The 288,358-nt window shown below is 46.1% G+C and overlaps 3 protein-coding genes across 9 annotated transcripts; 1 reads left to right on the top strand and 2 right to left on the bottom strand.

Annotated features, from left to right (window-relative positions):
• Positions 1-7,230: 7,230 nt before the first annotated feature.
• glod4 (glyoxalase domain containing 4) lies at positions 7,231-28,937 on the bottom strand. Of its 4 annotated transcripts, none has more exons than XM_072243604.1 (9): positions 28,851-28,937; positions 22,836-22,885; positions 19,771-19,891; positions 17,413-17,557; positions 13,984-14,120; positions 9,823-9,909; positions 9,438-9,551; positions 8,988-9,074; positions 7,231-7,515 (listed from the first exon to the last, which is right to left on the bottom strand). In XM_072243604.1, exons 3-9 carry the CDS (start codon positions 19,861-19,863, stop codon positions 7,450-7,452), a joined length of 729 nt encoding a protein of 242 aa, XP_072099705.1. In that variant the 5' UTR covers positions 19,864-19,891; positions 22,836-22,885; positions 28,851-28,937; the 3' UTR covers positions 7,231-7,449. The 4 variants fall into 4 exon arrangements, with proteins under 4 accessions (XP_072099705.1, XP_072099703.1, XP_072099704.1 ...); XM_072243602.1 differs by lacking the exon at positions 28,851-28,937 and adding an exon at positions 28,296-28,440; XM_072243603.1 differs by lacking the exon at positions 28,851-28,937 and adding an exon at positions 26,088-27,115.
• Positions 28,938-29,004: 67 nt separating this feature from the next.
• mrm3a (mitochondrial rRNA methyltransferase 3a) lies at positions 29,005-38,213 on the top strand. 4 transcript variants are annotated; one of them, XM_072243597.1, is made up of 4 exons: positions 29,005-29,284; positions 31,934-32,178; positions 35,107-35,271; positions 36,712-38,213. In XM_072243597.1, the coding sequence occupies exons 1-4, from the start codon at positions 29,016-29,018 to the stop codon at positions 37,251-37,253; spliced, it is 1,221 nt and encodes a 406-aa protein (XP_072099698.1). In that variant the 5' UTR covers positions 29,005-29,015; the 3' UTR covers positions 37,254-38,213. The 4 variants fall into 4 exon arrangements, with proteins under 4 accessions (XP_072099698.1, XP_072099700.1, XP_072099702.1 ...); XM_072243599.1 differs by having other exon boundaries at positions 29,191-29,294; positions 36,712-38,212; XM_072243601.1 differs by having other exon boundaries at positions 29,191-29,339; positions 36,712-38,212.
• A 44,978-nt stretch (positions 38,214-83,191) lies between these two features.
• Positions 83,192-255,911, bottom strand: nxn (nucleoredoxin). The gene is made up of 9 exons (XM_072243105.1): positions 255,814-255,911; positions 254,955-255,726; positions 159,285-159,402; positions 159,061-159,194; positions 154,069-154,169; positions 137,643-137,749; positions 114,165-114,344; positions 108,675-108,796; positions 83,192-83,941 (listed from the first exon to the last, which is right to left on the bottom strand). The coding sequence occupies exons 2-9, from the start codon at positions 255,258-255,260 to the stop codon at positions 83,759-83,761; spliced, it is 1,251 nt and encodes a 416-aa protein (XP_072099206.1). The 5' UTR covers positions 255,261-255,726; positions 255,814-255,911; the 3' UTR covers positions 83,192-83,758.
• Positions 255,912-288,358: the final 32,447 nt, after the last annotated feature.

Raw genomic sequence — 288,358 nt, 5'->3', positions numbered from 1 at the left:
CAAGAGAGCGTGGTCTGGATTCCTGATGGCGGATGCTGCTTTCTGGTGGCAGTGCTCCCTGTAGATGTGTTCAATGGTGCGGAGGGTTTTGGCGTACTTTGCAATGTGGGTCCCCACACTTGGGCTCCTCCTTAGCCAATGTGCAGTTCCACTATATTTTCCAGTATGGGAGAGTCAAGGACCAAAAGGTACAGCCTCAAAGTAAAAAGATGTTCCTTTAAATCAGTGAGTAGGTGGTGCTGTGGAATTCGTTGCCACAGACAGCCGGGTATATTTAAAACAGACATTGATAGGTTCTTGTTAGTAAAGGTGTCAAAGGTTATAGGGAAAAGGCAGGAGAATGGGGTTGAGAGGGACAAAAAATCAGCCATGATGGAATGGCAGAGCAGAGCTGACAGGTTGATTGGCCTATTTTTTATGGTCAACACCATTTACCTCCCCTTTGATCCCCTTCAATAACTGAGTGAATATCCACAAACTGTATGGTAGCCTCCTTGATCTTCTGCATCCCCATCTACAGATTTCCATTCTCACCAGGTTGAAAACACAATCCTTTTAAATCTTTTTATTGAATAAGTATACAAAAAGGTAAGCCATATAGGCACTAATACACTGTTAGAAGATAATAAAATTACAGGAGATATTAATACAGAAAAAAAAATGATACAATGTAATTTAAACATAACATACTAAGGTAACATAATAGTGTACTAATTTATATATATATATATATATATATATATATATATCAATAGAGAAAAGGAAAAAAAACCCACCGTGCAACTAAACTAAAAGCAAAGCAAAGCAATGGGCTAACTTGGAAGCAAGTAGAGTTAAAGAACTTAAATTCACGTCCTCAAACCCGACCTCCATTAAAAACAGTAAAAAAAAACAAGAAGGGTATATAAATATGGAGCAAAAAAAAGAAAAAAAAATTACATTAAATGAAAATATTGAATAAAAGATCTCCAGGTCTGTTCAAATTTAATTGAGGAATCATAAAGATTGCTTCTAATTTTCTCCAAATTCAAGCATAATATCGTCTGAGAAAACCAAAAAAAGGTAGTTGGAGCATTAAGCTCTTTCCAATGTTGTAAGATACATCTTTTCGCCATTAAAGTAAGAAATGCAATCATTCTATGGGCTGAAGGAGAAAGATTACTGGAAATTTTAGGTAGTCCAAAGATAGCAGTAATAGGGTGAGGAGAGATATCTATATTCAATACCTTGGAAATAATATTAAAAATGTCTCTCCAAAAAGTTTCCAGAGTAGGACAAGACCAAAACATATGAGTTAAAGAGGCTATCTGCCCCGGACATCTATCACAAAAAGGATTAATATGAGAATAAAAGTGAGCTAATTTATCTTTGGACATATGTGCTCTATGAACAACTTTAAATTGAATTAGGGAATGTTTAGCACAGATAGAGGAAGTATTGTCTAATTGTAAAATCTGCCCCCAGTCATCCATGGAAATGATAGAGCCCAATTCCTGTTCCCAATCTACCCTAATCTTATCAAATGGAGCTTTCCTAAATTTCATAATAATATTATAAATCATAGCCAATGCACCTTTCTGACATGGATTAAGGTAATTATAGTATCTAAAATATATGTAGGAGGAAGCATTGGAAAGGAAGAAATTATAGTACTTAGGAAATTTCTAACTTGTAGATATCTAAAAAAATGTATTCTTGATAAATTATATTAGATAATTGTTCAAAAGACATAAGGGAACCATCTAAAAATAAATCCAAAAACCGTGAAATACCCTTAGTCTTCCAAATTTGAAAAGCACGATCCGTAAAAGAGGGAGGAAGAAATATGTTACCTAAAATAGGAATCGCTAGCCCAAATTGGTTAAGATCAAAAAATTTTCTGAATTGAAACCAAATACGTAAAGTATATTTAACTATCAGGTTAGAAACCTGTTTGAGGCATTTCAAATCAAAAGGAAGAGAGGAACCTAAAATAGAGCCAAGTGTATAGCCCTGAACAGATTGTAATTCCAATGCTACCCATTTAGGAATGGATAGTATATCCTGGTCAAGTAACCAAAATTTCATATGTCGAATATTAATTGCCCAATAATAGAATCTAAAGTTAGGTAATGCTAAACCTCCATCTCTCTTAGCTTTCTGTAAATGTATTTTACCCAGTCTCGGGTTTTTATTTTGCCAAATAAATGAAGAAATTTTTGAGTCAACTTTATCAAAAAAGATTTTGGAACAAAAATCGGTAATGCCTGAAATATATATATAAATTTTGGCAGAAAAAACATCTTAACTGCATTAATACGACCAATCAAAGTTAAATATAATGGAAACCATTTAGATGAAAGTTGAATAATATGGTCAAGGGTAAAAAGTTAATCTTAAATAAATCTTTATGTTTACAAGTAATTTTAATCCCAAGATATGAAAAATAATTATTAATCAATTTAAACAGAAAGTTATGATATAAGGGAAGTTGTTTATTAATCGGGAAAAGTTCACTCTTACTAAGATTTAATTTATAACCTGAAAAAAGACTAAATTGCGCTAATAACTCTAAAACAGTAGGGATGGATTTTTGAGGATTAGAAATATATAAAAGTAAGTCATCAGCATAGAGTGATATTTTATGCGACTTTAAGCCTCGAGTTATCCCAGTAATATTTGGAGATTCTCGAATGGCAATTGCAAGAGGTTCTAATGCAGTATCAAATAATAAAGGACTAAGAGGACAACCTTGTCGAGTACCTCGAAAAAGAGGGAAAAAAGGTGAGCTTGAAGAGTTAGTACGGACCGAGGCCACAGGAGAATGATATAACAGTTTGATCCAGGATATAAATTTCGAGCTAAAATTAAACATTTCAAGCACCTTAAATAAGTAAGGCCATTCTACTCTATCAAAAGCTTTCTCAGCATCTAAAGAGATAACACACTCAGGAACATTTTGTGAGGGGGTATAAACAATATTTAACAGTGTGCGAATGTTATAAAAAGAGTAACGACCTTTAATAAAACCCATTTGGTCTTCCGAAATAATAAAAGGAAGTACTTTTTCTAATCTGTTTGCTAATAACTTAGAAAAAAATTTAGAATCAACATTTAATAAAGATATTGGTCTATAAGATGCACATTGAGCAGGATCTTTATCCTTCTTTAATATTAGAGAGATTGACGCTCTGTTGAAAGATTCGGGAAGTTTACCAAGTTTTAATGAAGCCTCGAAAACCCTACAGAACCAAGGGATTAATGAAGGTGCAAAACATTTATAAAATTCTACAGTAAACCCATCAGGGCCAGGAGCTTTCCCCAGGTTCATAGAGGAAATAACATTCTTAATCTCATCAGTGGTAATGGGAGTATCTAACATAGAAGACATATCCTGTGAAATCTCAGAGAAGTCTAGGTTATCTAAAAAATCATTCATATATTTAGAGTCTCAAGGAGACTCTAAGGAAGAATAAAAATCAAAGAAGGTTTGATTAATCCCCATATGATCAAGTATCAGTCGATCATTTTGATTATAAATCTGACTAATTTGAGATTTAGCATAATTAGACTTCAATTGGCCAACAGTTTGCCAATTTTGTCACTGTGTACATAAAATTCACTTCGTTTTCTTTAATTTGTTTACAATTGAGGACGAAAGTAATAAACTGTGTTCCACTTGAAGTTCAGTTCTTTGTTTATATAACTCCTCAGAGGGAGCTGTAACATATTTCTTATCAATTTCCTTAATCTTGTCCACAATTACCAGCTCCTCCTGCTTCAGCTTCTTCCTCAAAGCAGCAGAATACGAGATAATCTGACCACGAATATAAGCTTTAAAAGTATCCCAAAGAATGTTCACAGAAATATCCTCTGTATAGTTGATTGTAAAAAAAAGATCAATCTGTTCATTCATAAAGTTAACAAAGTCCGAGTCCTGAAGCAATAGCGAATTAAAACGCCATTGTCTATTATTTTGTGTATTGGCCTGAATTTTAATAGAAAGCTTAAGTGGAGCATGATCCGAAATGGTTATACAGTCATAATCACAATTAATCACTGAAGAAATAAGACGAGAGTCAATAAAGAAATAATCAATTCTTGAATAGGAATGGTGAACATGTGAAAAAAAAGAAAAATCTTTTTCCTGAGGATGCAAAAAATGCCAAATGTCCGTCGACCCAGAATCAGAGAAGAATGAATTAATCAAAGTTGCAGATTTATTAGGTAAGGTCCGTAGAGGAGCCGAACGGTCCAAAGCTGGAGATAAACAGGTATTAAGATCTCCGCCCCAGATCAATGAAAACTCATTCAAATTCGGGAACTGATTGAATAATGATTTATAAAATTCCAGACAGTCCATATTGGGAGCATAAACATTAACCAAAACTACCTTTTTATTAAATAGTAGACCACTAACCAGTAGAAATCTACCATTCGGATCAGAGATAATATCATGTTGTATAAAAGTAACTGAGTCTATAAAAATAGAGACGCCTCGAATCTTAGCGTTAGAGTTCGAATGAAACTGTTGCTCCTTCCAGAATTTAAAAAAACATAGTCTGTCCCCCCTCCGCACATGGGTCTCTTGTAAAAATAGAATTTGTGCTTTAAGTCTCCGGAACACTTCAAAAACGTTTTTCCTTTTAATTGGATGGTTAAAACCATTAGTATTCCAGGAGGCAAAATTAATAATAGACTCCATAAACCCTAAAGTCAACCTGCAAAAAGGAGGATTGACGATAGGCTCGACCCACGAACCTGGAAAGGGAACAGAACAAATAAGAGATACCGGGAAGGAAAACGCAACCAATACTTCAATAGTGTAAATAGCCCAAGAAGAAAAAAATTAAAACGTGAAGCCCCTCCCACCACCCCCCACCCCATGACCCCAAGGCTAAATCTAAAACAGACCAGCCAGAAAGAAGCAAGCACTAAAACTACCCCCATGACTTCTGATAGACGCTCACTAAACAAAAGTGTAAATATAAAAAAGATCAGCTAGTTATAAAACAGTAAAAGAATAAAAAAAGTAAATCAATTAAAACAAACACTTAATATAACAGAGAAAAAGCCAGAAAATATTAAAAAAAAACGCAACAAACCCCAGACCCTATGAATAAACAAAAAAAGAAATGAAGTTATATAAACTAGTTATGAAAACCTACAAAAAAAAATTTAAAAACTACAAAATTTAAGGCCTCAAAGGAAATACGTAGAATGATGCTGAGGAAATAACCACCCAGAACCCCCTGGGAAAAAGAAAGGAATGACGCAGATAGGAAGAAAGTTTAGCAACCATATTAATCGATCAAAAATAAACTTTTCTGCCCATATAAGGCAAAAAAAATTAAGGCCGACAGATTCACAACCTCCGATCAAACGGAGATAGTTAAAAATTACGATTAAGATGTTGAAGGTGAAAATTGATCCAGGTAACTCTGGGCATCCGATGGAGATTCAAAAAAACGGAGGGCTCCGTCAGGCGTACGTATCCTTATATGTGGGTGCCCAAAGAGTGGGTGGAATTGTTAATTTGGGAAAGTATTAGAGCCATTGCCTGCCTTTATTGTTGAAAATTTTGAATGTTAATAAGTCTTAACTCTTGACCAAGGGTTGAGAGTAAACGTATGATTTACTGTGAACACCTTTCATTTGTAAATGAACAGAGAGTCAACGCAAAATTTTTATTGTTAATAACTGTATTGAATAAGGACTCACAGTCAACGAATGGTTTTCTTTTCCTGTATGTAATTATTTTTATTTTGTAATATTTCTGAATGAAGTATTTTTGGAAAAAAAAAGTATCCTTAGACGTGCTGGGTAAAGCAGCGCTGGTTTTAAATCCATCTTGTAGAGTTCCAACATCACAGATCTGTAACGAACCCGTTGATCCCGAATTGGTTTACTGAAATCCTCCACAAACCAGAAATGAAGATCCAAAAAATCAATGAAACCTTTAGATCGAACGAATCAAAACAGTTTCTCCTGGTCTTGAAAGTAATGAAAACGTAAGATGACATGTCGAGGTTTATCTGACTTAGACCAGTATGATGGAACTCTGTGAACACGATCCAATAACGGTGGTTGGTCGGGAAATACAGTAGGAAATGCATCTTTTAAAAGTTGAGAAAAATACTTCATTGGATTGTCAGATTCAGCAGCTTCATGCACCCCAATCATTCAAAGATTCTGCAGTCGCATTCTGGATTCTAAGTCAGAGTTTTTAAAGGTCAGAAAGTCAAGTTTCTTCTTCATTATATTAATTTCTTCAATTTTCCCCATCTTGAGTTCATTTTGTTGCGTGGATTTTTGAAGATTAGATATAGCCGACTGATGTTCCGTAATAGATGTATTTTATCGATTGAATCGGCAATTTTCTGGAAATTCATTGAAATTTCTGCATGAATCAGCTCTGTAATAGAGGTTGAAATTTCCCTTTGAATTAGATCCGATATAGCTTTCAAAGTCACCGGTGGTTCAGTCGGAGGAAAATCGGTACCTTTCGGTCTAACCGGAGGTTTGCCGTCCTTCCCATTTTTTCCATTCTTAGACATAGCAGACCTTAAAAGCATCCGATTATCAAAGAGCCCAATTTGTTTCAAAGTATTGTAAAAGTCAATGCCTTAATGGTTAGTTAAAATATAGCTGATCATAAGAAGAAAAACTCAGAGGTAATGGAGCGAGTCAAGAACACGACTTCACTCCATGAGCGCTACCGGAAGTCTCCTGAAAACACAACCTGAGATGGCACAGTAGCATAGCAGTTAGCCTAACGATCTACAGTACCAGCAATCCGCAACGGGTTCAATTCCTGCCGCTGTCTGTAAGGAGTTTTGTACGTTTCCCCCATGACCACATGGGTTTCCTCCACATTCCAAAGACACACACACAGGTTAGTGTTGGTAAGCTGTGGGTACGCTCCGTTAGCGCCAGAAGTGTGGCAAAGCACATTTTCAGACTATGCCAATCGCTGACACCAATGATGCATTTCACTGTGACAAACCAAACTAATCTTTAAAAAGTCTGCTATCACTGTTGGTTAGAAGTGCTAACTAGTGTTTATGTAAGACATAAAAGGCACAGGGAGCCTGGGATGTAAAATTGAGCTTTTTTGCTCCGTTAAGAACCTAAACAAAGAGTCAGACCAGAGAGAGCCCACACACCCTCACGTAGTTACCATAACCAATTATCAACACCAAGGAAGTGACACCATAGGGACAAAATAACAGAGACAAGAACTACCAGGTCAACATTTCCACCAACCAGTGTAACTATAACCAAACTTTATTGTGAAATAATAAACAATTTTGGTAGGGGGAACAGGTTTACTTGTCAAAGAACATGGTGGAAGTCTCTGGTGACCATTTTCCATGTCAGGGAAACAGAGAAATGAAATCATTCCTTAAACAACACAGCCCCTCTGAAACACAGTCAGCATGATCCGTGCACAAGCACCTCCAGCCCCCTTCACGCAGACGGCTTTTGCTTACGATGCTTGGCAAACCACTCATTGCTCTTGTCTGCTGCTATGGCCTGTTGGGAAGAGGAAAGCAAAGGTCACTCCCTCAGCTGGTGGATTAGATACTCTCAGTCCCCCACACTGCAGACGTCGTCCACCTCCTCCCCCAGGATTAAAAACCCATCCATCCACCCACCCCAAGCCATGCTGGGCTAGGGATCACTCTGGAGTCATGAAATTACGGATGAACTAAAAAGAGAACCAGTCGTCAGGAAATAAAAACTGTACTCAACTTAACTCCCCGTGGCTAGTGAAAGCAATTATTGGGTGCAGGAGCTGATGATTCTGCCCCCATTGAAATAACATAGGCGAAAGCAAAACAAAGCAGGGGTTCCCAATTTCTTTTATGCCATGGACCAATGCCGTTAAGCAAAGGGTCCGGGAACCCCTGCACTCAATGAATGTTTCTGCTATTAACACATTGCTGAAGGTCTATCCCTGCCACCCGGGACAGATCTAGCTTGTCATTTAACCTTCCAGTTAGTTATATATTCATGGTGTCGTCTTTCAACACTAAGAAAAGGGATATATTTTGGGTGCCTGGAGTATACTCAGAGGCTTTTGAAGCAGACACCAGTAATAATTATTCAAAGGGATTCTGCTAGTTGCCATTCTAAATGTGAAATTCTGTAAATGTACCTCACTATATCTCACATGTTAAGGTTAAGGTGGTGATTATAGCAATTAAAATTGCAAGTGTTTGTTATCTTTGCGCCAAAGAAGCATGAAGAACTATAAAACTGTCAGGAGAGTGAGATTCCACTGGCTTCTTGGAGGTTTGCTGTGTGAATAAAGTGGGCTTTTATATTTCCCAGTTACTGCTCCTGCGTCACTCAGTTTTAGTCAGTCACAACACTCTTTAGTACAGGACCTGCTCAGGTCACACACGTCCTTATGAACTAGTGTTTATGGGACTGGTGAGATAGATGGGGAACAATTGCCCCAGTTGCCCCTGTTACCCTGGTGGAGCAAACGAGTTCCATTAGAAAGCATCCATTTCAAAGATCACCCAAACCACCAGGGTAACAAACATTAATTCAACATCACCAGTCACACCTCAACATTAAATCCAAACCACACAAAACACAATGTACTTGATTCTCATGGAAACTCTCCCAGCACAGCTTCCTGCTCATATTTATCTAGACTGAATAAGGGCTTGTTGCATTTATAGCTCTGGGATCCGAGTGTTTCATCACCCACAATGGTCCAGTGAACTTTTAGATAATGCACACCGTCTGATAAATGAGATCTGTAAAATGGAAGCACTGATTGTTTCCTTAGAAAGTTAAAGGCTTTCCAAGCAAAGCACGACTATTTGGACCCACCCTTCACAGAGCTAGCAATGCCCCCCTTCTCTGTCTTAACACCAGTTCTGAGTTACAGCAGGAAGGGAGTGGAAAACCATCTATCCATCCGAACGTTTTGCTTCCCATCCAGTCTGACTACACACTCCGAGTGAGGCAAGGTTAATGCTGGGACTCACATCGTCTAGTAGTTTGGCAGCATTGGGATCCACCTCGGAGAGTTCACAAAAAGCTGCATCGCCCACAAAGCAGATCTCATGGCCGTCCTTGTGGGGTGGGGGAAACAGAACACAAATGAGTTCCATTGCACAGCGACTACACCAGACATCACCCAAAGCACCAGGGCAACAAACACAGTATCGACTGTACACTCAGCACCGACATCACTCAAACAACCAAGGCAACAAACACAATATTGACTGTACACTCAGCACCAGACATCACTCAAACATCCGGTGTAACAAACAGTATCGACTGTACACTCAGCACCAGACATCACTCAAACATCCGGTGTAACAAACAGTATCGACTGTACACTCAGCACCAGACATCACTCAAACATCTGGTGTAACAAACACATTACTCCAAGCATCCACAAGCCACCATGTCGACACAGTAGTCATGCTCACCGGATCTGCCAGGATCACCACATCCACCGTCGCCTTTCCTGGGGTCTCCAGGCTCACCAACGGCGTCAGAATCTTTTGCTTCTCTTTCCTCATCTGGGTCTCTACACCTGGTAACTTAGTAAAACACCAATCTTCAGCACTTTCAATTAGGGGACCAGGCAGGATCCCTAACCACTAATAATGACCTTTGTTTAGCACCTGGGACGGGGCAGCTAAAACTGGGGGAAAAGCTGGTGGGGAATTCTCCTCTGTCCATGGCCAGAACAGTGACCCCTCACACTAGATGACCACTGCGATCTACACCATAGGAGGCTTGATGGTCAACAGGTGTCATTTATAATAAACGGCCTGTTAGCCGTCCTTTGTCTGTTAGCTCCATCATTACCTGCTCTCTCGGACAAGAGAACGCAATCCTTCCATAGGCTGTGGCGTGGTCGACAGGGCACCCGATATCCTGGAGTTCCAACTTGCACTGTAACACAAGCAAGGTAACACGTCAGCTCTTCTGCGGCACAGCCTCTCGAGTTCACTTCATTCTGGAAAGATGCTGACTGGCCTCCGAATGTCAATCAATGCCTGTCACAGCTCAGGCTGTAGCGCACCGGTTTCTCAGTCAGGAGGTGGCGGATTCAAGCCCCACGCCTCGGGCAACAAAATATATTTAATTATTTATTTATTGTGATTTGGCTTGAAGTTGGCCCTGCCTGCCCTTCGAGCCATGCCACCCAGCAATCCACCGATTTAATCTGAGCCTCATCACCAGACAACTTAAAGGGACCAACCAGCCCACCAATCGGTATGTCTTTGGAATGTGGGAGGAAACCAGAGCACCCAATCACGGGGAGAGCGTACAAACTCCTTACAGACAACGGTGGAAATTGAACCTGGGTCATCTGTACTGTAAAGAGTTGTGCTGACCACTATGCTACCATGCCAGCGGGGGGGGATGACCACCGCAGAAATGAAAGGAGCTGCCTTCTGCATCAGACACTAAAAATATTTCTGTCTCTCTGGTACGTAGAAATGAAAAAAAAACACACCAGATACTGTTCTGATTGTGAGTTGAGTAACTAAACCATTATTTTACCAAATCCCTCGACTGTCATATTGTTAGTAAGAAGCTGCCTTTTGCAGCACTAATGACCTGGCTTCAGAGCTGCCTTTGTGGAGTTTGCACGGTCACCCTACAACCACAACTGATCTTCTCCTACATTCAAAGACGTGTGGGTTGGTAGGGGACGTTGCGCAGTGGGGTTTGAGCCGAGCTGTCGGGCCGCAGGAGAAGCTGGATTGGATTTGGGACAGCTGACCTGTTGGGGACCATGTGCTTGCCTGCTACTCAGAGGCACCGGAGTTGGTGCCTTCAAGTTAGCAGAAAGGTGGGACGCAGTGAAACCGTGACTGTCTTGGACGTTTCTTCTGCGATCGCAAGACCCTGTTGGGCATTGATTGCCCGAGGGGGTCTGCTGCCCTTGTTTGGTGGTGAGGGAGCAGTGTGGTCTCAGTTATAGCTAGGACTAGGCCTCAGTCCTCGGGCTGGTGTTGTAGCATGGTGCTTGGGCTTGGTTAGGGGTGGTCGCTCCCATTAGTACTGCCCTCCAGTGGTGAATCAGCAGAATTACCAGCTGGACTGCCAAGAAAAATCAATTAGCAGGACTTGTTGCTTGTCGGTCAGGAACTTGGTCTAAAAACTTGTTTTTTTTACATGATTATCTTCTTTTTTTCCTTTCTCATTATCTGGAATGCACTTGTATAGTTTTGCACCTTGGCCCCAGAGGAACACTGTCTCATTCCGCTATATCCATATATGGTTGGACTGACAATTAAACAACATGTTTGATTTGATTAATTAACTGGCCGCTGCAGAATGCTGCTCGCGGGTAGGGGTACCGTAGCTCTGTCAGTAGAACGGCTACCCTCCTAGCACTAGCGTCCTGGGTTCAGTTCCTCCTGCGGGGAGTCTGCACTCTCCCTACGACCTCGAAGTTGCCTCAGTGTGCCCTGATCTCCTCCCACGTCCCAAAGATGTGTGGGATGACCGGTGAGCTACCTACTGCAAAATGCTGCTAGTGTCTAGGCGAGTGGGGGACTCTGGAGGGAACCTGATGGAAACATAGGGGAGAATAGTTTCAGGTAGGATCCATCATCTGCTAACTGAGGTTGGAGGAGCAACACCTTATATTCCATTTGAGCAGCCTCCAACCTGACTGCACGGTTTCTCTAACTTCCGTTAATTTCTCCACCATCTCCCCACTCTTTCTCCATTCCCAATTCTGGCTCCCCTCTGCTCCTCACCTGCCTATCACCTCCCCCTCTGCTCCTCACCTGCCTATCACCTCCCCCACTGCCCCTCCTCCTCTCCTTTCTCCCATGGTCCACTCTGCTCTCCCATCAGTTTCCTTCTTCTCCAGACCTTCATCTTCTCCACCTTCTCACTTTATCCCCACTCCCTCACCAGACTTCACCTATCGCCTGTCAGCTCGTACTCCTTACCCTCCCTCACCTTCTTACTCTGGCCGCTCCCACCCCCCTTTCCGGTCCTGATGGAAGGGTCTCCAGCTGAACCATCGACTGTTTATTCCCTTCCGTAGATGCCGCCCGACCCACTGAGTTCCTCTGGCATTTTGCTTGCGCTGCTCTGGATTTCCAGCGACTGCAGAACCTGCTGTGGTTACCGGTCCTCCCCCAGCTTATGAACACCTGAGCCATGAAGATATGGAGGAGTGCTGGGGAGGCCAGCGAAATGGACTCGCCGTCTGCTGCAGGGCTGTGGGGGAGGTTGGTCCACGGCCACAGTTCCCACTTACAAACCATTTACGTGAACTCCACTTGTACGGCTCTGAGCCCAGATGCTAGCAGCCCCATCCGTGAAACCCAGAGCTACAGAAACTGCAAAGATCTCTGACATGACTCCTATAATTTCCTGCACCACCTCGATGACTACAGACCGGTGGCATTGACCTCCCACATCATGAAGACCCTGGACAGACTTGTTCTGGAGCTGCTCCAGCCTATGGTCAGGCCACAATTAGACCCCCTCCAGTTCGCCTACCAGCCCCGACTAGGAGTTGAGGATGCCATCGTCTACCTGCTGAACCATGTCTACGCCCACCTGGACAAGCCAGCGAGCATTGTGAGGGTCATATTTTTTGACTTCTCCAGTGCATTCAACACCATCCGCCCTGCTCTGCTGGGGGAGAAGCTGACAGCGATGCTGGTGGATGCTTCCCTGGTATCATGGATTCTTGATTACCTGACTGGCAGACCACAGTACGTGTGCTTGCAACACTGTGTGTCCGACAGAGTGATCAGCAGCACTGGGGCTCCACAGGGGACTGTCTTGTCTCCCTTTCTCTTCACCATTTACACCTCGGACTTCAACTACTGCACAGAGTCTTGTCATCTTCAGAAGTTTTCGGATGACTCTGCCATAGTTGGATGCATCAGCAAGGCAGATGAGGCTGAGTACAGGGCTATGGTAGGAAATTTTGTCACATGGTGTGAGCAGAATTATCTGCAGCTTAATGTGAAAAAGACTAAGGAGCTGGTGGTAGACCTGAGGAGAGCTAAGGTACCGGTGACCCCTGTTTCCATCCAGGGGGTCAGTGTGGACATGGTGGAGGATTACAAATACCTGGGGATATGAATTGACAATAAACTGGACTGGTCAAAGAACACTGAGGCTGTCTACAAGAAGGGTCAGAGCCGTCTCTATTTCCTGAGGAGACTGAGGTCCTTCAATATCTGCCGGACGATGCTGAGGATGTTCTACAAGTCTGTGGTGGCCAGTGCTATCATGTTTGCTGTTGCGTGCTGGGGCAGCAGGCTGAGGGTAGCAGACACCAACAGAATCAACAAACTCATTCGTAAGGCCAGTGATGTTGTGGGGATGGAACTGGACTCTCTGACGGTGGTGTCTGAAAAGAGGATGCTGTCCAAGTTGCATGCCATCTTGGACAATGTCTCCCATCCACTACATAATGTACTGGTTGGGCACAGGAGTACATTCAGCCAGAGACTCATTCCACCGAGATGCAGCACAGAGCGTCATAGGAAGTCATTCCTGCCTGTGGCCATCAAACTTTACAACTCCTCCCTTGGAGGGTCAGACACCCTGAGCCAATAGGCTGGTCCTGGACTTATTTCCTGGCATAATTTACATATTACTATTTAACTATTTATGGTTTTATTACTATTTAATTATTTATGGTGCAACTGTAACGAAAACCAATTTCCTATGACTATGACTTTGCCCCTGGTATTATGCATTTCTGCCCCAGGGAAAAGTCTGGCTATCCACTACCTATGCCTCTTTTCATCCGTCCAGCTCTATTAAATTACTTCTCCTTCTCTCTAGCTCATTCAACCTATCTTCACAAAGCATGTCCTCTGGACCAGACGGCATCCTGGCAAATCTCTTCTGAACCCTCTCTAAAGCTTCCACATCCTTCTTATAATGAGGCGACCGGAACCGAGCACAATACTCAGCTCCCCGAGCTCGCACCGTTTGCTGGCGTTTTGTGGATGTGCACTGGCCACAGCTCACCTGATCGTCGGCGTAACCCAGCAAGACCTGCTTCTTGGCGTCGTCCTTTTCGTAGAGTTTCATCCCGAGTAAATCGCACCAGTATTTGACTGCGGCCTGCAGGTCTGACACAGCCAGGGTCACCTTCTGCACCGGGTCTGCAGAGCAACAGAGGCTTTAAGCAACACTTGAAATTCAAGAAACACTTAAAACTCATCAAGTGGCTGTACTCCCGTGGTGGAGGCAAGTACTGAACCTCCCTTCCCCCCCCCCCCAGATACGGGCAAGCAACTCCCTGATGTAATCATATCCTGCAGTCCAGTTGTAGACCTGGTGGAAATCCAGGACAACACACACATATTCAAAGTGTTGAGGGGAACTCAGCAGGTCAGTCAGCTTCTGTGGTGCCCCTCCTTCCCTTTCATCCACGGTCCACTGTGCTCTCCTATCAGATTCCTCCTTCTTTACTTTTTCCACCTATCACCTTCCAGCTTCTTACTTCATCCCTCTCCCCTACCCATCTTCCCCCTCACCTGGTCTCACCCATCAGCTGCCCGCTTGAACTCCACCCCCACCTTCCCCAGGCTTTCTATTCTGGCTCTCCCCCCGCCTTCCTTTCCAGTCCTGAATAAGGGTCTCGGACTGAAATGTCGACTGTTTATTCCCCTCCACAGATGCTGCCTGACTTGCTTTGTGTGTGTTTGCTCAAGATTTCCAGCATCTCTCGCGTTAAGGACAACTAAGTTTGAGATGGGTTACAGGCTTCGAGCTTTGGCTTCCCCCTCAATGAGTTAACGTTTGAGCCAGACACAATGATTAACGTGCAGTGTCATAAACATTGAAATAGAACACCACAGCACAGTACAGGCCCTTCAGCCCACAATGTTGTGTCAACCTTTTAACCTAGTCCAAGATCAATCTAACCCCTCCCTCCTACATAGCCCTCCACTTTACCATCATCCACGTGCCTAGTTAACAATCTCTTAAATGTCTCTAATGCATCTGGCTCTACCACCACCCCTGGCAGTGTGTTCCTCATACCTACCACTCTATGCATAGAAAACCTGCCTCCGACTTTCCTCTAATCACCTTAAAGTTCTACCCCCTCGTGTTAGCCATTTCTGCCCTGGGAGAGAGTCTCAGGCTGTCCACTCACCAATGCCTCTTATCATCTTGTAGATTTCTGTCAGGTCACCTCTCATCCTCTTTCACTCAACCTTTCCTCTCTAATCCAACCAGCATCCTGGTAGATCTCCGCACCCTCTCTAAAGCTTCCGCAGCCTTCCCATAATGTGCTGTTGCCACCGGCGGGGTAGTGGCGGAAATTAATGGTGGGAAGAGAGCGGGAGGAGGGAGTCAGGGAGGATACAGAGAACCAGGGGTGGGTCTGCAGCACAAGGGACATGGACACGTCAAGGAAAAGGACAAGGTGGGACTGTGTGACACCCAAGGAAAAACACAGTCACGTAACACGCACACAAAATGCAGGGAAACTCAGCAGGGCAGGCAGCATCTATTGAGAAAAATAAACAGTCCGCATTTTGGGCTGAGATCCTTTATTATTCCTGACGAAGGGTCACAGCCCAAAACATCTGTTTATTCCTCTCCGTAGATGCTGCTTGACCTGCTGAGTTCCTCCAGCATTTTGTCTGTGTTGCTCTGGATTTCCAGCATCCAGAGGTGCGGCTGTAAGGAAACCCAATTTCCCTCGGGATCAATAAAGTATATCTATCTATCTGCAGAATCTAGTGCCTATACTGTAACTCCCTATTACTTGGAGAACTCCCATTTAAGTGCATGGTATAGCCTCTGTAAGAATATCTTCATTCTTCTGCAGTTGGTCAGGAGCAAGGATGATCTCCTTCCGCGCTGGGTTTGTGGGTGAGAACATTGCAGGAACCAGAGGCTTCCCAGGTACTGGCAGGGAGAATAGCGTGGTGACCCACTCCTTCTGCCGTTCACACGGGGCTTCTGTGAGCTCGTGACGCACCCGCTCCAGGCTCCAATACTACCCCAAATCTTCCTTCTCTACTTTGAAGGGTCCTGAACCTGTGTGGATACTCCAATTCTTCAAAGAAACTCTGAATACATCTTGAATATTTCCATTTCCAATCTCTTCCCAAGATAAGAGCATTTCTGGCACCAAGCAGATCAACGTGGTCTTCTCAACCCAGCCGTCCAGCTACACTCAGTGACTCACTTCATTGACCATTCTGTTTTTATAAATTACTATAAATCGCACATTTAGACAGAGACATAATGTAAAGATTTTTACTCATGTACGTGAAGGATGTAATAAAGTCAATTCAATTCGGTACACTTGCTCATTAATGCAGATATCCGCCAATTATGTGGCAGCAACTCAATGCATAAAAGCATGCAGACATGGTCAAGAGGTTCAGTTGCTCTTCAGACCAAACGTCAGAATGAGGAAGAAGTGTGATCTCAGTGACTTTCACTGTGGAATGATTGTTGGTGCCAGATGGGGTGGTTTGAGTATCTCAGAATCTGCTGATCTCCTTCTTTTTAACGCAGAGCAGGGGTTCCCAACCTGGGGTCCATGAACTTCTTGCTTAATGATTTTGGTCCATGGCATAAAAAATAATTATATAATATAATGTATAATTAGGGCCTCAATACTGGAGACATGGGCCTGTGAGAGGAACAAATATTGATTTGATTATCCTCCAAACAAAATATCAAACAGTCAATACTAATCCGACTCTTCTTCCATCTTGGGAACATGATCCTCGTTTAACCCTCTCTGCACCCACCCCTGCTTCGTTCTTTTCTATAGTGCCAGGAGTCAGGTCAGGGACTCTACTCCCATCACTGTCTGTAAGGAGTTTGTACATTTTCCCCGTCACCTTCCTCCGGGTGCTCCCGTTTCATCCCACATTCCAAAGACGTACCGGTCAGTAAGCTGTGGGCGTGCCAAGTTGGTGCTGGAAGCATGGCAACACTTGCGGCACATCTGGTCTTAAGCTCAAATTATCGTCATTATGCGCTGTGTTGCAAGACGTGAGCGATCAAGCGATCACGGTCTGATGACCATGACTGTTCTTGGCAAATCCTTTCTACAGAAGTGGTTTGCCATCGCCTTCTTCTGGGCAATGTCTTTACAAGACGGGTGACCCCAACCATTATCAATACTCCCCAGAGATTGTCTGCCTGGCGTCAGTGGTCACATAACCAGGACTTGTGATGTGCACCGGCTGTTCATACGACCATCCACCAGCTGCTCCCGTGACCTGGGATCCTGGGGGGGTGGGGTCAGCAGGTGCTACACTTTGCCCAAGGGTGACCTGGAGGCCAGCGGAGGAAAGGAGGGCCTTACACCTCCTTTGGCAGAGACACATCTGCACCCACCACCCTCAAGTTCAAATACTGCACCAAACCATGCCAATTTTCTAACAACTGATTAAAAGGAACTAGAATCTGTGTCCAAACCTGACCCAGGCTGCTCCTTATCCACCAAGTAGAATTTGTATCCCCCTGGGGCCTCAGTAACAAACACTCCATTGTGAGTTTCAGTCAACGGCCATCCTTCCTTCTTGGCATTGCTCACCGCCTGACTCGACTGGAGCGTAATTCCCTACAGAAAGAAACAATGTAAGATCAGATGCTAGTGACTAGTGGTGCCCCGCCCTGCAAGGGTCCGTGCTGGGACCCTCGTTGTTTGTAATATATGCAAATGATCAGGATGCAGATGTGGGCGGGAAAAATCGGGAAATTCATGACAGTTCTGGAAGCGGCCTATAGTATGGACGGGTAGAGATGAACTAAAAGGAGGGGTCCAGCCGGGATATCGGAGGAGCTGGCCTGGCTGCAGACTGTGTTGCCTTATACTCGGAAGCACCGGACTTGGTGCAGTATAACCGTGGCAGGTTGTCTCTGACATTTCACTTATGATCGCACAACTCTGTTGGACAGTACAGTACAGGCCTGTTACCTTTTGTCTGGTGAAGGGACAGTCGACACGGGAGCTGTGCAGCCTCGGCTGTAGTGAGAACTAGGCCTCAAGCCTTGGGCTTGCCTGCTGCCACAGACCAGGGGATAGATGCAGAAGTGTGCGCTGAGCTTGGCTGGTGCTGCCCTCCAGTGTTCGAGCGATGGAATAACAAGCCCCATTGCATGTGTCTGCACACTGCTGGGAGACTGTACCATCAGCTGCTGGACATTATCGTTCAGGGTCCTGGACTATAGATATGCTTCTTTTTCCAAGTGAATATGCTTCTCTGCTCGATATTTTAAATTATGTTACTCGCTATTTTTGAATGTTGCTGGCTATGTTGAATATTTTGTACCTCAGCTCCAGAGGAACGCTGTCTCACTCAGCTGTATCTATGGATGGTTTGAATGACAATTAAATTTGATTTGATTTGATATTAATTAAGAAATGGGGGGGGGGGGAAGGAGAGGGACGAGCACAAGCCAGCAGGTGACAGGTGAAGCCAGTGAGGGAGAAGTTGGGGATAAGATGGAAAGCTGGGAGGTGATAGGTGGAAGAGATAATGGGCCGAAACAGGAGGAATCCGATAGGAGAGGAGAGTGGTCCATGGGAGAAAGGGAAGGAGGGGCACCAGAGGGAGGTGATGGGCTGGTGAGGAGAACGGGTAAGGGGGGGGGGAGCCAGAACGGGAAATGGAAAAACACAAAGGGGACGAGGGAGAAGTTAGAGAAATCAATGTTCATGCCATCAGGTTGGAGGCTACTAATATGAGGTACTGTACTTTGGGATCACTCGTGCCAGAGAGTCCAGGTGGGGAGTGGAGTGTGGACATCCGATGTCTGCGGGTCTGGGGCCAAGGACCGGGAGTCGGAGACCCAGAGGTGGCCTGTCTGTGTGTGCAGGTGGGCAGTTAAGGAACTTCTTTGGCCGCTGTTCCGCTGAACATCGTGGGCATGCTGCACCGGCACCACGAAGTTCGACGACACTTGCGGGCTGGCTTAGGTCGTGCTGGCTGCCAACACAAGCAACACATCTCACTGATTTTCAATGTACCTGCGAAGGAGAAGTTCGGCCAAGTACATGCATGGGAGGGGTACGGATGGCTACGGTCCAAGTGGTCTCATGTATTGACGAGGCAGAGTAACAGTTTGGCATGAACTAGATGGGCTGAAGGGCAGTCTGTGCTGTAGCTTCTATTAAAAAGTAATCGACGTAGAATTAGTGTTAATGGTTGGATGGCACAGTGGGCTCACTCTCTCTCACTCTGTATTCAGTGTAGGAGAGGCAGCGGGCAGGTCAACCTCTACCCACGCCCCACTCACACCCTCAGATCACAGCTTAACCGAAAGCAGAAAACTATATAATCACTCAGCAGGTCAGGCAGCATCTGAGGAGAAAGCAGAGTCAACGTAATATCCCTTTACTTTGCACTATTTAACGTTTCAGGGCAAAGATCTTCCAGGACAAGAGAAATGTGAAGCTATGTCAACTTGTCAATCTTCAGGACATGCCACCCCCAGGGACTGGAGCTGATATTATTTTGTGACTTTATGTGCTGTGTGGGACGGTGTGCACCGTTTTCCACCTTGGTCCCAGAGGAACAATACTTCTTTTAGCCATTAACATAAGTGTGGTTTAATGACTGACCATAAGCTCGAACTTGAACATAAAAACAAGTCAGCTTTAAATAAATTGAAATAAATTAGAACATGGACGAGTACAGCCCACAACGCCGTGCCAAACCAGCTAAAATGCAAATCAAAAACACCCCTCCTGTTTGTCTTTGATCATCCTTATCAAGCAAACATGCACCCCAAGCAGACAGAGAGAGACAGATGGTTAAGAGACACCCTTACCAAGAAGTCATTGCCCAAGCGATATTCACCCACTCCGTAATTATACGTTAACTCAGACACGAAGTGCGTATCCTCGGGGCCGTAGCCAATCATGGTCTTGCTCCATTTGCCGTCATAGGGTCTGTAACAGAGATTAGAGAATTCAGGGCACTTACAATTCCTACTGCTCGCTTTCTGGCAACGTCCATATACTGCCTCAGTGTAGCTACGTACGGAGAGATCTGTCCTGATAGCAAGCAAGACCAAGTTTTCCCAATGTACCTCAGCGCATGTGACAGTAATAAACCAACCACCGGTTATTCATCATCGCTGGCAAGGCCAATGTTCACTGCCTCCTCCTTAATAGCCTGTGAGAAGATGGCACTCAACCACTGTCCTTCTAGTGAAGGTGACCTCCCAGTGCCATCGAGTGGGGTTTCTGAATGTAAACACAGTGGCAATAATGGACTGGCAAGGTCAGGCTCCCCTCGTTTGCTACTACACATGTTGCCTCTGCTCCCCGCCATCACACCAACTCCTCAAATACAGAATATTGAACTGAACACATTAAAGGCTCCTTTAACAAGGATGTTGCCAGGACTTGAGAAACTCAGTTACAGAGAAAGGTTGTATAGATTAGGACTTTATTCTCTGAAGCGTAGAAGAATGAGGGGAGATTTGATAGAGGTATATAAAATTATGATGGGTATAGATAGAGTGAATGCAAGCAGGCTTTTTCCACTGAGGCAAGGGGAGAAAAAAACCAGAGGACATGGGTTAAGGGTGAGGGGGGAAAAGTTTAAAGGGAACATTAGGGGGGGCTTCTTCACACAGAGAGTGGTGGGAGTATGGAATGAGCTGCCAGATGAGGTGGTAAATGCGGGTTCTTTTTTAACATTTAAGAATAAATTGGACAGATACATGGATGGGAGGTGTATGGAGGGATATGGTCCGTTTGCAGGTCAGTGGGACTAGGCAGAAAATGGTTTGGCACAGCCAAGAAGGGCCAAAAGGCCTGTTTCTGTGCTGTAGTTTCTATGGTTCTATGGTAACCTACCCCTCCACCACTACACACACATCACCTAGCAACTCTCTACATTTGTACAATCACTCTGTGTATATTTAACAGTTACTTGGACAACGTTGAAAGGCCAGTGTGCGCAAGACTCTTGCGCTGTGCAATTTCCCCCCCGTGACATGTGCGCACTGAATAATTTCTTCAATAAAAACAGTATAAGACAGTCCTACAATCTGCAAACAAATCATCACAAAACATCGCATTGTCGACACCGTCCACATCAGAAACTGGAAAAGGAAATGTGATCAAAGAACACTGAGGCTGTCTACAAGAAGGGTCAGAGCCATCTCTATTTCCTGAGGAGACTGAGGTCCTTTAACATCTGCCGGACGATGCTGAGGATGTTCTACGAGTCTGTGGTGGCCAGTGCTATCGTGTTTGCTATTGTGTACTGGGGCAGCAGGCTGAGGGTGGCAGACACCAACAGAATCAACAAACTCATCCGTAAGGCCAGTGATGTTGTGGGGATGGAACTGGACTCTCTCACAGTGGTGTCTGAAATTACATATTACTATTTAACTATTTATGGTTTTATTACTATTCAATCATTTATGGTGCAACTGTAACAAAAACCAATTTCCCCCAGGATCAATAAAGTATGACTATGACTATGTGATTGTGTACGACCGTGAAATATATTTAACATGCCAATGAGGTAGAGGCTGACAACCTTTTCTGTGCAGTTTAAATTCCTTTGTCTGCTAGCAGCAAAAGATGTGCACATGCGCACACCTTCCAGGGAATATTGCACGTGGAGAGAATGTTTCCCGTGGTGGGAGAGTCTAAGACCAGAGGACACAGCCTCAGCATGGAGGAACGTCCTTTTAGAATAGAGATGAGGAGGAATTTCTTTAGCCAGAGAGTGGTAAATCTGTGGAATTCATTGCCACAGGCAGCTCTGGAGGCCAAGTCATTGGGTGTATTTAAGGCAGAGGTTGATAGATTCTTGATTAGTCAGGGCACGAAGAGTTACAGGAAGAAGGCAAGAGATTGGAGCCGAGGGGGGAGATGGATCAGCCACGATGAAATGGTGGAGCAGACTCGATGGACCAAATGGCCTAATTCTGCTTCTATATCTCACTGTGTTTCAGAGGATTACTTTGCGATTTATTATGTTCTTTATGCTTATGGCGTTTTTTCAATACTGCATTGAATGCTACAGAGGCCCTGTACAAGAAGGGACAGAGCTAACTGTACTTCCTGAGGAGGACCCGGTCGTTCAACGTCTCACTACTCTGCTGCAGATGTTCTGTGACTCGGTGGTGGCCAGCAATATCTATTCTGTGCTGCAGTCTGCTGGGGCAGCAGGGTGAGAGCAGCTGACGCCAAGAAAATCAGTAAGTTCATCAGGAAGGCTGGTTCTGTTCTGGGGGTGGAACTGGACTCCCTGGTGGCTGTGTCTGACAGGAGGATGCTGCAGAAGCTACGGGGCATTACGGACAGTCCCTCTCACCCCCTCCGTGACATACTGGACAAACACAGGAGCACCTTTAGTAACTGACTAACATCACTGAACATCACAGGAGACCCTCTCTCCCTGCGGCTCTAAGACTCTACAACTTCTCCTCCTTAGGTATATAACTAGATAGTTTCATTGCACATCTGTACACTTTAATGCACATTTTGTATTTTTTCGTACCTCCAACGCTTACGTTTTGTATTTCTGACCCAGCAGCTTTGCAACAGTAATTTCCCTTCAGGACAAATAAAGTTTTATCTTACCTTATCCAGAGTAACAAACATTTCATTTCCCTTTACACTTGAGTACTGAAGAATGACGTATTTAAAGTTTGGTGCAATTAAACATTCCTGGCATGGTTTTGTGTTTTGTCCAAGCAACCAAAAACTCAATGGTGATTGGAAAGCAACCAGTAACTTTACTGCCCTGGGTTAATTACCCTTCAGTCCCACAAGCAATGCAAGGCTTTTCTCACCCATTGTTCATTCCCCCTCTATAGATGCTGCCCGACTTGCTGAGTCCCTCCAGCATTTTGTTTGCGCTACTCACCCATTGCAGCTTGCTTTACAGCCTTCTTCAAACTCTTCGTGTCGCAGGACCTGTACAAACACCCAACAATAGGTTAGTCTCCTTGGAACTGTCGGATTGAGGTGCAGAATCATTTATTTTTGGAGTTTAACTTTGTCATGAGACATAGAGGCAGAATTAGACCATTTGGCCCATTGAGTCTGCTCCACCATTCCATCACAGCCAATCCATTTTTCCCCTCGACCCCATTCTCCTGCCTTCCCACCGTAACCTTTGACACCCTTACTAATTAAGAACCTACCAACCTCCACTTCAAATGCAGCCAATGATTTGGCCTCTGTAGCCGTCTGTGACAATGAATTCCACGGACTTACCACCCTCTGGCCAAGGAAATTCCTCCTCACCTCTGTTCTAAAGGGACGTCCTTCTATTCCTGAAGAAGGGTCTGGGTCTGAAACGTCGACAGTTTATTCATTTCATAGGTGCTGCCTGACCTACTGAGTTCCTCCAGCATTTTGTGTATGGTCCTTCTATTCTAAGGCTGTGCCCCTGGTCCTAGACTCCCCCACTACAGGAAGCATCCTCTCCGCATCCACTCTGTCTAGGCCTTTCAATATTCAATAGGTTTCAATGAGATCCCCAATTATTCTTCTAAACTCCATCAAGTACAGAACCATCACTAAAATACATTCAATCATTCTGTGAGTTTTCCAGTAGGTAGAATGGCCTCTTTTTCTGGAAACTTCTTTGCTTCAGTGGCAGGAGTCATGTCACTAGAATCTTATTGGCAAATTGTTAGTGGTGGAATTTTGGGCATTTCTAGACTGGTATGAGAAGACCATGACTTCTCTTCAGTCTTTCTCTTTCCTTTGTCTCTCTCGATGCATCTTCTTTCTTCTTTGTTCTCATAACATTTAATAAAACAATTGCAAGCAACAAGTTTTATGCTTAGTAATACACACAAAAAGCTGGAGGAACTCAGCAGGCCAGGCGGCTGGAAAACAGTAAACTGTCGACGCTTCAGGTGGCGACCCTTCAGCAGAACAGGAACAATACAGATTAGAAGTCAGGGTAAGAAGGTGGGGGGGGGGTGGGGAGAGGTAGGTCTACAAGGTGGTAGGTGATAGGTGAAACCGGGAGGGGGAGGGGTGCAGTAAAGAGCTGGGAAGTCAATTGGTGAAAGAGATAAGGGCCGGAAGAAGGGGGAATCCGATAGGACAGGAGTCCCCAACCTTTTTTGCACCGCGGACTGGTTTAATATTGACAATATTCTTGCGGACTGGCCAACTGGGGCGGCGGGGGGTGTTCAACTAGGGTTAAACTCACCTCAACATGTCTTTTACAGTTAGGGTTGCCAACTTTCTCACTCCCAAGTAAGGGGCAAAATTAGCAGTCAAATCCAGGGACACTTTACCCCAGGAAAGACTACCATGACCATGAAGCCTTCGCGGGCACCTGTGTGCGCATGCGCGTACGTGCCAATTTTTTCCCCACAAATCGGTTTTGGCTTAATCTTCTCGACTACACTGTACACACATTATTTCTACTTTATATAGGCTGTGTATTTATCATATAATTCCTGCTTTTACTATATGTTAGTGTTATTTTAGATTTTATGTGTTATTTGGTATGATTTGGTATGTTATTTTTTGGGTCTGGGAACGCTCAAAAATTTTTCCCATATAAATTAATGGTAATTGCTTCTGCACTTTACGCCATTTCGGCTTATGAACGGTTTCATAGGAACGCTCTACCTTCGCGGGGGAAATACGGGACAAGGGTGGGACAAACCAATTTAGCCCAATATACGGGACGTCCCGGCAAATACGGGACAGTCGGCAACCCTATGTTCAAGTTCAACAGTGCGTGACAGGGAATGAGGAAAGGTGCAGCTGACTCGTATCGTTTCCTCGCGGCCCGGTAGCACATGCTCTGTGGCCTGGTGCCGGTCCACGGCCCGGTGGTTGGGGACTGCTGCGATAGGAGACCAAGGAAGAAATGGAAGGGGGAGGAGCAAGAGGGAAGTGACGGGCAGGCAAGGAGATATGGTGATAGAGCGAAAAGGGAATGGGGAAGAGGGTGGAGCCAATTACTGCAAGTTTGTGAAATTGATGTCCATGCCATCAGGTTGGAGGCTACCCAGATGGAATATAAGGTGTTGCTCCTCCCAGCTCAAGCGTGGCCTGATCGCAGCAGTAGAGGAGGCCATGGACTAACATGTCGGAATGGTGAGGCAGGTGGACGGACGGGGACAATTCCCAGAAGTTGGAGAAATCGATGCTCATGCCACCAGGTTGGAGACTACCCTGACGGATTACAAGGTATTGCTCCTCCGATCTGAGTTTGGCCTCACCGCGGCAGCAGTTTATGCCTCATCCTTGACTTCTGAAGAACCTTTGGATCACTAAAGTTCCAGGATCCAACTGAATGGAGGTTAAGGAGACTTCTGATGGAGATGGGAGACATCAGGGAATCCTGAAGCTCACGCAGTTGTCACAAAATCCCTATGGGCAAGGGCCAGTTTAAGGTCCTGTTGTGACTGCACGACGAGGGCCTGAAATCCTCAGGTAAACAGTGCAAAAGAAGCAATACTGAAACTGTGCTCACGACTTCACGTGCCTGGTCTCCACCCAAAAACTTCCCACCACAGACGCTGCCCGATTTGCTGATCAGCAACAGGCCTTAGAAACTCAACGGTCGTCCATTCCAACAAGATGTTTGTTAAGGAATGCCGCCAACTGCCACATTCAATGCCGAGGGACCCAGTTAACCTCAGTGCAGCCAACACAAAGGTTTTGAGGAGAAAGACAGCAGTCTAGGGATCTTCTGTCACTGGACACTGAGGGGACTGGGTGGGGAGGGGATGAAATGAGTGAAATTTGTACTACCCCAAGAGGCCACGAGTGCTATGAACACTACCGATGTGTAGAAGTGATAACACCATGAAAAGTGCAATAGACGTATGCGTCACCATATTCAACCATGAGAGCTTTCCTTGTTCCTTGCAGGCACTCACAGTAGAACCAAGAAATACAACAGAATCAATTAAAAACGACAGAGCCAATGTTCAAAAGAAGACAATCAATGCAAATAGAAAAAAAAGAAACACTCAGACACTGCTTAGTGCTGAGGATAGATTCCTCGCAGGTGGAGCGCTTTGTAAATCAGAGTTATGCACATAAGTGGACATCTGTGCCTGATTTAAAAAAAATCAAACCCAAGACATACATCATTTTATGTAAACACAGTAACAAACACACAAATAAGCCTAACCTGGTACATCAGTGGAGCAGCAACACATCACAACAGCAGTGGAGGCAAACCGGATACATCTCAGAGGAGGGACCAGGCTCTGGGTCCTCCTCTGACTCTGGCTTCTTCTTCAAGTAGGTGTTGCCATTTGACTGCCTTTTCTTAAGTTTCCTCTCATGAAGCAGTTCTTGGCGGCAAAAAGTCACGTCGAGAAGATCTCTCTGTTTTATTGCTTCACTCCCAGTCAGGGTCATCACCGCTGAACTGGTCCATTTTTATCTTGTCTGCATTTTTTTTTTTTATCGTCGATGTAGCCAATTTCAAGAGGCACCAACATCGACCTGACGCTCACCAGCTTCCAAACACCGTATCACTTCCAGTTCCGTATCCATGCTGATTTTTTTTTTTCCAAGACACCTTAGCCGGAAGCTGCAGAATGTCCTCCAGACATCATGGGTGAAAAAACCAGAAGGAACTGGCAAGGGAGTAAGAATGTTTACACAGGCAGGGGAGGCAGAGAGTAAACTTGTACGCGAGTGGCTCAGGGCGCAAGCAAAGCACTCTCATTGGCTGATTGAATGTTTACTGTAATAGAAGGTTCAAGTGTTGCTCAGAATGAAGTTTTGTCGTTTTTAAAAATTTCAATAAGGAATTGAATAACCATGTTGTAACGTATCAGTGCTATGTGGGGTCTGAGTGTATTAAATAAGTAAATAAACGACACTAATTACATGAGTTGTAGAGTCCTTGAAAGGGAGTCCATCGGTTGTGTAATCCGTTCGGTGTTGGGGTGAGTGAAGTCATTCATGCTGGTTTGGAGGCCTGATGGTTGAAGGGTATGAACTGTTCCTGAACCTGGTGGAGTGGAGCCCAAGGCTCCTGTACCTCCTCCCCGATGATAGCGAGAAGCAGGCAGGGCCTGGTTGGCGCAGGAACTTGAAGATGGGTGCCGCGCTCCTCGTAGAGACGCTGAATAGCGGGGAGGGCTTTTCCTGCGATGGACTGGGCCGTACACACGACTTTGTGGAGGCTGAACACCAGCAAGCGACATTTGGACGAGTACGTGGCTGGGAAGGGAATGGAGGAGTTTAGTTCAAGTGTGGGTCGATGAGACTAGACAAGAGTAAGACTTTGGTGCAAACTAGATGGGTCAAAAGGCCTGCTCTGTGCTGTCATCTTTTTCTGTAACGGTATAGCCATACAAACACAGAGTTGGACACACACAGAACAGTGGAGGAACTCAGCAGGTCAGATGTCAGCTTTCAAGAAGGGTCAGAGCCATCTCTATTTCCTGAGGAGACTGAGGTCCTTTAACATCTGCCAGACGATGCTGAGGATGTTCTACGAGTCTGTGGTGGCCAGTGCTGTCATGTTTGCTGTCGTGTGCTGGGGCAGCAAGCTGAGGGTAGCAGACACCAACAGAATCAACAAACTCACTCGTAAGGCCAGTGATATTGTGGGGATGGAACTGGACTCTCTGACGGTGGTGTCTGAAAAGAGGATGCTGTCCAAGTTGCATGCCATCTTGGACAATGTCTCCCATCCACTACATAATGTACTGGTTGGGCACGGGAGTACATTCAGCCAGAGACTCATTCCACTGAGATGCAACACAGAGCGTCATAGGAAATCATTCCTGCCTGTGGCCATCAAACTTTACAACTCCTCCCTTGGAGGGTCAGACACCCTGAGCCAATAGGCTGGTCCTAGACTTATTTCATAATTTACTGGCATAATTTACATATTACTATTTAACTGTTTATGGTTCTATTACTATTATTTATGGTGCAACTGTAACAAAAACTAATTTCCCACAGGATCAATAAAGTATGACTATGACTGTGAAAAGACTAAAGAGTCGACGTTTCGGGCCGAGACGCCTCATCAGCAGCTGTCGATCTGTACACCTTCCTTTCCCGCTCTTTACTATTCTCACTAATTCCCCCTTCTTTTCCACGGATGCTGCCTGACCTGCTGAGTTCCTGCCGGCATTGTGTGCGCATTGCTCTGGAGTTCCAAAATCTGCAGTACCTCCTGTGCTCATCTGTTTATCTTTTGAAACAAACACGAACACCTGCCACTCCACGTGGTTTAGCCTGCGAATCCCGCAAAGGCCCCTCATCGTCCGCCGAGATAACCCCGCCAAAGGGCACGGTGGGAAATTCGCGACTGGGCCGCTTGACTGCATGACACCCACCGGCCCGCTGCGGAGAGAAGCGTCAAGCTCACCTGCATGCCTAAGACATCTCTGTAAAACTTAGCGCTGCGACTGCGATCGCCAACTTTGAAGACAAAATGCAGCGCCCTGCCCAGCACCATCACTGCAGCCGGAGCGGGCCGCCGCCGCCTCACGTGACCGCGAAGTCAGCTGACCCCGCCGATCTGCTACAAGCGCAGCTCAAGGCGCATGCGTGCCTGATAGAATTAGTTGCTGCTGCAGGAAGCTCTCTTTATTCCGTATTTGTTTGAGGAAATGTGGAGTAAACAAGAGCGAAACTTAAAAGTAAAAGCTGCAAGCATTGGAAAAGCCCAACTTGTGTTAAAAAGATACAATGTTTGAGACACGCACAATAGGAACTCAGCAGGTGGTGCGGCATCTTTGGAGTGGAATAAACAGTCGACGACTCGGGCCGAGACCCTTTATAAGTTTATTCCTCTGTAGAGATGCTGCTGTAGAGTTCCTCCAGCATTTTGTGTGTGTTGCTCCAGATTTCTAGCATCTGCAGAATCCCTTGTGTTTATGCAAATCCTCACGTCAGCCAGCATTTAGTGAATGTTGCTTACATGAGGCTCAGCAGCTTTGAGGCTGTTGCAAACAAGTTTTCCACCGCATCTCCGCACTTGAGCACAAACTCCGCGAGCGACTCCGCAGGTTCGATGGGCGGTCCCAGGGCCAGCCAGAATCACGTGACGTCCCCTCGCGGCGCATGCGTGTATCCGCCCGCAAAGATGGCGGCGCTCATGGGCTCCGTGTGCCGTTGGGCGGGTGTCCGGTTCTCGCTGCCGCCCGGCCCGGGGAGACGATACGTGAGGGCGCTGAGGAGGAGGCCGATTGAGATCATTGATAACCGCGGGCAGGGAGCTGTTGGAGACGTAAAGAGGCCCCGCGACCCGGAGGGAGCTGGACCCCGGGGTCAGGCCGGGCGGCAGCCCCTCGGCCCTGACGCAGAGCCCGAGCTGTCATTCGAGAGGGCGTTCCCCGGGGACAAGCGGCTGGCGTAAGGAACGGTGACTGATCAAACATCTCCTCAGCGGGGAACGATGGGTGCAGGGGTAGTTGTCGCATCCCATCACTCCTAATGTCATCACCCCACCAATCCTTTCCTCCTCACTCCCATCCACGCTATCCTTTTCCATCTCCCCCCTTCCCATCACTCCTAATTCCCCACCCCACTAACCTCTTCCTCCTCACCCCAACCCCGCCACTGCCTCTCGCCACCACCTTTCATTACCTCACCCACCACCCCTCCCTCCTCCCCATCCCTCCTAAACCCTGTTCCACCACCCCCTCCTTTCTAATCCCTATCCCAGCAACTCTTTTCCTCCTCACTCCAACCCTACCAACATGATATGGGTCCAATTATTTCAACTCTTCAGTTTCTGTCCAATGATCAGTTCTCAATCAATAGGTCCCTCAAAGTTTTTGCCCTTCATAATGTTGGTCTTCATTAGTTGGGGTTTGAGGTCAAGAGCCGTGAGGTAATATTACAGCTCTACAGAACCCTGCTTAGACTGCACTTGGAGTATTGTGTTCCCTTCTGATCACCTCATTATAGAAAGGATGTGGAAACTTTAGAGAAGGTGCAGAGGAGATTAACCAGGATGCTGCTGGTATTTGAATGCATGTCTTATGAAGATGGATTGAGTGAGTTAGGGCTTTTCTCTTTGGAGCGAATGAGGATGAGAGGTGACTTGATGGAGGTGTGCGAGAAAAGGTGCCTATTATTCAACATTTTCATTTAATGTAACTTTTTTTTTCTTTCTCTGGCCATATCTACATTCCCTTCTTGCTTTTTAACTGTTTTTGATGGAGGTCGGGTTTGAGGACATGATTGTTTTAAGTTGTTTAACTCTACTTGATACCTAGTTAGCCCATTGCTTTGCTTTGCTTTTTAGTTTAGTTGCACAGTGAGTTTTTTGGGGGTTTTTTTTTTCCTCTTATTGACATGTTTGAAAATTAGTATACTATTACTTGGTTATTTTATATTTAAACTGCACTGTCTGTGCTAATTTTTTTGTATGAATATCTTTTGTAAATTTATATTGCAACTGTGTATCAGTGCTTATATGATTTACCTTTTGTGTACTAATTCAATAAAAAGATTTAAAAAGAGAAGAGGTGCCTAGATAGAGTGGGCAGCCTGCAGCTTTTTCCCAGGATGGAAGTGGCTAATACAAATGTGCATAATTTTAAGGTGATTGGAGGAAAGTGTTGGTGGGGGGGGATGTTAGAGTTAAGTTCTTTACATAGAGTAACACACACAAAATATTGCAGAAACTCAGCAGGTCAGGCAGCATCTTTGGAAATGAAAGAACAGTTGATGTTTTGGGCTGAGACCTTACAGGACTGAGAACGAAGGGGGAAGTGTGTAGAACTGTCAGGGGTGATGTAGAGGCATAGACGTCAGCATTTAAGAAACTCTTACCGATAGGCACATGGAGGGTAGTGTAGGGGTGAAAGGTTAGATTGATCTTAAAAAAGGATGGGACCACCATTGTTGCCAGAGGATTTGTTCTGTGTTCAATCCATGTGCTGTAATGCTGAACCAGCCTCTGGGACCTCATTGAAAACCTTCTGGAAATCCAAGGTTCCCCCTTCTCTGCTCTACTGCTTACAACCTCAAATGGCAGTTGAGTCAGACGTGGTTTTTGCTAGATCCATGTTGGCTGTGCTGAATCTTGCTGATTGGCTGGCAGTGGGCAGCTCTTTTAATCGATCATTCTGGAGACTCGTTTAAAATTTTGGGCAAAAAGTACCAGGGGAATTGAGTAAACAAAAATCTATACAATGGAATTCCCTGCCTGCTGGAGGTGCCGGCAAAGCAGCCAAATAAACAAGTAAGAGGGAATCACTTGCAGAGCTGAAGATCTAAGATCAGCTTTATCTGTCACATGTACATTGAAGCATACAGACTGCGTTGATTGCTTCAGCGACCAACACATTCTGAGGATGTGATGGGGCCAGCCGGCAAGTGCCGGCATGCTTCCAGTGCCATAACATGCCCACAACTTAGTAAACCTAGCCCGTACATCTTTCAAAGTTGCTGAAGGGTCTCGGCCTGAAACGTCGACTGTACCTCTTCCTAGAGATGCTGCCTGGCCTGCTGCGTTCACCAGCAACTTTGATGTGTGTTGCTTGAATTTCCAGCATCTGCAGATTTCCTGTTGTTTCCGTACATCTTTGCAATGTGGGAGGAACCCACACACAGGGACATGGGCTATATTATTTTTAATGTACACTTTTTGTAACTTTTTTTCTGTTATTATGGTTATATGTGCTACCTGTGCTGTGTGGTGTGACTGTTGGCTCTGTGTTTTGCACCTTGGCCCTGGAGGAACACTGTATTCATGTTTCAACTTGAACATGGTCACTGGGAGAATGGACAAGCTCCATACAAACAGTGGCAGGAATTGGACCCGGAACACTAACCGCTATGCTATTGAGCCGTCACATCCTGTGCTAGGAAAAGAACATGTGGAATGGAATTCCTGGGATCACTCTACTAGCTTCTGGAAAGACCAAATGCCCTACCCTGCGCTACAACAGTTGTATGGTTCTATTGTAGTGATGCAGATGGTGAACCTGTTGATTGCATATTGCGCAGTTTCTCTTGTTTGAAACTAATATACCCTACTGTTGTCTACAGAAAAGTTATGATCATTGCAAAGTCCAAGAAATTCCGTGAGCAGCATGGGAAAGTCCTGCTTGAGGGTCGGCGGTTGATCACGGACGCCTTGAGAGCCGGAGCGAGGCTGGAGACTCTCTTCTTCAGCAACTTAGACAGCCTGAAGGAATTGCCTGTTGAGAAACTGAAGCACGCAGAGTTAATCAAAGTGAAGTTTGAAGAGATTAAGATGTGGTCTGATCTTGTAACACCTCAGGGAGCGTTGGGTAAGTACCAAACATCATTAAAATAAAGGAATTAAAAGAGGAATCATTGCAAACTGAGAGTCAGAACATAAGCCAGGTCCAAGAGGCACTGTAGCTTAGCTGTTACCGTATTGTTATTATTGCACCGGTAACCTGGGTCAATAGTGCTGTGAGGCTACTGAACTCCCTGCCACCACCTAGGTCTCACCTCATATGAAGAGCCAGTTTTTTTTTAGATTATTTATTTAGGGAAAACCATCGAGTAGGCCCTTCTGGTCCTTCAAGCTATGCAGCCCCAGCAACCCTGACAACCCTGATTAACCCTAACCTCTTCCTCCTCACCCCTAACCCTTCCACCCCCCTCCTGTCCAATCTCCCACCCCACCAACCTCTTCCTCCTCACCCCCAACCCTTCCACCCCCTCCCGTCCAATCCCCCACCCAACCAACCTCTTCCTCCTCACCCCCAATCTTGCCACCTCTCCCTCCCAATCCCCCACCCCACCAACCTCTTCCTCCTCACCCCCAACCCTGCCACCCCCTCCCTCCTAATATCCCGCCCCAGCGAATTTTATGTATTGCACTGTACTGTGGCCTTAAAGCAATAAATTTCACGATGTGTCTGTGATACTAGCTCAGACTAAACATAGAAACATAGAAAATAGGTGCAGGAGTAGGCCATTCGGCCCTTCGAGCCTGCACCGCCATTTATTATGATCATGGCTGATCATCCAACTCAGAACACCGCCCCAGCCTTCCCTCCATACCCCCTAACCCCCGTAGCCACAAGGGCCATATCTAACTCCCTCTTAAATATAGCCAATGAACTGGCCTCAACTGTTTCCTGTGGCAGAGAATTCCACAGATTCACCACTCTCTGTGTGAAGAAGTTTTTCCTAATCTCGGTCCTAAAAGGCTTCCCCTCTATCCTCAAACTGTGACCCCTCGTTCTGGACTTCCCCAACATCGGGAACAATCTTCCTGCATCTAGCCTGTCCAATCCCTTTAGGATCTTAAACGTTTCAATCAGATCTCCCCTCAATCTTCTAAATTCCAACGAGTACAAGCCCAGTTCATCCAGTCTTTCTTCATATGAAAGTCCTGCCATCCCAGGAATCAATCTGGTGAACCTTCTCTGTACTCCCTCTATGGCAAGGATGTCTTTCCTCAGATTAGGGGACCAAAACTGCACACAATACTCCAGGTGTGGTCTCACCAAGGCCTTGTACAACTGCAGTAGTACCTCTCTGCTCCTGTACTCAAATCCTCTCACTATAAATGCCAGCATACCATTCGCCTTTTTCACTGCCTGCTGTACCTGCATGCCCACTTTCAATGACTGGTGTATAATGACACCCAGGTCTCGTTGCACCTCCCCTTTTCCTAATCGGCCACCATTCAGATAATAATCTGTTTTCCTATTTTTGCCACCAAAGTGGATAACTTCACATTTATCCACATTAAATTGCATCTGCCATGAATTTGCCCACTCACCCAACCTATCCAAGTCACCCTGCATCCTCTTAGCATCCTCCTCACAGCTAACACTGCCACCCAGCTTCGTGTCATCCGCAAACTTGGAGATGCTGCATTTAATTCCCTCATCCAAGTCATCAATATATATTGTAAACAACTGGGGTCCCAGCACTGAGCCTTGCGGTACCCCACTAGTCACCGCCTGCCATTCTGAAAAGGTCCCGTTTATTCCCACTCTTTGCTTCCTGTCTGCTAACCAACTCTCCACCCACACCAATACCTTACCCCCAATACCGTGTGCTTTAAGTTTGCACACTAATCTCCTGTGTGGGACCTTGTCAAAAGCCTTCTGAAAATCCAAATATACCACATCCACTGGTTCTCCCCTATCCACTCTACTAGTTACATCCTCAAAAAATTCTATGAGATTCGTCAGACATGATTTTCCTTTCACAAATCCATGCTGACTTTGTCCGATCATTTCACCGCTTTCCAAGTGTGCTGTTATCACATCCTTGATAACTGACTCCAGCAGTTTCCCCACCACCGACGTTAGGCTAACCGGTCTATAATTCCCCGGTTTAAAAAGATAACATTCCATTTACAACAATTGGCCTCTGAGGTAGGCAGGTTCAAACGGCGTGACACCTGTGACAGGGGAACCAATACGCTTCTTGAAAAATACAGAAGCAGCTTTGCCACAATTACTGGAAATTTCACTAAACAATTGCTTATAGGAAGGTGATAATATAAAAATAAAGCAAACATGGGAAAGCTTAAACTATGAGGAAATAACAAGTTTACATCCTAATTTAACAGGTTGCATTGAGCGATCATGAAGTGTTTTTATACGAGTACCTGGAATACAGGTGGTGGGGTGGAGATGGGTCTCTACCAAAGGAGGTGCAAGGCACTCCTTCTCTCCGCTGGCCTACAGGTCCCCCTTGGGCAAGGTGTAGCATCTGCTTAGCTCCCCTGATCAGGGCTATGTGAACCCATGGGAGCAGCTGGTACATATCACAAGTCCTGGTTATGCGGCCACTGACACCAGGCAGACAATCTCTGAAGAGTATTGATATACCTGGGGTCACCCATCTTGTAAAGACACTGCCCAAGAAAAAGGCGATGGCAAACCTCTTCTGCAGAAAAATTTGCCAAGAGCAGTCGTGGTCACAGAAAGTCCGTGACTGCTCACATCGTATAATGATAACCTTGAATCAGTGAATGGCCATGTTGATGTACGGCAGAGGGAAATGTAGTGAAGGCTGGTTCTCCAGGCCACAAGCTGAACCCTCTGCTCACTTTCAGAAGTGCCATGCAATTGTTAACATCAACTGGAGACCAAACTTGAGTATAAGATCTTGACTTAGAAATAGTGTGCGGACCATTGCATGGTGTGGAATTTCCACTGGAGGTCATCGGTGCTGCGTGGGGTAAGGATTTAAAACTTTCCTCCTTTTGCTGTTTCTGGCAGGGATTTTTTTGAAGCCGGAATATTCCAAGATAAAGTATCCAATTCAGAAGGAGCATACCTTGCCTCTTTTCCTTATTTGTGACAACATCCGTGATCCCGGCAATTTGGGCACAATATTGCGATCTGCTGTGGCAGCTGGATGCAGTAAAATATTAGTGACAAAAGGTTAGTATTATCAGGACTGTTATAGTCCCCTGAGCCCTTAGATGTTCATCAGGAACTCTTGAAGGGTCTCTGCCCGAAATATCAACTGTTTATTCCTCTCCATGGATGCCGCCTGACCTGCTGAGTTTCTCCAGCATGTTTGTGTGTTACTTTTACTTTCCCAGATGCCACAGGAGCTTTATCAGGCAGATTAAAGAGTCTGCATGCATGCGGATGTTCATGTAGATGACCATAGGGTTGTTCAGTGATGAGTTTAAGAAACATCTTAAAGGAAGAGAGATCGAGAAGTTGAGAGGATTAGACATCAGACTGCCGACAGTGCTGAATCAAGGCCAATTTATACTTCTGCGTTAAATCGACGCCATAGCCTGACACGCACCTCCCCAAAAATGTAACTACGCGTCGCGGCGACGCAGACCGCAACAACTGTGATTGGTCCGCTTGGTAGCATCACATTTTCTCCTACGCTTCAATAGCTTCCCATTGGGCGACTGAAGGGCAGGGAAGGAACTCTGTCTGCAATGCTTTCCATAAAGCTTTACAGACCTCCAAAATTATGGAGGATCCTGTGCTTGACGCCAGTTTGTAGCTAGCAGCTACAGCCTGTTGACTTCCACCTGAAGCTAAAACCCAAATGGTTGGAGACAATGAACCAAATCATCAAATCTACCTGCCGGCATCCGAAAATATTTGAAATGCATTTCCTCGTCCATGTCTTTCAGTGGCTGGACAAGCACAGAAAATTCACCCTCCTTCAATTTCAGCCGCCATTGTTTGAAGTTTGAGTTTCTTTGCATTGAGTATCAACACGAAGAAACTCAACACGGTGGCATAGAAACTCCACCGCCAACTAGTGTTTTGACAGTGAATTGCAGAGCGACGCAGACACACCAACGCACAAGTATAAATGCTCATAACGGCGTAGCCCACTTGTGTAGGGTACTATGCAAAAGTATAAATCAGCCTTCAGTCAACATCAGGTACACACAACAGGTTAACTTTAAAGAGCACAGAGATCTTTGTGGGTTCCATTACACAAGAGGTAAAGCAGATTTTTCAGCTCTATAATTTGTTCATAGCCACATTCTGTATTGAAAAGTTCCATTGCCCTCTGTCTCAGTTCTCCAATACATTCGACCAGTAGAGTTACACCTATTATACAAATCTTTTTCACTCCTCTGGCAGGAAGAAAAATGTGATTAGTTATGAATAATTATTCGGAGTTAGAGCCAAGGTGAGGAAGGAGGTGCTCCGATCCTCCTGCTCAATCGTACCAATCCCAGCCTTGTGCAAACAATGCTCCTAATGTACGCCCGTGCTACAGCAGCCGATATCGTCAAGCAGACTCCTACTCAAGTTCCTGTATGATATATTGAGGAAAGCATCACGGGGGATTATTAAAATCTGATTTTTCTTTTCTCTTTCTCCCCATTCTCCCAGGTTGTGTGGATGTTTGGGAACCCAAAGTGCTCCGAGCAGGAATGGGTGCTCACTTCCGCATCCCCGTGCTTTCAAACCTGGAGTGGGAAGTGGTTCCCAACTACCTGTCTACCAGCACCCGTGTCCATGTGGCAGACCATAACTGTCCAGTTGAGAACCCACCTGTCCTTCCCGAATCTCTCTCCACACGTGACCAGAGGGGCGCGTCCCGGCACGCAGTCAAGTACGAGGAGAGCGACAGCGAGGACGATGAGAGTGAACTCCTGCTCTCGCTACCCAAAGTGGATGCTCAAAATTGCTACCAGGCCTGGGCGGGGCAGCACACAGCCATTGTGATTGGCGGCGAGACGCATGGACTCAGCCTAGAGGCGCTCATGTTAGTGGAGAAGACCAGAGGGAAACGACTGTACGTGCCCATGACTCCAGGTGTAGACAGCCTCAACTCAGCCATGGCAGCGTGTGTCTTACTGTTTGAAGGCAGGCGGCAGCTCTTGTTCCAGCAGGCAGCAGCTGATGACAGGACTAAAATGAGTTCAAAATAACACTATAATCTGAGATTCCGCCTTCTGATTCAAGTCAGCCACACGAGTTTGCAAGGTATTGAACAGTCGAGGAAAAATATCTTGTGCTTTTTTCACATTCAGATTCATTGATCACATGTACATGTGAAAGGTGTCGTTTGTGTTAACAACCAACGCACCTAGGGATGTACGGGGGCAGCCCACAAGTGTTGCCACACACAGTGGTAACATAGCACGTCAACAATGCTCAGCAGAGACAAACCCCTTCCCTTCATCACACTCACACTCACTCTCGCTCACACACTCTCCTCCAACCCAACTTCAGGACAGACCTCCAATCTGGGCTTCAGCCAGCTGGCTTTGATTTCCAGACTCCCATTCGGCCTTTGGGCTTCACCTTCGGTACAGACCAATGATGCGTCTCTGAACTCCAGCCTTGAACTCTGGCTGCACCCCCATGTCTTCTGCGCGCACGGTCATCCGATACTGGGACAGTCCGGCATCTGCAGATGTCCTTCGTCACCCATCCATGTCACTGGATTTTGAGCTCCCTCTGTGTGGAGCAGTGATGCCCACACTGCCGGCCTTTGAATATGAAACCGGGGCCCAGACTCCAGATGACCCTTTCAACCCATCCATGTCTTTCAGCAGAGCGGACCCCTGTTATCTAACACCCCCTTGTCACTGTCCTTAAAACCCTAACCTGACCCCAACTCCCCTCTCTATCCCCAAACTGTCCTACAAACTTCTTTAGAAAACACTAAGCGACTGACAAGTTTGCTTAGCAACATAACTTTGCACGTTTCTTCCGATCATGTTACAGCAGAGAGTTTGTCTGTCAATAGTAGCCTCTGAAATTTGACACAGTGGTTTTAAATGACATTGACTGAAGTATTGCGTGTTTGTACAACTGTTGTGCACTAGAATGCAAAATTGTATTAAATAGCAAACAATTACTGCAATGTGCATTCCTTGCAAAGTATCGTTTTGTTTGCTTAAATGTAGCCCTTGCGGATGACTTGCAATGAATAGGCTTCCATTGGTTGAGAGAGCACTTTTAACCTATGGTGGATCTGTTGGAGGGGAGCAGGTGTTAATGAGTTCTACTCTTTCTGTTAGTTCTTTTTTTAAACAAAAGGTAACAATATCTGACGTTCAGTAGTGTATCATAAGACACAGTAGAATTTGGCCCATTGAGTCTGCTCTGCTATTCCATCAAGGCTGATTTATTGCCCCCCTCAAGCCCATTCTCCTGGCTTTTCCTCGTAGTCCTTGACGCCCTGACTGATCAAGGACCTGTCACCCTCCACTTTAAATATACTCAATGATTTGGCCTTCAGAGCCACCTGTGACAATGAATTGCACAGATTCATCAACCTCTGGCTAAAGAAATTCCTCCTCATCTCTGTTCCAAAGGGACTGTCTTGTATTCTGAGGCTGTGCCTCTGGTCTGAGACTCCCACACGTCTTTACTAACCCTGGCTAACTGTTTCTCTCCCTGCGGATGTTGCCTGGGGTGCTGTGCATTTTGGTTCTTCCGGCTTTCAGCATCCTTATCATTTTAGTATTTTACCCCTTATTGCATCCATCATTATGTGCCTTATTTATGATGTGGGCAATCGTGACCTTGGCCAGGATTGTTCTTGACAAATTTTTCAAGAGAAGTGGCTTGCCATTGCCGCCTTCTGGGCAGTGTCTTTACAAGACAGGTGACCCCAGCCATTATGGATACTCTTCAGAGATCGTCTGCCTGGCATCAGTGGTCGCATAACCAGGACTAGTGGTATGCACCAGTTGCTCCCATGGCTTCACGTGACCCTGATCTTGGCGGGGGCGGGGGTGCAAGCAGATAGTACATCTTGTCTAAGAGTGACCTATAGACTAGCGGAGTATCTCCACCCTCCACCTGATTACCCCTAATACTATTAATTTCAATCACACAGTATCACACACAAAAAATGCTGGTGGAACGCAGCAGGTCAGGCAGCATCTATAGGAAGAGGTACAGTCGACGTTTCGGGCCGGGACCCTTCGTCAGGACTAACTGAAAGAAGAGATAGTAAAAATTTAAATCACATGGTATTTTCTTTATGCAGATAAATCTTAGACCCTCTCCTTCAGTACTCAGTAGTTCATTTCATGCATTAGGTACACTTTAATTCCACTGTCATGGGAGTTCATTCAGAATCAGGTTTATTATTACTGAGTTACTGACATTTGTTGTTTTGGTGCAGTAGTACAGGGCAATACTTAAAATGTACCAAAATTACCATGATTAAGATGTATAGAATAAAAAAAAGAGAGGTTGTGTTCATCGGTTCGTTGTCAGTTCAGAAATCTGATGACAGAGGAACAGAAACTGTGTGTCTTTTGCCTGTGCCTCCTTGTTGATGGTAGCATTGAGAAGAGGGCATGTCCTGGGTGGAGGGGATCTTTAATGGTGGATCAGCCTTTTGGAGGCATCATCTTTAGAAGATGTCCTCAATGGTGGGGAAGGTACTGCCCATTATGGAGCTGCAGCTTTTCCTGATCCTCTGTGTTGGTCCTTCCATACCCGACAGTGATGCAAGCAGTCAGAATTCTGACTGAGTACAGTAAACCTGCCTGCTTTGTGAAGCTGCAGCCTGTTGCTGTGAGTTTTAGTCTTTGTGGTACAGGTCGACCTTCACTAATCCAGCACTGGTTATGCTTAGTGTGATCCCTCTGTAATTCAGCATTTTCACTAATCCGGCACTCCTTGGGTCCCAGTGGTGCCGGATTAGTGAAGGTCGACCTGTAATTTATGCGTGGACTATTCCAGCTCTGGACCAGGTAAAGAAGGACTGTGGGAGGGAAATTACAAATCTGAAGATACTCCTTTCAAAGGTTCGTTTATTATCAAAGTATACAACTGTGCAATTCTGTGAAACCAAGAAAGAAAAGATCAGCAGCACGATCAGCAGCCCCAAAATCCCTCCTCTCCACACAAAAAAAAGAACAAAAATGGAACAGGCACATCGATCCCCAAATCCCCCTCTTCTTCCCCTCCCCCACACCAAAAAAATCGAGAAAGATCAGGCAAAAGGCACAATACAGGAAAAAAAGACTGGAAAAAAAAGTCGAAAGTCTGAGTCCACATTAAAAAGGCAGTAAACTTGGCAGCATTCTCTCTGTCTGTAGCAGAGCGCTAACACCAGCGATTTTAAAAAGGCAGTCTCCCATCTCTGTAGCAGAGCAATCTCACCAGTGATTAAAATGTTTGGGTAGTCTTGTTGTCTGAGGAGGTAGTTCAAGGAAAGATTGAATGAATAAAGGTATTCAGAGCCATAAATTGTAATGATTGGGCTGAACTTGGAGAGGCTGTCCCATGGCAGGAGCCTCAGTAAACAGAGGACACAGGGTTAATGTGACTCCCAAAAGAACCAGAGCTGACACAAGAAGGTCATGAAAGAATGCACAGCAGCCCTCACCGAGGGATCAGTAGTGGAAAGGGTGAGCAGTTTCAAGTTCCTGGCTACCAGCATCTGTGAAGCTCTACCTTGAGCACAACATACTGATTCATTTCTGAAGTCACACCAGCAGCCGTATTTCATTAGTTTAACAAGACTTTATATCACCAAAGACTAACAGATTTCTACAGATATACATTGGTACAGATACATATCAGAAGTTTTCTGATGATTCGGCCATAGTTGGATGCATCAGCAAGGGAGATGAGGCTGAGTACAGGGCTACAGTAGGAAACTTTGTCACATGGTGTGAGCAGAATTATCTGCAGCCTAATGTGAAAAAGACTAAGGAGCTGGTGGTAGACCTGAGGAGAGCTAAGGTACCGGTAACCCCTGTTTCCATCCAGGGGGTCAGTGTGGACATGGTGGAGGATTACAAATACCTGGGGATATGAATTGACAATAAACTGGACTGGTCAAAGAACACTGAGGCTGTCTACAAGAAGGGTCAGAGCCATCTCTATTTCCTGAGGAGAATGAGGGCCTTTAAAATCTGCCGGACGATGTGAGGATGTTCTACGAGTCTGTGGTGGCCAGTGCTGTTATGTTTGCTGTTGTGTGCTGGGGCAGCAGGCTGAGGGTAGCAGACACCAACAGAATCAACAAACTCATTCGTAAGGCCAGTGATGTGGGGATGGAACTGGACTCTCCGACCGTGGTGTCTGAAAAGAGGATGCTGTCCAAGTTGCATGCCATCTTGGACAATGTCTCCCATCCACTACATAATGTACTGGGTGGGCACAGGAGTACATTCAGCCAGAGACTCATTCCACCGAGATGCAGCACAGAGCGTCATAGGAGGTCATTCCTGCCTGTGGCCATCAAACTTTACAACTCCTCTCTTGGAGGGTCAGACACCCTGAGCCAATAGGCTGGTCCTGGACTTATTTCCTGGCATAATTTACATATTACTATTTAAATATTTATGGTTTTATTACTATTTAATTATTTATGGTGCAACTGTAATGAAAACCAATTTCCCCCCGGATCAATAAGTATGACTATGAACCCATGTACACAACTTCACTATTTTTGCACTCTGTGCAACTACAGTACTTATTTAAATTGATTTATATATTTCTTATATATAAATAAGTCTCGTGCTCATATATAAATATGAGTGCTGACAAAGGGTCTGGGCCTGAAGAATCGACTGTACCTCTTCCTAGAGATGCTGCCTGGCCTGCTGCGTTCACCAGCAACTTTGACGTGTGCTGCTTGAATTTCCAGCATCTGCAGATTTCCTCGTGTTTGCGTTATATATTTCTTATTCATTATATTTTATGTATTGCACGGTACTGTTGTTGCTAAACAACAAATTTCACGACAAATGTCAGTGATAAATCTGATTAATCGTGATTTGCTTAGGAGTGTATTGGAAGAGTTTTGAATCAGGTTTAATATCACTGGCGTATGTCGTGAAATTTGTTATTCAGAAGGGAACTGGTTAAGTACCTGAAGGAGGAAACATTTGTTGGATTGTGGAGTGAAAGTAATGGTGCGGGACTAACAGAGAATATTTCCAAGCGAGCTGGCAGAGGACCAGGGAACCAACGGCCGTAATTCCTGTTCCTATTGAGGAATTTCCGATCCTGCGGTTCACTAATGTGCCACTGGGTGGTGCTGTGTTGAAACAGGCAACACTGCCAGCGATTCTGATTGCTGCCGCATGGTGGCGCCTGGAACTGCAGCAACGTGCTGGGATGGGAGAACCTCCGGAGGAATGTTGAGCAGAGCGGACATCAGCGTTTTCTGGTTTAGAATAAAAATAAACCTCAGGACAAATGTACAAAATTCTGAGGGGGATGGCTGTTACCTCCAGCTGCAGAGTCCACAACTAGAGAGGGTATTTCAGGATAACAAGTCAACTACTGAAGAAATATCTCGAGGATTGTGAACATACAAATCTCATGCAGAGTACGTTCAAGGTTGAGTGAGATTTACAATGTTGTACTCTGAAGGGTCGGAAATAAACAATTGGGATCTCATTGTGGCAGAGTGGATTTATATGGCTGCAGAACCATCCACTATTGATGAAATTTCCCATGCAGCCTTGAATTGGGGCATTTGCTGACCAATTATACTCCAGTGGTGGGGTGTATGGAATGGGTTTGTCGTGTCCCCTCTGGGCCAGCTCACTCGCTTTGGTCCCCACTGGACTCCTAGCTGTCTCCTGTGAGAGTCCAAGTGGCTGTTTGCATGTGACAGCGGCCACACCCAGCTTGGGGGGGGGCGCGGCTAAACCGTGTGAGGGTAACCAGCAGGTCTCATGCCCCATTGAGATAGGGACGTTCCTGTCCTAGCATGAAAAGTCCGCTCTGGAGGACTGGGCGGATGAGATCTACAGCCAGACCCCACGGACAGGAGCACAATGCTATGTGGAGAGTGAAGGGCATGAGAAGGCACAGAAGGAATCGTGGTCATCCACTGCAGCCAAGGGAGACCCCAGTCGTGATGACTACTGGTACCACTGGGTCAGTGGACCTGCCCCAGTGCAACGGCTTTTCCACTTTAAAAACTCTCCGGCACAGGCTTCTTTGTCACTGTTGTATACGAGTGACAACCTCCTAGATATAAAGTTGTTTATGGTTTTTTATATAACAGTTTTGGCTAATACTCCAGCGGAGTACAGATCCTCCCTGAGTTACGGACATCTGGCGTAACGGACACACAATCGGTCCGTCGGGAGACCACCGGGATGGAGAGAGGTGGATCTGCCGGCTGCAGACAGCTTTTGCCGGGCGAGGAGGCTTTATTTCAGTGCACCCTCTTTCCCCCATGCGCACGTTGAAACGTAGAGTGGAGTGCGCTGTTTGTGTCAGTGGCCAACACAGTCTGGGGGTGTGCTGTCGTGATCGCCGTGCTTCCAGTGCCCACACAGCATACCCAAAACTCGCTCACCCGTAGGAAAGCCCACGCGGTCACAGGGTGAACATACATTCCCCTTATGACAGCGGCAGGAGCCAAACCCGGCTCACTGGCAGCGGGCAGGGGTTCCGAACATCTTTAATGTCATGGACACCTACCATTAACCGATAGCCCATGGACCCCACTCCAGGTGGGGATTCCCCCGCTGTGAAGCGTTACACTAACTACCACCCTGCTGTGCTGCCCACACGGAGCAAAGATGCTAGGATATGGGAACAGAGTTAGGGCATTCAGCCCATTGCGTCTGCCCCACCGTTTGATCACTGCTGATTTATTTTCCTTTCAGACCTATTCTCCTGCCTTCTCTCATTAACTGTGAGACCCTTACTAATCAAGAGCCTATTAACCTCCACTTTAAATATACCCAATGTCTTGGCCAGGTAAGACCACCTTCTCAAGGGACAACTAGGGATGGGCAATAGGGATGGACAATCTCACTTGGTCCAGGAACACCACTGGGATTGTAAAACGGGCCAAGCAAAGATTGCACTTTCTGAGGAAGCTTAAACAAGCATCACTCCCCACTAACATCTTAACTACATTCTACAGAGGCGTGGTTGAGAGTGTGCTGACCTTTTGCATCACAACCTGGTACTCCAGCTGCAGTGCTGTCGACAAAAAAAGCCTTGCAGAGGGTGGTTAGGGGAGCAGAGAAGGTTATTGGGGTCTCCCTACCTTCTGTCCAAGACCTCTTGCAGAGTCGTTGCCTCCAGAAGACACTGTACATCATTAAAGATCCCTCACACCCTCTCCATGAACTGTTTGTTCTTCTGCCATCAGGCAAACGTTACAGGAGCATCAAAACTAAAACCACAAGGCTACTAAACAGCTTCCTCCCACAGGCAGTCAGACTGCTAAATAGCTGCTCCACCTGACTCTGCTTTGGACACTTTTAACTTGCACTGGACACTTATAACTTGATTTTAACTGACATGTGGATCTTGTGTTTTACTATTTGTTGTTATGTTTATTATTTAGTGTTGCATTTGTTTTGTTATGATTACACTGCCCCTGAGAAACACTGTCTCATTCTGCCCTGCAGAGCTGATGTACGGTTAGAATGACAATAAAGTTTTTTGAATCTTGAATCTTGAAATGCCCACATCCTGTAACTGAATAACAAAACAAAAAGCACGGAAGGCCAGGTTTTCGAGGGTCCGAGTTTCCTCCCCTTGCTCCCTTTGGCTTGTCTTCCTGTGTAATTGTGATTGTGGGGTCCTGTTTTCAAATGGTGGCCATTCACCTGTGCTATAGTAACCGGTCCTCGGCGAGGGATCAGCGGTGGGCAGGTGAGCAGTTTCTGGGTGTCAGTGTTTCTGAGGATCTGTCCCGGGCCCAACATATCGAAGCAGCTATGAAGAAGGCATGACAATGGCTACGTTTCATTAGGAGTTTGGGAAGATTTGGTACGTCACCGAAAACTCGCAGGTTTCTACAGGTGTACTGTGGAGAGTATTCTCACTGGTTGCATCACCGTCTGGTACAGAGGGGTCACTGCGCGGGATCGTAAGAAGCTGCAGAAAGTTGTAAACTCAGCCAGCTCCATCATAAGCACCTACCTCTCCACTGCTGTGGACATCTTCAAAAAGTGATGCCTGAAAAAGGTAGCATACATTGTTATGGACCCCCTCCACCCAGGACATGCCCTCTTCTTACTCCTACCCCCTGAGAGGAGCTACAGGAGCCTGATGCTACACTCTGAATGTTTAGGAACATCATCTTCCCCTCCACCATCAGATTTCTGAATGGACAATGAACACTGCCTCACTATTTTTGCACTTTATAGATATATATTGTATCTCTTATTGTAATTTATAGTATATTTTGTGTCCTGCCGCTGTGAAAAACAGATTTCACAACATATTTCAGTGATGCCCCACCTCCCCCTCGTACCCCAACCGTTTTTTATTTATATACACACACATTCTTTCTCTCTCTCTCCTTTTTCTCCCTCTGTCCCTCTGACTATACCCCTTGCCCATCCTCTGGGTTTTTCCCCCCTCCCGCTTTTCCTTCTCCCTGGGCCTCCTGTCCCATGACCCTCTCATATCCCTTTTGCCAATCACCTGTCCAGCTCTTGGCTCCATCCCTCCCCCTCCTATCTTCTCCTATTATTTCGGATCTCCCCCTCCCCCTCCTACTTTCAAATCTCGTACTAGCTCTTCTTTCAGTTAGTCCTGACGAAGGGTCTCGGCCCGAAACATCGACTGTACCTCTTCCTAGAGATGCTGCCTGGCCTGTTGCGTTCACCAACAACTTTGATGTGTGTTGCTTGAATTTCCAGCATGTGCAGAATTCCTCGTGTTCAGTGATAATGAAACTGATTTTGATTCTGACTCATGAATGATACTCTGGAAGAACGCCACACCATCATCTCCACTCTCACTCAGGGGATCCCAACCTGTTTTATGCCATGGAGTCTTACCATTAACCAAGGGGTCTGTGAACCCCCAGCTGGGAACCCCTCCCCTCACGCATTTTAGGAAAATCATCTCCCCCCTCCATCATATGTTGAAAGATTGGAGCCACTGGGCTTGTATACACTGGAATTTAGAAGGATGAGAGGGGATCTAATTGAAATATATAAGATTATTAAGGGATTGGACACACTGGAGGCAGGAAGCATGTTCCCGCTGATGGGTGAGTCCAGAACCAGAGACCACAGTTTAAGAATAAGGGGTTGGCCATTTAGAACGGAGTTGAGGAAAAACTTTTTCACCCAGAGAGTAGTGGGTATGTGGAATGCTCTGCCCCAGAAGGCAGTGGAGGCCAAATCTCTGGATGCTTTCAAGAAAGAGATGGATAGAGCTCTTAAAGATAGCGGAATCAAAAGTTATGGGGATAAGGCAGGAACTGGATACTGATTGTGGATGATCAGCCATGATCACAGTGAATGGTGGTGCTGGCTCGAAGGACTGAATGGCCTCCTCCTGCACCTATTGTCTATTGTCTATCAGACTTCTGAATGGACCACAAACACTATATCACTTTTTCCTCTCATTTTGCACCACTTTTAGAATATTTTTCTGGTGTGACTTGGTGATTTTTATGTATTGCACCTTACTGCCGCCACAAAACAACAAATTGCTCAATATATGTCAGAGATAATAAATCGGATTCTGATTGTACAGCTATGCGTGGGCTGTGGGATGTCCTGGAGTCCTTTGACCCTCTTGGGAGTTGTGGGCATCACTGCCAAAGCTGCCACCTATAGGCGTAAAGCGTGGCTTCTTGCCAAGGCCTGGGGTTGACCACAGTCCTGCAGGTAAACACAGAAGTATTTTCTTCTTGAAAATACACGAGCGACCTAGGTAAATTGTTACAACATCACTGCAGTTTCAAGTTGCTTTAGCCCATTACTTCATTCCAAGTTATTTAATTTGTTGAATTTAAATTCCTCAGCTGACGTGCTAAGACATGAGCTTACATTTCTGAATCTTGAGCCCAAGAAACGTTTTAATTCAATGCCCACCTATAGCTACAGTTTAGGTAACCAATGGCAACAAGCTTGGGGAGATAACAAAATTCCGAGACAGTGGCTATGTGATATCAGAGAGTTATTGACTGGGATAGACAAGGTGGAAATCAGACTTCGGTTTAAAATCACCTGCATATACCGGAAAATTTGTTGTCTTTGCAGCAGCAGAACAATGCAAAACATAATAGAGAGAAAAATGTGAATTACTGAAATATATATTTAAATAGGTAGTGCAAAAACAGAAATAAAAAAGTAGTTCATGGGTTTACTGTTCATTCAGAAATCAGATGGCAGAGGGGGAAAAGCTGTTCCTGAGTCGTTGAGCGTGTGCCTTCAGGCTCCAGTACCTCCTCCCTGATGGCAGCATAGAGAACAAGGCACGACCTGGGTGATGGGGGTCTCAATGATGGACACTGCTTTTTTGAGGCATCGCTCCTTGATGTCCTGGATACCACAGAGGCTAGTGCCCATGATGGAACTGACTAAGTTTGCAACTCTCTGCAGCTTATTTCTGTCCTGTGCAGGAGCCCCCTATACCAGATGGTGATGCAGGCAGTTAGAATGCTCTCCACAGTAACTAGCTCTGGGTTCAAAGTTTGGCCTCCAAGCAAACCAGCCTCCCCTCCATTCACTGTCTGCACTCCCACCGCCTCAGCAAAGCAGTCAACAAAATCAAGGACCATTCCCACCCACCCCGATCATTCTTTCCTTCCCCCCTCCTTTCGGGCAGAAGATGAGAGCATGTATCACCAGACTCAGGGACAGCTTCTACCGCACTCTTATCAGACTCCTAAATAGACCTCGTCTATTGTTAAAAGATGAACCGTCAATCTCCCAGTTTACCTCGTTGTGGCCCTTGCATTTAATTTGCCTAATTGCTCTGTACCTCTGTAAATGTAGCACTCTGTGACACTGCAGTTCCTGGTCAAGATGGTGCAGATAAAGGGCCTTGGCCCAAAATGTCGACTCTTCATTCCCCTCCATGGATGCTGCCTGACCTGCTGAGTTCTTCCAGCACTTTGTGTGTTAGTGTGCGTGTGTGTGTGTTACACTGAGCTGTGATGCCCATTGAAGTTGTAGCTCAGCTTAACACACATAAAATGCAGATGCTGTTCTAGCGTAGTGGTTAGCGTGACGCTATTACAGCTCAGAGCTTCGGAATTGGGAGTTTAAATCCAACGCCGTCTGCACTTTCTTCCCGTCAGTGTGTGAGTTTCCTCAGGGTGCTCTGGTTTCCTCCCACAGTCCAAAGACATAACGGTTAGTAGGTTAATTGGTCACTGTAAATTATCCTGTGATTAGGCTGGGGTTAAATAGATGTGTTGCTGGACAACGTGGCTCACTGGGATGGAAGGGCCTGTCCCTCATTGTATCTCTAAATTTTAAAAAACCCAAACCCATACCAAAACATGTTTCTAAACCTGTGAGAGAGAACGGGCCAGGAGATTGTCCTCAGTCAGATCGTACATAAAATCAATGCTAGCAAACCGACCACAAGCCAGGCAACATCTGGAAACTCTCAGGCTAAAAACAAGCATTTTACAGAAGAAAAAAAGCGAGAGTTTTGGCTAGCTGACAAAGATAAGCAATAAAATCTAAAAGTATTTAAAAATTCATCAAAACATCCTGGAGGAATTTATCCTCCTAATGAGTGGAGAGCAAAACTGGGGAGAATCTGTGGAGCCAGTTAGGAATTTAAGCAATGGTAAAAAATAATGAAGTCGATGTAGAAAAATGTCAAACACAGATTAATTTCTGGAGGTGAGGCCAGACTTGCATTAAACTTTGGTTAAGTGATACCTGGAGTTCTGCACTTAATATAAACTAAATGAAAAATGGGGAAAAAAATACATAGAGATGAAACAAGAACTGGAAATTAAGATCTGTTTAAGAATGTTAACAAGGACAAGCCAGGGAACTACCAGACATCAGTAACGGGGAAGTTACTGGACGACATTCTGAGGGGCAAGATCTATGAGCATTGAGTTGACAGAGTCTGAATAGGACGACTGGTCATGGCTTTGTATGTGGAAAGTCATGCTCAACATACAGAGTTTCTTCAAAAAAGTTGTTTTGAAGAAGTATCCAAAAAGGTAGATGAGGGCAGGGTAGTAAATGTTGCCTACATGGACTTTGACAAGATCCCAAATGCGAGGTTGGTCTGCAAAGTTAGGTCCCATGGAGAGATGGTTAGATGGATTGAGACTTGGCCCGAAGGTATGAAGCAGAAGATGATGACTGAAAGTTGTTTCTGATAACAAAGGTCAATGTCTAGTGTGTGCCACAGAGGATGTTGGCACCTTCATTATTCATTATTCATATAAATGATTTGGATGCAAATGCACAAGGCTCGATTGTTGATAGTAAAATAAAACAGTAAAGTTGATAGATGGTAAAGTTGTTGTTAGTAAAAAGGAAAGGTACATTGCATCTGGAGTTTCTCCGGTTAGTGGACGATTTCCCTCCACGCCTCTCTGACGTGGGGCACCGCGTACGAGGCAAGTTACAGCGGTGGTTTGCCATTGCCTTCTGCCAGGTGAGATTCCAAAGAGATCACCAGCTCGTAACCCAGCACGGATGGAAAGCGTGCAGGGGAGCCGGCTGGATTTGAACTCGGGACCTTTCGTCCCAAAGTCCAGCACTGATGCCGCTACGCCGCCAGCCGGGTCTTGTTGATAGTAAAGAAGGTTATTTCAGACCACAGGGGGATCTTCACTAGTTAGGAAAATGGGCTGAGCAGCAGCAAATGGAATTCTATACAGATAAGTGTGAAGTGGTGTGCCTTGGAAAGTCAAACCAAGTAGAATTTATCCTGTGACTGGAAGGAAGCCAGGGAATGCATTAGGACAGAGGGACCCAAGAGTGCAAGTGTATAGTTCATTGGAAGCGGCAATACGGAAAGACAGGATAACAAAAAGCTGTTTAGCATGCTGACCTTTATCAGGCAGGGAATTATACGGTTGGAGTTGTAAGTGTCATTGGTGAGCATGTGCTTGGAGTATTGAGCAAGGTTCTGGTCTCCCTGTCATAGGAAAGATGTGATTAAACTGTTAGAGAGTGCAGAAAATATTTATCAGCATGTTGCCAGGAGCAGAGGGCCTGAGTCACAGGGAAAGGCTGATGATGGCTGATGCATTTGTGTTATTGAGATGCAGTGCGGAATAGGCCTTTCTGCCCTTCGAGCTGTGCCGCCCAGCACTCCCCTGATTTAACCCTAGCCTAATCGCGGGACAATTTACGGTGACCAATTAACCTCCGAACCGGTAGGTCTTTGGACCCACGTCATCACAGGGACAATGTGCAAACTCCTTACAGCAGCTGTGGGAATCCTTCCAACAGTCATCCCAGAGGATTCTTTGCATTTCTAAAGAAGAAACATTCTTGTAATATCTCTCTACTCACCCCCCCCCCAAACCCCTTCTCTCCCATCCACCCCCCCCCTTCATCCCACTTTAGTAAGGGTGGTGAATCTGTGGATATCTACCGTGCCTCTCACCACCACCCCCATTCTCCTGCCTTCTCCCCGCAACCTTTGACGTCCTGACTAATTGAGAACCTATCAACCTCTGCTTTAAGTATACCCAAAGACTTTGCCCCCACAGTGGCCTGTAGCAATGAATTCCACCCTTACTAAAGTGGGATGAAGAGGGGGAGAAGGGGAAGGGGTGAGTAGAGAGATGTTACAAGAGTGCTTCTTTTCTTTAGAAATGGAAGACTGGAGCAGGAGTCCTCTGGGACGGCTGTTGGAAGGGTACATGGTGAACCATGTAGTACTGCAGACTATTTAGTCATAGTTGCTGCTCTAGAGAGAGAGTCGGCATAGGTGTAAAGAAATCTTGTTCTGTCGTTTCTTTTCCCCGTAGCCCGGCAATTATATTTCCTTCTGAAGTATACAGTGTTCCTCTGAAAGCTCCTATTGAACTCCGGATCGAAACAACTCATTGTAAAGAATCCCCTCCTTCCCCTTTGTGTGCCACGGGGATCAGTGTTGGGGGATGCAGATATTTGCAACCTCTCTGTATCCCTCGGATAATTTACACCACACTCCTTTATTCTTCTGCGACTGCTGAGAAGACAGAGCCCTGTGCAAGAGTGGGCTGTGGTTAGGACACTGAGAGCCTTCAAGAGGCTAAAACCAGTCTAAGTGGGTGGACAAGGAGGAGGGGCTGGTGGAGTGTTACATTTCCATTTTATAGAAAGAGTGGAAAAAATCAGGAGAGAGAGCAGGGGTTCTCGCCCCAGGGTCCACAGACCCATTGCTTAATGGCATATTGGTCCATGGCATAAAAATAGTTGGGAGCCCCTGGCTTAGAAATAGACCCAGTGACCACTCTATTGGGTACAGAGTGGAATTCCAGTGTGATCTTCTGCTGCTGTAACCCATCCACTTCAAGGTTCAATGTGTTGTGCGTTCAGAGATGCTCTTCTGCACACCACTGTTGTAATGTGTCATTATTTGAGCTACCGCTGCCTTCCTGTCAGCTTTAACCAGTCTCCTCTGAGCCCTCTCATTAACAAGGCGTTTTTGTCCGCAGAAATTCTGGTCATCGGGTGGTTTTTGGGTTTTTTTTTTGCACCATTCTCTGTAAACTCTAGAAACTGTTGTGCATGAAAATCCCAGGAGATCAGCAGTTTCTGAGATACTTAAACCACCCTGTCTGGCACCAACAATCATTCTATGGTCAAAGTCATTCAGATCACATTTCTTCCCCCATTGATGTTTGGTCTGAACAATAGCTGAACCTTCTGACCATGTCTGCATGCTTTTATGCGTTGAGTTGCTGCCACATGAGTTGATATTTGTATGAATGAGCAGTTGTGCAGATATACCTATTAAAGTGGCCACTGGGTGTATGTACTGTACCTTTAATGGTTGTTGCTTGCAAGTCCGTGAGGCATTTTGATTATAAGACCATAAGACGTGTAATAGGAGCAGAATTAAGCCATTCAATCCATCGAGTCTGTTCCGTCATTCAATGGGCCTTTCCCACTGAAATCTAGCAGCCACACTCTGCGTACTGGGATTTTCCTACCTGCTAGAGGCTCCAAGAGTGAAAATCTAGGAATGACTTTTGTAGGTGAGAGCTACCATTTTGAGGATGAGGTGAGGTGTATCCATGGGAGATTGTGGATGGGGGACTGGGAGTGGAGGTTGGGTCTTTTGAGAGGCAGATGTGTTTACAATCTGAAGGGCCTAACATGGTTGTCAGACTCAACTCAGAGTGTGCCCAAGCTGAATGACAGGTCATTCTCAGAACTTGTAGAGTTTTACAACATGGACACAGGCCCTTCAGCCCAACTTATCCTTGCTGACTGAGGTGCCTTCCTGAGATAGTCCCGTTGGCCCTTTTTTATGCCATGGACCAATACCATTAAGCAAAGCGTCCTTGGAGCCCAGGTAGAGAACTCCTGCTCTGAAATGTTCTTAGTTATAAGCTTGGCCAACACACACAAAATGCTGGAAGAACTTAACAGCTCAGGTAGCATCTATGGAGTGAGAAAAACACTCAATATCTCTGGCCAAAGCCTTGGTAAGGGGCTGAAAACTGGTCACAGTGCGGTCTGACCAAAGCCTTATGAAGCCTCAGCTTAACATGCTTGCTTTTATAATTCTAGTCCTCTCGAAATGGATGCAAACGTTGCATATGTGAGTGCGGTGGGGGCGGGGAATCGATGGTGGGACACTCAGCGTAATGGAGGTTGAGATTACAATGAGATGTACGGCTGTCCTGAGCAACCCTGACAGCCTGACAAATGGTGTCTGGACTGTGACAACAATATACCAGCCTTGTTACGAGCAGCGTGATGTACAACTGCATCCCACGCCTGACTGATTAACTACATTAGAGACTGCGGATAAAATATTAAGCAAGGATTTCTCATTTATCATGCTCGGTTGGCAGGGAGAATTTTGGCTGATTGGCGTTTAAAGCTTGCTTTGTAAAGACAGCCTCACCGTAGGCCCAACACCAACATCCTCACCTCTTTAATCCTACAATCCTTTAACAAGTATTTTGTTTAATAATGCCATCTTTAATAAAATAATAATGCACATCAAAGAGAAAAACAGTTTTTCATTGAGTCTATTGTATTTCCTTGCTCTACTGTGAAAGCATGCAAGAAAATGAATCTCAGGGTAGTGTATGGTGACATACACAGTACTGTGCAAAAATCTTAGGCACATGTATATCGCTAGGGTGCCTAAGACTTCTGCACAGTACTGTAGTAATTTTATGTATTGCACTGTACTGCTGCCACAAAAAAAAATACAAATTTCATGGAATATGTGAGTGATGATAAATCTGATTCTGATATGGGTCTCTTTTGTGGAACAAGAGTGGAAAGGGGGCAGGGAGAGGGGAATTGTGGCTAGGAAACGGGGAAGGGAGAGGGGAGGGAGCAGAAAGCACCAGAGGGACATTCTGTAATGATCAATAAACCAATTGTTAGGTATCAACTGAACTTGGTCAGAGGGCTGGGTCTGTCTGCACCCATGCCATCTCCCACCCTGGCACTCTTTCCTTGCCACCTGTCCCACACCCCTCCCATGGCACTCCATCCTTGCCATTCCCAGCATCCTTTGCTCTCACTCTCTGCTACATGTTGGCAAATACAGTACTGCACAAAAGTATTAGGCACCCTAGCTATGTATACATGCCGAAGACTTTTGCACAGTTCTGTATGTACTTTGATAATAAATTTGATTTGTACTTGGGGAAGGAACAATGCCATTTAGTTTGGGTTATTCTTTTAAAGAACTGCTATTCAGTAAATCAAATTGCCTCTTTGTGTGCAGTAAGAATCTATAAACCATTATAAAATCTATTCTACACATCAGTGTTAAATTTACATACATATTTTAGGCTGTGCGTTGGGAGATGTGGTGTAGTCAGTAGCCCTAAGGGGCTTCAGCCTTTGAATTGTATTAAATCTGTATTCCTTTAGATTGTCACACACAACAACTCTGCCCGGCCTGAACAGACTGACAGTAAAGCATCTGTCCTCCCAACAGCGCAATCCCTTCTCCTCCAATCTTTCCCGGAAACAGGTAACATAAGGGACCATAATTTGCAGGTGATTGGAGGGAAGTATGTGGAGAATGTCAGGTGATTTCTTTAGACAGAGAGCACACAGCCCTGCCAAGCATTGTGGAAGAGACAGATAGGTACATTAGGGAAATTGAAGAAACTACTAGATAGGCACATAGGTGATTGAAAAATGGGGGAGGGGGGAGGTGGAAGAGATATGTAGAAGGGTAGAGTTAGATCTTATTTACGTGTTTTACTTACACCCATCACTACTAGTGGTGCACTCGCCGCTGACAGCAGCTTGCCGGAGTCCACAGTCCAGGGCCACTCTTTCACATAGTTCCCAGGTGCAGCCCATCTTTGAAGATCCGAGGGATGAGGTCTTTGGGGCATCACTGTCTGTTATGGAGGGGCTACCGCACAGGACCAAAAGAAGCCGCAGAGGGTTGTAAATCTAGTCAGCTCCATCTTGGGTACTAGCCTACAAAGTACCCAGGGCATCTTCAGGGAGCGGTGTCTCAGAAAGGCAGTGTCCATTATTAAGGACCTCCAGCACCCAGGGCATGCCCTTTTCTCACTGTTACCATCAGGTAGGAGGTACAGAAGCCTGAAGGCACACACTCAGTGATTCAGGAACAGCTTCTTCCCCTCTACCATCCGATTCCTAAATGGACATTAAACCCTTGGACACTACCTCACTTTCTTAAATATACAGTATTTCTGTTTTTTGCATGTTTTTTAATCTACGTATATATGTATTTCAATATACATATACTGTAATTATTTTTCTCTCTCTTCTATATAATGTATTGCAATGAACTGCTGCTGCCAAGTTAACAAATTTCACGTCACATGCCAGTGATAATAAACCGGATACAGATTCTGTTAGCATTTCTGTTTCAGTAGGATTTTACAGGATGGGGTTGCAAGCCCCAAGCCGAGCCCTCCTCCTCTCACAACCAGGCTTGCGACCATCCATGATGGAGTTAGATTGATCTGAGAGGAGGTTAAAAGGTCAGCACAACATTGTGGGCTGAAGGGCCTGAGGTGGTGTGATGTTCGATGTTCCATCCATTTAACTGAAGTCTCCTCCCTGGTGTCAGCCTGTTACGTCTAAGGAAGTTCCCCATACCTTGACGTCGTTTCCACAGCACGCAGAACTGACCATTCTGTGGACCGTACCGCACAGAAACCTGCTCCTTCGGTTAACCTGTCCCACAGAATCTGGAACAACACACACACACAGTGCTGGGGAAACTCAGCAAGTCAGGCTGCACCCATGGAGGGGAATAAACTGTCGACGTTTCGGGCCGAGACCCTTCATCAGGACTGGAAAGGAAGGGGGAAGAAGGTGGGGGAGGAGAGAAAGACAAGGTGGCAGGTGGCAGGTGAGACCAGGTGAGGGGGAAGGTGGGAGAGGGAGGAGGGATGAAGTAAGAAACTGGGAGGTGAAAGGTGAAAAAGATAAAGGGGTGAAGAAGATGGAATCTTATAGGAGAGGAGGAGGGACACCGGAGGGAGGTGATAGGCAGGTGAGGAGAAGAGAGGAAGAGGTGGGTCTCCCCTTCCCCTTTTCTCTTTTTCCATTCCTCATTCTGGCTCCCCTGTTACCCTTTCTCTCTCCCCTCCTGCCCCCCACTTCCCTCAGGTGCCCCCACTCCTTCCCCGCTTCCTCTGGGCAGTACAGAGAAAGTGCGGTGCAGGTAAACAACAAGGTGCAAGATCATAACGAGCTAGACTGTGAGCTCAAAGAGTCCATAAGATTCACATTCAGATTAATTTATTTATCACTTGTAATCAAAATTCATCGTTTATACTAACAACCAGCACAACCCAAGGATGTGCTGGGGGGTGGGGGGCAGCCCACAAGTTTTGCCGCTCATTCCAGCATCCACACATGTTCAGCAGAACAAGCCCCTTTGCTCTCTAACACTCAGCCACACAGACAGGCCGCCATCAGGCCTCTGGCCCCCCGTGGATTCGCGGACCGACAAACAGTGGGCCTCTGACTTCCGGATGTGCTGACCCAGGGCTTCAACCACTAGGCCTGGACTTCCAGGCTCGTCAATTTCAGTATTCGATCCTCTTTATCAACCCCAGGACTCGTGATCACGGGTCCCCAAATACTGCTCTGGCCGCAAGTTACCTTATATTAAGCAAAAAGTTAAACTCTACAGTACACAGTTGTAGGGTGTATACAGTTTAAATGGATTGGCATGGACTAAATGGGCCAAAGGGCCTGTTTCTGTGCTGTACTTTTCTATGTCTCCATGACACTCGTGTTTCATTGTTACCCGCAAGAATCAAACAATGTGAGGAGGTTGAAGAATCAAACAAAATACTCACTTGATGCAGTATTTATAGGTCTTTGGGGACATTTAAAGTGCAGGTTGACAGGTTCTTGGTTAGTCAGGGCATCAAAGGTTATGTGGGTGAAAGCAGGAGAATGGGGTCGAGAGGAATAATAAATCAGCCTTGATGGAATGGCAGAGCAGACTTGATGGGCTGAATGGCCTAATTCTGCTCCTGCGTCTTGTGGTCTAAATCTCTGAACTGCTACAAGACAAAGCAATCCTTGCCAATCTGATTAGGTGCACGTGACCGCTCCTCACTGTATGTTTCTATGTATGTATGACAAGTAAAGCTGATCTTTGATCTTTAAAGCTCAGAGAAGTAGTATAGATGACCCATCAGCTGAGGGGTGGTGGCGGTGTGGTGAAAATCCTGAACTGCCAATTCACAGAGCGGAACGAGTGACCTGAGATCAGGTGTTCCAATCTGACTGCAATAGCTCATGATGTTATATTTCAGTTAATTCAATAAATCTGGAATTAAAAAGCCAGTGATCATGAAACTGATGGACTGTCGTCTAAACTCATCTGCTTTCAAGGAGGAGATCAGTCCTGGGTCACACTTGACTCCAGAGCCGTAGAAAAGAATTTAACAATCCATTGCCCTTCGAAAGGGATTTCTTCAGCCTAAAGGCTGATTTATACTGTGCGTCAAATGTATGCCGTAGGTACGGCGTAGCCGCAAACCCTACATTGTATCTACGCTGAACCCTACGCCGTAGCCTAATACGCACCTCTCCCAAAATGTAACTACGCGTCGCGGCAACGCAGACCTGAACAAGTATGATTGGTCCGCTTGGTAGCATCGCTTTGCCTCCTACGTTGCAATAGCTTCCCATTGGGCAACTGAAGGGCAGGGAAGGAACTCTGGCTGCAATGCTTTCCATAAAGCTTTACAGACCTCCCAAATCATGGAGGACCCTGTGCTTGACGCCAGTTTGTAGCTAGCTGCTACAGCCTGTTGACTTCCACCTGAAGCTAAAACTCAAATGGTGATTGCCAGTCCCTGAGTATACTGTGCGTACACTGATGTGAAATAAATGTTGGAGACGACGAACCAAATCGTCAAATCTACCTGCCAACATCCAAAAATATTTGAAATGCATTTCCTCGTCCATGTGTCTCAGTGGCTGGACAAGCACAGAAAATTCACCCTCCTTCAGTTTCAGTTGACATTGTTTGAAGTTTGGGTTTCAACACGTAGAAACTCAACACAGTGGCATAGTAACCCCACCGCCAACTAGCCTTTTGGCGGTGAATTGCAGAGCGACGCAGACACACCAACGCACAAGTATAAATGCTCGCAACGGCGTAGCCCACTTGTGTCGGCTGCGGCGTAAGCTAGTACGCACAAGTATAAATCAGCCTTGAGAGTGGTGAATCTGTGGAATTCATTGCCCCAGGCGACTGCGGAGGCCAAGTCAAAGTACAATTACGTTATCAAAGTATGTCCACAGAATACCGCTCTGATATTCAACCTCCCGCGGGCAGCCACGAAACAAAGAAACACCATGGAACCTGTTCAAGAAAACAGCAAACACCCAGCGTGGGGGGAAGAAGAACAAATAGCGCAAATGGCAAAAAGTGAGAGAACAGCACAGAGTATCAAACATCAGCCAGGAACCCTGTAGTATTCAGTCTGGTTCAGTTCAGCGCTGCACCGTTCGCCCACCGCAGGCCGTTGGGCCATTCTTCACTGAGGTGCCCGAGTCCACGGCGATCGCCTCGATCAAAACACTCAAAAACAGCAAAAATAAATAACCAGGATTCAGGAACACATGTGACATGAGCGTACGAGTTCCCCAGAATAAGTCCACAGCCTTGCCGATCAATCCTAGTAACGTGGATCCCGAGACTTCTGTACTTTCGTCCGACAGCAGCTAGCGAGAGGGAGAGGAAGACCGGTCAAACGCAGGCCGGCGCCGCCCAACACCCGCTCGCCCTCCACTCTCAACCTCGTCGACTTCAACCTTGCTCGACGCCTCAATCGGAGAGAAGCAATGGAGTCAATCAAAGCGGAGGTTGATAGGTTCCTGATCAGAAAGGAAATTCATTTGCACTGTGGACAACAACAGGCAAATGAACCATTTCTCGGGCATTATGACTCGTCTCCCTCAATCCTCGGCCGCTCGATGGACACCAGAGTCCGCCCCACAGGGGTCCACAGGTGTTCATAGACGAGAAGGAGGCAGGCTCATCCTCAGGAGCGGTTTTTGATTCCCAAGAAGCATTTGGGATTCTTCACTTTCATTTTATTAAAAGGGACTGGAGTTAGGTTAGATTAGATTAGGTTAGATTAGATTCATGGTGCCGAGTACAGACACAAAGCCAAAGAAATGCAGTTAGCATCTGACCAGAAATGCGAAGAATAGTGTTATTTACAAAATAACTGTGAATAAAAAAAGTGCTACAGCACACAAATATAAAAGTACTGAGACGGTACAATACGGTGCAATACTGCTTAGCGCTGTGATGAGAGGTTCCTGTTCCCATGACAATCCTTACTACCAGAGGGCTTTTGATGCTCGCTGTTAAAGCTGCCATATATATTCAGGAGTTGGTGAGAGGCTGCTGCTTTCCATAGTTGTATTGGGACTGTAAATGTGAGTCAATGGGTAGCAGAGTGCCTGAGTCAGAGGCCGCAGATTCAAGAACCACTTCAAGGGGTCCAGAGGAGGATTACAAGAATGACCCCAGGAATGAAAGGGTTAACATATGAGGACTGTTTGCTGGCTCTAGGCCTGTACTCACTGGAGTTTAAAAGAATATGGGAGGATCTCTTTGCAACCGACAGAATACTGAAAGGCCCGGACAGAGCAACGTAGGGAGGATGTTTCCGACAGTGGGGGTGTCTAAGTCCAGAGGGCACAGCCTCAGGATACAAGGATATCTGGAGATGAGGAGAAATTTCTTTGGGCAGAAGGTGGTGATAGTTTCAGATGGGTGTGGCGGCCAAGTTATTTAAAGTGGAGGTTGATAGGGTCAGGGCGTCAAAGGTTACGAGGAGAAGGCAGCAAAATGGGGTTGAAATCAGCCAAGGTGGATTGGCAGAGCAGAATTGATGGGCTGAATGAAATAATTATGCTCCTATTTTTTATAATCTAATTTTAAAAAAGAGATTAATGCCAGGAATCCCTTTAACATTGCAGTTAGCGTAACACTATTTCAGTGCAGCATCTCGGACTCAATTCTGCTGCTGTTCGCAAGGACCCCTCGACTAAGTGGGTTTCATCCAGGCTCTCCGGTTTCCTCCCACCTTCCAAACCTGTACCAGTCAGTAAGTTAACTAGTCACACGGATGTAATCAGGCAGCGTGGGCTCGTCGGGCCGGAAGGTCCTGTTACTGTGCTGTACCTCTAAACTGAATAAAGATACAGTGAGCAGCCTCTCATGCAGGTCAGATCGTTACACAGCACCTCGAGGTCGAACCAGGTGAAACAATAACAGAAAAGCAGAATGAAGTGTGACAGCTATGGAGAGGGTGCAGGCAAACTATAAGGTGCAAGATCATAATGAGGTAAATTGTGAGGTCAAGGTCCGTCTCATTGTACAAGAGTGGCTGATAACAGAAGCTGTCACTGAGCCTGGTTGTACTTGCTTTCAGGCTTTTGTATCTTCTGCCTGATGGGAGAAGAGAGAAGAAAGAAGGGTGGGGTCTTTGACTTTGCTGGTTGCTTTACTGAGGCAGTGAGCAGTGTAGACAAAGACAATCCTGATGAAATGCAGTCTGTATATTGAATTGAATCGACTCTATTACTCACAAACTTCATATACACGAGTAAAAGATCTTTACGTTACGTCTCTATCTAAATGTTCCTCTCCATAGATGCTGCCTGATGTGCTGAGTTCCTCCAGTATTTTGTATGTGTTGCTCTGGATTTCCAGCATCTGCAGAATCTCTTGTGCTTGTGACAGACAAAGATTCTTCCCCTCGGGGAAGTGGCAAGGGTTGTATTTGTACCTCCCCAGCAAAGGGATTTCAGTGCAGGGAAAGAAACACTTCTTCCCACGTTATTGCAAATAGAGGTAAGATTACTAATCAGAGCTACACCAGCCTAACCGGCAACTCAAAGCCAATGTCCCTATTGTAAGAGGAGTCAGCCAGCTAGCCTGGAACTCACCATCGGCAGAAACCGCGAGTCATTGACTTGCTGTTGTTTAGAAGAGCTGACAGCTTTATTGGAAGCCCAGTCACAGGGGATAAAGGACAGAGTGCTAACCCACTGTGCTGGCCAATGTTATCTCCTTGTTGGTATTCGCAATCATTCTGATCAGAAACATGCAGCACTTTTTAATCCATGCGTGACGAGGAAGAGACACACAGGCTAACAAATAAAACCAGCTTCATTTTGGTTACGTGAGACAACATACATTGGGAAGATTAAGCTGCCTCCACACAAAGAACAGATGGCCCGGACACTGTCCTTCACAAACCTTGGTTCATTCACTTGAGGATCAAAAGGTGATGCGTCAAAAAGACACCATCCATCATTAAGGATCCCCATCGCCCAGGAAGTGTTCTCCTCTCATTACTACCATCAGAGAGGAGGTACAGAAGCCTGAAAACACCCACTCAATGTTTTAAAAACAGCTTCTTCCCCTCCACCATCGGATTTCTGAAATGGACAATGAACCAACCCACGAACACTACCTCACTATTTTTGTTCTTTTTTTGCACTAATTTAATTTATATATATTAAATATGTAAATATAAAGTTATATTATACAATAATTGTAATTATTGTAATTTATAGCATTTTTCAAGTTCAAATTGAATTGTCATACACCCGAATGCAGCCAAACAAAACAGTGTTCCTCGAGGACTAAGGTACAAAATGCAGTACTAACAGTCACACACAACACAAGCACATACACCTACTGATGTATGTACAGCACTGTACTGCTGCTGTAAAACCAGTCAGCGATATTAAAATGGATTCTAATTCCAATGGTGATTCACTGCCGCTTCACAGGCTAAAGGGTTTTTATCCTGGGCGTGGAGGTTTGCCTTTGTTGGTTGAACTCTTTGTTTAAACTACCACGTTGTGGGTTCAAGTTGGAGTTCACGAACCCAAACTTGTGAACAACACCATAGCAGTGGAAGACAGCTGCTTGACCTTTGACACGAGGCTGAACTCGGGCCACCTTTCGTCTTTCAGTTGGCTGCATTATAAAGCACTGGGTCAGACCGCATCTGGAATATTGCAAGCAACTTTACACCCTGCCAAGGAAAGATGCGTTGGTCCTTGGAGAGGGTCCAGAAAAGGTTCACAAAATTGACCTCAGGATAAATTTTGGTGATAAGAGGCGTGGTTGGAGTGGTAGCCAGAGGCTAATACAACAGGGCAAAACTTTAAAACGTTTGGTGGAAAGTACAGGGGGGAATATCAGAGGTAAGTTTTTTTTACACAAAGAGTGGCAAATGCTAGGGGTGGTGATAGAGGTGGCTACATTAGGGACTATTAAGAGACTCTTAGATAGGCACAAGGATGATAGAAAAATGGAAGGCTGTGTGGGAGGGAAGGGTTAGATTGATCAGAGAGTAGGTTAAAGGGTCAGCACAATATCATGGGCTGAAGGGCCTGAACTGTGTTGTTCTATGAGGAGCATTTGATATCTCTGGGCTTGTAGTCGATGGAGTTAATATGAGGGTGCAATGTCATTGAATCCCACTGATTTGAGGCTTGGATAGAGCCGATGTGGAGAGGATACTTCCATTAGTAGCTGAGCCTATGGTCCGGGGCCACAGCCTCGGAATAAAGAGGTGCCCCTTCAGAACAGAGATGAGGAGGAATTTCTGCAGCCAGAGGGTGGTAATCTGTGGAATTCATTGCCACAGAGGGGGTCAAGTCATTGACTGTAAGACAATAAGACATAGGAGCAGAAGTAGGCCATTTGGCCCATCGAGTCTGCTCCACCATTCCATCATGAGTGTATTTAAGGCAGGGGTTGATAGGTTCTTGGTCGGTAAGGAGGTTAAAGGTTATGGGGAGAAGGCAGGAGAATGGGGTGAGAAAAGACAGCCATGACTGAATGGGGAGAGGACTCAGTGGACCCAGTTCTGCTCCTGTATCATAATCTCTTCTGGGCCAATGGTTTATTATTGTTACATGACCAAGATACAGTGAAAAGCTTTTGTGTGATTGCCATTCAGACACACCAATCAATACATACTACACTGAGGTAACAGAATGCAGATTAGAGTGTTACAGAGAAAGTGCAGAGCAGGCAGACAAATAAAATGCAAGGGCCAAAACGAGATAGATCAGGAGTTCAGTTTTCAGCATATGAAAGGCCTGTTCAAAAGCCTGACAGCTGTGGGACAGAAGCTGTCTCTGAGCCTGGACCTACATGCTCTCAGCATTTTGTATGCTGAGTCCTGACGAAGGGTTCCGGCTCGAAATGTTGACTGATCGTTTCCACGGATGCTGCCCGACCTGCTGAGTTCCTCCAGCGTGTTGTGCGTGTTGCTTTGACCCCAGCACCTGCAGAGTATTTTGTGTGCTGATGGGAGGGTGGACAAGAGAGCATGTACGGTCTCCCCGTGACGAACGTGTGTTTCCTCCGGATGCTCCAGTTTCCTCCCACATTCCAAAGTTGTATGGGTTAGTAGTTCAATTGGTCACATGCCAGGTGTAATTGGGCGGCATTGCCACCCTGGGCAGCAGGTCCTGTAATTGTGCTGTATCTCTAAAATAAAACTCATGCAAATCTTCACTAACTCTGTCGACAGTTCCTGCTGCTTCAGGAAAGCAGCCAACATAATCAAGGACCCCTCCCAGCTCAGTCATTCTCTTTTCTATCCAGCTGTTATCAGAGCTTTGAATGGACCTCTCATACACAGAAAGAGGAACACTCTATCTCCCAATCTACCTCACTGTGGGCCTGCACCTTATCTGTCTACCCACACTGCACCTCCCTTGTAACTCTAACACTATTTCCATTTTCTTCTTATGACCGCAATGTAATTTTATATGGCATGGCCTGTCTGTTCAGTGAGTTCAATACCCACTGCTGTCCATAAGGATTTTGTACGTTTTCCCGTTGACTGTGTAGATATGCTCCAGGCGTTCCCATTAGGTCAATCGGTCACATGGGTTTAACTGGGCAGTGCGGGCTTGTTGGGCTGGAAGGGCCTGTTACTGATTTCTTAGTAAAATAAATAAAGTCTTTGTTTTGCCATTTGAAAATTTAATTTCCTATCCAGTTTGTTTAATGAGTTTAAAACGAGCAGTTGTAATCTTGTGTTCTTGCTACAGTATATGAGAGACTTGCATTTCTATACCCAGTGGCCACTTTATTAGGTACATCCTGCACCTAACAGAGAGGCTGTTGAGTGTATGTTTCTGGACCTCTGCTGCCGTAGCCCATCCAGTTCAAGGTTTAACGTGTTATGCATTCAGACATGTTCTTCTGCACACTAACATTGTAATAGGCGATTATTTGAGTTACTGTCGCCTTTCTGTTGTCTTGACGCAGTCTGGCCATTCTCCTCTGACCTCTCTCATTAACAAGGTGTTTTCACCCATAGAACTGCTGCTCACTGTATGTCTTTTGTTTCTCACACTATTCTCTGTAAACACTAGACTGTTGTGCGTAAAAATCCCAGGAGATCAGCAGCTTCTGAGATACTCAGGCCACCCCATCTGGCACCAACAATCATTCCACAGTCACAGTCACTTAGATCACATTTCTTCCCCATTCTGATGTTTGGTCTGAAGAACAACTGAACCTCTTGACCATGTCAGCATGCTTTTTTGCATTGCGTTGCTGCCACATGATCAGCTGATTAGATATTTGTATTAATGAGCAGGTAGGCAGGCGTACCTAATAAAGTGGCCACTGAGTGTAGCGTTGAGCAAGAAACAGATGGCTGGTGGAACTCAGCCGGTCAGGCAGCATCTGAAGAGGGAATTGAAAAGTCAATGTTTAGGGTCGAGACTCCCCTCGCTCACTCCAACCTCACAGCTTTCAGAATCAGGTTTATTATCACTGGCATGTGACGTGAAATTTGTTAACTTAGCAGCAGCAGTTCAATGCAATACATAATCTAGCAGAGAGAGAAAAATAATAATAATAATAATAAAATAAAACATAATAATAAACAAGTAAATCAATTACATATATTGAATAGGTTTTAAAAAATGTGCAAAGGCAGAAGTACTGTATATTAAAAAAAGTGAGGTAGTGTCCAAAGCTTCAATGTCCATTCAGGAATCGGATGGCAGAGGGGAAGAAGCTGTTCCTGAATCACTGAGTGTGTGCCTTCAGGCTTCTGTATTCTGTATCTCCTACCTGATGGTAACAGTGAGAAAAGGCCATGCCCTGGGTGCTGGAGATCCTTAATAATGGACGCTGCCTTTCTGAGACACCACTCCCTGAAGATGTCCTGGGTACTTTGTAGGCTAGTGCCCAAGATGGAGCTGACTAGATTTACAACCTTCCCCTGCACCAATCCCAGCCTTGTCATCAGACCCACAGACAGCAGGGTCTGTTGTCCTGAGACAGGAGGTGATCCGCGTTACCTGGATTGGACGACTTTAGAGGCTGGATAGGCTGGAACTGATTTCCCTGGGTGAAGGAGGCTGAGAGCTGCCTTTATGAAATGATAGGAGGCAGTGATAAGTCACAGTCTTTTCCCAGAGTAGGGGAGTCTGAAACTGGACGGTGAGAGGGTAAGTTTGAAAGGAGACCTGAGGGGAAAATTCTTCACATGGAGGCTGGTGGATATATGGAACAAGCTGTCAGAGTAGGCAGCAGAGGAGGGTATAGTTATGATGTTTAAAAGACAAAGTTCAAAGTATGTATACTAATACAACCTTGAGATTCGCCTCCTTACAGGTAGCCACAAATCGAGAAACCCCAAAAGAACCCATAAAAAGAAGGAAACTGTCAAACACCCAATGTGCAGAGAAAATGACAACAAACCATCCAAACAATAAAAGTAAGCAAATATATCCAGGACTGGTTTAGAAACGTGAATCCACAGACACGAAGCCAGGCATCACTGCAGCCGGAGCAGACCACAGCCTCTGTTCAGTGCAGAGCTGAGCCGAGCCGAGTAAACGTCACAGAGCAGCGAGCAAAGCCGGGCAGACCCGGACCCTCAGCTCCAGTCCCGACACCCCGACACCCTGACCTGTGCAATTTGGCCTGGTGCTTAAACTGATCAAACCTCAGGTCCTTCCTTGTACCCACTCCCCTTGACTCTGCCTCAACTCAGCTCGCCTCCACTCTCCTCAACTCTGCTTCGACTCAGCTCACTTCTCCATTGTTTGCAGTGATCGTTATTAATAAAGTGTTAGTAATAAAGTATTCTGTTGTTTTCTTTGTTTGTGTTTTGCCACCAACAGGCAGTCACTGGGTTTAAACCAGACATTTGGGCCAGGTACATGGACTGGAGAGGTTCAGAGGGATGTGGGACAAATGTAGGCAAATTGGATTAGCACAGGGAAGGCATCCTGGTCAGTATGGATGAGTTCAGATTCAGATTCATTTACTGTATTTATCACTTGTACATCAAACGTACAGTGACGTGTGTTGTTTGCATAAACAACCATCACAACCTAAGGATGTGCCGGGGGCAGCCCGCAAGTGGCACCACCTAGCATGCCCACAACACTGGGCACAACAACACAGCACACAACAGCGAAACAAGACACAGACCTTCCCCCCACTACCACACACTCACACAGACACATTCACACACTCACACTCTCTCATGCACACACAATCACACACACACACTCACCTACACACACACACTCACCCCATACACACGCACACACACACACACTCACACTCTGTCTCTCACACACACACACACACACTCACTCATTCACACTCACACACATACATACTCTCACACACTCACTCATTCACACACAAACACTCTCTCACTCACACACACACACACACACACTCACACACACACTCACTCATTCACACTCACACACACATACATACTCACTCTCACACACTCTCACTCACACACACACACACTCCTCTAACCCAGAACAGACCTGCTGCTTCTAGTTTCCGGACGACTCACGGGTTCGCAGATTTTGCGCCTTCAGCTTCCTCGGTGGACTCACAGCCTCAGGACTCTGCCCGTCGGACCTTGGGCTGAAGAGCCTGTTTCTGTGCCTTGATTTTAAAATATATGTAGCTTGGAAGGGTAAAAAGGGTGTTCTGGAACAAGGACAATATAACATAAGACCACAAGACATAGGAGCAGAATTAGGCCATTTGGCCCATCGAGTCTGCTCTGCCATTCCATCATGGCTGATTTATTATTCCTCTCAACACCACTCTCCTGCCTTCTCTCCGTTACCTTTGACACCCCAACTAATCAAGAACCTTAATGAATGTGTAATACTTGATCTGCTATTAGGGAATGAGACAGGACAGGTGACAAAAGTTTGTGGAGGGGTTCACTTTAAAACTACTGATCATAATGCCATTAGTTTCAAGCTAAATATGGAAAAAGATAGGTCTAGTCCACAGGTTGAAATTCTAAATGGGAGAAAGGCCAATTTTGATGGTATCAAAAACTATCTGGCATGTGTGGATTGGGCCAGACTGTTTTCTGGCAAAAGCGTACTTGGTAAGTGGGAGGCCTTCAGAAGTGAATGTTTGAGTGTACAGGGTTTTCATGTGCCTGTCAGAATAAAAAGGTAAAAATACCAAGCATTGGGAACCTTGGTTTTCAAGAGATAGTGGGGCCCTGGTAAAGAGACAAAAGGAGGTGCATAGCAGGTATGGGCAAGCAGGAACAAGTGAGGTGCTTATGGAGTATAAGGAATGCAGAGGACAGTTAAGGAGGAAATCAGGAAGGTTAAAAGGAGGCATGAGTGTGCCTTAGCAGACAAGATGAAGGAGAATCCCAAGGGAATCTACAGTTACATTAAGAGCAAAAGGATTGCGAGGACCACAATTGCTCCTGTGGAAGATAAGATTGGCAATTCATACGTGGAACCAAAACAGATGGGGGAGATCTTAAATACATTTTTTTCCACTGTACTTACTCAGGAGATGGACACAGAGTCTATACAAGTGAGGCAAAGTAGCACCAACTTCATGGACCCTACACAGATCACAGAGGAGGAGGTGTTTGCTGTCCTGAGGCAAATCAGGGTGAACGAGGTGCTCCTTCAGACCCTGCAGGACGCTAGTGCAGAAATCGCTGGGACCCTAGCATAGATATTTAAAATATCCTTAACGATAACAACAATAACCAATGTTGTTCCGCTGTTTAAGAAAGGCTCTGAACATAAACCACAAAATTATAGGCCGGTGAATCTGACATCAGTTGTGGGAAAGTTATTGGAAGGTATTCTAAGGGACCGGATATATAACTGTTTGGACAGACATGGACTGATCAAGGATAGTCAGCTTGGCTTTGTGAACGGTGGGTCATATCTAACCAATCTTATAGAATTATTTGAGGAAATTATCAGGAAAGTGGATGAAGGCACTGCAGTGGATGTTGTCTACATGGACTTTAGTAAAGAATTTATCAAGGTCCCGCATGGGAGGTTGGTCAACAAGGCTCAGTTGCTTGGCATTTAAGATGAGGTAGTGACTTGGATTAGACGCTGGCTTTGTGGGAGAAGCCAGAGAGTGGCAGTAGATGGTTGCTTCTCTGACTGGAGGCCTGTGTCTGGTGGTGTGCTGTAGGGATCAGTGCTGGGTTCATTGTTGTTTGTCATCTAGATCAACGATCTGGATGATAAAGTGGTTAACAGGATCAGCAAATTTGTGGATGACACCAAGGCTGGGGTGTAGCAGACAGCAAGGAAGGCTATCATGGTTTGCAGAGGGATCTGGGCCAGCTGGAAAAATGGCAAATGGAATTTAATGCAGACAAGTGCAAGGTGTTGCACTTCAGTAGGACCAACCAGGGCAGGTCTTAGACAGTGAGCAGTTGGGCACGGAGGAGTGTGTTAGAACAGAGGGATCTGGGAACACAGGTCCATAATTCATTGAAAGTTGCGTCACGGGTTGATAGGGTCGTAAGGAAAGCTTTTGGCACATGGGGCTTTATGAATCAAAGTATTGAGCACAGGTGATCGATGTTATGTTGGAGTTGTACAAGACATAGGTGAGGCCTACCCTGGAGTATTGTGTGCAGTTTTGGTCACCTACTTTAGGTCAATAAGGTTGAAAGAGTACGGAGAAAATTTACAAGGATGTTGTCCAGACCGGAGGACCTGAGTTGTAAGGAAAGATTGAATAGGTTTGGGCTTTATTCCATGAGTGGAGATTTGATAGAGGTATGCAAAATTATGAGGGGTATAGATAGGGTAAATGCAAGCAGGCTTTTTCCACTGAGGTTGGGTGGGACTACAACCAGAGGTCATGGGTTAAGGGTGAAAGGTGAAAAGTTTAAGGGGACCATGAGGAGAAACCTCTTCACTCAGAGGGTTATGAGAGTGGAATAAGGGGCAGCGTGAGTGGTGCATGTGAGCTTGATTTCAACGTTTGAGCGAAGTTTGGATAGATACATGGGTGGTAGAGGTATGGTGGGCTATGGTGGTCCCGGTACAGGTTAATGTGAGTAGGTAGCTTAAATTGTTTTGGCATGGACTAGATGGGCTGAAGGGCCTGTTTCTGCGCTAGACTCTATGACTCTAACCTATCAGCCTCCACTTTAAATATACCCAATGACTTGGACTCCACAGCTGTCTGTGACATTGCATTCCATAGATTCCAATGGCTAAAAAAATTCCTCATCTCTGATCTGAACGGACATGATCGTATTCCGAGGTGGTACTGCCTTGTCCTAGATTCCCCACTATAGGCAACGTCCTCTCCACGATCACTCTCTCTAGGCTTTTCAATATTTGGTAGGTTTCAATGCGATTCCCCCCTCATTCTTCTAAACTCCAGCAGGTACAGGCCCAGAGCCATCAATTGCTCCTCGTACTTTAACCCTTTCATTCCCAGGATCATTCCCGTGAACCTCCTCTGAACCCTCTCCAATGCCAGCACATCGTCTTAGATAAGGGGCGCCACAGCGTTGTAACAGTTAGCAGGGTGATATTACAGCTTGGGGCATCAGAGTTTGGAGCTCAATCCCAGCATCCTCTGTAAGTCAATATGTCCTCCCCGTGAAATGCATAGGTTTTCTCCAGGTGCTACAGCTTCTTCCCACAGTCCAAAGCTGTACTGGTTAGCAAATTAATTGGTGATTGTAAACTGCCCCGTGGTTAGCTTAGGGCTAATTGGGGGTGGATGAGGATTTCTGGGGTGGTGTGTTTCAAAACGCCGATTCCATGGTGTTCCTCTAAATAAACTGCTCATAATACTCCCTAGTGCGGCCCGACCACTGCCTCAGCATTGCATCCATGTTTTTATATTCTAGTCCTCTTGAAATGAATGCTAACATCGCATTTGCCCTCCACATCACAGACTCTGTCTGTCTGTACCTTGTTTTATGGCGGTCGGCATCCAGCTTAATGGTGCATTACCGCCACCCTCTGCTCCGGAATGTGCACTAGACATACATTCTAAATCCCTTCACCCAATCGCGCACACACACACAAACCTACACTTTACCCTCCCATCTTTGACCATCCTAGTACCCTATTCCCGTTTATCCGTCATATCCTATAAAAAACCCCTGTACCCCTTAAAAACGCTAAAAATACCCGGACTTGTGCTCTCTCACCCATGCCCAGCAACCCTTTTAATGTGAATTCCTGCACCCCCAACTCCCTTAATTTAATTCTCATCATCTCTCTGTATCCCATACTTCCTGCAACACAAAACTACATGCTCACACCACAGACTCAACCTGCAAGTTAACCTTTAGGGAGTCCTGCAGGAGGACTCCCAAGTCCCTTTGCACTTCGGATTTCTGAATTCACTCCCCATTTGGAAAATAGGCTACGCCTTTATTCCTTGTAACAAAATGCATGACCGTACACTTCCTGACACTGTATTCCATTTGCCTGTTCTCCGGCAGACTTAATACTTCCTCAACACTACCTTCCCCCTCGACCTATCTTTGTAATAATTGATTACAAAGTGAATAATTGATAGTCTAACTAGCACAAACAACAACACAACCATTATTATCAGCTGTCTCCCAGGTGGCAAAGCCTATTGAGTGTCATCACAAGTCTATTTAAGGGAGCCTATTCCAACCCTGCAACGTGAGACTGACAGGCTTGGCCTTGGTGATATTTTCCACTATCATGTAACGCTGACAGCTCATTGCCTCTGGTGAGCAAAGAGACTACAGGATGCACCTTACTGTCTGGCATTATTCACTCAACAAATCATTCAGTGCTGACTTCAGCTGACATCTTCATGATAAACTATTGTTGCTTATTTGAACTGCTGGAGTAGTCACAAGAGACAAGGTTTGAGGGAAATGTGATCCATGTGAATGTGCAGGTATGTTGGATCAGGGTGTACAGTTGTTATTTTTCTTGTAGTTCAACTTCCCTATGCTTATAATTTTTATATAATCACCTACATATATGTATAATTATTCAGAAACTTACTTACTGCTTGTTGCACCCCTGGCATTTAGGGCAATAATGAAGGTTCTCCATCTCTGTCTGTATAGAAGGATTCTTCATCGCTGTTTCCTCAACGATTGCTTTTGGACCAGTCTGGATTGTTCGCCCTGAGCTAAACCCCTGAACCTGGAGGACCGGTGAACCACTTGTAGTCTGTTCTCTCTCCTTTGACCTGTTTGTCATGGGTGACCCTACCAAGAGCCAAAGCACAAGACCCTGACTCCAGCCAACACAGCTCTCCTGGTCATTGAGGCACGCAAGCCTCAATGACCCTATGGCAAGGTTGTGGTCCTCTTGGATAGTATAGATTTTCTATTAATTGTAGTATGGATTTTCTAGAAGCTTCTCAGTTTTCCTGCAGCATTCTATAAGGTCAGTTGTCATTGCTAGAAAGTTGTTATCTCCAGTCTGTGTAGGACACAACCACAACTTTGGCAAATAACACACAATCCTGGAGGACCTCAGCAGGTCAGACAACATCTACAGAGGGGAATAAACAGTTGACGTTTGGGGCCAACCCTCAGCAGGACTGGAAAGGAGGGAGGAAGAAGCCAGAATAAGAGGGAGGGGAAGGAATACAAACTGGCAGGTGATAGGTGAGACCAAGTGAGGTGGGGGCAGGGAACTGGCAGGTGGGTTGGGGAGGGATATGAAGTAAGAAACTGGGAGCTGATGGGTGGATGAGGTAAAAGGCTGGAGAAGAAGGAACCTAATAGGAGAGGAGAGTGGACCATGGGAGAAAGGGAAGGAGGAGGGTCACTAATGCAGGCAATGAGCAGGTGAGGAGGGGTAAGAGGGACCCAGAATGGGGAATGGAAAAAGAGAAGGAGGCGGGGGAGGGAATAACCAGAGGTTAAGAGAAATTGTTGTTCATGCCATCAGGTTGTAGGCTACTCAGATGGAATATGAGGTGTTGTCTTTTTGTCCTTTGTTCTTGTAACACTTAACACTTGAACAAAACAACAATAACTTCCAAGTGCCATGCCTCATTCTTGACTTCAGAAGAACTTCTGGGTTAATGTCATCAGATCAGAATGAGGAGACGGCAGGCCAGTAAGGAGTCTTCAATAGATCCAGAGAATGGCTACACCCACGCTAAATGTACAAACAGAACCATCACCCTCTGAGCCCTCCACTCTTTGGACTGGTAACATTTAACATTTGCAAGGCTGTCATGTCGAGGTGAACGTATTCCAAGAGCTTTTATCACATGACCACCTGCCTCCAGTTGTCCCACTCTCTGGCCATTAGCTGCTTGGCAACTTAACCTTGTCCATGCACAACAAAGGACCTGGATGGATGAATCCTGACTATCAGACTCCATTTCACTGGGTCCCAATATTTTCATAACCAAAGCACAAACCTGTTCAAGGCAAATGAGAAACATGCACACAATTTTTTTCATGTCCCTGGTGACTTCCCTCCCTGTTCTGCACTTGGCAGTTTCCTGGAAATTAATATTTAATCCTTCAGGACTCAGGGGAAACCCTGAACATATTTTTTCACTCATTATTTATTACCTATCCCTACTATGTAATTTCACGGGCACTTGAGAGTCTGGAGTTACTCACAGACTAGGCTAGAAGATCTCCTTCATTAAAGGCATTAGTCAACTACGTGGGTTTTTTTTAAACAACTCATTATTAGCTGTTATTTTAAAAATAAACCCAGGTTTGTTGAACTGAACTGAAGCTTCCTGTCTGTGTCAGATCAGTTGAGAGTGACCATTCGGTTCCTGAACCAAACCTAAACAACCACATTCACTAGAGACTAGGCGAGGCTGGAGTTTGAGGCCTAGTGCTTGGTGTCCCATCAACAGTGAGACTGGAGTTCGAGGCCTAATGTTTGGGATCACTTCATTGGTGAGACTGGAGTTCGAGGCCTAGTGTTTGGGATCACTTCATTGGTGAGACTGGAGTTCGAGGCCTAGTGTTTGGGATCACTTCATTGGTGAGACTGGAGTTCAAGGCCTAGTGTTTGGGGTCCTGTCATCGGTGAGACTTGAGATCGAGACCTAGTGCTTGGCGTCCCATCAACGGCGAGACTGGAGTTTGAAGCCTAGTGTTTGGGGTCCCGTTGTTGGTGAGACCGGTGCTCGAGGCCTAGTGCTTGGCATCCCATCAATGGCGAGACTGGAGTTCGAGGCCTAGTGTTTGGGGTCCCCTCATTGGCGAGACTGGAGTTTGAGGCCTAGTGTTTGGGGTCCCCTCATTGGTGAAACTGGAGATCGAGGCCTAATGTTTGGGGAACCATTCAAGGCAAGTCAGGAGTTCGAGGACTAGGGTTCAATGATCAATATGTCCTGGAATCATGCCAAGGACTGAGGCCGAGAGTAGAATTGCAAGTACGGAAATTGAGACCCATTGGCTGGATCTGAGTCTATGAAACTCTGCAAACTCTGTGAAGTCACTGAAGAGGTCGAAGCCCAATCTGAGTCTGAGTCTGCTGGATACTGGAAGCTGGAATCCTGTCCTGGGATTAGAGGACTTTGTATGTGCGCAGGTGGGAGGGAGGAATGGGGCTAGTTTTGCTGTTGATATTTTGCTGTGTTCTGGGCATGCTCTGTTGCTGACACTCACGGGCTGCTCCCTGAGGAGTGTTGGTTGTAATGCAAATGGCACATTTCACTGTGCGTTTCAAAGTCCACGTGATAAATAAACTTGAATCTCAAATCCTTTCCTTGTGAGTGTTGTGTCTCTGATGCTACGTGCCTGTGATACTGCTACAAACATGTTTTTCATTGCACTTGTGGGTACATGTGTTACATCTGCACATGCAGAAGTCCCACACCACCAGGTTCAGAGGGAAAGATTCATTTAATTTTCTGTTTATTTATTTTGAGATACAACACGGAGTCAGGCCTTTCCAGCCCAATGGGCCTGCAATTACATCCACGTGACCAATTAACCTCTAACCCCAAACACTGGGCCTCGAACTCCTGTCCCGCACTGCATGGGAGGAAACCCATGTAGTCACATGGAGAATGTACAAACTCCTTACAGACAGCAGTAGGAATTGTTACTGTAATAGTGATACATTATCACGTTGACCATTTATAGCCTTGTTAGAAATCTTGCACTGGCTGGGAAGCCAAAGCTCTTTGACAATAAGCTCAACTTCGAGCATGAGCAGGGTTACCAGTCCAGGGATGTAGGCACAATGCAGTCATCCTCGTCTTTGCTGAGTGTTCCCAGTCCAGTCAGCCGCTCCCGGCCATATCGCTCAGCTAATCATTCAATCACCTCACCCCTACTTCCCAAGGGTTGGGGAGCCAAGAGCTATGTGGGGGGGGGGACATGGGTTTAAGGTGAGAGGAGAGAGATTTAATAGGAATGTAAGGGGCAACTTCCTCAGGGTGGTCTTGGAACAAGCTGCCAGAGGGAGTGGTAGAAGTGAAGACATGACAATGTTTAAAAGACAATTGGGCTTGGAAAGGTTTCGAGGGGTTTGGGCTAAATGGGACTAGCTCAGTATGGCGGGGTTGGGCTGAAGGACTTGTTTCCATGCTGCAGTCTATCATTACGATCGTAACATTTGCGTGTTTCCTCCGGGTGCTTTGGTTTCCTCCCACATTCCAAAAACACACAGTTTAGTAAGTTGTGAGCATGCTATGTTGCCATGGGAAACATGGAGACACTTGCTGTCTGCACCCCCCCCAACCCCCGGCACATCCTCAAACTGTGTTGGTCATTGACATTAAACAGCGTGTTTCACCGTGTACATGTGACACATAAAGTTAATCTTTAAATCTTTTTAAATTGAGATTTCCGCTGTCCAGCCTGATATAGAAAGCTGTGTGGACTTCTTTCCCAGATGAAGTGTGTGTAAAAACCATCATGACCAGTGGAGTAACATGCGGAATAGTCATTGTGGTGATACGGGACAGAGAGCAACTGGGACGTACACAGCAATCTGCCGCATGATGGCGGGTGTGATAACCTGTCGAGGATATTGATTGATGGTTAAATCCCGGCCAGGTCGGCAGAAGTAACCTCTTCATGATAGTGTGGTGGGAACTTCATCCTTTACCCAAGTGCGTGGACGGAGGTGGTTCACCATCTCATTGGAAAGTCTTGTGGTCCGGCACCTGCCTCACAGCTGTGGTGGTCTCGATTCCTCCTGAAGGGAACTAGTACCCACGACCTGAGCTGCCAAGTGACCTCGAATGGATATCACATCAAAATTAAATAACACAACATAACAATCAAGTGGGGACTCACTTTGCAGTGTAAGCCATGGACACCTTGGTATCATTAACCATATAACCATATAACAATTACAGCACAGAAACAGGCCATCTCGGCCCTTCTAGTCCGTGCCGAATGCTTACTCTCACCTAGTCCCACCGACCTGCACTCAGCCCATAACCCTCCATTCCTTTCCTGTCCATATAGCTGTCCAGTTTAACTTTAAATGACAACATCAAACCTGCCTCAACCACTTCTGCTGGAAGCTCGTTCCACACAGCTACCAGTCTCTGATTAAAGAAGCTCCCCCTCATGTTACCCCTAAACTTTTGCCCCCTAACTCTCAACTCATGTCTTCTTGTTTGAATCTCCTCTGTTCTCAATGGAAAAAGCCTATCCACGTCAACTCTATCTATCCCCCTCATAATTTTAAACACCTCTATTAAGTCCCCCCTCAACCTTCTACGCTCCAAAGAATAAAGGCCCAACTTGTTCAACCTTTCTCTGTAACTTAGGAGATGAAACCCAGGCAACATTTTAGTAAATTTCCTCTGTACTCTCTCAATTTTATTGACATCTTGCCTATAATTTGGTGACCAGAACTGTACACATTACAGACAACTGAGCATAAAAATCAGTGCAGAGCCTAGGGAGTGCCGTACTGTCAGGATCTGGCTTTCAGACGAGACATCTCCAGAGGACATAAAACATAACCCAAGCAAATGTATTGGAGAAGATAAAGTCAGCAAAGTTACATGTTTTATGGATTGTGTTGCTTGTAAAGGATAGGGATTGTCAGGTTTGCAATTTGCAACTTTATGACTCATAGAGTTTAGCACAGAAACAAGCCGTTCAGCCCATCTAGTGTGTGCCAGCCTGGTTTTCTGTCTAGTTCCATCTACCTACACTGCGACCACAGCCCTCCATACCCTCCCCATTCACGTACATTCCAAATTCCTCGTAAGTGTTGCAATAAAACTTGCATCCACCACTTCCGCTGGCAGCTCCTCCCACACTCCCACCGTAATCTGACTTTAGAAGTTTCCTTCAAATATACCTTTCACACTTGTCCTGTGACCTCCAGTTCTGGTTTCACTCCACCTGAGAGGAAAGTGTCTGCATATATTCACCCCATCTATACTCCTCAGAATTTTGTATATCTCTATACGGTCTCCCCTCACTCTCTTGCCCTCCAGGGAATAAAATCCTAACCTACTCAACCTTTCCCTCTAACTCAGGCCCTCAAGACCATAAAGACTGACTGATTAGGTTAGGTTTATTTTACTAGTCATATCGACATTAAAACATACAGTGAAGTGTGTCATTTGTGTTAACAACCAACAGACAAGTGTGAAGTGTTGCACTTCGGTAGGACCAACCAGGGTAGGTCTTACACAATGGTAGGGCACTGAGGAGTCAAGTTTATTGTTGTGTGGTAGATCAAAGGAATCTGGGAATACTGGTCCATAATTCACTAAAAATGGCATCAAAGGTTGATGGGGCCATAAAGAAAGCTTTTGGCACATTGGCCTTCATAGGTCAAAGTATTCACTACAGGAGTTGGGATGTTATGTTGAAGTTCTATAAGACGTTGGTGAGGCCTAACTTGGAGCGTTGGGTGCAATTTTGGTCATCTACCTACAGGAAAGATGTAAATAAGGTTGAACGAGCACTAAGAAAATGTACAAGAATGTTGCTGGGTCTGGAGGACCTGAGTTATAAAGAAAGATTGAATAGGTTAGGACTTTATTCCTTGGAATGTAGATGATTGAGAGGAGGTTTGATAGAGTTATACAAAATTATGAGGGGTGTAGATAGAGTAAATGCAAGCAGGCTTTTCTCCACTGATGTTGGGTGGGACTACAACTAGAGGTCATTGGTTAAGGGTGAAAGGTGAAAGGTTTAAGGGGAACATGAGGTATTGTAGTTTTCTCTGACTCTATAACACGTACTGAGGATCGTGCTGGGCGCAGCCCGCAAGTGCCACCATGCTTCCAGCACCAACATAGCTTGCCCACAACGTTCAGTAGAACACACACAGCCAACATACTGGACAGACTTAGCAGCAGCAAAAGAAAAACCTTCTTATGCCCAAACCTCCATTGGGGATCACTGGCCCACATCCCCAGAACCCGCTGACCATGGCCCTTGACCTCGGGGATCGCATCATCAGCACCTACCGACCTCAGGGGTCTCCAGCCCTCATCCTCAGGACCTGCTGACCTCGTCCATGGTTTGATTGCATGCTTTATGGGATGTACTGTATGTTTTATAGGCTTTGAGATTTAAGGATTGCATGGTTAATGGGTTGCCTGGGTTACGTGTTGTATGCTTCTGCTGTCTGAAAAGGCGGAAGAGAGCTGGACTATGCACATTCACACTCAGGTCCTTCTACAGATGTGCAGTGGAGCATCCTCACAAACTGCACTGTGGTGGACAGGTAGGTGAGCAGTTGGTCAGATCTGACCAACACATCACCGGCATCAGCCTGCCTGTTGGAAAACGGCCAATAACCTCACAAAGGATCCCACTCGCCCTGCTCACGGACTGTTTATCCCACTCCCATCAGCAGCATCACCACCAGGACCGTCCGACTCAAAAACCAGTTATTTTCCCCAAAGAGTAAGGCTGATCAACACCTCCACCGCCACTATTGTATCATTTTCTCTCAGTCACCTTATGTGCAGACACTCACAAGATCATAAGATAAAGGAGCAGAAGTAGGCCATTCGGCCCATCGAGTCTGCTCCGCAGCACCCCCATGAGCTAAACTATTCACCCATCTAGTTCCAATTTCCGGCTTTTTCCCCATATCCCTTGATACCCTGACTAATTAGATACCTATCAATCTCCTCCTTGAACACCCCCAATGATCGGGTCTCCACAGCTGTATGTGGCAACGAATTCCACAAATCCATGACCCTATGGCTAAAAAAATTTCTCCTCATCTCTGTTTTAACTGGGTACCCTCTAATTCTAAGACTATGGCCTCTTGTCCTGTGCCTCGTGTCACTTATGGGCATACAATCTAATGTACTCACACTTATTGTAACACAAAATGCTGGAGGAACTCAGCAGGTCAGGCAGCATCTACGGGAATAAATAAACAGTCAAAGTTTTGGGCTGAACCCTTCTTCAGGACCGAGGAGGAGGAGAAGACCCCAGAATAAGAAGGTGGGGGGGGGGGCTTAATAATAAATAAATATTTATTGTGCTTACTATTATTGTTGTTCTTTACCTTATTGTTTGCCTTGCTCTGCATCGGATCCAGAGTAACAATTATTTCATTCTCTTTTACACGCGGGTCCTGGAAATGACATTAAGCAATCTTCATTCTTGTATGCTTTATGGGTTGCTCGTTGCTCTGGAAATTCCTATCCCTACCATCTTCTCCTCTTTTTAGTCACTGCTTCAACCAACCATAAGGACTAAGCTTTGGGTCACCTAGGTTGGCATGGGGAACATGGCGACAGTTGCCAGCAGTCCCAAACACGGTAATGCATTTCAGTATTTTTTTGATGTACAATATATGACAAAGAAAGCTACCTTATCGTGCATCTTATTGTCTGCCTGCTCTGTAACTGCAACACCATCTCCTGCGTTCTGTTGTCGTTTTCGTGTGTACTATCTCCATGCACGGTTGTAATGAATTGACGGTAAATTTCTTTATTGCTGTCAGAAAAATATTGCATGACGGCATGCAAAGTTTTTCTGATGGCAATAAAGAAATTTACCAGTTTTGAGGCACAAGACATTCCGCAGACAATGGAAATCTTGAGTAACACATACACACACGCACACGTAAGTGCTGGAGGAACTCAGCAAGTCAGTATGCAAAGAAGCTTAAGAGGCGGGATGCAATTTTCAACTCCATTTTGTTGACTAAAGCGTCCATTGACTGCTGACTAAAGTGTCGAGGAGGACTGAGACATTGAAGCGAATGCGGAGGGTGAGTGAGAGCTCAGCACCAACTGCCTGCCTTGTCTGTGAGCGGCCTATCGCTGTGGCAGGTGAGTAGGCCTCAGCACTTGTGTGGTGTTCCTCTCTTTCGAAGAGTGCTGGTGATATCGAAAGATGGTATCATGGTTCTGCATTTATGTGCTGGACTATTGTACTTATGGACTTTTTCAGACTTGTAGCTCTTATATTGTTCTTCTTGCCCGTTCCTTTTCAGTTTTATTGTACCAGGGAAGGAGTTGTTCTTGTTGCGTTCTGTGGGGGAGGGGTTCTTTGGGTGTCGATGTTCTTGTTCCATTTTGTGCAGGAGAGGGGGATTTGGGGTCTATGTTTCTCTCTGAATGACTTTCATGTTCTTTCTGTGCTTCGTGGCTATCTGGAGAAGGGGAATCTCAGAATTGTATGTGGATACGTACTTTGATGATAAATGAACCTTTGAGCATCTATGGAGGGAAATAAACAGTTAAGGTTTTGAGGCCTAGGATCTTCATCAGGACTGGAAAGTCAGAGGGCAGAAGCCAGAATAAGAAGTGGGGGAGGGGAAGGAATACAAGCTGGTAGGTGATAGGTGAAACCAGGTGTGGGGGAAGGTGGGTAGGTGGGGCAGGAGGGATCAGTGAGAAGCTGGGAGGTGATTGGTGGAAGAGGAAGAGGGCTGAAGAAAGAGGAATCTGATAGGAGAATACAGTGGACTGTGGAAGAGAGGGAAGGAGAGGACCCAGAGGGAGACGGATCATTTCCTTCCATCGATGCCATTTGACCTGCTTAATTCCTCCATCTTGAGCAATATACCAATTTTACCGTGTTAATATTGCTCCATAAATCCAGACGTCATCTGTTGTTCCTTACAGACTCTGAAACAATGCGCAGGGGCATTCAGTTTACTCAAAATCTTTACTCCCTCCTCATTGCCGTCACTAGAGTTCAAACGAGCCTAAAATTGAATTTCTTTCCATGCACGTTACCTGAAAATGACTTGCTGTCTGCCTGAGACAAATAACGCAGGGCAGGAGCAATGGGAACTTGACCTGTGACCTCTCCGCAGTTGTCCTCATTACCTGACCAGACCTAGTCAAGTAGCTCCTGCATTAAATCCTCTCCCACCACAAAAACATAAGGCATGATCTCTCGTCCTCCCTCCCCCCACCAGCCGCAGCTTAATCATCGTGAAAGGCCGATCAGGCGGCACATGTGGAAGGTGGAGGATACACCCTGCCATTGTTCTCTCAGTTACTCCTCTTGCTTATATTAAACGCACAATAGTCTCCGTCTGGCAACCTGATCACAAAGACAGATGTTCCCCATGTACTAACTGAACAATAACTCTTTCATTTGTCTGATTAAACTCCAGCTGTCATTTGAATATCAGTCTTCTTGAAATTGTAATCGAAGAAAGGAAGCAACCTTTTTATTGAGGGGGAAGGAGGAACAGCCAGGGCAATGGTGGAATGCAGATTCGAAGTACATTTATGCATCCACTCAGTGGCCACTTCATTAGGTGCCCCCGGTGGCCACGGAGTGTCTGTTTGTGGTCTCTTGCTGTTGTAGCCCACCCACTTCAAGGTTTGACGTGTTGTGCGTTCAGAGATGCTCTTTGGCCCACCAGCGTTGTAACACGTGGTTATTTGAGTTACTGTCAGCTTGAACCAGTCTGGCCATTCTCCTCTGATCTCTCTCAGTAACAAGGCACTTTTGTCCACAGAACCTGCCTGATTGGATGACTTGGTTTATCACCCCATTCTCGGTAAACTCTAGGGCAGGGTTCCCAACCTTTGTTATGCCAAGGACCAATACTATTAAGCAAGGGCTCTGTGCACCCCAGGTTGAGAAACCCTGCTCTAGAGGCTGTCGTTCGTGAAAATCCCAGAGATCAGCAGTTTCTGATGTACTCAAACCACCCCTTCTGGCACCAACAATCATTCCATGGTCAAAGTCACTTAGATCACATTTCTTCTCCATTCTCTAATGTTTGGTCTGAACAACTGAACCTCTTGACCATGTCTGCATGCTCCTATGTATCGAGTTGCTGCTACATGATTGGCCGATTAGACAGTTGCATTAATGAAGTGTACACGGAGTGTATGCTTCAATGTACATCTGACAAATACAGCCAATCTTTATCAGCCTTAGCTCTGCACCTGTGTTGCTGAACTCCAGGCTTACCCCAGGTTGAAACGTTTAATGCTGTGTGCGAGTGAGGGGGAGGGGGAAAGGGAAAGGGAGAGGGGAGGGAGAAAGGGAAAGGGAGAGGGACAGGGAGACATTCAGTCACGGTACATGTTTTGCGGAATCTGGCTCTGAGGGTCACCTACTCCTACTAGTTGGGGGTCTTCTTACCTTTTGTGGGGTGTGGGGCTTGGTCGTTTTCCAGTGTCCACCCAGAGGGCTGGCAATGTTGCGGAGATATTGGCACCACCTTTACTGAGGTCCCGGCTGTGGAGTCCTTACACCAGTCCTGCGTATCGACAGTCCCACAGTCCTCACCTGTCACCAACAGAGGGGAGAGGACACCTCTGCCCCCGCTGACTGCACGGGTTGAAACAGCTTCAGGTGGTGTGCTAGTGTACCGCAATATCAGGACAGGCATGTGGAGGGGGGGGGAGACTGAGGGAGGGAGAGACAGAGACAGAGAGGGAGAGGCAGAGGAAGGGGGAGAGACAGAGAGGGAGAGGCAGAGGAAGAAAGACCAGACACTTTGGGAGGTAGAGGCACAGAATGAGACACACACAGGCCAGGAGAAAGAGGACACTGAGCAGCACACAAACCACACATACAAACACCACACATACACATTAACACACACCACACACATACACACATCGATACGCATACACCACACACACACACCACATACAGACCACAACCACACACACCCCCACACACATTGACACACACACCACACATACATCAACACATATTGACACACACACACAGACCACACATACAACACACACACACAAACCACACGTACAAACACCACACACACACAGACCACATATACACACACACCACACACAGACTACACACACATCACACACACACCACATACATAGACCACACACTGACACACATACACCACACACACCAGACCACACATATACACACACACACACATATATTTTTCCCAAGCGATACACATACATACCGAGCCCCTCAAAGAGACCAACACTCTGAGCAAAAAAAACAAACACATATGTTTATTGAGCAAAGCAAATGCAGATGTGAAACAGAGTGAGAGTGATGAAGTAAGAGATGGTACATGGGGGGAGAGAGAGAGTGAGTGGGGAGAGGGGGAGGGGTAGAGGAGAGTGATGAATCTGAGGAGTTTGTTACTATAGACGGCTGTAGAGGCCAAGACAGATGTTATGGGGAGAAGGCAGAAGAATGGGGCTGAGGGGGAAAAGGGGGGGCAGAGGGAGGGGGGAGTGAGGAGAGGGGGTGAGGGAGAGGGGAGTTGGGAAGGGAAAGGGCAAGGGGAGTGGGGAGAGGGTAAGGGGCATGGGGAGGAAGAAAGGGAGAGGAAGAGACGGGGAGGGGAGAGCAAGAACGAAGAGGAAGGGTAGAGTGAGAGGGAGAGGAAGAGTAGAGTGAGAGGGAGAGCAAGGGAGAGGGAAGGAGGAGAAGAGCAGGGAGAGGAAGGAGACAGGTAGTGATACAAGGAAGGAGAGTGATAAAGAAACCAAATTACATAGACTTCCAAACAGCAGACAAGGGTAGTGAGAAATTAGAGAAAGATTATATTGCATAAAGTGTGGAGAAGGGACAGATGATCTTAAATAGGAGAGAGATACAAAGACCCAGGAAGATACCAAAGAAAACGCAGGCCACCTGGAGGGACTGAGAGAAGTCCAAGGCTGCGATGGGATAAGTTAGGGTCAGTGGCAGTTCAGCTGCCCTCTCCAGCTCCTCACAACAGCATCTGCATATGAAAGCTGCTGTGGTATAAACGACTCTGGCGGAAGCCATGTTGCCTGCTGAAAGCCAGACGCGCAGGAAATAAATCACAGCTGCTTTCAATGTGACTGCTGCCATGTTTATTGGGCTGAACTTGCAAATAATTTAAAACATCATAACAGGACCAGATTACAGAAAAAAATGGGGAATATAAAAACTAAAGTGGCATAAAATCCAGCCTTTAATACACCGACTGATGGGAGCCTCTTCTGAAGAACCTGAGGCAGTCAATTGTTTGAGAGAGCAGATTTGCTGAGGTTGGTCTAGGTTTCGAGGATGAAGCTTGCACTGGTTGGTGGAGAGGTGTGTGGAATTTTCAGCCGCTTGCTTCTGTTGCGATAACTGTTTCCAGCTTCAGAAGGGAGAAGGCGAGGCCCAAGCCCTGGTTAACTCGGACTTCCACGGACTGTTGGTGCTGCTGGTGGAACAGAGGTCAGACTACCTTCACACCAGGACCTGGTAAAGCAGAGACAGGAGATGCCAGCAGCTTCCAATACAGCTGTGCCTACGACCACAATGTTAAAACGAGTAGAAATTCGAGAGTTAGAAAGACCATTTTTTTAATTGTTTTTTTTAAAGGTTTAAATAGAACAGGAACCAGGCGAGAGTATGAAACATTCTCCTTCAGATGGGTTCGGGTTTTAGTTTTTCCATCAGGAACGCCCTCACAAACTCCTCCACAATGACTGGCGTGATCTCCTCCACATCTTTCACGTACTTTGCTCTCTGCGACATGTCCAGGATGGTGAGCAGTGGCGCAGATTCTGGGAGGTTGGTGAAGTCCCGCAGCGATTCCGTCATGTCGTCCTGCAAGAGGGTGAGGAGCAGTTAGTCATCAGAGCTGCACTGTTTTGGACTTTAGCCAGGGTCAAAGTCACACTTCAAATTAAGGAAGAGCTGCTGATAGACAGAATGCAGAGTGCAGAACCCACCAACACCAATGAAATGAGGGCATCGCTATGGAGAATGGAAACAAGCCCTTCAGCTCAGCTCTCACGCACCAGTCCTCATCGAGGGGTGAAAGGTGCAAAGCTTCAAGTTGCTGGGCATCAACATCTCTGAGAATCTATCTTGAACCCAACAGATTGACAATCAGGAAGGCGGCACATCAGCATTTCTACTTCATTAGGAGTTCGAGGAGATTCAAACAACAAAAGACCGTAGCAATGTTTTATAGAGCATCCTGACCAGCCTGCTGTGGAGCCTCCAATGCACAAAACAACAAACTTCATGACATACAATACTGTGTAAAGGTCGTAGGTAAATATATACAGCGATGGTACCTAAGACTTTTGCACAGTAGTGTCAACATGGAGTGGAGAGCGAGTTTGTAAATCTGGCTGGATCAAATGATGCTGGGTGGAGTGCAGTGGGAGGGGTGTGGGACAGGTGGCAGAGAAGGAGTGCCAGGGAGGGTGTGGTGTGGATGCAGACACACCCAGTCCTGAGACACCAGGCAAGGTCATTTGGTTCCAAACAATTGGTTTATTGATCATTACAGAATGTCTCTCTGGTGCTTCCCTCTCCCCCCCCCCACTTCCCCTTTTCCCAACCATAATCCCCCTCTCCCACTCTCAGTCCACAATAGAGACTCAGATCAGAATCAGGTTTATCATCACTCACGTTTCATGAAATTTATTTTTTTATTGCGGTAGTACAGTGCAAAACATAAAATTACTACAGTACTGTGCAAAAGTGTTAGGCACCCTCGCTACTAAGACTTCTGAATGTCCGTGACAATAAACCTGATTCTGATGGGAAGAGGCTGCAGACCCAGCCAGCTCCCCCAGAGGCAGAACCCTCCCCACCACTGAGGGTGTCCTCAAGAGGCAGTGCCTCAAGAAGGCAGTCCATCATTAAGGCTCCTCACCACCTTGTCTCATTACTACCGTCCAGCAGGAGGTACAGCAGCCTGAAGACCCACGCTGGACGTTTTAGCACCAGCTTCTTCTCCACCACCATCAGATTTCTGAACAATTCATGAACCTGTTTGCACTAGTTACTTCTTCTTCTAACGTACAGCAATATCTTTATGCCCTGCACTGTAGTGGTACCACAAAACAGCAGGTTTCATGGCATGTGTCAGTGATCATAAACTCTCACTCTGATTCTTGTTCCATTGCCCCCCACCCCGCTAACCAACATAAAATGAGAGGCTCAGATAGTCAAAGTCTTTTTCCCAGGGTAGAAATGTCAAATACTAGAGTCCATCGCTTTACGGTGAGAGGGGGTAAGACTGAAAGGTATTACAAAGCACTGAAGAGAAGTTTGGACAGAGAGGACTATGGAGGGCTCTGATCTGGTGCCGGTAGATGGGACTAGGCACAGAGTAGATCAGGGGTTCCCAACCCTTTTTATGCCATGGACCCCTACCATTAAGCAAGGGGTCCGAGGACCCTAGGCTGGGAACCCCTGGACTAGATGGACTGAAGGGCCTGCAGCACTCCATGACTCGATGTGTTTTCAGAGAACGGGAGGTGCCTGAAAATCACTGTGATTTAGACAGACAGGGAATGGAGGAGTACAGGTTCCAGGTCCATGAAAGTGAAATTGTCTTGGATTGGTATTGCACTCCTTCGCCATTCCGTTCCATGTTCGAATTCACGCTCACCCACATGGATCCTGACTTCCTGGTCAATTCAGTTTCACTGACGTCGCTGGATCTCCTGGCCTCTTGGCACAATGTTACACACTCTGTTGACCCTCACTGAACCAGGACAGCAGACCCTGGTGTGGGGGGCAGCTACCCTGGGCAAAGGTGGTGGAAAACAGGCTCCCCGTTCCTGGGACTCTAGACGACTGGGTCTTTGCACCATTGTAATGAATTGATCTGACTGGACAATTTTTCTCACTGAACCCAGGTACATGTGACAATAATAAACCAATTTACTAATTAACAAAGTTATCCCAAGGGCACAGAAACGGCAGGCAATCAAGGGTTCTGCTGAGCTTTATCTGGGGTTAAATTCATGCCCAAGTGTCCCTGCAGAAGGAACACGGGGTGTCCGCGCTAACAGTGGGGGCATTTCTGCAATATTCATTTATTTGTTTTATATCTCTTATTGACACCAACAGAATCAACAAACTCATTCGTAAGGCCAGTGATGTTGTGGGGATGGAACTGGACTCTCTCACGGTGGTGTCTGAAAAGAGGATGCTGTCTAAGTTGCATGCCATCTTGGTCAATGTCTCCCATCCACTACATAATGTACTGGTTGGGCACAGGAGTACATTCAGCCAGAGACTCATTCCACTGAGATGCAGCACAGAGCGTCATAGGAAGTCATTCCTGCCTGTGCCCATCAAACTTTACAACTCCTCCCTTGGAGGGTCAGACACACTGAGCCAATAGGCTGGTCCTGGACTTATTTCATAATTTACTGGCATAACTTACATATTACTATTTAACTATTTATGGTTCTATTACTATTTATTATTTATGGTGCAACTGTAACGAAAACCAATTTCGCCCGGAATCAATAAAGTTTGACTATGACTATGTAACTCACAGTAAAATTTTAGTCTCGCACTGTACTGCTGCCACAAAACAACAAATTTCATGACCTACTGTATGTCAGTGATGATAAACCTGATTCGGAGTCTGAGAAACGAAAAGAAAAATGGATTTTAAATGGTAGCAAGCTATTAAATGTATGTAGACATCTGGGAGCTCTGGTTTATGAGGTGCAGGAAATTACATGCAAGCAATTGAGAAGGTAATTGGAATCCTGGCCCTTATTACAAGAATAGGAAGAAAGGCTTAGTTTGCGTTCCAATTGTCAGCAGTACGGGCCAATATTCCACGTTGGTCACTAAAGACTCTTACAGATTTCTATAGATACCTAGTGGAGAGCAATCTGCACAGTTTCGTATGGTCTTCCCAATCCATAGGATCAAAAAAGGCTGCAGAAGTTCAGAGTCTCAGCTGGCACCATCACGAGCACAACCCTCACCCAGTAACAAGGACAGATTCAAGGCGCAAAGCTGCAAGAAGGCAGATTCCATCATGAAAGACACAAGGAAACCGGCAGATGCTGGAATTCCAAAGCAACACACACCAAGTGCCGGAGGAGAGCTCACGAGGTCAGGCAGCATCTATGGAAAAGAGTGAACAGTCGATGTTTCAGACTGAGACCCTTCTTCAGGACTTGTAAGGAAAGGGAGAAGTCTGAGTAAGAAGGTGGGGGGAGGGGAAGAAGGAGTACGAGGTGGTAGGTGATAGGTGGAACTGGGAGGGGGGAAGGGGGGATGAAGTAAAGAGCCGGGAAGTTGTTTGGTGAAAGTGATAAAGGCCTGGAGAGGGGGAAATCTGATAGGAGAGGACCGGAGACCACAGAAGTAAGGGAAGGGGGAGGAGTACCACAGGGAGGTGATGGGCAAGTAAGGCGATAAAGTGAGAGAGAGAAAAATAGGAAAGGGGAGGGGGGGGCAATTACCGGTAGTTCGAGAAGTCAACATTCATGCTATCAGGTTAGAGGCTACCCAGATGGAATATAAGCTGTTGCTCCTCCAACCTTAATCCATTAAGGACCCTCACCACCCAGGGCATGCCCTCTTCTCATTGCTACCATCAGAGAGGAGGTACAGGAGCCTGAAGGCACACACTCAACATTTTAATAACAGCTTTTTCCCCTCCATCAGATTTCTGAACGGTCCATGAACACCACCTCACCATTTTGCTTTTATTTTTGTACGATTTACTGCTTTTTATATTTCTTATTGTAACTTTTTTATGTCTCGCAGTGTACTGCTGCCACAAAGCAACAGATTTTGCGACCTAAGTCAGTGATAATAAACCTGATTCGGAGTCTGAGAAACGAAAAGTAAAATGGTTTTTAAAAAGTAGCAAGCTATTAAATATATGTAGACATCTGGGAGCTCTGGTTTATGAGGTGCAGGAAATAACATGCAAGCAATTGAGAAGGTAATTGGAATCCTGGCCCTTATTACAAGAGGGCGGGGACACAGAAAGAAGAAAGGCTTAGTATGCATTCCAACTGTCCTGCAGGAAGGGCCAATATTCCATGCTGGTCAGTAAAAGACTCTTACAGATTTCTACTGATACCTAGTGGATAGCAATCTGACTGGCTGCATCACAGACTGGTGTGGAGGCTCCAAGGCACAGGATTGGAAAAAAAAAGGCTGCAGACTCAGCAAGCTCCCCTCACGGGCACTACCCTCCCCACCATTGAGGGCATCTTCGAGAGACAGTACCTCAAGATGGCAGCATCTATCACCAAGGATCATCCCCACCCAGGACGTGCCACCTTCTCATGACCACCATTAGGGAGGAGGTACAGGAGCCTGAGGTCACACACTCGATGTTTTAAGAACAGCTTTTTCCACTTCATCATCAGGTTTCTGAACGGTCCATGAACTTGTGAACACTATCTCGCTATTTTGCTGTCTTTTTGCACTTTTTTTTATATGTTCTTATTGTGATTTAAAGCACATTTGCTGTATTGCTCTGTACTGCCGTTGCTAAACATCACATTTCACAACATATTTCAGTGATAATAGACTCGACTGTGTTTTGGATAAGGGGTGTGAATCCCTCAGAGGGGTGTGGATGCTTGGACACTGAGGCTCTCATTCATTAGGACATTTTGGAGAACATGGGCTGAGGGGACTGGAAGGGAAAGTGAGGTCCAAGTATGGTCCAGGGTCTTAATGGTCTAGTATTTCCTTCACAGGAAATCGGCAGTGTCAGCCCGGTGCTGAGATAGTGAATGGGGAGGGGGAGAAGGGAGAGGTGTCAGCTGTCTCACTCTCCCAAGGAGGGCAGAAAGACAACGTACTTCAAGTTAACATGGGGTGACTTAGGGATCTTTCAACACACCAGCAGATTTGGAATCACGGCTGAGGCTGTGTGGGTTCAGGAATCAATCCAAGACCAAAAATAAATGCCTGCATCTGAGAATGTTTAAGCTTTAATACTTCCAATTTCGGAGAGCTACAACATTCTGATTCCAACCTCACTTTGATTGTGTAATGTAAAATAACCGCAAGTCCACTGCCCGGTTCTCTGAAATTACATGAAATGAATGGAACATCTCCCAGTAATCAACATCAGGTCATAGTTTTCAATAAAGCTGCTGTGATGAACCCTGGGAGCTGGGAGTCGATGTTCTGAATCAGAAGCTGACTATACAATCAATGTATATATGTCAGCTATCTTATATTCGGCGGGGGGAGAGAGAGCAGCGCACTGCGCGTGCGCTGCCCTCCGATGAAAAATGATATCGTAACCGTTAAATAGGGGCCGTGGACAATTCTGACTTGATGGAGATGGACGTGAAAGCACAGAGGAACATCTGGAAAAATTTCTGAAACACTCGTTCGCTGCTGTCGTTACTGCGCGGTCCGGAATCTTTCGGAGGGAAGGCCTCAAAATCCCCAGCCTTGCTGGCTTTTGGCGACCGAGAAGGAGGTTGAATCGTTCGGATAGAGATGGCGCTCAGTACTCGGTGTCGGTGAGCTGATTCGGAGGCTCGAAGTTTTCGGATGACTCAGTGTCGGACCGTGGTCGGGTATGGCAGGGAGAGTTTTTCTTCCTTCTCTCCGTCTGCGTGAGATGTGGGACATTTGAGAGACTTTGAACTTTTACTGTGCTCATGGACTTCTTCAGCAAGTTATGGTATTGTTGCACTGTTGTAACTATGTTATAATTATGTGGTTTTGTCAGTTTTTTCAGTCTTGGTCTGTCCTGTGTTTTGTGATATCACACCGGAGGAAATATCATATCATTTTTTAATGCATGTATTACTAAATGACAATAGAAGGGGACTGCGTGTCTTCATAATCTAATCTAATGTGTTTATATTTATTATGTTCTTTATCTTATTGCGTGTTTCTTTTGTGCTGCATCCAATCTTGAGGAACAATTATTGTGTTCTCCTTTACACCTGTGTATGGGAAATGACATTAAACAACCTTGAATCTCGAACAGGATTCAGAAGGAGCGACGAGCAGATGGTAACATGGTGGCACCCCTCGCTCCTTCAATGGTGGCTCAGTGTGTGGAACGGCTGTCTGACCACAACAGATTGTGGGAACTGCTGAGAGAATCATCGGGGTCTCCCTCTCCCCGCACGCCCCTCCGATCCAGGGCATACACCAAAAGTTCTGCGTTGAGAGTGCTCAGCATTGTCAGGGGCCCCTCCTATCCATCCCACCTCCTACCGTCAGGCAGAAGGCAGCTCAGTATAAGAACAAGGACTGTGAGGCTGGGCAACAGCTTCTTCCCCCAGGGTGTGAGACTTCCAAACACCCTGCTACCCCCCAGTTCACATTATTTATGACAGCACCGTTAACACTAACACTGTTGTATATTTAACTGTATGGTGTACCTGCACTTTATATCAACTTGTACATCTACAGAGTACTTTTGTTGATCTGTTAATATTATTCTACGTGCACTGTGTTTTGCACCTCAGTTCCTGAGGAATGTTGTTTCGTTTAGCTGTGTACACATGCACGGATGAATGACAATGAACCCTATCATTGAGACAGAGGGCTCTGGGTTCGACCCCCACTCCAGACACTCAGATATTAAAATTTCCATGGGACAAAGGGAATTAGGCACTGAGGAACTCCCGCCTATTGCCAACAGAGCTGCATCCACCAGCTCGGATGACTGCGACTGATCTCACGTCGTGGCTGTGAAGAAAGGCTCCGGATAACTCCTTAACACAGTGACAACAATTTGTCTTGTCCAACAGAGGTAGATTCTCTGCCTGTCTTCGCTTTGCTGTTTGGAAGACCTCACCGTGTACAACGTGGCTGCTGTCTTTCCCACCCCAGTGACAGCAGTTTATAAGATTATGGGAGGTAATGATTAGGGCAGACAGTCAGAGTCATTCTCCCAGGCTACAAATGTTAACTACTACGGGACACGTGTTTAAGGAGAATGGGGGGGATGTTTAAAGGAGGTGTGTGGATAAGTGTTTTTTTAACGTGGAGAGCGGTGGGTGCCTGCAACCGACTGGACTGATGAGGGTGGCGGTGATGGAAGCAGATACGATTGTGGTGTTTAAGAGATATTTACATCTACACATGAAGATGCAGGGAATGGACGCGTTTGGATTCTGTACTCATTGGAGTTCAGAAGAATGAGGGGGATCTCATTGAAACCTATTGAATACTGAAAGTTCGAGGTCGAGTGGACGTGGAAGGGGTGTTTCCTATAGTGGGAGAGTCTAGGACCAGAGAACGTAGCCTCGGGATACAAGGACGTCTCCTTAGGACAGAGATGAGGAGGAATTTCTTTAGCCAGAGGATGGTGAATCTGCGAAATCCATTGCCGCAGACGGCTGTGGAGGCCAAGTCACTGGGTATATTTAAAGGGGAGGCTGACAAGTTCTGATTAGTCAGGGCGTTAAAGGTCACAGACACGGGGTTGAGCGAGAAAATAAATCAGCCATGATGGAATGGTGGAGCAGACTCAATGGGTCAAATAGCCTAATTCTGCTCCCATGTCTATGGCCACTGCAAGGTCACCGTGAAGGTTAGAACTTAGGGCCCACAGCCCTGCAAGTGAGAGGATTTCAAAGAGCCCGCAGCTCCGTGCCTGCGGAAATGGAAGCGGATCTCGTCCTTGCCTGACCCGGGAGTTACTTGATCTCATCATCTGGTTGAAAGCAAGAGGGCTGGGCGGGAGCCATCCGTCATCCTGACAGATCCACACAAAGGGAAGCAATCTGAGACGAGGAACGAGAGGAGCTGGGCAATACATTAATTCACCGCCACACGAGTAACCTACAGCAGCGGGAAAGGCACAGAGCACAGCAGGGATGCCTCATAAACGGAGAACCCAGAGTCTGAACCCAATGCTAATAATCGGCAATTAGCCTGGCACAGGATGTACTTAATGCAACATAGCCCGCAGTGGGTTATCACTCGCTACATCCATCACAGCCACAGCTCGTTTCCAGCCTCGATCTGTGTTCTCAACGTTTACGACAGCCTCCAAGCTAGGGACAGAGCGACCTAGCCAATGTCACCCAGAGGGTGATGAATCTGTGGAATTCTTTGCCACAGACTGCTGCGGAGGCAGAATTGTTTGTTGATTTTTTTTAAAAAAATTATTTTATTTAGCGATACAGCAAGGTAACAGGCCCTACCGGCCCAATGAGCCTGCTCCACCCAAGTAGAATCATGTGACCAATTAACCCACTAACCCGTACGTCTTTCGGATGTGCGAGGAAACCCCAGCGCTCAGAGGAAACATACGCAGTCACGGGGAGGATGCACGAAATGGAGAATTGAACTCAGGTCGCTGGAACTCTAAAGCGCTATGCTACCCACCGCGCATCTGTGCTGCCCCACACCCTTACTGTGGTCATTGTTGTTCCTTTTCGTGCCTTGTGCGCATCGGGCGGCATTTATGCCCTTTCCGTAGCTTTGACTGTTTTTTTTTGATGAGGCTAAGTTGCTAGCCGGATGCCAAGCCCAGCATGGACGGAAAGCGCGCAGGGACCCGGCTGGATTTGAACTCGGGACCTTTCGCCTCGAAGTCCGGTGCTGATGCCACTACCCCACCAGCCGGCTACCCACTGTGATTAGTAAGGTGTCAAAGGTTACGGGGCGAAGGCAAGAGAATAGAGCTCAGACAGAATCAACCATGATCAAAGGGGCCAAGCAGAATCTATTACCCAAATGGCTCAACTCTGCTCGTGAGTCTTACGGTAACCCGAACTGTCCACAGATTGGGACTGAACAACAGTGCATGGGAGAGGCTCGCAGGAACAGTGGTGACGGGAGAGCGGGCAGGCACGGGAAGAGCATTCTCGCTGACCCAGTGAGGGAGAGAGTCTGCTCAGCGCCACCCAGCCCCCCGACTGTCGCGGCGCGGGAGACGGCGGAGATACAAGACATGGGGAGGTGTCCTCTTCCCACAGGGCAGAAATAGCCTGCAGCTCCATAGCACCAGACAACTCCCCGCTGGTCTTTCAAACGCTCGCCTGTACGTACAGGGTGTCTGTAAGTCGGGTGTTTGTGACCCGGGGTGAGATCAGTACAGCGCAGGAGCAGGCCCTTCAGTCTGCTCTGTCCCTGCTGACCATCAGGTATCCACTTGCACTAATCCCACTTACCAGCAAATGGTCCGCAGACAGCACACGTTAACAACTTAAGCGCCTCTTCAGATTCTAGTTAAAAGCTGTGTGATTTTCTATCTCCACCACCCCTCAGGTAATGACTTCCAGATACCAAACGCCCTCTAAGTGAAGTGTTTCTTCTTCAGATCCTCTCTAAATCTCTTACACCTCACCTTAAACCTTCGCCTTTGCTCTCAAACATTTTGTTTTACTATCTCCCCTTTCTATTTGGGTGGCGGGATGGAGATACGTCTCTACCAAAGGAGGTGTAAAGCGCTCCTTCCCTCTGCTAGTCTGCAGGTCCCACTTGAGCAAAGTGTAGCCCCAACTTAGCCCTCCCCCTGCCCCCACACTGAACCCATGGGAGCAGGTGGTGGGTGGTTGTACAAGCAACTAGTGCATATCTCAAGTCCTGGTATGTGACCACTGACACCAGGCAGGCAATCTCTGAAGAGTATTGATAATGGCTGGGGTTACCCGTCTTGTAAAGTCACTGCCCAGAAGAAGGCGATGGCAAACCACTTCTGTAGAAAAATTCGCCAAGAGCAATCATGGTCATGGAACGAACATCATTGGTTATGTCACACGACATGGCACATAAAGATGATGTCATATGACATGGCACATAATGATGATACCATACGGCACAACATATAATGATGATGATGATTCTATCTATGCCTCAACACTAAACTCTCAATTCTTCATGGAATAGAGAACAGTATAGAACAGCCCAGGCCCTTCAGCCCACAATGTTGTACTGACCTATATAAACCTACTTCACAATCAATGTAATCTTTCCATCCTACACAGCCCATAACCCTCCATTTTCCTTACATCCATGTGCCTATCTAAGAGTCTCTTAAATGCCCCTATTGTATCAGCCTCTACCACCACCCATGGCGATGTGCTCCTGGCACCTATCACTCTCTGTGTAAAACACCTACCCCTTGACGTCTCCTATACTTGCCTGCACTCACTTTAAATGGATGTTCTCTGGTATTAGTCATTGCTGCCTGGTAAGGTGCTGGCTGTCGTCTCTACCTTGGCCAATCTTGCAACATTTACTGGCCTTGTTTCTAAGTACCTCCAGTGATCTCGCATCCATAATCCTCCAGGAAGAGGGAGTTTCAGGGTTCTGATTACAAATGAGTCTTTGTGGTTCCATCAGCAAAGGGGCAATGACGTACAGAAAGGAGGCCATTTAGGACCATGGGCTGTGATGTTGAGATGGCAGGAAGGGTCTGCTGCCAACCCCGGAGAGCTAAGAGAGGGGCTGGGGAGGGGACTTCTAAGAATTTATTTCTTGAGATAAAGCACAGAGTAGGCCGATCTGGCCTTCGAGCCGCGCTGCCCAGCAATCCCATAACTTAATCCTAGCCTAACCACAGGACAATCTACAATGACCAATTAACCTACTAATTGGTACATCTTTGGACTGTGGGAGGAAACCAGAGCACCTGGAGGAAACCAACATGGTCACGTGGAAAATGTACAAACTCCTTGCATGCAGTGGTGGGAATTGAACCCAGATCGCCTGTACTGTAAAGCACTGTGCTGAGCACAATGCTACTGTGCTGCCTCGAGGGATCCTTTCACTCCAAAGACTTGAGCACCTAATCTAGGGTGGTGAGGAGATATGGTATGCCACCAAGGACTTACAAACTTCAACAGATGCGTGGTGGAGAGCATTCTGACTGGTTGAGTGGTATCACAACACAACCTTGCACTCAATGTTGGTAAGATCAGGAACTGATTGCCCCTACTGTGTAGGTGAGTGGCAGGGCCTGGAGTGGGGGGGGGGGGAATGGAGGAACCTCATGGGGGCTGGAATAGGTTACAGGAAAATGTAGCATAATCAGAATAGGCAAATGGCTTTCTCTATAGCACGGAAACATGGAAGGACTTGGTGCCTTTTCCCAAGGGAGGTTCAAAGCTGCCTGCAACACACACAAAATGCTGAAGGAACTCAGCAGGTCGGGCAGCATCAATGGAGAGGAATAAACAGCCAACCTTTTGGCTCAGACCCTTCACCAAGACATTGTAACTCTTGACCGTTGCCCACAGGTTGCCTGCGGCCATTGGCGTCCCCCGAGCTGTCTCAGTAGGCCCAGACTAATCCTCACTGCACCCCCCTCCACCAGCAGCACCACTCCCTGCAAGCTGAGCAGAGGAAGAATTAAAACCAGTTGTCGAAAGAGCTCCTGGCTGAAATTTAAGTCTGCAATCACATCTCAGGAGCTCCAGAAAATTCATCTGGGCTTCCTTCCATTGGAATATTCTCAAATGCTGGTTACCCCGAGTATATTCAAACCATCCCGTTACACTGACAGCTCATCACTAAATTAGATTATAGACTGCGCTCACTGTAGCCATGGGAAGAATATAAGAAACAGCAGAGGGAAAGGCAAACCTTTCAGCAATTCCATGATGCCCTGGCTCCATCTTTCCCTCGTCTACTTCCCCGTCTGGTCACTGGATCCCTCAATTTCACTGGGGCTCAACAATCCGTCTGTCCCAGTCTCAGAGAGATATTCCACTGTTTCTGGTAGAATAGTACAACACAGTAACGATCTTTTGGCCCACAAAGTTACAGTAAATTTACTGTCCAAGTACGTATATGTCACCATTTACAACCTTGAAATTCATTTTCTTGCGGGCATTCACAGGAAAATGAAGAACTACACCAGGATGTTCGAAAAACCATACATAAACAACGACTGACAAACACCCAATGTATAAGAGCAGACAAATGCTGTAAATAATACCAAGGGCACAAACACGAGGAATTCTGCAGATGCTGGAATTTCAAACATCACACATCAAAGTTGCTGGTGAACGCAGCAGGCCAGGCAGCATCTCTAGGAAGGGGTACAGTCGACGTTTCAGGCTGAGATCCTTCGTCAGGACTAACTGAAGGAAGAGTGAGTAAGAGATTTGAAAGTGGAAGGGGGAGGGGGAGATCCAAAATGATAGGAGAAGACAGGAGGGGGAGGGATGGAGCCAAGAGCTGGACAGGTGATAGGCAAAGGGGATATGAGAGAATCATGGGACAGGAGGCCTAGGGAGAAGGAAAGGGAGGGGGGAACCCAGAGGATGGGCAAGGGGTATAGTCAGAGGGACAGAGGGAGAAAAAGGAGAGAGAAAAAGAATGTGTGTATATAAATAACGGATGGGGTACGAGGGGGAGGTGGGGCATTAGCAGAAGTTTGAGAAATCAGTGAAGGCGTGCGCTATGGTGTCCTTAACACGAGCCTGTAGGTTGTGGAATCCCGTCCACAATGTTGTGCCCACCTGAGGCTTCCTTCCCCCCGCTGAGATAGGGTGAGACTAGAACCAGAGGTCGCGGGTTAAGGGTGAAAGGTGACAAGTTTAAGAGGGAACTTCTTAGAGGGTGGTATGAGCTGCCAGTGGAACTGGTGGATATGAGTTGGACTGCATCATCCAAGGGAAGTTCAGAAGGTACATGGATGGCAGGGGTATGGAGGGTCCAATATGGGTGAGACAAGGCAGAATAACAGTTCAGTATGGACGAGATGTCTGTGCTGTAGTGCTCTATGACCTGTTAGCATACTCTACAATCAATATAACCCTTCCCCCTACACAGCCCATAACCCACCGTTTTTCTTTTGTCCGTGTGCCAGTCTAAGAGTTTCCTAAATGTCCCTGCTGGATCCACCTCCACTACCACCCGCGGCAGTGCGTTCCACACACCCACCATTCTGTGTATAAAAGAACTACTTCCCACATCTCGCTTAACTTCCCTCCACTCACCCTCAAGGGATGGCCACTGCTGCCCTGGGAAAAAGGCGACGGCTGTCCGCTCTCGCTATGCCCGAACAGCTTACGTATCTCTACTGAGTCGCTGCTCATCCTCCTTCAGTCCAAGGGGAAAGCCCTAGGTCACCCAACCATTGCACACAGGAGACCGCGGAGGGATAGTGTCCAGGGCACCACGTTATACTGCCAGCAATCCAGGTTCAACTCCTGCTGCTCTCTATATTCTCCCGGTGACTGCAAGGGGATTCCTCCAGAAGCTCTGGTTTCCTCCCATATTCCAAAGACGTACAGATTAGCGAGGGTTAGTTAGTTGGGGGCATGCTATGTTGGCACTGGAATCACGGTGACACCTGGGGACTGTGCCCAGCCATATTTAGACTGTTGGCCATTGAAGCAAACAATGCATTTTACTGTATGTTTTGGTGTGCATGTGACAAATTATGCTATCTCTTTATGTAATCTTCTTACATCCTTGTGCCTCCCTAAGACTATTAAATGTTCCAGTTTGTATCAGCCTCTACTCACACCGCCAGCAGTGCATTCCAGACACCTAGAACTTTCTGTGTGAAAAAACACATTTTTGACATCTCTGTTCTATTTTCCCCCACTCACCTTAAAAGGATGTCCTTTGGTATTAGTCATTACCGCCCTGGGAAAAAGCTTCCAACTGTGCAATCTATCAATGTCGCTTGTCATCTTGTACATCCCCATCAAGTCGCCTCTCATCCTCCTTCACTTCAAAGAGAAAAAGCCCTTGTTTGCTCAACGTTTCTTCATAAGACAGCTCTCTAATTCAGGCCGCATCCTGGTAACTCTCCTCTGCACCTTCCCTAAAGCTTCCACATCCTTCCTATACTGAGGTGACCTGGACAGAACGCAATTGATCCACAAGAGATTTTGCCTCATCTCAATCCCAAATGAACTCTGACCAAGGGTAGGAGTGGGAGTGATGTGAATCTGATGGGTCACTCAACCATTTATCAATCACAGACCACATTTCTTCCACAACTGAGGCTCTTGAGATAACAGGAGAGTTTGGACAGGCTAAGACTTCGTTCTCTAAAGTGTAGGAAAATGAAGGGAGGCCACATTGAGGTGTATAAGATCATGGGGGGGGGCACAGAGAGGGTAGAAGTACATACAATCTATTTTTTCCTGAGAAAGGGAACTCTCTTCCCCTAGTAGTGTCACCTGTCTCCTGGCAGAATGCACTCAATGGACCGAATGGCCTCACTCTGCTCCTGTCTTATGGGTACGCAGTGAAGTGGGACTCACCGAAAGGTGGTCACCCGCCTGAGAAAGTGCTCAGATGCCAACCACTGAATGTCTGGTCAACATCTGCACAGCTGCACTCACTGACAGATCAAAGGTCATTTTTTAAAAATTGTACCAAAAAAAAAATCAAAGGTCCACTTCTATCAGCTGAGAGGGATCCAGTCACATTCAAAGTTCAAAGTAAATTTATTATCGAAGTACATATATGTCGGGCCGGCTGGTGGCGTAATGACATCAGCGCCAGACTCTGGAACGGAGGTTCCTGGGTTCGAACCCAGCCGGGTCCATTCCCGAGTACGCTTTCCATCCGTGCTGGGTTGAGTGTCGAGATCGCAACTCAACCTCGTAAAATAAAAGGGAAAAATACCGTGAAAATGTCTGTGTGGGGAGTGGCGTGTCACACAGTCTCTCTCTCTCTCTCTCTCGCTCCGCACCTTGTAAAGGCATGAAAAAGACATCGTCCCGCCAACATCGCACACACATGCACGCAGATGCACAGATGCGCACAAACACGCAAAAAAAAGTACATATATGTCGCCATATACAACCCTGAGATTCATTTTCTTGTGGGCATTCACAGTAAATACAAAGAAACACCAGAGGATCAGAGACAAACCACAACACAACAAAGACGGACAAAGAACCAGAGTGCAAAAGACAACAAACTCTGCGAACACAAAGAGAGAGACAGAAAAAACAAAGTAATAATAATAAATAAATAACTGACAAATAGCGAGAACACGAGTTGAAGAGTCCTTTAAGTTTAACATCAAAGTACGTGTATGTCACCATACACCATCCTGAGGTTCAATTTCTTGCAGGCATTCACAGTAGATACAAAGAACACAATAGAATCAATGATAAACTACACGCAATGATGGACAAGCACCCAATGTGGAAATGGACACAAACTGTGCAAATACAAATGAATAAAAATAATAATGGAAACGCAGGCACGTCAGTTCAGTACTGGACAGTGCTCTGGTCAGTGCCTGTTCTCCATGTTGGGGCAGCTGAAGCTAAAACCAGGCTGTAGGTATGAAAAGCACTAGGCTTTTAGCTTTAGAGATGGAGAGACGTCTACGGAACAGAGTGATACAGCCACTGCCTGAGGGTGGCCAGGAGCGAGCGCTGGTTGTGACAGTAAGCCCACCGTGAGTGGCACACTGCTGAGTAGGCGGGCAGGCACCAGGAAACCCAAACCAGTAGCCCACCAACACCAGAGGCTGCGACGGCTGCAGGTCTTTCTCAGGGGAGCTGCCCACTTACAACCGAGACCACTCAAGCAGTTAAGAGAAGACAGACATGCTTGAAATGGTGATTAGAAGTAAATACGTTCATAATGTGCGTATGTTACCGAGTAACGGAATTGAGACTGACATGACAGGAAACAGGGACAAACTTCATCAGCAGTCACACAGCAATATCTATGTAAATCTTCGGAAAGCCACAATAATAAACACCAATGAAATAGTCTGAAAGTTCCCAGCAATTGAGAAATGAGTGTACTTGGCTTTGCCTGTACCTCAGATTTTACCAGCTTGAGCTAAGATAAAAAAAAATGAATAAGTAATAAATAATACCCCAATTAATCCTAACCAAACTATGAGACAATCTGCAATGACCAATTAACCTACCGGTACATCTTTGGACTGTGGGAGGAAACTGGAGAACCCGGGGAAAACCCAAGCATTCCACACAGAGGACAGACAGAGACTCCTTAAAGAGGACGCCGGGATTGAACTCTGAACTCAAGACACCCTGTAATAGTGTCACACTAACTGCTACACCACTGTGGCACCCTATACTACCCTGAGATTCATTTTCTTGCAGGCATTCAGAGTAGAACAAAGAAATAAAACGGAATCAATTGAAAACTGCACACAAACAACCAGTGACAAGCAACCAATGTGCAAAAGAAGACAGTATTTGCAAATAGAATAAATAAATAATACCAAGAACGTGAGTAGCAGAGTCGTGCGAAGTGAGTCTGTAGGTTGTGGAATCAGTGTTGAGGTGAGTGGCGTTATCCACCTCATTCCCCCATCCAACATGGCTGCTTGGCTTTACGGAGGATCGTTAGCTTCTAACATTGCACCCAGACGGTCAGCACAGAATCTGCTTCTAGTTAGTGTCGACTGTGTTCTCATGTTAAGGGAATGCTTCTAATTAACGCACAAAGGCTTCGGGCTCTCTGTGCTGCAGGGAGGGGGAAAAACAGATACTTGCGCCTGGCAAGCGTCACCGCACCCCCCCCCCCCCCGCCAGATATGCTGACTGCTCCACCCTGGCATTAATGCACATCGGATGGAAGATTTGTACACCCGACTAAAACCCCCTTCTCTCACAGTGGCCTGTCACAAAGCCAAACACTTAATTTTCCCCCTCGCCAATGCACACTTCTCAGCAGGTATCTGAGCTCACAAATGATCTAATGGGTGTGATATCCGCTGGCGTCAACAGTAGCCTGAGTTACAATCCTAACGGAGCCAAGAATGATTCCTTCTCTCCCTTTCATCTGGAAGGTATGCACTGACCCTGGTGAATCTGTGCCTGTTACGTCCCTCCCCCACACTTGCCGGGACTCACTTGTGGCCCGCAGTCAGATGTAGTCCAATGGGAGGCAAAGGTGACCCCCCCCCCATCCCCCACCCTCAGTGCTGCACCAGTGGGGTGGCACGGTAGTGTGGTAGCTACTGCCACGATCTAGAGGGCCAGCCGTAAAATTGGAGTTCAATTCCTGCCGCTGTTTGTAAGGAGTTTGTACGTCCTCCCTGTGACCGCGTGGGTTTCCTCCGGGTGCTCCGGTTTCCTCCCACGTTCCAACGATGTACGCATTTTAGTCAGTAAGTTGTGGGCATGCTATGCTGGCACTCGAAGCGTGGCGACACTTGCGGTCTGAGTTGGTTGTTGATGCAAACAATGCATTTCACTGAGTTCCTCTAGCGTGTTGTGAGTGTTGCTTTGACCCCAGCATCTGCAGGGTATTTTGCGTTTGCATTTCACAGCATGTTTTGACGTTTCGATGTACATGTGACCCAATTTAATCCCTAAACATTTTAACAACAAGATCCACACTCTTTATTGATGCAGTGTAGAAGACAATTGTATCTGGAGACATCACAGCTCAGCTCGGTACGGCAACTGCTCTGCCTGTGACTGTAGAGAGTTCTGGACACAGCTCGGCACATCACAGGGATACGCTCGGACCGAGGTTTAGGATGTGTCTATTTTAATGCAAGGAGCATCATGAACAAAGCAGATGAGCTTAGAGTGTGGATCAGTACTTGGAGCTGTGATGTGGTGGCCATTACAGAGACTTGGATGGCTCAGGGGCAGGAATGGTTACTTCGAGTGCCAGGCCTTAAATGTTTCAGAAAGGACAGGGAGGGAGGCAAAAGAGATGGGGGTGTGGCACTGTTGATCAGAGATAGTGTCACAGCTGCAGAAATGGAGGAAGACATGGAGGGATTGTCTACAGCGTCTCTGTGAGTGGAAGTTAGGAACAGGAAGGGGTCAATAACTTTACTGGGTTTTTTTTATAGACCACGCAATAGTAACAGGGACATCGAGGAGCAGATAGGGAGACAGATTCTGGAAAGATGCAATAATAACAGGGCTGTCATGGTGGGAGGTTTTTAATTTCCCCAATATTGACTGGCATCTCCCTAGAGCAAGGGGTCTAGATGGGGTGCAGTTTGTTAGGTGTGTTCAGGAAGGTTTCCTGACACAATATGTAGATAAGCCTACAAGAGGAGAGGCTGTACTTGATCTGGTATTGGGAAATGAACCTGGTCAGGTGTCAGGTCTCTCAGAGGGAGAGCATTTTGGAGACAGTGATCACAATCCTATCTCCTTTACCAGAGCATTGGAAAGGGATAGGAACAGACAAGTTAGGAAAGCGTTTAATTGGAGTAAGGGGGAATATGAGGCTATCAGGCAGGAACTTGGAAGCATAAATTGGGAACAGATGTTCTCAGGGAAATGTATGGCAGAAATGTGGCAAATGTTCAGGGGATATTTGCATGGCATTCTGCATAGGTACGTTCCAATGAGACAGGGAAAGGATGGTAGGGTATAGGAACCATGGTGCACAAAGGCTGTTGAAAATCTAGTCAAGAAGCATAGAAAAGCTTACAAAAGATTCAAAAAACTAGGTAATGATAGAGATCTAGAAAATGATACAGCTAGCAGAAAGGAGCTTAAGAATGAAATTAGGAGAGCCAGAAGGGGCCATGAGAAGGCCTTGGCGAGCAGGATTAAGAAAAACCCCAAGGCATTCTACAAGTATGTGAAGAGCAAGAGGATAAGACGTGACAGAATAGGACCAATCAAGTGTGACAGTGGAAAAGTGTGTATGGAACCGGAGGAGATAGTGGAGGTACTTAATGAATACATTGCTTCAGTATTTACTATGGAAAAGGATCTTGGTGATTGTAGGGATGACTTACAGTGGACTGAGAGCTTGAGCATATAGATATTAAGAAAGAGGATGTGCTGGAGCTTTTGGAAAGCATCAAGTTGGACAAGTCACCGGGACTGTACGAGATGTACCCCAGGCTACTATGGGAGGCGAGGGAGGAGATTGCTGAGCCTCTAGCAATGATCTTTGCATCATCAATGGGGACATGAGAGGTTCCAGAGGATCGGAGGGTTGTAGATGTTGTTCCCTTATTCGAGAAAGGGAGTAGAGATAGCCCAGGAAATTATAGACCGATGAGGTCTTCAGTGGTTGGTAAGCTGATGGAGAAGGTCCTGAGAGGCAAGATTTGAGCATTTGGAGAGACATAATATGATTAGGAATAGTCAGTATGGCTTTGTCAAAGGCAAGTTGTGCCTTATAAGCCTGATTGAATTTTTTGAGGATGTGACTAAAAACATCGATGAAGGTGGAGCAGTAGATGTAGTGCATATGGATTTCAGCAAGGCATTTAATAAGGTACCCCATGCAAGGCTTATTGAGAAAGTAAGGAGGCATGGGATCCAAGGGAACCTTGCTTTGTGGATCCAGAACTGGCTTGCCCACAGAAGACAAAGAGTGGGTGTAGACGGATCATATTCTGCATGGAGGTCGGTGACCAGTGGTGTGCCTCAGGGATCTGTTCTGGGACCCCTTCTCGTCGTGATTTTTATAAGTGACTTGGATGAGGAAGTGGAGGGATGGGTTAGGAAATTTGCTGATGACACAAAGGTTGGGGATGTTGTGGATAGTGTGGAGGGCTGTCAGGGGTTACAGCGGGACATCGATAGGATGCAAAACTGGACTGAGAAGTGGCAGATGGAGTTCAACCCAGGTAAGTGTGAGGTGGTTCATTTTGGTAGGTCAAATATGATGGCAGAATATAGTATTAATGGTAAGACTCTTGGCAGTGTGGAGGATTAGAGGGACCTTGGGGTCTGAGTCCATAGGACACTCAAAGCTGCTGTGCAGGTTGACTCTGTGGCTAAGAAGGCATATGGTGCATTGGCCTTCATCAATCGTGGGGCTGAGTTCAAGAACCGCGAGGTAATGTTGCAGCTGTATAGGACCCTGATCAGACCCTACTTGGAGTACTGTGCTCAGTTCTGGTCACCTCACTACAGGAAGGATGTGGAAACTATGGAAAAGGTGCAGAGGAGATTTACAAGGATGTTGCCTGGATTGGGGAGCATGCCTTACGAGAATAGGTTGAGTGAACTCAGCCTTTTCTCCTTGGAGCGACAGAGGATGAGAGATGACCTGACAGAAGTGTAAAAGATGATGAGAGGCATTGATCGTGTGGATAGTCAGAGGCTTTTCCCCAGGGCTGAAATGGCTAACATGAGAGGGCGCAGTTTTAAGGTGCTTGGAAGTAGGTACAGAGGAAATGTAAGGGCTAAGTTTTTTTTTACACAGAGTGTGGTGAGTGCGTAGAATGGGCTGTTGCTGACAGTGGTGGAGGCGGATACAATAGAGTCTTTTAAGAGACTCTTGGATAGGTACATGGAGCTTAGAAAAAGAGGGCTATGGGTAACCCTAGGTAATCTCTAAAGTAAGTTCATGATCAGCACAGCATTGTGGGCCGAAGGGCCTGTATTGTGCTGTAGGTTTTCTGTGTTTCTGAATCAGCCTTCTCTCTGTGGACTCTGTCTACGCTTCTCTCTGTCTCAGTCAAGCAGCTGGCATAATCAAAGGCCCCACCCATCCCAGACAATCTGTCTTCACCCCCCATCCGGCAGAAGATACAAAAGCTTGAAAGCCTGGCTCAGGGACAACTTCTATCCTACCAGTATCGGACTCCTGAATGAACGTCCTGTACAATCATTTGGAGTTTTGACCTCACAATTTACCTCATTATGATCTTTCGTTTTATTATTTACCTGCACTGCACTCCTTCTTTAACTGCAACACTTTATGCTGCATTGTTATTGTTTTATCTTGTTCTTCCCCTTTGGACTGTGTAATAATTTGATCTGTTTGAACAGGATATAAGAGAAGCTTTTCACTGTATCTTGGTACAAGTGACAACAATAAACCAATACCTATATTAAGACTAATTTTATTTCTCGGTAGGCCCTGAGAAAGTCTGAATACCGATGGAAGTCAAAACATTCACTTTCAATTTCTCCCTACCCTCCACATTTCTTTTTGTGAAGATGTTCTTGAGAATGACCCCGGGAATGAAAGGGTTAACATATGAGGAGTTGTCTGATGGCTCTGGGCTGGACTAGCTGGAGTTTAGAAAAAATGAAATCTATAGAATGCTAAAAGGTCTCAAAGGAGTGGATGTGGAGAGGATGTTTTCTATAGAGGGTGAGTCTAGGACTGAGGGCACAGCCTCAGAATAGAGGGACGTCCATTTAGAACAGAGATGAGAAGGAATTTCTTTAGCCAGAGGGTGGTGAATCTGTGGAATTCATTACCACAGACAGCTGAGGAGGCCAAGTCAGTGAGTACATTTAATGCAGAGATTGGTGGGTTCTTGGTTAGGATATCAAATGTTACAGGGAGAAGGCAGAAGAATGGGGTTGAGAGGGTTAATAAATCAGCCATGATGGAATGCAGAGCACAGTTGATGGGCCGAGTGTCTTAATTCTACTCCTATGTCTTGTGTACTTATTGGCAAACATTCAGGGCCTGGCCTACTGGCCTTAGGCGGGAGATTCCATGATGTTTAGCCTCTGTGTCTGGGCTGGACAGCAGTGGTGAGCTGACTGAGATTCCCTCCCTGGAGAAGGGCTGGAGGCTGAGGAAGAACAGCAGCTGCTTCCCAGCAGGAGATTCAGCGGCATTATTAGCGGCAATAGAATGTCCTTAACAAGTAAAAAACGTGTTTAGTCTGTTTCCCCCTCCACAAACACTTACACCCGGAGGCTTCTGAAAATTACTGCCATTAATAAAAAGCCACAGTAACTTCCCTCAGCTTTACGTGCCTTGTTTTTAACTCAGCCACGGTTGCTGGAAGTTCATCCTGGCAGCTGAGAAAAGGCCTTACAAACGTTTAGCGTTAGCAGGAGCCGTGGGGGGGTCTTACCTGGCATCAATGTGCCTGGCCTCTACGGAGATACACATGGGAAGAGGTCCTTTGGCCTACAAAGTCTATCAGCCACCATTTGACACTAATCCACTCACTGACACACTAAGCAATTAAACGCATAAGATATAGGGACAGAATTATACCATTTGGCCCATTCCATCATGGCTGAATTATTACCCCCCTCAACCCCATTCTCCTGCCTGCTCCCCGTACCTTGGATGCTCTTACTAATCAAGAACTTATCAACCTCCGCTTTAAATATAGCCAATTACTTAGCCTTCAGTCATCTGTGGCAATCAATTCCACAGATTCACCATCCTCTGATTAAAGAAATACCTCCTTACCCTCATTGTAACCCTTGGCTATTAGGTTCTATAATGAGTCAAACTCTAGCTGGGGAAGTGATGACCCCCTTCTGTTAGACTGTGATACCTTGTCTTTTTTATTCTTTCCCCTTCTCTTCTGGTATTTGTGTCTGTGCACTTGTAATGCTACTATGACACCGTAATTTCCTTTGGGATCAATAAAGTATCTATCAATCTCTCATCAATGTTCTAAAGGGACATCCTTCCATTCTGAGGCTGACTACTGGAAACATCCGCTGCCCGTCCTTTGGATGAGAGAGGATACCGGAGCACTCGGAGGAAACCCACGCGGTCAAAGGGAACGACATGCAGACTCCACGTGGACAGCACCTGGAGTCAGGAATGAATCCCGGTCTCCAGCACAATGAGGCGCAGCCCCTGCCAGCCGCTCCACTGTGCTGGGAGTGTCCCTGTGTTTAACGGGGCCTCGCCCTTCAGACGGTGTCCGGCCTTTCTGCGGAAGACTGGGTCTGCGACTGTGCTGGTGCAGAGTGTGGGTATCCAGCACCCAGGAGGTAGCGGAGGACCTGCCTCACTTCTTTCGGAGGGCGGCAGCAGAATTCACCCTTGTGAATGCAACTGAGGGTTAACGTATGAGGAACGTTTGATGGCTCTGGGCCTGTACTCGCTGGAGCTTAGAAGAATAGGGGCTATCTCACTGAAACCTATCGAATGTCGGAAGTTCTAGATAGAAGGTGTTCCCTGTAGTGTTGGCACAGTCTCAGAATAGAAAGATGTCCCTTTAGAATGGAGCTGAGGAGGGATTTCTTAGTTAGAGGGTGGTGACTCTGTGGAATTCATTGCCACAGACAAACATGGAGGCAAAGTCATTAGATAAATTTAAAGCAGAAGCTGACAGGTTCTTGATTAGTAAAGGTGTCAAAGGTTATAGGGAGAAGGCAGAAGAATGGGGTTGAAAGGGAAAATACATCAGCCATAATGGGATAGCACAGTACTCGATGGGACAAATGGCCTAATTCTTCTCCTATGTCTTATAGCATAAACACATGACTGCCTCATTACTCTATGGGAGCTTGCTGTGCTCAATCTTTGACTACCCCCTCCTCTCGCTCTCTCACCCACATGCACACGTTCGAAGGTTAAGAACCTGATTTGCTACAAGAGTAAAACTCTGACAATCAGGCATCCAATTTATTTTTGATGGCCCGCTCATACGTCCCGAGCGTGTGCCGCGATTCCAGACAGTGACAGGGGCCGAAGTCCGGAATATGGACCAGGTCTGTCCGCAGCCAAGCTCGAGGTTTGGAATACCAAGGATCAGGAACGTGGCTGGGTCTGCGGCTGGAGGGTTTGTGCATTTCCCTGTATGCTCTCCGGTTTCACTGGGACAGGTCAAAAAGAAGTGATATGGAAGAATAGTTATACAATATCCTCTAGTCTGCAAATTCTGCTAGACCGGCACCACCAATTTCCCGAGAGTGCTGGGGGACTGGAATTGTACATAACAAGCTCGGAAGCCAAAACCCTAATAAAGAGCACAATTCCACAAGCACACGCAAAGAGGCCCTTCAGCCCTTTCATTCATGCTGAACAAAATGCCCATCTCACCTCGTCCCGTTTGTCCCTTATCACTCTAAACCAGGGTTTCCCAACCTGGAGTCCACGGACCTCTCGGTTAACGGCAGGGGTCCATGACATAAAAAAGTTGGGAACCCCAGCTCTAAACCTGTCCAAAATGGCTTTAATTCAACCACTTTCTCTGGCAGCTCATTCTATCATACAGTCCTCCACATGAAGAAGTTGCCCTTCAAGTCCCTTCTAAAACGTCACCCTCTCACCATAAACCTATGCTAACTAGTTTTTGATACCATTTCCCTGGGAAACAGATGCCATTCACCTTATCTGTGCCTCCGTTATCCTATAAGTCTCTGTACAGTCACCTCTTGAGCTGCTGTACTCCAAGGAGTAAAGTCCTAGCCTCAGAAGTAACACAGTTTATGAGATATCCCTTGTATCTAATAAAGTGGCCACTGAGTCTATGTTCGTGGTCTTCTGCTGCTGTAGCCCGTCTGCTTCAAGATTCGACATGTTGTGCATTCAGAGATGCTTTTCTGCACAGCGCTGTTGTAACACGTGGTTATTTGAGTAATTGTTGCCTTCCTGTCAGCTTGAACAGGTCTGGCCATTCTCCTCTGACCTCTCTCATTAACAAGGCGTTTTTGCCCACAGAACTGCCGCTCACTGGATTTTGTTTTTGCACTATTCTCTGTAAACTCTAGAGATTTTGTGCGTGGAAGTGTCAGGAGATCGGCAGTTTCTGAGACACTTAAACCTCCCCGTCTGCCACCAGCAATCATTCCATGGTCAAAATCACTTAGATCACATTTCTTCCCCATTCTCTGATGTTTGGTCTGAACAACAGCTGAACCTCTTGACCATATCAGCATGCTTTCATGCATTGAGTTGTCGCCACATGACTGGCTGATTAGATATTTGTATTAACCAGCAGGTGTACCTAATAAAGTGGCCACTGAGTGTACATTTGCAGAGAGTATCATCTACCTACCTCTCCTGCTACAAAGAACAACAGCGGGGGATCCTCCTCCTTCGCTTTGTGCTCCGAGAGAATTTTTTCTGCGATCGGCTGGATCAGTTGTTTAGCTGGCTCCAGTTCCTCCTCTTCTGAATCTAGGGGAGAAGTTAAAACGGGAAGAGTCACCGGTACGTTGCAGTAAAGCATCCAGGAGGTGGAAATGGGAAATAAAATGGTAGCTGTAGGCCCATTACTACTTAATCCCTGTCGACACCCACTGACAGACCGCAACCCCCCCGCATCTCTCCTTACTCTTGCCTTCCCTCCTTTTGTTCTCCCTCTCCACTTTCAATTCCAACTTCTTCCAGTTCTGATTAAGAATGATTGATCTGGTATGTTATTCTCTTTTCCTCTCTCTCCACAGATGCTGCCTGACATGCTGGGCATTTACAACAGGAGAATCTTTGAACATTGTACAGACATTTCGGCCCACAATATTGTGCTGACCCTTTAATCCACTCTAAGATCATTCCAAGCCTTCCCTTCCATATAGCTCTCTATTTTCCTATTGTAGAATATAGAACCCCCCCAGCACAATACAGGCCTTTTGGCCCACTATGTTATGCCAACCCTTCCTACACAGCCCTCCATTTTTCTCTCATCCATGTGTCTACGATCCAATGAGACCTCCCTCATTCTTCTAAACTCCAGCGAATATGGGCCTGAAGCCATCAAATGCTCATATTACCCCTTTCATTCCCAGAATTATTCTCGTGAACTCTGGACCCTCTCCAATGCCAGCACATCCTTTCTTAGATAAGGGACCCAAAACTACTGACAATACTCCAAGTGCAGTCTGACCAATGCCTTATAAAGCCTCCGCATCACATCCTTGCTCTTATATTCTAGTCCTCTTGAGATTAATGCTAACATTGCATTTGCCTTCCTCACCAGTGGAGACCAGGAGAAATTGCTCTCCCTCTCCCAGCCACATTGGCATGAACTTTCTAGCTCTTATAGTCATACAGCACATTAAAAGGCCCTTCGGCCCATCTCCTCCATGCTAACAATGGTGCTATTTGCCCACACTGGGTTCCCAACCTGAGGTTCACGAACCCCTTGCTCAACGGTATTGGTCCACGGCATAAAACCAGTTGGGAACCCCTGGTCTAAACTTTTCCTGTCAGGTACTCATCTAAGTGATTTTTAAAGGTTGCTATTGTATCTGCCCCAACCACTTCCTCTGGCAGCTCATTCCACATATACACTACCTTCTGTGTTAAGTTACCATCCCTCTGGTGCCTTTGAGATCTCTCCCCTATCCCACTAAACCTAGTTTTTATTCCCCTTTGATGGTCTGAATTCCTCCTCACAGCCCCCACTTCCACTATTTTCCAAAAGTGCCTCCCCTTCCTCCAAGTAGTCCACCAGGTTTTATGTATAAAACTCCCAAACGTATTTAACGAATTGAAATTCCCCGGCTGCTCGAGCTCTCTGTGTGCTATTCCAGTAACTGAACTCCAACACCGGGCGGCCCCCTCTGGAAACGGGCGGGAGATGCGGCAACACGAAGTTGCTTCATCATGGTCTTCATTGCCGCAGCACTCGATGAGTTAAAACAGCACCCGGTAAAGTGCTCCCGTGGCGTTGGGGAGGGAGGGGCGGCTGGGGCAGAGCTCTGGCTGAGGAAGCAATAAACCCACTGCTGGAATTTAGAGGGTAATATAACCGAGCAAATGAACTAATTAGAAGCATTAGAGAGGACAGTAATGATTGGGGAGGGCAATAACAAGGGCAGTAAAATGATTAACAAGTTTAGCAGAAGCCTGGAGAGGTTTGGCTGGGTTCATGCTTGCTATTCTGTTGTAAACAATGTACCGAGTCGTGTGGGAAACGGGGATCAAAGGTAAACGCTACACCAATTGGTGTTAACGCAGCAATTGACTCCGAATCAGGCTTATTATCACTGACATACGTCAGAACATTTGTTATTTTGCGGCAGCACAGTGCAACGCGTAAAAATTTACTGTCGGTTAAAATAATCAATATAAACAAAACATTGTAAACACGTAGTGAGATGTTCCTGGGCTCGTGGTCTGGAGGGGGAAGAAGCTTTTCCCTCAGTTGTTCAGTGTGTGTCTTCTGGTCCTGGTTCCTCCTCCCTGATGGTTGCGGTGGGGAAAGGGCACGTCCTACCTGGTGAGGGATGAATCGTGAAGGAACTGTCAGTGTGTTGGCTCAGGGAAGCTTTCATTCCCTGAGTGCATGATGATGCAGCGAAGGGTGGTATGTGTGACTGTATTTCCGTGTGTGGTGTGCAGATGTATGTATTCTTACATATGTGTGATGTGTGTGAGAGAGGGGGGAGATGGAGAATAAAATTGAATATGAATGAGTCCTGGAGACTGCAAAAGAGATGTGCCTATATGTGAGAAACAGATTTAATGTCACTGGCATTAATCATGAAGTATATGGCTTTGTGGCAGTAGTACATTGCAATACATAATAAAATTACAAGTTACAATGAGAAATATATGTATAATATTTACATTAGATAACTAGTGCTAAAAGAAAACAAAAGCGAACCACATAATGATACAGTCTACAAGCAGAGGTAGGCAACCTTAAGCACAAATGATTTTCTAGCATGCGTTATTCATTAATTTGAGGCAAAACATAACGAGATGTATTTAAATGGATAATTCCCATATTTCAAGTTTTTTATGGCATTTATCTGGCCCACTGTCCGCTCTTTAATGCGCGATCCGGCCCACAGAGGCAAAAGGTTGCTGACCCCTGCATTGTCCATTCAGGCAGTGGGGATGAAGCTGAGTGTGCATCTTCAGGAGTACTTCCTCCCTGAGAAGAGGGCATGTCCTGGGTGATGGGAATCCTTAATGATGGATGCTGCCTTTCTGAGGCATCACCTTTTGAAGATGTCCTGGATGCTGGGGAGGCTGGTGCCCATGATGGAGCTGGCTGAGTTTACAACTTTCTGCAGCTTTTTCCGATCCTGTTCACTGACCCCACCATACCAGACGATGATGCAATCAGTCAGAATGCTCTCCACAAGATTTGCGAGAGTCTTTGGTGACGTACCAAATCGCCACAAATTCCTAATGCAATGTAGCCTCTGTTGTGCCTTCTTTATAGAAGAAGAAAACCCTTAACTCCGAGTGGAGTCATCGGGACGCTGTCATGACGGAGTTTTTTTTTAGCAGGCTGTCTTATTTTTACGAAGCCGAGTTGCTAGCTCAACGCTCAACCCAGCACGGATAGAAAGTGTGCAAGGGCGCCGGCTGGATTTGAGCTCGGGAGCCTTCACCCTGAAGTCCGGTGCTGATGCCACTACGACACCAGCCGGTGGCCTTCTGTATAATTGCATCAATATGTTGGGCCCAGGGTAGATCCTCAGAGACACTGGCACACAGGAACAACTTGAAAATATTCACACTTTCCACTGCTGACCCCTCGATGAGAACTGGTCTGTGTTCCTTTGACTTCTCCTTCCTGAAGTCCACAATGAACACGTTCCTTGGTGTTACTGATATTGAATGCAAGGGCGGTGTGTGTGTGTGTGTGCGTGCGTGTGTGTGCGTGCGTGCGTGTGTTTGACACCAAAGTCCTCGGCCTTGCTTGTTGCTCGGCGGCCAGGGAGTGGTCAAAGCGCTCGGCAGAGGATGGGGCTTGAAGAGGCTGTGTTAAAGGGCTGGCCGGAGGCTCGAAGTTTTCGGACGGACTCAGAGTCCGCTGCGGTCAGGTGCTTCCAATGCATTGGCAAGTTTGCGGCGCTTGGAGGTTCATGGCAGGGAGAGTTTCTCTCTTCTACCATCTGCGTGAGATGATGGGGCTATCGGGACTTAGAGACTTTTTTTTACCGTGCCCATGGTCTGCTCTTTATCAAATTACGGTATTGCTTTGCACTGTTGTAACTATATGTTATAATTATGTGGTTTTGTCAGTTTTAGTCTTGGTTTGTCTTGTGTTTCTTGTGATATCATTCTGGAGGAACATTGTATCATTTTTTAATGCATGCATTTCTAAATGACAATAAATGAGGACTGAGTGTCCTGATAATCTAATCTAAGTGTGAAATGTTACACATGTACAGTACTTTCTCTGTGTGAGAGACAGTGATGGTGTATTTGTACACTATGTGCACAACATAGAGTCTCTGTGTGACTGAATTAACTCAAACCCAGTGTGGAGATGTGGATCAGCAGATTACTGGCACTCAGAAAAACCACAGGACCCTTGCTGTCTACTTAAGCCCTTGGACATATCTGGGGCCCCTGGTATACACTTGAGTTTTAAGAAACCTCAATTAGCTCCCTCTTCTTCAGACAGTTTTATCTTTCCCACAACAACCTGCCTCCTCAGTTATTTTCTGATCACAATGATCCGATCATAATTGGGAATGTTGTCTGAACGAACTGGGACATCAGAGTTGACAAGAAGAACAAGAACTGACCGAGAACAGGGTGGTAGGGCAGCCAGACTGCGATCCCGGGGAGATGCAGGACAGAATCTGAGACGAATTTCAGGAAAAGTGCAGACCTTGCTCCGGTGGGCAAGGGAAGGTATGCGGAAGCAAAGATGGGTACTAAGGTGTCCTGACCTATGATCTACTCTCCGTGAAGCGTCTTGCCTCCCTCACTAACCTCACCTCACCCGGCCGGTCATCGGGCTTGGTTTACACATACTGAACATGCAGAGAGCAGTCACCCCCAGCTGTCAAACCGACTGCAGTCCAAACAGGAGGCTGCTCTGTACCAAGTCATGACTTTGGTAAAAGTAACACAACTGCACAACCTTTGTTTCCCACAATTACCAGGTGGTTGTGCCGAGAAGATCCAGTGGTTACCTGAAGATCGATCAGGTGATAGATATGCCCAGTAGCACAGTGATAAAGTCATGCTGTTTATTATGGGATGGTGAAGATGACTTAAAACTTCAAATGAATGTTGTGAAATTTTAACTAGGGTCCAGATTTTTAAATAAAATACAGGCATTTTTCACACTCACACATGCATGGATTCAGATATATGGCCACACAGACGGGCACTCTCATACAGCAAACACACCACCCTGTATAAACGTGCACACACGCACACGTAGACTTTCTTACGCACCTTTCAATCACACACCTACCACGCATGTGGATATCACTCACACATTTTTACACGTATGTATATACGATGACTATGCACAAACATGAAATGTGCACACAGACACACAAAGTATCACATATGAGGGCACACACTCTGACACACACATTTTTATACACGTACTGTATGTACAGACATACACACACACACCGAGACTTTATTGACACACCCAGGCAGTATGCAAGCACGCACACACACACACGCACACACTAGTGAAGACACACACTCTCACATACACACACAAGTATCACCAATAATGACAGAGACATGGACACACAGACAAAGACACACACACACACACACACAGAGGCAGACTGAAGTCTAGACTGGGAGATTCATGGCGAGCACTTCATACCCACAAACAGAACCAGGCAGGGCCCCTCATTCAGTTGCATGGTGCTGGACTCTGTAAGTTCTAATACCGGTTTCGGATGCCACGGGAACTCTTTGCAATCCATGTCATTGAGCACAGCCGCCCTCCCCTGCCGAGTGATGATCTTTCCCTCCTGGTCGAGGATGATCAGGGTTGGAATGCCTGCATTTAAAACAGAACACCGGGGATTAGTCAGTTTCCGTGCACAGTGTCAGCAGCCCTACAGTTCCAGTGAATCAAATTCTCCCAACTTACCTCAGGGTCTCTCTCCTGTGATTGTCTCCATATCTGGGATTCAGAGCATGGAAACTCTAAGGAACAGACCTTTTGTGTTGAGCATCACTGGCCTTTTTTCTAACAGGCAGGATTCCATTCTCGAAGAGGAAAATGGTTCCGTGACTCTAGTCAAAAAGCCTGCCATATTAACAGTAGTAGCAAATATACAAATGAACACTTCAAAGGCCAAGGCAGAGAAAGCTTCCTTGTGTACAGCTGAACATGGGCCAGTTGTTTCTAGGAGAATAGCGAAGTCCTTCCGCTGACTGGCCTTGGACCTGCACTGATACTGTGTGACAGGCCGACAGAAGCTTCTCAGGCCAAGGCCCAGCAGGACGGACACTGCTATCTATGCTGATACCCCCAACACTATACTGCGGGAGGAGCAGTCTCCAAATGTTGGATGACAGCACCACAGTGGTTAGCGCAATCAATTTACCGTGCCAGCGATCAGGGTTCAATTCCGTAAGGAGTTTGCACGTGACTGTGAGGGTTTCCTCCCGGTGCCCTGGTTTCCTCCCATGTTCCACAGGTTAGGGTTAGTAGGTCATGGGCATGTTATTTTGGCGGCAGAAGTGTGGCGACACTTGTGAGCTGACCACTCCACAACCCTCGGTCTGCATTGGCCATTGACGTAAATGACGCTTTTCAGCAGCAGCAGAGAATACAAAGCAGACAGAGAACAGGTGCATGGCTCCTACTATATATACGAATATACATATATATACAGTACTGCGCAAAAGTCTTAAGGACCCTAGATTTTTTAATATGATTTCAGATGGTATAGCCTCCACAGAGCCCTGATCTCAACATCATCGAGGCTGTCTGCGAGTACCTGGAGAGATAGAAGCAAGTGAGACAGCCAAAGTCTGCAGAACAACTATGGCAAGCTTTCCAAGATGCTTGGAACAACTACCAGCCGATTTTCTTATAAAACTGCACGATGGTGCACCTAAGAGAATTGATGCAGTTTTAAAGGCAAAGGATGGTCACACCAAATATTGATCTGATTTTTTTTTTTTTTTACAGTTTACTGCTCTTTATAGTTTTTTTTGATATTCAGAATCTTTTCATTTCATTATTTTCAAAAGCATCTTCATTTTACTGAATTTTTTTACATGTGCCTAAGAATTTTGCACAGTGCTGCACATATAAAAGCATGATCAGGGATGCATCTCACCCTAACCATGGACTTTTTACTCTCCTCCCATCCGGTAGGCGCTACAGGAGCCTCCACTCCCGCACCAGCAGGCACAGGAAGAGCTTCTTCCCTGAGGCTGTGACACTGCTGAACCTCTCATCACAGCGCTAAGCAGTACTGCATCCGTATTGTACTGACTCAGTACTTTTATATTTGTGTGTTGTAGCACTTTTTTTATTCGCAGTTATTTTGTAAATAACACTATTCTTTGCATTTCTGGTCAGATGCTAACTGCATTTCATTGGCTTTGTATCTGTACTCGGCACAATGACAATGAAGTTGAATCTAATCTAATCTAATCTGCCTCTATCATCACTCCTGACAGTGCTTTTCTGGCACTCTCTGGAATAAAAAATCTACCTCTGACATCTCCCCTAAACTTTCCTCCGCTCATCTTAAAGGGATGTCCTCTGATATTCGCCTTGCAGCCCTGAGAAAACGGCATTGGCTATCTTATAGACAATAGACAATAGGTGCAGGAGTAGTCCATTCGGCCCTTCGAGCTAGCCACTATCAGTATCCAGTCAACAACCAACACAGTCCAAGGATGTGCTGAGGACAGCCCGCAAGTGTCACCATGTTTCCAGTGGCAACGTAGCATGCCCACTACTCACTAACCCATACCTCTTTGGAATCTGGGATGATACCGGAGCACCCAGTGGAAATCTATGGGGTCATGGGGAGAATGTACAAACTCCTTACGGACAGTGGCGGAAATTAAACTCCAATCATTGGTGCTGTAATAGTGTTACGCTAATCCCCATGTTACCATGCCCCGAGTCAGCGGATCCTGAAGGTGTCCCAGCACATTCTACAGCGGTGGCAGTGGACAAAAGGAACGTGTGCGTGGGATGTGAATGCAGCGGGGACTGAGGCTCACTGACACTCAAAGAAGAGTTCCGTCATCCAGCCAGAACCACGAGGGAAGGATGCTGTGACTGGACGAACCTGATCGCTGACTCTCATCAGAGAGGGAGAGCCAAAGAGGAAGTTAGGACAGCCTGGGGCTTGTGAGGAAGCGTCAGTAGATGGTGAATCTTAGTCGATATCCGAGCAGTCTGAATACTAGTTCAAGTCCTGCTGTGGCAGTGCAGAATTTAAAATTTGGATAACCCTTTAAAAGAACATTATTGAACATAGAGCAAAGTACAGACCCTTTTATCCCACTGTGGGTGCTGACCTTTTAACCTACTCTACCATCAATCAAACCCTTCCTTTCTAAAAGCCTATAACTCTATATATTTCTTCCACTGGTATCACTCACGTCCCCATCTACATCAATGGAACTGGAGTGGAGCGTGTATCAAGCTTCAAATTCCTTGGTGTCCACATTTCCAAGGATCTCACCTGGTCCCTGAACTCCTCCATCCTGATCAAAAAGGTGCAACAGCGCCTTTACTTCCTGCGGAGCATGAAGAAAGCTCACCTCTGTCCCAGGATACTGACGGACTTTTACTGCTGTGCCATTGAGAGCATACTCACCAACTGCATCTCAGTGTGGTATGGCAATTGTCCTGTATTGGACCGCAAAGCACTCCAGCGTGTGGTGAAAACTGCTCAGCGGATTACCAGCACCCAAATGCCCACCATTGAGAACATCTACCATAAACGCTGCCTGGGCAGGGCGAAAAGCATTATCACAGATGCATCTCACCCTAACCATGGACTTTTTACTCTCCTCCCATCTGGTAGGTGCTACAGGAGCCTCCGCTCCCGCACCAGCAGGCACAGGAAGAGCTTCTTTCCCGAGGCTGTGACCCTGCTGAACCTCTCATCACAGTGCTAAGCAGTACTGCATCCATATTGTACTGTCTCAGTACTTTTATATTTGTGTGCTGTAGCACTTTTTTTATTCACAGTTATTTTGTAAATTATTCTTTGCATTTCATTGGCTTTGTATCTGTACTCAGCACAATGATAATAAAGTTGAATCTAATCTAATATATTCTGTACATACTGCGCATGCATATATATGTAAGTATGCTTATTGGGAAACAACTTTTACACAACAAAAACTAATCAAGAAAATAGCTGGGATTCACTTTGTTTATTTAGAACACTATGCTGCTTAATTGGAGCAGGAGACTGCTGCTGAAGTTTCTAACTAGTGTCGCATGCGTGCACTTGTACATGTTAGACACTACATCGTATTTAGGTTTTAAATATTGTCAGTTGCATTGTGTTTGTGTTCAAAAATCAGTGATTTTGTCACTGACAGTCGGTGAGAAATAAGCTTTGAGACAATTCAGAATTGCTTTGCTCTCTAGAGTTTCAACCATTCAGGCTTGGAGATGGCAGAAATGGACGGGAGTGTAAATTAAATGACTTCATTACTTCAACAAGTTCGGTACTACAAAAAATTTGAAGGTATCAACAATCATCTTGAATGTTACAATAAATGTGAAGATTTGGAGGATGCAGTCCATTGATAGTGTTATATGAAGGCGGTCCATTAGCTGCACTAGGTGACTGCGCTAATTTTGTTCATTTATTGTCGATCAAAAGAACGCGGCAGTGTATACTGGATTAATTTCTCAGTCAATAACTATTAGGAACTAATACACAGTTTTGTAGTATTGTAGTAGTACTCATACTGTTCTAATGTGTTCTTCATTTCATTAAATACAAAATTTGTTACTAAGATATATGGTAGTTTGTCTTTTTATACCTTTTTAACTATTTCCATGAAACTTTGGCTAATTGGGGCAACCGTTTAACTGGACCAAAATGTACTGGTACTGATGTGTCCCAACTGGAATCCACTATAATTATCAATGGAGGAATTCATCCGTGTTACATTCTTTTGACTGCAAATGAACAAAATCAGTGCAGACAGCTAATGTAGATAATGGACTGCCTTTATACAATGCTATCGACAATTGCATCCTCCAAATCTTCATTTTCAATGTAACATTCAAGATGATTGTTGATACCTTCAATTTATTTGTAGTTTCTAACTTGTTGAAGTAGTGGAAATAATTTCATTTTCATTCCTGGCCTTTTCTGGCAATTCCAAGCCTGAATGCTTGAAACCACAGTTCTGAATTAGCTTACTGCCTATTTCTTGCCTACTTCAGTGATAAATATTGCTACTTTTGAACAGAAGCACTCAAGTGCACGTGACTGAAGCTAGTTAGAAACTGTTTGGTAACAGCCTCCTGTCCCAAATAAATGAAGGGAATCCCAGCAATTTTCTCAATTAGTTTTTTGTTCTTTAAGAGTTGTGCCAAATAAATGGCTGCCCTGATTAACCAATGGCCCAATTAACTGGAATCCACTGTACATCTTTTATTGTAATTTAAAGTATTTTTACATGTATTTCACTGTACCACTGCTGTAAGTCAACACATTTTCACAACATACATCATTGATAATAAGCCTGATTCTGAATCTTTGTGTCTTGTCTGGCTTTGATTGAAAGAATGATGTCTACTTTCCTTGAGTTTCTTCCAAGCAGTTTTATTTTTAACTTTGGTAATTTACCATCAGCTCAGCTCCCTCATACATAATTAAGAGCAATTGGACAGAGCTGCCTTGATGGATTACAGTACTAAAATGGACCAATAGATCAGTGGAGATCATGTTGTAATGCTTCTGTCCATATTAAACAGGAACCCATTTGATTAATTGCAACCAATACTGCAAGAAGCTGTATAATTATTGAAAGCACTGACTATGTGCTCTTCTTCAAAGGTTCATTTATATCAAAGTATACAACTCTGAAACTCTTCTTCTCCAGAGAGCCACGAACCCATTAGAGAAAAGAACGGCAGCAAGATCATCAACCCCCAAATCCCTCCTTCCCACTCAAAAACAAACGGAAACAGAACAGGCACACCGTCCCCCAAATCCACCTCCCCTTCACACAAAAACCCCGAGAAAAACACAGTGCAAAAAACTCTAAGACTGAGAAAGTCTGTAGTCCAGGTCTATATCCTAAATGCAGAAAACCTGAGTAACATTCTCCAGGTACAGTGGCAGGCCTTTCCCTCTGCAGTAGTAGAGTGATACCCCAGTGTTCAAAAGGCAATCTCCTCTCCCCATGGCAGAGCGATCCCATCAGTGATTTTAAAAGACAGTCTCCTCTCTCCATAGCAGAGCGATCCCACCTGCGATCAAAAGGCAGTCTCCCTCTCCATAATAGAACAATCCTACCAGCGATCAAAAGACAGTCTCCTCTCTCCATAGCACAGCGATCCCACCAGCGATCAAAAGACAGTCTCCCCTCTCTGATAGCAGAGCAATCCCATCAGCGATCAAAAAGACAGTCTCCCTCTCTGATAGCAGAGCAATCCCATCAGCGATCAAAAAGACAGTCTCCCTCTTTGATAGCAGAGCAATCCCATCAGCGATCAAAAAGACAGTCTCCCTCTCTGATAGCAGAGCAATCCCATCAGCGATCAAAAGGTAGTCTCCCCTCTTCGATCGCAGAGTGATTCCATCAGCCATCAAAAGGTAGTCTCCCATCTCTGTAGCAGAGCGATCCCACCAGTGATCAAAGGGCAGTCTCCCCTGTCCAGCAACAGAGTGATCTCACCAGCGATCACCTTCTGCATTCCCCCTCAATGTTCCAATCGGCAAACAATGGAAGCTTGAATCGGCGAAATAGAGTCGAACACTGGCTCACTCCCTGCAGTTGCCCCGCAGCCTTCTTTCCATGAAGTTCCTGTACGCTGCCTCTGCCTCCTGGAATCCTCTCAGAGACTGCCGAGCGCTGAAACTCCCAAACGATCTCCAAACTGCAAATTACAGGCTCCAACTGTTCCGAAATGACATTCAAATCGAAAAACAAGCATAAAAGACATAAAAGAAGTAAAATATGATCTACCCAGAAGATGTCGGCTGAAGAAGCATTGTATGCAAGCGCCATCTTGACCGGAAGTTAGCTTTCAGAGGTTAGGTTTCAATTTCAACAATTACACATTGCCTGTTTTGGCATAGGGTTGGACACTGACCAGTGGGTCCTGTTGCAGGGTCTCCAAACACCACTTAAGGAAGAAAACCACAGAGGGACAGACACCAGAAATCAGAGGAGAAATCAGCAAGTCAAGCAGCATCTGTGAAGAGAGAGACCTCTGTGGAATTGGTAGGCCAAGTCATTGGGCATTTTCAGAGCGGAGGTTGATAATTTCTCCATTAGCAAAACTGAGAAAGTTTATGGAGCACGGGACAGAGAGGAATCATGAATCAGACATGACTGAATAGCAGAGCAGACCCAGATGGCCTAATCCTACTTCTATGTGGTTTGGTCTAATATGTGTATCTGTCCAAACATCTTTTAAATGTTCCTGCTTCCTCTTCCTCTGGCAGTTCATTCCAGAAATGGACTACCTTCTCGATTTAAAAAAAAGTTCCAATTAAATCTCTCCCCTCTCACCTTAACCTCATGCACTCTGGATTTGCCAACCCTGAGTAAAGACATAGAACATAGAATAGTACAGCACAGTACAGGCCCTTCGGCCCACATTGTTGTGCCGACCCTCAAACCCTGCCTCCCATATAACCCCCCACCTTAAATTCCTCCATATACCTGTCTAGTAGTCTCTTAAACTTCACTAGTGTATCTGCCTTCACCACTGACTCAGGTAGTGCATTCCATGCACCAACCACTCTCTGAGTAAAAAACCTTCCTCTAATATCCCCCTTGAACTTCCCAACCCTTACCTTAAAGCCATGTCCCCTTGGTATTGAGCAGTGGTGCCCTGGGGAAGAGGCGCGGGCTATCCACTCTATCTTTCCTATTAAGACGGTGCGCATTCCCCCTATCTATGCACCTCATAATTTTATACTCCTCTCTAAAATCACCCCTCACTCTCTTACACTTCACTGAATAAGGTACCATACCAAACTGAACAAAATACTCCAACGTCATGCAGAAGTGCAAATTAATGCCCCTCTCCCCACCTCCTATACTTAATGCCCTGACTTTGGAGTAAGCCTTCAGAGGAAAGAGTCCTGTCAACCCAATCACAGCTGAGATAATGAGATCCTTTGTTTAGTTCTAAAATTCTAGAAAATTCTCCAACCCTACTCCCTTTCCCTCACGTAGTTTAAACTGTCTGCAGAGTCACTCCAAACATGGGCAGCGCGGGGAGAGGGCGTGGAAATGGAAACCTTTCATTCCTTTAGATCATAGGATCACAAGACATGAGAGCAGAATTACACCATTCAACCCACCAAATCCGCTCCACCATTCCATCTGGGCTGATTTATTATCCCCCTCGTCCCTATCCTCCTACCTTCTCCCCATAACCTTTGACACCCTGATTAATCAAGAACCTATCGACCTCTGCTTGCTTATATACACACACACACACACACACACACACACAGGGCCTCCACAGCCGTCTGTGGCAATAAATTCCACAGCTTCACCACACTCTGGCTAAAGAAATTCCTTCTCATCTCTGTTCAGAAGGGGCATCCTTCTATTCTAAGGATGTGCCTTCTGGTCTTAGACTCCAATATAGGAAACATCATTTCCATGTCCACTCTATCTATATTTGGTAGGTTTCAACGAGACTCCCCCACATTCTTTTAAACTCCAGCGAGTACATGCTCAAAACCATCAAACCCTCCTCGTAGGTCAATCCTTTCATTCCTGGGATTCCTGAGCGCCTCCTCTGGCCTCTCTCCAACGCCAGCACATCGTTTCTTTGATTCAGGGCCCAAAGCTGCTCACTAATGTCCGATAAGATCTCAACATTACATTCTTGTCCTCTCAAAATGAACGCCAACATTGCATCTGTTTTCCTTAGTCCCAACCCGACCTGCAAGTTAACCATTGGGACTCCCATGTCCCTTGCACCTCTGATTTCTGAATACACTCCCCATTAAAAAAAAAGTCTACACCTTTCTTCCTTCTACCAAAGTGCATGACCATACACCACCCTATACTGAATTCTACCTGTGACTTCTTTGCCCAGTCTCCTAATCTCTCCAAGTCCATCTGCAGACTCTCTGCTTCCTCAACACGACCTGTGCCTGTATCATCTGCAGACTTGGCCACAAAGTCAATTCCACGGTCCAGATCATTAACATACAGGGTGTATAACATGAAAAGTAGTGGACCCAACACTTTGGTCATCGCTGATTATCTGGACTCTGATAACTTGTACAGGTCTCTCAATCACACTTTATTTACTTGGTCTGGTCTCTGTCATTAAACTGTTCAAATGTTTGAACTAAGACATGCTATTTCTAGGCAGAAAGTAACTAGTCAGATACAGGTATTTACCAACTGAAAACATTGTGCATGTTCAAATTCCTTATTTGCATAATCAGTCACCAATTACAATATGATAATACAGGTATTGATAGCCAATAGAATCTACACATTAAAGACCAGTAATACTTTGAATTAGTAAAATAACTTTCTAATAGGAATCATCACCGAAGAATTCTTTATTTGCATTCTTGTCTTGGTATGCCAAATAGCAAGACAAGTGTGCTGTTGCAGGAAAGCAGCATCCATCATCAAGGAGCCCCACTGCCCACGACATGCCCTTTTCTCGATGCTGCCATCTGGAAGGTGGTAACAGGGGCCTCAGGACTCGCACTACCTGGTTCAGTAACAGTCACTACCCCTCAACCACCAGGCTCTTGAACCGGGGGAGCGGGGGGGAATAACTTCACTCAATTTCACTTGCCCCATCACTAAAATTTTTCCACAACCAATGGGTTCATCCTCAAGGACTCTTCATCTCATGTTCTCAATATTTATTGTTGATTTATTTATTTTCATTTGTGTTTGCACAGTTCGCTGCCTTCTGCACTCTGATTGAACACTGAAGCTGGGCAGTTCTGTTATGATTATTATTCTATGGCTTTATTGAGTATACTCACAGGAAAATGAATCTCAGGGTTGTGTATGGTGACATATATGCACTTTGATAATAAATTTACTTTGAACTTTGAAATAGCCTGGCCCCGTGCTGCGCAAAGGGAAGCTATGCTCTTCAAGGATCTCTCTTCAAAAGACTCACTTGCCTGTGTTGACTACATGCTATCTGTAAACTATCCTTGCCCGGATGTGACCTTAAACCTCGCCTTACTGCAGCTTCCTCACCATCAATCACCCGTTCCTAGGCTGTACCCGTACACTAGGGGCAATTTCAAGCAGGTAGTTAACCTAACACTCACAACACACTGGAGGAACTCGGCAGGTCGGGCAGCATCTGTGGAAATGATCAGTCAACGTTTCGGGCTGGAACTCTTCGTCAGGACTGTAGAGGGAAGGGGCAGAGGCCCTATAAAGAAGGTGGGGGGAGGGTGGGAAGGAGAAGGCTGAAGGTTCCAGGTGAAAAACCAGTAAGGGGAAAGATAAAGGGGTGGGGGGGGGGGAAGCAGGAGGGGATAGGCAGGAAAGGTGAAGAAGGAATAGGCGAAAACATAATGGTTCGTAGAAGGAGGCGGGATCATGAGGGAGGTAGTAGGCAGCTGGGGGAGGGGGCAGAGTGAAATAGGGACAGGGAAAGGGAGGGGGAGGGAATTAGCAGAAGTTGGAGAATTCAATGTTCATACCAAGGGGCTGGAGACTATTGCTCCTCCAACCTGAGTTCAGCCCCATCATGGCAGTAGAGGGGGCCATGTATGGACATATGGGAATGTGAGCAGAGTTGAAGTGGGTGGCAACCAGGAGATCCTGTCTGCTGTGGCGGACAGAGCGGAGGTGCTGCACATCTTTGGGGTGTGGGAGAGAACCTGGGGGAGGGGACACACGGTCACAGGGAGATCATACAGACTCCACATCGACAGCAGCTCAGGTCACGATCAAACCTGGGTCACCGGAGCTGTCTCACCCTTCTGGAGTATCTCTCCGCTAAGTCTCACAAAACACAATGCCAACGCTGAGTGGACCTTTATCAAACACCTTTATTCCACGCAAGGGGAAGTTCACCTCCAATCCCATCAGGAGATTTCCAACACATCTTTTACAAAGAATTCTTTTTATACACAAGAACAAGGTGAGGTTACTATTTCCATTGAACACAGTCCTCCGAATCATCAATGGACACGTTTGTGGTGGTCTGCCATCTGCAGCTGACTCATCTCTGCTACTTCCTTACTCTTGCACAATGTTCAGTACACTGCATGCTTGTAGTCACGTATTCCTTTAGTAAACACACTTCTTATGGTTCCTTCTTGTTACCTTAATCACACTCATATATTGCAAGGTATTAGCTTAGCACTCTGGGGTTGTACAACTCCATTTTATCACATCGAATGGTTACAAAAACACACAGTTCAATACATAAATCCACATGGGTAAACCTAAAGCCTGGTTTATAATTCTGTGTCAACGCATCGCTGCAAACCCTACGCAAAGCCGACGTGGAACCCTATGCGAGAGCTTGCGTTGCTGCAATGCGCACCTCTCCCAAAATGTAACCGCGTGTCGCGGCAACGCAGAACACATCAGCTGTGATTGGTCCGCTTGGTAGCATCACATGTCATCCTACGCTGCAATAGCTTCCCATTGGGTGACTGAAGGGCAGGGAAGGAACTCTGGCTGCAATGCTTTCCATAAAGCTTTACAGACCTCTGAAATTATGGAGGACGCATTTCGCATGAAAAAAGACGCTCGTGTCTTGTTTACCCCAAGACTACCATGACCATGAAGCCTTGCGCGGGCAGGTGAGTGCGCTTACGTGACGTGCGCGAATTGCCGAGTGATGCAGACACACCAACGCACAAGTATAAATGCTCACAACGCGCGTAGGCCACTTGCGTAGGTTACGGCATCCAGTTAATGCAGAAGTATAAACAAGGCTTAAGACAGGCTGAACAATTTGTTTTAATGATGTAGGTTCCTTATAAAGCAAACCCTGCAACCATCGTTTCAGTCTCCAATCTCACCCATCCCATTCTCCCCTTTATACCCATCAACACTCCCCGCAACGATGTCTTGACCTGAAACGTCCGCAAATCTTTTCCCTCACCACAGATACTGCTTGACCACTCAGCTCTTTCTTGCTGCTCCTGACTCCAGCGTCGGCAGCTGCTTCTCGTGCCTCCTGTGACCATCTCTGCGGTTAAAGGCAGTCTCTTGTGTTAGCATGGGAGCTGAACGTTGCTCCCAGAGTTCGCCCCGACATCAGTCAGCAGCTAGGCCACCTAGACTCTGTCCTGCCACTCTCCCTCAGCCATGTCTCAGAGAGGCGTCACTCAGACAACATGGCAGTGTGGGATCCTGGTGCTTTAGCCATCCAAAGCTTCTTCAGGAGTCAAGAAAGAGGCCTAAAATTTGTTGATTATGATTTTATTAAATGTTACAAGAGAAAGAAGCTCAAGAGATCAAAGAAAAAGACCATATCAAAAAGGATTTGTGGTCTTCTCATACTCAGTTTCGAGATGACAGAATTCCACTGATAACAATTAACCTGCAGTACACTTAGTGGCTACTTAATTCTCTACCCCCATACCTAACAAAGTGAACACTGAGTACATGTTTGTGGTCGTCTGCTTCTGTGGCCCGTCCACTTCAAGGGTCGACATGTTGTGCGTTCAGAGATGCTCTTCTGCACACCACTGTTGTAACACATCTTACTTGAGTTACTGTCACCCTCCTGTCAGCTATTCTCCACTGACCTCTCTCATTAACGAAGTAATTTTCGCCCACAGAACTGCCACTCACTGGATGCTTTTTTGGTTTTTTTTTTGCACCATTCTCTGTAAACTCTACAGACTGTGTGGAAGTCCCAGGAGATCAGCAGTTTCTGAGGCGCACAAAACATCCCATCTGGCACCAACAAGCATTCCACAGTCAACATCACTTAGACCACACTTCTTCCTCATTCTGAGATTTGGTCTGAACAACAACTGAACCTCTTGACCATGTCTGCATGTTTTTACGCATTGAGTTGCTGCTACATGATTAGATATTTGCATTAACAAGCTGGTGTTCAGGTGTACCTAATAAAGTGGCCACAGAGTGTATAAAATAGCCAGATTCTTGTGAAGTGACACCCGATACTGAAAACTAAGAATTTCTAGAGAGAAAAAAACAGAAGCAGCTGTACTGGAAAATTCACTGAACAAGTACACGTATATTCAGCAGGACTGTGGGTTTTGGCCCGAAACGTCAGACTGTACTTTTTTCCATAGATGCTGCCTGGCCTGCTGAGCTCCTCCAGCACTTTGTGTGTGTTGCTCGGATTTCCAGCATCCGCAAATTTTCTCTTGTTTGTGACATGTATATTGGTGATTGGATGTGCTGGGGCCAGCCCACAAGTGTCACCCTGCTTCTGGTTGTTAACATAGCATGCACACAATTTATTAACCCTAACCCCTACGTCTGTGGACTGTGGGAGGAAACCAGAGCACCCGGAGGAAACCAGAGCACCCAGAGGAAACCCACACAGTCTCAGGAAGAATGTACAAACTCCTTACAGACAGCGGTGGGAAATGAACCCCAGCTGGTGATCGCTGGCGCCGTGAAGTATTGCGATAGCCGCTATACTACAGTGGAGCCGTAGGGCACAGTAACAGGCCTTTTGGCCCATCTGATCTGGGCTGTTCATCAAGCACCCACTGACATAACTAGCGCCGGCCACTACTCTACTGTGCTGCCCCTCAGGGAACGGGGGATCACTGGGCTGCAACTATACATTCACACAGGCAAGACGTGGCGTTATTCATCCAGCTCAGAGGCAGCTGAAGGCTGGGCTAAGGAGGAAGTGTGAAGTGTTGAATTCCATGGAGCTGAGTTCAGATCAAGCAGAACAGAAGAGGAGGAGCCTGTGTGAGCAGTGAGTGTGCAACGCCACAGCTCACGCTCTGTAATGTACCGTAAGAATCTGAAGAATTCTGTGGTAATTAAGCTTCTGGAGTTCTCCTACACTCCCAGTGTCCATAACCAAATACATTCGAGGTTTGAAAAAAAAAACACATTACAAGTGGCTGTAATACTCTTGAGGGCAATTGGGAGAACTACTTCAGGAGGGGCTAAGGATAGGAGATCTGGTTACAATTACAAATTGGTGTTGAAAACAAAAGGCGGTGTGTGAGTGGGCCACACAGATCCTGTCACACCAGGTGATAAGACACGCCAACAGTCCATAGATCAGAAAATGTCACAGTGTAGGAAGCCATTCAGTCCCTTGCCCCTCTGCAAACCCCTTTTACGTGGAATGAGGACCCTAGGTTGACAATGGAAATGGTGTGTTGGCCACCACGAATTCCCATCTGCAGAAGCAACCGGATAACCTGTGTTAGTGACAGCGAATCAGGGATAAATAAGTATTATGAACGTCCAAGATTCAACGTTGGTAATTGTCTTTCGTCAGTATGCTGTGTAAAGGAGAACAATAAGCTTGTTACTCCGGATCCAATGCAGCACAAAAAACACAATAGCATAATAAACAGAACAGATATCAATACAGACAGTGCCTATAAAAAGTATTCACCCCCCCCCCAAGAAGTTTTCATGTTTTATTGCTTTACAACATTGAATCACAGTGGATTTAATTTGGCTTTTTTTGACACTGATCAACAGAAAAACTCACTCGTGTCAAAGTGAAAACAGATCTCTACAAAGTGATCTAAATTAATTATAAACATAAAACACAAAATAACTGATTGCGTAAGTATTTACCCCTTTTTATTATGACACACCAAATCATCACTGGTGCAGCCAATTGGTTTTAGAAGTCACATGACTAATTAAATGGAGATCTGTTTTTGGAGACCTGTGTGCAGTCAAGATGTTTCAATTGATGGTAGTAAAAATACACCTGTATCTGGAAGGTCCAACTACTGGTGAGTCAGTATCCTGGCAAAAACTACCCCATGAAGATAAAAGAACACTACAAACAACTCCGCAAAAAAAGCTATTGAAAAGCCCAATGGATACAAGAAAATTTACAGTTAAGTCAATCATCAAGAAATGGAAAGAAAGCTGTAAATCTGCCTAGAGCAGGCCGTCCTCAAAAACTGAGTGACCGTGCAAGAAGGGGACTAGTGAGGGAAGGGGACAAGAGACCTATAACAGCTCTGGAGGAGTTACAAGCTTCAGTGGCTGAGATGAGAGAGACTGAGCATACAACAACTATTACCTGGGTGCTTCACCAGTCACAGCTTTATGGGAGAGTGGCAAAGAGAAAGCCACTGTTGAAAAAACTCACATGAAATCTCGGCTAGAGTTTGCCAGAAGGCATGTGGGAGACTCTGAAGAAGGTTCTATGGTCTGATGAAACCAAAATTGAGCTTTTTGTCCATCAGACAAAACATTATGTTTAGTGTAAGCCAAACATCGCACATCATCAAAAACACACCATTCCTACCGTGAAGCATGGTGGTGGCTGCATCACCTATCTTCATATCGTCTGCAAACTTTGGAACAAAGCCATCAATTCCATCATCCAAACCATTGACATATAAAGTAAAAAGAATCGGTCCCAACAAAGACCCCTATGGAACACTGCTAGTTATTGGCAGCCAACCAGAAAAGGTTCCCTTTCCCCCCCACTCTTTGCCGGCTGCCAATCAGCCATGCTTTATCCATGCTAGAATCCTTCCTGTAATTCCTTGGGCTCATAGCTTGTTAAGTAGCCTCGTGTGGCACCTTGTCAAAGGCTTTCTGAAAATACAAGTGTATTATATCAACCGATTCTCCTTTGTCTATCCTGGTTATTATTTCTTCAAAGAATTCCAACAGATTTATCAGGCAAGATTTTCCCTTGAAGAAACTAAGCTTACTACAGCCTATTTTATCATGTGCCTCCAAGTACCTTAAGACCTCATTCTTAATAATGGACTCCATGTGGTCCAGGTGACTTATCTACCTTCAGATCCTTCAGTTTCCCAAGAACCTCTCTAGTCATGGTAACTTCAGACACTTCAAGACCTCTGACACCTGGAACTTCCACCATACAGTGAAGCACTGATGCAAAATTTCCTTGTTCCCCATTACTATCTCTCCAGCATGGTCTTCCAGCAGTCTGATATCCACTCACCTCTCTTCTACACTTTATATCTGAAGAAACTTTTGGTATCCTCTTTAATATTATTGGCTAGCTTACTTTTATATGCCATCTTTACCTTCTTAGTGACTCTTTTTGTTGCCTTCTGTTGGTTTTTAAAAGCTTCCCAATCCTCTAACTTCCCACTAATTTTTGCTCTATCATATGCCCTCTCTTTGGCTTTTATGCTGGCTTTGACTTCTCATCAGCCACGGTTGTGTCAACTTTCCTTTAGAATACTTCTTCCTCTTTGGGATGTATATATCCTGTGCCTTCTGAATTGCTTTCAGAAATTCCAGCCACTGCTACTCTGCCGTCATCCCTGTCAGTGTTCTTTTCCAATCAATTCTAGCCAACTCCTCTCTCATGGCACTCCCTCTGCAATTCCCTTTTCTCAACTGTAATACTGATACATCTGAGCTTAGCTTCTCCTTCTCAAATTTCAGGATGAATTCAATCATATTATAATCACTTTTCCCCTAAGCGTTCCTTTAGCTTAAGCTCTCTACTCAATTTTGGTTCATTGCACAACACCCAATCCAGAATAGCTGATCCTCGAGTGGGCTCAGCCCTGAGCTGCTCTAAAAAGCCATCTTGTAGGCACTCTAGAAATCACCCCCCCCCCACCCCCGGGATCAAGTCAAGTCACGTCACTTTTCTCACCCTGTCTCTTGCAAAAATGCCATCCCCTTCTCGCAATTCCTCCGTCTCCACCGCATCTGCTCTCAGGATGAGGCTTTTCATTCCAGGACGAGGAAGGTGTCCTCCTTTTTTAAAGAAAGGGGCTTCCCTTCCTCCACCATCAACTCTGCTCTCAAACGCATCTCCCCCATTTCACGCACATCTGCTCTCACTCCATCCTCCCGCCACCCCACTAGGAATAGGGTTCCCCTGGTCCTCACCTACCACCCCACCAGCCTCCGGGTCCAACGTATTATTCTCCGTAACTTCCGCCACCTCCAACGGGATCCCACCACTAAGCACATCTTTCCCTGCCCCTCTCTCTGCTTTCTGCAGGGATCGCTCCCTACGCGACTCCCTTGTCCATTCGCCCCCCCCCCCACCCCATCCCTCCCCACTGATATCCCTCCTGGCACTTATCCTTGTAAGCGGAACAAGTACTACACATGCCCTTACACTTCCTCCCTTACCACCATTCAGGGCCCCAAACAGTCCTTCCAGGTGAGGCAACACTTCACCTGTCTGTCGGCTAGGGTGATATACTGCGTCCGGTGCTTCCAATGTGGCCTTCTATATATTGGCGAGACCTGATGCAGACTGGGAGATCGTTTTGCTGAACACATACGCTCTGTCCGCCAGAGAAAGCAGGATCTCCCAGTGGCCACACATTTTAATTCCACATCCCATTCCCATTCTGATATGTCCATCCACGGCCTCCTTTACTTTAAAGATGAAGCCACACTCAGGTTGGAGGAAAAACACCTTATATTCCGTCTGGGTAGCCTCCAACCTGATGGTATGAACACTGACTTCTCTAACTTCCGCTAATGCCTCACCTCCCCCTCGTACCCCATCCGTTATTTATATACACACATTCTTTCTCTCACTCTCCTTTTTCTCCCTCTGTCCCTCTGACTATACCCCTTGTCCATCCTCTGGGCTTTCCCCTCTCCCCCTTTTCCTTCTCCCTGGGCCTCTTGTCCCATGATCCTCTCATATCCCTTTTGCCAATCAACTGTCCAGCTCTTGGCTCCATCCCTCCCCCTCCTGTCTTCTCCTATCATTTTGGATCTCCCCCTCCCCCTCCCACTTTCAAATCCCTTACTCACTCTTCCTTCAGTTAGTCCTGACGAAGGGTCTCGGCCTGAAACGTTGACTGTACCCCTTCCTAGAGATGCTGCCTGGCCTGCTGCGCTCACCAGCAACTTTGATGTGTGTTGCGAGTCACTTTTTATTGTCATTTCGACCATAACTGCTGGTACAGTACACAGTAAAAACGAGACAATGTTTTCCAGGACCATGGTGCTACATGAATCCAGCACCAACCTGATTTTCCCAATCTACCTGCATATTGAGGTCCCCATGACTATTGTAACATTGCCCTTTTGGCATGCATTTTCTATCTCCTCTTGTAATTTGTAGACCGCACCTTTACAACTACTTGGGGGTTTGTGTACAACCCCATTCAGGATGTTTTTACCCTTGCAGTTCCTTAGCTCTACCAACAACACCTTCTGAGCCTATGTCATCTACTTCTAATGACTTGACTTCATTCTTATACCAACAGAGCTATGCCACCACCTCTGGCTTCCTGCCTATCCTTTCAATACAGTGTGTACCCTTGGACATTAAGCTCCCAGTTATCATCTTCTTTCACCCTTGATTCAGTGATGCCTACAACATCATACCTGCCAAATTTGCAACTGTGTTACAAGTTCATCTATCCTTTCCCATATACTGTGTGCATTCAAATATACAGTAACATCTTCAGTCCTGTGTCCACCCTTTTCGATTCTGTCCACATTTTACGTTGCAACTCATTGTGTTGACTGCAACTTTGCCGTATCAGCGGCCCCAACAACCTCTCCTCACTACACGTTGCCTCTGTTTGTAAACCAGCTCCCTCATCTTCAACACTATCAATACCGAGGTACGGTTACCCTATTGAGTGATTTTTGTATATTTTCCAACGAATGGACAAAACTGACGTCGGTAAAAACGGAAACTCGCTCATGACTTGGGGTTGTCCTGTTCTATCTGCTCACTTGACGTAATCCAACCATCCAATGGAAAGTGGACCTGCCTGAAACGTCGACTGTGTACTCTTTTCCATAGATGCTGCCTGGCCTGCTGAGTTCCTCCAGTGTTTTGTGGGCATTACTTTGGTTTCCAGCATCGGCAGATTTTCTCTTGTCAGTGATCCAATGCAAAGGATCAGTTTAAGCCCTGTCTTTGTCAGTGGAGCCTCTGATTTCACTGGGTCCTCACAGAAAGCAGACTTAGCAATTTTTGTTAACAAATTCAAAACCCTTGATTTTAGACATGAGGGAATAATTTTAAGGTAACTGGAGAAAAGTACAGGGGTGATATCAAAAGTACGTTTTTTCCTTTCATTGGTTGGTAAGCGCATGGAACTGGGGGTGGGGGCAGAGGGAGATAGATTAGGAAAATGTCAGAAATTCTCAGATGGATGGCAGAAAAATGGAGGGCATTGTAGGAAGGAAGGGTTAAATTGATCTCAGAGGAGGTTAAAAGCTAGGCAGAACATTGTGGGCCAAAGGGCTCGTACTGTTCTATGTTCTGCAATGACGTTTTACAACTCTTACTGACCTTTTTCACCATTTATTCCTTTGTAGGACTTGAACGCCATTTCTTGCCCATCCCATCCACAACCCTTCGCCTCCCTGAACTGAAAAGCTTGCGGACCCTTCAATAGAGTGTAAAGAGCTGATCGCTTTGGAGTTGCAGATGGGCGGACCAGTTGGCGGGGTGGGGGGGGGGGAGAGGGTGGCATGTAAAACAGCATGAGCTTTTCCACTGATGGGCACCCGGTAATTTCATGGTCTCCATTGCTGAGGCTCACTTCTGATTTCCACAATCACTAATTATGCTGTCATGGCAGAATCTGAGCTCATCCCTCAGTACTCGGTCAGTAATTGAACCACAATTCCAGATACACAACCACTATATAACCAGGGTGGGCTTTCTGTCTTCCTTGGGTTATAATTATATTATTAAAAACTCTAACCACCGAAGTTAATAACATATCATTCAAGAACCCAAGGGAGCAGCTTGTTTGAGCAAATCATTCCACCCCAGAAATGGCTGGCATCAACTCCATCCCACATTCAAAGGTTTCCGCAGCTTCATTGCCGCTTTGAATCCACTGATCCTTCTGCTCCACTTCCACTTGTCCCAGGGCAGTAGGGTAGTGTGGCAGTTGTCATAACGATTGCGGTTCAGTTCCCACTGTCTGGAAGGAATTTGCACATTAGGTACACAAAACCATGAGGTGCGGTGATCGTCCAATGGTGACAGGAATCCTGTGTGGGAGGAGTTTCCAAACTGGAAAGAGCCGTTGCCCTGGGGCGGTTCTGCTCTCCCGACCGCGGAAGCCCGGGTCCAGAGGTACGAACAAGCCTCACAAACCGGGGCCTTCCTTGGTTGCAGTGGAGGACCGTGACGTTTTCTGAGCCTTGTCACTCCCTGCGTTGCAGTACCACCTTCCTCGCTGTTGGATCCCCCTGCAGATTGCATCCACCAGAGCTGACTTCACACGCTGGGACAGGCAACCACCAAGTGTATCGACGGGATCAGGGTACACAAAATTGTAAGGAGTAATTTCAAGCAGGCTTTTCCCACTGAGACTGGGAGAACCTTGAACTGGAGGTCGCAGGTTAAGGGTGAAAGGCGAAATATTTAAGGGCAACTCTTCACTCAGAGGGTGGTGCAAGTGCGGAACAAGCTGCCAGTGGAAGTGGAGGATGTGGGTTCATTTGCAGCACTAAGAGAAGTTTGGATCGGTACATGGACGGGAGAGGTGTGGAGAGCCATGGGCCTAGGCAGGGTAACGGGTCGGCATGAATTGGATGGGCTGAAGGGCCTGTTTCCGTGCTCCATGACTCTATGGCTTTCTATGACTGTGTGGGTTTCCTTTGGGAGCTCCAGTTCCCTCCCACGTTCCAAAGTGTAATGGGTCAGGGTTAGTAAGTTGTGGGCACGTTACGTTGGCACCAGAAGTGTGGCGACACTCGCAGGCTGCCCAGAGCAGATCCTAGTTGGTCGCTGACGCAAAATATGATACATTTCACTGTATGTTTCAATGTACTTGTTAAATAAAGTTAATAAAGCTGATATTAAATTTCAGCTCCCTGGGAGAAATGCACACCGACAGCAATCCCTACTCTACTCAGATCAGTTAGGATAATAAGACCATAAGGCATAGGAACAGAATTAGGCCACTCAGCCCATCGAGTCTGCTCCACCATTCCAACATGGCTGTTTATTTTCCCCCTCAACCCCATTCCATAGTACGACGAGCAATACAATAGGAAAGCAGGCCCTTCTGCTCATCGTTTGCGCCGACTATCGGGTAGTTACTGTCATCATTGTCCTTTTGTGCTGTGTCATATGACATGGGCAATCATGGTCTTTCCATGACCATGATTGTCCTTGGCAAATTTTGCTACAGAAGTGGTTTGCCATTGCCTTCTTCTGGGCAGTGTCTTTACAAGATGGGTGACCCCAGCCATTATCAATACTCTTCAGAGATTGTCTGCCTGGTGTCAGTGGTCGCATAACCAGGACTTGTGATATGCACCAGCTGCTCATATGACCATCGACCACCTGCTCCCGTGGCTTCACGTGACCATGACCAGTGGGGAGGAGGGGGCCTAAGCAAATGCTACACCCCTTGCCCAAGGGTGACCTGCAGGCTAGCAGAGGGAAGGAGTGCCTTACACCTCCTTTGGTAAGAGATGCTATCTCCACCCCGCCACCCTAGCAGTTACAGTACACCTGTTAAAAATAATCTACTAATGCTTCTTATCCTCTCCTCTCCACACCACCCTGCACTGCTCGGAGGGCAGCCCTTCAGCAGTGCGGTTGGAGACATCAGAAAGCAGGCTCACTGACCACTGCCCTCCCACCTCGCTACAGTCCTGTTGTACTGTAGGACGGCTCTGACCTTTGTGGTAGCTTTGCTGCATTCAGAGCACGTGGATTTACAAAACAATGATGGGCATACAATGCAACTTCTTCACCCAGAGGGTGGTCAGTATATGAAACGAGCTGTCGGAATTAGTGGCTGAGGCAGTTCCATTAACAATACGGTGGTGTAGCGGTCAGTGTAATGCTTTACAGCGCCAACAACCCGCATTCAATTCCCGCCGCTGTCCATAAGAAGTTTGTACTGTTCTCTCTGTGACTGCGTGACCTCCAGCTCCTCAGAGAACAAGCAACCATGATCTCAAACATTTTATCAGGCCTACTAGACCCCGGATCCCACAGGCCCGTGGAGCGGGACAGGGAAAAGGGGGCCATGTCCAATCCCCCCCCACCCCCCGGGGCAGCCTGAAGCCGAGATGCCAGGCTGGGATCCCAGCGAGGGGCCTGTGGCAGTGCCAGGAGATCAACCTCCCTGGCACCCCAAGTGTGGGCAGAGAGTGAAAGAGGACAAACGTCAGCACACTCACACAGGCACACCTGGGCTGTTACTTTACACCAAAACAACATGTCTGAGACAGAGCCTTCTGGGCAGGAACTGACAAGCCTTGTCTGCTCTTTTGCTCCCACAGTGGCTTCCTCAGTCGCTCCGCGAACGTGGTTGCTATTACATTACAACAGGGCACGCATTCAATTCGACAGGTCACTGCCTGTGTACAAACCCTCCAAAGCACCGCCTCTTCCAGTAATCCCCGCTCCCCATCCACAACCAACAGGCTCCTGAACCAGCAGAGATAACTTTACTCACCTCAACACTGAACTGACTCCACAACCTACAGATTCAATGTCAAGGACTCTACAACTCGTGTTCTCAGTATTATTCATTTACATTTTTTAATTATCTGCACAATTTGTCTGCTTTTGCACATCAGTCATTTATCTGTCTTTGCTATTTATAGATTTTCATAAAATTTATTACATGTATTTTATTGTGAATACCTGCAAGAAAATGAACATCAAGGTAGTATAGGGTGACACATAAACGCTTTGATAAGGAAGTTACTTTGAACCTCTCTACCTTACTTCCATCTCACATCCAAGATACTTGCGGTTGAGTACTTGGAATTTCATCTGGATTGGAAAGGAAAAGGGCAGAAGCCAGAACAAGGTGGTCTCACCCGTCAGCTGTCAGCTTACAGTTCTCTCCCTCTCCCCACCTTCTTTATCTGGCTTCTGCTCGCTTCCTTTCCAGTCCTGGTGAAAGCTCTTGGCCTGAAACGTCAACTGTCATTCCTCTCTATAGATGCTCCTTGACTTACTGAGATCCTCCAGCAATTTGGATGTGTTGCTCTGTACTTTTAAGAGAACAATTGTTGGCTGTTCCCGAAGCGGCCTCCTCTACAATGGTGAGACCCACTGTAATTTAGAGACTGCTCTAGCCTCGCATCTCCGCACCATCCGCCACAAGTGCGACTTCTTGTTGGCCAAACATTCCAATTCCCGTTTCCACGTGTCGATCCAAGGCCTCCTCTTGTGCCACCTCAAGGTGGAGGAGCAAGCAACGCCTTATATTACATCTGGGTGCCCTCCAACTTGATGGTATGAATATTGATTTCTCCTTCCGGTGAACATATTCCCTGCCCCCATCCTCTATTCCCCACTCTGACCTTTTACCTCACCCATTACTTCCCCCTGGGCCTCTTCCTCCTAGTGTCCACTCTCCTCTCCTATTAGATTCTTTCTTCTCCAGCCCTTGACATTTCCCACTCATTTGGCTTCACCTATCACCCTCCAGCTAGTCTCCTTCCCTTCCCCTCGCCCCCAACTTTTCCATTCAGGCATCTTCCCCATTCCTTTCCAGTCCTGAAGAAGTGTCTCGGCCTGAAACCTCGACTGTTTGTTCCTTTCCGTAGATGTTGCCTGACCTGCTAAGTTCCTCCAGCATTTTGTGAGTGTAACTCGACATGAAGAAAGTTATCCGTTCCCAGACAGCTGCAATGTTGAAGAAACTCTTGTGCTCTTGAAAGTGTGCCAGTGGGATATAGCACAATAGAGATGATGCTGTTTGCTTTTTGGAGTTGATGACATTCACCCCAGTGACATTCAGAACATTGGCATTTTATACAACGAGAACAGCAGAACACTGAATCAGGCTCTACAATGAACAATGCCTGTTCTGAGCATGATCTGCATGGTCTACATTTGTCCACTCTCTATGTAAAAGCCTCACAAGCAACACATACTGAACTACTCTCTCGAGGTACCGAGCGCAGTCCACCACGCTGGTGCTTCGAGTTTTCAGGGAGAATGGGAACATCAGGCTGGAAACAGAGCACACAAGCCTCTCGAAGCTGACATGCACAGAGGGAGCAGTGCATTACTGGTCCCAACTCGTACCTTGTATGCCATAGTGTCGGTTGAGCCGAGACCTTCTGGTTTCATCGGTGTACGGGACAGCTGTCCAAGGCATCTCACTGAAATACTGTTTGTAGGAATCTTCTGACCTGTGGAGGGAGAGAGAAAACAGTCAAAGTTCAAGCCCTGAGGTATGGGAAGGAGTTCAGCAGGTTGGGGACTTTTTTTTTTACATTGCAGTGTAGGACAATGAAAGGTATCCGGTTGACCAGGACCCAGTGGAGACTAGCGGCCTGCACGACAGCCAATCAGAACAATGCATCGGTCCAATATGAACGTGAGTACTCGACAGAAACAACGCTCAACTGCGCGCTGATGATGTCACCTTGACTGGTGACGAAACTTTGTGGCCTAATCTCCAGGCTTGACGATCGACCCTACAGACAAGCACTCAACCTCGGCTACCAATCTTCTTTTTCATTTCAATGAAGGGTGACCCTATTAAAAATCGTGAGGGGCATGGATAGGGTGAATGTACCCAGTCTTTGCCCCAGGGTTGGGGAATCAAGAATTAGAGGTTTAAAATGAAAGGAGATAGATTTACCAATTTACTAGAAATTGGTTTATTAGTGTCACATTTACTTATCTATTGATATACAGTGTGGAATAGACCCCTCCGGCCTTTCAAGCCGTGCTGCCCAGCAATCCTCCCAATTTTAATCCTAACCTAATCACAGAGCAATTTCCAGTGAAAAATTAACCTCTTTGGACTGTGGGAGGAAACTGGAGCACCTGGAGGAAACCTATGAGGTCACGTGTTTGTTTTTATGTGGTAACAAACTCGTTACAGACAGCAGTGGGAATCAAACCCGGGTCCGTGCCACCCTCAAGGTACAGTGGATAACTTTGACCTGCCTGGCACCCATACACATCATTTCACCGCATCAGTAGAGTTATAGAGCATGAAAACAGGCCTTTCTGCCCAACTGGGCCCATGGTGACCACCAAGATATCCCAATCAAGTTTATCCCATTTGCCAGAACTTGGCCCATGACCTTCTAAACTAGGGATTCCCAACCTGGGGTGCATAGAACCGTTGCTCAATGGCATTGGGCCATGGCGTACACAAGGTCAGAGTCTGAACTTTCTCCTATCTATGTACCTGTCCAAGGTACACGGCACGTTATATCAAGGTAATCCATAATGCAGAATGTTGCGCTACAGTTAGAGAAAACGTGCAGTAAAGGCAGACAATAGGGTGAAAGGTCATGATGGGGGTCAAGTGTGAGGTCAAGAGTTCATCTCGTAAAAGGTGTATGAAATCCTGAGGGGCACAGAGAGCGTTGATGTGCTCACCCCGCCCCGAGGCCGGAGAATCAAGCACTAGAGGGCGAGGGTTTCAGGGGAGAGTTAGAGACTGCCTGCTACACTGCTGGTGTTTAGGGCAGCAATGAAGGTCCCTCATCTTGGTCTCTCCCACACAGACAGAGGATTCTTCATTGCTGCTTCTCTAATCACTTCTTTGTTCCAGTCAGGGTTGCTTGGCCTGAGCTGAATGATTTTATTTTTGTCGTATTTAGAGATACAGTGAGGACCAGACACTTCTGGCCCAATGAGCCACAGATTTGACCCTGGCCCAATCACTGGGCAGTTAACAATGACCAATTAACCCACTAACCGGCACAGCTGCGGCAGCACCCAGAGGAAACCCAGGCACTCACTTCAATAGGATGGTCAGTAAATGGAATGAGCAGGCCTGAGGAAGTGGTTGTGGCAGGTACTCGAACAACATTTAAAAGGTATTTGGACAAGCAGATGGAGAGGGGAGGTTTAGAGGGCTATGGGCCAAAGGCAGGCAAATGAGACAGGTTTAGATGGGAACCTGTGTCATCATGGACCAGTTGGGCCTATTGGCTGTCTGACTCTTTGACACTGACTTGATTTGGAGGAGATGGCATTGCTGAGGCTAAAGAGGACACAAATGCTGGGACCAGGACCAGAGCCAGAACCTGTCAGTGAAGGACTCAGGGAGAGATTTGCAAGGTCGATGGTGAGGTGTTTGTTTCTATGGCTGGGCAGGTGCAGAGCTAGGAGGCAAACACTGAGGACACAGGATGCCCACGAGGCTCATGTTGAAACTTGTGAATTCTCTGCTCCGGTGGTCTGTGGACACTTGTTCACCAAGTACACAGCAGCCTGTCTGTCAATGCCTGGACACCAACCTGGAGGGGAAAAGGATTTGAGGATGTGGACCAGCTGCAGCTCATTGAATGAAGGAGGGTTTTGGGCAGATTGGCCAACCTGTCTCGAAAGTCTGGTCTGACTGGCTTGGAGGTCTTGCAAGAGGAAACCACACTCCCAAAACTTCTGGTGATTTACGCAAGGAGTATTGTCAAAAACGGCAAGCTGTGGCCTGACTTGTAACAAGTTTGTCTTTGGTGATCCAGTTGCCAAGTCATCTTAATTCAACCCCAGGACAGGAAAAATCTGATGTTTATAACTACAATCAGTGGTTATAAATACAGGCACCAGACTTGGAGCAATGCCAGAGATAATTGTGCACAAGTCTCAGTCAGTCACCCAGGTCATGCTGCCATTGGGCAGGATGTACAGAAGCCTCAGGTCCCACACTACCAGGTTCAGGGCATTATTACCCTGCACCCATCAGGCTCCTGAACCAGCGTGGATAACTTCACTCACAACTCTGGGCTGATTCCACAACCTACAGTCACTCTCAGGGACTCTTTACAACTTGTTCTCAGTGTGATTTTGATTTGCACAGTTTATCTTCTCTTGCATGTTGGTCATATTATTTATGTATAGTTTTTTTGTAAATTCTGTTTTATTTCTTTTTCCTCCCATAAATTTCTGCAAGAAAATGAATCTCAGGGAAGTATATGCCAGCATATATGTACTTTGATAATAAATTGACTTTGGACTTTGATTAGAGAGCTTGTCACATAGACACACACTGTGTTGTATCACTCACTGGCTGTACACTAGCTAACATGCCTGACGACAAAGACAATGAATGCAAACACCACCCTGACTTGCCATTTGTTATGATGGAGAAAGGGGCCATTCAGCCCATGAAGTCTATACTGACCCTTTAGAACAATCCCACCGGTCACATTCCCCACATAACCTATTCTCTTTCACATGCCAAAGAAATCCCCTGGACTCTGCCACTCACTTACACACTGGGAACAACGTACAGCGTATAATCAAACCGCCAACCCACATATCCTCACTATCTGCTACACCACTGACTAGCAACTTGTAGACCCAAGAAATATGGCAGAGAGAGATAGCTAGATAGGGAGATAAGGAGATAGAGATAGGTAGGGTGACAGGGAGATACAGACAGATAGGGAGATAGTGTGGGGGAGAGAGAGATAGATAGGGAGATAGAATAGAGATAGATAGGAAGATAAGAGATAGATAGGGTGATAGAGATAGACAGGGAGATAGTTAGAGATGGAGAGAGATTAGAGGGAGATAGGGAGAGAGAGAGATTATTTCCCTCCATAGCTGCTGCCTGACCTGCTGAGTTCCTCCAGCACTCTGTGTATTGTTCAAGATTTCCAGCAATGCAGAATCACTTGTGTCTCCAAGAAGAAAAATGGGTTGAGTACAGGGTTAGTGCAAAGCTGGTGATCTTCACCTTGGAGTCAGTGGACCAACGGGCCTGTTTCTGTGTTATACCACTATGTCTGCAATCTTTGCCTGGTAAATCCAGTTTCTGAAAACACTCCAGCATCGAGCTTCAGAAGGTCTCACTCTACTAAGTACAAAGTTGTGGTTACAGAGGGAGCTTGGAACCGAGCTATGTTCCTACAGCCTTTTCTATGTCACCTGTATTTTCATCAAATGTAATGCACATTTAATGTCGCTTGTCCAGCTGATCCTTTGATACAGAAGACTTCACTGAGTAACTGATTGAGGAAAGGGGTGCTCCACGGCCATTCAACACCAACAGCTCAGTTCCACTACAGACTGCTCTTCTCTTTTTTGCCGGCCTAGTGTGAAAGGCTTTGGTTAGTCTCACTCCAGTTTAATGTGTGTGGGCACTTGTGAGTCTCACACTGAAGGACCAGAGCAAGAGAGTGTCAAGGAAGAAGTAAGGGCCTGTGTCATAGTTCAACCTGACCAGGCCCCACAACAGATGATTAGTAAGATAATTAATGATTGACACAGCTCTTACACACTTTTCCAGCTCTGTCTGAATACATTCCTCAATTTAGCAAATCATCCAGCAACCCCTCACAATGTGGGGTGGCATGGTAGCGTAGTGGTTAGTCGGACGCTATTATAGCGCCATCAACCCAGGTTCAATTCCCCTTGCTGTCTTTAAGGAGTTTGTATGTTCTTCCCGTGGCAGTGTGGGTTTCCTCCGGCATCCCAGAGATGCACAGATGTTACGAGGAAGCAGATTCACGGGTTTGGCGAGTGAGACACAAGACACTGATTACCAATGAGCACATTAACCATTCACTTACAGACAAACAGTAAAATATTCAACCTAACATCTAAGCCACCCTAAGTTACACAAGCTATGATACTAAACATTCAGTAGCAGGTACTTTAAGTCTCCCCAAGTTACACAACTACAAAACCAAACATTCAACACCCAGATACTTAGCTACGAGTGCATGTGGGCCCTTCTGTATCTGCAGCACATTTTCCCAATGGTTCTTCAGCACTATCACGACCTCAGTGCGAAGGTGAGTGCTCAGAGACAAAGGAAAGCTCCTTAGGAGCCTGAGTCCGGACATCGTGCAACCAATGGGGAAAGAGGTGCTGCATCCTGCAAATGGGCCAATCGATGACTGGCACAGTAGAAGTGGCTTTTGACCAACAAGTAAGCTAACCCTTCACAGTAAACGGGTTAGTAGGTCAATTGGTCATAAGGGTGTGGGGTTGTTGGGCCAGAAGGGCCTGTTACCGTATCTCTAAATCAAATAAAGAAATAAATGTTTGACCTTTGATCACCACACACATCCAATCTCATCATGCTGTTTAATCTTCTCAGGCCAGTCAGTACTGGGTCAGTGCTCCATTTTAAACTCAGTCACCTCTTTGCCAACTATGGGTTTGCGAAGGGGGTGTGGATAAAGATGCAAAGGGGGCCCGTGCCACAATTCATCCTGAGCAGCTGCCTGACAGAGGAGACGGACGTCAAGTACTGCTGGCAGATCAGCCAGCTCAGTGAAAGATGCCCTTCGGGCTGCCCAAACTCTGTTGGTCGACCAGCACATTGAGACGTCCGTGGAGGAACGCTGGCGGCTGGCACGTTCCAGGCTCCAGGAACTCACTGAAGCTTGGTGCAGTCACCGTGAGGACTCGATGGGGAAGGAACACAGTGCAGGGTTCTTCTGCTACTGGACAGGGAGAGGCCGGGTTAGGAGAGAGAGTTCCTCAATCATTGTAGTGGTATACAACCACAGGGGGCCAGGTGAATGGCAACAGTCTTAATGGTTTTAAGGAACATAATAAAACACCACTTAAAAACATTGTCTATGACTGTAAGAATGAAAGGTATTGCAGAGTTTATTTTTTGTGAATTTTTGAAAATTTTGAATAAATTTTATTTTGATTAAAAAAAAGGAATTTGCAAATTGGAAAGTCACACAGCTGCTGTGTTGGAGGCAGTGGGCTTTCTCAGAATGGGACAGGGGAATAATGTTGAGTGAATACTATCCCTTCCCTTACCCAGAGGAATGGGGCTCACAAAGGAATCATGAAAATCATCAGGAACCCCCACATCCAGGTCATACTCTCTTCGCACTGCTGCTGTCAGGAAGAAGGTACAGGAGCCTCAGGACTCATCACCAGGTTCAGGAACAGTTATTACCCCTCAACCACTGGGCTCACTCAACTTCACTTGCCCATCACTGAAAAGTTCCCACAACCTATAGGCTCACTTTCAAGGACTCTTCACCTCATGTTCTTGGTCTTTATTGCTTACTTATTTATTACTTTTTTCTTTGTATTTGCACAACTAGTTGTCTTTTGCACACTGGTTGAATGCCCAAGTCGGTGCGGTCTTTCATTGATTCTATTACGATTATTATTCTATTATGGATTTATTGAGCATGCCCGCAAGAAATTGAATTTCAGAGTTGTACATGGTGACGTGTGTACTTTGATAATAAATTTAGATTAGATAATCTAATTTACTTTGAACTTTGAAAATCTTCATAAATCTAGTCTGCATCCTCTGCAGTGCAATTACATCAATGTGGTAACCAGAACAGCACAAAATTCTCAACCTCTAGTCTGACTAGGAACTCAGAGGTTCAAGCAATATCTATGCAGGGAAAGGAATTATCAACATTTTCGGGTCTAAACACTGCATCAGGATTTCAATCCGTAATGTGGTTAATTCCCCCCCCCCCATACTTCGTGTATTGCTCCAGATTATGGTAAATGATTACCGCAAACAAATGAAGAGGTGTGCGAAGGCGAGGCCAAGTCCAGGATTGAAGCACGCGGATGCGATAGAGAGTCGGAGGGAGGTTGAGGCATTTTTGAGGAGGAATTGGAGCAAGGTAGAGGCATGTTCAATATGGAGTCGGGACTTGTGAATTGGAGAAATGTCAGAGCGGAGGAGGGGCAATTCAGGGCCCATTCACCTTGACTGGGAGCGAGGTTTGATCGATCGAGCACTGAGCCGATTTAGAATGGTCGGGCACAGGGCCAGAATGTGGCGACAGGGTCCAGGTCCAGTGCATGTCGAGGTGATAAGGCCTGAGTCCTAAAGGGAGGAATAACCTGATGTTTGGGCCATTTAAACACTAGGCCAGACCAGGTGCTAAGACTAGAGGCAAGGATCGGACCAGTTCTGCTAGCTGATCTGCAATGTTCACTCCACTCTCTGCACTGAGGTTGAGGCTGTGGGCCTGCTCAGGTTGCTCTGGGCTCAGAAACATTTACGCTGCTATGTGCTGAACTGAGGCTCAGGCTGTGGGCCTACTCCAGGCTTCATGTCTGACTCACTTTCATTCTAAATGCTATTTGCTTACTTTTGTTTGCACGATTTCTGTTTTTGTTTCTCTCTCTCTCTGCACATTGAGTGTCTGTCAGTAAACTTTTGGGTTTCTTGTTTCGTGGCTGCCTGCACGGAGACAAACCTCCAGGTTGTATAATATATACATACTTTTATAATAAATATATTTTGTACTTTGAACAGACTTCAGCATCTGCAGTCTTTTTTGCCTCTAGTGTTATTTACAGTTCTAAGTCACTATTCTTATATTCTATCTGTTCCAGTTCCTATACAAGTCCCCGTTCTTATATTTTATATATAAAACATCTGATAACATGCACTTCAAACTTTACCATAGAGACAATAAAATGCATTTTAACTATCTGAGAATACAGACACATAATTCATTGAAAGTGGTGTCAGAGGTAGATAGGGTTGTAAAGAAAGCTTTTGGCACAATGGCCTTCATAAATCAATGCATTAAGTGCAGCAGATGGGATGTTATGTTGAAGTTGTACAAGACGTTGGTGAAGCCTGGCTTGGAGTACTGTATGTAGTTTTGGTCACCTTCCCAAACAAGATTGCTGGATCCGGAAGGCCTAAATTATAAGGAAAGGTTGAATAGGTTAGGACTATATTCTTTAGAATGTAGAAGATTGCGGGGTTATTTGATAGGGGTACACAAGATTATGAGGGGTATAGATAGGGTAAATGCAAGCAGGCTTTTCCCACTGAGATTGGGTGGCACTACAACCAGAGGTCATGGGTTAATGGTGAAGGTGAGAAGTTTAATAGAAGATAGAATAGTACAGCACATTACAGGCCCTTCAGCCCACAAAGTTGTGCCCTTAAACTCTGCCTCCCATATAAGCCCCCACCTTAAATTCCTCCATATACCTGTCTAGTAGTCTCTTAAACTTCACGAGTGTATTTGCCTCCACCACTGACTCAGGCAGTGCATTCCACGCACCAACCACTCTGAGTAAAAAACCTTCCTCTAATATCCCCCTTGAACTTCCCACCCCTTACCTTAAAGCCATGTCCTCTTGTATTGAGCAGTGGTGCCCTGGGGAAGAGGCGCTGGCTATCCACTCTATCTATTCCTCTTATTATCTTGTACACCTCTATCATGTCTCCTCTCATCCTCCTCCTCTCCAAAGAGTAAAGCCCTAGCTTACTCCTAAGGGGAACATGTGAGGAAACCTCTTCACTCAGAGGGCCGTGAGAGCATGGAACAAGCTGCCAGCACAAGTGGTCCATGCAAGCTCAATTTCAACATTTAAGAGAATCTTGGATAGGTGCACGGACAGCAGGGATATGGGGGGCTACGGTCCTGTTGCAGGTCATCGGGAGCAGGCAGTTTAAATGGTTTCAGCATGGACTAGATGGGCCGAAGAGCCTGTTTCTGTGCTGTCCTTCTCTATGACCCTACTCAATTCCATTGCTTACTTAATCCTCACACAGAAGCCACAATAGTGAGACTAGAGGTATACTGGGACAGATCTTCCGCTGCCCCAAGAATGCTTGTTGTCCACACTGGAGTGAGAGTGTCAATGATCTTTAGAACCATGGAATGTTAGAGCTCTAACATGTCCTCAATGTAACAATTGTGGGCGATAGGAAAGATGAAGAGAATGCCTTTGTAGGGTTGAGACCAAGAGAAACTGACATCTGCTGATGTTAGTGGCTGAGACTGTGTGGGGAAGGTTGATCTGTGAAAGAGATGTAACTGGAAAAAAGAAATGAACCCAAGGACATACATGTACTTTGAAAATAAATTTACTTTACTTAGATCAATACTCTTCCCTGGTGCTGACAGAAAATTGGACGACTACACTCAATCTGACAGTCCCTGGTTGACCATATGTCATAATCTACAGTCAACTTCAGCCTTCTGCAGGGAAAGCCACTCCCTATGGATCACCTTCCAGAGCTTTGCTTGCATCTGGAACTTGTCTCTGTATACTGGACTGGTCAAAGAACACTGAGGCTGTCTACAAGAAGGGTCAGAGCCGTCTCTATTTCCTGAGGAGACTGAGGTCCTGACGATGCTGAGGATGTTCTACGAGTCTATGGTGGCCAGTGCTGTTATGTTTGCTGTTGTGTGCTGGGGCAGCAGGCTGAGGGTAGCAGACACCAACAGAATCAACAAACTCATTCATAAGGCCAGTGATGTTCTGGGGATGGAACTGGACTCTCTGACAGTGGTGTCTGAAAAGAGGATGCTGTCCAAGTTACATGCCATCTTGGACAATGTCTCCCATCCACTACATAATGTACTGGGTGGGCACAGGAGTACGTTCAGCCAGAGACTCATTCCACCGAGATGCAACACAGAGCGTCATAGGAAGTCATTCCTGCCTGTGGCCATCAAACTTTACAACTCCTCCCTTGGAGGGTCAGACACCCTGAGCCAATAGGCTGGTCCTGGACTTATTTCCATCTGGCATAATTTACATATTATTACTTAATTATTTATGGTTTTCTATTGCTATATTTATACTCTATTCTTGGTTGGTGCAACTGTAACGAAACCCAGTTTCCCTCGGGATCAATAAAGTATGTCTATCTATCTATCTATAACAGCTTCGAAGGAAGGAAGTAAGCTGACCAAACTTCAAAGCCCCACTCCACTGCTGTCCAGTTCAGGGTATGACATTACAGACATGATTTACTCGGATTTTTCCAAGGAACTGGTTGGCACGGTGGTGCACTGGTTGAGCTGTTGCCTCTCAGTGCCAGGGACCTGGGTGCTGTTTGTGTGGAGTTTGAATGCTCTCCTTATGGTCACGTGAGTTTCCTCCCACCTCTCAAAGACGAATGGTGAGGACTGGCTCGTGGACCCCTGCTTTCCTCGTCCTGAAGTCAATAATCAGGTCCTTGGTCTTGCTGACATTGAGTGAGAGGTTGTTGTTACAGCAGGTTTTCAATTTGCCTTGTGCATGCTGATTCAACACCACCTTTGATTCAGCCTACAACAGTGGTGTTGTCTGCAAACATGGCATTGGATCCGTGCATGGCCACTCAGTCATAAGTAACAGGCGAGTAGAGCAGGGGGCTTAGCACATAAACCTGTGGTGCACCTCTGCTGATGGAGATCACAGAGGAGATGCTGTTGCCAATCTGAACTGACTGGGGTCTGCAAGTGAGGAAATTGAGGATCCAATCGCACAAGAAAGTATTGAGGCCAATGTTTTGAAGCTTATTGATTAGTTTTGTCTGTCCGTTGCAAAAGGCAGGATCTCCCATTGATCATCCATCTGAATTCTACTTCTCATTCCCATTCCGACATGTCTGTCCATGGGCTCCTCTAATACCACGATGAGGCCAATCTCATGTAGGAGGAGCAAAACCTCATGTTCCACCGGGGTATTCTCAGTTCGGACAGCATGAACAATGATTTCTCTAACTTCTGGATATTTCTCCCCCCTCTCCTTCTCTCTTTTTCCATTCCCATCCTGGTTACCTTCTCACTCCTTCTCTTCTCCTCACCTGGCCATCATTTCCTTCTGGTTTCCCTTCTCCTTCCCTTTCCTCCAAAGTGTACTGTCCTCTTCCAGTGGATTTCTTCTTTTTATTCTTTTTTATTTCTCCTTTTCATTCTGGCTTCTGCCCCCTTACTTTTCGGACTTGATGAAGGGCCTCGGCTTGAAACGTCAACTGTTTATTCCTCTCCATAGACGCTGCCTGACCTGCTGAGTTCCTCCAGCATTTTGTGTGTGTTGCTCTGGATTTCCAGCATCTGCAGAGTCTCTTGTGTTTGTGAGTCAGTAGGTTAACTGACACTGGGAATTGCCCCCAGTGTCTGGGTCAGTGGCAGAACTGGGGAGAGGTTGATGGGAGCAAGAGAGAAATAAAAAGTTTAAGGACTAATGAACATAAGGGGGCTCTTGATCAGCAGGGACCTGACAGGACGAAGGGCCCGTTTACATTCTGTATGATTCCATAATTATTTACATGGACTTACGAGAGAATCCAGGGTTGTGCTACAAAAGGATTTGATAGAGTGTCAAAATAACAACAGGTTATAACAATAGGTTATAACCGATACCTGTACCCGGCTGGAAGTCCGAGAAGAGTTTATTCATCATATAGGCCAGGAAAGCACTAGGTCCCTTTTCACAAAAGATTAAGGTTAAATAAATAAAGAGAATCTGTTCCAAAGGCCAAAGGAACAGGGGAACACAGACAATGTGGTTGACAATGATCATCACCGTCATTATGCGCCGCGTCGTACGACCATGATTGTTCTTGGCTAATTTTTTTCTACAGAAATGGTTTGCCGTTGCCTTCCATCTGGGCAGTGTCTTTACAAGACGGGTGACTCCAGCCATTATCGGTACTCTTCAGAGATTGTCTGCCTGGTGTCAGTGGTCACATAACCAGGACTTGTGATATGCACCAGATGCTCCCATGACCCTGATCGGGGGGCTAAGCAGGTGCTACACTTTGCCCAAGGGTGACCTGCAGACTGGCAGAGGGAAGAGCACCTTACATCTCCTTTGGTAGAGGCATTATCTCCATGCCACCAACCCAACAATAGGCATAACAATATTGGATCACTGTCCCTGCCTTGTCCTTCCCCTTCATCGTATTTTGCCTAATGCCTACATCCCATTGTCTCTCTGTCCTTCCGTATCTCCATACTCAGCCCAATCTTAACAAGTACCAATTCCCACTCACACATCAGATAAAGAGATAAAGATCATGGGTAGCTTTATTTGCCTCATGTACAGTAAAGCATGCAGTAATATGCATTGTTTTGCGTCAACAACCAACACAGTCCAAGGATTGTGCCAGGGCAGCCCACATTTCCAGTGCCAACACAGTATGCCCAGAACCCAAACCCTGTCCCTACACAGATCAGTCTGCCCAGAACCCAAACTCTGTCCATACATAGCTCAGTCTGCCCAGAACCCAAACCCTAACCATACATAGATCAGTCTGCCCAGAACCCAAACTCTGTCCATACATAGATCAGTTTGCCCAGAACCCAAACCGTAACCATAAATAGATCCTAAGACATAGGAACAGAATTAGGCCAGTTGGGCCACTCATCTTTGGAATGTGGGAGAAAACCCAGAGGCAACCCGCGTCATGGGGAGAATGTACAAATTTGCGGCGGGAATCGAACCCTGATCTGAGACCCCTGGTGCTGTAAAGTGATTGTGGCGACCACTAGGCCGCCATGCCACTCTCCTTATCCACCATTCCACAAACAAAAATTTGAAATGGGTCGAAGGGCCAATTTCCATGTTGTATCATCTATGAGGCTTCATCCCTCTGACCTACCCTGTGCCTCTCTACCCCGACCCGTTCTTCATCACCCGCTTCCTCAGTCTGTGCCCACTGCTGATGGTACCAAGCTGTGCGATTCTCTGTCACCTATCCTGTACTTACTCCCTCCCATTCACTTTGCTCTCCTGTTGGCCATCACCAGCTTCATAGTGGTTTGGTCGAGTGAACACAGAACACTGCAGGCTCTTCAGCCCATAATTTTGTGCCAACCCTTCTCAGAGGTCAATCTAACCCTTCCCTCAGCGTCTATCATTATCCCTGGCCGTGCATTCCATGCACCTACCACTCTCTGTGTAAAAAAAAAACCCACTTCTGCCACCACTCCCCTAGACTACCCTCCAATCACCTTAAAATTATCTCGTATTAGCCATTTCCTCCCTGGGGAAAAGTCTCTGGCTGTTCACTAAATCTTTGCCTCTCAACATGGTGACAGAATTGATGGCTTTGTGGCCAAGTCTGCAGACAATATGAAGGTAGGTGGAGGGGAAGGTAGTGTTGAGGAAGTAGAGAAGCTGCAGAAGGACTTAGGAGAATGGGTAAAGAAAAGGCAGATGGAATACAGTGTCGGGAAGTGTATGGTCATGCACTTTGGTAGAAGAAATTAAAGAGTTGACTATTTTCTGAATGGAGAGAAAATTCAAAAAACTGAGGTGCAAAGGGACTTGGGAGTCCCCGTGCAGGGTTCCCTAAGGGTTAGCTTGCAGGTTGAGTCAGTGGTGAGGAAGGCAAATGCAATGTTAGCATTCATTTTGAGAGGACTAGAATATAAAAGCAAGAACGTAATATTGAGGCTTTATAAGGCACTGGTGAGGCCCTACTTGGAGTATCGTGAACAGTTTTCCGTCCCTTATCTAAGAAAGGATGTGCTGATATTGGAGAGGGTTCAAGGGAGGTTCCTGAAAATGATTCCGAGATTGAAAGGCTTATCATATGATTTGATGGCATTTGGTGGCTCTGGGCATGTACTGACTGAAATTCACAAGAATGAGGGGGGATCTCATTGAAACCTGTCAAATGTTGAAAGGCCTCGATAGAGTGGATGTGGAAAGAATGTTCCCTGCGGTGGGAGAGTCTAGGACCAGAGGGCACAGCTTCAGAACAGAGAGGTCCACTTAAACAGAGATGAGGAGGGATTTCTTTAGGCAGAGAGCTGTGAATCTGTGGAATAGGTTGCCACAGACGGCTGTGGGAGCCAAATCATTGGGTATACATAAGGCAGAGGTTGATAGACCCCTGATTGTTCAGAGCATGAAGGGATACAGGGAGAAGGCAGGAGATTGGGGCTGAAAGGGAAATAGATCAGCCATGATGAAATGTCAGAGCAGAGGCCATCGGCCAAAAGGACTAATTCTGCTCCTGTATCTTATGGTCTTATCATCTATCAAGTCAGCTCTCATCCTCCTTTGCTCCAAAGAGAAAAGCCCTACCTCGCTCAACCCTTCCTCATAAGCAAAGGCTTCTCACCAAGGTGTGACGCTTATGGGATGGACGTGGATGTGGAAATTCAAGAGACGGCAGGGTTTATTGCTCCCAAAACAAACAGGGTATTAAGTATATATGGACATTTGGTACACAGCACTGACTTGATGGGCTGAAGGGCCAGTTTTCAAGCAGTGTGACTATGTGCTATAGTGTGATGAGCTTTTCAATTACTGAATTAAAAAGAAGCTTTAATTAGGCGGCACGAAGAAACGTCTGCAGTTCTGGTCACCCTGTTGTGGGAAGGATGCGGAGACTTTGGGAAAGGAGCAGAAGGGTTCTATCACAGTGTTGTCTGCGTGCCCTACGAAGAGAGGTTGGGCTGTTTCTGTTTTCCCTGGAGTGCTGGAGGCTGAGAGGAGACGTGACAGAAGTTTATTAGACCATGAGAGGCACAAATAGGGTAGACAGTCAGAATCTTTCTTGCAGGATAGAGATGTCAAACACAAGAGGACATGTATTTAAGGTGAGAGGGAGGAAGAGCCTAAAGGAGATACCTGGGGCAAGTTTTTCTTTATACAGAGTGGGGGGGGGCTGCCATAGCATAAAAATGGTTGGGATGAATATTCAGAGAATAGAAGGACATGGATCCCTCAGTGGAGGGACACAGGCAGAAGACATTTAATTTAATTTGACATCGTGTTCAGCACAGATATTGTGGGTTAAAGGGCCTCTTTCTCTGTTGTACAGTTCTGCATTATAGGAACTGAAGATCCCCATTATCTGTGGTGGGATTCACAATCACATCTGGAGACTATTCTAGTAATTTACCTCCTCGGTAATTGCTTTTCTCACCTGATCACACTCCTGGCATGCACTTTGGAGTGTTTCACCCAGTGAGAATGACATTGTAATTGCAGTATATCATTCCTGTGCCCGTTACCCCCTGGCACTACTGATCAGACTGGATAGGCTGGGACTCTTTCCCCTTGAACGAAACACGATGGGGAGTGACCTTCAAATTCACAGTCAAAGTCAAAGCCAAGTTTACTGCCTATAAAAGTTTATAAATAATGGGGCGGGGGGAGCATACTTTGGCGTAGTCCCAGGATAGGGGAGACTAAAACTAGAGGGAGAAAATTAGGTATAAGGTTAGATTAAAAGGGGATTAAAGGGGCATGTTTTCCCACACAGAGGATGGTGGGCTTTGTAACTTAAAAACATTAAACTAACTCAAAGGAAGACATGAAATTCTGAAAAACAGGTGTAACTTCGTCTTTAAGCGAAACACGCCCGTATCATGTGGAAGTGTGATGACATATGCAATTAACATATTTTTACATATAACCCATAATTGTTTAAACGAACAAGAATGGTTAATCAATCAATATATACAAGATTACTCAAATGTACCTGAAATATTGAATACACAGCAGTGGGCATATGGGACGACCTGCCAGAGGAAGTGGTGAAGGCGGGTACAGTTACAATCTTTAAAAGGCAGGGAGATGGACAGAAAAGGTTTAGAGCAGGGGTTCCCAACATGGGAGCCACAGACCGCTCGGATAGTGGTAAGGCACCATGGCTTATATAAAAAAAAGGCTGGGAACCCCTTGTTTGGAGATGGGCAGAACACAGAAAAACGGGGCTAGCTTGGGAAGGTCTCTTGATTAGCATGGACAAGTTGGGCTGAGGGGCCTGTTTCTGTGCTGTATGACTCCAGGGCCTCACAAAGTAGTTAGACAGAGTAAATCTATGACCTATCATGGGAACCCAACATAGTTATAGAGTGAACAGCTTCTCACCAAGGTTTGATGGTTATGAGGTGAATGTTTCTGAAGACGAAAGGAGATTCAAGACTGCAGATGTTATAATCTGGAGCAAAAGATAAAAAGCTGGAAAACCTCAGCAGGTCGGGCAGCATCTACGGAGGCAAAAGGACATTTGAGGTTTTGGGTCAAGACCCTAAGTCTCCACTGAAGGATATACCACACTCAACAATTTCAGAGCAGCCTCTTCCCCTCTGCCATCAGATCTCTGAATGGTCCATAAACACTATGTTATTCATGTTCGTGCTTTTTATATATTTTTGTAACTTTTAGTGATTTTTATGTATTGCTCTGTACTGCTGCTGCAAAACAACAAATTTCACAACATATGTCGGTGATTATAAACCCGATACTGTTTCTGAAGATAAAGGGTTTCAAGCATTAAAAGTACATTTATTATCAAAGTATGTCCACAGAATTCAACTCTGAGATTAGTCCTCCCACGGGCAGCCACGGAACAAAGAAACACCATGGAACCTGTTCAAGGAAAGGTCAAACGCACAATGCGCGATTAAAAAAAGAACAAAACTGGGTGCGAACAGAAAATAAACAAGCAAACAACACGTAGAATATCAAATATCAAACCAGTAATGTTCAGTTCAGTGCCGTGCCACTAGCCAACGCAGGCCGTCGGGACATCCTTCACCTAAGCGCCCCAGTCCACATCAGTTGCCCCAATTAAACCGTTGAGGGGAGATGATCAACATCCAGAGGTGGAAGGGTGGGGCTGAGCCAAAACTGGTGGGTGACAGGTAGATCCAAGTGATTGCTGGTAAACTGGGCTCCCGAGGCATTCTCCGCTGCTTCTGAAAATCACCCAAACACCCCCCGCAAGCACTGCCATTTCACCCTCCCCACCCAACGCCATCAGTCAATCAGGAAGAACTTACAAAACCCATGGCCAAACCAGCCCCAGTAAAACGAGCACTTGTACCTGTCGGCACTGACGAAAACGATCTCGAACTTCTGCCCTGATTCTTTGATTTTGCGGTATGTCTCCACGAGTACACGGGTAAGGCCTCTGCAAGGAGGGCACTGCATGAAAAAGTTCAAAGGTCAACTTTATTCACCACGTACCATTACATGCATTTGGAATTTGCTATAGTACGTTGGTAAGAGTGCGACGCACAACATTCAAAATTCATAAATAATGAAGAATTACAAAAAAAATTTACATATAAGCTAATAAAGTTTAGAGGTCAAAGTACAAATATGGAATTAAAACGTGTTTTTTTAAAATGGGTTTTATTGGGTTTCTTTGTTTTGTGGCTGCCTGCAAGGTGATGAATCTCAAGATTGTATATGGTATGCATACTTCGATTATAAATATACTTCGAACTTTGAAATACCACAATGCAAGAACATTATAAAACATGGTTTAAAGTGTTTACAGTGCAGTGATGGGGTTAATAGATAGAGGGGGTGGGGGGGGTCTAACTAGAATGGTTGATCAGATTAATTGCCTGGGGGGAAGAAAAACTTTTAAGATGGTGCAAAATTTTTTGTTTTAACAGACCTATAGTTTTTTCCAGAAGTGAGCGTTTGGAAAAGGAGGTTTACAGGGTGGGTAGTGTCCACAATGATTATTTCTGCCCATTTCTTTGTTCTGGACACATACCAGTCCTGCAGTGACGGATGACTGCAACCAGTGACCTTTTCGGCTGACCTGACCGTTCGCTATCATCCTCATACATCGTGAGAGGACACTGCACCAGACCAGACACTAATGGCTGGAGTGAGGATGCTCTTTACGATGGCAGTGTAGGAGAGGGTTAATGCCAGTGAGCGACAGCTGGCCTCTGTACAACACTGCTATGGGATGTGCATTTTTAACAGCATGCTCCTCATCACAGATGCCCTCATTCACTCACAACTCCATTAATACCCGGCACTTGGCCTCTTTTCTTTGTGTTTGCCTGTACCTCTCCAAATCGAACCCAGACCCTGCCTTGTCACAGCGTGCCGCACTCCGAGATTTATAACCACCCCGGGAGTGGGGGAGCTGAATTTCCCACGGATGCTAGATATGGCTGGAATGCATTCAAAGCAAATTTAAACTCCCCCGGCCCCGGCTCGAACTTACTTCTACAGCTGTTGCCTCCGCTATATGTACTGCTTAAGAGGGCAACGCAAACAATTTTGACAGGAAAGCGGCTGGAGAAGCTCTGCAGGGTGCTGAGAGGAAACGGTGGTCAGGAGGTACGGCCGAGGGATTGATTCTGGTCCCGCTGTCTCCCGCTCACCCAGGACTCTGCGGCCTGTGTCCTAGCACGGTACCCACCACCCCCCAGCCAGGCAACTACTCCCTCCGAGTTCACTCAACTCTCCAAGGCCTCGCCCCATCCCCACTCCCTCCCCCGTGGAGAGGAGGTGGTAGAGGCAACTGCAGTGACAACACTTAGAATAACTTTTGGGCAGGTGCGTAGATAGGAACAGTTCTGAGGGGAATGGTCCAAATATTGGTCAGCAGGAACAAGTTGGGCCAAAGGGCCTGTTCCCATGCTGTCTAACTCTAAAGATAAAGATTAGTTTTATTTCCCACATGTATATCGAAACATGCAGTGTAATCAATGCAAATACGAGGAAATCTGCAGATGCTGGAATTTCATGCAACACACATAAAAATTGCTGGTGAACGCAGCAGGCCAGGCAGCATCTCCAGGAAGAGGTGCAGTCGACGTTTCGGGCCGAGACCCTTCGTCAGGACTAACTGAAGGAAGAGCTAGTAAGAAATTTGAAAGTGGGGGGGGGAGGGGGAGATCCGAAATGATAGGAGAAGACAGGAGGGGGAGGGATGGAGCCAAGAGCTGGACAGGTCATTGGCAAGAGGGATATGAGAGGATCATGGGACAGGAGGCCTAGGGAGAAAGAAAAGGGGGAGGGGGGGAAGCCCAGAGGATGGGCAAGGGGTATAGTGAGAGGGACAGAGGGAGAATCTGTCATTAGCTCTTCTTTCAGTTAGTCCTGATGAAGAGTCTCAGCCCGAAACGTCGACTGTACCTCTTCCTAGAGATGCTGCCTGGCCTGCTGCGTTCACCAGCAACTTTTATGTGTGTTGAGTGTAATCAATACAGTGTAATGCATTGTCCTGTGTCAACGACCAACACAATCTGAGAATGTGCTGGGGACAGCCCACAAGTATCACCACCTTTCCAGCGCCCACAACTTATTAACCCTTGCCTGCACACCTTTGGAATGTGGGAGGAAACCCGAGCACCCGGAGGTAACCTACGTGCTCACGAGGAGAACGTACTCTAGGCTCTTGTAAATAAAACAGCAGAGGAGTTTTAAGCTCATGGGAAGCCGTGGCAACTCCTTTATTGTCAAATAAGCACAGAAAAAGTACGGTAAAAGTAACTTGACATCATTATGTCAACACATCAGAGCAGTCTCTTAAACTGAACCCCAACTCAACATCAGTGTTTCCACTCATCACATTAGCCCGCAGTGCAAGCTCCTTACAGACAGGAGAGGGAATTGTGCCCTGACCAGTGATCACTGGCTCTGTGAGGTGTTGCACTGACCACTAATGTACAATGGAAGCACCCGGCATGGAGGGAGGCCAATCAGCTCCTCGGGTCAATCATGACCCTCGAGCGCCCACTGAGTGCCACTCCCACTGCCAACACAGGGCTTCTGTCAGCACCTGCACAGGACGGCCTCACAAAGCTCTCTGTAAGGAGTTTGTACGTTCATCCCGTGACTGCAAGGGTTTCCTCTGGGTGCTCCGGTTTCCTCCCACATTCCAAAGACTCATAAGTTGTGGGCACGCTATGCTGGCACCGGAAGCATGGCGACATTTGCAGACTGTGTGGGTCGTTGACTCTAATTACACATTTCATAGTATGTTTTGATTTACATGTGACAAATAAAGTTAATCTCTCTAATCTCTTAAGTAAAGGGGCAGAGAGGCAAAGTAGCTAACTCTCCCTGATTCGGTAGTTTTACAGTGGTGTCACAGGTAGACAGGATTGTAAGGAGAGCTTCTGGGACACTGGCAGTTATAGCACTGAGTGCAGGAATAGGGATGTAATGTTGGAAGTTGCTTGTGTCATTGCTGAGGACAACTTTAGAATATTGTGCGCAGTTCTGGTCATCTACATACAGGAAGGCTGTAAATAAGATTGAAAGAGTACAGAGAAAATTTACAAGGATGTAGTCGGGACTGGTGGACCTGAGTTATAAGGGAAGGTTGAATAGGTTAGGACTTTATGTCCTGGAGCGTAGGAGAACGAGGAGAGGTCTTATAGAGGAACACAGAATTATGAGGGGGAGAGACGTTATGAGTGTATTCGGGCTTTTTGCCCCTAGGTCAGGTGAAACTAAAATGAGAGGTCATACTGTTGGTCCATGGTGAAAGGTTAAATATTTAAGGGGAACCTGAAGGGAAACTTCTTCACTCAACAAAAGCGGTGGATATTGGTTTGATTTCAACATTTAAAAGAAATTTGGATAGGTACATGAATGGAAGGGGTGCAGGTAGATGGGACCAGGGAAAAGGCCAGGCTAACATGGACCAGATGGGTCGAAGGGCCTGATTCTGCACTGTGGTGCACAATGACTAGTAACTGAAAAGTAACCTGAGGGACAACAGAGGGTAGTGGCTACTTGGAACAAGCTGCCCGAGGAAGTGGTAGAAGCGGTTACAATTGTGGCCTTCAATAGAGACTTGGATGGGGGGGGGGGGGGAGAGGATGATGAGGATGAGCATGAAGAAGAAGAAGAAGAAGGAAATAGTTTATTAATCTCAATTGGGAAATTAAGTAGCAACAGGTAATGGACAAGACAAGCTTCGAGGAAACGTGGCCAAATGCAGACAATTGGGACTAGCTCAGTCTGACAATTTGGATGGTAGAGACAAGATGGGCCGAAGGGCCTGTTTTCCGTGCTGTGCAGCTCCATGATGCTGTTAATGTGAGGAGACAATCTGGAGTTGAGAGAGAAGCCCTCCATGAGAACCCCGGGCTGGGGTGGTGAGGTGCTGGTGGTACCAGGGGACCCCAATACATGGCACACTTCAGCCCTCGACCTTTGAACCTACTCGAATAGCAATCTCACCCTTCCTTCCCACAAAACCCTCCAGTTTTCCTTTCATCCATGCGCCTGTTTAAGAGTCTCTTAAATGTCCCTAATGTATCTGCCTCTTCCTCCACCACTGACACTGTGTTTCACGCACTCAGCACTCTGGGTAAAAAATCTTTCTCTGACTCCCCACCCCACCACCAAACTTTCCACCAATTGCCTTAAAATTATGCCCCCTTGTAGTAATCACTGCTGTCTTAGGAAAAAGGCACTGGCTGTGAAGTCTATCTATGCTTCTTAACATCTTACACACTGCAATGAAGTCACCTCTCATCCTCCTTTGCTCCACAGAAAAAAGCCCTAAGCTCGCTCAACATTTCTTCTTCAGACATGTTCTCTAATCCAGACAGCACTCTGATAAATCTCCTCTGCACCCTCTCTAAAGCTTCCACATCCTTCGCATAATGAGCTAACCAGAACTGAACAGCACACTCTAAGTGTGGTCTAACAAGAGTTTTATAGAGCTGCAACATTACCTCACGTCTCTTGAAGTCAGTCCCCTGACTAATGAAGGCCAACGCACCAAATGCCTTCTTAACCACTCAATCATTTTAATGCAGCTTTGAGAGTTTCATGGACGTAGATCGAAGATCTCACTTTTCCTCCAGGCGGTGAAGAATCCTGCCATTAACCCCACGTCTACCTTCACTTTTCCAGATTGAGCTCCATCTGCCACGCTTCAGCCCAGCTCTGCATCCTGTCAATGTCCCACTGTAACCCCTGACAGCCTTCTACACTATCCTGCACACCACTAATCTTACTAACCTATTCTCCCACTTCTTCATTTATAAATTTACAAAGAGCAGGGACCAAATACACTCTTCTGGATGTTTATCAGTCTTACCCAGTGGGCAGAGAAGTAAATGCCAACGTAGCTGCCATCCAACTCACTGCTGTTCACCACCTGCCCGCTGTTCTTAATCAGAGGGCCGGCCATGATTTCGCCAAACGACTTGGGACCCCAGGGGAACTCGGAGCCTGTTGGAGGCAACGGACCAGGTTAGCGAGGCTGCAAAAGGCTGGAGGTCCACGGCCATCTCGTGTCCTCACCCGCCTGGCAATACCTACCCATTGGGTCGTCCCGAATGATCAGCTGCCCGTTCCTGCTCACAATCCTCCCGGTGCTCCCCTCGATGAAGATGAGCGTGGGGACATTGGTCACTTTATACTTGCTCCACAGCTTCACCTGAAATTGGAAAATAACATCTGTTCAGCTGAACATTTACCTCAGAAAGTCTCCCTCCAAGGCCCTAATATTTACCTCAGAAAGTCTCCCTCCAAGGCCCCAACATTTACCTCAGAAAGTCTCCCTCCAAGGCCCCAACATTTACCTCAGAAAGTCTTCCTCCAAGGCCCCAACATTTACCTCAGAAAGTCTCCCTCCAAGGCCCCAACATCTCATAGAAGCAGCAGCTGGTTGAACGCCAAGTTGGCGTGGTCTTTCATTCTTTCTATCATTACTATTCTATGATGGATTTATTGAGTATACCAGCAAGAAAACAAATTTCAGGGTTTTATATGGTGGCATATATGTACTTTGATAATAAACTTAATTTGAACTTTGAACAAAGGTTTGTCCAAACCAGTGTTTCAACCTGAAACACTGATAGTTCCTTCTCCCCAAACAGAAGCTTCTTGACTTGCTGAAATCCTCGAGCAGATTGCTTGAACATAGAAGAGTACAGCACAGGAAAAGGCCATTCAGCCCACAGCATTGTGCTGAACCAGCTCAAAAGCACATCAAAACACCCAAACACTAATCCCCCCTACCTACACAATGTCCACGTCCCTCCAGCTTCCTGACACCCGTGTACCTATCCAAATGCATCTTAAAAACCTCTAATGTATTCGCCTCCACCACAACAGGAAGAACATTCCACAACTCTCTGAGTGAAAAAAACTTACCCCTCACATCCCCCTTTTCAGCTTCAATGCATGCCCTCTGGTATTAGGCATTTCAATCCTGGGAACAGATACTCCCTGTCTACTCTATCTACGCCTCTCCTAATCTTATAAACCTCATCAGATCTCCCCTCAGTCTCCACTACTCCAGAGAAAACAACCCATGTACAGCCTCTCATATTTTAGCATATGCCTTCTAAACTAGGCAGCATCCTTGTAAACCTCTTCTGCACCTTCTCCAAAGCCTCAACATCCTTCCTCTAATGGGGTGAACAGAACTGAATGCAGTATTCCAGAGGTGGCCTAATCAGAGTTTTATAAAGTTGCAACATAACCTCTTGACATTTGAACTCAATGCCTCGACTAATAAAAACAAGCATTCCATAAGCCTTCTTAACCACCTTATCGACCTGTGTAGCCTCTTTCATGAAGCTATAAACTTAGATCCCAAGATCTCTCCGCTCAGCAACACTGTTAATGATCTTGCCCTTTAACAGTGTACTGCCCTAGTGAGGTGCAACACTTCACATTTATCTGGGTTAAACTCCATCTGCCATTTCTCTGCCCACTGCTGCAAATCGTCTAGATCGCGCTGTAACTTTTTACCAGTCTTCTACACTATCCACAACTCCATCAAGCTTGGTATCATCCGCAAACTTACAAATTCACCTGTCTACATTATCATCCAGGTCATTTATATACATGACAAACAGCAGAGGTCCCTGCAAAACACCACTACTGTAATTATAGACCTCCAACTCAAAAAGTCCCTTCAACCACTACCCTCTATCTTCCAGGCACAAGCCACTTCTCAGTCCAAACAGCTGTAATATATTTATTTGTGATACAGCACAGTAACAGGCCCTTCCCGCCAAATGACTCTGTGTTGCCCAATTACACCCACATGACCAATTAACTTACTAAGCCCTGTGTCTTTGGAATGTGGGAGGAAATTGAGAATGTACAAACACCTTACTAACAGGCAGTGGTGGGATTTGAACCTGAGTTGCTGGTGCTGTAATGACATTACACGAACCGCTATATTGCCATGCCACCCTCTGCTTTTCCTTTACACGCTATGTGGAAGTCGAATGAATTTTCTTGTGAACTCTGTTGAGTTTAAAAATTGCTCAGGAACAGAGACTCGGTGAGCTCAAGATGGGGAACAGACAACAGAAGCAGGTGAACCAAATGCCAAACTCCGTCTAGGTAGCCTCCAACCTGATGGCATGCACACTGATTTCCCCAGCTTCTAGTAGTTTCTCCCCCCTCCTCCTTCTCTATTTTTCTATTCCGCACTCTGGCTCCCCTTTTACCGCGTCTCTTCCCCACACCTCCCTGGTGCCCCTCCCCCTTCCATTTCTTCCACAGTCCACTCTCCAATCAGATTCCTCCTACCTCATCCACCAATCACATCCCAGTTTCCTAGTTCATCCCCTCTCCCCCCACCTCATGTTACCTATTACCTGCCAGCTTTTACTCCCCCCCTCCAATCTTCTTATTCTAGCTGCTTTCCCCCCTCCCTTTCCAGTCTGGATGAAGGGTCTTGGGCCAAAACTTCAACTGTTTATTCATTTCCATAGATGCTGCCTGGCCTGCTGAGTTCCTCCAGCATTTTTTTTACGATTATGAGGACATTCAGTCCTCGTTTATTGTCATTTAGAAATGCATGCATTAAAAAATGATACAATGTTCCTCCGGTATGATATCATAGAAACACAAGACAGACCAAGACTAAAACTGACAAAAACCACATAATTATAACACATAGTTACAACAGTGCAAAGCAATACCATAATTTGATTAAGAGCAGACCATGGGCACGGTAAAAAAAAAAGTCTCAAAGTCCCAATAGCCGCAACATCTCACGCAGACGGTAGAAGGAAGAAACTCTCCCTGCCATGAGCTTCCAGCGCCGCAAACTTGCCGATGCAGCATCCTGGAAGCACCCGACCACAGTCCGACTCTGAGTCCGTCTGAAAACTTCAAGCCTCTGACCAGCCCTCCGATACTGAGCACTGAGCACCATCTCTGCCGAGCGCTTCGACCCCGCCCCGGCCGCCAAGCAACAGGCAAAGCCAAGGACTCGGGGCCTTCCCCTCCGGAGATTTCGGATCACACAGTAGCAACGGCAGCAAAACAGGCATTTCAGAAGTTTCTCCAGATGTTCCTCCGTGCTTCTCACGTCCGTCTCCATCAAATCAGGATTGTGCACGGCCTCCTACTTGACAGATTACAGCTATTCATCACCAGAGAGGTCGCGCGCACTGCGATGCGCCACCATCTTCTCCTCCTCCCGATTTGGGGCGTTACTCCTGATTTCCACCGTTAGCAGAATCTCGTGTTTATGAACCAAATGAGAGGTCTTTCAGGATTTTCAGTGTTTAACAGAGCAGTGGGAAAGTAAATCAGAAGGCACATTAAATTTACTATCACTGACCTATGTTGTGAAATTTGTTGCTTTGTGGCAGCCGTATAATGCAATACATAAAAAATTACAAGTCACATTAAGAAATATGAAATAAAGGAGTACAGAAAAAGGACAAAAAGTGAGGTAGTGCTCACAGTCCATTCAGAAGTCTGATAGCGGAGTGAAAGAATCTGATCCTAAAAGATTGTATGCACATCTTCGGGCTCCAGAACCTGCTCTCTGATGGTACCAGCGAGAAGACGGAATGAGAAAATGAAGACCAGGAAGAATATGTCTTCTATTTGCAGGAGTCTTGTGGGGTAGCCTCGTATCTGACTGCTTCACTCAGCTTGGCTGCGCATCCGGACTACAGAACAGGCACTTCTTTATGAAGCATTGTACAAGTCCGATTTTGATAACTGAAACCTCAGTATACCTAAACAAAAAGCCCATTGGGAAATGAAGCTGCAAGTCTAAGATTGTGGTTTGTGCCAAATTAACATTTAATTATATCACAGACTAAGCAAGAATACAATATCAGACGCAGAGGCACAAGAAAATTCGGGGGTCTGTATACACTGGTCGGTCACAGGTCATGGATGGGTATCTAAGGAATGCTGGCCTCGAGTACCAGACCCTGATCAACCTAGACTGCCTCTGGGGCACCTCCTGATTTAGTGAGTGTGCCTGCCTAGTGGGATAGGTTATGGGATTGGCAGCAAGTTCAAATCCCTCCGTGGCAGATGGGAACTTTAAGTACAATGCCTTTTCTTTCAGAATAAAGTGTTGCAGAGAAAGTGCAGAGCAGGCAGATGCTAAGGTGCAAGGCCGTAACGAGGTAGATTGTGGGGCCAAGAGTTCATCTTATCATACTGGTGGTTGTTCGATAGTTTTATAACAGTAGGAGTGAAGCTGTCTTTGAGTCTTGGTGATATGTGCTTTCTCTTAGATTTGGTATGTCACCAGAGACTCTAGCAAATTTCTCCAGGTGTACTGTGGACTGCACTCTGACTGGTCTGGTATGGAGGGGTCTCGGCCTGGCTACAGAGGGCTGCAAACTCAGCCCGCTCCACCATGGGCACTAGCTTCCCTAGCATTGAGTAATCTTCAGATGGTGATGCCTCAAAAAGATGCATCCATCATTAAGGCCCCCCCTATCACCCAGGATATGCCTCCTCCTCATTGCTACCATCAAGGAGGTGGTACAAGAAGCTGAAGGCACATACTCAACGTTTTAGGAACAGCTTCTTCCCCTTCGCCATCAATTTTCTGTGAGGACAATAAACCCATGAACACTACCTCACTATTTTTGCTCTCTATTTGTGATACTTAAAAACTAATCGAGAGTGTAGCTGGGATTCCGTTTATTTGGGACATGATGCCACTTAACCGGGGCAGAAGACTGTTGCTGAACAGTTTTTAAACGAGCAACAGACACTGCACTGTACTTACGGTGAAGAGTTTTTAAATAGCGTCAGTTGCGTGTGCTTGTGTTGTTATCCATTTGAGCTGATGGATGCTGATTCAAAAAGCAGTGATTTTGATCATTTTTCTTTTATTTTCACTTGAAAAAAAGATCAGACCCTCGCCAAGATGCCAAGAAAAGATTTGACACCAGCTGAAAAAAATTACCTTAGTGGAGCAAATTAATAGCCATCAGCTGGTAGAGATAACTGGAGTGCCGACATCTACTTCTGCAAGAGAAACTGTGAGAAGAATGGGCATTACACGAGGGACAACAGGGAAAATCCCACAAACGGAAGTGTGAAGGCAAGGATCCAGATGTTGAAGTTTTCCATCGTAACGGGACAAGGTGTGTAGATCCATAGATCAATGTTGAAAAAAACATGTCAGAGGAGCTGGTCACAAAGATTTTAAAGCAACAGATGGCTGGTTATCTTAATAGAAAGGTTGGTGCCACATTAAATTCAAGAACACACGGTGAGAAAGGTAGTGCTGATGTTTTAAGTGCAGAAACATAAAGATCTACAAAACTCCCTGACTCGCATCAAAAATTTTGTGCACGTTATCTGCAGTGCCGATGACACAGTCTTTTTATTTTCAATCGTGCCAAGCCAGACGGTTCCCTTGGCTACAAACACCATCAGGTTCAAAGAAAGCAATGGACCGCAAAATGGACCTATTATCTACACTAGGTTTCTCTGCTGATCTTGTTCATTTACAGTCAATCAAAAGAATGCAGCAACGTACACTGGATGTGCTCCTCTGTCGATAAATTTTTGGAATGAATGCACAGTTTTATAGTATTGCATCATATGACTGCTGTTCTGATTTTTTTTTCTGTATTTAATCTAAATACATGGTTTTACTCACTTTTTGTTTTTTTTAAATATATCTTTTTAATGATTTCCATGAAACCTTGGCTAATTGGATAGCTACTCAATTGGGCCAAATGTACTGGTCCCGATGTATATATAGACATGTGCATATGTATGTAGGTGTGGGGGGGGGTGGTAGAGAGGGGGAGGGGGGAGAGAGGGGGGGAGAGAGAGGGGGAGAGGGGGAGAGGGGGAGAGGGGGAGAGGGGGAGAGGGGGAGAGGGGGGAGGGGGGAGGGGGGAGGGGGGAGGGGGGAGGGGAAGGGGAAGGGGAAGGGGAAGGGGAAGGGGAAGGGGAAGGGGAGGGGGAGAGAGGGGGAGTGGGAAGTGAGGGAGAGGGGGAGTGGAGGGGGGGAGAGGGGGAGAGGGGGAGGGGGAGGGGGAGAGGGGGGGGAGAGGGGGGAGGGGGAGAGGGGGGGAGGGGGAGAGGGGGGGAGGGGGGGAGGGGGGGAGGGGGAGGGGGAGGGGGAGGGGGAGGGGGAGAGGGGGGGAGGGGGAGGGGGAGGGGGAGAGGGGGGAGGGGGAGAGGGGGAGAGGGGGAGGGGGAGAGGGGAGAGGGGAGAGGGGAGAGGGGAGAGGGGAGAGGGGAGAGGGGAGAGGGGAGAGGGGAGAGGGGAGAGGGGGAGGGGGAGAGGGGGGAGAGGGAGGGGGGAGAGGGGAGGGAGAGAGGGCGTGTGTGAGAGTGAATGTAGTAATTTATAGTTTGTTCTAGGCATTACACTGTAATGCTGTTGCAAAAAACAACAAACTTCACGACATATGTCAGTGATAATAAAGCTGATTCTGATTCGGCCCGATGGGGGAGGGGAGGAGACAGACCATCCCAAGTGGGAAGGGGTTTTCATAATGTAGGCTGCTGTACCTGTACCAAGGCAGCGAGAAAGGCCACGATGAGGTAGATTGTGAGATGAAGGGTTCAGCTTTTAGCATTTGAGAACCATGTTCACGAGTCTGATCACAGCATGACTCAGGCCGGAAAATAGAGAAGATAGCTCCAAATCTCCAAATCTGTTGTGGCAGTCCATCCTTTCTCCCTGACTTGAACAAGTTCTGGCAGGGAATCCACCAGTCATGGTAGGGGTTGTGGCGGCTGGGAGGGCAAGCACTCACAAGGCGCCTGGACGGACTCCTTCCTGACAGTTTAACCTCCCACACTGGCTCAGGGTTAACACTACAACAGATGGCGTCAAGCATACATGCCACATGCCAACAGGACAACGCTTTCTCATCCTCACCCTTGGGACAATATCCATGGGGCATTAACGACTGAGCTAAATTCTAAATAAAACATCTACAAAATAACAGTCGAATATATTCTGTTCTTGCAGAAGTCTGGTTTCACTTGCGGATTTTGATCACTTTCATTGAGACTTAGAATTAAGAACTCTGCAAACAGAAAAGCTCACAAAATGATTACACCAAACACAGAAATTATTGACAGATGTGTAAATCTGCAGCTATCCCCGAGGTGGATTTTAACATTTTAAAAGAAACAAACTTCCCCAGAAACACAGCATGTGATAGAGCCTGGAGCAATTCAGGCTGAGATGGTATTTCCTCAGTTAAAGAAATCTTAGCAGAGTGAGGAACCCATAGTCATCAAGTTAAAAACAAAACCATTATTCTTCCTTCCCCTGCTGCCGCACTGACTTTAGAATTCAGAAGCATTTCATTCACCAGCACTCATAACAGTAGACACAGAATGACAGTTCGCCTCTTGCTTAACTAACAATGAATAACATTCAGAAGTCTATTATAGATCGGTAGGCTAGATTAGCTTTGTTTGTCACATGTACATTGAAAACAATCTTGCACTCATCGTCAGTAAGACCAAAGAGCTGATTGCGGACTTCAGAAGGGGCAAGATGAGGGAACACAAACCGGTCCTCACAGAGGAACTGGAAGTGAAGAAAGTGAGCAATTTCAAGTTCCTGGTTGTCAGTACCTCTGGGGGCCCAGCCTGGTCCCAACATATTGATGCCACTGTAAAGAGGGCAAGACAGAAGCTATATTTCATTAGGCACTAGAGGAGATTCGATTTGTCAACTAACACACTCGAAAACTTTGACAGATGTACCTTGAAGAACATTCTGACTGTCTGCATCACTGTCTGGTATTGAGGGGTAGGGAAACTACTGCATAGGATTGAAGAAAGCTGCAGAAAGTTCTAAAATTAGTCAGCTCCATGATGCCTACCAGCATCCATAGTAAGCAAGACATCTTCAAGGAGCTGTGCCTCAGAAAGGCAGCATTCATCATTAAGGACCCCCACCACTCAGGACATGTCCTATTCTCATTGTTACCATCAGGAGGGAGGTACAGAAACCTGACAGCACACGCACTCAGCCACTCAAGAACAGTTTCTTCCTCTCTGCCATTCCATTTCTCAATGGACATTGAACCCATGAACACTACCTCAATACTTTTTTTAAAATTTCTGTTCTTGCACTACTTAACTGCAAACGTTTGTGTATATATATATATATATATACACACACACACTCACTGTAATTCATTTTTTCTATATTTATCATGTATTTCATTGTACTGTTGCCTTAAAGTTAACGAATGTCATGATATAAGCTGGTGAAGTTAAACCTGATTCTGATTCATACAGTAAAATGCTTCATTTGCGTCAATGACTTACATAGTTTGCGGATCGTGCTGGGGCAGTCCGCAAGCGTCGCTGTGCTTCCAATGCCCACATAATCAGAACCTGAATCAGGTTTATTATCACCGGCATGTGTCGTGAAATTTGTTAACTTAGCAGCAGCAGTTCAATGTAATACATAATATAGAAGAAAAAAATAAAATAATAATAATAAATGAGTAAATCTTGTTCAGTATACTTTATACAGTATATGTATACTGAACAGATTAAAAATCGTGCAAAAAACAGAAAAAACTATATATTAAAAAAAAGTAAGGTAGTGTCCAAAGCTTCAATGTCCATTTAGAAATCGGATGGTAGAGGGGAAGCTGTTCCTGAATCGCTGAGTGTGTGCCTTCAGGCTTCTGTACCTCCTACCTGATGGTAACAGTGAGAAAAGGGCATGCCCTGGGTGCTGGAGGTCCTTAATAATTGACACTGCCTTTCTGAAACATCGCTCCTTGAAGCTGTCCTGGGTACTTTGTAACCTAGTACCCAAGATGGAGCTGACTAAATTTACAACCCTCTGCAGCTTCTTTCGGTCCCGTGCCGTAACCCCTCCATACCAGACAGTATTGCAGCCTATCAGAATCCTATAGAAGTTTTTGAGTGTATTTGTTGACATGCCAAATCTCTTCAAACTCCTACTGAAGTATAGCCACTGTCTTGCCTTCTTTATAACTGCATCGATATGCTGAGACGAGGTGAGATCCTCAGAGATCTTGACACCCAGGAACTTGAAACTGCTCACTCTCTCCACTTCTGATCCCTCTATGAGGATTGGTATGTGTTCCTTCATCTTACCCTTCCTGAAGTCCACAAACAGCTCTTTCGTCTTACTGACGTTGAATGCCAGGTTGTTGCTGCGGCACCACTCCACTAGTTGGCATATCTCACTCCTGTATGCCCTCTCGTCACCACCTGAGATTCTACCAACAATGGTTGTATCGTCAGCAAATTTATAGATGGTATTTGAGCTATGCCTAGCCACACAGTCATGTGTATATAGAGAGTAGAGCAGTGGGCTAAGCTCACACCCCAGAGGTGCGCCAGTGTTGATTGTCAGTGAGGAGGATATGTTATCAAAATCTGCACAGATTGTGGTCTTCTGGTTAGGAAGTCAAGGATCCAATTGCAGAGGGAGGTACAGAGGCCCAGGTTCTGCAACTTCTTGATCACGATTGTGAGAATGATGGTATTAAATACTGAGCTATAGTCGATGAACAGCATTCTGACATAGGTGCTTGTGTTGTCCAGGTTGTCTAAAGCCGCATAGAGAGCCATTGAGATTGTGTCTGCTGTTGACCTACTGTGGCAATAGGCCACAATACATGATAACATAGAAAATAAATAAATCAATTACAGTAAATATATACATATATATATGTACATTATTGAATAGATTTAAAATAATGCAAAAAATAGATTTAAAAAAGTGAAGTAGTGTTCATGGGTTCAATGTCCATTCAGGAATCGGATGGCTGAGGGGAAGAAGCTGTTCCTGAATCGCTGAGTGTGTACCTTCTGGCTTCTGTACCTCCTACCTGATGGCAACACCGAGAATAATTAAGGCATGCCCTGGGTGATGGGGATCTTTAATAATGGACGTTGCCTTTCTGAGGCACTGCTACTTGAAGATATCTTGGATACCTCGGAGGCTAGTACACAAGATGAAGCTGACTAATTTTACAACTTTCTGTAGCTTATTTCAGTCCTGTGCAGTAGCCCTCCCCCATACCCCCATACCAGACAGTGACGCAGCCTGTCAGAATGCTCTCCATGGGACATCTGTAGAAGTTTTTGAGTGCTTTAGCTGACAAGCCAAATCTCTCCAAACTCCTAAATGAAATATAGCCGCTGTCTTGCCTTCATTATAGCTGCGTTGATATGTTGGGACCAGGTTAGATCCTCAGACACCCAAGAACTTGAAATTGCTCAAGGCGTGTCCACAACTAACAAATAACTGTACGTCTTTGGAACGTGGGAGGAAACTGGAGCACTTGGAGGAAACAAATGTAATCACGAGGAGAATGTACAAACTCCTTGCAGCCAGTGGTGGGAATTGAACCCCAATCTTCCAGTCGTTGGTACTGTCGAGCTCTGTGCAAACTGCCACGCTACCACGCCGTCCTCAATCTGCCGGAGGCGATACGTATCTAAAGTAACAATTTCAGTGTATCATTGAGCGATTTGAGTGTATAAGGGAGCTTATAGGAAATCGCATTGAAAGATCTTTTCGTGTGTGTGGGCTGAATAACTTTAACGAGCCAGATCTTTGGTATTTACAGATCTTCAGATTAAAAAGTCCACACATGAGGATCAATTAAAGCTCCCAGGGTTTGTTTGTACAGAGATAACCCCCTGTACTGTGGTTGGGAGGGGGTGGGATGTGTAAATATAAAGACCTAGCATATATAAAACAGCCTTTGCACTCTCTGCATGGCCCAAAGTATCTTGCAACTGGTGAACGCAGTCGCGGTTGGAACGCAGGAAATGCAGCAACCAATCTGCGCACAGAAAGATCCCACAGTGGGAGGATTGCTGACAGACAACACACGAAATAGCACTGGGATAGGCTTTTCAACCCTTTCAGCTTAGCCCCCGCTATTCAATGTAATTGTGGCTGCTCATCATAGCTCACGGAGAAACAAGGAAAACAGGGAGGAGGGTCCGTTCCATCGCCGTTGAGCCTTTCGGCCACGTCCACTACACCCCCACCATCACATCCCGGAGTTAGGGAAGGGAATGGAGAAAGCAAGACCGAGAGGTCAAAGGGAGGGGCCAAATAATAAGGCCATTAAGTCACAGGAATGTAATTAGTTCATTCAGCCCATCGAGTCTGCTCTGCTATTCCATCTTGGCTGATTTATTATCCCTCTCAATCTTATTCTCCTGCCTTCTCCCCATAACATCTGGCACCCCGCCTGATCAAGAAGCTATCAACCTCCACTTTAAACATACCCAATGACTTGGCCTCTCCAACTGCCTGTTGCAATAACTCCACATGTTTTCCACCCTCTGGTTAAAGAAATTCCTCCTCATCTCTGTTCTAAAGCAATGTCCTTGTATTCTGAGGCTGTGCCCCCGGTCCTAGACTCATTCACCTTAGAAAACATCTCCTCCACATCCACTCTATCAAGGACTTTCAATAATTGATAGGTTTCAAAGAGATCCCTCTTTACTCTTTTAAACTCCAGCGAGTACAGGCCCAGAGCCAAATGCTAAACCTTGCATTAACTCTTTCATTGCCAGAATAATTCTCATAAACGTCCTCTGCACCCTTTCCAACGCCAGCACATCCTTTCTTAGATAAGGCAGGCAGACCCACACACAACATCCCAAGTGCGGTCTGATCAAAGCCCCAGCACTACACCCTTGCTTTTACATTCTAGCCCTCTGGAAATGAATGCTAACAATGCATTTGCCTTCCTCACCACAGACTCAACTTGAAATTTAGTATAATGAAGGCAAATGGAATGTTGGCCTTCATTGTTAGAGGGATTGAATTTAACAGCAGGGAGGTTATGCTGCAACTGTACAGGGTACTGGTGAGGCCGCACCTGGAGTACTGTGTACAGTTCTAGTCTCCTCACTTGAGGAAGTATGTACTGGCTTTGGAGGTGGTGCAGAGGAGGTTCACCAGGTTGATTCCAGAGATGAGGGGGTTAGATTGTGAGGAGAGATTGAGTTGCCTGGGACTGTATTCTGGAATTCAGAAGGATGAGAGGAGATCTTATTGAAACATGTAAAATTATGAAAGGGATAGATAAGATGGAGACAGGAAAATTGTTTCCATTGGTAGGTGAGACTAGAACTAGAGGACACAGCCTCAAGATTAGGGGGAATAAATTTAGGATGGAGATGAGCAGAAACTGCTTTTCCCAAAGAGTGGTGAATCTGTGGAATTACCTGCCCAATGAAGCAATGGAGGCTACCTCAGTAAATATATTTAAGGCAAGGTTGGATAGATTTTTGCATCATAGGGCAATTAAGGGTTATGGGGAATAGGCAGGTAGATGGAGACGAGTCCATGGCCAGATCAGCCATGATCTTATTGAATGGTGGAGCAGGCTCGATGAGCCCGATGGCCGACTCCTGCCCCTATTTCTTATGTTCACACAGGGGAGAGCAGGGAACGGGAGGGTGGTGGGATGGAGCCAGATAGGATGGGTAATAGACAGAATTAGAGAGGGCAGAGAGATGAATAATTCATTTTCAGTCCTTTGTCTCTTTCAATCAACTCCCAGTTTTTGTTGGTATTTCCATTCTCCCCTCTCCATCATCCTATCGCCTCCCCCGTCACTCGGATTCACCTATCACCTGCCACCCTTCCCCTCCCCTATTTCTACCGGCTATCTCCCCCTCTAGTTTTGATTTCAGATGATGTGGACTGTCCATTTCCCTCCACAGATGCTGCAGTTTGTTTATGGATCCAAATTCCAGCATCTGCAGTTTCTTGCGTCTCCACATAGCAATCCTAGTTACAGCTATACAAGACCTTGATCAGACCTCACTTGGAGGACTGTGTTCAGTCTGGTCACCTCACTACAGGAAGGATGTAGATACAATAGAGAGAGTACAGAGGAGATTTGCAAGGGTGTTGCCTGGAATGGAGGGTGTTCCTTATGAGAATAGATTGAGTGAACACGGCCTTTTTTCCTTGGAGCGACGGAGGATGAGAGGTGACCTGATAGAGGTGTATAAGATGATGAGGGGCATTGATCGTGTGGATAGTCAGAGGCTTTTTCCCAGGGCTGAAATGTCTAACACAAGAGGGCACAGTTTTAAGGTGTTTGGAAATAGGTACCGAGGGGATGTAGGGGGTAAGTTTTTCACACAAAGAGAGGTGGGTGCTTGGAATGCACCGTTGGCGGCAGCGGTGGAAACAGATACAATAGGGTCTTTTAAAAGCCCCTTAGATAGGTACATGGAGCTGAGAAAAATAGAGGGTTATGTGCTAGGGAAATTCTAGGCAGTTTCTACAGTAGGTTACATGGTCGGCACAACATTGTGGGCCGAAGGGCCTGTAATGTGCTGTGAATTTCTATGGTCTACGTTCCCTCTACTTACAATCTTTGACTAAACTGGCACAGACTCTTTGGGCTATACAGAGGTATACAAAATTATGAGGGGTTTAGATAGGGTAAATGCAAGCAGGCTTTTTCCACTGAGGTTGGGTGGGACTACAACCAGAGGTCATGGGTTAAGGGTGAAAGGTGAAGTATTTAAGGGGAAAATCTTCGATCAGAGGGTGGAGAAAGCGTTGAATGAGCTGCTAGTGCAAGTGGTGGATGGGGGGGGTCAATTTCAGCATTTGGATGGGAGGGGCACGGAGGGCTATGGTCAGGTGCAGGTTGATGGGAGAGGCAGACTAATAGTTCAGCAGGGACTAGATGGGCCAAAGAGCCAGTTTCTATGTTGTACTGTTCTACGTCTATGCTATGGGTACTCCACTTATTTTTTTTTTGTGAATAAAAATTAAAGTGTAGGAATACATGGTACCACATTGCAATAACACTCATTGCTGGGCATTTTTAAGTTTAAAAGAACACTTTTAAAGTTTATTTTATTGTCATTCAACCGTACACATGTATACCACCAAGCAATGCTCCTCCAGGCCAAGATGCAAACTCAACACATGTAACACACACAACGAACAAACAATAAGACGCATTTACAACACAAGTTAAAAAGTAAACAGTATAACGCCACCGGGGCTTCATACGTGACGAGACCCAAACACATTTAAGGTGAGGAGCTGCGACCTTTGGCCTACAGGCTGTTTCACGTGGGCCGAGACCCTGCGGGAATATAATTAATGCTGATGGCCTTCAAGAGGCTGGGTTCCCTCACAGCTGCCACTGTCAAGAGCCCCGGCAGTGAGTGATTAAAGCCAGCCTGCCCATGGCAGCTGTCACCTGGTACTCACTCTGGCTCAGGCCCTTGGAATCATGCAATTGTCACATTTACATGTTCCATTAACTAATTCCATTACCAATGTCACAACAGCGGGCTTTATGCTCTGTGCGAGCGCCCGCCTAGAACACTGACATGATAATGATCACACCGAACCGCTCTTCCACACAGCCTTTGATGTGCCCAGACTGCTTGCATCCTCACTTGCTATTGTGACAAACAACTTGTAAAGGAAATTGCCAAGCATTGAGCTGTCAGACAGCAACTGAAAGACATAAAAAGGCTTTCTGGAAATCTGTATGGCAGCGTGATCGGGTGAGACAGTCGTCAGTGGGTTCGATGTTTTAAACTGCTGTCAGGAGGTGTCTGCGTAATCCTAAATGCAAGAGATTCTGCAGATGCTGGAGATCCACAGAGCAATGCGCACAAAATGAACTCAGCGAGTCAGGCAGCACCGAGACCCTTCATGTCTCGGCCCGAAATGTCGAGTGTTTATTCACTTCCCTAGATGCTGCCTGGCCTGCTGAGTTCCCCCAGCACTTTTTGCACGTAGTCCTAACCCTACCTCACAGTGGTACACCACATGCCTCCTCTTGCAAAACCATGGACTTGTCTCCATTTGGGTAGCCTCCAACCCGATGGCACGAATATCCATCGGTCAAACTTCTGGTAATGCCCCCCACCCCCACTCCTTCACTATTTCCCATCCCCTTTTCCCTCTCTCGCCTTATCTCCTTGCCCACCCATTGCTTCCTCTGGTGCTCCTCCCCCTTTTCTTCCTTCCATGGCCTTCCGACTCTTTCACCAATCAACTTCCCAGCTCTTTATTTCATTTCTCCCCCACCAGGTTTCACTTAACACCTTGTGTTTCTCTCTCCTCTCCCGCCTTCTAAATCTACTCCTCAGCGTTTTTTCTCCAGTTCTGCCGAAGGCTTTTGTCCCGGAATGTTGACTGTACTCTTTTCCTAGATGCTGCCTGGCCTGCTGAGTTCCTCTAGCATTTTGTGTGCGTCGCTCATCTCTGATCATGGTTTTCTTTTGCACTAATTGTCTTGTTTTGTTCTTCACTGTCTTGTATAACTTTATTTTTCTCTTTTCTTTATATTTTGAATTTTTAAGAAATTGACCCCAAATTTAAAAAAAAACAAAAGACCTTGAACCCTTAGACAGTTCTAAACTGGGAAAAAGACACTGGCTGTCTACTTTTCTATGCGCCTCATAATCACAAACTTCCGCCAGGCGTCTCCTCAGCCTCCGCTGCTCCAAAGAAAACAACCCCCACTTGTCCAACCTCTCCATGTAGCAGATGCCCTCTAATCCAGGCAGCATTCTGGGAAAACTCTTCTGCGCCCTCTCTAAAGCCTCCACATCCTTCTGATGATGGGGGGGGGGGAGGGGAACAGGACAGAACTGAATGCAATTCTCCTCCTGCAGCCTAACTTGAGTTTTATAAAGCTGCAACAGAAACGGCAATTTTTAAAGGCAAGCACAAACGTGCACCTTCTTCAGCACACTATCAACCCGCACAGCCACTTTCAGAGAGCTATGGGCCTGGACGCCAAGTGCACTCTGTACACGACACCTGCCATTAATCATGTGCTGAACCTTTATAGTTACTGGTTTAAACTCCATCTGCCTCCTCTCCGCCCATATCTGCAATTGATCTATATCCCACTGTATCCTCTACACTGGAACAAAAGAGCACCACCTAACTTTGTATTGTCTGCAAACTTTACTAACCCACCCATCTACATTTTCATCTAAGTCATATCACACACAGTAGAGGTCCTAGTATGGATCCCTGTGGAACACCAATAGTCGTAGACCTCCAGCCAAGTATCAACCACTACCCTTTGGGTCAACCTATCCTGAATCCAAATATCCAAGTCGCTGTAGGTTCCATGCACCTTAATCTTCTGGGCAAACCCCCATAAGGAACCTTGTCAAAAGCCTCATCAATAGGTGGGAGGAGAGAGAAGCAGCGCGCCGCACGTGCACAGCCCTCCGGTGAAAATGATATCGTATCCGTTAAATAGGGGCCGTGGACAATTCTGATTTGATGGAGACAGACATGAAAGCACAGAGGAACATCTGGAGAAATTTCTGAAACACCAGTTCGCTGCTGTTGTTACTGCGCGATCGAGAATCTTCCAGAGGGAAGGCCTCAAAATCCCCGGCTTTGCCTGCTGTTGGCAACCGAGAATGAGGTCGAATCATTTAGATAGAGATGCTGCTCGGTACTTGGTGTCGGAGAGCTGATCGGAGGCTCGAAGTTTTCAGATGACTCAAGAGTCAGACTGTGGTCGGGCATGGCAGGGAGAGTTTTCTTCCTTCTCCCGTCTGCGTGAGATGTCGGACATTTGAGAGACTTTGAACTTTTTTACTGTGCTCATGGACTGTTCTTCATCAAGTTATGGTATTGTTGCACCATTGTAACTATATGTTATAATTATGTGGTTTTGTCAGTTTTTTCAGTCTTGGCCTGTCCTGTGTTTTGTGATATCACACCAGAGGAATATTGTATCATTTCTCAATGCATGCATTACTAAATAACAATAAAAGAGGACTACGTGTTTTCATAATCTAATCTAAATACACACACACACACACACACACACACACAGAGCATCCACAGCTCTACCACTGTACCTGTATATCAGCATACACTGCAATATGCTTGACGAAAGGTCAGTGTCTTCACAGAGAGGTGAGGAACCCTGGATGCTCCATTTCCATGGTAGCTAGAGGTGGACAGTGATCTAACAGCCATGCAGAAAGCCGGCTGCTTATCCCTCCTGGCTGGGCGGTAGAGGGTTCAAGGCCAGCTGCAGACCTTGGCATGGAGTGGTACAACAGCCAACAGTAGACCAACATTTCAGAAACCCAGTGTGTCTGGGATCATGTTGTGTCCGGCCCCCGGGGATAACATTGTCCAACCACTAGGAACTGGTGTATCTGGCCCCCACAGTCACAGTATGGGCAATCTAGCAGAGGAATGAAAGGGTTAACGGTTAACGTATGAGGAGTGTTTGATGGCTCTGGGCCTCCACTCGCTGGAGTTTAGAAGAATGCGGGGGGGGGGGGGGGGAGAGAATCTCATTAAAACCTACCAACTATTGAAAGGCTTTGATAGAGTGGATGTGGAGAGGATGTTTGCTATAGTGGGGGAGTCTAAGACCAGAGAGCACAAACTCAGAATACAAGGACTTTCCTTTATAACAGTGATGAGGAGGAATTTTGTCAGCCAAAGGGTAGTGAATCTGTGGAATTCATTGCCACATACGGCTATGGAGACCAAGTCATTGGGTTTGACAGGTCCTTGGTTAGTAAGGGTGTCAAAGGTTGCAGGGAGAATGCAGGAGGACAAGGTTGAGAGGGAAAATAAATCAGCCATGATGGAATGGTGGAGCAGACTCGATGGGCCAAATGGCCTGATTCTGCTCCCATGTCTTATGGAACCTGGGTTGCCGGTGGCACAAGGTGTGCCACTCTACAGACCTGGCTCAGGATCTGCCCATGCCTCGATTACTCTGGCCTCCCATGTGAGGCCTTTTCTCACACAGCGCCCAGTGCATTAAACCTAAATCAAACGCGTTCTCTCAGCACAGGCAAATTAAAACCATTTTGCCTGAGCAGAAAATATATACTCGTGCAACTGATTAGCAGCAGGGACCAGCTGAAAGAATCAAATTCCTGGGGAGCGGACGCCAGGCAATCAGAGCTGATCACTAAGGGCCACCTGACTCCTCACGCTGGCCGCCATTTCCCAGATGCCGAATGGAACCAGAGGCCCAAACCTGATTTTCATGTCAGTCATTCATCTTACAGGCCAGGAGTAATATTGAACAAACAGCTAACTTACTCTCATGGGTAGTGTTCCGAGTTTAACCCTCTCATTACCTCATCCTGAACAGTAAGCATTTTAATTAATACATTGTGTTATTTAATGAATCAAACCAGCAATGAGTTAACCAAACCTACAAGCAATCGATTTTTTTTTTATTAGAGATGAGCTAATCGGATTTTATGAAACCAGAAACGAGCTATCAAACTAAATTCATTGTTTAAATAAGACTATAACTGTTTTAAAATCCTGGACTATTACAACTTTATATGTTAGTCCATAAAGAGTTGGCTAAAACCTTAACTCTTGCACTATTGGATTTTGTAGTTAACCCTTCAATTATCCAACCTGTTATTTATGGATTTAGATGTAGCTCCAGATGGGCCCTTCCACCCTTCGAACCACACCGCACAGCAAACCCCTGATTTACCACAATTAATCAATCACACAAGAATTTACAATAACCAATTAACCTACCAACTGCAAACACGAGGAAATCTGCAGAGGCTGGAACTTCAAGCAACACACATCAAAGTTGCTGGTGAACGCAGCAGGCCAGGCAGCATCTCTAGGAAGAGGTACAGTCGATGTTTCGGGCCGAGACCTTTCGTCAGGACTAACTGAAAGAAGAGCTACTAACAGTAACTTACTAACTAAAAGTAACTAACTAAGAGTAAGAGTAACTTAGCTAGTTGCTAGTAACCTACCAACTGTACACCTTTAGACTGTGGGAGGAAACTGGAGCACCCAGAGGAAACCCATGCAGTCACCCCACGCAGTCACCACGGGGAGAACGTACAAATTCCTTACAGGCAGCGGCGGGAATTGAACCCAGGTCGCCTGCACTGTAAAGCGCTGTGCTAACCACTGCGCTACCGTGCCGCCCCATCACATAAGCAGAGTAGTGCGCCAGCCCTCAGAGTTCAATCCCGCTGCTGCCTGCAAGGAGTTTGCACGCTCTCCCCGTGACTGCGCGAGTTTCCTCGGGGTGCTCTGCTTTCCTCCCACAGCATGGGTTCAGGTCAGTGGGTTGTGGGCATGCTACGTTGCTACCGCGAGCATGGCGATGCTTGAAGACAGCCCCCACACACATCTCAGCCTGTGCTGGTCGCTGATGCAAACATCACATTTCACTATATTTTTCGATGTACGTGTGAAGTAAAGCTGATCTTTATCTTTAACCTCACGTACCCCTTTCTATTACCCATCATTTTAACCCTTCTATTATACCTTTTGTACGGCTGCCCTTTCAGCTCTTGCGTCATTTTGTTCTGTACTGTGTTGAGGTTAACCCTTTCTTGTTAGGCCATCCTGAGTGGCATCTACCCACAATGCCACATTCCGTGCAGTATTCCTGTGTTAGGAACAGCTATCTAGAGGCTCAGATTCAGATTTATTTATCACAGGTACATTGAAACCTTCAGTGAGAGATGTTGTTTGCGTCACCCAGTGAGAGTGTGCTGGGGGCTGCCCGCGAATGTCCGGCATAGCACGCCCACAACTTACTAACCCGAACCTGTACGTCTTTGGCATGAGGGAGGAAGCTTGTTACCACAAGCTCCGGCGCCAACATAGTATGCCCACAATTCTGGGCAGGACAACATAAGGAGCTACAACAACGGCTAAACAACCTCCTTTCCCCACCCTCCCACATGCACAGACAGGCCTCCAACTCGAGGGCCGCCTGTCTCTGGCCTACCAGTCCTCGACCCCGACCTCTCAGACTCACAGACATCAGGCCTCCAGCCTCGGAAGGCTTGTAATGAATTATAGATTGGTACAGTACAGGAACAGGCCCTTACTCCCCACGTTCTCCATGCCAACCAGGAAGCCCATCTACACTTCCCTGCATTAGACACATATGTTGTGAAATTTGTTGTTTTGGGCAGCAGTATGGTGCAAAGGCACAAACAATTACGAGAAATTGCAAAATTAATAAGCTGCACAAAAGGGAACAGGGCAGTGTTCATGAACCGTTCAGAAATTGGTGGAGGGGAAGAAGCTGCTCTTTAAACATTAACTGTGGGCACTTCATCCCTAAGAAGAGGACGTGGCCTGGATGGTGGAGACTCCAACTTCTGGAGGCACCACCCTTTGAAGATGCCCTGCACGGTGTGGAGGGGTGGAGCTGGCTGAGTAGTTTCCTCTAAAGCAGGGAATCCCAACCTGGGGCCTGCAGACCCTTTGGTGAATGGCATAAAAAAGTTTGGGATCCGCAGATGCTCCCCACTGTTCATCTGTAGAAAATTCCAAGGTTTCCGCACCCACCCACCCCCACCCCACTCTCTCTGTGCACATCTCTGAGTTATTTTGTCTCAGGATTACTGCGTGAGATACTAAAGTTGGAAAAGGGAGTAGCCCACTGCAGTGATCAACAGAACTATACCCAACAGCAAAGGCCATCTTGAGCTCATTCCCATCACCTCTAGCCATTTATTTATTTATTGAGATACGGAGCGGAATAGGCCCTCCCAACACTTTGAACCACACTGCCCAGCAACTCCCCTGATTTCACCCGGGCCTAATCACAGGACAACTTTACAATGACCAATTAACCTACCAACTGGTACGCCTTTGGAATGTGTGTGGAAACCGGAGCACCCGGAGAAACCCACATGGTCACGGGGAGAAGGTATAAACAATGGAACCCGGTCCGTCTCCATTTGGACTGCCTCTTTCCTGACGTCAACCATTCTGCCTCCTATTAATCATCTAGTCAATGCCCCAGTAATTACAGTACGAGGTCCCCACAGAACAGATCTTCAAACACTAAGGAGTCATACTGTAGAACCAGAGAGAATGAGGGCTGGTAGCCCCCCAACCCTCCCCCCCCCCATGGGATCAGCCAGATCGGAGGTCTGTGCAGGCAGGAGGCACGAGGGCCGGTGAGCTCGGGGCTCAGGGTCCTGTCATCAGACATCCCACCTCTCCCAGAAGTTCCGCAAGTCTCTCGCATATTGATGGTGGCTCCCTGACGCCCGCAAATTATATACAATATCCCGGAAATCGATTTTTTTTTGGGAGAGTGGGAGAGACGGAGAGAGCATCCTGATTGGTCTCTCTTTGTGCTAAGTAGACTTATCAGTTTTCTCTGTGGGCGGGCTTTACTGTCGACCTCGCTCTCTCTCTCTTTCATTGTCCATCAGTTCAGTTTAGTATCCTGCAGCGCCATGGCAGAGTGTTCCAAAAAAAGAAAATATAAAACGTACGTCACCCCAGACTACACTAAAGTGTACCCCTGCCTAATAGGGGTCAAAAATAATGACAGTGTTGCTCACTGCACTGTTTGCAACAGTGACTTTTCTATTGCCCATGGTGGGTTAAATGACTGTAAAAGACATGTTGAGGTGAGTCCTGGATTATGTCTCAACTAACCTTGAAGGACTGGTGCCAAACTACAAAAGTTTGCCAGTTGATGGGTTCTGGGGGAAGCTGTCTAAAGTAAAATCTGTGAGCACATGGCAGTTGAGATTCAAAGAGCTCTGCCAGTTGATGAAGCTGCTTTTAGTGCTGCCAAATTCTAATTGTGATGTAGAAAGGGCATTCAGCATGGTGCGTCACATTAAGACAGAACTCAGAAGTCAGCCGTCTCACAAAACACTTGTGAATCTGGTGTCTTGCAAAATTAACAAATCCATTGACACAGACTGCTATGAGGTTGAGATCTCCCTGAAATGAGTTTTTGTAGGGTGGGATGTCTGTGTCATTGACAAACCGTGGGGTCGATATTGAAGATTGAAGCGGGAAGGTCGACTGGAAGTGGAGGCCCGGTGACCAAAGCCCCGGGCCTGTGAGTCAACTGGGGGAGTCAGGAGACCCGACGTCTGTGAGTCCACAAGCTCACTGGAAGCATGGAGGCCCTGAGATGGCCTGCCCAGGGATTGGAGGATTGTGTGTGTGTGCGCGCACGCACCAGCGAGGGAGGAAAGGGGCTTGTTTTGCTGTTGCTGGCATTGCTTTTATCCTGCTGAACACTGTTGACATTTTTATGCAGGTGCTGGAGTATGCAGCGACACTTCGGTTGTGTTGGTTGTTAACGTAAACAACACGTCTCACTGTATGTTTCAATGTACACGCGATAAATAAATGAATCTGAACCTGCGCCGACAGGTGGCAGATTCCTCTTGCATCATTTACAAGAACGAGGCCCTACAGAGTTAATATTCCTCATGTAAGTGCTCAACAGGAAATGCCTTGTGATTTCAAAGCCAAGATCCACAACTGGAGAGATACAAGTAAGCATTTAACTTCCTTTTCATTAATTGAATAAAAACATTTTTTCAAGCTTGCACTTTGCAAACCTTGGGAGCCCCTGCTCGGGACCACATAAAACACGCTCACATGTTTTGTGCCTGGTCCTGGCATCAAGAATTCCCAAATCATGTGGAGTGTAAGTTGACACCATTGTTTTCACCACTGGCCACACTTTCTGCTGCCAGAGCTCTATGCTCTGGAATTCCCTCCCCTGACCACTCTGTCCCGCAATCCTCGTTCAAACCTCTCTACTGGCCTTCATTAATCAGAGTTCTGAATACAGGAGTTGGGATGTTATGCTGAAAGTAAAATCATTATCAAGGTATGTACAGACCGCCGTGTACCACCTGCACGTTCATTTTCTCGTAGGCACTCACAGCGGAAATAAAACAGAAGCAAAGAAAAACCACAGACAAAGGCTGACAAACAACCAAGATGCAAAAGACAAAAAGTGCAAATACATTTAAAAAAAACTAGTAATAATAAATAAATAATACTGAGAAAATGTCAAAGTTGTACAAGACATCAGGGAGGCTGAACTTGGAGTGTTGAATATATAAATACATGCTGCAAAACAATAAATTTCATGACATATGTTAGTGATTCCGTTTCTGCATGTAAGACCACAAGACGCAGGAACAGAATTAGGCCATTTTCACCATCAACTCTGTTCCGCCATTCTATCGTGGCTGATTTATTTTCCCACACACCATTCTCCCGCCTTCTCCCCGTAACCCTTGACGCCCTTCCTCACCAAAAACCTATCAACCTTCACATTAAATATACTCAATAACTTAGCCTCCACAAAGATTCAGAGTACTTATTATCAAAAGTATATATAATCCCTAACTAAAACTAGTTTATTACCCAACACCCAATCCCAAATTGCCTTTCCCCTAGTGAGCTGCTCTGAAAAGCCATCTGGTAGGCATTCTGCAAATTCTCTCTCTCAGAATCCAGCACCAACCTGATTCCCCCATTCTACGCGCATATTGAAATCCTCCATGATCGTAACACTGCTCTTTATTACATGTCTTTAATATTTTGCCTTGAAAATGAAAATGCCTGATGCAGGCCTCTCATGGTCTGAGTCGATGTTTTCTCCCCTCCCCTCCCCTTTAATATTTTCCATTCTCGTTTATATACCACATCCTGGCTATTGTTCGGAGGCCTCTATATAACTCCCGTCAGGGTCTTTTTACCCTGCATTTTCTTAACTCTACCCACAAGGATTCTACATCTTCCGGTCCTATGTTACTTCTTTTTAATGATTTGATTTCATTATTTGTTAACAGAGCCACCCCACCTCCTCTGCCTACCTGCCTGTCCTCAAACAGTGTGTATCCTTCGATGTTGAGCTCTCAATTTATCTTTTTCAGTCACAACTCAGTGATACCCACAACGTTGTACCTGCCCATCTCTAACTGTGCTACAAGATCATCTACCTTATTCTACATGCATTCAAATATAACACCTTCAGTCCTGTATTCATCGCCCTTTTTGATTTTGCCCCATTGTAACATTCCAACTCATCCCACTGACTGCAATTTTGCCCTATCATCTGCCTGCCCTTCTGCACAATCTCACTACACACAGCCTTTGTTTACAAACCAATGGCTCCATCCTCAGCCCTATCACTCTGGTTCCCACTCCCCTGCCAAATTAGTTCAAACCCTCCCCACCAGCTCCAGCAAGCAGGCCCACAAGGATATTGGTCCCCCTTGGGTTCACGTGCAACCTTTCATTTTTGTACAGGTCATACTTTCCCCAAGGATGCAAGGATCCCAATGATCCGGAATTCCGAAACCCTGTCCCCTGCATCAATTTTTCAACCTTGCATTCACCTGCCAAGTCATCCCATTCTTCCTACCTGGCACGTGGCACGGACAACAATCAGGAGATTACTACCCTGGACGATCCTGCCTTTCAGCTTTTGACCAAACTCCCTATATTCTCTTTTCAGGATCTCCTCCCTTTTCCTACCTCAAAGTTCAAAGTAAATTTTATTATCAAAGTGCATATACGTCACTGTATACAACCCTGAGATTCATTCACCTGTACGCATACTCAGCAAATCTATAGAATAATAACTGTGAATATGCAAATATAAATAAATAACAATAAATAATGAGAACATGAGATAATGAGATAAAGAGTCCTTAAAGTGAGATCATTGGTTGTGGGAACATCTCAATGGATAGGTAAGTGAGTATAGTTATCCCCTTTTGTTCAAGAGCCTGATGGTTGAGGGGTAGTAACTGTTCTTGGACCTGGTGGTGAGGGTCCTGAGGCTCTTGTACCCTCTACCTGATGGCAGCAGCGAGAAGAGAGCATGGCCTGGGTGGTGAGGCTGATTCTTTCCTACAACAGTGTTTCACGTAGATGTTGTTGGTACCAATATGCACCACGACTTCTGACTGCTCACCCTCCCCCTTTAAGATGCTGTGGGCGTGATCTGACACATCTCTGGTCCTGGCACCTGGGAGGCAAACTGCCATAACGATGTGTTTTTCGCTTATTCACTTTCACTCCTGTCTCTTCCTCCAGTTATGGAATCCTTTATCACTGCTGCATTCCTCTTCTCTCCCCTTCCCTGCTGGCAGGCACGGTGCCAGAGACCCAGTCACTGGTTAGATCATCCACCATCTCCCCCCTCCCCCACCAAAAGTATCCAAATCAATATACTTATTATTGAGGGGAACGGTCGAAGGAGTACTCTGCACTGGCTGTCTATTCCTTTTCCCTCTTCTGACAGTTGCCCAGGTACCTGGTTCCTGCATCTTTTTTTTTTTTTTTTTTTTTTTTTTTTACAAAATTCTTTATTACAAATGTCGGTGCTATACAATATTTACAAACCCAGTGAATAACACATTTACTACACTACAAACAGACAATACATGTTAAACCAATATATTGCCATCCTCGTCAATGATGGCATTTACACCCCGCGGAGCCCAACGGTCCCGGAACATCTCGACGGTCGCCGTGGACTGTGCGTATTCCTTTTCAATGTTCACCCGGGCTCGAACATACCCCCTAAACATAGCCAGGCAGTCCGCCCGGGGAGAACCTCCTGCCACCCTTTTCCAGGAGCCACGGATGGCAATTTTCGCCAGCCCCAGGAGCAAGTTGACAAGGACATCCTCATCCCTCTGTGCCCCCCTCCTTACTGGATGACCATATATGAATAGGGTGGGACTGAAATGCAACCAGAAGGCGAGAAGCAGCCCACGCAAATACGCGAAAAGGGGCTGCAGCCTCACACACTCCACGTACATATGGTACACGGTCTCCTCCAGCCCGCAGAAGTGACACGCGGCTGGGAGATCCGTGTACAAACTAAAGAACTTATTGCAGGGCACCGCTTTATGCAGCACCCTCCAGCCAAGATCCCCAAGGTGCATGGGAAGGACTCCCTTGTAGAGGGACTTCCACTGGGGACCCCCCTCACCTCCAGGTGGAAAGACCGACCGCCATGGCGTGTCGGGACGGTGGACAAATGCTAGGAAGTGGAGGGTGTGGAGCAGCAGCCCATAAAGGTACCTCCTGCCTGCATCCCTAAATGGGATTGTGGGTGTTGATGAAAGACGGCTCAAGTTGTGTGGATTCGTCTCTCGGGTAAGGCTGCGGGGCCTGGGCCCGACGAGCAGCTCAGCCCGAGTCGTTCCACACACCTGAGCCGCACTGACATCCGTTGAGACAGGGCAAGGGTCGGCCAGGACCCCGCCCTCTGCCAGAGGAGGGGATTCCCGGCCTGAGGCAACCATGTTCCAGACTCTCAGTAGGTCCTGATAGAAGCCGGGCAGCCTCTGCAAAGCAGCACGGCTGACGCCCGCCGGTGGTAGCTGCATATCTTCGGCAAGACAGCAGCCCCTCCGGAGGAAGAAAGTCGCCAACACGTGCCACCTGGGAGGGTGCTCGGCGTACAGGAATCTCTGCAGCGTCCTGAGGCGGAGAGCCGCCAGTCGTGTGCGTACACACACCAGCGACTGTCCGCCCTCTCCTTCTGGGAGACTCAGAACCGCTGCAGAGACCCAGTGCTTCCTGTTTCCCCAGAAGAAGTCCACTAGCTTCCTCTGCATTCTTGCGACAAAAGGGGCAGGGGGGGCCAAGGTGACCATCCGGTACCACAACATGGAGGCCACCAGCTGGTTTATGACCACCACCCTGCCTCAATAGGAAAGCACCCTGAGAAGGCCTGACCAGCGCCCTAGCCGGGCCATGACCTTTGTCTCCAGGTCCTGCCAGTTCGCCAGCCAGGTCTCCCCAGAAGGACTCAGGTAGACTCCCAGATAGAGAAGACGTCTGGTGCTCCACTCAAAAGCTCTCATCTCCTCCGGCAGGGAGTCCACCTGCCACTGGCCTACTAAGAGTCCGGAACATTTCGCCCAGTTGATCCTGGCGGAGGATGCCGCCGAGAAAACATCTTGGCACTCGCGCATCCTCCGCAGGTCACAGGGGTCCTGCATCTTAGGGGTGACTGCCTCCCTGCAGCTCCTATCTACCATCTCCTCATTCTCCCGTGTGAGCTGAAGGTCAAAGAGCCTCAGCTCCAGTTCCTAAACATGGTCTCCAAGGAGCTGCATCTCAGTGCATTATTTTGTGCAGATGTAGTTATCAGGGAGACTAGATTTTTTCCAGAGCCCCTACATCTCCCACAAAGAACATACCACTATCTCCAGACCCATTAGTTAAGTGTTAATAGACAAAGAAAGAAAGAGCATAAGACAAAGGAGAAGTCGGCCATTCGGCCCATCGAGTCTGCTCCGCCATTTTATCATGAGCTGATCCATTCTCCCATTTAGTCCCACTCCCCCGCCTTTTCACCATAACTTTTGATGCCCTGGCTACTCAGATACCTATCAATCTCTGCCTTAAAAACACCCAATGACCTGGCCTCCACTGCTGCCCGTGGCAACAAATTCCATAGATTCACCACCCTCTGGCTAAAAAAATTTCTTCACATTTCTGTTCTGAATGGGCGCCCTTCAATCCTTAAGTCATGCCCTCTCGTACTAGACTCCCCCATCATGGGAAACAACTTTGCCACACCCACTCTGTCCATGCCTTTCAATATTCGAAATGTTTCTATAAGGTCTCCCCTCATTCTTCGAAACTCCAAGGAATACAGTCCAAGAGCGGACAAACATTCCTCATATGTTAACCCTCTCGTTCCCAGAATCATTCTAGTGAATCTTCTCTGTATCCTCTCCAATGTCAGCACATCTTTTCTTAAATAAGGAGACCAAAACTGCTCACAGTACTCCAAGTGAAGTCTCACCAGCGCCTTATAGAGCCTCAACATCACATCCCTGCTCCTATACTCTATTCCTCTAGAAATGAATGCCAACATTGCATTTGCCTTCTTCACTGGGAAAACTTTACTGGAAGCTTCCTTGGATCCTCTGCCTGTCGAGCCTGAGCCTAAGCCTCCCACTCTTACACTGGCTTGCGCCAACAATGGCCACTCCGCTTACACCTTCCTTTTTACTGGCTCAAATAAAACTCACTCTGGAGACTTGTTCTTTTCAAAAGGTTCTCAAGTGTTGAATAAGTTTGTTCTTTCCCACTGTTATGTGTGTAAAACTCGTGGTAAAAAGGCCAAGTAATCTATGATACGTGCTGAACATTTCCTGTAGCAATATACCTAGTGGAAACTAGGTAGGCTGCGGAGGTTGTAAAATGTCAGGCGATACCTCTGTGTGGGAAAGGCGAATTCTCCTGGGAAGGGAGATTGCGAAGGGGTCACGGTGTGTTTTTACTGAACATTGTAAGGATGTCAGCAAAGTTGAGAAGAGGCCGTGGAGCAGGGAGAGGTGGGGCAGGAAACGATTGGTAGTAAAGTCGTTGTTCTTTAATTGACTTCGCCGCTGAGTAGGGGAGAGAGCTATGCAGTTACACTGCACGTGTTTAACTCTCATCTTCACACAGACTGCTACTAGTGACTTGCCAAGTCGAGAGTTCATTCAAACCACAGCAAAAAATCAATTTGTAAATGCGAGATTCTGCAGATGCCTGAAATCTTGAGCAACACAAAGTGCCAACCCACAACCATCAAAGTTCAAGGTAAATTTATGATCAAAGTACATGCATGTCACCATATACTATGCTGACTTTCATTTTCTTGCAGGCATTCACAGGAGAGTAAAGAACGTAGGCTCCTGAACCAGCGTGGATAACTTCACTCTGCTCAACAATAAACTGATTCCACAACCTATGGACTCTGCAACTCAAGTTCTCAATATTACTTTTAGTTTTTACACAGTTGTCATCTTTTGCACATTGTTTGTCTTTGTGTGTAGTTTTGCATTGATTTTATTGTATTTCTTTGTATCTGCTGGGGGGGGGGGTGAAAGATCAAGTGTCGTAGAGTCATAAAGCACCTAAAACAGGCCCTTTAGCCTAATTTGTCTGTTCCAATCAAGATACCCAACTAAGGTTGTCCCATTTGTTTGTGTTTGGCTAATTATCCCTCGGGGTGTATGGGGTGTCAGGGAGGGGTAGCACCTCTGGTGGGGGAACATGTCGCGTCCTTTTCAGGGCAGTTAGTCCACCTTTGGTCCCCACCTGGCACTCAGCTCTCACCTGTGGCTCCCCGTAGCTGTTTACATGCAACAGCGGCCATACCCCGGGCAACGGCTTCGACAAGCCGGCTAAGCCAGGTGAGGGTAGCCGACGGGTCTCAAACCCTCGGTGAGATAGGGAGTTGCCTACCCCAGCATGTGAAGACAGACTCTGGCGGATTGAGCAGACGAGACCAATGGAAGGTCCAACGGTCAAGAAGGCGGTCCCTGCAAGCGTCGTGGAATGTGTAGAGCAGGACAAGACACAGAAGACGTCCTGGTCATCCACTGCGCCTAGTCCCATCTCCAGCCGTCTTGACTCTGTCTTGCCACTGGATCCAGTTGGGAATTGGGAAGAGAGAGTGAGGCTGACGCTGCGCAACTCTCCCTCACTTAAATCCAAATCACGCGCTAGTCTCGACACCATCATAATGGTGTCGAGGTTCTCATCGACGCCGACAATGGACGAACAACAACATCCCTCAGAACATCTCCTATCCATGTACCTGTCCTATTGTCTTTTAGATCTCATTATTTAATATTTAATGTCATTTCCAGTACACAAGCATAAAGGGGAATGAAATAATTATTACTCTGGATCAGATGCAGCATAAAAACACACAGTAATAAAAAAGGCAATAAATATAAATACATAGGAGTTTATATACATAGATTGACTGTGTGTTCATGAAGCAGCTCAAGGCACAGGAAGTGCCTGTACATAAGGTGACTCTGACAGGTACTGATAAAGTACAGGTGGAGTGGTGGGTTAGTTGGTGGAGGTGTTGATCAGTCTTACTGCTTGGGAAAAGGCCCTGTATTTTAGTCTGGTGTGGATGCTATGTAGCCTCGTCCCTGATGGGAGTGGGACGATACTTCATAAGCAAAGTGCCTATTCAACAGCTACCTCTGGCAGCTCATTCCATATTTCACCTCAGGCCCTTTTAAATATCCCCACTCTCACCCTAAACATATGCCCTCTAATTTTTGATTCCCTTTCCTTGGGGAAAAAGACAGTACATTCTGGGAGTAGTCAGTTTGAGTGGTTCAGCACAGACTAGATGGACTGAAGGGCCTGTTTCTCTGCTGTACTTTCCTCTGATTCTACTCACCCTATCTGTGCCTCTCATGGTTTTATGCACCTTTAATGTCACCAGGCCGGCTGGTGGCATAGTGGCATCAGCGCTGGACTTTGGGGCGAGAGGTCCTGAGTTTGAATCCAGCCGGCTCCCGGTAAGAGCTGGTGATCTTTTTTAAAAAAAAAACTCACCCAGCAGAAGGCAATGGCAAACCACTACTGTAACTTGCCTCGTACTCGATTTCCCAGTACGTGGAAGGAAATCGTCTGCTAACTGGAAGTAATTCTGGATGCGACATACCTACCTAATGTCATCTCACAGATTCCTGCACTCCAGGGAATAAAGTCCCAGCCTGCCCCTCCCCCCAATAACTCAGGCCTCTGACTCCTGGGAACATTTTCATTCATTTTTCTTCCACTCTTTCCAGCTTAAGGAGACGGTATAGGATAGCATGTATTTAAAGGTTGGTCTAGGCAAGATGGGCTGAAGGGCCTGTTTCAGTGCTGTACGACTCTAGTAAGGTTACATTTGTTTAGCCTGTTTTCAAGCTGTGAATTGTTCTGAGTTGCTTTGTAATTGCTTTACTTCACTCCGTTAAAATGTAACATAAGAAGAGTTTGGGACAGGTGTTCCAAAGCTCGGTGAAGGAAGTGAGCGGGGGCTGAGGTCCAGGGAAGGAATTTCAGAGCTTGGGGACAGGGCAGCTGTTGGCCTCACTGTTAATCTCAGATCAGTGGGGAGGTCTGGGACGGGTTTAGAGCCAGGGGTTGGGGGTGGGGGCGGGAGTGCAGAGATGCGAGGAGGTAAAACTTTGCTCGCTGGGCAGAAGCTGCTGCAGGATAGTGAGCAGCGGTGGGTGACAGGAACTTGCAGTGAGTTTGGATACCAGTAGTAGAGGTCTGGAGAGGGACTGAAGGAGCAAAGGCAGCGGGTTTCAACAGCAGGTAGAACATAGAGCAGTACAGGCCCTTTGGCCGATGATGTTGCACTGATTTTTTAACCTACTACTCGAAGATCAATCTAACTCTTCCATCTTACACAGCGCTCCAGTTTTCTATCATCCATGCGCCTAGGAGTCTCCTAATTGTCCCTAATGTATTTGCCTCTACTGCCACCCCTGGCAGCACCTTCCACACATCCACCACTCTGTTTAGAAAAAAATAAAACTACTCCGGACGATCCCCCACACCCCCCATGAGGCTTTATAAGGTACTGGTGAGGCCTCACTTGGAGTACTATGGGAAGTTTTGGATCCCTTATTTAAGAAAGGATGTGCTGACATTGGAGAAGGTTCAAAGGAGGTTCATGAGAATGATTCTGGAAAAGAAAGGTTTTTCAGATGAGGAGCGTTTGATGACTCTGGGTCCATACTCAACTGGAATTTAGAAGAAACTATCAAATCTTGAAAGGCAAACAACAGGAATTCTGCAGATGCTGGAAATTCAAGCAACGCACATAAAAGTTGCTGGTGAATGCAGCAGGCCAGGCAGCGTTTCTAGGAAGAGGTACAGTCGACGTTTCAGGCCGAGACCCTTCGTCAGGAAAGGGCTAGATTACAGCGAATGTGAAGAGGATGTTTTTTTTATATAAAGTGAAAGAGTCCAGGACCAGAGGACACCGCATCAGAATAGAGAGATGTCCACTTAGAACGGAGATAAAGAGGAATTTTTTTTAGCTAGAGGCTGGTGAATCTGTGGAATTTGTTGCCACAGGTGTCTGCAGAGGCCAGGTCATTGGGTGTATTTAAGGCAGAAGTTGACAGTTTCTTGATTAGTCAGGGGTTGAATAGTTACAGTGAGAAGACAGGAGAATGGGGGTGAGAGGGAAATGGATCAGCCATGATGAAATGACAGAGCAAACTTGATGGGCCAAATGGCCTAATTCTCCTTCTGTGGCTTATGGTCTTATAAACTGAGACAGGGATGGTTTTGGCCGTTGTGACAGGTGTAATCTAATATTGCATTGTGGGATGGGCATCAGGAGATCAGGGAGCAACAGCTGGAATTTGTTCAGTCTGGTCCAAGACTTGATCCAGTATTGCATTCTGGGATGGGCATCAGGATGGAACAGCTGGAATTCATTCAGTCCGGTGGAAGTGCTGGTGGTTGGGATGCCACTTTGAATTGTCAGCTGTAGGCGAGATGCCTTGTGCAGATGTGGAGAGGGGCCTTTGTTCTGGTATTGATGCTGTGACTGAGTTTTCCTTTGTCTTTCACAACATCACTGTACAGACGGGTGTGTGTGTGTGTGAATATTTGGTGTGTGCAAGCATTTATGTATGTGAGACGGGGAAGTAGTCTGTGATTGAGAGATAGGCCAGTGGGTGTGTGTGTGTGTGTGTGTGTGTGTGTGTGTGTGTGTGTGTGTGTGTGTGTGTGTGTGTGTGTGTGTGTGAGTGAGTGTGTGTGTGTGAGTGTGAGTGTGTGTGTGTGTGTGTGGATGTGGATGTCCATGGGAGTTTATGGGATTTATGTTTGCATAGGTGTGTGTGAACATGGGTGTTTTATGTATGTGTAAGTGTAAATCAGCGGGTGTCACATATGTGTGGGTCTAAGATACAATATATATATTTACACATCTTGTTATAATAGCACATTTTGTGTCTTGCAATGTACTGCTACCACAAAATAACAAATTTCATGAAATGTGTCGCTGATGAACCTGATTTTCCTTGAATTACAAGTAGAAATACTGTATATATAAACCTAGTAGTGGAAAAAGAGAGGGGAAAAATTGTGATATTTCATTGCCCTTTCAAGAATCTAACGGCAGAGGGGAAGAAACTGATCCTAAAACGTTGAGTGTGGGTCTTCGGGCTCCTGTATCTGTGCCCTGATGGTAGTAATGGTTGTGAGGGTTCTTGCCATCAGGCTCAAGAACAGCTTTTATCCCGGTATTATGAGGCTGGTGATTACAAAGATCAGCTTTATTTGTCACATGCTCGTCAAAAGACCGAAACACGCAGTGAAATACTGTACGTCCTTTGCGTCATTGACTAGTACTGGGGGTAGCTCGCAGAGTCACCATCCTTCCAGTGCCAACACAGCAACGAGTAGGGGGTAGGTCCTGGGGGGGTGGGGGTCTGCTTCAAATGTTCATGACAAAAGACTGCAGGTGCTGGAATCTGGGACGAAAGCCCAGACGATGGGCTTTGTCCTGAAATGCTGACTGCCCATTTCCTTCCACAGTTGCCAAGTTCCTCCAGTGTTTTGTGCATTGGTCCAGGAACACAGCAATTGTTCAATAAAGTGAAAATAAGAATTCATTGTATGCTTCTAAGTACATGTGACAAATAATGCTAATCTTTAAATCATTTAACTGGTCACATCTCACCCCTTACACTAACTCTGCCTGATTTGAAACTATTAAGAGTTGGGGAATGCGTGAACCTCTCTCAGCTTAAAGTGGCCCTGTACGATGCAGAGGACGTACCGCACACTTATTACAGAATCCCAACGTGGCCTCTATGCGGAGGCAGAAGAGGCAGCAGATGCTGGACATCTGTGGCAAGTTGTGGAGACGGCCCAGACCATTGGGGGCAACATGGTACCAGAGCGCTATGACGCCGCCAGTGACTCATGCTCGATTCAGCCACTTTCTGGTAAGGAGTTTGTACATTCTCCCTGGGGCTGTGTGGGTTTACTCCTGATGCTCCGGTTTCCTTCCCACATTCCAAAGACATACAGGTTAGTAGGTTAATTGCTGGGTGTAATCAGTTGACGCAGGCTCATTGGGCCAGAAGGGCCTGCTACCATGCTGTATCTCTAAATAGATTAAAGAAAAAGTCTTTTCAGCACAGAAGACCTTAAGACATAGGAACAGAATGAGGCCATTCAGCCCATCAAAACTGCTCTACCATTCAATGTCTGATTTATTTTTCTCTCAACTCCATTCTCATGCCTTCTCCCCATAACCTTTGATCTCCATACTAATTAAGTACTCATGACCTCCACTTTAAATATATCCAATGATTTGGCCTCCACAGCAGTCTGTGCAATGAATTCCACAGATTCTCCATCCTATAACTAAAGAAATTCCTCATCCCTGTTCTAAAGGGACATCCTACTATGCTGAGTCTGGCTCCTAGACTCCCCTACTGCAGGGAACATCCCCTCCAGATCCACTCTATCTCGGCCTTTCAACATTCTGTAGGTTTCAATGGGATCCCCTTTCATTCTTCTAAATTCCTCTAAGTACAGGCCAAGAGCAATCAATTACTCTTCTCCTATCGGATTCTTTCTTCTCCAGCCACAAGATCTTAAGTTACAGGAGCAGAATTAGGCCACTTGGCCCATTGAGTCTGCTCCACCAATTCATCATGGCTGACCAATTCTTCCTTACAGCCCCAATCTCCTGCCTTCCCTGTATCCCTTCATGCCCAGCCTTTAACCTTTCCCACCCACCTAGCTTCACCTTTCACCTTCCAGCTAGCCTCTTTCCCCTCCCCTCCCCCCACCATTTTATTCTAGCATCTTCCCCCTTCCGTCTCACTCTTGAAGAAGGGTCTCGGCCTAAAACGTCAGCTGTTTACTCTTTTCCATAGATGTTGCCTGACCTGCTGAGTTCCTCCAGCATTTTGTGTGTATGTTGCTTCGGATTTCCCGCATCTGCAGATTTTATCGTGTTTCAGATTTACTCCGCATACCTTAACCCTTGCATTCCCAGGATTATTTGCGTGAACCTCCTCTGGACTGACTCCAATGCCAGCACATCCTCTCTCAGATACGACACCCAAAACTGTTCACAAAACTCCAAATGTGGTCTGACCAATGCCTAAAAAAAGCCTCAGCATTACATACTTGCTTATATATTGTAGTCCTCTGGAAACAAATGCTTGAGCGCACCCTTGGGCATTTGTCTGTTTTCCTGGTAACCTCCTCCTATGATAGAGCTCAGAATAAAGTGCCTGTTTTGGGTACTGGAGCATTAAATACCTTCTTGCTTGAGAATGGTTTACTGCTTCACAACATGGCTGACAGGGCCCTGAGATAAATGGTGTTGTACCCAAGGCAAGATTAATAGTGAACTAATGTTACTTTGAGTGGATTTGCCTTCTGCTCCTGGCACGGGCCAAAGCTGTGTCGTTGCATAGCACCGGGCTGATTACCAGGAAACCTTTGAGCTCTGTCAACTCCCATTAGCCACAAGCTCCATTCTAAGCAATATACACAGAATGCTGGGGGTTCAGCAGATCAGGCAGCATCCAGGGAGAGGAATAAAGAGTTGACGTGTCAGACTGAGACCCTTCATCTCTGGTGCACAATGGATATACCGCAGTCAGAGAAGAAAGAGGAATTCCCAGCACCAGCCAGAAAACGCCTCAGCTTCCAGGAGAAAACATCTCCCGTCTCTAACATTGTCAGCAGCATGGGGTTAGTTTAACCCCAGTGTCAACAGTCCTGTCAGGCTAAGCTATGGCTCCAGCCATCCCCAACACTGGCAATTTGTTCAACGGTGTTACATGTACTGAAATACAGTGAAAAACTTTGATTTGCACACCAGTCATAGGGATAATTTCAAAATACTGTTACGTCGAGGTAGTACAAGGTAAAAGCAATAACAGAATGTACAATACAGTGATGGGAGTGTGCAGTGAAGGGAGACAGCAAAATACATGTACAATACAGTGATGGACAGCAAAATACAAGGGTATTGATGAGGCTGACATGTCCAGAGTGTATCTTGACCACTCACAGGCAACTCAGTAATGGCTACAGCAATGTTGGTATGAATCACTACCACCCTTGAATGGAAATTTTTCAGAAAGTGGTGGATACGGTCAAGTCCATCGTGGGTAAAGCCCTCCTCAACATTGAGCACATCTGGACAGAGATTTGTCGCAGGAAAGCAGCATCCAATATCAAGGACCCCTGCCATCCAGGCCATGCTCTCTTCTCACTGCTGCCATCAGGAAGATGGTACAGCGTCCTCAGGACCCACACCACCACCAGCTTCAGGAAGTCAACCATCAGGCTCTTGAACCAGAGGGGATAACTTTACTCGCCCCATCACTGAACTGTTCCCACGACCTATGGACCCGCTTTCAATGGATCTTCATCTCAGGTTCTAGATATTTACGGTTTATTTACTTATTTTTCTCTTTTGTATTTGCACACTGGTAGTTTGTTCATCCCACTGGGTGCAGTCTTTCATCGATTCTATTGTGTCTCTTGGAGTTACTGTGATTGCCTGCAAGGAAACGAATCCCAGGGTTGTATATGATGACATACATGTAACTTGATAATAAATTTATTTTGAACACTTTACAGCACCACTGCCCCAGGTTCAATTCCTGCCGCTGAATGTAAGGAGTTTGTACGTTCTCCACGTGACCGTGTGGGTTTCCTCCGGGTGCTCCGGTTTCCTCCCACAGTCCAAAGACATTCGGCACAGGGTTCAGAAGTTGTGGGTGTGCTACGTCGGTACCAGCAGGGTGGTTACTCTTGTGGGCTGCCCCCAGCACATCCTCAGACTGTGTTGGCCGTTGATTCTAACGACCCATTTCGCTGTCTGCTTTGATGTACATGTGACAAATAAAGCTAATCTTGAAAGAGAAGAGCACACATATACTCACCTGCCTCTGTGTAAAATAAGTTCCTGTTAAACTCCTCCCTTCCCACTTAAACCCATGTCCTTTGGTACTTAATTCCCCAGTGCTGGGGAAACCAACTGGGCACACACACACCCTACCTATGTCCTTCCCGACTTAACACACCTCGAGACGACCAGCTCTCTGCGTCCAAACCTCTCTGAGGTCACCCTTGCTTTAATCATCCACTACTCTGTGATTAATACCAGAGGACAACCTTTTAATGCGAGTGGTGGAAAATTTAGTGGTTAAGTTTGAAGAGTGAAACACGCTGCCGAGGTGGTGGTAGAGGCAGATACGATAGGGACATTTAAGATACTTTGGACAGACACATGGATGAAAGAAAAATGGAGGGTTATGCAAGAGGAAAGGGTTAGATTGATCTTGGAGTAGGTTTCTACAAGTCAGCATATCATGGGCCAAAGGGCCCATACTGTGAGGTATTGTTCTATGTATGATCTTTGCACCCCTCCAAATCTGCTTTGCTGAACTTAACCCTTCACCTGCCAAGCCCTAAAGGCCCTGTGTAAATTCCAACCAACCAATAGGTCACAAAGAAATTTAAGAGAGTCTTGGATAGGAAAATGGGTGATAGAAAACTGGAAGGCTATGGGAGAAGGAAGGCTTAGATCTGGGGTCCAGAGACACTTTGCTTAATGGTATTGGTCCATGGCATAAAAAAGGTTGGGAACTCCTGGGTTAGAATGATCCTGGAGTGGGTTAAAGGTCAGGACAAGATGGGCTGAGGGGACTGTACCGTGCTGGAGTGTTCTATGTTCTATATTCCAGGGCTCGAAGCAAGTAATCGAATCATCTCCAAGACACACTGCACGTCAAGACAAGAAAACAGAAGCAGAAGGCGGCCATTTGGCCCGTCAAGTCTGCCATGCCATTCCATGTGATCCTGGCCAATCTGCCCCAAGCCTCACCTCACCTCCTCTTCTGTGCCAGCCAGAGCCCGGCAGGCAATGCTCTGGTTCCATCAGGGTTAGGCTGATCCTGAAGTAGGTTAAAAGGTAGGCCTAACAGTGTGGGCCGAACTGTCTGTAATGTGCTATGTCAGAACTTCCACACACTGCTTGGCCACAGCAGCGAAACCAAGCAGCAAACGTCAGGCACTTTTGTAAAGATGCTGCGGATTGTCACCTTTTATGAATGGTTGGTAATATGACACTGCTTAACCCAAGTGAACGCAGCCCCTCGCCGGGAAACACCGTCGCTGGGTGCTTAAGCTGTAACTTTAGCAGGCAGTGTTTCAGCCAGTTGCTCTCTGCAAGCTCCTTCCAGATGCTGTAGGCCACATCAAAGCACAGGAAGAGGCCACGCAGGTCAGTGATGCCGTGTACAGTTATAGAATCTCTCTGCTGCCATCAGGAAGGTGGTACAGGAGCCTCAGGGCTCACACCACTACTTTCAGGAGCAGTTATCATCTCTCAACAATCCGGCTCTTGTGCCAAAGGGAATAACTTCACTCGCCCCATCACTGATATGTTCCCAAGTCACTTTCAAGGACTCATCATCTCACGTTCTCGATATTTATTGCTTATTTATTTATTATTACTTGTCTTCTTTTCCTATTTGCACAGTTTGTTGTCTGCTACACACTGGTTGTCTGTCCGCCTTTGCTCTGTGCGGTCTTTCATTAATTCAATTGTGTTACTTTGTAGTTACTGAGAATGCCCGCAAGAAAATGAATCATGGGGTTGTAAATGTTGACATATTTGCACTTTGATAATAAATTTACTTTGAACTTTGAGATTCATTTATTTATCAAATGTACATCGAAACACACCGCGAAATGGATTGTTTGCTTTAATGACCCAAACAACACAAGGACGTGCTGGGGACAGCCCACAAGTGTTGCCACACATTCCAACGCCAACATAGCATGTCCATAACTCTTCAGTTACTGCCCCCCTGACCTCTAACTCCCACTCATCCCTTCCTTGACCCCCGACTCCCCACACTGCCCTCAAAACCGTCCCTATAAACCATATCTGAGCCACAAGGTGGATGGACATCACAGCTCGGCGCCACCTTGACCAGATGAAACCTAATAAACTTTATCTTTGAAGTAAGCATAAAATTCCCCCATCACCCTATCACAGATGTTGCTTGACCCACCGAGATCTCTCAGCAACGGTAATGACAGTCAGGCAGTATCTGTGGAGAGAAATGGGTCGTCTACATTTTGGGGTCAAGACCCTTCATGTGGAACCTTCTTCAAGAGTTCCTACAGTGGAGTGTTTTTTTTTGCTCCAATTTAATAAACACATTTGAGAATTTCCAGTTAGGTGTCTGGTACAGGTACTTCGAACAGAGACACAAGGGGCTCCATTCAGTACGGCCACACAAGCTGAGTGATGGCAGGGATCTCGGAGGTCATTAATCTAAGGGCGTGTCTCTCCCCCCACCCCCAATCCCTTCCTCCCATCTTCCTCCATTCCGAACGTTTCCTTAAAAATTCCCTGAGAGGGCGTAGACTGAGAGTCACCCCTCCCAAGTGACAACAGTGACTGCACTGACTGCTGAGGCCTATGGGGGGGTCCTGAGGTGGGGCAAGAGAGCAGAAATACAAGGTTGCCTTTCCTCTTATTCAGCGCACATCCTTTCAACTCGCATTCCAAGCATTTAAAATAAATTCTTTGTGTTTGTGACTTTGCTGTGAACTGTATGTTCCTGTTGGAAGCGTGGGGCTGTCTGGTTAACATCCATTCACAGTCCTCCACACATCGTTTTACCCTTCCCCAGGCTCTCTGCGGCTTTAATAAAACGCTCCTTTTTTGGGAAAAGAAAAGCCTTTGTTCTTTAAGGGGCCGTGGCTCGAACATATTGGTTTATAATTTATGAAGACTAACATCCCAGGGGAGTTTGTGCTGGGGCTGCATGTTTCGGAATGACACAGGCCCCAGGAAGGAAAGCCATCTGTTGTTAGGCGCTGCAGATCTCTCTTTGTGAACGCGAGCTTTGCTGAGCACAGCTCAGGAAACTGATGTCTGTGTGTTCAGTACCCTGACCTGCACCACTTTCAGACAGGGCTGCCAGAACCAGTAATGTCCAGGGCAGACACTTGCACTGATAAGTACACATCAAAACTCAAAGTTATTGTCGTATGCACAAGTATATATTCAGTGGCCACTTTATTAGGTACAGCTATTGTGCATTCGGAGATGCTCTTCTGCACACCACTGTTGTAACGTGTGGTTATTTGAGTTACTGTCACCTTCCTGACAGCTTGAACCTGTCTGTGGAGAGCAAAGGACACGACAAGGCACAGAAGATGTCATGGTCATCTGCTGCAACCGAGGAAGGCCCCAGCCTGTGACACTTGTTTGTACCACTGGACCTGGACTTCTGAGGCTGAGAGGGTGGACCACAGCTTTCCCACTGTAAAAACTCTCCAACACAGGTTCTCTGTCATCGTCGGACACAATGAACAAAAGTTCAGAGACATCTAGAGCAGTACTTCCATCACCAAGGTTCTGACCAGGTGCTGGGAAGCAGATTTAGAAAAGATGGTTACTTGATGGTTGGCACGATCCTGGTGGGCTGAGCAGCCTGCTTCTGTACTTTGTGACTTTCAATCAAAATTCCTACTGCCTTGCTTTTGTATGAATGAGGCGAATTGTGCTTAAAAAATAATCAAAGCCCTCAGAGATCTCTGACCACAGTCAGAGGGGCAGGTACGTACGACTAGGGACACTACTGTACAGAAACCCACGTAGTCACGGGGAGAACATGCAGATTGCGGCAGAATTGAACTTGGATTTTTGGCGCTGTGGCAGCGTTACGCTAGCTGCTACACCTGGGGAAAAGCCCTTTTATTTCAAACGCACTCTTTTCCACGCTGTGTGACTCCAAAACCCTCTACGACACTGCTAAACTCTCACCTTTGCTAAAGTGTCCTTTGCTTACCCAAGGTAACACTCCTAAGCTCATCTAAGTTGGTGATAATAAATTCGATTCTAATTCAGATTTATGAATTAAACAAGCAGTGATAAAAATAAAAAAAAAAGGTTTACTATCAGGCACAGAGACGGTGGCCAAAATCATTCATTAGTGCCGTGTCACAGGGTCGCAAGTTATTCACTTTATAACAGAATCCATGGGGTTATCTAAACTTGTAACTGCACAAGCACCCCCAAGAGGGTCTAAACTGTCAGCGACCGCAGAGATAACAGTAGATTTCATTCCTGTTTCTCATGGCAATGAGATAGATCGCCCAACCCGGCTTGGACTAAACTGGTTGCCACTGTCAGTGTTATGGATGATGTAATAAGCCAACAGTGTTATTAAAGCCAAGTGAGAAAGCACAGATTCCACCATTCCTTAAACAGAATGGGAAGACCGATTCCAGTGCTGTTCTGTAAGGAGTTTCTGTACGTTCTCCCAGTGGGACTTCCCCAGGTGCTCCAGCTTCCTCCCACAGTCGCAAGACGTACCAGGTAGGTTAACTGGTCATTGTAAATTGTCCCGTGATCAGGTTAGGGTTAATCAGGTTTCTCGAGCGTTGCTGGGATGGTGTAGAAGGGCCTGCTCCGCGTTGTAGAGAGCGAGTTTGTAAATCTGGCGGGAGCAAAGGATGCTGGGAATGGTGAGGGTGGAGCGCTGCAGGAGGGCTGTGGGACAGGTGGCAGAGAAGGAGTGTCAGGGGTGGGGGGTGGCACGGGTGCAGACACACCCAGCCCTGAGACACCAGGCAAGGTCACTTGATTCCAAACAATCGGTTTATTGATCATTACAGAATATCTCTCTGGTGCTTCCCACTCCCTCCCCTCTCTCTTCCCCTTTTCCCAATCATGATTCCCCTCTCCCTGCCCCCTTCCCACTCTCAGTCTACAGTAGAGACCCATATCAGAATCAGGTTTATCATCACTCACGTATGTCATGAAATTTGTTTTTTTTTGTGGCAGCAGTACAGTGCAATACAGGTTTCCCCCACCGTCTGAAGGTAGCGCGTTCCTACGAAACGGTTTGTAAGCCGGAATATTGTAAAATGAAACAGCAATTACCATTTATTTATATGGGAAAAATTTTTGAGCATTCGCAGACCCAAAAAATAACCTACCAAATCATGCCAAATAACACATAAAACCTAAAATAACAGTAACATATAGTAAAAGCAGGAATGATATGATAAGTACATAGTCAATATAAAGTAGAAATTCTTTTCTGCAATCATTGCCGCACTGTCCACCACAACGAAAATCTCACGCAAGCGCTCTCGGCAGAAACACTCTCTCCAGTAACCTTCAAGCTATGAAGCTGCCAAATCATACCAAATAACACATAAAAATACACAGCCTATATAAAGTAGAAATAATGTATGTACAGTGTAGTATCACTTACCGGAATCGGGAAGACAGCGCTCACACTGATGATGGTGTGTTAGGCTGAGTCGTCGGAGGTTGGGGTGGTGGGACACTGTGGTGAAATCTCATCGTTGTCCGTTTCCATCAGGGCAAGCAGGTCATCTTCTTCTATGTCTGCCTGCCTCGATGTCGAAAGTCGAGGTTCGTCATCTGCTGTGGAAGGCTTGAAGAACGACAGTATGCTTGACTGCTTAGCCTCGCGCATTTTTCTATCATACAGTTCTTTGTAAGCACTCAAACCATCCTGCGAATATGCCCTAAACCCTCGTACCCTTTCAAAATTAAAGTTGTAGTTTTCTGCAATCATTGTCGTCAATTGCAGCGAAAATCCCACTCAGCTGCTTCATGTGCAGTTCCTGGACGACTTCACTTTCGGTCTGTTCGCTACTGCATTCGGTTTCGATTGTTATCCTTTCCTCTTCCAATTGCATCAGCTCTTCATCTATCAGTTCTTGGTCATGAGATGCCAAAACCTCTTGAACATCATCTTCGTCAACTTCCACAAGCCAAACTCACTTTGTCCTTACTTCATTCACCACGGTTGAAACGCTCAATTATGTCTAGTTTTACGCTAAGTGTAACACCCTTACGAGCTCTTTTAGGCTTTTCCGACACCTTAGAACTCATCTTGCTACCAGATGCTCAAAATAAATCGATATAAAGCACAGATGCTCACAAGCACATGTTTAAGCAATGCCGGCTAGAATGCAGTTCCAAATCCAGGGAGGAGCTTGGCTGCTCGGGGCGCGCACTGCCTTTTTTCGTAACAGTGAAAACACCTTCTGTTAGCGAAAACAGGTAACTAATGTAGGTCTTTCATAACAGCGCGGTGTCATAAAGTGAATGTTCAAAAAGCGGGGGACACCTGTACTATGCAAGTCTTGGGCTCCCTAGTTATACTTGTGTATCTAAGACTTTTGCACAGTACTGTATTTGCACACATTCATATACCTATACTGTTCATGAAAAGTCCTTCTCCTTCGCCAGCAGTCTCTGAACGGAAACATGAACCCATGAACCACACTCACAACAGGCTGGAGGAACTCAGCGGGTCGGGCAGCATCCGTGGAAAAGATTGGTCGACGTTTCGGGCTGGAACCCTTCGTCAGGACCTTCTCTTTGACGGGAGTTCAGTGAGACCCTCTCTCACTGCTCCGCCTCTCTCCGAGTCTTCGACCAGATCCTGACCCAGACCCGCTACCACAGCCATGTCTCCTTCCTGGGAACGTGCCTCCGCCGCCATCTGTTACCGCAGGGATTCCAGCTCCGGTTCCAGGCCTCCCAGTTCGGGCCCAGCGAGGATCCCAGGTACCTCCGTTTCATTGACCACTGCTCCCGTCGGATTCTCTGCGCCACGCTCGCTGCCATGCGGAGATACCTAAGGACCCTGTCCCTCCCTCTGCCACCACTCCGGGCCACGCTCTCCACCGTCTGCCATGGACCTCTCCTACACTAAGGGTCCTGACGAAGGGTTCCGGCCTGAAACGTCAACCGATCTTTTCCACGGATGAGTTCCTCCAGCGTGTTGTGAGTGTTGCTTTGACCCCAGCATCTGCAGATTATTTTGTGTTTACGAACCCATGAACAACTGTCACCATCTTGCAAACAACAGGAATTCTGCAGATGCTGGAAATTCAAGCAACACACATAAAAGTTGCTGGTTAACGCAGCAGGCCAGGCAGCATCTCTAGGAAGAGGTGCAGTCGACGTTTCAGGCCGAGACCCTTCATCAGAACTAACAAAGGGTCTCGGCCTGAAACGTCGACTGCACCTCTTCCTAGAGATGCTGCCTGGCCTGCTGCGTTAACCAGCAACTTTTATGTGTGTTGCTTGTCACCATCTTGCTCTCTTTTTCACTACTGATTTATATTTTTACATTTCCTACTGTAACATACTAATTTATGTATTGTATTGGATTGCTGTCACAAAACAAGAAATTTCAGGACATAATGCATCAGTGATAACAAACTGATTCAATCTGATCACAGGTTGCAGACACAGGAAAGGGTTAATCCAGAGGCTGCCAAGTAAAACATTTGGCATTTATTCCCAGTGTTCCAGAGATTTGGAAGTACTGCCGAGCATCCACCCACCTCTTAAATTCTACTTTAATCGCATTGCCCAAGAAGTTTAGTTACTTGGTTGGCACTGAATTTCAGTGGATTAATTCCTTGTACAAACTGACCAGCTGTCTGACTGGAAGCCGGTTCTGCGGTTACAAAGAGATAGACCGGATTATAATTGGACTTTTCTGCCATACAATGTTCCAAGATTTTCTGGACTTTCCAAGAATTAAGCCCCAAGATGCTGTCAGACTTGTATAAAAATACTGGCGATAGAAACTTGGTGATTTGACTGAGCTAAGTGGTTGGAAGCTGGAAGTTTTATGCTAAACCCTGCAGGAATTTGTAAGAGCATCAATGGTTACAGGGAGTAGGCAGGGGAATGAGGGTGCCAGGGATTCCTTCATGATACAAGTAGTTGGGAATTATATTTGTGTTCAGCTTCAAGCGGTCTATCATAACCGCAAAAAAAGAAAACTCTGAGAAAGCAACACTTTTGAAAAAATTTGCTATCCAGTGTAAATCAGCCATGATGGAATGGTGGAGCAGATTCAATGGGCCAAATGGCCTAATTCTGGTCCATTCGTTTTAAAACATGTCCAATCCCAGCTGGCGAATGGAAATATTTGTCACGTCAGTCAAAAGAATTTCAGCAGATTACCCTTCCCACGAATCCCTCGACAGAAAAACCCATCTTTATGTACAAAGCCGAAAGCAGTCAACGGGTCTGGTATACCAGAGTATCTGGTAGCCTCAGATCCTTAGCAGAGGAGATTCACCAGTGTGTTGGCTGGATTGGGGGAGCTTTAGTTATGGGATGATATTGGATAGGCTGGGCTTGCTTTCCCTGGAGAAAAGGAGGGGGAGCATTATCTGTTAGAAACCAATAAAACATAGAACATAGAATAGTACAGCACAGTACAGGCCCTTCGGCCCACAATGTTGTGCCGACCCTCAAACCCTGCCTCCCATATAACCCCCCCCACCTTAAATTCCTCCATATACCTGTCCAGTAGTCTCTTAAACTTCACTAGTGTATCTGCCTCCACCACTGACTCAGGCAGTGCATTCCACGCACCAACCACTCTCTGAGTAAAAAACCTTCCTCTAATATCCCCCTTGAACTTCCCACCCCTTACCTTAAAGCCATGTCCTCTTGTATTAAGCGGTGGTGCCCTGGGGAAGAGGCGCTGGCTATCCACTCTATCTATTCCTCTTATTATCTTGTACACCTCTATCATGTCTCCTTTCATCCTCCTTCTCTCCAAAGAGTAAATCCCTAGCTCCCTTAATCTCTGATCATAATTACTAAAATCCACATAGATCACATCCACTGCACTACCCTCATCTATATGTCTGGTCACCTCCTCAAAGAACTCTATCAGGCTCGTTAGACACGATCTGCCCTTCAGAAAGCCATGCTGACTGTCCCTGATCAGACCATGATTCTCTAAATGCCCATAGATCCTATCTCTAAGAATCTTTTCCAACAGCTTTCCCACCACAGATGTAAAAGATTATATGAGGCAGAGACAGGAGATTATCAAAATTCTTTTCCATGCAGGGGTATCAAAAACAAGGTGAGGCAGTAGCTGAAAAGATTTCACAGGATCATAAGAGGCTTTAGAGTTCTTTAGTGGAACAAGATGGATTCTTAACCTTGCAATCCACCTCATCGTGGCCTTGCACCTCATTGTCTGTCTGCACTGCACTCTCTCTAACTGGTGAATAAAGGATCAGCTTTACTCGTCATCTACTCTCACGTGTATTAGCAATTTGCTGTGGTGCGCTGGCCAGAGCACGACATGCAACAAAACAACTTTCAACAATTGTAAAGAAAATGGAATAAAATGCATATAATACAAAATACCGGCATATATTTACAATGTAAAGAGCATTCTAAATAGCTTAAGGTGTCTACAGTGAAGTGAAGTGACCGAGGTAATAGATGGTGGGTGGTGGTGGTGGTGGGGGGGGGGGGGGGGGGGTAAACTAGAATGGTTGACCAGACTAACTGCCTGGGGCAGGGAGGAGGGGAGAAAGAAACTTTTAAGTTGGCGCAAAGTTTTTGTTTTAATAGCCCTATAGTGCTTTCCAGAAGGGAGCTTTCAGAAAAAAAAAAGCAGTTTGCAGGGTGGGTGGGGTCTGCAATTATTTTTCTTGCCCGCTTCTTTGTCCTGCATTCAATTTCATTGCAATAGTGCACTAAGGTAGCACAAGGGAAAAGATTGATAATCTGCTTGGGCAGCGTGCAGAACAATGGTTTTCTGTGTGCAATAGTACATGTGACAATAATAAATCAATTTACTAATCCTCCCCACCACCAAGGACATCTTCCAAAGGTGATGCCTGAAGGACGAAGGACGCGGCATCCATCAACTGAGGCCAGCCGCCATCCGGGACAGGCCTTGTCCTCATTACGACAGGGGCCTGAAGGCACACACCCAAATGCTCTCAGCAACAGCTTCTTCCCCTCTACCATCAGATTTCTAAACAGTCTGTGAACACTACTTGTCATTTGAATCAGAATCAGCTGTTTATCACCAGCTCATGTCACGAAATTTGCAGTTTTGCAAAAAGAGGGAAACAGTAAGTGCCGAAAGAGCAGAATAGAGGGAGAGATGCAAAAAGAGAGAGCAAGACAAACATTTTGCTCTCTTTATCTAGTTTTATTGTAACTTATAGTATGTTGTTATGCCTGCACTGTACTGCTACCACAAAACCACACATTTGACAGCCAATGTGAGAGACAATAACCCTGATTCTGACATGAGGGGCTAATTTTATTTACTCTCCATTTGCCCGTTTCAGTAGAACTCTGCGTCTTCTCCGTGGATTGTCACCTTGTCGTGGTGGAGATGCTTGTGTGGTCCTGAGATCCCGAGAGCGATGCCGTCTGGAGCTATGCTCCTGGTAGGGTCACCCATGGCGGTAAGGTCGAGGGTGAGGTCCCTGACAAAGAACAATCCAACCAAGACCTCAATGGTGGAGCAGGCGGACAAAGCTACTTCGAACTCAACGGCTGTGAAGGCGGATGAAGGCTGCAACAAATCCATCAGCTCCAGTCGTCGTGGTTTCCATGCCATTGGAATCAGTTGGTTGATTTGTGAAGTATCGTGTGCTTCTTGGAGTGCAACATCAAGTACACGTTAAACAAATACACGCACAGGCATCTTCACTCCATATGGAACAAAGACCATCATCCTCGACCTCAAGGGACAGCCACCACGACGATGACGACGACAAGAACTCTGTGGCTGATGAGCTGCCAGGGGTGGTGGTGGAATTAGATCCAGTCACTACACTTAAGGGGCTTTTAGACAGACACTTCAATATACAAGGCCTTGAAGGACTTCGTGGGCAAAGGGGCCAAAGGCCCTGGTTCACGCTGCTTAACTCTATGGCGATGACCTCAGCAAGAGCAGCTTCACCAGAAGGCCCACAGGATTTAAGATGCAAACCCGGCCTTTTCAAAATGATCTGATAGAGGTATACAGATGATAAGAGGCGTAGACAGTGGGCAGCCAGTGCTTTTCTCCCAGAGCAGAAATCACTATTATGACAGGACATAATTATAAGCTGATTAGAGTATGGGGTGAATCTCAGAAGTGAGATTTTTTTTTTAAACACAGAGTGGTAAGTGCATGGGACCAGCTGTCAGGGATTGGTGGTGGGGGCAGATATATAAAGGACATTTAAGAGACTCTTATAGAGGCACGGAGGAGGAAGGCTTGGACCAGAAGTTCCCAAATTGTGGTCCAGGGACCCCTGGCTTAATGGTATTAGTATATGGCATAAAAAGGATGAGAGCCCCTGGATTAGATTGTTCTTGGACTAGATTAAAATGTTAGTACAACATCATGGGTCAAAGAGTCTGTATGGCTCTAAAACTAGGGACAGCCAATAGCTCTCGACTTTGTCAGCGACGACCTTATTGGACTCATTCCTTTGTGGGACCCGCCAGGTTGCTGGTGGGGATGGCATTTATTGCCCTTCTGTTATCACCTTTCTGAAGGTGGTGGTGAGCCCCTCATAAAATGGCTGGGTTGCTGAAGGATTCAGGAGAAAGATAACATTAGGGAGGGTAAAAAGGGTGGTTTTCTCATTACTCCAGAGCAAGGTTATAATTATCATATTAGGACCAAATACCACATTGAATTACCACGGATACCAGTACCACAGTAAAAGGAAACTTGCTGTAAAACTCAGTAATCACCCCTCATTACACTGTGTACAAACAGGACCGGCAGGTCACCAGGAGTAAGCCCAGCTGTGAAGCAGGTCTCCCGACCGCTGACCAAGACATTAACTTTAGGAAGCACTGTGCAAACTGACTCCAACTGTGAGGGAACAACATCGTCTTTCTCTCCCTCGCTCTCTCTTCTGGGCTAATTAATCCAAATGAAAACATTCCAGTCTCTGCCGAGGGGTATTTTTAGACACTTTCTGCACAGTTTTACACACCATGAAGCGAGTGAGCAGGTTTTAGTCAAACAATCAATCTGCCACTTTCTTTACAGACTCGTTTCTCATTGCAGACACAAGCCCTGTCTGGGAGACCCTGGAGTACTGAAGTGGGTTACTGGGGCTCCTAACCCTCAGCGATGCACATTTTTGCCGAGTTTGCTGCTTATTATCAGGGAAGTCCTCTGACACACCTCTTCCATAAATCCATTCTAACATGTCTAACATGGGGGGGGCACCACAGCAGCGTAGCAGTTAGCAGCAACGCTACTGCAGCTCAGGGCGTTCCAGATTTCGGGTCCAATCCCGGCGCCGCCTGAAAGGAGTCTGTACGTTCTGCCCCATCAACCGCGTGGGTTTCCTCCGGGTGCTCCGGTTTCCTCCCACAGTCCAAAACGTACTGGCTAGAAGGTTAATTGGACATTACAAATTGTCCTGTGATCAAGTTCATGGGGGAGTAGGCAACTTTAAATTCCTCCGTTATCCTTATGAAGGACCTATCCCGGGCCCGGTATGCAAGTGCAATTACAGTGAAAGCACAGCGGTGTCTCTACTTCCTTGGGCGTTTGCAAAGACTCGGAATAACATCTAAAACTTTGACAAACTTCTATAGATGAATGGTGGAGAGTATATTGACTGGCTGCATCACAGCCTGGTATGGAAATACTGAAGACCTTGAATGGAAAATCCTACAAAAAGGCTTGGATACAGCCCAGTACATCACAGGTAAAGCCTTCCCCACCATTGAGCACATCTACATGGAGCATTGGTGCAGGAAAGCAGCATCCATTATCAGAGACCCCCACCACCCAGGACATGTTCTCTTCTCACTGCTGCCATCAGGACTCGCACCACCAGATTCAGGAACAGTTACTACCCCTCAACTATTGAGCCAGCGGGGATAACTTCATCCAATTTCTCAGCTATCTGGTTGGCCAGGACCCAGCAGAGCCTGGCGGCTAGTGTGACAGTCAGCCAATCAGAACAGCAAGTCGGACCGATAGAAATGTGAGCACCCCACAGAGACAACACTCAATTGCGCACCAATGAGAGTCACCTTGACTGATGATAAAATGTTTGCGGCCTAACCTCCAGGCCCGGCGAACAACCCTACAAGCAAAAATAAACCTGTGAACTCTCGGACAACACAGAGCGCCATCTCAGTTTCCCTTATTAGGGAAGAGAGCCTGTGGTATGTCGAATTACCAGGTGAACGAGTAGGTTTTGCAGTACTGCAGGTCTGTGTCTTTGTTGATGCTTGCTGGACGCTTGTGTGCTCGGTGGAGGGCGCTAATGCTTTTTTGCTGGTGGGGGGGGAGTCGTTGCTTTGCTGCCGCTTATGCGTGGGAGGAGGGAGCTGGGGGGGCTTTGGGGTTCTAATGTTTAACTGTCATTCATTCTTTGGGGCACTCCTCTGTTTTCATGGTTGTTTGTGAAGAAAAAGAATTTCAGGATCTATACTGTATACATTACTCTGACATTAAACGTACCAATTGAAGATTCGCAGACACACTGACTGGCGTGACTAGCTGATAAGATACTTGCATTAATGGGCAAGTGTACAGGCATACCTAATAAAGTGGTCACTAACTCTCTGTCACCTTTTACTACCCTGAGATTCATTTTCTTTCACTAATAGGGTAAAATAATGCAGGAGTTAAGGCAAGATTATATGTTATATGGTTATTATATTTCTTTGTGCAATATTGTTGTAAGTCTCTATAATGTTGTTTAGTTCCAACTCCTGATTACACAAAAGAAAGAGAAATGACAGCAGGCAAAATTGACAAGTCCTCATCCAGTGGGGGAAAAAGACACAACACATAAAATGCTGAAGGAACTCAGCAGGCCAGGCAGCATCCATGGAGGGGAATGGACAGTCGACATTTCAAACTGAAACCATTCAGCTGCTCATTTCCTCCCACAGATGCAGCCTGACCCACTGAGTTCTTCCAGCTTTTTGTTTATTGCTCTATTTTCCAGCATCTGAAGTCTCTCGTGTCTCTAGAAGGAAAAAGTGAGCTGACTAAAATTGGAGAACTTTCTAATTTTAGACATCTCTTCAGCTCCCTCATTTCAACATAGAGAGCCCTGGTCAGCTCAGTTTTTCTACCTGTGAATCTTTCCTGCACTTTCTCCAATGCCTCTCCTGCTCCTTTACAGTCAGGCTGAGTGAGCTTGGGGGAGGGGGGTTCTTTTTGGAATGGAGGAGGATGAGAGGTGACTTGCTAGAGGTGTACAAGCTGATAAGAGTTACGGATAGAGTGGAAAGCCAAAGACATTTTCCAAGAGCAGAAATAGCTAATATGACATGAAATACATGCGAAACATAAATACAAGAAGTCAGCTTGGTTATGGCTGATATTCTGAGGTGATTTGAGGGAAGTATGGGAGAGGATGTCAGAGGTGGGTTTTTTTTCCCCCCAAGAGAGTGATGGGGGCATGGAACACTGTCATATTTCATATGATGTAATTTGACCTCTCCCAATCCTTATTATTAACTTAAGATATATGAATAGAGGAGCAGAGTTGACGACATAACTGAACGTGTTCGATTTAAGATATTGGTCTAGCCTTGTTTTGTCCCGTTTGCTTTTTTGGGTTTAATATTTAGTTCTTTTTTTTGCTTTTTTTTTGGGCATTTTTCTTTGTATATTTTTCTTTTTATTTCTTTTTTCTTTATAATTACATCATGACTTTGGAAGTCTATTATACCTGTGTTATCTGAAATTCTTTCTGTATATGCTTATTAACAATAAGATTATTCCAAACTCTTTGTATCAACATTGTTATTTTGTTTATAACTTCGGAAAAATTAATAAAAAGATTTAAAAAGAAAAGAAAGAAAATAGTGCAGAAACAAATTTTTTTAACCAATGTCTGCATTATGATAGGTTCAGGTCAAGTAAACTCAGCAAGCACCAATCATGAAAATTCAAACAGAGGGGACAACCGTCCAGAAATACCAGGAACAGGAATTCTCACTTTCCAAGCTTGTGGGCAGTTTCAGCTTCTAGCAGGCGGTGACCCTTCCCCGTGGGGCTGGGGAAAGAGGAAAACAAATTGATATCCGGCCACGCCTGCTGTCAAAGGTCACTGTGTCGGAGACGAAGCTTGCAAACCCTTTGATACAACACCTCCAAGATCCTGAGCTTGCGTATGGGATGTCTTACGCTGCCAACACGTATTTTGAACCAATTTCCAAAACGGCCTGAGAGAGAGCGTGGCATTGAGCTGCATGAGATATGGAGATTGACTCAGTCAAGGAAGAGTACGTGGACAAGAGAGATCAGCTTTATTTGCCACGTATCCAATCGAAACGCACAGCAAAATATGCTGTTTGTGTCAATGACCAACACAGTCTGAGGGTGTACTGCAGGCAGCCTGCAAGTACCACCACGCTTCCAGTGCCAACATAGCATGCCCACAGCTTACCAACTTACCAACCAATACACCTTTATTTATTTATTGAGATACAGCGTGGAAAAGGTCCTTACAGTCCTCCGAGTCGCGCTGCCCAGAAATCCCCCGATTTAACCCGAGCCCAATCATGGGACAATTTACAATGACCAATTAACCTAACAGCCGGTACGTCTTTGGACTGTGGGAGGAAACCGGAGCACCCGGAGGAAACCCACACAGTCACGGGGAGAACGTGCAAACTCCTTACAGACAGTGATGGGAATTGAACCCGGGTCGCTGGTACTGTAAAGCGCCACCGTCTCTCCCCCATGCGTCAGTGATAATAAACCTGATTCAATGTCCAGCTGCACAAACAGAGGCAGGGATGAAAAACAACGTCGAAAGTTGACACATATAAGCAGTACACCACAACACCAGCGACAACATGGGAGACGGCGCGCACAGCAAAAAGCACGGGACAGCGATCCCACCTCGGAGTGCAGGTGAAGACCGCGAGTGGCTCCGGGTTAATACCTCGCTGTTCAAGGTTATCCAGACAATTATAGCACAAAGCGTCAGCCCACTGCAGCTAGACTTTTGTCTAGCTTCGTCGCACCAAAAGCAATTTAAATTCACGGTCGTGCTGTGCATGTCAAACCGAGCTAATTTTTAATCCAGAGTCAGCCCAAAAGAATGGTCTCCGTGGCAACTCTGCATGGGATTCCTCGCACTCCTGAGCTGCTTGCCAGCTGGTGAAGGGACTGGAGACTTCAGCAGCTCACTGCGCTGGAGATTATGTTCAATGCTGGCGGGGGGCTTGGGGGTGAGGGAGAAGAAATGGAAAGGGAGACACAGCATAAACACGCATTGATTGCTTCATTTGCAAGAGGTGCCCGCATCAGCCACCCTGGTGGCCTAAATAAGGGACTGTCTACATCTCGTATATACCCAAGGGATCTTCAGTTATCACCATCCTCTACAGTCAGATCTTCACCTATCACCAGCCTCTCCAATTCCAGTCATCCCGTTACAGTAAGGAGGTGGGAGCTTTGGAAAAGGTTTAGATGAGATTCACCAGGATTTGAGGGCAGTGCTATAAGGAGAGGCTGGAGCAAATTTGGGCTATTTTCTTTGGAGCAGTGGAGGAGGAGGGGAGACCTGAGAAGAAGTTGTAAAGTTACGAGAACTGTAGATGAGGTAGACAGTAGGACTATTTCCCCCTCACAGAGTCAGAAAATTACAAGAATGTTACCTACAGTATTGTTTAAAAGTCTTAGGCACATACAGTATATATAGCTAGGGTGCCCAGGGCATTTGTGCAGTACTGCATATTGATTTGAATAGGAAGGTGGTTGGGAAACAGAAATAAGAGTATTAGCTTTGTATTAGCTCAGTAGTAGTTAGTGTATTTGGTAACTGAAAAGACATAATATACAGTACAGTGCAAATGTCTTAGGCATCGTCTCTCTTTCTCTCTCTCTCTATATATATAGAAAAATAGAGGGCTATGGGTAGCCCTAGGTCATTTCTAAAGTAAGTACATGTTTGGCACAGTATTGTGGGCCGAAGGGCCTGTATTGTGCTGTAGGTTTTCTATGTTATATATATTCACTTCAAGTTTTACTGTCATTCAACCACACCTGAAAGCAGCCAAAGGAATCAGTGTTACTGTGGAGTCAAGGTGCAAAACACAGTACCAACAGTCATACACAGCACAAAGCACACCTGGCACACATAAGATAGAAAGATACAGCCACTCAATAAAAGTGTCCAAACTCCAGCGAACCAACGCCGCTGAAATCTGTAGATGACCACAAAAGAGATTATCTTCTGTCAAGTGAACAGTGGGAGGGGGCAGCACCAACTCCAACCTGGATGTCACGCTACACCGCCCCGGGGTGGAGCGCACTGGCTCCAACGCTTCCCTCCTGGCGGCTGTAAACAGGCAACAGCGTGGCTCGAAGCTTAGTTCTTGCACATACACGATACGCGCCTAAAACTTTTGCACGGTACTGTACGCGCGAAGCAAGATCAACAATGGAGTAGTGTAATTAAATGTTTTTGCTGAGTCACATTAGTAACAGTACATGCTGGGCAACTTAGTGTGGGAACGACAAACCAAGCCCACCCAAGATAAAAACACGTGCACTCGAAAGTCCACACTCAAAAGAGAGTCCACTGCATGTAGGAGGCCCAACTGATATACCACGCTATCAAATGGCTGCTTGTGTACCTGCCAGACTCTCACAATCAAACACTCTGAAATGGCACAGACGACATGCATTTAAAGTGAGAGCGCGAAAGTCTGAAGATGTGTGGGGAAAGATGTGTTTTTTTAAATATACACACCCAGAGTGGTAGGTGCGTGGAACAAGACTCGTGTAGATGGATGTCTAATTTTCAGTGTAGATTCAGTGGGCAGAAGGACCTGCTTGACTCCATGGAGTCTTTGTGTAATGGTGTTCCACATTTCCATTCCCCTCAGCGTAAAGAAATGCTTCCTGACATCACTGGCTCCCTCGGCTCCGGTTTCCTTCACCCCAAGAGGAAGTTTGGCTCCATTTATCCTATCAAATTTGATAATCATCCCAAGTGCCTCAATTAAACGGCACCCTTTGATCTGCCAGACCCGAGGGACCAGACAGCCCAGCTTACACAGGATATCCTCAGAATTTAACCCCGTCAGCCCCATGACAGTCCTCTGGCTTTGCACTATACCCACCATTTTCTCATCAAGTTCAGATCCTGTGAGGGGGGCCAGGGAATGTAATATTTGATAATAACCTAGAATTCTTAAAAACAATTGTCTTTCTAATGACGACTACAAAACTAACCCAGTTTTTCTTTTGTAAAACCTCATCTGGTTCATTAATGTCTTTCTGGAAAGGAACACTACAGTCCTTTTCTGGTCCGGCCTAGATGTAGTACAGAACAGGGCCTTTGTCCCAACTGGATATCATCTAAACCAGCCCCAATTCCCCACATTTGGCCCATATCCCCCTCAACCTTTCCTATCGATGTCCAAATGTCTTTGAAATGCTGTAATTGGGTGGCAGAGTGGAGATATGTCTCTACCAAAGGAGGTGCAAGGTGCTCCTTCCCTCTGCTAGGGGCAGGTCACCCTTTGGCAAGGTGTAGCACCCGCTGAGCCCCCTGATCAGGGTCACGTGAAGCCACGGCAGGAGGTGGTGGATGGTCGTACGAGCAGCTGGTGCCTATCACAAGATCTGGTTGTGCGACCACTGACGCCAGGCAGACAATCTCTGCAGTGTATTGATAATGGCTGGGGTCACCCATCTTGTAAAGTCACTACCCAGAAGGCGGCGATGGCAAACCACATCTGAGGAAAACTTTGCCAAGAACAATCATGGGGGTCGCCCATGTCATATGTCACGACACTGACTGATAACTGTACTGCTGCAACAAAGCAATATATTTCATGACACAGATCACTAATAATAAACCTGACTCTGATTCTTTTATGGTTTATAGACAATCTCACAATTTCCTTCCCTGCCTCTCTAAAAACTCTATGATGCATTCCATCGGGTCCCCTTAAAGTTTGTTGGATCCTGTTGTCTTTGCAATCTAGAGGCTCGGAAGTCAAGAATTAGGCATAAAAACTTGTTGCTTACGGCTATTTTACTAAGTGTCACAAGAACAAAGATAGAATAAAAAAAGAACGGAACAAAGAATTTGTGGTTTACTCGACAAACAACATTCCAGTGATAACTATTAACCTATAAGATAGCCAGATTCAGGTGGCGTGATGCCTGCTGCAGAAAAACTAAATTGCTCCTAGAAAAATTTGGAAGCAGGTGTACTACAATTACTGAAAAGTTCACTAAACAGTGAGATGTATATAGAGCACTGGGCAAAATCTACATATACAAAGTCTACATCAAAATGTACATATACACACACATACATACATATGACCTTTACACAGCACTGTATTTGTCAATATGGAGTGAAAAGCGATTTTATAAATCTGGCAGCAGCAGCAGATGTTGGGAATGGCCAGGGTGGAGCGCCACGGGAGGGGTGTGGGTCAGGTGGCAGACACTGGGGGGTGGTGTGCGTGCAGACACACCCAGCCCTGAGACACCAGGCAATGTTACTTGATTCCAAACAATTGGTTTATTGATCATCTGCAGAATCTCTCTCTGATGCTTCTGGCTCCCTCCTCTCTCCCTTCCCCTTTTCCCAATCATGCTTCCCCTCTCTCTGGCCCCTTCCCACTCTCAGTCCACAATTGAGACCCATTTCAGAATCAGGTTTATCATCGCTCACAGATGTCTTGAAATTTGTTTTTTATTCACGGCAGCAGTACAGTGCAATACATAAAATTACTACAGTACTGTGCAAAATGCTTAGGCACCCTAGCTACATATATATACATGCCTGAGATTTTTGCACAGTACTGTAGCAAGGATAGGAAAATTAAACTACAAGGAAAATACACAAAAATAAAAATTCTACACCCTAATCCAACAAGGTTAACACCCTTTTTTCTAATATCTCCATGTTATGAATTTACAAGGTAGCTTGCGTTCCAATCTTCTCCACTAGTACTCTGTAATCTCCCTTGTCCCTGGTGTGGATACAGTAAGTACTCTGCATCTCCCTCTTAACACCAGCCTGGACTTCAGGAAACCACACTCCACTCTACATCAATGGTTCTGCCGTGCAGAGAGTAAAGAGCACCAAGTTCCTTGGTGTGCACAAAACAGATGATCTACCCTAGGCCCACAACACCACCTCTTTAGTCAAGAAGGTACAACGGCGTCTAACACTTTCAGAGGAGATTGAAGCGTGCAAGGCTCCCCTCCCCCGTTCAAACAACTTTTTGCAGGAGCACCATCGCGAGCGCCCTGTCTCGCTGCGTCACTGAACAGAAGCTGCAAGGCCCTGCAGAGGACAGCAAATCCACCGGGAGGATCTCCCTGCCCCCCATTTGTGACATTTACCAGGAGCACTGTACAGGAGGGACCCGAAGTGTTATTGAGGATCCCTACCACCCATCCCACAATCTCAGGGACATGGTACAAGAATATCAGGACGAGGACCGCCTGACTGGGTAACATCTTCTTCCTCCCAGGCTGTGAGACTAATGAATACCCTGCCACCACCGAGGTCACGTCACTCGGACAGCGAGCTGCTTATCTGTGCTGCACACTACATGCACTTTGATTTATGCTTCATTAAGGAATGTGTGGTATATTTTGTTTTATGTGCTGTGTGTGGTATGTTCTGTGGGTGCACCGTGGTCCGGAGGAAGATTGCCTCGTTTGGTTGCGTACACGTACAGTCAGATGATGATAAACCTGAGCATGAACTTGCATCCATGCCACGGGTCAAAGGTGTCGTTGTGGACCAGAAGACAAAGGAGCAGAATTAGGCCATTTGGCCCATCGAGCCTGCCCCACCACTCCATCATGGCTGAATTATTATCCCCCTCAACCCCATTCTCCCGGCTGAACTTTTTAAAAAATTATCGTGATACAGCGCAGAATAGGGCCTTCCAGCCCATCGGGCCACATCACCCTGCACCCTGCAATTTAAACCTAGCCTAATCACAGAACAGTTTACAATTACCGACTAACCTACAAGCCGGTACTTCTTTGGACTGTGGCAGGAAACCCACACGGTCACGGGGAGAACGTACAAACTCTTCGCAGGCAGCAGCGGCCTTCTCCCTGCAGCCACTGATGCTGTGACTGATCAAGAACCTATCAATCTCCACTTTAAATATACCCAGTGACTTGGCCTTCACACCTGTCTGTGGCAATGAATTCCACAGATTCGCCACCCTCTAAAGAAGTCATTGGACGGTAGGTATTTGGGGGTGTGCCAATAGGGATTGACAAGACTCTTTTGAAGTGCCAGGCTTGTCCTCCACAAGAGCCTCCTCTTGCTCCTTCCACCTGATTTCTTTATGCCTCATGTATATCCCTGGTGTAAACTGCGCCAATGGGCCAGCACAGAGTTTCCCTGCACTTCACAGGCATGTTTTGACTTGGAGAGACACAGCATGGTACCAGGCCCTGCCAGCCCCTACGAGCCCGCAACGCCCAATGGCAGCGTAGAGGTTAGCACCATGCCTTACAGTACCAGTGACCCCGGTTCAGTTCCCACCGCTGCCTGGAAAGAGTGTGCACATTCTCGCCGTGACTGCGTGGGTTTCCTCTGGGTGCTCTGGTTTCCTCCCATAGTCCAAAGACACAGCAGATCGTAGGTTAATTGGTCGGTGTAAATTGTCCTGTGATTAGACTGGGATTAACTCAGGGCATTGCTGGGTAGCACAGTCCAGAGAGCCGGAAGGACCCATTCTGTGCTGTATCTCATAAATAAATTGTACCCATGTGACCAATAAACCTACCAATCCAAGGCCAAGTCATCGGGAATATTTAAAGCAGGGGTTGATAAGTTCTGGCAACACACATCAAAGTTGCTGGTGAATGCAGCAGGCCAGGCAGCATCTCCAGGAAGAGGTACAGTCGACGTTTCAGGCCGAGACCCTTCGTCAGGACTAACTGAAGGAAGAGCTAGTAAGAGATCTGAAAGTGGGAGGGGGAGGGGGAGATCCGAAATGACAGGAGAAGACAGGAGGTGGAGGGATGGAGCCAAGAGCTGGACAGTTGATTGGCAAAAGGGATATGAAGCTGGAGAAGGGAGAGGATCATGGGATGGGAGGCCTACGGAGAAAGAAAGGGGGAGGGGAGCCCAGAGGTTGGGCAAGGAGTTATAGTGAGAGGAGCAGAGGGAGGAAAAAAAAAGTGAATGAGTGAGTGAGTGAATGAATGAATAAATAAATAAGGGATGGGAGGTGGGGCATTAATGGAAGTTAGAGATGTTCATGCCATCAGGTTGGAGGCTACCCAGATGGAATATAAGGTGTTGTTCCTCCAACCTGAGTGTGGCTTCATCTTGACAGTAGAGGAGGCCGTGGATAGACATATCAGAATGGGAATGGGACGTGGAATTAAAATGCATGGCCACTGGAAGATCCTGCTTTCTCTGGCAGACAGAGCGTAGATGTTCAGCGAAACGGTCTCCCAGCCTGTGTTGGGTCTCGCCAATATATAGAAGGCCGCACCGGGAGATGCCTGTTTGCGTTGATAAGTTCTTCATTAGTGTGTCAAAGGATACGGGGAGAAGGCAGAAGAATGGGGTTGAGAAGGATAATACGTCAGCCATGATGGAATGGCAGAGCAGATCTGATGGGCTGAATGGCTTAATTCTGCTCCTATGTTTTATAGTCTTCTGGCACTTCCGGAGGAAGCCCATGAGGTCACAGGCAGAACATACAAACACCTTACAGACAGTGATAGAATTGAACCTGGATCGCTGGTGCTGTAACAGTGTTGTGCTTGTTGCTGGGTGACCAGCCACTGTATATTATCCCTCAAGACAGATGGAAAGGGAATTAATGGACATGTAGGAGAGAATAAGCCACAGAGTTACAGGAAAAGGGGGACAGAATTGTTTTGCTGGGAGGCATGAACCCAATGGGCCAAATGGCCTCATTCCAAGTGGTATAAACAAACTAGGCTTTGCAAGCAGACTGAGCCCACAGAGAGAGTTAAGGCACTGAAAAATCAGTGGAGATGCATTTCTGTCCAAAGCTGGGAAGACTATGCAAAGGTCAAATGCTACCACATCTGTCTGTGCTCCCTCAGAGATTCCATACACACAGACAACTACTCAGCATATTATCCAATCTGCAGGCATGTCAAGAGTGGTGCAAAGACAGACAAACCCTTTCAGATAAACGCTGAACTCGTTTCAACCCTTCACTCTTAACAAACAGCCTGATGCTTAGGCAGGAACAGGCCACTGCGCACAGCTGCCAACAGAGGGGCAAGCTTTAACCCATTAACCTCCCTCCCACACAACTCATACTTCAGTCTATTGGGACGGGGATTTCTGTAGGTCAGACGCAGGGCTTTGATCCAGAACTACAATTATTCCTTTCCTCCCTTGGACACTGCTCAGCCTGCTGAGTTCCTCCAGGTTCCAACATTTGCCGCCTCGTGTCTACATATGAAAGATCCCACCCAGCACCGACATTATCCCTTCAGCCACCCGCCCCCCCCCAACCAATCGGGCAAAAGACGCAAAGCCCTGAAAACACACAGCCAGGCTCAAAGACTGCTTCACCTCACTGTTGCAAGACTTGAACATACCTCTTACACAATCTGCTGGACTCTTGCCGTCACAATCTACTTCATTGTGGTCTTGAAGCTAATTGACCACATGCAATGAACTTCCTCTGTGACTGTTAACACTTTACTCCGCATTCTGTTATTGCTGGTGAAACGGTCTGTATAGATGGCATGCAAAACTAAACTTTTCGCTGTAACATCTGACAACGATAAGCCAATATGCCAACTTACTTAAGCCTTGGAGAGTGTCAGCGCATAAAAACACCAGAATGAGCTGGTATTTCAAGGGTTGAACAAGGCCAGGTTGCTTGATCTTTCCTGCCAGATGAGAGGACTGCAGTGTGATCGGATTAATATGACAATGGGATCTGACGGGGGAAGAGGGGATCTCTCGCCTCTAGTCTTGGCCAGCACAGCAGCGTAGCATAGCAACACCGTCGCGTAGCAGCGGGTTGCTGTACTTGCGATCGCAGTTCAATTCCCGCCATTGCCTGTAAGGAGTTTGTACGTTGTCCCTAAGGGCATGAGTTTCCTCTGGGTGCTCCAGTTTCACCCCACATTCCAAAGATATGGGGATTGAGAGAGAAATGGATCAGCCGGGATGAAATGGCGGAGCAGACTCGATGGACCGAATGGCCCAATACTGTTCCTACGCCTCTGTCAGCGGTTCCCAACCCGGGATTCATGGACTCCTTGTCTAATGGCATTAAAAAAAAGGTTGGGAACCCTGGGTCTCTGATCTTATGGTTTGAAGTGTGGGCATGCTGTGTTGGTACTAAGCATGGCCTCCTGCACAAGCCCGATGCAAGCGGTGAATTTCACTGTATCCCTCCATGCTTATGAGGCAACTGAAGCTAATCTTTATCTTTAACGGGGGCTGCATAGAACAAAGGCAGTGAGACTTCGAATCCCCAGCGGGGCAGCGTGGGAGCGACAGAAGGACACACAAAAGGAGGCATAAACCTGAATACCCCACCTCCGCACCGCACCGTCCAAGTGACTGCCTGGGAGAGCTGAAGGAAGCTCCCAAAGCATCACAAGATAGGGGGAGGGCAAGGTCACACACTTGAAACAAAAACTCTCAGAAAGCACAGAATCAGACCCTTCAACATCATCCCCCCACCCCCAAATCCATGCTGACCAAACACCAATTTACACTAGCCCATAGGACCAGAGACACGGAAGCAGAATTAGGCCATTTGGCTCATTGAGTCTGTTCCAGCATATAGCAGATTTATTACCCTTCTCAACCCCATTCTCTTGCCGTCTCCCTATAATCTTTGACATCCTTACTAATCAAGAACCTTCCCATCTCCACTGTACATCTACCCAGTGACTTAGACTTCACCGCCATCCGTGCTAATCACTACTACTGATTCACCATCCGCTGGTTAAAGGAAGTCCTCCTTCTCTCTGTTTTAAGGGGATGTCTTTGCATTCTGAGGCTGTGCCCTCTAGTCCTAGACCCTCCCACTACTGGAAACACCCTCTCCACGTCCACTCTATCTAGGCCTTTCAACATGTCCCTTCATTTTTCTAAACTCCAGCGAGTAAAGGCACAGTACCACCAAATGCTCCTCGTACATTAACCCTTTCATTCCCAGAAACATTCTTGTGAACCTCCTCTGGCCCCTCTCCAATGACAAAACATCCTTTCCTAGGTAAGGGGCCCAAAATTGCTCTCACCACACTAACCCTACACTAATCCCATTCGATTCTTCCCCACTCTCCCACTAACTCACCCCAGAATCTACCACCCACCTACACTAGAGCTACCTAGACCAGTACAGCACAGGAACAGACCCTTTGTCCCACGAAGCCTGTGCTGAGCATAGTGCCAATTTAATCATTCCTATTTGCCTACCTGGAGATATCCTCCCTTCGGCCCCTCCCCGGTCGAGCAGAAGATACAAAAGCTTGAAAGCACATACCACAAGGCTCAAGGTCAGCTTCTGTCCCACCGTCATCAGACTCTTGACCGGTCCTCTTGTAAGGGAAGATGGACTCTTGTCCTCATTATGATCTTGTGCCTTACTGCTTCCCTGCACTGCATTTTCTCTGTAGCTGTTACATTTTATTCTGCATTGTTATTGTTTTACCTTGTCCTACCTCAACACACTGTATAATGATCTGATCTGTATAATCAGTACACTTCACAACCTTTTCAAAGTTCAAAAGTTCAACGTAAAGTTCACCATATACAAACCTGAGATTCATTTTCTTGCGGGCATACTCAATAAATCCATAGAATAATAACCATAACAGAATCATTGAAAGACCAACCCAAGTTGAGCGTTTAACCAGTGTGCAAAAAGACAACAAACTGTGCAAATACAAAAAGAAGTAATAATAATAAATAAATAAGCAATATATATTGAGAACATTAAATGGAGTCCTTGAAAGAGAGTCCATAGGTTGTGGGAACAGTTCAACGATGGGACAAAAAAGTTGGGAGAAATTATCCCCTTTGGTTGATGGTTGAGGGGTAATAACTATTCCTGAACCTGGTGGTGTGAGTTCTGAGTTTCCGATATCGTCTTCTTGATGGCAACAGTAGGAAGAGATCATGACCTGGATGGTGGGGGTCGCTGATGACAGATGCTGCTTTCCTGCGACAACATTTTGCATAGATGTGCTCAATGGTAATAACAAACAACTAAACCATTAACCAGTGCTCCTGACCTGCCCTTGATCTCCAGAAGGCTGTTGGTGGTGGTGGTCATGGAGGGGGAGTCCTTGATCTCTGGAAGGTTGGTGATTGGGGGGGGGGGGTTTATTTAAGGACATTGATTGATTGGTTGTTGCTGGCTGGCTGGTCAACAACACATCCCTGTTCATTTCATCTCCACTCTAACACCCCGGATTAAATCCCATGGCATTCAGCAAGTGACAAAGGAGGCAGGATTGTGTGGAATGGCCTCTTCAGCTAACAGAAGAGCCACCATGGACAACCCCTTAGGAGAACATCGTCCTCATCTTGAGGGATCACATTCCTGCCACGACATCCTCGCCTAATGAGCTAATCGTGAGGGAGCTCAACATGAACTTTACTAAGACATTTCTGAGTTTGACTTTTCATTTTGCCTGTTGGTTTTGGCATGGTGCTGAAGATTTCTGTTGTACAACAGGCCAAAGCACATAAACATACTTCTCTCCCCCCTGGTTTGACTCCTGCAGGACAGCAAACTGAACTGTGACTGGCCAGGAAGGGAACTGACAGCCGAGGTTACCTTCTCCATTTTGGCAAGATGGCACTGAGCCCATTTCTTAAAAGATGTTAAGTATGTGAATCAGAATTGTCTCTCAGGACATACTGCATTTGGTGGAGGGGAGGTGAAGCTAATTTCCAGTTTAGGGTGAATCATATAAAGGATTTTGTAAGCTCTGAACTGACTCTGTGGTATTTGATTAAAGTTTCTTCATCCTGTCCACTGCTTGGTTAAGAAAGATTTAGATGATTTAGCTTCAAGTCTTTTATGGGCTGATTTCTTTCAACATCTTCACTACCACAGCTGACAATAACGCAAAGAGTGGGTGTTCAATGTCATAAAGTCACACAGCTTGGAATCAGGCCCTTTGACCCAACCCAACCAAGCCGATTGTATCACCCAGACAGCTGGTCCCATCCCCTCATTTGGCCCTGTAAACCTCTCCCATCCGTGTAATTATCTAAATGGTTTTTAAAAAGTTGCTAATGTGTCCGCCTCTACCACTATTTCTGGCAGCTCACTTCAAATATGACCTGGCTGGTGGCGTAGCGGCATCAGTGTCGGACTTCAGGACGAAAGGTCCCGAGTTCGAACCCAGCCGGCTCCCCTGCACGCTTTCCATCCGTGCTGGGTTACGAGCTGGTGATCTCTTTGGAAACTCACCCGGCAGAAGGCAATGGCAAACCACCGCTGTAACTTGCCTGGTACGCGGTTCCCCACTACGTCAGAGAGGCGTGGAGGGAAATCGTCCGCTCACCGGAGAAACTCCGGATGCGACGTACCTTTCCTTTCCATTCCAAATATACACCACCCTTCGTGCCAAGAAGCTGCTCCTGATGTCCCTCTTAAATCTCTCGCCTCTGATCTTAAACCTATGCCCTCTTGAGCTTAGCACCTTCTCCCTGGGGAAAGGGACGTGCTTTATAACCCTGTCTGTGCCCTTCGCCAAGGACTCTACGCCTCATGTCCTCAGTACTATTTATTCTCTTTCTTTTTTTATTTGCACAATTTGTCAGTCTTTGTTATTTATAGTTTTCTTCTCCAAAGATTGTCACTTTGTTGTGGTGGAGTGGCTTCTGAGTTCCTGAGATGCTGCCTAGGGCCTGTCTGCTGGTAGGGTCAGCCGTGGTGGTAAAGTCAAGGGGAAGCTTCCTGACAAACAGCAATCCAACCACGATCTCATTAGTGGAGCTGGCAGAAGATGACCACACATCACAACGGCAGTGAAGGCGAAGGAAGGCTGAAGAAGTGAAGGGTTCACAGTCGTCTTCCATTCCATGTCACTGGACCCTGACCCCGATCTGTCAAGGAAAATATGGTGGCTGGCAGTGCATCAACCCCCACATGTTAAACAAAGTCATGCACAGACCTTCTCCATTAAGGGACTAACCCCTTGGGAGAACACTGTACTCAGCTAAAGTGATCGCACTGCTACTAACTATAGTTTTCAAAAATTCTGCTGCATTTCTTTATTTTCCTGTAAATGCCTGCAAATAATTGAACCTCAAGGCAGTACATGATGATGTACAGTATACGTAATTAGACAATAAATTTATTTTGAACTGCACCAGGTCACGCCTCAAACTCCCACATTCCCAGTCTACAAATCCTCTCTTTCTAACTCAGGACCCCAAGTCCAGGCAACATCCTGGTAACTTTTAACTTCCTTCCCGTTGGCGGAAGATCGAAACTGTGCTCAAAGTCAGGAAGGAGGTAACAGCGAAGCTAGTCCAGTGCACGTCACAGGACAGCAGCTCCTACCGGAGTCGGGATTCTGTCAACTGTCTGGCATCTGAATTGGTATTCAGCCCCTGAGACAAACCAGTCAGCTTTCCTCTGCACATCATTAAAGCAAATTTCAGGTAAATGATTTGTCACCATCACTCACACATACACAGCTATACATACACACACACACGCAAACCTACAGAGACACAGATTTGCAGGTGGCTGCACATGCGCGTGCGTGCGCGCGCACACACACACACACACACACACACACACATACACGTACAACACAAACAAACCTGCACAGAGAGGGATTTGTAGGAGCCTGCACATACTGTACACACACACAAAACTGTAGAAACAGATTTGCAGGAACGAGCGTGTGTATATACACGCACACACACACACACGCACACAAACCTGCTGAGTCAGAATTGCAGGAGCACGCACATGCACACAACAGACATACAAACCTGCAGAGAGATTTGCAGGAGCTCGCGCGCACATACACAAACATATACTGTACACACACGATAAGAAACAAAATGGACAGGCACTTTGTCTATCTGTCTCTCTCTCTCACACACACACACACAAACCTGCAGAAAGATAGATTTGCTGATGTGTATACACACATAGAAACATAGAAAATAGGTGCAAGAGTAGGCCATTCGGCCCTTCGAGCCTGCATCGCCATTTATTATGATCATGGCTGATCATCCAACTCAGAACCCTGCACCAGCCTTCCCTCCATACCCCCCGATCCCCGTAGCCACAAGGGCCATATCTAACTCCCTCTTAAATATAGCCAATGAACCGGCCTCAACTGTGTCCTGTGGCACAGAATTCCACAGATTCACCACTCTCTGTGTGAAGAAGTTTTTCCTAATCTCGGTCCTAAAAGGCTTCCCCTTTATCCTCAAACGGTGACCCCTCGTTCTGGACTTCCCCAACATCGGGAACTATCTTCCTGCATCTAGCCTGTCCAATCCCTTTAGGATTTTATACGTTTCAATCAGATCCCTCCTCAATCTTCTAAATTCCGACGAGTACAAGCCCAGTTCATCCAGTCTTTCTTCATATGAAAGTCCTGCCATCCTAGGAATCAATCTGGTGAACCTTCTCTGTACTCCCTCTATGGCAAGGATGTCTTTCCTCAGATTAGGGGACCAAAACTGCACACAATACTCCAGGTGTGGTCTCACCAAGGCCTTGTACAACTGCAGTAGTACCTCCCTGCTCCTGTACTCAAATTCTCTCGCTATAAATGCCAGCATACCATTTGCCTTTTACACCACCTGCTGTACCTGCATGCCCACTTTCAATGACTGATGTATAATGACACCCAGGTCCCGTTGCACCTCCCCTTTTCCTAATCGGCCACCATTCAGATAATAATCTGCTTTCCTATTTTTGCCACCAAAGTGGATAACTTCACATTTATCCACATTAAATTGCATCTGCCATGAATTTGCCCACTCATCCAACCTATCCAAGTCACCCTGCATCCTCTTAGCATCCTCCTCACAGCTAACACTGCCACCCAGCTTCGTGTCATCCGCAAACTTGGAGATGCTGCATTTAATTCCCTCATCCAAGTCATTAATATATATTGTAAACAACTGGGGTCCCAGCACTGAGCCTTGCGGTACCCCACTAGTCACTGCCTGCCATTCTGAAAAGGTCCCGTTTATTCCCACTCTTTGCTTCCTGTCTGCTAACCAATTCTCTATCCACATCAATACCTTACCCCCAATACCACGTGCTTTAAGTTTGCACACTAATCTCCTGTGTGGGACCTTGTCAAAAGCCTTTTGAAAATCCAAATATACCACATCCATTGGTTCTCCCCTATCCACTCTACTAGTTATATCCTCAAAAAATTCTATGAGATTCGTCAGACATGATTTTCCTTTCACAAATCCATGCTGACTTTGTCCGATCATTTCACCACTTTCCAAATGCGCTGTTATCACATCTTTGATAACTGACTCCAGCAGTTTCCCCACCACCGACGTAAGGGTAACCGGTCTATAATTCCCCGGTTTCTCTCTCCCTCCTTTTTTAAAAAGTGGGGTTACATTAGCCACCCTCCAATCCTCAGGAACTAGTCCAGAATCTAGCGAGTTTTGAAAAATTATCACTAATGCATCCACTATTTCTTGGGCTACTTCCTTAAGCACTCTGGGATGCAGACCATCTGGTCCTGGGGATTTATCTGCCTTTAATCCCTTCAATTTACCTAACACCACTTCCCTACTAACATGTATTTTGCTCAGTTCCTCCATCTCTTCGTCCCCTACTATTTCTGGAAGATTATTTATGTCCTCCTTAGTGAAGACAGAACCAAAGTAATTATTCAATTGGTCTGCCATGTCCTTGCTCCCCATAATCAATTCACCTGTTTCTGTCTGTAGGGGACCTACATTTGTCTTTACCAGTCTTTTCCTTTTTACATATCTATAAAAGCTTTTACAGTCAGTTTTTATGTTCCCTGCCAGTTTTCTCTCATAATCTTTTTTCCCCTTCCTAATTGAGCCCTTTGTCCTCCTCTGCTGAACTCTGAATTTCTCCCAGTCCTCAGGTGAGCCACTTTTTCTGGCTAATTTGTATGCTTCTTCTTTGGAATTGATACTATCCCTAATTTCTCTTGTCAGCCACGGGTGCACTACCTTCCTTGATTTATTCTTTTGCCAAACTGGGATGAACAATTGTTGTAGTTCATCCATGCAATCTTTAAATGCTTGCCATTGCATATCCACCGTCAATCCTTTAAGTGTCATTTGCCAGTCTATCTTAGCTAATTCACGTCTCATACCTTCAAAGTTACCCCTCTTTAAGTTCAGAACCTTTGTTTCTGAATTAACTATGTCACTCTCCATCTTAATGAAGAATTCCACCATATTATGGTCACTCTTACCCAAGGGGCCTCTCACGACAAGATTGCTAATTAACCCTTCCTCATTGCTCAAAACCCAGTCCAGAATAGCCTGCTCTCTAGTTGGTTCCTCCACATGTTGGTTCAAAAAAACCATCCCGCATACATTCCAAGAAATCCTCTTCCTCAGCACCTTTACCAATTTGGTTCACCCAATCTACATGTAGAGTGAAGTCACCCATTATAACTGCTGTTCCTTTATTGCACACATTTCTAATTTCCTGTTTAATACCATCTCCGACCTCACTACTACTGTTAGGTGGCCTGTACACAACTCCCACCAGCGTTTTCTGCCCCTTAGTGTTACGCAGCTCTACCCATATCGATTCCACATCTTCCTGGCTTATGTCCTTCCTTTCTATTGCTTTAATCTCTTCTTTAACCAGCAACGCCACCCCACCTCCCCTTCCTTCATGTCTGTCCCTCCTGAATATTGAATATCCCTGAACGTTGAGCTCCCATCCCTGGTCACCCTGGAGCCATGTCTCTGTGATCCCAACTATATCATAATCATTAATAACAATCTGCACTTTCAATTCATCCATCTTGTTACGAATGCTCCTTGCATTGACACACAAAGCCTTCAGGCGCTTTTTACAACTCTCTTAGCCCTTATACAATTATGTTGAAAAGTGGCCCTTTTTGATGCTTGCCCTGGATTTGTCGGCCTGCCACTTTTACTTTTCTCCTTACTACTTTTTGCTTCTACCCTCACTTTACACCCCTCTGTCTCTTTGCACTGGTTCCCATCCCCCTGTTGTGAACTAACCTCCTCTCGCCTAGCCTCTTTAATTTGATTCCCACCCCCCAACCATTCTAGTTTAAAGTCATCTCAGTAGCCCTTGCTAATCTCCCTGCCAGGATATTGGTCCCCCTAGGATTCAAGTCTAACCCGTCCTCTTTGCACAGGTCACACCTGCGCCAAAAGAGGTCCCAATGATCCAAAAACTTGAATCCCTGCTTCCTGCTCCAATCCCTCAGCCACGCATTTATCCTCCACCTCATTGCATTCCTACTCTCACTGTCGCGTGGCACACACACACACAAAAAGGGTAAACAAGACACACAACAGAGATGAAGGTACACTTTATGTGACTGAGACAAGCCTGATTCATGACAGAATTCCTTTCCAGCTCCACAGGAATTCCCATCAGCCCTCTGAAGCTCCTTGGAACATGTTACCATAAGGTCACAATATAAAGGCAAGTCACTGATAGCAATCAATTAGAATGAACAGGTAACAGCGGCCGACCGCTCTGGATTTTTTAGATTATGAGGACACTCAGTCCTCGTTTATTGTCATTTAGAAATGCGTGCATTAAAAAATGATACAATGTTCCTCCAGAGAAATATCACAGAAACACAAGACAGACCAAGACTAAAACTGACAAAAACCACATAATTTTAACATAGTTACAACAGTGCGAAGCAGTACCATATTTGATAAAGAGCAGACAATGCGCACAGTAAAAGATAGTCTCAAAGTCCCGATAGCCTCATCACCTCACGCAGACGGTAGAAGGAAGAAACTCTCCCTGCCGTGAACCTCCAGCGCCGCAAACTTGCCGATGCAGCACCCTGGAAGCACCCGACCACAGCCGACTCTGAGTCTGTCTGAAAACTTCGAGCCCCCGACCAGACCTCCAACACCGAGCACCATCTCTGCCGAGCGCTTCGACCCCGGCCCCGGCCGCCAAGCAACAGGCAAAGCCGAGGATTCGGGGCCTTCCCCTCCGGAGATTCTCAGTCGCACAGTAGCAGCTGCAGCGAAACAGGCATTTCAGAAGTTTCACCAGATGTTCCTCTGTGCTTCTGACATCCGTCTCCATCAAATCAGGATTGTGCACGGCCCCTACTTGACAGATTACAGACATTCATTCCGGAGTGGCCGCTGTGCACTGTGCCGCCATGTTCTCTTCAATATTTAAACTCTGTCTGAGATCTTTGGAAGGCAGGTTGCCTTGTGGTTCTGTCACTACATGGGCAAAGGATCAGAGTGGGGTGGGTGGGGGGGAGGGCACTATACAATACAGTGGGGTCAGTGAGTAACAGTGGGCAGCTAAATAACTGCTGAGGGGCACAGACGTGGCCTGGGTAGAGGGGAGCCCCTTAGTACATGCTGAAGCAGGCCTCTCATTAAGATGCAGCCAAAGACCTCCCTGTGATATTGAGCGAACAAGATTAGGTCTATCCAGTGTTACCATGAGCGTTCAGTCAGCCCCATCCCCAACCTTAAAATATTGGACAACTCCCAACTCAACGGTCCTGCTGGGACAGTCACTGAGCCGCGTGCCACAAAGGGTTAAAATCTCTAGGATCAAGGGCAAGGAAGGCTAAAGGCACGTTGATGTGTCTGCCACTGCCCACAGCAGTGAAATATTCAGCAAATTATAAACAGTTGGCAGCAAAACCACAGAGGCAACTCGAGTCCATGTATGGATGCAACTTCACGCAAACAGGACCACAGGTATGCAGACGTTACTGGATGTGCAAAGTTCAGGGGGATGAAGTGGCAGTGAGAGATGGAGAGAATATAATGGGAGAGAGACAAGGAAACAGATGGAAGATACGGAGAGGAGGAGAAGGGAGAGGAAAAATCAAGTACTGTATTGTGTGCACATTACTAAGGGCAGACTTCAGCTACTCAATTCAGGGACAAGCTCTGATGGGGATAGGAGACAGCTCGCACCCTCCACTCTGAGCTCTTCTCAGCTTTTTGCTGGGCATATTTTCGTCCTGAAGGTTCAATGCTGAGGACACAGTTTCAGATAACAGGTGTGCCCTGCCCCTGAGCCAACTTTGGTTACCTTACAAAGTGCCATACCCTTCCCCACTCTCCCCTGTGTTCTCCCCTCTCCTTCCCTCTTTCTCCAAACCTTTACCGGATGAAGCTTTAACTCCACCTGGGACGGCGTGGCGGTTAGTGTAACGCCTTACAGTACCAGCGACCCGGGTTTATTTCCTGCCACCGTCTGTCAGGAGTTTGTACGTTCACCCCGTGACCACGTGGCTTCCCTCCCACATTCCAAAGACGCACGAGTTGTGGGCGTGGTATGTTGCCGCTGGAAGTGTAGCGACACTCGTGGGCTGCCCCCATCACGTTCTCAGACTGTGTTGGTCATTGTCGCAAACAACACATTTCACTGTATGTTTCCACGTACATGTGACAGACAAAACTAATCTCTTCAGTCTCTAACTTCACTCAAGATGGTATATTCTATGTATCACACTGTACTGCTGCCACAAAACAAAGAATTACACAAGAACATAAGAAATAGGGGCAGGAGTCGGCCATCTGGCCCGTCGAGCCTGCTCCACCATTCAATAAGATCGTGGCTGATCTGGCCATGGACTCGTCTCCACCCACCTGCCTTTTCCCCATTACCCTTAATTCCCCTATTTCACTACATATGTCAGCGATAATAAACCTGATTCTAATCCAGTACGATAACCCCACCGTCTCCAACCTTATCATATACATTGTGAGAGAAAAAAAACCTTAATCAAAAGCCCCAGGACTTTGGACGAAGTTTAATCTACTGATCTGAGCTGGGATTCTGTGGAAGCTGTGGATACCACAAGGTTAGGCGTTCACTGTGTTGGCCCAGTACCTGAAACACGACAGGGGGTGGCTGGGTGCTGAGAAGGAAGGCAGCTGGTTACCAGGAGCCACCAGACAAAGGTGTTAGTGGCGGGTATCGGATGTCTGTCACAAGCTGAAAACATTTTGAAAATTAGCATAAATTAAATGCTGCATTATTTTGCCTAAAATCTGACTTGTCATTTCAGATAACGTCTGACAATATGGTGTTAGAAGATCTGTCCTGGGACCAGTACGCAAGTACTGTTGTAAAGAAGGCACGGCAGAATCTCTACTTTCTTAGGAGTTTGCCCAGGCTCAGCATGTCCATCTAAAATGCTCACAAGCTTCTAGAAATGCGTGATAGAGAGCATCCTGATTGGCTGCACCTGGGAGCACCAATGCCCAGGAACGGAAAAGCCTACAAACAGTGGCGGTTAACGGCCCACTCCATCACAGGAAAAGCTCTCGCCACCATTGAGCGCGTCTACAAGGAGCACTGTTGCAAGGAAGCAGCACCCATCGAGGACCACCACCATCCAGGCCACGCTTTCTTCTGGCTGCTGCCAACGGCAAGGAGGTCCCACACCACCACCAGGTTCAAGAACAGTTATTACCCTACAGCCATCAGGCTGCTGAACCAGTGTGGGTAACATCAATCACTACAACTCTGAATTGACTGTATGATCCACAGACCCACTTTCACGTTCTCAGTATTATTTTTAACTTGCCCAGTTTGTCGTCTCATGCATACGAGCTCTTTGTCAGTCATTGTCTATCTACAGCTTTTTTCATAAATTCCCTTGTATTTCTTTATTTTCCCATGAATGCCTGCAAGTAAATGAATCTCAAGATAGTATATGGTAACATAAACATACTTTTTAAAAAAATCACTTTGAACTTTGAATCCATATCCTTCCATCCATGCATATTCATGTATTTATCCAACAACCTCTCAAACGTCACTGTGGTGTCAACTTCAACCACTACCCCTGGCAGCCCATTGCAGACACACACCGCTCTGTAAAATAATCTGCCCTGCGCATCTCTTTAACCCCCCCCCCACCTCAAATATATGCCCTTGTATTTCTACCCAGGCAAAAAAGATTTGGCTGTCTACCCCATCTATGCCTCAGGTAACTTTATAAACTTCTATCAAGTCTCCCCTCATCCTCCAGACAAAACAACCCAACTTTGTGCGACACCTTACCCGTGAGTGACCTGCAAGCTAGTGGAGGGAAGGAGTGCCTTACACCTCCTTTGCTGGAGATGCGTCTTCACCCGGCCATCCAAAAGCTTCCCTATCCTTCCCATAATGAGGAAAAAACTGAACGCAATGTTCCAAAAGATAGGTGTGCAACTGGCCTGTCCAAGAAGCGGTCTGTGATCACAAGTCGGTGGAGGAGTTGCAGAGGTTGTAGTTAACCCCAGCTGATGAGAGCAGCCTCTCCCACTACGGTCCATCTCCAAAGGTATTGGACGGCAGTGGAACTAGGCTCTTCAACACTCACAACACGCTGGAGGAACTCAGCAGGTCGGGCAGCATCCGTGGAAACGATCAGTCAACGTTTCGGGCCAGAACCCTTCGTCAGGACTGTAGGGGGAAGGGGCAGAGGCCCTATAAAGAAGGTGGGGGGAGGGTGGGAAGGAGAAGGCTGGTAGGTTCCAGGTGAAAAACCAGTAAGGGGAAAGATAAAGGGGTGGGGGAGGGGAAGCAGGGAGGGGATAGGCAGGAAAGGTGCAGAAGGAACAGGGGAAAACACAATGGGTAGTAGAAGGAGGCAGAACCATGAGGGAGGTGATAGGCAGCTGGGAGAGGGGGCAGAGTGACATAGGGATAGGGGAAGGAATTACCGGAAGTTGGAGAATTCTTTGTTCATACCAAGGGGCTGGAGACTACCTAGACGGTATATGAGGTGTTGCTCCTCCAACCTGAGTTTAGCCTCATCATGGCAGTAGAGGAGGCCATGTATGGACATATCCAAATGGGAATGGGAAGCAATTAGTTGTCTTGCTTGGGATTGGGGTAGAGTTGAGTTTTACTTCAGGGGTCCCCCACTGTAACAGTGGAGAGCACTGTTTGCTCGACTTCTGCAGCAGAGAGAGAGACCCACCCTTCTCACTGCAGGATGGCAGAGGATGAGAGTTTTCTATGTGTGTATGTGTGGGTGGGGAGGTGGGGGAAGAGCTATCCACCCCTCTTGTGCTGGGCCCAGCTTCAATATTAGCCAATATGCCAGAAAGACCAAAAGACAAAGGAGCAGAATTAGGCCATTCGGCCCATCAGGTGGCGAGAAACAAGTTAAATTTGCATTTGCAGAGCTCCAACCACACCCAAAATCTCGTTTCGGGTCACCATTGTAAATGTAACAGCCCAATCTGCAACCAGCAAGCTCACCCAGAATCCTCCAGATCACCAGCTGTAGTCAAACTGACCGGGAGTTAAATATCAGCTCTACAGCACGTTTCATTTACGTGGCAAAGTTTCTGCTGGGCTGGTAGGGAAGAGAGTATCCATGGCTCTCCATAAAAATACACCAAGTTACTTCAAAACCACAAGCTGAGCTGCCTTCAGCTTGGATTACTTCAAAACAGCACAACTTGCTCTTTTACTGACTGAAAAGCTTGGCAAGGAGGCCGCAGCCCCTGGCTGCTCTCTCTCCTGGCTTCACCACCATCGGTCTGATCATCACAGGCTGATGAAAGGCGGCGCCTCAAAAAGGCGGCGTCCATCATTAAGTGTGTCCGTCACCCAAGGACATGCCCTCTTCTCATTGCCACCATCAAGGTGGAGGTACAGGAACCTGAAGACACACACTCAATGTTTCAGAAACAGCTTCTTCCCCTCCGCCATAAACACTACCTCACTATTTCTTTCCTCCTTTTTTTGCACCACTTATTTAATATTTTTAATATATACTTGTTAATTCAATTTATCATTTTATTATGTATTACGATGTACTGCTGCCATAAAACAAAAACATTTCACAACATATGCCAGTGATATTAAACCTGATTCTGATCTGCCCATTGTCCACCCTGCCTCCTGTGAGTGGGCTCCTCGTCTTTATCCCCACGTACAGAAACTCACCCACAACACAAGCACCATGTCAGTGGCAAACATCAAGCACCAAGGAGACCCAAGAGCACGTAGACGCCGGAATCCAGATCAACACAAAGAAAGCTGGATGAACTCAGCAGGTTAGACGGTGTCTGTGGAGGAAAATGGATCCTCAACATTTCAGATTGCGACCCTTCATCTAGACTCTGGAGCCTGTCTAGATGAAGAGCGTTAACCTGAAATGTCGACTGTCCAATTCCTTCCTTAGATGCTACCTGACCTGCTGAGTTCCTCCAGGGCTAGGTGTGTCACCGATCCCAGTTACCAGCACGTGGTCCAAAGGGATAAGGGGCCTTGAGCTAACCCTAAATTGCCACTTAGATCAGCTCACTTCCTGTGCTTGAGTCATGGTAATTGCCCATTAATAGACGGCACAGTCGCGTGGCGGTTAGCATGACGTGATGGCAAATGTAAGATCACCATCCTACCGCTGTCTGTAAGGAATTATACATTCTCCCTGTCACCTCCCACATTCCAAAGACGTACGGTTGGGGTTACTGAGTTGTGGGCGTGCTTTGCCAGCACTGGAGGGTCAGTATACTCACTTGACTGGGTTGCCCACTGAAACTGGCTCACCCAATCAGAACTTAGCAAGCAAGACAGGGGCTTCTCAACCCAACATGCAGAAGCACAACAATAATGGGCCCAGGTTCGATCCTAACCTCGCGCACTGCCCACGTGGAGTTTAAATGTCCTCCAATGTGCTCTGGTTCCCCCTCCCCCCCCAACGTCCTAAAGATGTATGGGTAGGCAGTTAGCAGATGTAACTAGACACTGGGGGAGGGAGGGGTGGCAAAATTATCAAAGGTGGATTGATGGGCATGTGTGAAAGTGTGGGATAGGGACAGGGACAGGGACAGGCTGTGGGAATAATGGGATAGTTTTCAGGGTATGGGCACCGACCTCTTTCAAGGAAGTTCCAAGAGATACTCACTCCAGAAAACCCACAGGCAGGATAACAAGTCAATGATGGTGCTTCCTACCAGACCAGCATTGAGGCCACAATTACAATGGCATCTCTGAGTTGGCCTCATCACTTGACTCCAGACCCCAGAAGGAGATACTCTATTCTGAAAGCAACGAAAGGTGTGAAACACAGCCCAGTTCATCACAGGAAAAGCCCTCTAAGTGGGCACATCCACCAGGAGCACTGCCACAGGACAGCGGTATCCATCATCAAGGACCCGCCAACATCCAGGCCATGCCTTCTTCTTACTGCTGCCATCAGGAAGGTGGTACAAGAACCTCAGGTCCCGCACCACCAGGCTCACAAACAGTTACTACCCTTCAACCTTCAGGCTCCTGTACCAGCCGGGGTCCGGTCCCGATCCAGCCAGGAGCATGATCTGGTAACTGCGTCTGACTCAGCAGGAGGATGTCTCAGGGATACAGTTGTAACCAATTTGTCTGTATGCTGTTATCTACCCATGAGCCATCTGACACTCTGCATAATTTCAAAACTAACAGGAGCCTTGATTTAGATCTCAGACAAACAAACTGCATATTTCATAACCTGGAATGCTGCATAGCGATAAATATTGCAAAGGAATGTTGAAAATTAATTCCCAGCTATGAGGAGGCAGAATGCCAGGCAGAAATCAGAGCAATTACACAAACTCTCAATGGCAGCTCTGATCCTACCCAAAAACCCCAGTCTGCCATTTCAAAAGCCTTTTATCATCAGCAAACAAAAACACCCAATATTCCTTTAATCCCAGAGTCTGACTGGGTTGTTTATGACCACAAACACCACTGAATGCTTCACCAAGTCATGCAACACACAACAGGCCCTTCGGCCCAGAATCCGCACTGACCATCAACCAATTATTTTACATCAATCCCACATTTTTCTCCCCACACTCCCATTATCTCTGCCTGGATTCTTCCACTCAAACATTTATTCCAATCCCACTTTATTTTCCCCCACATTCCATCTTGCTGCAGGAAGACGGATCACATCATTGGGACTCAACTACCAGACCTGGAGACAATCTACACTTGCAACTCGCAATTAAAGACCCATCTCGTCCCGTCCCGTCCCAACACTGCCTGTTCAATCTCCTACCATCCGATAGGAGATATAGAAACATCCTAGCCAGGACAGTAAGACTGAACAAGAGATTGTTCCCGAGGGCTGTTGTGCAGCTGAGTGACGCTACACCCCAGCTTGTCAATGGCCTTTGAGTGTAATGGGTTATCAGTCACTTGTTGCATGCAAATCTCGGATTTTTTTTTTATTAAGCCATACCACATGCGCTGTAAATATCTGTTTGACACAGACTGGAGTAACTGCAATCTTGTTGTCTTGGGCAATGACAATAAAGTTCTATTCTGCTGGGTTTCCATCACTCATCCACACACTAAGGGGAATTTGCAATTAACTTACACAATCATGTCTTTGGGATGTGGGGGGGAACCTGAGACTGAAGGAAAGCCGAAGCGAGAACAGGTAAACTCCTCACAGACAGCACTGGAGGTTGTAACTGAACCTGGGTCACCGGAGCCGTTAGGCAGCAGCTAGCCAAATGGTGACTCTGTGGACCTCACTGCCACAAACGGCTGTGGAGCCTAAGTTATCGGGTACATCTGGAGTAGAGGTTGACAGGTTTCTGATTAGTAAGGTTATGATGAAAAGCAGGAGAATGGGGTTGAGAGGGATAATAAATCAGACTTAATAGAATGGCGGAGAAAACAATGGGCCGAATAGCCTAATTCTGCTCCTGTGTTAAATGGTCGACTGTTCGCGATCAACTTCAGCCCAGCAGAAGGAGCAGCACTGCCTGAGACCGCGACCAAGCTTTAAGTCGAGGCACCGTGCGCTCTCTCAGGTACATCACCGAGGATCCAACAGCCAAGAGTGGAAGGGCCCAGGAAACCCTTCCCTCCCCACGACCACCACCCACCCCGCCTGTCTTGGGGCAATCCGCACTTCAAAGATCAGTCTGGCGGTGCAGTGGCTGACTGCCATTTCTGGGATCGTGCTGTGCCGAGGTTCCTACATCCCAATCAGCGAGGCACAGGAGGGTCAAGGCTGTGAAATGGCCCCTTAGGGATATTAAACATCACCTCTCCCAAGACTTGAGCCCGAGGGGAAACAACCAGTAGCCATGCAGTTAAGGCACAATAAAATATTCTCTCATTTTTCTTTCTTCTAATATTTGTACATTTGTGTACTTGTAACGCTACTGTGACACTGTAATTTCCTTTGGGATCAATAAAGTATCTATGTATTTTGTGCAGTGGATTCCGGTTAATTGGGAATCAGGACCAGTACATTTTGGTTTGATTGATTGATTGACAGGCATACAGTAGAGTGCAGAGTAGGCTCTTCCAGCCTTTCGAGCCACGCCGCCCAGCAATCCCCCAATTTAATCCCAACCCAATCAAAGGATAACTTACAATGACCAATTAACCTACCAACTGGTACGCCTTTGGGCTGTGGGAGGAAACTGGAGCACCCGGAGGAAACCCACAACGTACAAACTCCTAACAGACAAGCAACAGGAATTGAACCAGAGCCGCTGATACTGCAAAGCTACCATGGCATGAAATTGAACTTTCATGGAAATAGTTAAAAAGATATGAAAAAAGGCAAACTATCCTTTAACTGAGTAACAAATTATGTATCTAAAGGAAATACGGAACAAATTAGAACACTACAAATATTACTACAGTACCATAAAACTGTGCATTAGTTCTTAATAGTTATTGACAGAAGCATTCATCCACTGCATGTTGCCATGTTCTTTTGATTGACTGTAAATGAACAAAATCAGCACAGACACCCAGTGCAGAAAATGCTTTTGACAATTGTATCTTTCAAATCTCAATTTTCATTGTAAAATTCAAAACGACTGTGATACCTTCAAATTCTTTGTAGTTTCCAAGTTGAAATAGTGGAATCGTTTCATTTTCACTCCCAGCCATTTCTGGCATCTCCAAGCCTGAATGCTTGAAACTGCAGTGACCAAAACAGTTCTGAATTGTCTTACTGCTTATTTCTTGCCAACTATCAGCGGCAAAATTCACTGCTTTTTGAACACAAACACACACAACTGGCACTATTTTAAAAAATGATTGCTCGAAACACAGTGTTGTGTCCAACAGCCACACAAGTGTACGCTACTGACCCTAGTTAGAAACTACTTGGCAACAGTCTCCATACCAGTGTCCCCAATAAACGAAGGGAATCCTGGCTATTTTCTCAATTAGATTTTGTTATTTAAGAATTGTCCCAAGTAAGTGGCTGTCCCGATTAACCGACTGCCTAGTTAATAGGAATCCACTGAATTTGCAGCGTTTGTATTCTTTTGCATATTGGTTGTCAGTCTTTGTGTGTAGTTTCCCATTGGTTGATTGAAAATCTGGAAGTAGAGTCCTATTGGCCAGAGCCTTGAGTCTGCGAGCCACTGGAGAAGTCAAAGCCCAGTATCTGCAAATTTGAGTCCAGTGGAGGTTGGGTCCGGAGGTTGAAGGCCTATGTCTATGTGGGGAGGGAGGGAAGAAAGAGGCTCGTTTGTTTGTTTGCTGTGTTCTGCTGAATATTATGGACACGCTATGGTTCCCATAATGTTCTGTTACAGGCTTCCGAGGTATCCCCAGCACACCTTCGGGTGTGTTAAGACCATAAAACATAGGAGCAGACTTAGGCCATTTGGCCCATCGAGTCTGCTCCACCATTCAATCACAGCTGATCATTTTTATCTTCTCAACCTCCCTGGCCTTCTCACCGCAACCTGTGATGCCGTGTCCAATCAATAACCAATCAATCTCTGCCTGACAACCAGACCTCCACAGCTGCATGTGGTAACTCATTCCACAAATTCACCACCTTCTGGCCAAAGAAATTTCTCCACATCTCTGCTTTAAATAGATGCCCCTCTGTCCTGAGGGATATACAACATTGTATTTCATTTGCCACTCTCTAGCCCGTTCTCCTAATCTGTACAAGTCCTTCTGCAGCCTACCTGCTTCCTCAACACTACCTGCCCCTCCACCAATCTTCATATCATCTGCAAACTTGGCAACAAAGCCATCTATTCCATCATCTGAATCATGCACACATGATAAATAAACCTGAGTTACAGTGAAGACGCAGTAAGTCCTGGTTCTGTTGTTCAATGAGGAGCCAGTGTATCGAGAGTATCATTGGTGCACTGGAGGGAATGGAAAGCTCATATCCAGGCCTGACAGGGATCAGACACTTCAGATACAGAAGGAACATTTAGGGTATCAGCCCAACTCGGGTCCATGAGGTTTAAAGAGCCGTAGAGTCATACAGCACAGAAACAGGCCCTTCTGCCCAACTGGCTGATGCTAACCAAGGTGCTCCACCCAAACTAGCTCAATTGGCCTATATCCCTCTGAAACTTCCCTATCTATGTACCAGTCCAAAGGTCTTTAAAATGTTGTTAATGTACATGACTCAAACACTTCCTCTGGCAGCTTATTCCACATACAGACCGCTCTGTGTAAAAATGTTCCAACTAAATCTCTCTTCTCTCACCTTGAGCCTGCACGCTGTACACCTGCTCGTTAATGCAAATATCTAAAGATCCGATCACGTGGCAGCAACTCAATGCATGAAAGCATGCTGACAGGGTCAAGAGGTTCAGTTGTTGTTCAGACCAAACATCAGAATGGGGGAAGAAACGTGATCCAAGTGACTTCGACTGTGGAATGATTGTTGATGCCAAACGGCGTGGTTTCAGTATCTCAAAAACTGCTGATCTTAATGGTGTGAAAAACAAGAAACATCCAGTGGGCGGCAGTTCTGTGGGCGAAAGCACCCTGTTATTGAGAGAGGTCAGAGGAGAATGGCCAGACTGGTTCAAGCTGACGGGAAGGTAACTCAAATAACCACGCGTTACAACAGCGCTGTGCAGAAGAGCATCTCTGAACACAGAACATGTTGAACCTTGAAGAGGATGGGCTACAGCAGCAGAAGACCATGAACATACACTCAGTAGTCACTTCATTAGTTACAGGGGTATCTCATTAAATGGCCACTGTCTATATGTCCTCTGGCTATTGATTCCTCAACCCTGGGAAAAAGACTGAATGCATTCACACTATCGATGCCCCTCGTGATTTTATACCCCTCTGTGAGCTCCGGGGAAGAAGTCCCACGCGTACAAACTCCACTGAAGCAAAAGCGCCAAAGAAACTAGGGGCTACGCATTCCCCAGACAGTTATTAACTTGTTCTCATTTACAAACACTTAAACACTTTCCAGATCAAAGGTTTTAATTGCAGATTTTTGGCACTCAAGAGCTTTTCCACAGAAAACTTTGGCGCCAGGCACAGCCTGGCCTGAGACTGCTGAGATCATGCAGCTCCTGGACCTCTGTCCCCTTCCCGCCCAGAAATCACACCTTTGAATCTACCCCTGCCCCCACCCTCCCCCTCCTCCCAACACACCCTGACCCCACACACTACCTTTCCCCTACTCCTTCCATCCTGTTCCTCCGATTCCCCCTCCCCTGCCCCTCCCTCACTCCCCACCCACTCTGCTTCCCCTCCAACACCCTCACCTTTTCCTTCACAACTGCCCTCACGCCCTTCCCACCCTCCCCCGCCCTGTTGTTCCTTCTCCCAATCCCCAACCCTCCGCTGCTCCACTGCCCTTCCCCTCCCTCCATCACCCCTACCCACCACCTCACACCCACCATCCCCTTCTCCACCCACCCATCTTCACACACAAACACACTTTTCTCTCCCTCTTCCCAACCATTCCCTCAGCTCCTCCAACTCTCCCGCTTTCCCACCCATCCTCTCCTCTACCCCTCCCTCCCATTCCCCCTCTGCACCTCGTCTGCCAGTGACTGGGTCACCTCTCCCATCCCCAAGCTCCAGTGAGGACTCATCTCTCTTTTCCACTTCCCATTCTTCTTGTAACCGGTGACCTATCAATGACCCCCCCCCCCAACCCTTCTCACAGTCTGCCTGGGGAAACTGCACCGCACTCAAGTCTAGATTTCCAGATTTATTTATCTCACATCAAAACATAGTGAAATGCATGGTTTGTATTAACAACCAACACCTCCTAAAGGTATACTGGCCGTCTGCAAGTTATACAGACCATTCAGCCCTTCGGGGCAATGCCAGCTCCCAGCAAGACAAGTCCATCAATCCTCAACTCGGGGGGGGGGGGGGGGGGAGGGGGAGAAGGAGAGTCAACTTGAGCAAAAACCACTAACCGACCCCACCACAGTTGGTTATCCCAGCTCAGAGCAGGATCTTTCTGCTGTCTGTGACACAGCACCCTACCACACACCCACCCACTGCTACCAAGGGTCAAATATGGGATGAGCTGCCGGAGGGAGTGGTAAAGGAGGTATACTCACAATCATTAAAAGGCAGGGACGGACAATCAAGAGATATTTAGATAAGTACACGGATAGGAGGAGCTTTGAAGGATACACTCTAAACATGGCCGGTGGGACTACCTTGGACACCACAGTCAGCATGGACCATTTGGGCCGAATGGCCTGTTTTCACACTGTATCCAAGGGTTGATATTTGGGATCACGATCTCTGTCACAACATAAGGTGACAAGGTTTGAATTCTCTCAAAACCCCCATCTGTTCGAAGTTCATAAACTTCACGTCACCTTATGATCCGTTTTCTTGCCGGCATTCACGTCAGAACAAAAACACTAGAGTCAATGAAAAACTACACACAGAGACTGACAATCAGCCAATATACAACAGACAGACTTGTGCAAATACAAAAATAATCATAAATCAAAGTTCAAAGTACATTTAACATTAAAGTATGCATACTAGTACAACCTTGAGATTCATCTCCTTACAGGCAGCCACAAAACAAAGAAACTCAAAAGAATTCATTACAAAAATGACCGTCAAACACTCAATGTGTAGAGAGGTTACAAAAAAATACTGAGAGCACGAGTTGTAGAGTGGTTGATGGTGCTTCCATACGTTGTGGAAATCAGTTCACAGTTGGGGTTATTCGTACAGTAGCATTCCTGGCGGTTCCTAAAGGGTTAAACAGTTGGCTTGTGTATATCTCCATATCTCTACAGTTCTCAGTCTCCTAACACTTCACATCAAAGCCACGCAATCACTGCAAATATGACCAGATACACAATGCTGGGAACACCCTCGCTCTTCCCGTGTCTACGAGCGTTCCCACAGCCGAAGTGAAAAGCAAATCCTCGAGAGGAATTTACTGGGCTCCACTTCTTCAACTCCGGCCCACGACAGAAACCTCGGACTCTCTGCCAAGGGTGAACTCTGCAGGGACATTTCACAATAGATCCCCTGGCATACCACATCCATCAGGCTACACCCCGCCTCCTACCTCACACCCACCTCTCCGCACTTCCTCTCCTGCTGGCAGTCACAGCCGCTGACCAGCATCACAGCTGTGCATGTGCACATACACAGAACAGGACAGGCCATTCAGCCCACTTTTAACTACTCTAACCCTTCCCTCCTACATAGTCCATTTTTTCTTTCATTCATGTGCTTATCCGAAAGTCTCTTAAATGCCCATGACGTCTCTGTGTCTACCACCGCCCCAGCAGGGTTTTCCACACACTCACCATTCTCAGTGTGTAAAGAAAAACCTACCTTTGACACCCACCCAATACTTTCTTCTAATCACCTTAAAATTATGCCCTCTTGTATTAGCCATTTCCACCCTGGAAACAGATCACTGGCTGTCCACTCAAACTATGTCTCTTATCATCTTGTGCACCTCACATCCTCCTCCTCTGCAAAGAGAAAAGCCTTAGCTCGCTCAGCTTATCTTAGTAAGACATGCTCTCTGGTAAATCTCCTCTGCGTCCTCTCTGAAGCTTGTGAAGTTGTCTCTCTGACAAGTGGTGTTTGGCTTGTGTCTGATTTGATGGCACTGCCATGCCCCCCTGAGCGTCCGTCTGTTCACGTTTCCTGGGCCACAGGGATCTGCTTTCTCGTCTGCACCCCCTCTCAAACCTTCCACACCTTTTCTGTAATGAGGCAATCAGAACTGAACTCAATACTCCCAAGTGTGGTCTAGCCAGAGTTTTATAGACCAGTAAAAGACACATGTACTTTATAAAATGGTAGCTTAACATTTAGCAAGACACTTTAACAGCTTGGGGTGTTCCAGAGTTCAGAGTTCAATTCCAGTGCCGTTCTCCATGTTAGTATGTTCTCCCTGTAACCACGTGGGTTTCCTGCAGGCACAAAGCTTTCCTCCCAGTCCAGAGGTCAGTAGGTGAATTGGTCATTGTAAACTGTCCTGTGTTTAGGCTAGTGTTAAATAGGTGCTGTCTGGGCACTGTGGGCACGTCCAACCAGTGTCCTGCACTGAGAGTCACACAAGATGGGTACGCACTCATAAGTACACAGTCTGAAGCACCAAATCCTCAAAGACACACGTGCACTAACTCCGAAGAATGCATGGACAGAGTCGAGTGTGAAACAGAGGGACCTAGGAATAGAAACAAATGTCACAGGCAGACAGGGTGCTGGAGGGAGCTTTTGGCACACTAGCTTTCAGAATCAGAGTTGTCATCATCGACGTGATATTAGGAAATTCGTTCAATGGGCAAAACATCAAGTATAGAAGTTGGGCTGTTAATGTTTAAAGTTCAACGTAAAATTTATTATCAGAGTACATACATGTCACCATATACAACCCTGAGATTCTTTTTCCTGTGGGCATACTCAGCAAATCTATAGAATAGTAACTGTAAACAGGATCAGTGAAAGAGTACCAGCATAAGACATAGGAGCAGAATTAGGCCATTCAGCCCATTGAGTCTGCTCCGCCATTCCATCAGGGCTGATCCCAGATCCCATTCCAGCCCCATACACCTACCTTCTCTCCATATCCTTTGATGTCCTGACCGATCAGGAAATGATCAACTTCTGCATTAAATACAGTATACCCACGGACTTGGCCTCCACCGCAGTCTGCAGCAGAGCATTCCACAGATTCACTACTCCCTGGCTAAAAAAAAACTCCTGCTTACCTCTCTCATAAAAGGTCACCCTGTTAGAGTAAAGATAGCATCAAAATGGAAAAAAAAGGACAGGAAAGACTTAGAAGGATGCAGCTTGGACAAGGGCTGGAGTCATAAGAAGTTGGACAGGCTAGGACATTATCCCTTTAAGTTGAGGAGACTGGCAAAGACTACAGAAAACCCTGATGTACTGTAGCTTGCAAATATTTGTTCTATTCCTGCCAAGGACAGGAACCAGCTGAAGAGGTACCTGAAGTGAAGCCACTTCACTGCTACATTAAAAAGGTACTGCAAGCCCTTGACACAGTGCCAATCTTTCCACAGAATTACCTTCCGCTATGTTCCAACTAACCCACAAACACAGCCTGACTAGATGCCAGCATTTCTTCAGGCCCTACTCTACACACAACCTCATTTTTCGTCAACTCCTTGGAAAAAATCTGGCACTAAATGGACCCTTACATGCACAGCAAATTCTAAAATATTTATGACATTTTATATACAATCACAGAGGTGTCGACATTACAGACATCCAACTGGTTCATTGTATCTTTAGCAGCGTGACACCGTTCCTGCCTGATTTACTTCCCATGTCCTTCCCTTTACAGCTCATTGGTGAGTCCCAAAATCAGCTGGGGGGAGTGGGGGGGGAGAACACCCAAGGGTGACCGTGCTTCTGGCACCAACATAGCACGCCAGCAACTCACCAACCCTAACTGCATGTCTCTGGAATGTGGGAGGAAACCCATGTGGTCAGGGGGAGAACGTGCAAACCTCTCAGATACAGTGGCAGCAATTGAACTCAGGGCACTGGCGCTGTGAGGGCGTAACGCTGACCGTGAAGCTAATTTCCAGAAAAACGGTGATTGGAAACAGAATCTGATTGCAACTGGGAAGCACAAAGTACAGGCTCAGTTATTGGGCCCACTATGACAAATGTGAGTGATGATACACCCGATTCTGATATGGGTCTCCATTGTGGACTGAGAGTGGGAAGGGGGCAGGGAGAGGGGAATCATGGTTGGGAAAAGAGGAAGAGAGAGGGAAGCACCAGACAGACATTCAGTAATAGTCATAGTCATACTTTACTGATCCTGGGGGAAATTGGTTTTCGTTATAGTTGCACCATAAATCATAAATACTAATAAAACCATAAATAGTTAAATAGTAATATGTAAATCGTGCCAGTAAATTATGAAATAAGTCCAGGACCAGCCTATTGGCTCAGGGTGTCTGACCCTCCAAGGGAGGAGTTGTAAAGTTTGATGGCCACAGGCAGGAATGACTTCCTATGACGCTCTGTGCTGCATCTCGGTGGAATGAGTCTCTGGCTGAATGTACTCCTGTGCCCACCCAGTACATTATGTAGTGGATGGGAGACATTGACCAAGATGGCATATAACTTGGACAGCATTCTCTTTTCAGACACCACCATCAGAGAGTCCAGTTCCATCCCCACAACATCAATGGCCTTACGAATGAGTTTGTTGATTCTGTTGGTGTTTGCCACCCTCAGCCTGCTGCCCCAGCACACAACAGCAAACATGATAGCACTGGCCACCATAGACTTGTAGAACATCCTCAACATCGTCCGGCAGATGTTAAAGGGCCTCAGTCTCCTCAGGAAATAGAGACGGCTCTGACCCTTCTTGTAGACAGCTTCAGTGTTCTTTGACCAGTCCAGTTTATTGTCAATTCGTATCCCCAGGTATTTGTAATCCTCCACCATGTCCACACTGACCCCCTGGATGGAAACAGGGGTCACCAGTACCTTAGCTCTCCTCAGGTCAATAATCAATATACCAATCATTTGGAATTAAATGACCTTGCCTGGTGACTCGGGGCTGGGTGTCTCTGCACCCGTGCCACCCTCCCCATCCCTGGCACTGCTTCTCTGCCACCTGTCCCACACCCCTCCTACTTGGCACAGTGAGGTAGACGTGGAAACAGATGGGGAAAGGCTGGCGGTTGAAGTGGAATGGTTCTGGTCAGAATGGGCCCAGCCGAAACCCTGGGAGAGTGTGGCAAACGTAGTGCCTGAAGCCAGTCAGGATGAAGGCACTGCAGGGCAGCGTTTGCCCAGAAAGAAGGCAACCAGGGTGAAAGGGATTGGTAATCAACAGCAGTATTACAGGAAGCACAGGGACAGCAGGAGCGGCAGAGCATTTGGGAGACCCAGGGCCGGGCGGAGGGTCCGACACCAAAGGACGCCCATATCTGAAGCAACAATCAAAGTCATTCAGGAAAAAGACTCCAGGCGGAGGGATTGCATCAGAAGGCAATGACTGCGACTCCCATCAAGGCCCAGCAAACCACTGGCTGTCTGATCCAGCCGTCAAAACTCGTCCCGTCGTTTGAGATGAGGAGATTAAACATGGTTCCCCTCTGTTAGATGAAATGAGGAGATTGAATGTGGGTCTTCCCCATTGGCTGAGACAAGGAGATTCAATGTGGGCCCTCTCCATTGGCTGAGACAAGACGACTGTACATGGGAAAGAGACTCTCTACTGGCCACCACGGTTCACAACAGAACCCAACCCTCAGCTTTCCAAACAGTCTAAGGAAAATTGTTCCAGCGTTCTGAAATTATTTTAACATACATTTATTTCATTAACCTTGCAAAAATAAGATTGAATGAAAGAATATTAGACTTCTTAAAATGACAATGGTTGGGCCATGAGTTCCTCTCCTTCAGTGTTCCATTTAGCAGATGGTGTTGATCATGAAGCAGTTTTCTGTTACAGATCTGACCCCGAGCTCAAACTGGTTCGAGTCCTCCCTTTCACTGGGGATATCGGATTCTCACCGTTTAAACTGATCGCTCCGGGTCACCTTCGTGACACAGGGGCAAGGCTGCGGTGGGTTAGAGGATCAGGGAGTTACAGTGTGGGAAGGAAAGACTTTGCCGCACGTTTTATTTCGACTGAGGAACATACTCAGTGTCAGAGGGACATGAAGCCAGTCAGGGAAGGAAAGGCGTGGGGGGGGGGGGGCAGGCAGGGAGATATCAACAAGATGAGTCTTTAGTGAAAACAAAAGTCTGCCATTACATCAATCCTTTCGAAAAGACTTCACAGCTTAAAGAAGGTCCAGCTCTCTGAAAAGACCAGAACCGGTGTATTGAAGTGATATAGCAGCCATCTTGTGCACAGCAAGCAACAGCAAGGCAGCGGCCAAACTATCTCTGCTGTTGACGTGGATGAAGCAGTGCTCAGTCAACAGGGAGCACCTCCAAAGTTAGACATCGCACCCTCACTCCTTCCCCCGCTTGCCACCTGTTGCTGGGAAGTGTAGGTCAAGGTCAAAGTGAAGTTCACTGTCATTTGCGCGAGTACACGCTCCTGTCGCTGTCCGTGAGGAGTTTGTACGTTCTCCCCGTGACCGTGTGGGTTTTACTCCGGGTACTCCGGTTTCCTCCCACAGTCCAAAGACGTGCCGGTTGGTAGGTTAATTGGTCATTGTAAACTGTCCCGTGATTGGGCTAGGGTTGCTGGGCAGCACAGCTTGAAAGGCCGGAAAGGCCTATTCCGCGTGTTCTCAATAAATGCCGAGGTGCAATAAAAAACTTACTTGCAGCAGCATCGAACAAGCAGCATTCGCAAGAACAACAAATTCTACACGCCATCACAATTTCCGAAGAAGGGTCTCAGCCCGAAACGCCAACTGTTTACTCTTTTCCTTAGACGCTGCCTGCCCTGCAGAGCTCCTCCAGTGTTTTGGGTGTTGCTTCCATACCACAATTTTTATAAGAAAACATTTGAACAAATAAAAAGTCTACTGTAGTGCAAAGAGACCACAGCGTTGCGAAACTTCCCTTTGGAATGTCTCCATCTCTCTCTCTACCCCTCTCTTCCAGATGTACAGGCTGACCCCCCTCGGAAGCTGAGGTCAGAGGATGAGAAGGCAACGCTCCAGGGAACACATCTACTAGCTTAAACAAACAGAAGTTATTTCAAGAGGTAGACCCAATTATACACAGCTAATGATCACACACACAGGCCCAAGGATTCTGAGACTCCTGGTCAGAGGTGAAGGGAGATCCCAGAGTGGACAGGAGGCAAACCAGAGGCCCAAGGAACTTCCAGCACTGGAATCCAGAGCAACAAACACTGGGCTGGGGCAGCTCATTCTGCCTGGCCATTCCGGATCCCTTTCCAACTCGAGTTCTCAGGGTTATTTGTACTGATCTTTTTACACATTACACACTGTGGTGCCTATCAATCTCTGTTCACGTAGAGCTTTTCACAACCTTAAACGTCAGGCTTACGACAGAGGCGCAGAATTAGGTCATATTCGGCCCACCAAGTCTGCTCTGCCATCGCTTCATGGCCGATTTATTGTCCCTCTCAACCCCACTCTCCTGCCTCCTCCCCATAACCTTTGACCCCTGACCTGATGAGACATTAAACCCAGGCTCCATCTTTACTTTATTGTCGCCAAACAATTAGTACTAGAACGTATAATCATCACAGCGATATTTGAATCTGTACTGCACACTCCCTGGATTACAAATATTAAAAATAGTTAAAATTAGTAAATATTAAAAAATTAAATTATAAATCATAAATAGAAAATAGAAAAATGGGAAGTAAGGTAGTGCAAAAAAACCGAGAGGCAGGTCCGGATATTTGGAGGGTACGGCCCAGATCCGGGACAGGATCCGTTCAGCAGTCTTATCACAGTTGGAAAAAAGCTGTTCCGAAATCTGGCCGTACGAGTCTTCAAGCTCCTGAACCTTCTCCCGGAGGGAAGGAGGACAAAAAGTGTGTTGGCTGGGTGGGTCGTGTCCTTGATTATCCTGGCAGCACCGCACCGACAGCGTGCAGTGTAAAGTGAGTCCACAGACGGAAGATTAGTTTGTGTGATGTGCTGGGAGAAGAGATGCAAGAGATCCCTAGGCACTAATCCAAGACCATGGTGTCTCCTTCCTACATAGCAAGACCCAAGCAACAAACATGAAGTACAAAACACAGCACAGTACAGACCCCTCACCCACAATATTGTGCCAACCTTCCGACCTACTCCAAGATTAACCTAACCCTTCCCTCCTTTGTAGTCTCAACTTTTCTATCATCCATGTGCCTATCTAAGAGTTTCTTATATTCTATCCACTTTTTTCTTGTAAAAGGCTACACGAAAAGGAATATCAGGGTGGTATATGACATATCCAGTGCATATATACTGTGATAAATTTGCTTTGAACCTGATAGCATGAACACTGAATTCTCCAACTTCTGGAGACCTGCTCTCCACCCGCACCCCCCCCCCGTCCTTTTATTCTCTCCTCCTGATCTACCCAGTTCTTCTTACACCCAAACCCGGGCCCCAACACATTCCTTGCCCCTCCTCCACTCATTCTATCCATCCACAGATTCCTCCTATGTCCCCTTCCCCACTGCTTCCATCTGCCCACCCCATGCTCCACCATCCTCTCCTATCAGATTCTGTCCCCTCCCAGACTCTTGTCACTGTTTCCGGCTTCCCCTCTTCCATCTGCCTATCACCCCTCTCACCTGGATCCACCTCCGGCCTGCTGCCTCTCTCTCCACCTCTCCGTGCTGGCTCTCTCCCTGCTCTGGCTTTCATAAACACAAGATTCTGCAGGTGCTGGAAAGCCAGAGCAACACACACAAAACACTGGAGGAACTCAGCAGGCCGGGTAGCTTCTACGGAGAGGAACAGACAGTCAACATTTTCAGGCAGAGACTCTTCGTCAGGACTGGAGAGGGGAAGATGCCAGAACAGGGTAGTTGGGGAAGGGGAAAAAAGTACAAGCTGGCAAGTGATAGGTGAAGCCAGAGGGGTTCAAAGGTCAAAGTAAACTTATTATCAAAGTGCGAGTGTGTATATCACCATATACAACCCTGAGATTCATTTTCTTGTGGGCATACTCAATAAATCTATAGAATACTGGGCTTAGAGGTGACAGGTGGAAGACTGAGAGCTGAAGGAGGAATGAGATAAGAGAAGAGAGTGAACCATGAGAGAAAGGGAAGGAGGTGATAGGCCCTCAATCTGTCAGTCAAAATGCAGGGTCTCGCCATGAAACATCGACTGTAGTGTCGGGGAACCAGCCCTTTGGCCCACGATGTGCTGAACTAATTGAATTAGTAATTAAGCGCCTAATTCAACTAAGCGGTTCTGCCTACACGATGCCCATATCCTTCCATTCTCCTCACATTCATGTGCATCAGGCCTCGTGATCGCCTCTATCATTCTTGCCTCCACTTTCATCTCGGGCACCCACCACTCTCTGTGCAAAAAACATCCTGCCCCGCACACCTCCATTGTCTTAAAAATACTTACTTACTTAGAAATGCAATGGGGAACCCTCCCTTCCAGCCCAAACAGCTGCTCCACCTACTTAACCCCGGCCTAACCACAGGACAGTTTACACTGACCAATTAACCTACTAGCCGGTACGTCTTTGGACTGTGGGAGGAAACCAGAGCACCCGGAGGAAATCCATGTTTTCACAGGATGGACATACAGTGCAAACTTTCTCACAGACTGCATCGGAACTGAATTCTGGCCTCCAATGCCCCGAGCTGTAATAGTGTCACGTTAACCACTACGTTACCGTGGCGCACGAAAGGAATCCCTTAAACAGTCCTGAGTGAATATCAGGAGGTAGTAAGGGAATCAATACAGCAATTGTGCCAGGTGCCAGCCTTCTTTCTTCAAATATCACGTCATAAAAGGTTTAGAGTCACTTTAAATGCAGACAGGGAACCTGAGCTGCAGTAAGTGTGGATGGGTTAACGCAAACCTTCACTCTCCCAGAACCAGACAGCGCTCGCGAATGAAAGGGAATGGGATTCCCACTGCTGGGTCCCCTCTATACAAACACAGACACGGAGAGACAGGCTCACTCACACACACACAGATACAGTCTCACACACTCAGAGAGACAGCCTCACTCACACCAATATATACACATGGAGATACAGTCTCTCTCACACACACCAATATACACACACACATGGAGATACAGTCTCACACACACGGAGAGACAGGCTCACTCACACCAATATATACACACGGAGACACAGTCACACACCAATATACAGAGATACAGGCTCACTCACAGGGAGATAGTCACCCACACATACGGAGATACAGGCTCACTCACAGGGAGATAGTCACCCACACACTAATATAAACACAGAGACACAGTCTCTCACACACATGGAGATACAGTCACACACACCAATATACACACACGGAGATACAGTCACACACACCAATATACTCACAGAGATACAGTCTCACACACCAATATACCCACACGGAGATACAGTCTCCACACACACCAATATACACACATGGAGATACAGTCTCACACACATGGAGATACAGTCTCACACACACACACAAATATACACACACGGAGATACAGTCACACACACCAATATACTCACAGAGATACAGTCTCACACACCAATATACCCACAGAGATAGTCTCACACACCAATATACCCACAGAGATACAGTCTCACACACCAATATACCCACACAGAGATACAGTCTCCACACACACCAATATACACACATGGAGATACAGTCTCTCACACACAGAGATACAGTCTCTCTCTCACTCACACACACAGGTAGTCTCACACACACCAATATACACACACAGAGACAGTCTCACTTACACCAATATACTCTCTCACAGACACACAGATATACTCTCTCACACACAGAGATACAGTCTCACACATACACAGCATTATACACACACACAGATACAGTCCCACAAACACCAGTACACTGTGTCTTTCTCTCTCACACAGATACAGTCTCACACACACACACAATTATACACACACACACGTAGATACAGTCCCACACACACCAATATACACTCTCTCACACACACATACAGTCACACACATCAATATACTCTGTGTGTGTGTGTGTGTGTGTGTGTGTGTGTGTGTGTGTGTGTGTGTGTGTCTCTCTCTCTCTCTCTCTCTCTCACACACACACACACACACACACACACACTAATATACTCGGTCTCCGTATCTGTCACATACACAGTCTCTCAAGTGCACTCCCCTGTCAAACCATATCAAGAAGCTGTCAGTGAAGACAATCAGAGTGGAATGGAACAGAATAAAAAACTAGATTCAGTTCAGTGACAACACGGAGACGGGCCAACGAAAACTAAATTCACTCTGAGGGAAATGAGTGAAGATGAGGTGAATGGCTTGCTTTTATTCCCTCAAGTGGATGTGGACATGACAGGCTGAGCCAGTGTTGAACTGCCCGTCCTGTTGCCCTTGAGAAGATGGTGGGTGAGCTGTCTTCTTGAACTGCTGCAGTCTGAAGCTCTGGGTACATCCACAGCGCTGCTAGGGAGTGAGTTCCAGGTTCATGACCCAGTGCCAGTGACACAAGTCAGGACGGAGTGCCACTTTGCCTGGTGGTGCCCTCTTGTCCTAGTTGGTAGAGGTCGTTCTGCTGCTAATGATAAAGCTTGATTTTCAGTAACATGGGGCAGGAAGAGGCCTTTCTGCCCATCAAACCTGTCTCTGCAATCCCCAACTCTTCGCTCACAGCCAACATCAGGATATGTAAACAACTCCGGTTTCTGCCACTTCCTGTGGAATGGGGGTGGTGCGTGAGGGTCACAAATTATGCTCCTCCTCCTGTAGTTCACTCTCCTCTCTAGTCCTTTACCTTTCCCTCCCACCCAGCTTCACCCATCACCCTTTAGCTAGCCTCCTTCCCCTCCCCTACCTCTTTATTCTGGTATCCTCCCCCTTCCTTTCCAGTCCTGATGAAGTCCGAAATATTGACTGTTTATTCATTTCCATGGATGCTGCCTGACCTGCTGAGTTCCTCCTGCATTGCACAGCAGAGGTTCCCAACCTTTATTTTAGTACCACAGACTCCTACCATTAACTGAGGGAACTGTGGACCCCTGGTTAGGAGCCCCTGCTGAAACAGGCCCTTCAGCCCAACACACTGATGCTATCCAGGATGGCTGTCCAAGCGAATCACAGTTGCCTGCTCTAAACCTTTCCCCAGCCCTGCACCTGCCCTCATGTCTCTTAGACGTCGTTACTGCGAAGAGATAATGAGGTCTCCACTCTGTCAGCAGGTTCAGAACCAGCCGCCGGAAAAAAGGCTGGAGATGGAGATCTCATGACTGGGAATTATGAAGTTCAAAGTAAATTTATTATCAATGCACGTATATGTCACCCTATACAAACCTGGGATTCATTCCTTGGAGTTCCCCACTACAGAGGTCCATGACTGCGCAGGCTTCGGTCGGAGTCTGAGAGGACGTTCAGATGCAGTAGGCATTGTGTATCTGGGCCACAGGGCTTTACACCTTTTCCCTTTTAACTAGAAACACACACACGCACCCCACCCCCCCCGCCGCAGTCAGCCAGCATCCCCATAACCTCGCCTCATTGCTGGACGCGCCTTGTGTCTGCACACTGCCCCAAACGCACGACCTGTGGACACAGCTCAGCACATCATGGAAATCGGTCCTATAGGCTGTGCCTATAGATCTCACTGCCTCAGTAAAGCAACCAGCATAATCAAAAACCCCACCCACCCACCTCAGGCAGTCTCTCTTCACCCCCCCGCCTCACTGAGCAAGAGATAGAAAAGTCCCAAAGCACCTACCTACCGCCGGGCTGAAAGACATCTTTCACCCCCCCTGTTACAAGACTATTTAATGGTTCCCTTGTGCTACAAGATGGACCCTTGCCCTCACGATCCAGCTCATTATGATCTTGCTCCCTATTGGCTACGCGCACTGCACTTTCTCAGTAACTGTTACACTTTATTGTACATAGTTGGTTCACCTTGTTCTACCTCAATGCACTGGATAATAATTTAACCTGTGTGAACAGGCTTTTCTCTGCATCTTAGTACACGGCAACAATATTAAACCAATACTTCCCCCCACCGAGCACGCCCAGGGAGGGGAGAGGGAGAACGGATCGGACAGGAATGGGCAAGCTGGGTGGAGCCCTTTCCTCCTTCCTGTTGTTTAGGTCCTTAAACCCAATACCAGAGCGGAGGGATTAAAGAGACAAGTTTATACAGAACCGCGCTTGCACCACAGGTTAAACTTAACTGTATCATTGTACCGAGATTTACTGCCTGTCACGACACGGCCACGTCTGTTCACCGCCACGCTGAGAATCCCTCATCCAGGCATCAAGCTGGCAAACGCTCAATCCTAGTTTCCCTCGAAGTTCATTCCTCCAAGAAAGCATCTCTCCGTGAGTGGGGCATTAAGCAAATGAACACTGTTTATATATTTTTTTAAAACTCGAGATCCACACAGCGTGAGATTCTTCCAAGAATGCCTCTAAGAGTGCGACGACTGGGCAACTTTGCACTGTCTACAAAGAACAGTCCTACAGCTGGAGATCCAAATTGGATGGGGGGGACAGCAGCGACAATTTAGGACAACGGCCTGAGACTACGTGTAAAGTGCGACAGCGTTTATATAAAGCAGATCAGGAGGCTCCACAAAACTGTACCCCCGGCTCCGCACAGCAACGCTGCCTCACGCCTGCAGCAAGGCGGCATTCTCGGCTGAATGCAATAATGCACGCAACACCAAATGCACTTTACAATGCCCGCTACATGCAATACTGCACACTCCTGTCTAACTCCGCTCTGAGCGAGCGCTTTGCCATCTTCCGCCCTGCTGGTCTGAATTCGGCGCAAGCCAAATTCCTCCAGTACCAGCAACATTGTGTCCAGTTAGGTGTAACAATTCATACCCACGGTGCTATACAATGCATCGCACTATATCGTAACCAGAAATATTCCGGGTGCACACCGGGCAAAGTGAAATCAGGATGATTTACTCTAAAACCCAGGATGCACAAATCTAGCGCGCGATACAGTCTGTGCAATACTATTTTCTCAGTATGGACTGATAGGATTTATTCTAAGTAAATCCGAGATGATAAACTGTTTTGACTACCGTATAATCCAAGGTCCAATACATTTAGCTCACAATATAGTTTCCAGACCGTGCAATAACGCAATCTTAGATACTGTACAATTGCACTTGGGGTGCTAAATTACAATAAGTGTAGAATACTTCAGATTGAAATGCTGCCACAACGCCGTGTTTTCTGAGTACCTCCAGGGCTCGCAGTCCCGCACACTCGACTCCTTACCTTCTTCTCCTTCTCCTCGAAAGGCAGCATCAACCAGGGCATCTGGCCCACGAACTCCAGCCAGGGCTGCTGCTCCTCCTCGGAGCCGATGAAAACTACCTCCAGCTTGTCGGCGTTCTCGCCCTGCTTGAAGCGACCGTAGAAGTCGGCGAGGGCCGCGGTGAACTGCTGGCACGGGGCGCTCCAGCTGCAGCCGAAGTAGAGGGCGAGCAGCCGGCCGTCCGAGCCGAGCGGCGAGCACTCCACCTCGGCTTGGTGCCGGTCGGTCAGCCGCTCTCCCAGGAGCTCGCACACCGGGCCGGCCATGGCGGCGAACGGCGCAACAGCCGCGGCGGAGGGGAAAGGAGAGGGGGAAAGGGGGGAAGAGGCGGAGGAAGGGGGTGGGTGGGAGGGTGGCCGGTCCCTGCCGAGCGTCCCAGCGAGTCCTGCCGCCCCGGGTCGCTGCTGGTCAGCCCCAGGCTCCGCCGCTCTCTGCGAACGGACTCGGCTCCCGCGACGTTCCAGGACCAATGGTGATCCAGCAGCACTCCTATTGGTCCCAGCAGCGAATTCCTCCTCGCCTCGCCTCGACACACTCTCCCCCACACCCAGCACCAGCCACCGAGCAAGTTTGCCAAGCACAGCCCTCTCCCTGGCGGTGGCGAGGGGGGCGGGAGTGACCTTGCGGAGATCCACGAAACCGTGAGGGGCATAGCCGGGCTGAATCCCTTTCGCAGGGTGTGCTGCTGGCGGGGGATCCCAAACTTGAGCGAGACGAGAGATTCTACAGATCCTGCAAAAAAAAAAATTGCCGGAGGAACTCAGCAAGTCGAGCAGCATCGCCAAATTTGGAGTATTGTGTGCTGTTCTGGTCACCTACCTTACAGGCGAGATGAGATTGGAACGAGTAGAGATTAAAAAAAAGTTTACAAGGATGTTGCTGGGACTTGTTATGGGGAAAAGGTTGGATAGGTTAGGGCATTTTTTTCCCCCTTGGAGCGTAGGACAGCCGCGGCGGGGGAGAGGGGAAGGGGTTAGGAAAGCGCCCGGTCCCTGCCGGGTATCCCAGCGAGTCCTCCGCCCCGGACTAGGACTCGTGAGGGGAGATATGAATGCAGTAAACAAAATTATAAGGGGTAAGTGTAATGAGGTGAGTGTAATTAGGGGTGAAAGGGGAACTTCTTCACTAGAGGGTGGAGCTGCTCGCTGAGTGTGCCTCTCTATAGACGCTGCCTGACCTGCTGAATTCCTCCAGCATATTGTGTGTGTTGACCACTTACCCTCCCGCTCACCCCTATACATACAGACACACACACACGCTGCTGAGTACAACCAGCAGATAGTTTGTTCCCAAAGACTTGAGAGGGCTGTGGATGGGACGTATTTTTTCCTTACGCACAGATAATGGCGAGTGCCTGGACCCGATGGCAGTGGTGTTGCTGGGAACAGATATAAGAGTGCCGTTTGAAGAGGCTGTGACCGCATACGACGGGCAGGATAGGAACGGGCCCTTCCGCCCACGAAGCTGAAGTAAATTAAACGCAAGAGAGTCTTCAGGTTCTGGAAACCCAAAGCAACACCCCCAGAATGCTGGAGGAGGTCAGGCAGCGTCGACGGAAATGAATAAACAGTCGACGTTTCGGGCCAAGACCCTTCAGGACGGGAGAGAAAGGGGCAAGATGCCAGAATTTAAAAAAAGAGGCGGGGAGAGGGGAGGGGGACGAGCTGGGAGGTGATGGATGACGCCACGTGGATGGGAAAGGTAAAGGAATGGAGAAGAAGGAATCTGATGGGAGAGGAGAGGGGATCATGGGAGAAAGGAATGAAGGGGCAGTAGTGCGAGGTAATAGACAGGTGAGGAGAAGAGGTAGGAGGCAAGAGTAGGAAACAGAAGAAGAGGGAAGTGAGAGGGTTTTTTTACCTACTGGAAGGAGAAATTTATGCCCGCAAACACGAGGAAATCTGCAGATGCTGGAATTTCAAGCAACACACATGGAAGTTACTGGTGAACGCAGCATCTCTAGGAAGAGGTACAGTCGACGTTTCGGGCCGAGACCCCTCGTCAGGACTAACCCCTCTTCCTCCCACTTTCAAATCTCTTACTATCTCTTCTTTCAGTTAGTCCTGATGAAGGGTCTCAGCCCGAAATGTCGACTGTACCTCTTCCTAGAGATGCTGCCTGGCCTGCTGCGTTCACCAGCAATTTTTATGTTTGTCAATTTTTATGCCACAGGGTTGAAGGCTACCCAGACGGAATATGAAGTGTTGCTCCTCTGCCCTGACGGTGGCTTCTTGTTAGTTTAATTAGTTTTGACACAACATTGTGTGCTGAATGGCCTAACTTGAGCTGTTATGTTCTATGTGTTAAATCACTTGTGCCTTCACAAGAGTACTGTCCCTCCATCCCCAACATTTTGATGTGCCTATCTAACAGTTTCTTGAACATCACTCTGCTATCTGCTTTCACCACCCTCCTGGCATTATACTCCAGGCACCCTACCGCTCTCTGTGTAAAAGTAAACTTGCCTCACCCATCTCCTTTAAACTCCCCCCACCCACCACACCTTTGCTGAGACCGCATGTTGTCTAGTATTATTGAATCACAGACAATACAGAAACAGGCACTTTGGCCCATCTAGCTGTGCTGAACCATTTGAACTGCCTAGTCCCGCAACCTGCTCCCAGACCATAGCCCTCCATGCCCCACACCCACTTTACCTGCTGAGCATTTCCAGTACTTTCTGCTTTTACTGGGGCTGAAATGAAGACGGACAAACAACCAATATGCAAAAGAAGACAATCTTAAAAGACAAAATAAAACGTATTCATCATAAAAAATTATAAGAACAGTCTGTGCAATGCCTTTCCATTCTTTTAATTCATAGTCAATGCTTTCATTGCAGTTCTGTTACATTCAATAGCACTGTTACTGCTCAAGTGGCCCTCCAGGGTGGTATATACTACAGTAGTCGAGGGGCTTCCTCACCCAACCTCCAGTGACAGAAGAACCTTATACTGTGGTCTTTGCCCACCAAGCAGACGTGGAGGCTGCACCACACTACAGTGCATCCCTCAGCACATACTAAAGTAAACAGCACTGTGAACACGAGTTGCAGAGTCCTTCAAAGCGATTCTATCGGGTTGTGGAATCAATTCAGAGTGAGACCCTTGTCTCACTTCTTCTAAAAAAAACAGCATTTCAGCATGTAATAGGAAGCAGAACATAGCAATATATTCTCCAGACTGGGATTTGAACTCACAACCTTCCAGGCTAGAGGCAAGGGTGCTACCCGTTGAGCCACAGCTGACAGGGACACTAATAGCAACACACATAAAAATTGCTGGTGAACGCAGCAGGCCAGGCAGCATCTCTAGGAAGAGGTGCAGTCGATGTTTCAGGCTGAGACCCTTCATCAGGACTAACTGAAGGAAGAGCTAGTAAGAGATTTGAAAGTGGGAGGGGGAGGGGGAGATCCAAAATGATAGGAGAAGACAGGAGGGGGAGGGATGGAGCCAAGAGCTGGACAGGTGATTGGCAAAGGGGATATGAGAGGATCATGGGACAGGAGGCCCGGGGAGAAAGACAAGGGCGGGGGGAAACCCAGAGGATGGGCAAGGGTTATATTCAGAGGGACAGAGGGAGAAAAAGGAGAGTGAGAGAAAGAATGTGTGTATAAAAATAAGTAACAGATGGGGTACAAGGGGGAGGTGGGGCATTAACAGAAGGTAGAGAAGTTGATGTTTATGCCATCAGGTTGGAGGCTACACAGATGGAATATAAGGTGTTGTTCCTCCAATCTGAGTGTGGCTTCATCTTGACAGTAGAGGAGGCCATGGATAGACATATCAGAATGGGAATGGGATGTGGAATTAAAATGTACCATCACCTGCCCAGCTCTTGGCTCCATCCATCCCCCTCCTGTCTTCTCCTATCATTTCGGATCTCCCTCTCCCCCTCCCACTTTCAAATCTCTTACTAGCTCTTCTTTCAGTTAGTCCTGATGAAGAGTCTTGGCCCGAAACGTTGACTGTACCTCTTCCTATAGACGCTGCCTGGCCTGCTGTGTTCACCAGCAACTTTGATGTGTGTTGCTTGAAATTCCAGCATCTGCAGATTTCCTCGTGTTTGAGTTAGGGACTCCAATAGTGCTCTTTGGATGGCCTTACCATCAGTTAAGCGGGCCAAATGGCCTTCATATGAGCTGACAAATGATAGAGCTGGTAAATTAGTTTCCCACAACTTACTGACTCACTTTCAAGGACCTTTCATATCATATTCTTGATATTGATTGCTTAATTGTTTATTATTATTGTTTATTTCTTTTTGCATTTGCACAATTTATTGTTTTCTGCACTCTAGTTGAATGCTCAAGTTGGGCAGTCTTTTGTTGATTCTGTTATGGCTATTATTGTATTGATTTATTCAGTATTCCCACACGAAAATGAATCTCAGGGTTGTTTATGGTGACACATACGTACTTTGACAATAAATTTACTTTGACCTTTGAACTCTGAACTATTATTGTCACATCCACTGAGGTACGGTGAAAAACGTGGTTTTGCATGCCATCTGTACAGATCATTGCATTAAAGCATAGCAGTAAACCAATTACAAAATGCAGAATATGGTGGTACAGTTACAAAGATGCAGTGCAGGTACAGAAATTAAAGTAAGGGGGCCAGAACAAGCCAGGCTGTGAGGTCAAAAGTCTACTTTATCATAGTAGGGGACTGTTCAGTGGTCTTACAGCAGGATGGAAACCGTCCTTCAGCCTGGTGTTTTGTGCTATCAGGCTTTGGCATCTCCTGCCCACAGGATGGTGAATGAGACTGAATACTTTAACATAGAAACATAGAGAACCTACAGCACAATACAGGCCCTTCAGCCCACAATGCTGTGCCGAACACGTACTTACTTTAGAAATTACCTAGGGTTACCCATAGCCCTCTATTTTTCTAAGCTTTGTGTATCTATCCAGCAGTCTCTTAAAAGACCCTATCGTATTCGCCTCCTCCACCGTCGCCGGCAGCCCATTCCACTCACTCACCACTCTCTGCATAAAAAACTTATCCCTGACATTTCCTCTGTACCTACTTCCAAGCACCTTAAAACTGTGCCCTCTCATGTTAACCATTTCAGCCCAGGAAAAAGCCTCTGACTATCCACATGATCAATGCCTCTCATTATCTTATACACTTCTATCAGGTCACCTCTCAGCCTCCGTCGCTCCAAGGAGAAAAGGCCGAGTTCACTCAACCTATTATCAGAAGGCATGTTGCCCAATCCAGGCAACATCCTTGTAAATCTCCTCTGCACCCTTTCTATAGTTTTCACATCCTTCCTGTAGTGAGGTGACCAGAACTGAGCACAGTACTCCAAGTGGGATCTGACCATGGTCCTTTGCAGCTGTAACATTATCTCTCGGCTCTTAAACTCAATCCCACGGTTGAGGAAGGCCAATGCACCGTATGCCTTCTTAACCACAGAGTCAACCTGCGCAGCAGCTTTGAGTGTCCTATGGACTCAGACCCCAAGATCTCTCTGATCCTCCACACTGCCAAGAGTCTTACCATTAATACTATATTCTGCCATCATATTTCACCTAGTTTTGCATCCTATCAATGTCCCATTGTAACCTCTGACAGTCTTCCATACTATCCACAATACCCCCAGACTGTATGTCATCAGCAAATTTACTAACCTATCCCTCTACTTCCTCATCCAGGTCATTTATAAAAATCATGAAGAGATGGGTCCCAGAACAGATCCCTGAGGCACACCACTGGTCACCGACCTCCATGCAGAATATGGCCCGTCTACAACAACACTTTGCCTTCTGTGGGCAGCTAATTCTGGATCCACAAAGCAATGTCCCCTTGGATCCCATGCCTCCTTACTTTCTCAATAAGCCTTGCATTGGGTACCTTATCAAAAGCCTTGCTGAAATCCATATACACTACATCTACTGCTCTACCTTCATCTACTTGAGTTGAAAACAGGGGGATAGTGAAGGAAAGAGGGGTGGATTTATGAGAGAGAGAGATGGTATCTCAATGTCAGAAGGTTGGTGATGGAGTTGAGAGAAATGCTGAGAGTTCTGTGTGTTGCTCCAGCTTCCAGCATCTACAGTTCCCTGTGTTCTCCCAGTGTGTTCACCCCATTAGTTTGGCTCCATTCTGTGACACGTCCTCCACAGTCACCCTGGTCTCCGCACACATTTCCTCCAATTAACACGATCAAGCACTGTGTGGAGTCTCAAGCTCATTTTCACAGTGTTGTGTTGCAATATTCCCACTGAGAATATCTTTACTTCTATAAACATTTCTATAAACAACCATTTAAAATCATTATTAAAATCCCAAAAACTTCACCCACGCATGTAACAACACAGACCTGCATTCTGTAGCGGCTTCTCTGGAGCCTGAGCCACTGGGCGTTAATTACAATAAGAAACACATATATAAATTTAATAAATAATCCAAAAAGAGAGCAAAAATAGATGTTCACGGTGCATTCAGAAATCTGATGGCAGGGGGGAAGAAGGTGTTCTTAAAATGTTGAGAGGGTGTCTTCAGGCCCCTGCACCTCTCTCATGAAAGTAATGAAACGGAACTATTCTTTTGCATGTAGTACACATGAGCCAAGCTCATAGCATCAGATATTCAACATTCACAAGAAAAACTAAACTAACTGTAAACTATACACAATTTTTTTTTACAGGATAGAACACAAGTAGATCCAAAAGAAAGGTCCAAATAATGCAAAGAGTTTGAAATGTCAGAGTGTTGTTAAACTCTAGTGATTAGGACTGACTCAGTTGATTGAAGGGAAGAACCTGGCAAGGTGGGATCTCAGGCCTCTGCTCCACCTTCCCAGTGGCAGCTGTGAGAAGATGACATGGCCCAGATGGTGGCCATCTCTGATGACGGATGCCGCCTTCTTGAGGCAACGTCTCCGTTAGGTACCGAGTCCTTGTGTTGTCACGTGTACGGAGGTACAGTGAAAAACTTTGCTTTGCATGCCACCTATATAGAACCCTTCATTACAGCTTCAACAAAACAGAAGATCAAATGTAGGGTGAAGTGTTACGGTTACAGAGGGAATGCAGTGCAGGCAGACAATACAGTGTAAAGGTCATGAAGGGGCAGATTGTGAGGTCAAAAACCTAATTTATCATACTCATTATCATCATTATGCGCCGTGTCGTATAACGTGGGCGATCACGGTCTTTCCATGACCATGATTGTTCTTGGCAAATTATCCTACAGAGGGGGTTTGCCATTGGCTTCTTCTGGTCAGTGTCTTTACAAGACGGGTGACCCCAGCCATTATCAATACTCTTCAGAGATTGTCTGCCCGGTGTCAGTGGTCGCACAACCAGGACTTGTGATTTGCACCGGCTGCTCATACGACCATCCACCACCTGCTCCCGTGGCTTCCCCTGACTCTGACTGGGGGGCAAACTAGGTGCTACACCTTGCCCAAGGGTGACCAGCAGGCCACCGGAGGGAAGGAGTACCTTACGCCCACCCTGCCTCCCCTTATCAGACTCAGGCACCATTAATAGTCTTACAGCGGGATAGGAGCTGTCCTTCAGCCAGGTGATACTGTATGTGTTTTCAGGTTTTTGCATCTTCTGCCCATAAGGGAGATGAAAGAAACAGAATATTTGAGCTGATTCAGATGGGCTCAAACCCCACTGGATTATATTTCACATCCGAAAACACTTTGGAGGAGGTCAGTAGTCTATGTCAGCACTCAGACATGCAAATCCCTCGTTTATTTCCCAGCCAGCTGCCCCTTCTCACATACCTATTCTCCTGCCTCTCTCCAACACACCAGAGGCAACTTGCACCTGCTAGCCCACAGACCTCTCTGATGTGGGAAGAAACTGGAGACTGGGAGTGACAGGGAGACCCTGCAAACTCCACACAGAAAGCACTGAACGTGAGTCTCTGGAGCTGTATCTGTTGCATTGTGGGCAGATGTCACCTTGATAAACGAGCCAAGGCAAGGGAGGGGTAAATGCAAACACGGGGAAATCTGCAGATGCTGGAGTTTCAAGCAACACACATAAAAGTTGCTGGTGAACACAGCAGGCCAGGCAGCATCTGTAAGAAGAGGTACAGTCGACATTTTGGGCCGAGACCCTTCGTCAGGACTAACTGAAGGAAGAGCTAGTAAGAGATTTGAAAGTGGGAGGGGAAGGGGAAGATCCGAAATGATAGGAGAAGACAGGAGGGGGAGGGATGGAGCCAAGAGCTGGACAGTCCCTTTTGTCAATCACTTGTCCAGCTCTTGGCTCCATCCCTCCCCCTCCTGTCTTCTCCTGTCATTTCACATCTCCCTCTCCCCCTCCCACTTTCAAATCTCTTACTAGCTCTTCCTTCAGTTAGTCCTGACGAAGGGTCTCGGCCCGAAACGTTGACTGTACCTCTTCCTAGAGATGCCGCCTGGCCTGCTGTGTTCACTAGCAATTTTTATGTGAAGAGAGGGGTAAATGTACTTTATAGTGAAAAGCCTGGAAAACTACACACACACACACACACACACACACACACACACACACACACGCAAACACATATGTGCATATATGTACACAGAAATACACACACAGATCAATGCACAACACACACATACACTCAAAAACAGACACCTACACACAAACGTACACATTCCTTTGCAGAAACACACACACACACACACACACAAACATAAACACCTGCATGCAAACACAGAAACCTACACATAAACGCATACATTCTTCCACAAAAAAGCGGAAAACTTACTCACCGTCACACATCTATACAGGTAAACACATGCATATTTTTACACATGAATGTGGGTACCTTCACATAAAGTAGACATTCCAACATACTAAACACACGCAAATATACAAAACACTTGCACACACATTCACACTCACACCTGTGCATATATGCACCTGTGTGTACATGTACACACGCGCGCACACACACACACACACACACACACACACACCATTAATATTAGAGAATCACATTTGTGGAATGAGAGCTCCTGAAGTCCATGATGTTGATTTTGGGAGGAGCCTCCCTCCAGTCACAGTGCTGAAACAGATGGTGCTGGAAAGGAAGGGTTAGATTGTTTCCTGGACAACCAGAGAGCAGTGGCCAGGGGGTGGAAAACAATGGGCTGAGCCTCACAGCCAGCAGCCATAAATCACAGAGTTCCCAGTTGACCCCACACCCTTCCCAGGGAGGCATGGGTGGGGGAGTGGGGGATGGAAAGCAATTGTGTGTGACTCAACATTACATTTATTTTAGCACAAACAGGCCCATAGAGTGGACTGTGCCCTGGGTAAGAGCATTATCAAAAAACAGTTACCAACAGAGGGCAAACATCATGTTCACTGCTGGATGTTTGGGACTACTTGGCCATACAGACTGTTACATTTCGTAACTTCAAAGCATTAACATAATTCCAATGAAAAGATGGGAGTCTGAAATGATGCACGTCTTAATTCGTGTTTACTTTACACAAGGCATGCATGTACCACATGATAGTGTCATGACGTATGCGATTCATGTATTTTTACACATAACCCGTAATGAATTATTTAAACAAACAGGAATGCTTAATCAATATATGTTATACAATTATATATGCATAGGGTGGCACTGTGGCGTAGTGGTTAACACAACACTTTCCCGTACCAACCACCCGGGTTCAATTCCTGCCACAGCCTGTAAGGAGTTTGTACCTTCTCCCCGTGATCACGTGGGTTTCCTCCGGGTGCTCCGGTTTCCTCCCACAGTCCAAAGATGTACCGGTTGGTAGGTTAGTTGGTCATTGTAAATTGTCCTGTGATTAGGCTGGGATTAAATAGGAGGATTGCTGGGCTCAAAGGGCCAGAAAGTCCTGTTGTGTGCTACATCTCAATGAATAAATAAACACACACATACAACTTATTATTCCTGTTGTTGAGGTCACAAGGAGAACGTGCAAACTCCACGCAGACAGCATCAGAGGTCAGAATTGAACCCAGGTCTCTGGGTCTCCGGGTTCAATTTCCATCACCCACACACAAACCACCAATTCTCCCCAACCACGAGGAAATCTGCAGATGCTGGAATTTCAAGCAACACACATAAAAGTTGCTGGTGAACGCAGCAGGCCAGGCAGCATCTCTAGGAAGAGGTACAGTCGACGTTTCAGGCCGAGACCCTTTGTCAGGACTAACTGAAGGAAGAGTGAGTAAGGGATTTGAAAGTTGGAGGGGGAGGGGGAGATCCAAAATGATAGGAGAAGACAGGAGGGGGAGGGATGGAGCCAAGGGCTGGACAGGTGATTGGCAAAAGGGATATGAGAGGATCATGGGGACAGGAGGGTTCTCCCCAACCCCAGGTTGTTTCCATTAATAAGTCCCTTCTGTCTCTCCAAGCAAAGGGAACAATTTACAACAACAATTAAATTGGTAAATCGGGATGCTGGTAAACTTGTTTATGAATGCCGCATGTTCTGAGATACCGTGCAAAGCTTGTCCTGCAAACCATCCATAAACATCATTTCACTACTGGGCTAGTACAAGGGAAAACAATAGCAGAGTGCAGAATAAAGTGTGGCAACTACAGACTAAAAAGAGCATGTAGACAATAGGGTTCAAGGGCCACGATGGGGTGGGTCCTGAGGTCAAGAGTCATCTTACAACTGTGGGACCTGTTTATCTTTGGGATGTGGGAGGGAACTGGAGCATCCGGGGGAACCCCCGTGGTACAGGGAGAATGTGGAAACTGCATGTAGATCAGGGGTTCCCAGCTTGGCCTCCACAGGCCTCTCTGTTAACATTGGGATTCTGTGGCATAAAGAAGGTTGTGAACCCATGACGGAGATATTCCATTCTGTACATCTCATCCTCCACTTTCAAGGTTCAAGATTTGATTAATTAGTCTTATCTACATTAAAACAACCAGTGAAATGAGTCCCGAGGAGGGGTCTCAGTCTAAAACATCGACCGCTTCTCTCCATAGATGCTGCCTGACCTGCTGCGTTTCTCCACATCTTGTGTGTGTTGCTCTGGATTCCCAGCATCTGCAGAATCTCTGGTGTTAGTGAGGTGAGTCGTCTGCATCAACAACTGACACAGTCTGAGGATGAGATGTGCGGCCATGGGGCAGCTCCTTAGGAATCTGTGAAGAGTCGGCATGGCATCTAGAACTTTGACAAGCTTCTATAGATGTGTGGTGGAGAGTATATTGACTGGCTGCATCACAGCCTGGTCTGGAACCACCAATGACCTTGAATGGAAAATCCAACAAAAATGAGTGGATGTGGCCCAGTCCATCACAGGTGAAGCCTTCCCCCATTGAGCACATCTACATGAAACGCTGTTGCAGGAAAGCAACATCCATCATCAGAGATCCCCACCACCCAGGCCATGCTCTTTTCTTGCTGCTGCAATCAGGTAGAAGGTACGAGAGCCTCAAGACTCTCACCACCAGGTTCGAGAACAGATACTACCCCTCAACCATCAGGCTCTTGAACAAAAGAGGATAACTACACTCACTTGCCCCATCATTGAGATATTTCCCACAACCAACGATCTCACTTGAAGGACTATTTATCTCATTATCTCAAATTCTCATCATTTATTGCTATTTACTTATATTTGCATATGCACAGTTTGTCATCTTCTGCACTCTGGTTGACTTTCATTGATCCTGTTATAGTTACTGCCATAGTCTCTTGTGTCTCCATAGACAGGATTAATGGGTGTTCGATGGTCAGCATTGACACGATGGGCCGAAGGGCCTGTCCCACACTGCATAAGTCAATGGCTCTAAGCTTCCTACAGCCGTTCCTACTACAGGTCCTGTCGTACATGTTAAAGGGGAATGCACTTCTATAGCACAGGGTCTCCCAACCATGTTATGCCTTGGACCCCCACCATTAACCGAGTGGTCCATGGCCCCAGGTTGGGAACGCCTGCGTAGTGCTAGTGCCTCCTGTGTTATCACAGGTGGTCCAGGCCCGGATTCACCTTCCCCGTAACCTGTAATTACCTACCCTGGATGCCTGGATGCCTGGATATGATGCTGTGGATGAGCCTGCCCCTCGGTGGCCGAGAGTGGGAATGTAGTCTAATGATGTCCGAAGGCCCATCCCTTCACAAAACACTCTGATTGATGGCTTTGGAACCAATCAAAGGCCTCTTAGCAGAGTCTCCAATGGTCGCAGATACCAGAATTCTCCCCGATCGGTATAAATAATCTTCAAAAAATTAAAAACCACATTTAATTAACAATGCATTACATTAAAAAGAAATAAAGAAAAAGCATGAACATTTTGCACAGGGAATGATCAGCAGACCACCTCAATGTCTTTGCTTAACATAGAACATAGAATATTACGGCACAGTACAGGCTGTTTGGCCTAGAATGTTGTGCTGACCTTTTAACCTATTCCAAGATCAATCTAACCCTTCCATCCCACATAGGTCTTCCTTTTTCTGTCATCTAAGGCTATCTAAGAGTTTCCTAAATGCCCCCTAATGTATCTACTTCTACCACCATCCCTGGCAGTGTGTTCCACACACCCACCACTCTCTGTGTAAAAAACTGACCTCTGGCTTCTCCCTGTACTTTCCTCCAATCATCTTAAAATTATGACCTCTTGCATTAGTTATTTCTGCCCTGGAAAAAAGTATCTGGCTGCCCACTCAATCTTTTTTTTCGACATGTGCCTGCGTGCATGCGTGCGAGTCTGTGCGTCTGTGTCTGTGTGTGCATGCGTGCGTGCGTGCGTGCGTCTGTGATGATGTCTTTTCCACGGCTTTTTACAAGGTGCGGAGCGAGAGAGAGAGAGACTGTGTGGTGCACCACTCCCCACATAGACATTTTCGCAGTATTTTTCCCTTTATTTTATGAGGTCGATTTGCGATCTTGACACCCAACCCGGCACGGATGGAAAGCATACTTGGGAATGGACCCGACTGGTTTCGAACCAGGAACCTTCACTCCCGGGTCTGGCGCTGATGTCATTGCGCCACCAGCCGGCCTCTGTCCACTCAATCTATGCCTCTTATCATCTTGTACACCTCTATCAATTCACCTCTCATCCTCCTTTGCTCCAGAGAGAAAACCTGTAGCCTGCTCATAAGACATGCCCTCTAGTCCATGCAGCTGTCACAATCTGCACTCACATTTTGGGAACCCAAGTGCAGAGGAAAGAAAGACAGATTCCGATGTGGAGATGGTGATGAGAGTTTATTCGTAATGATTCCAATAAATATCGGTGTCTTGGCCGAACTACACCATAAGAAATAACATTCTCAAAACTAGGACCCCACAATTAATGCTAATCAGGCATCCACTTAAGTAACACAAGTAACATGGAATCCTCAAGCCCATCAAAATAAACTTAACAAGCTCAGACAGAAAAGACCAGGAGACCACATTACAAAGAGCGAGTGGCTCGAGAAAAACACAAGGAACGCCAAACGATTAATGACTGTCATTAAACAACAATTAACCATTTCAGGTGCTCTAAAAACCTCAGCGCCCAATGCTCCCTGGCATCCCATAGTGGCTTGAAGAACTCATTACAGCCGCATCTCCGTTGGCAGATCCTGCATTCTATTTCAGTGCTTTTGTAACCTTGTTCTAGCTCAATGCACTGTGAAATGATTTGATCTGAATGAACAATTAGACAAGGTTTTCACTGAAACTGGGTACACATGATAATAATTCCCAGTACACTTTGTCCTCAGTTGGAGAGGGCAGATTCAGACAGTGGATCAGAAGCAGCCATCTGGCACTCATTCAGAACCAAACTGCAGGATCATCAGATTTTGTATCGAACCCCAGACCATCAGTGGAATTGGTTAATTGTTGTTGAACAACACTGCTCCATGAATGGCTTTACTGTTGTCACTTGTGAAAGACTTTGATTGGCACGCTATCACAAGAATATTTCATTACAACAGGTCATCGAGGAAGTAGAAATGGAAAGCAATAACAAAAACTCTACAACTCATGTTCCAAGTATTATTTGATTTTTATATGTACAATTTATCTTTTGCACATTATCAGTCATAGAGCCATAGAGTACTGCAGCACAGTAACACACCCCTCAGCCAAGCTAGTGTAATTCTGCTTAATTCCATCGATCTGCTCCGGGACCCTAACCCTCCCTGCCCCTCCCATCCAAACTCGTCTTAATTGTTACAATCAAACCCACATCCACCATTTCTGCTGGCAGCTTGTTCCACACTCACACCACCCTCTGAGCGAAAAAGATCCCCATAAACATTTCACCTTTCACCCTTAACCCATGACCTCTAGTTTTAGTCCCACCCAACTTCAGTGGGAAAAACCTGCTTGCATTTACCCTATCTATACCCCTCATAATTTTGTACACCTCCATCAAATCTCCCCTCATTCTCCTACACTCCAGGGAATAAATCCCTAACTTTCTTTGTTTATGTATAGTTTTTCATAAATTCTATTGTTTTTCTATATTTTCCTGTAAGTGCCCGTAAGAAAATGAATCTCAAGCTGGTATATCAATAGGTTTCAATAGGTACATTTAATGTCAGAGAAATGAATACAATATGCATCCTGAAATTCTTTTTCTTCGCAAACATCCACGAAAACAGAGGAGTGCCCCAAAGAATGAATAATGGTTAAATGTTAGAACCCTAAAGCCCCCCCCAGCTCCCCCTCCCATGCATAAGCAGCAGCAAAGCAATGACACCCCCCACCCCCACCAGCAAAGAAGCATCGGCACCCCCCCACTGAGCACTGAAGCGTGCAGCAAAGCATTAATAAACACATAGACTTGCAGTACCCCAAAGACTACTCGTTCACCCAGTAATTCAACATACCACAAGCTCTCTCTCTCTCTCCCTAATAAGGGAAAAAGAGGTGTCCCCATTTCACAGCAAGAAGGGAGACATAACAAACAACTTGCTAATTTATAGTGTTAAAAGTCTGTTGTGTTGTTTTTTCCATATGGTAACACATGGTAATCTTAAGCTAGTATATGGTAACATTTCTAAAATTATTAACAGTTATACCAGGGGACTGTTCAACAGTGGGATAGAAGCTGTCTTGAGGCTGGTGGTAGGGGCTTTCGGCCTTTTGTATCTCCTGCCTAATGGGAGGAGGGTGGAGGGAGAAGATGGATGAGGGGATCTCTGATAATGCCAGCTGTTTTACCAAGGCAGAGGGAAGCATTGACAGAGTCCACAGAGGGGAGGATGGTTCCTGTGATGTGCCGAGCTGTGTCCTTGACCTCAGAGTCAGAAATATCACTGGCGTATGCCATGAAATTTATTGATTGTGGTAGCAGTACATTGCAATAATTTAAAAAACTATGAATTACAATAAGAAATACACACACACACACACACAGGGTGATTGATAAGTTCATGGCCTAAGGTAGAAGGAGTCAATTTTAGAAAACTTAGCACATTTATTTTTCCTACATTTACACACTTAGTCCAGCGGTTGTGGAGCATACGGATCCCTTTGTTGTAGAAGTCGGCGTCTTGGACCTCCAGAAAGTGGTCCATAGCAGGGGTGATTGATAAGTTCGTGGCCTAACATAGAAGGAGATGAGTTATTAACATCAAACTTTCTGCATTTTCACTCAGAGTTGAACTGCACGTGCATGTAACGAGAGCTGTATAACCCATCTCCTTCTACCTTAGGCCATGAACTTATCAATCACCTCTGCTGTGGACCACTTCTACAAAGAAGGGATCCGTATGCTCCACGACCGCTGGACTAAGTGTGTACATGTAGGAGGGGACTAAGTGAAAAATAAATGTGCTAGGATTTCTAAAATTGACTCCTTCTACCTTAGGTCATGAACTTATCAATCACCCGTCATATATAATAGATAAGTAGTGCAAAAAGAAAGCAAAAAAAGAAAAAAATGCTGAGATGGAGCTCATGGGCTCACTGTCCACTCAGAGATCTGCCAGCAGAGGGCGAGAAGCTGTACCTAGGGTATTGACTGTGTGTCTTCAGGCTCCTTTACTTCCCCCCTGATGGTGGTAATGAGTAGAGGGCAGGTCCTGGGTGATGGGGGTCCTGAATGATGGGTCAGCGGTTTGACATGAACAAGGAGCATGTGAAATATGGCAATGATCAGAGTCTCTACTCACACGGTCACATACCTGCTCTAACTTACCCACCCAACACCGGTAACCCACCTTCTCACTTTTTCACTTGCTGAAACACTACCTTTGTCTTCTCCCCTTCCCCTCCCTCTTCCCTCTGCTTCTGTTCCCCAACCTGGCCTCTTACCTCTTGTCCTCTCCTCCTTCCCTCTCTCCTGTGATCCGCTCTCCTCTCCTGTCAGAATCCTTCCTCTCCAGCCCTTGACCTTTCCCACCCACCTGGTTTCACCTGTCACCTGCAAGCTATCCCCCCTTCCCCTCCCCACACCTTTTTATTCTGGTCTTCCCCCTTCATTTCCAGTCCTGGCGAAGGGTCTCAGCTGTTTATTCACTTCCACGGGTGCTGCCTTGCTTGCTGAGTTCCTCTGCGTTGCTTTGGACTTCTAGCATCCGCAGAATCTCGTGTCTTTACACCGTTCCTCTCTCCCCAGATACTGCCAGGACTGATGAGTGTTTCCTGCCTTTGATAATTCGAACACACATGGAACTCAGGAGGGGAAGGGAGCAATAACACTGCCCTGGGGCGGTTGCTGAAATTATTAAGATTGATATTAGCTGCTTGCAGTCTTCCCTGGAGAGTGCCTCCGTGACATTTAACCTCACTCAATGCTGCCACCACCTGGTTGACTTTGGTATCTGCCAGGTTAAAAATAGCACAGAAAAGAACAGGCCCTTTGGCCGAACCAATTAAATTAATGATCAAATGGCCAAATAAACCAATTACTTCTGCCTACAATCCTTCCACCTTCCTCACAGTCATGTGCCTATCTAAACGTCTCTTAAAAGTCTCTAATATATCTCCCTCTACCACCACGTCAGGCAGCACGTTCCAGACCCTACCTCTCTCTGTGGAAAAAACACTTGCCCCTCAGATCTCCTTTGAAATTGCCCCCTCACTTTAAATGCTTGCCCTCTGGTATTAGACATTTCAACCCTGGGAAAGATAAGACGTTTCAAGCAACACACATAATGCAGCAGGCCAGGCAGCTTCTCTAGGAAGAGGTATAGTTGACGTTTTGGGCCAAGATCCTTTGGCAGTCTGAGCGAGAGAGTACTGCCTTAGAGTCACAGAAGTGGAGACAGAACCCTCTGCCACCAGACATCAAGAAGCCACTTACACAAATCCATGGGCAGAGGCTTGACAGCGATCACCGACCAGGGTTCGATTCCCGCCGCTGTCTGTAAGCAGTTGTATGTTCACCCCATGATCATGTGGGTTGCCTCCGGGTGCTCCGGTTTCCTCCCACATTCCAGAGACGCGTGAGTTATGTTCAGAGAGTTGCAGGCATGCTAATTTGGCGCCAGAAGCATGGCCACACGTGCGGGCCACTCATTCTGTGTTGGTTGTTGACGTGAATGACACATTTCACTGTAGGTTTTGAAGTTTTGATGTGACAAATAAAGCTCGTCTTTAAAATTCTGCGAACATCCATCCCAACACTGTGAGCTACGGCAACGTGGTGGGAAAGGGGTTTGGTTTTATTCAAGAACATCAAGGCTGAATTGTAGAAAAGCAAGAACTGATGACACACTAGCATAAGTCAGCTTTGGGATCGGGGGCTACATACACAGTAGACCAGTAGAGCTAGGACTTGATGTTTCAATCCCTATGGTGAGTCAGCACTCTCGATATTGGCAGTGGGTTTGTAGTGGTGACAAGGAGGGAGGGTTGGTACATCATCGGGGTCATCAGGTGGGCACCCTCCTTCTTTGACGTTTCATTGATAAGCCCACGACGTCTGCAGAGGGCTCAATGGTGCTACCTGGCATCCAGATACACCCCCCTCAGTTCCATACCCTCCTGTCTTCATGTTGCCCAGTTGTTGTCTCTCCTTTTAATCCAAATCCAATTGCTGCTTTCTTCTGCTGCATTTGACAAGGACTTGAATTATATCAGGGACTACACCTCCTGAATTATCCTTCAAGAGAACAGATGGATCAGACAATGTTTACAACAAGATGGGGTGGGGGGTCATGGATGCGTAACAGTTAGTGTGACGCTATTTTAGTGCCAGTGATCCAAGTTCGTTTCCACTGCTGTCTGTAAGGAGTTTGCTCGATCTTCCGTGACTGCATGGATTTCCTCCGGGTGCTCCTGTTTCCTCCCACCTTCCAAAGATGTACTGCGTAGTGGGTTAATTGGATGTAATTTGGCCAGTGCAGGTTAACATGGACGAGCCTGTTACTGTGCTGTATCACTATGTAAATAAATAAACTCCAACCAAATCCCCACCAAAATCCCATCAAACTACCACCACCCAGAAAATTACATTAAACTAGTCTGAGTTTCTTTAAGTGGTGAACTTTCCACAACTTTGCTCTTTGCTTGCTTCATTGAGGTTTAATGTTGACCTAAAACACAAGAGATTCTGCAGATGCTGAAAACCTTGAGCAACACACACAAAATGCTGGAGGAACTCAGCAGGTCAGGCAGCATCTATGGAGATGAATAAACAGTCGACATTTCAGGCTGAGATCTTTCATCAGGACTGGAAAGGAAGTGGGCAGAAGCCAGAATAAGAAGGTGGGAGGAGGGGAAGGAGTATAAGCTACCTGCAACAAACAGGTCTCACCCGTGGGCAACCATTTTAAATCTACTTCCCATTCCCATTCTGACTCGTCGGTCCATGGCCTCCTCTGCTGCCATGATCAGGCCACTCTCAGGTTGGAGCAGCAACACCGTTTGGGCATCTTCCATTCTGATGGCATGAACATCGATTATTCTAACTTCCAGTAATTTCTCCCCCTCCGCTATCTCTCTTTCTCCATTCCCCATTCTGGCCCCCCTCTCACCCCTTCTCTTCTCCTCACCTGCCCATCACCTCCCTCTGTTTCCCCTCCTCCTTCCCTTTCTCCCACGGTCCACTCTCCTCTCCTATCAGATTTCTTCTTCTTCAGCCCTTCACCTCTTCCACCAATCACCTCCCAGCTTCTTACTTCATCCCACCTCTCTTGCCACCCACCTTTCCTCTCACGTGGCCTAAATTACACCTGCCAGCTTGTCCTCCTTCCCCTCCCCTCACCTTCTTTATCTGGCTTCTTCCCCCCTCCTTCCCACTCCCGATGGAGGGTCTCGGCCCTAAATGCCCACTGTTTATTCATTTCCTGCCAAGTTCCAGCATTTTGTGTGGGTCGCTCAAGAATGACTAAACTACGATGAGTCAGCAGGTTGCAAGTTCCCCCTTTCCAGGAGCAAGCACAATGTGGTGGACAATCTGACCAGCTCACTCACTGAACACAAAGTGACTGAGGACAATGGAGAAAACTGTTTGTACACTTCCTTCAGAGAGGCCGATCAAAACGCTCTATTTGTTGATGACTTGAGTACAGGAGCAGGGAGGTTCTACTGCAGTTGTACAAGGCCTTGGTGAGACCACACCTGGAGTATTGTGTGCACTTTTGGTCCCTTAATCTGAGGAAAGACATTCTTGCCATAGGGGGAGTACAAAGAAGGTTCACCAGATTGATTCCTGGGATGGCAGGACTTTTATATGAAGACTGGATCGACTATGCTTATACTCACTGGAATTTAGAAGATTGAGGGGGAATTTTATTGAACCGTATAAGATTCTAAAGGGATTGGGCAGGCTGTTAGAACTCCAGCAGCCTCCTGTCACAGTGTGCCCTTGGAGGACAGGGCTGACCCAACTACAGAAGAACAGCGGGCTCCCAGTCACGGGAAGCCCTGGAGCTGTGGACGGTAGGCTCACAACCAGACCCAGGAGCCGGAAGGCGAGAGATTCCCCAGGGAGAGAGGAAAACAAGAGGGTAGATGCAGGGACACCAACAGAGCCTCAGGGGGAGCAACCGCGCGACACCGTGAGACAATTCATTCTCTCCAACACAATGACTCTGCTCAGGCACTAAAGGAGAGTCCTCTTTAAATAATCATAGACTACGGGAAACCGGTGCCAATCACAATGAACTTGACCAGACGAAACCGAAAGCACATGGGCTTAACGACTCTAATTAAGATGATGATTAGTAAACACAGGAGCTCAAAAGCTTGAGAAGCTCAACACTCTATGGCAAGCCACTAGGGTTTATGACACCTCTGAGGGTACTTTACGCTGATGTACAAAAGATAATCAGAAAGGAATATAACTACAGGGCTACGGAGAGGTGATGAGAGAGTTGTAGCAGCTGTAGTGCTCGTATACGGAGACCAACACCGACTCGATGGGCCAAAAGGCCTCCTTCCATTCTGCAGCCAATCTTGATTCTGTGATTATGCTGTTGGATCCTGATGTTTCCTCGACCCAACGGCTCTTGGAAGTCAAGAATGAGGTATAAAACTTGTTGCTTGTGGTTGCTTTTTATTAAGCACTCCAAGGAACGAGGGGAGGAAGACGGCAAAGAACGGAAGAAAACCTCGAGCGACGCACACAAAATGGTGGAGGAACTCAGCAGGCCAGGCAGCATCTGTGGAGAAGAGTAAACAGGCGACGTCCTGCTGAAAGGTCTTGGCCCAAAACGTCAACAATACTCTTTTCCACAGTTGCTTGTATCTATTTTCTGTCTGTATTGTATTTTGTGTTCTGCATTCATTATGAGCTTTGATAATTTGTCACATGGGTTGGGCCGTGGTAGAAGCAAATGAGTATAGTATGTGCTCACGCTCTGTCCTAGTTAGTTAGTTTGGTTTAGTTGATAGGATGTGAGCCAGGGATGATTTTTTTGTTGACTACTGATTATTCTTATTCTGCTGTGTTGCTAATTTAGTTTTGTTAGCTTTTTATCTCTACAAGGTTGTACACCTTTGCTGATTTTGTAATCACGGATTGAACGTATGTTTTTCGACTTGGAACTTGGCTATTTGGAAGCAATGTTCCCTCTAATTCTTAGTAGCCAGTGTGCGCAAAAATCTTACGTTGTGCAAATTTTTTTCCAATGACATAAGTATGTGCGCACTGAGTGCACACATGGCACAGTTTATGTAGGTTTACAAAATATTTGACATAAAACTGCACAGAATAACATACTTATTTAAGTCACACAGACAAAAAGTGCTGGTGAACACAGCAGGCCAGGCAGCATCTATAGGAAGAGGTACAGTCGACGTTTCAGGCCGAGACCCTTCGTCAGGACTAACTGAAAGAAGAGCTAGTAAGAGATTTGAAAGTGGGAGGGGGAGGGGGAGATCCGAAATGATAGGAGAAGACAGGAGGAGGAGGGATGGAGCCAAGAGCTGGGCAGGTGATTGGCAAAAGGGATATGAGACTGGAGAAGGGAAAAGATCATGGGACAGGAGGCCTAGGGAGAAAGAAAGGGGGAGGGGGAAAGCCCAGAGGATGGGCAAGGAGTTATAGTGAGAGGGGTAGAGGGAGAAAAAAGAGAGAAAAAAAGGGGAAAGAAAAAATCATAATAATGGTAATAATAATAATAATTATTATTATTGATAAATAAATAAGGGATGGGGTACTAAGGGGAGGAGGGGCATTAACGGAATTTAGAGAAGTCAATGTTCATAACATCAGGTTGGAGATATTTAATTTTTATCATATTTAAGTCATTGTTATTTTTTCTCTCTCCTGTCTTTGGCATTTACCCATTCTTTGTAAACTCTGTCTTGACTAATAGAACCCATCCCATTGATAGCTTTTGATTCTCAGTAACATATCCAAATGACATTCACCTAAATGGTTTCTCAGCTTGTTTTTGGGTTGATTCATTGGGCTAAAACCTCGCTCACAGTCCGCACTAGACGCAAGAAAGGTTCTCCCAATGTCCATCAACTGTGCGAGGTCACAAAACTGTTCATTTTGAAGTACAAATACCACCATTTGAGCAAAGTTTGAAATCAGTTTGGATTTAATTTTTTCTTGCACGGAAAATTTGAAAGCATTGAACTGTCTAACTATTACAATATTTTCAGCTAGAAAATCATGATATTTTAGACATAAGGCATTATAACTTGTTCATCGCCAAATGTGAAGTCACAATCTGCAATTGTGGAGAAATCAAAAACTTACCATTCTTGTACCTCAACTTTGATCTCCTCTGGGTTTGATTGTTTTCGCTCTCACTCATCTGCACTCAACTGTAACATGCGTAGCACTCCTGTAACGGGTAATGGCGGGTTCTGTTGCCTGAGCTTTTGTACACCGTCCAAATGCGACTTACTTGCCAAATGACAAGTTCAAGAAGTCAAGTTTCCAAATATCATCCCACTTCTTTCCACTGGCAAATTCTCCAGCAACTTTCGCATCATGACAATACAAGCAGATAACTCCAGTTTCCGAATCATACATAAATATTTCTTGTAGCTGAACGTTCATGACCTCATGAGCTTTCGGTGTAACAGTTTCCACTATTTTGTTAAGCCATTCAACTTTAAACAAATTTGCAGTTCTTTTGCGCTTCACGCCCTTCGCTTCTTTTGAATTCGACATAGTGAATCAATATTTTTTCCAATAAAAGCTTAGTAAGCTATCTACAGGATTTGAAACCGATCTTTGTAAACTTTACGATATGAACACTGTCCGCCAAAGATGGCTGCCGCCGTGATGCAGCTGTACAAACCGGAACAGGATAGGTGAGGTGACGTAGATTAGTGACGTGCATTGTGGTATTTGAAAAACCGACCAACTAGTTAACAGAAACAGTTAGCCAAAAGATTATTTTCAATAAGTATAATTATTAACTACCACATGATTTTAGGTAACTAACCTTTTGTGCGCTGGTTGAAAGACGTGTGTGTGTGCGCACAGCTTAGAGGGAACTATGTTTGGAAGTGCGTCATATGGTGTCAGTTCCCTCACTGAATCTCGAAGCGGTCTTGGTTTGTTTACAAGGAAACAATTATCCAGTGAAATCCAACAATGCCTTTACCTCGAGAGTTCTTCTCCCTTGTCATTTTAATGATCAATTTGGGTTAGTTATTAAATAGGTGGAGGAAAAGAAATTGGAAAACTTCTGATTTTTAATCCAATTTACCATTTTCTTGACCTAAGCATTTTTTTTTAATCACCATGGCAGTTAAATTTTAAGATGTACTTTAGGATTGCTGTTGCAAAACCAACAGTAATGATTTGCTTTCAGAAAGGAGAGGATAAAAGAGAAAGCCAAAGATCATTTAATTGACATTCAAACCACTAGCCTATGCAGGAGGGGATACAAATCCTGGCCTCTGATTTTCTACTTTGGATTACAGAATCCTAGCAAGAAGTTATTCAGCTCATCGTTCCTGTGCCAGCTCTTTGACGAGCTCTGAAACTAACTCCACTCCTTTGCACTTCTCATACAGAGCATACTTCTCCTCGTGTTTTCAACTATTCCAAGGGATCCCCGTGCAAGTTGATAGGGTGGTTGAGAAGGTGTATGGTGGGTTGGCCTTCATTAGTCGGGGAATTGTGTTCAAGAGCTACAAGGTATTGCTGCAGCTCCTATAAAGACTACACTTGGAGAGTTGTGTTCAGCTCTGGTCACCTCAGTATAGGAAGGATGTGGAAGCTTTAGAGAGGGTGCAGAGGAGATTTGCTAAGGTGCTGTCTGGATTAGAGAGCATGTCATATGAGAATAAGATGAGCAAGCTAGGGTGAAGGAGGATAGATAGATAGATACTTCATTGATCCCAAAGGAAATTACAGCATCACAGTTGCATTACAAGTGCACAGATATAAACATTAGAGGAGAAGTAGAAAGATTTTAAAAAAGTTACCTCGAACAGTCTAACAGGAGGGGTCATCACTTTTAGATTATTATGAGACACACAGTCCTCTTTTATTGTCATTTAGTAATGCATGCATTAAGAAATGATACAATATTCCTCCGGTGTGATATCACAGAAACACAAGACAGACCAAGACTGAAAAACTTTCTTTTCTTTCTTTTTCTATCTTTTTATAGTTTCAATATCAAACAGATTACGAAGAGTAAGTACATAATAATTGGAATTATATTAATTGATAATAATTATTGGATTAACAGTCAGGTAACACATGGTTAGAAACATCCCAAAATCAGACAGATTAACAACAAAATATATAAGGAGTATACATAAAATATATAAATGTCACAAAAAAACAGAAAAAGAGAAAAAAAATCCCCTAAAAAGAGAACTAATCTACCCAAACTAAAGAAAACTAAAGAAAAAAAGGGCTATTTTGATACCTCAGATAAAACCAATAGTGTCGTCACTTCCGCTCCTCTCCCCATATAATGAAATCACAAAATAGATTTGGCAAGGGTCAAATTACATCATATGGAAGTATTGAATAAATGGTCTCCAAGTCTCATCAAATTTAATAGATGGGTCAAAAATGACACTTCAAGATTTAAACAAGATATAGTTTGAGAAAACCAATGAGATGTTGTAGGAGGATTCATCTCTTTCCAGTTCAATAGTATTGATCTTCTAGCCATTAAAGTAACAAATGCAATCATCTGACAAACTGAAGAGGTCAAATAATGTTTTTCTATCATTGGTAAACCAAAAATGGCAGTAATAGGATGAGGTTGTAAAGCAATATTCAAGACAGTGGAAATAATACCAAAAATGTCGTCCCAATATTTCTTCAATAAAGGACAAGACCAAGACATATGAGTTAATGAAGCTATCTCAGAATGACATCTATCACATATAGGGTTTATATGAGAATAATAATGAGCTAATTTATCCTTCGACATATAAGCTCTGCGTACAACTTTAAACTGTATCAACACATGTTTAGCACAAATAGAGGAAGAATTAACTAATTGAAAAATCTTTTGCCATTTCTCAGTAGGTAAGGTAAGGTTCCCTTTCCCAGTCATTCTTAATTGTATTGGAAACATCCGGATTAATTTTCCTTATCATGTTATAAATAATTGCAATTGAATCTTTCTGAAAAAGGTTTAAATCCAATTTTTTCCCCAATATATCAGTGGAATATGAAATGGGAAAGGTAGTAAGAACAGTATTTAAAAAGTTTCTAATCTGTACATATCTGAAAAAATGTGATCTAGGTAAATTATATTTATTAGAAAATTGTTCAAAAGACATAAAACAATTATCTGAAAATAAATGAGAAAAACGTATTATACCCTTTGTTTTCCAGACCAAATATGCTTGATCCAAAAAAGGTTGAAAAAGAAAGTTGGATATAATAGGGCTAGTTAAAATAAATTGATTCTGTCCAAAAAATTTTCGAAACTGAAACCATATTCGAAGAGTATATTTAACTATTGGGTTATCCATTTGTTTGTCCAATTTAGAAAAGTCAGAAGGAAGTGGGGTCTCTAAAATAGAACCCAATGAAATCTTGAAACAGAATTACATTCAAGATTAATCCATGGTGGACTTGGAACGGTATCCCAATTCCATGTCCAAAATTTTAAATAATGAAGAGTAATCGCCCAATAGTAGAATCTAAAATTTGGCAATGCTAAGCCACCCTCCTTTTTGGGCTTCTGTAAGTGTCTTTTACCTAGTCTAGGATTTTTATTCTACCATATGTATGAGGAAATTTTTGAATCAACCTTATCAAAAAAGGATTTCGGAATAAAAATTGGCAAAGCTTGAAATAAACATAGAAACTTAGGTAAAATAATCATCTTAACAGCGTTGATCCGACCAATTAATGACAAAAACATTGGTGACCATTTAGTTATCAAACCTTTAATCTGATCAAGTAAGGGTAAAAATTTAACCTTTTGAATAAATCCTTGAGCTTCTTAGTAATTTTAACTCCTAAATAAGTAAATTGATCAGTAACTAATCTAAATGGTAAACATTTATAAGTTGGAGCCATCATATATAATGGAAAAAGTTCACTCTTATTAAGATTCAGTTTGTAACCAGAAGATTTACTGAACTTATCCAACAAGGATGAAGTTGCAGGAATAGATTTTTCTGGGTCAGAAATATATACTGTAATAGTAAATCATCTGCATATAATGATAACTTATGTATCTCCTTCCCACGAGTAATACCAAAAATATTTAGCGAATCTTGAATTGCAATTGCTAAAGGTTCTAAAGCAATATCAAATAATAAAGGGCTTAAAGGACAACTCTGCCTAGTGCCACGAAATAATCGAAAAAAGGGAGATCTTTGATTGTGAGTCGAAACTGAAGCTAAAGGAGTATGATATATCAATTTAATCCAGGATATAAATATCGGGCTAAAATTAAACTTCTCAAGCATAGTAAATAAATATGGCCATTCAACTCTGTCAAAAGCTTTCTTGGCATCTAATGAAACAACACATTCTGGAGTTCTCAGTGAAGGAGTAGAAATGATATTTGTTAATTTCCTAATATTAAAAGATGAATAGTGATTTTTAATAAATCCAGTTTGATCTGCGGAAATAATTTTCTAACCTAGAAGCTAATGTTTTAGAAAAAATTTTTGAGTCAACATTCAATAAAGATATCGGTCTATATGATGCACATTCAGTAGGGTCCTTTTTTTTTAAATTAAGGAAATGGAAGCTCCATAAAATGATTGTGGTAATTTACCTATAACAATTGCATCTCTAAAAACTCTGCACAACTGGGGAGAAAGAATAGAAGAGAAAAATTTTAAAAATTCTGCTGTATAGCCATCTGGGCCGGGTGATTTACCAGAATTCATTGAAAAAATAGCACCCATTATTTCTTCCTCCGTAATAAGTGTTTCTAACTTTAAACGTTTGTCAGGTGTTAATTTCGGAAAGTTCAAATTCCTTAAAAAATCTTGCATCTCCTTGGAATCATGAAGAAATTCTGACTGATATAAAGATGTATAAAATTCTTGAAAAGATTTATTAATCTCATCATGATCAACTGTTAAGATATCATTAGATTTACGAATCTTAGTAATTTGACGTTTAACCGAGGTTGTTTTTAATTGATTGGCTAGTAATTTACCAGATTTATCACTATGTATATAAAACTCACTTCTTGTTTTCATTAATTGATTTTCTAGTGACGATGTTAAGAGTAAACTATGCTCCATTTGAAGTTCAACTCTCTGTTTGTAAAGCTCCTCACTAGGAGCAATGGCATATTGTTTATCCATGTCTTTAATCTTGTCAATCAACACCAATATTTCATTCTTAGTGCGTTTTTTTCAATCCAGCCAAGTAAGAGATAATCTGACCATGGATATAGGCTTTAAACTGAAAACCTGACAAAAACCACATAATTATAACATATAGTTACAACAGTGCAAGCAATACCGTAACTTGATGAAGAACAGAACATGGGCACGGTAAAAAAAAGTTCAGAGTCTCTCGAAAGTCCCGCATCTCACGCAGACGGGAGAAGGAAGAAAATTCTCCCTGCCATGCCCGACCACAGTCCGACTCTGAGTCGTCCGAAAACTTCGAGCCTCTGACCAGCCCTCCGACACCGAGCACTGAGCACCATCTCTGCTGAGCACTTCAACTCCATCCCCAGCTACCAACAGCAGGCAAAGCCGAGGATTTGGGGCCTTCCCTCCGGAGATTCTCGATCGCACAGTAGCAGCGGCAGCGAACCGGGCATTTCAGAAGTTTCTCCAGGTGTTCCTCCGTGCTTCTCACAGCTGTCTCCATCAAATCAGAATTGTGCACGGCGCCTATTTAACAAATACGATATCACTTCACCGGAGAGGCTACGCACGCTGCATCGCATTGCCATCTTCTCCTCCCCTGCCACTTCCCTGACTATAGGATGACTCATTATAGAGCCTAGTAGCTGAGGGTAAGAATGACCTCATATAGCGCTCATTGGAGCAGCGCAGTTGTCTTAGTCTATTACTAAACTTGCTCCTCTCTTCAGCCAAGGTAACATGCAGGGGGTGAGAATCATTGTCCAGAACTGCCAGGATTTTCCATTGGGTCCTTTGTTCTACCACAGGCTCTGGTGTGTCCAGTTTGACTCCTACAACAGGGCCAGCCTTTCTAGTCAGTTTATTGAGCCTGTTGGCATCACCCATGTTGATACCATTGCCCAGCACACCACCGCACTGAAGATTGTACTGGCGACAACAGTGCAGTAGAACATGTGGAGGAGAGGCCTGCATACTCCAAAGGACATCAGTCTCCTCAGGAAGTAGAAGCAACTCTGGCCCTTCCTGTACACAGCCTCCATGTTGGTGCTCCACTCATATCTGTCATCTAGGTGCGCCCCCAGGTACTTGTAGGTCCTCGCCACCTGCAAGTGGTGACCTGATAGAGGTGTACAAGATGATAAGACTGGACAGGCAGAGACTTTTTCCGAGGGCACAAATGGCTGATAAGCGGGAGCATAATTTTATGGTGATTAGAGGAAAGTATATGTGTGGGGGAGGGGATCCATCTGAGTCAGGTTTTTTACACAAAGAGTGACAAGTGCATGACATGTAATGCTAGGCATGGTGGTGGAGGCAGATGCATTAGGAGCATCCAAGAAACTGTTAGGGTCGGATGAAAGATTAAACGAAGGGCTATGTAGGAGGGAAAGGTTAAATCAATCCTAGAGTAGGTTAAAAGGTCAGCACAATATCATAGGCCCTAGGGCCTGTCCTGTGCTGTAGAGTCTACGTAAATTTCCCAGTATCCACTATCCATGCCAACAGGGAATTCTATATCACTACTCACTGAAACGATAACCGTTCCCAATTGGACCGTATCCTGATTGTGAGTGATGTGATGACTTTCGGGAGGATGCAGGAGATGTTCACCAGGGTGTTCGAGACTCAAGAGACTGCAGGCACAGTAATCTGACGCAAGGCATGCAAAATACTGGAGGAACTCAGTCGGTCAAGTGGCATCTGTGGAGGGAAATGGACAAATCCAGACAAAGAGCCTCAAAGGGGAGGGGAGGAGAAGATGGCGGTGTGACGCAGTGCGCGCGGCCGCTCTGAAATGATATTGTATTTGTTAAATAGGGGCCGTGCACAATCCTGATTTGATGGAGACAGACGTGAGAAGCACGGAGGAACATCTGGAGAAACTTCTGAAATGCCCGCTTCACTGCCGCTGCTACTGTGCGATCGAGAATCTCCGGAGGGGAAGGCCCCGAATCCTCGGCTTTGCCTATTGCCTGTTGCTGGGGCCGGGGTTGAAGTGTTTGACAGAGATGGTGCTCAGTGCTCAGTGTCGGAGGCTCGAAGTTTTTGGATGGACTCAAGAGTCGGCTGTGGTTGGGTGCTTCCAGGGTGCTGCGTCGGCAAGTTTGCAGCGCTGGAAGCTTATGGCAGGGAGAGTTTCTCCCTTCAACCGTCTGCGTGAGATGATGGGATTTTCGAGAGACTTTGAGACTTTTTTTTACCGTGCCCATGGTCTGTTCTTATCAAATTGCGGTATTGCTTTGCACTGTTGTAACTATAGGTTATAATTATGTGTTTTTTGTCAGTTTTTTTAGTCTGGGTTTGTCTTGTGTTTCTGTGATATCATTCTGGAGGAACATTGTATCATTTCTTAATGCATGCATTTCTAAATGACAATAAAAGAGGACTGCGCATCCTCATAATCTAAAACCTGAAATATCGACTGTCCATTTCCCTCTGCAGATACTGCCTGACCTGCTGAGTTCCTCCGGCATTTTGTGCTTTTCACTAGGACGTTGCCCTGATTAGGTGGTATCAGCTGTAAGAGAGGTTACAATTTGGATTATTTTCTCTGGAGTGTCAGGAGCTGAGGGGGAAGTTTACAAAATTATGAGAGGCAAGGATAGGTTAAAACAAATCCAATGTGGATACTGCCCCAAATACTATATAGGACATTCAGGGAGAAGACTATCCACAAGACTATGTGGTAGTGTAATGGTTAGCACAGTGCTTTGGGTACAGGCGACCCAGGTTCAATTCCCGCCATTGCCTGTAAGGAGTTTGTACATTTTCCCCGTGACTGTGCGGGTTTCCTTCGGGTGCTCCAGTTTCCTCCCACATTCCAAAGACCTACTGGTTAATTGGTCAATGTAGATTGTCCCATGATTAGGGTTAACCTGGACGATTGCTGGGTGGTATGGCTCAAAGGGCCAGAAGGGTCTATTCCGCACTGTATCTCAATAAATAAATGAACTTTAGCTAGCCACAAGAAGACACGATCCTCTGTCACTCGTCTCAGAACATGAAGGCCAAGAAGGACACAAGTTCGTCTGGGAAACTACAAAAATCCAGGCAGAAGCACAAAACCTGAAATCGAGAGAATTCTCAGAAACAACACACACAAAATGCTGGAGGAACTCAGCAGCTTCTCAGTGGAAGACTCTATTGACAAGCACGTTGAACAGGACACCATTTACGAAGCTCTGTATCTGCGGGATCGGGGCAGAGGGGTGAGCCCTGAGGAACCGGCGCTCACAACGACCGATGGGCAGGGATACGGGCCAGCGGAGATCACCCGGCTATCCGTTGGCCAGGACCTATCAGAGACCAGCAGTCAGCGTGACAGCCAACCAACCAGAGCAACAAGTTGCACCAACATCAACGCGAGCACCAGGCAGAAGCAGCACTCAATTGTACACTGATGATGTCACCTTGACTGGTGTTGAAACATTTTCATACCATAAGTTTAAAGAGAGAGAGAGAAAGAAGAAGAACAGGCCACATAGCATTATTCGGATCTGTGGTTCCCTACAACATATGAGGGGTGATTGATAAGTTCGTGGTGTAAGGTAGAAGGAGTCAATTTTAGAAAACCTAGCACATTTATTTTTCAACACAGTACCCTCCTACATTTACACACTTAGTCCAATGGTCGTGAAGCATATGGATCCTTTCTTTGTAGAAGTCGGCGTCTTGGACCTCCAGAAAGTGGTCCACAGCAGGGGTGATTGATAAGTTCGTGGCTTAAAGTAGAAGGAGATGAGTTATTAACTTCAAACATTTTCACTCAAAGAGTTGAACTGCATGTGCATGTAGTGAGAGCTGTATAACTCATCTCCTTCTACCTACGGCCACAATCATTTCAATTACCCCTGCTGTGGACCACTTCTATAGAGAAGGGATCTGTATTTCCCTTTGGATAGTCTCAGTCAGATTATTGGAGCTGTTGCAATGAATTCCACAGATTCACCACCTCCTGGATAAAGAAATTCCTCCATATCTCTGTTCTAAAGGGATGTCAATAGACAATAGACAACAGGTGCAGGAGCAGGCCATTTGGCCCTTCGAGCCAGCACTGCCATTCACTGTGATCATGGCTGATCATCCACAATCAGTACCCTGCTCCTGCCTTCTCCCCATATCCCTTCACTCCGCTATCTTTAAGAGCTCTAACTAACTCTTTCTTGAAAGAATCCAGAGAATTGACCTCTACTGCCTTCTGAGGCAGAGCATTCCACTGATCCACAACTCTCTGTGTGAAAAAGTTTTTCCCTCAACTCCGTTCTAAATGGTCTACCCCTTATTCTTAAACTGTGGCCTCTGGTTCTGGACTCCCCCAACATCGGGAACATGTTTCCTGCCTCTAGGGTGTCCAATCCCTTAATAATCTTGTATGTTTCAATCAGATCCCCTCTCATCCTTCCAAATTCCAGTGTATACAAACCCAGTTGCTCCAACCTTTTAACATACGACATTTCTGCCATCCCTGGAATTAACCCAGTGAACTTGTACTTTTGTGTCTGTGCCCTCTGGTCCTAGACTGCCCCTCTATTGGAAGCATTCATTCCACATCCACTCTATCCAGGCCTTTAAATGAACATCAGGTTGCTTTGAAGGATACAGGCCATGAATAGATACTCAGAAGGATTACGTGTTTTGTGTCTATTCAGGAGATAAACCAGGGGTTCCCAGCCTTTTTTATGCCATGAACCTATAATATTAAGCAAGGAGTCCATGGACCCTGGGTTGGGAACCCCTGAGATAAATAGATATCAACACAAAAGATTTGCATAGCTCCTTCACATTCTTAATCTTACCAGAGAAGTTTGCAGTGAACCACAACCTATGGACTTACTTTTAAGGGCTCTGCAACTCATGTTCAGCCTGTCGGATCCTCCTATTACATTCCAATTGTTTTCTCAAACTATATTAAGTTTAAATTTAGAAAAAATTAGAAGTGATATTTTTGATCCTTTGGCTAAATTTGAAGAAATTTGGAAACCTTTTATGCAACATTTTCATATGATGTAATTTGACCTTTCCAAATCTTTTTTTATTAACCAAAATTATATGAATAGAGGAGCAGAGCTGCTGACATTACTGAGCGTGTCTGATTCAAGATATTGGTCCAGCCCTGTTTTGTTCTGTTTTTTTTTTGGGTTTAGTATTCAGTTTTCTTTTCTTTTTCTTTTGGAGTTTTTTCTTTGTTCATATATATATTTTTTCTTTTTATTTCTTTTTTTTCTTTATGACTAATTTCATTATGAATTTGGAAGTCTATTATACCTATGTTACTTAAAATCCTTTTTGTATATGTTTATTAAGATTATTCCAATCTCTTTGTATCAACATTGTTACTGGGCTTATAATTTTGAAAATTAATAAAAAGACTTAAAAAGACAAGGAAAGAAAGAAAGAAAGAAAATTAATCTCAGTGTTTTATATGGTATGTACCTTGATAATAACTTTACTTCGAACTTTGAGCATCTGATATTTGGCCAGTGTTTTATAGATGGATATGTAGATATGGGGGCAATCATCAGTGATGAAGGATCAAGACCAGAAGTCCTGGCAAGAACCGCACAGACAATGACTGCACTATCCAAACTCAAGACAATATGGAGGGACAGCAACATCACCATGAAGTACAAGATCAGACTCCTGCATGCATTGGTATTCTCCATCTTCCTGTACGCATGTGAGACATGGATCCTCGCAGCAGAGCTACAGAGGAAGATACAGGCATTGGAAATGAGATGCTATCGCAACATCTTGGGCATCTCATACTTGGATCACATCACAAATGAGCAGGTCCACAAGGTCATCCAGCACCACATTGGCCCACATGAGGACCTTCTCACAACGGTGAAGAAAAGAATACTTGGATCACATCACAAACAAGCAGGTCCACAAGGTCATCCAGCACCACATTGGCCCACATGAGGACCTTCTCACAACAGTGAAGAAAAGAAAGCTGAGATGGTACGGCCACGTAACAAGATCCAGCGGCCTTGCAAAGACTATTCTACAAGGAACTGTGGAGGGGAGAAGAAGGGGAGGTAGACAGAGGAAAAGATGGATGGACAACATTAAAGAATGGACAGGGAAAACATCTGCGGTGACCCAGGCTCTGGCACACAACCGTGACAGATGGAACAGACTGGTGCAAAGCTTGTCATGACGGAGCCCCAACGACTCCACCAGGAGTTAAGGGCGCAAAGAAGGAAGGAAAGGATGTAAAAAGGATATATTATCACTATTAGATTATAAATAATGTTTATCAA

This window comes from Mobula birostris, chromosome 25 (assembly GCF_030028105.1).
Source record: "Mobula birostris isolate sMobBir1 chromosome 25, sMobBir1.hap1, whole genome shotgun sequence".
Lineage (NCBI taxonomy): Eukaryota > Metazoa > Chordata > Chondrichthyes > Myliobatiformes > Myliobatidae > Mobula > Mobula birostris.
Note: the sequence above shows the minus strand (reverse complement) of the source record. Positions and strands in the feature narration are given on the sequence as shown.

Coding starts and splice junctions, on each gene's coding strand:
- glod4 (XM_072243602.1), bottom strand. CDS start 28,385: ATGGTGCTGGGCAGGGCGCTGCATTTTGTCTTCAAAGTTGGCGATCGC. Junction 14,121..17,412: donor TAAGGAGCAGCCTGGGTCAG/GTTTGGACACAG, acceptor GTTGCTCTGCAG/ACCCGGTGCAGAAGGTGACC. Junction 9,075..9,437: donor TGGTGATCCTGGCAGATCCG/GTGAGCATGACT, acceptor CCACCCCACAAG/GACGGCCATGAGATCTGCTT.
- mrm3a (XM_072243597.1), top strand. CDS start 29,016: ATGGCGGCGCTCATGGGCTCCGTGTGCCGTTGGGCGGGTGTCCGGTTC. Junction 29,285..31,933: donor CCCGGGGACAAGCGGCTGGC/GTAAGGAACGGT, acceptor TGTTGTCTACAG/AAAAGTTATGATCATTGCAA. Junction 32,179..35,106: donor AACACCTCAGGGAGCGTTGG/GTAAGTACCAAA, acceptor TGTTTCTGGCAG/GGATTTTTTTGAAGCCGGAA.
- nxn (XM_072243105.1), bottom strand. CDS start 255,260: ATGGCCGGCCCGGTGTGCGAGCTCCTGGGAGAGCGGCTGACCGACCGG. Junction 137,750..154,068: donor GTTTTCGTCAGTGCCGACAG/GTACAAGTGCTC, acceptor CTCCCTCCACAG/GTCAGAAGATTCCTACAAAC. Junction 108,797..114,164: donor CTGCCTGGTTCTGTTTGTGG/GTATGAAGTGCT, acceptor CTTCTCCCCTAG/ATTCAGAAGAGGAGGAACTG.